This window comes from Patagioenas fasciata, chromosome 1, assembly GCF_037038585.1.
Source record: "Patagioenas fasciata isolate bPatFas1 chromosome 1, bPatFas1.hap1, whole genome shotgun sequence".
Taxonomy (NCBI): domain Eukaryota; kingdom Metazoa; phylum Chordata; class Aves; order Columbiformes; family Columbidae; genus Patagioenas; species Patagioenas fasciata.
Window position 1 is genome coordinate 179,824,505 of NC_092520.1, and position 237,063 is coordinate 180,061,567.

Consider the following 237,063-nt stretch of genomic DNA (forward strand, 5'->3'; position numbering starts at 1 on the left):
CATTTGTTTCATATGGCTTAGTAATAATCTTTTACTTCTGTCTCTGTGAAAAATATTTATATAAACGCAAGCAAGATCAACAAAGCTTTAGGTGATATTTCTTCGTTAATCTATAAATGGCTTAATTTGTCTGTGGCACACACTGAGATAAGGCTCAATCGTGATATGGGAGATGTTACGCTTAAATCCAGAAAATAGTGGCCCCAACAAGAAACGGGTTGTAATAGTAGTTTATTACTGCTTGCTTTTAATTCTTTTTACTCAGTTTTTAAAAAATCATAAAACAGTAATAGCCAATAATAGTAAGTATTATTCTCATATTGTAATTTTGGCAAAGTCCTAGCATAGCAAGGACACCAAGATTAAATAATGGAGGGCACATACCTGACTTGACAGAAGAAAAAAAACATACTTTCCCCACCATTTATTCTTAACTATGTGATTCTCATTTAATATTATTTAGAATAAAATTACTTGGTGTTTTTTTTGCGATTTCCTCTTTCTTCCTTACACAGGCAATCCTCATGCCAAAAAATGTTTTGCTGCTTAAAGAGCAAGTGGAATCTAAGATTGCAGTCTGAAATAATTGCGTCAGTCGGCAGGGAATAGACTCCTTCCACTCTTCCCCCTTGAGATTGCCCTTAAAAGCTGCTTATAGTCCTAACCACTTAAGTAGAAGAAAGATGTAAGTACCCTGAAAGTAATGGAAAGAGCAGCAGGGATTAAGGGGCTGCAGGGATTCATTTAAAAGGAACTATTTTTAAAGTATTGCACTTCATAGATAGATTATTTTGTCCTGGGTGGAAGTGCTTTACATAACCACCACTGCTGTAATCAGACAGGGAAGCCACTTCTCTCACCATCTTCTGTAACCTGTGGGTGATCTTCCCATTAGATTTTCATCAACTCTTTTTTTTTTTTTTTTTCCACTTTGCTGCAACTCTGAAGTGTATAATATTTGTAGGCCATAAACATCAAGGTGAGTGATAAATTACTGGAGCTACAGGGCTAAGTGCACACACGAAATTGTGCCTGGCTATCTCAGAAGGTACCTGGTGCAGAGATTTATTGGACTGTGATACAGCATCCCAAAGGAAGCAGTGTAGATTTTGTAATTTAAGATATTTTAAATAAGCCCAGACAGTGCTTGAGGGAAGGTACTCCAGCTGTTTACATTTATGTAGTGTCCTTCACAGACAGGTCCCAGAGTGCTGAACCAATAAGTACAAAATAAAATTATCAGCACTTACTCTGCAGGGAACCAGTATTTCTTTAGTCTTCTTTTAAGTGCCAAGATACAGACCGAGCAGTGAATTTCATAACTTAATGCAGAGCACAGAGTTGCCCCTTTCCCCTGTCTCCAACTGACCTGAGTTAATAATTGAGGCAAAGCACACATGGCACCCTGCAAACATGGCACCTTAATGCACTGCTCTCAGCTACCCAACCAGAGTGGATTAGCTGGAGACTGTTCTGCAGCCCTGGCTCTGGACTTCGAATGTTAATGAAGGAGACCGTGAAATCAGCATGTAATCTGATGGTAAACCAATGAAAAACCAACAGGACTAATGGTGCATGTCTGGTAAAAGAAGAGTTGTTGTATTTTGACTGAAGATGCATCTTGGACACAGTGTAAAGCGGAAGTATGGTAAATGAGTGTTACAGCTACATACAACAAACCCCCAGAAATTTATTTTTAGGATAACATCTCTTTTCCCAATAAATTAGCTGAGTACTGGATGGTTTTGTAGGCAGTAAAAAAGAACATTTTAGAAGACGACCTATGCATCAAAAATCTGACAATCACAACAACAAACCTGCAAACAAAACAAACAGATAAACAAAACCCATCACATTTTCTTCTTGGTGATGCAGACAATGAAATGTGGCTGAACTACAAGAAAAGGGACCACCTGGTCTGATTTATTTATTTTTCACTGGTATAATGAATCTACTGTTTGACTTCGACAAGTATCAGTTCAAGTACTTGCTTGCCTGAATGCAAGCACCTTATTGGAGCACAAGATGAATTCTGCAGACTCTGCTTTTAAATCCAGTAACTGTGGAGAGTCCGCAACAGGCAATCTCCAACATGCAGAGGTTTAGTGAACATGCCGTGATTACAGGTAACCAGAGTTGGTCATTGTTTAGAAGTGTTAAAACTATACAAAGAGCTACAGAAAATCATTGTTTCTGTACTGTGGTACTGGTGCTGGTCTCCAGGTGCTTGTCTGCTTTTGCTTTGCTTCATGCAAAAGACTAGGACCAAAGTGAGGAGAAAAGAGCAGAGTGAGGAAGTGCAGTGGGCTTTGCTGTGTTCGAAAACCCACACTGTTGCACATCTTGCTCCTGATCAGCTTATCAGTTTGTTCAGTCCCAGTCTGCATTCCCAGCACAGTAACTAAAAGGACAGAGAAACGTGGCATAGGTGGTGACTGATGGCTACATAAGCTTTGCTCCTGTGGCTCTGGTTGTATCCCATTGACAATATCATACAGGGAAAATTGGTGATACTGAAAACATTAAGCACTGAAATGGGCAACCCTTGGAGAAGGTGTTTCTCTTCTACAATTTGAAGAGCACTTTTAGAAATCACAGGTAAGCTTCTACCCTGCTGATCAGAAGTAAGAAAGGTCAAGAAAATCAGCTATATTGTCTTGCCAGAAAAGCAGAACTCTCTCCCATTGGTCTTCGGAGGCCTTAACACCTGGCTGAATCAACATCAGGCAAGGGTAGTACCATTTTGCAACAGGAGAAGCACTGCTTTAACACAGTATGAAAATGCAGTGACCCATTGCAATATAAAAAAATAAATTAAGCTTGTTCCTACATGGCATGAAAACATGGACACAGGTCTATTTTACTGCTGCTAATATCACACAGCAATGTGGACATAGCAAAAGGATATTAGGAAATTTTTTTTCACTGAAAGGGTTGTGAAGCACTGGAACAGGCTGCCCAGGGAAGTGGTTGAAGTCACCATCCCTGGAGGTGTTTAAAAGATGTGCAGATGTGGAGCTTAGGGACACGGTTCAGTGTTGGACTTGGCAGCATTAGGTTACTGGTTGGACTCAATGATCTTAAAGGTCTTTTCCAACCTGAAAAATTCTATGATTCTATGATTCTATAATGAACAGGTATTAGTTTTTCTGTGGGAACTGACGTGTGTAAGCAGACGTGTGAAACCACCTATTTGTGAAAAACTGATACTCAGACATAGGCAAAATTCAAATTGTGATATTTTGTTCCCCTTCTTTCCATGAGAATGACACGGGATCTCTGAAACTACAAGGTTACCAGCAAATCACTGACTCTAGAAAGCAGTCTGAAATAAGATAGTTGATAACTTGGAGGTATGATGAATGATATTTTCATAAAAGCATGATATTTTATTCCTTATGCTAAACTACTTTATCATATGATCACAGTTTTTGCCACTCTAACTCATTAATTTACTGAGATAATAAAGGCATCCCTATATTACATAGAAAAAATGGAAAAAATGTTGTTAATGCTATGAAGCAGTTTGTCATAAAAACAGTAAAAGCATATCAATAGTTGAAGGTAATCTATGACTGATTGGCTCATTCTGACTATGCAGTTAAACCTCCAAGAGGAAACACAATGCTTTTCTTGAAAAACGATGGTGCACATTAGAAGGCATCCAGCCATGATGCAGAATTTGTTATCCCATTTTCAATAATATTTATCCATCTATTTTGTAATATTTTCTGCCTGCTTTCTCAGCAACAGGATAATGCCTTATGAGCCATCAACATAAATACAAATTATAACCTGCGATTCTTTGGGCTAAGGCAGCAGATGAATGGTGGTCCCATTGCTGACTATTTTTTAGAAGAGGTAGAAATAGAAGACAAGAGCTGACCTGCCCTTTGCCTGACTTTGATGGGGAAAATGCAGCTTACATTCAACATGCATGCAGCTAGCTAGATCTGATAATTATATCAAGCCTTATTTTTAATCTATTTTAATCCAAGCAGGTTCAAATGCCTCCAGTCTCCCACCAGCCTCCTCCTTTGCCTGCAACCAGGGCTGGATGCAGGGTCCAACAAGGTACAGCACCGAGCTGTCTGGGATTTACTTTTACCTCTTTGGTCACCAGAGGTCAGAATAAACCACAGTCTTCATAAATCCTGCTCATGATTCAAAACTCACCTCTTGCAGTCCAGAATTCCCATATGAATATTTTGAGAAACTGCCCAGGTAATGTACTTATACAGCAAAAGGAATCTGTCCATAGGTAAGCGGTCTAAAATTGCTGAGGGGAACTGCTTCTTTCCCATTCAAAGGGCACGCAAAACTGATTAAATACCGCTAAGCCAGTCACCCCAGCTTCTTGTCCTCCCTTTACCATGCTAATTATAGGGAATGAGAAAGCGATAATTTACTCGCATCATCCAAAAAATATTATTCAGCCCAGATGATAAGTGATTCTTTGCCACCAGAAGGAGGAGACATATTTTTGAAGTTGGAGTGTCTTGACTCAAAGAAGCAGCAGACATTGAATGTATTTTTCCATTTTAGTGGCATATTTAAGCAAAAGGTGGAAGATTTACATTTAGCCATTAGAGGTCAGTAAACCCCAGGTTATTAATCCATTTGTTGAGTTCAGTTACTGAAAAAAAAGTAGAAAAAAGGGAAAGACAAAAATAATGACAGCATTTCTGAAGCTTTTGGATTAAATGCTGGGTGAAAGAAAGTCCTGTAATAGAGAGAAAAACTGTAGTTTTCAGCTGAAAACGAGCACAGCTGAAAATTAGCCTACATCCTTCAGAATTTGTTAGTGTTCTCTTTGTAAGACTTATTTCAATCCCATAAACAAAACAATTATACAGATGACTGCCTAGTACAAGATGCAGAATTAAACCAAGGAGCAGGGGACTGGGATTAGGGAAGACTTTTCTCAAATGTGAGTGTGTAACCACTACTCAGTGCTGCAGAGTTATGTTTTTGTGTACTGCTGCCCCCAGACCACAGATGTGTTTCTCCTGCTCCACAGCAGCCCAGCTTCAGTGAGAAAGGCACAAGGAAATACTGACTTCCACAAGTGTACTAGGAAACAATTCTATTATTCATCTTATATTACCAGCACTTAAAAGAAATTGTCTTAATCTATATAAGGTAACTGTATAGGATTTTATAATGTCTGCTCCAAATTGATGCAACTTAATATAGCTGTCGAACAGCTAAAACTAAGCTTGCTTGCTGACCCCTACCAGAATAAAACTTGAGCTTATTTCTCTCCTAAACCTTCTCCACCCTGTGTTTTTCTGCCATTTTTCTGTTAGCCTATCTGCAGCTAACTTGACGTGTGATGCCTCTAAAGATTGCCCAAATTTGCTGAACAGCTCTTCATATTTTACTGTTGCTGGGTGCTCACAGCTGGCCCCTCACTGGCCTTGCAGAGGGTGCTAACCTGCAGCTTGGAAGCATCTCCCTGCTCCAGGCAGGCACATCTCTCTCAGTTATGTGCCTTGCTGTGCCAAGGCTGCCATGTTACCAGGTAGGAACCTTAACTTTGATGTCTAAGTCCCCAAATATTTAAAACAGAGGGAATGCAAGCACCAGTCTGGTGAAGAGCATCACCTAATGTGTGTGCTCACTCTCATGAAGGGAATATGCCAGAAAAGGAGGTGGGCAGAGGTCTTTTAATCAGTAACAGTAAGATTATTAGGCTGCCAATCTTCTGTCTCTGTCAAAAAGACAAAAGCCAACCTGAATGGAATATTCTCAGAGAAAAAGTGTTTATAATACTGTATAAGGCCAAGGTGAAAATTCCTCTGGAGTTGCCTGCAGTCGTCCGCTAGAAAGTCTGACTTCTGGTCAAGGAAGACCACCCAAAATTGAATGAATACAGACAGGGCCATGGCAATGAGCAGCAGAAAAACAAAGCAGCTAAAACAGCACAGCTTGTCTAGCCTGGCAAAATAAAGGCTGGGGACAGTTATGACAGTTCACTATAAATACACCGAGGAGTGAGTGTAGAGGAATGAGACAAGCTATTCAGGATGAACAATATACTTGGCATAAAAACACATGGGTACAAATTTCCTGCAAATAAAATTTAGGCTGGAACTCAGGAAAATACTTCCAGGTCTCTCAGAGGCTTTCATTTCTCATGGGCAACCACAAATTAATTTAAATTTAGATCTTGGTTAATTAAATAAATCACAAGACATGGTTGCCCATGACAGCGGGGGACTGGAACTGGTAATCCAGCAGACCTATAGCATCATTAGCTAGTCAGACCCCTTTAAAAGTTCTTTACAAATAGGCCTTCAACAAAGAGCTCCATGGGGTCCAGTTCTGCCATATATTTCATGGAAATCTCTCACAGTGATGAAGTTAAGGCTTCCAGGCCATGATTGGCAGATGATTGCCAAGGCCTGCATGCAAGACAATATGAGCTGACAGCTTACAGATCATGCAAGCTTTATGTCAACAAGGAACGTGGACTAGATGATCTCCAAAGGTCCCTTCCAACTCCAAACATTCTGTGATTCCGTGACCTTGGATGAGTGAAGAGCACCCTTTATTTATGACTCTCTGATATTTGCATTGAAAACTGTGGTCCTGGGATGAAGGTGGGAAAAAGGATCAGTCTTCTCTAAACTCCAAAAGCAGATAGACACAGAGCAAGGTTTCTGCTGAGCCTGTGCTCAACACAGAAGGGAAAGACATTAAGGTTATGTTCAGCATGTGTTCAGAAGCTTCTTCTTTTATTCTGGAGAAATAAAACTGAAGTAGTAAAGTAAAAGGAACTGAATCCTGTGGTTGGAGATCTGAACAAGAGCTGGTGAGTCAGTCCTGTGGCATCCAGAAATAGTCTTCTGCTTCAAAACAAAATGTGTGTCAGCAAGAGGTTCTTCCTTCTGAGGAGAGACTGGGCTACCCCACTGCGCCGGTGACAGTGATGTTGGTGCGACAATGAAAGACTTTGCCATCACCTCTGGGAAAGTTGAGGAGAGGGTAAGGGCTTCCACAGCCCTGCAATGTGAAGTCACACAAAGATTAGAGAACGGGGTTGTTGATCTCACAGAGTCACCGCGCAGCCCCTGTCTCACAAAGACAACATGTTAGGAGATTTTGTTCTTCAACTTCATGGTCTTCTGTCCAGGTTCAGAAACAGTCTCATTTATGCAAGTCTTGAGCATTCAGTAAATTTCTTTAGTTTCAGTGGATTTGTTTGGGGGTGTTGTTGTTGTTGTTTTTCATTTTGTGGGAGGTTTTTTATTTGTTTGTGGTTTTGTGCTTGTTGTGGGTGTTTTTTTTTTTTTCTGTAAATAATCTATTATTCTGTGTTAATAGAGAAGAATGCCATAAGACTGTCAAAATAATAAACAGCTTGGTGTACGTGACATTTTAGTAACTCTCCCCCTCAAGTATCATGGCATTTATCATCATACTAACTCAATGACAAATGATTTGATCTTTCATTTTCTGTAATCAAGACCTCTGGAACTAAATCATTTTACTTAATGGGAACAGCAAAGTCACTTGAATAATACAGATTCAGAACTCAAGTCAGATGTAACTTTTGAGCAATGTGCTATCTGGGTCAAACTGGATAAAAAAAGGAAGAGCAGAGAGTAGGATGAAAAGACAGAAAATAATGAGAGACAGAAGCAAAAATTTCATCTGTTTCAGTTTAGAACATAGCATATCACATTAAAGGCTAGAAGATAAACACATCATCAGCTCTGTTTTCATCACTTAGAGTAGATACTTTAAGAAACTTCATCAACTAAGTAGGAAGTTGCAATGTGGCTAACAAGGAAGATTGGATGAGATAGAAACACAAACAGCCTCAGGAAAAACCCCATGATATAAACTGATGAGTGCAGCTAAAAGCTGCTATTTAAACATTTTTTTTATTGATGCAAGAGCTATCATGTGCTCTTCATGCTGCAGTATCCACTGTGAAGGTCATATTTGAAACAATGAACATTGATCTGAGGCTATGTAAGAGAGCCATTGTAGATGCAGAATAATGATTTGGTCCCTGCACCATGCTCTCACACACTGCACGTATGAGCACAACTCAAACCACTTCTGACATTCTCTCAAAGCTATGACATGAGGTGGGCTGGTGACCACACAGGAGGAAACTTCCTGCTGGGGGTCTGCCGCAGACACGGCTCCCCAGGCATTGCTTGTGTCCACCTCTCACTGTGCTGGGGCATAAGAAGTCCCACAATACAGTGTAAAGTGATGTGAGCAGACCTTAGCAGGAAGAGCTGAAAGCTACTATTCATACCAGACTTTCTATTGATCTGAAAGCAATTATTTGCCTGAGTAAGCCCTGCTCATCTGAGAAAGGGGTTACAAAGTCATGGCCAGAGGCTTCTGAAAGCTCCTATCAGTCCCAGATGCATGTGTTGTGAGACACGCACTCTACTTTCACTATGTGCTTAGAGGCCTGAATCTTTAACTAAGTCTTCTGTGCCTTCCTGTTTTGGAGTTATTCTACAAGGCCATAGCATTCCTCAGTGTCTTTTACACAGATTTGGACTATGACTAAGTTGGGCAAGCTTTCTAGTTGGTCCTGTAGTGCATAAGCCCCACCTAGAGTCTTTGCTACTAGCCGGCCCTTGACATGGTCTCCCAAATCCAGCTTGGATTTGGAAGGGGCTGAGGATACGACAGCCCTGTGTCCAGCTTGGCTGCAGTTTCCCAAAGATGGAGCATGCTAGAAGAGGGTCATGACCTGAAAGGATTCCCCATTTCTGGACTCTCTGGCCTGCACCATGTACTAGGACTGCCTGAAGTCAGAGATGGAGGAGACAGCAATAGCCTGGATACACTGAGAGAGAGATGGCTAAAGAGGCCACCCAAAAACTGGCTGTAATTGCAGTAGCCTTTTCAAACAGACATCCAAGTTGCATCCAGCTCACCTCCGGACACATTTTAACCTGGCTGCACTACATCTGGACTGCAACTGCCCATCAGTTTGTCCATGCCTTACTGTCTACAGAGTGGAAAGGGCAACAGTAAACATTTTGCTCCAAGCAATAATGAGTCTTTGGTCTAGGAGAGAAAACCTTGAGAAGCAATTACCAGTGTATGATTCCTAAAACTCTACAGCTGTGGAGAGGCTGAGTGACTCAGTGGACTAAGATTATGCAGGGAATAAAAAACTATTTTTATTTGTCTTCTGGTTTAGTACATAACTTTTGGTCAGCCATTTAATCTTACCCACTTTCCCTTATGTGTAATACTGCAGTGGTAGGACCCAGTTCAGGACATGCTTTGATGTTCTCTGGAGCTGTAAAGGTAATATAACTGCTGAACATCACTTACGTTGTGTTAATTAGAGGCTTAAATGGTAGTGCTGACAGACCCTTAGTAACAGGACTGTTATAGGCATTAGCGCATCTATAATTACAGGTAAATCTTCTCTTCGTGTTTATTTTGTCCTCAAGTGGATCACCAAAATTAGTCTCTTCTACATGTCCTGAATATTAACAATTTGTGGCTTTCTGTAGCACGAATCCTCTGCCAGAGCTTGAAGATGGCATGAGTTAAGCATGACCTGCTTTGCTTTATTTCTGTTTATTTTCAGGGGTGCAGGTCTGTATGCTGAAATCATGAAGCCACATTCTCATCTTGCCCAGTTCTTCCTTTCTTTCCTGTGTGTGTTGGGTGTCATTAACATTTACAGTACTACTAGTATTTTCAGTTAGTAATGAAAGTCTTCACAGCTTTCTCAGCTACTGTTCATCATCTAACTAGTACTGAAATATGAAGAATGCACACTCCATTTGTTTTTCAAAACCTTGATTCTCGAACAGGATGACGGAAAATTCTATAGCGTCGGTGTCTTGGGTGATTCAAAGGCAGTGGTCATATGGTCCTCCAGCACCTTTTTTCCAGCTGCCAAAACTGAGATGGTGATTTTTATCTCCATAACACAGATCATGAAAGAGGACAGAAGAAATGGCCTTGACTGTAGCAGAGTAGCAGAGAGGTAATGGCAAAATCACTTAGGAGTTGTCTGGACTCTGGGTACATCTGAGAAATCCACAATAAACTCTGTTCATCAGAATGCTTGGGGTTTTGCTAAGCATCAAATGGGTGGAGATAAGGAGTTTGTGGGTGATGCAAAGAAAACACTAGCTGTTCTCACAGATTAATTGCAATCCTTCTACTGCAGATCATAAAAAAACAATTAATCTGCAATTGTAAAGTTCTTGTACTCTACATTAAATGTTGGGGGGAGGAAGAGAATTAATGCTTGGCACTAAGTGAAAATGAAATACAATGTGATACTTTATGTTTAGGAAGGGACCTTGAGTGGTCTTCTGACAATACCAGAACAAAGCAAAGGCAGCTCTGCTAAATAACTGCGAACAGACATTTGTTTCATCTGTTCTTAAAAATATCCATAAATAAAGATTCTCTGCCTTTTCATTGTAAATTTAGATTTGTATTCCACAAAGAGAAATTTAGCAGTCTGGATTCATTTCACTGGAACACCAACTTTCATTAGCAAAGTTTCCTAGCAGTGGCTGGTGCTCTTTCATTCAACTTTGGTGGAGAAACTGCCTGCATTCAAGAAAACTGGTGAGGTCACATCTAGAGTACTGTGTCCAGTTCTGGACTCCCCAGTTTAAGAAGGACAGGGAATTACTGGAGGGAGTCTAATGGAGGGCTACCAAGATGATTAAGGGTCTGGAACATCTTTCTTATGAGGAGAGACTGAAAGAGCTGGATCTGTTCAGCCTAGAGAAGAGAAGGCTGAGAGGGGATCTTATCAATTTTTATAAATATCTCAAGGGTGGGTGTCAAGAGGATGGGACCAGACTCCTTTCAGTGGTGCCCAGCAATAGGATGAGGGGCAATTGGCACAGACTGAAGCACAGGAGGTTCCATCTGAATATGAGGAGAAACTTCACTTTGGGTCTGACAGAGCACTGGAACACGCTGCCCAGAGAGGTTGTAGGGTCTCCTTCTCTGGAGACATTCAAAACCCACCTGGACACATGCCATTTGCCAGTGGCCACCCTAAGTCCCCTTAGAGGTAACTGACAGACGAGCCTCACTATGCCTTTTTGGAAGTGACAGACCGTGCTGGGTCTCTGCAAGGAGGATCTGCTGTGACGGCCCTAATCCTCGCAGGCAGAGAGGAGCTGAGACATGCATGACTGTGGAGAGCTTCCTTTGCAGACCATGTTTTTGCTTTCTGAAGTGACAGCCGTCAATAACTATTTTCTTATGTTTTTGCCTTTAGGATGTTGAAAATCCCATCCAGGAGGCTTAAAGCAGTCCACTGGTATTGCTGACCAAGAAAGACAAAGTGTCTGAGCCCTGGCACCTAGTATTCTACTGTCCCTTATCTCGTTATTTACAAGATGCCCCATACTAGGGCCTCGTATCTAAAATCTAGCCCACATATTGCAAGTCTTCTTCAACCATTAATCCCTTATATTTTTTTTTCTAGACATCAAGGCATAAGACATTTCCTTCTCTCTTATTCCTTCTCTAAGATTCATACTGGGGTGGAAAAAATTATGCATTTTCTCCTGACATGTAAGTGTTACAGCTGACTCACAAGTGTTCCTGTGCCTCCAAGACTGTGGCTGCTCTATCCCATACAGCATGGTTCAGGAATGACTCTCCCCTATATATTTAAGTAACATAATATGTTAACTTACAAATACCCTTCCTTGTGTCATGTCCCCCCACATTTATTTAATCTCTTCCCTCTTTCACTCCCACAACTTTTGTATCATGAAAGACTTGCAAAATCCCTCAGGCAACTTTCAAAATATCAGCCTTTATCAAGATGGTTTATTCTGCCAATACAGCTTATTCCCTCATTTTGCTTTTCCTTTTCTATCTTTAGACCAATTCTGTATGAAGAAGGAGGAATGAGTTTTCCTTCTCTACTCCTTTTTTAAGACTTTACAGATGGTCCTGGACTCCCCGCACTGTGAAACATAGGGGCTCCCTGCACTTCTCTCCTATTGCTTATTCTCTCCTTTCTCTAAGGCCTTCACAGGCCTTCTTTCCATCTCGTTTACAATGTTTTACCTCTGCTCTCTTGCTTAGTCAACATGTCTCTGTTTTGAACCTGTCTCAGACCCCACACAATTCTTCTCTCCCTGCTCTCTCCAGCAGCACTTTCTATCCCCAGCAAGCACTCAGAGCAGTTCTCCTGTTCCAGCATTTTTAAAGCCTTCGGCTGCCCCTGCATTTGTGAATTTACTCAAGGTCTGGGAAGACAGTGACTGTAGTTATGTCCCTGATGAAGGCCCTGCAAAAAGCACCAGTGTCCCAGGACAGCTCAGCAGGGACCCTGCTGACTTCTGTTTATTGTTGTTGGCCTTCAGCCAGCCTGGCCCCACCAGTGGGCTCACTGGCAATGCTTGTTCTGGTTGCTCCGGATGGATGAAGGGTCCCCCTGAGGAAAACCTGGGGACTGGAGCAGCAGTGTGCCTGCATGTCTGTGTGTGCACACGTGTCCGTTGCTACCCAGCAGCCAACCCTGGCTCCTAGTGCAGGCTCCTGTATCACTTTTATTGCTAAATTTCCATTTTCCTGCAACCCTGAAGGGGCCTCTGGCTCCTGCGTATCCGGCCAGAACTTACTGGAGTCTCCTCCGGCATTCCTCCATGTTTCCTCACCAGTTCAGGGGGAAGAATAGCACATACTGAATGGCCTATTCACCCCCTGGTAGACACACAAACCGCACAGAAAACACGGAGGGCTCGTCTGCAGAGCTGGCTCAGGCAGGAGCACCTGAGAGACATGAGCCACTGCTGCTCCCACTCAAGACCCAGACATCAGGCTGTAATGGTAGACTGCGCCCAGGGTGGCCCCGTGCCATGATGAGGCCATTGTCCGTGGTGCTCACTGCAGCCCTGGCAGCAAATTAACAGGCTGCAATGGCCTCCAAATGGAGCCTTGTGCTTCTCCTTCAGCTCCAAGAGAGGAGCTGGATTATTTCCAAAGACAATGTTATGTGTACTCATCTGGAGGCTGTGTAAATAAATCAGTTCAAGGAATTAACTGGGTTCTCCAAGTAGCTGCAGCCGCTTCCCACTGAACCCTGGGCAAGGCAGCAATCAGCTCCCCGTCTCCTGTCCCAGGTCTGGGCAGAGCTCTCTGCTGCCAGGAAAAACTGCCTGTGGGACCAGTGGTTTCAATCATCATACACATTAACTGGGGAATGCCTGCACATTGTTTTATACCGGATGATTTTGTGCTTGGTTGTATGTAAGGAATTTGCAACCTTAAAAAGGCTGGGAGTAATTTTCAGCCTCTCTAGACAGAAGTTTCTATGATAGGCCTTTAATTGCATTTTCTGCTGGCACCGCTGTTGGTGGCCCTGGTACCTTGGCTCCTACCCTGCTATCCTCCAGAATCAATATTACCTTGTGTTTTAAAATGTGCTTTGGGAAGTTCCCACCATGTGAAAGTAGCCGAATGTAGCAATGGTGCCAGTATTCTGGGCCCAGTATCCCAGGTTGTACAAACAGCTGTCTTGTGTGCTTATTTTGACAACAGAAAATGCTGAGGAAACATAATCCTTAGTCTGTTTGGTTGGTGTGGTGTTCAATTCTGGAGTTCTACACACTATACCTGCACATCACACCCTTTTTCTTAATTTAGCTGAGCTTCAAGTTTTGGCAAAAGGCAATAGCATTTTAGACACAACCCATCACGAGAATGGAACGAGGAACTTTCCTTTCCAAACCTGACTGGACTTCTGTAAATTTTAGTAAAAATCCCTTATCACATTTTCATTCATAAAATTGAAACAAGGTTGCTCACTTGCCTACCTGACAAGTGATTAGGAGGTGCTTCAAAGTGATTTTGAGACTGAAATTCTACTCTTCGGTCCTCTTGCCCACTTATGTATTGCTTGGAGGCTCAAATCATCAGAGATGTTGGGGTTGCTCTTGTTATTAAGAGGGATTAAGCTGGATAGGAGTAACCCAGGAGATCAGGGGGTGCTAGGGTAATAATGTCCCTGAGGTGCTCAGCAGGAACTGTTCATCTTGACTGCAGAGGCTCCCTGTGCGTGCAGTTCAGCAAGGGCATGGGTGCGTCCAATACAGAGATTAATAAACAAATATGCAGATTCAAATACACAGATGCAGAGCTATGAAGGTAAAGAGATTTTGGAATGCTCAAGTTATTGCTGCTGCCCTTTCAGAATAAAAACAACAAATTAGTAGCTTGATCTTCCTGTCATTACACAGGTAAGAAACTCATGAAATCTGTGTGACTAATCCTGTGATTAAGGACTGCAGACCGGATTCGGGACTTAATCTCTTCTGAGAAAATCTCAATTTAACACGAGTAAAATGATCCTAGTATCAGGTTATGAAGACCAGTGTTTCAAGAGTGTGGAAGAAGTTGTAATTAATTTTCAGTTTGGAGGGATATTTGTGTTAAGATAATTATGTTATACATGTGAAGCAATTGTGTGTTTGACTCTGTAATTGCAAAATTATGATAGTTTTCATTAGAAAATTAAGATCATCTGGACGCAAGGCTCTTTCAGAACAGCACAGTCTTTTGAAGTATGAAAGAAAGAACACTGCTTTTTGCAGAAAATGCAATGACAGAAAGGGGATGCAGTGTCCTTTTTCAGGAGTCATATTTAAAGGATAAGATTAGAAGTGCATTATCTTGATGCAGGATTACAGAAAGCCCCCTTGCACAGCTGGTGCAACTGGCACTGAGAGGAAGACAATCTGCCTGCTCTTCAGCTTCTAAGCAGTGATAACATGACAATGTTTTCAACATACTGTAGGATGACACTGGGGAGGGGTCTTACTGAATTTTAAAATAATTGCTCTATATGTATATAAATATATGTGTCTCTGTGTGTGCTTGTGTCTGTGTGTGGCTAAACATTGTCTTTTGTTATTTCCATTTTCTTAAATATCAGAGCTGTTTAATTCAGAACAACTTTTTTTTTTTTTAATTTCCTTTCACTCTTATTTTTGAATGTCCTTCTTTCAGTGTGGTTTCCAGGAAGGGAGGGAAGAGAGAGCAGAATAAACATCCATAACTAGGTTTTGTTTTCAGAGCAATTCAGTACATTTCTGCAGGCTGGGTAGAAGAGGAAGAGAGTCTGCTGTGTTTTATCAAAGTTACTGGCAGTCTGGACATTTCAGAGGTTATTCATTTGGGGCAGGGGGACACATTTTGCACATCCACATATACTGAGTGGACCCAGAAGAGGATGAGGGCTCAGACAGATGCAGCCAGCACATGGTCCAGGCAGGATGGGGGGATCTGTGAACTGAGTCATTAAACAACACAATTTGCTCCCACGGTTTATTGAGATCATCATGTGCTACCTACAAGGTTGAGACAGAGAGACCTTTGCGAGTTATTTCTACAGATAGCCTGAAGCTTGTAACCAAGTAGTTTATAGTCTTTGTCTCTACAGTTATTGTGTTTGCAGGTACCTAAACTGCCCAAATAGAAATTGTGTCTGCGATTAAGCATTTGCAGACTCAGAGCCTCAAAGGTCGAAAGATAGCTGAACTAAATTCTTTCCCTGGTTAGCCCACACCATCCATCCCTAAACACACATGTAGAAAATGTAAACATTCAGAAACTAAGGAACCTGTTTCTGTAGAAATGTCCTTGTTATTGAAGCCTCTTTTGAAGGGTGGATTTATAGTATTTGTTGGAGATTTTCTAGTGTGTTTCTGCACCTTTGTAACACTGCAGATTGCCTGTGATGCTGCAATGTCAGCAGCAAGTCCAAGCTGGCTTCTGAGCCAAAAGAACACTTGGCCTGGTGTAGAAGGTAACTGACAAACCAGCATTGGCAAAATAAGAGATGACAAGACAGTTCAGATGGACAATTGTTCCTCCTTCTGTCATATTAAATGTCTTCCCTTTTGTAGCCCCTTAGTATGTACATTATTTTTATTCCATGCAACCAAACGATAATAACCTGAAAACACCATTTGCAATAAGAGCATGTTAGAGCTGGTAGCCTGTCACTGCTTGACTTCTTTGCTGTTGGCTTGAGTTGCCACTGACAGCCTCCCAGCACACTTATAACCAATAAAGGGAGTCTGAAGAGATCAGAAGTTATATTCACAATCACTTATTACTTGGTGCCAACTAGGACCATAATAAAAGCTGCAAAGGAGGCCACTGATTTCTTACTGCATTCAGTGAGTTACTGAGAAATCAACCCAAAAGTCATATTCCAATAACAGCTAATGTCTCTGCTGAGCTCCAAGCTTATTTCATGCTTACAATTTTGCTGAAACTGGCTGACTGAAATAATTATCTAATGAGTCAGGCCTCCCAGGAACAGCATTTGACATCCTCGTGAGGAAAATATAGCTTTAATTGTCAACATTTCGTAATCCGAAATTTCAGATGCTAACTGATAATTTTGAAGCTGCTTATCCATCCTGATAAGATACACATTTTTCTTATGAATGGTATTTCTTTTGATCTTTAGGTTTTCCCTGATGCATCTCTGGCTGCAGTTAACAGGGGTTATCACTCATTTGCTCTATTTTTTTGTTTCTGGAATACTTCAGCTGATTTATCCTTTAGCATCTTCTTTAGTCTTGAAAATGCAACTTGTATTTATTTAATTGTTGGCCTACAATAAGCTTCCTCATTATTGATCAATCACTACCATTAAGCAATGCAAAAAAAGAGAAAAACACACAAACGGTATATATCTTTAGTGTCATTTGACGTGTCTGAGTCTAATTATAAATGAAGACACAAGAGGGAAATGTTTTGTGTAAAGAACCTGCAAATTACAGCTTTGCACAGATCCTGTTATATATATCTGGGAGAAATCCCTTCTCTAACTCCAGGGCTTTGTTATGAAGGAGAAGGAGTGAATTTGCTTTTCTGTATTCTGTCTCTTTTCTTCCCTAAATTGGGTACTTTTGGTTGCTTTTTCTTCCCTGAGAAGAAATACCGACTGGCTCAAACCTCCCTTATTTGTTCTGCTTAATCTGACATACAGAATCATTAGTGTTTCTCCTTTGGCCGTTAAGCAAAATCTATCAATTACCACAAGCAGTCTTCGTTTGTTTGGGCAGAAGAAGTGCCTGAGTCCTTTCTCCTGTGTTTTTGGAGGACTATCAGAGAGAACATAGCTCACTTCAGTGCAAAGTATTACAGATGAAGTTTGAGCTTTTCAGCATGCCCAAGGCAGGATGAGGACCTTGTTGCACTGCCCAGGAACAGTCCAGGTCAGGGAACAAAAATCATCTGTGAAATTCAGGGCAGGGTTAAGAGCAAGGCCATGTGCAGCAAAGCCAGCTATCTCACTGTTGCAGCACCCAGTGCAGCAGAAGGCTGGGATCAAAGCCCCACGTCCATGCTCCAGGAGAGCTGGGTTCAGATTGTCTGGTGGCTCTGGAAGTGTCTGCTTCCAGTGGCACTGGAGGGACTGGGGTGGGCCCAGCGGTGCGAAGCACTCCTGTGGTCTCCCCATGGACAATGTCCCCACGCTGCAGCATGTCCTTGAGCACATTGTTGCACACAAATAATGCGAGTGAGAAGCAGGTCTGGCTTGGCCTCACTCGAGCTGCAGCTGAGGGGGACGTGGCCATGACTCATCCCTCGGACTCCCCTCACCATATGGCAACAAGCACTCTGTAGCCAGCCTGTAGCTGATGCCCTGGCAAATCTTCAGCCATTTAGGGGCACTATGGCAAATGAGAGCTATTTGAAAGCTATGTAATGAAAAGGTCCCTAGTCATGGGGAGCAAACTGGTTGTCACATGGATCACAGCGACAATAAGCAGGAGCATGCATGCTCTGCCTCCAAAAGCAAGTGCCTCTGCAGCCTCACCAAGGGGATGATGCTTCCCCTCTGCATGGCACCACTCCACTCTGACAGCCATAAGCAGGTGCCTGTGACAAACTGGCTGCCTAAAATACTCCAGTAACTGATAGGGAGCCACTGAGTGGTTAGAAGAGTCTTATTATTCTAAAAGATAAAGCATCCTTATACCCGAGCAATAGCTTTAATTTAATATGCCATCAGAATGCAAGACACTATCCAAAGGGTAACCGAGCACCATTTCTGGTTTTCACAGTCAAAGGGGAGAACCTTATTTGTCTGCTTACATAAGCTAATAAGGTGGTAGAGGTATTATTTCAAGAAGATAAATTGCATAGGTATATCAACTCTTCCAGTTTAATCCATCAGTCAGGGTACAAGAAAGCAAATGGAAGACACTATAACATGATTCCTCTTTCAATGACAACTGGGTCCTTCTGGCGACAACAGCTGCTTATGTAAAAGGTAAGTTTTGGCCTCCTAGTTCACAACATGGGCTCACCTTGGGCAACCTGAGGAACGGTTAGCCTCTTGTAGGATTTAAGACAATTAGCTTTCAAGTGTTGTATCCACTCTGCTAATAAAATATTTGCCAGGCCTAAAACTCTTCAAACTCTCTATGTGAGAGAGCAACTACAATGTACTAAATTCTGCCCAGGAGTGGATGAGGAGCGAGTTGAGAGTGTATGGATCAGAATTAAGGGGCAGGCTGGCAGGGGTGATACTGTTGTAGGTGTCTATTACAGGCCATCAGATCAGGGTGAGGAAGCTGATGAGGCTTTCTATGGGCAGCTGAGAGCAGCCTCACAGTCACAGGCCCTGGTTGTTGTGGGTGATTTTAACTTCCCTGATGTTTGCTGGAAGGACCATTCAGCCAGCCAGCCACAGTCCAGGAGGTTCCTCCAGTGCATTGATGATAACTTCCTCATGCAGATGGCGGAGGAGCCGACCAGGAGAGGTGCACTGCTGGATCTCATCCTCACTAACAAAGAGAGTCTGGTCGAAGCAGTAAAGGTTGAGGGCTGCCTGGGTTTCAGTGACTATGAGATGGTGGAGTTCAGCATCTTGTGTGGCAAGAACAGAATAGCAAGTGGAATTGCAACCCTGGATTTTAGCAGGGCTAACTTTGGCCTTTTCAAGCAATTGCTAGGGGAAATCCCATGGGCAAGACTGATTGAAGGGAAAGGGGCCCAAGATAGCTGGATTGCATTCAGAGATTGCTTCTTCCACACTCAGGATCAGAGCATCCCCACACGTAGGAAGTTGAGGAAGGGAGCCAGGAGGCCTGAGTGGTTGAATAGGGATCTGTTGGGTATGCTCAAGCAGAAGAGGAGAGTTTACAGGTCATGGAAGCAGGGGCTGGCCACTTGGGAGGAATATAAGGCTGCTGTTAGAGGATGTAGGAAGGCAGCTAGGATAGCCAAGGCCTCCTTAGAATTACAACTGGCGAGAGGGGTCAAGGAGAGCAAAAAGACCTTTTTCAAATACATAGCAGATAAAACTAATACCAGATGCAATGTAGGCCCACTGATGAATGAGGTGGGTGCCCTGGTGGCAGAAGATACAGAGAAGGCAGAATTACTGAATGCCTTCTTTGTCTCTGCCTACTCTGCCGGAGGCTGTCTTGGGGAGCCCTGTACCCCTGAGACGCCGGATGAAGCCAGGTTAATGGAGGAGTTTGCTTTAGTCGATGAGGACTGGGTTAGGGAGCAATTAAATAGTCTGGACATTCATAAATCCATGGGTCCAGATGGGATGCATCCGCGGGTGCTGAGGGAGCTGGCTGAAGTCATTGCTAGACTGCTCTCCATCATCTTTGCCAAGTCTTGGGAAATGGGAGAGGTGCCCAAGGATTGGAGGAAAGAAAATATCACTCTGATCTTCAAAAAGGGCAAGAAGGAGGACCCGGGTAATTATAGACCGGTCAGCCTCACCTCTGTCCCTGGGAAAGTAATGGAACAGCTTGTCCTTGGTGCCATCTCAAGGCATATCAAGGATAAGAGGGTCATTAGGGGCAGTCAGCATGGCTTTACCAAGGGTCAGTCATGCTTGACCAACCTCATAGCCTTTTATGAGAATGTAACAAGGTGGATGGATGATGGCAGGGAGGTGGATGTGGTCTACCTTGACTTCAGTAAAGCCTTTGACACAGTCTCCCACGGTATCCTCACAGCTAAGTTGAAGAGGTGTGGTCTAGACAATAGAGTAGTGAGGTGGGTTGCAAACTGGCTTCAAGAGAGAAGCCAGAGAGTGGTGGTCAATGGTGCGGAGTCTAGTCGGAGGCCAGTATCTAGTGGAGTGCCTCAGGGGTCAGTACTGGGGCCAATATTGTTCAATATATTCATTAACGATTTGGATGACGGAATTAAGTGTACTATCAGCAAGTTTGCTGATGACACTAAGCTGGGAGGAGTGGCTGACACGCCAGAAGGCTGTGCTGCCATCCAGCGGGACCTGGACAGGCTGGAGAGTTGGGCGGGGAATAACCTGATGAAATTTAACAAGTGTAGAGTCCTGCATCTGGGCAGGAACAACCCCAGGTTCCAGTATAGGTTGGGAAATTATATATTAGAGAGCAGTGTAGGGGAAAGGGACCTGGGGGTCCTGGTGGACAACAGGATGACCATGAACCAGCACTGTGCCCTTGTGGCCAGGAAGGCCAATGGCATCCTCGAGTGTATTACAAGGGGAATGGTTAGTAGATCGAGAGAGGTCCTCCTTCCCCTCTACTCCGCCCTGGTGAGACCCCATCTGGAATATTGTGTCCAGTTCTGGGCCCCTCAGTTCAAGAAGGACAGGGAACTGCTGGAGAGAGTCCAGCGTAGGGCAACGAAGATGATTAAGGGAGTGGAGCACCTCCCTTATGAAGAAAGGCTGAGGGAGCTGGGTCTCTTTAGTTTGGAGAAGAGGAGACTGAGGGGTAACCTTATTAATATTTATAAATATATAAAGGGTGAGTGCCATGAGGATGGAGCCAGGCTCTTCTCAGTGGCAAACAATGATAGGACAAGGGGTAATGGGATAAAGCTGGAACACAAGAGGTTCCACTTAAATTTGAGAAAAAACTTCTTCTCAGTAAGGGTGCCAGAGCACTGGAACAGGCTGCCCAGGGAGGTTGTGGAGTCTCCTTCCCTGGAGACATTCAAAACCCGCCTGGACACATTCCTGTGCGACCTCACCTAGGTGTTCCTGCTCCAGCAGGGGGATTGGACTAGATGATCTTTTGAGGTCCCTTCCAATCCCAAACATACTGTGAATTTCTTCATAGGTAAATCAGAAACCTGAAGCCGGTGTGACACTTCTGAGCTCTTGCCAAAGGCAGTCCTGTGGAAATGCAGCCATATGATGGTGTTGAAGAAACAGCGTCTAGAGCTGAAATCACATTTTGGCAATAATTACTTGAGCAGCTAAAAATTACCTCCCAGTAAGTGTGAATGGTAAGGATGTGGCCCAGAGCATAGCACTGTAAAAAGGCATCTAGAAATGCAGCAGGGTGCAGTTTAATTCCAAACTGTTCATCACCATCTGTTAAGAGCTACATCTCCGAGAAGAAAAAAGGCACCACGGTACAAATCCTTTTTATTTAGAAACATTAAATTTAGGATAGAGAATAGATTTGTATTTTTCCCCACAGACTTTTGTGCTTGTCTGGACACAGCAGCTTTACCTCTCTGCCTTCACAGGTGTTGCTGAGGGAGGTGAGGGCGAGGAGGTCAGCAGTGCCAAACTGCAGCACCCATGTCGCTCTCACTTGCAGCAGGTGTGCCTGCAGCCAGCGCTGCGTTGCTGTCCGCTCCCGGCCATGGCCACTCCAGTGTCCCTGCTGTCGCTGTAAATGAGGATGGAGAAAGGTGTTCCTGCTTCAGCTTTAGTTTCAAGTGGGAAAAAGAGGCACTTAGTTCTTGAAGCCTGGGGCATGAGAGTTCAGCTATGGCATGTTGAGGCAACAGGAATACTGTAGTGAGAATCCTGTTTTCTCATTAATATATATGAGAAACCTCTTCCCCTGTGTAAGAAAATCTCTCCAGCTGCTTTCCTGTACTTGGTGAAACTGTTGAGAACATTAAATGCCAAACTTTAGCCCAGTAGAAATTTGCTAGTCACTGCATTAAAGGATCCAGTGTTTCTGAATGTTGTATGCTAATAGTCTTTTGAAACAAGAATCCAAATCTGAGTTGGTTTTAACTATTTCCCAGTGCTGCTGACCTGTTCAGAGGTTCAAGCTCAGTTTGCCAGGTGGTAACAGTTCTGACTTCCAGAATTTTGCCTCTGTGTCTTTGCAAAATAAAAGACAGCACAGTTCCCTCCTCCATATATGTATTTGGCAATCTTAACAGTAGTTTGTGGTACCCATGCTGATCCCAGCTGCTTAGCAAGGACACAAGTGGGTGTCAGCTCAGTGCCTTAAACAGGCCTGCAATCTGCCTTGGCTATATAAAAAAATTTTTAAAAGCATGGTGGATGACAAAGAGGCAGACAAAATCCAGCTTTTGGTCAATATCCTGAGTTGTTGGGGCCTGGCCTTTGCACCCAGTTCACTTTGGCCTGAACAAGAATCACCCAGGAGCAAGAGACAGTTTTGTAACCTGCTGCTCACCTGCGTGGTGGTGGTGAGATTTGGCTGCTGCCAGGGCAGATCCTGTAGTGAAACCTGGATATTTGTGTTAAACGCTGTAAGAAACTACTCCACAGTGAGTGGGGACAGACTAACATAAAACCAGTGAAAAGTTAAGAATTAGAACCCTTTGCTCATGTGAGGAATCCCAGGCCATGAGAAGTCTGGGCTATTACTCTAAATATAATTTTTACAATACAGGTCAGTTGTCCTTGGGAGAGCTGGTTATCATACTGAGCTGGTGCTTCTCCCTCTATTGAGCTGCTAAGTCACAGTAAAAGCTACAACTTTATTGCGAATATTTTAAAATATTATTATCCTGTGTAAACAAATTCTGCAGCTGTCACAGAGATTTTTATGATTTTTGTGATATCTGTGCTCAGTTCTGAGCTGTGCTTCCACGTGCTGGGGCACCTGGGGACCTATCAGCTTCATCCACCTGGAAAAAGCCATTTCTTCCAGGGTTGCTCTTTGCGGTCTGCTCTGCTCTGTTCATTAGGAGAGACTGGGCTGCTCCCCATGCTACATGGCCTTCCTCTTCCAGACAAGCAGGGTGGAGATGGAAAAGACTGGCCAGTTCCTCTTTCTTTGTTGTGAATTTTTCCACTGGGAACAAGAAGCAATCCGTGAAAATCCTGAACAAGCAGAATCTTCCTCTCCATCCACAGTCCTCTCCCACAATTCATAGGTGGTGGTTGTGTTTATCTTGCTGGCAGCCAGGCCTTAGAGCTCCATATCGAGTTCACAGTTTCCTGTTTGCTTATGAGGTGCATGTCTGTTATCACTGAAACAAAAAGGAAGCCCCTCTGCCTATTAAATGGTTCCTCTTCTCTCCTCAGAAAATGAAACCTAATTTAAAGTACTGTTGCACGAAAAGCTTTCTTCATGCAGAGGGAAAAGCAAATTAATGTCTCCATTAGTTATTTTATTATAGTGAAGCAGAGAACAAAATAAAAAATAATTAAATTTCATTTTTTAATTGTCATTAAATCATCCCCATTATGAAATACTGAAGTAACATTTTGGTATAACAGCTCTTATATTTGGAAATTTCTAGGACTTGGGAAAATTTAGGAACACAGCAGGGTCATTTTCTGTCATGTCAATATAGTGGATTTCCCCTGAGCATGGTCTTTGGTTTGATTAAAGTATGAGAAGACTGCTACTGGCTGATAAAATACCAGTGGCCAAGGCAGCCTCCTTTTTATTTGGCTAGCAATCTAAATAACCTCATACAGTAGCTTAATACTTTCCAAGTGAGAATGAGGATTGCGATGGATAATGATGAGAAACCTTTTTCTGCAGTGTATACGGTTTAATGATGGCCCAAATTCAGCACCATGACTAATCTGAATTACTTCTGCTCATAACGTTACATTAAACCCCTGCTGAGGGATCCTGCTTTCACAGCCAGCTGTTCAGTAAGTGGCCACCAAGATGAATTTGGCTTCACAGTGCTGACTTTTGGCTAGGTTATTCATTGCTCTTATTTTATTTATCTGTTTATCACAACCAGGCAGGTAAGAAAATATGACTGAATGGACCACTTCAGCTAATGGTCTCAATACTTCAAACATTTGCCACATGTCCTTGACACTGTGGGAAGTCCAAACAGCTTAAAATCATTAGTCACAGAATTCACTTTCAAATTACGGGATTAAAAAAAAAAAAAGGCGCTAAATCACAGGTCTTTCTAATTTGCTGGTTTGTTGGTGAAATATAAGGGTGCGTTTTTCCAAGTTTTCTCTGCATTCATAAGGAATCGCTCATCATTTAATAAAATTTTGGATTCTCGCATACTCTGAGATTTTCAGAAACAGGTCCAAACATAAGACTGTTCAATGCTTTGCAGGTTGGAATTAAATTCAGCCTTGGTAATAAGAATAGTTTTGTTTTCACAGATGACTTTCAGGGTATTTGGTAGCACAGATTATTTTTTTATAAAAGTAATTTTACACATTGCCATTTGTCTATACTCAGACGAGCAGCAGGGATCCATTCATCATTTAGATATTCATTTCTGGCTTTTGTAGCTCATTTGGGATGATTTGTGTTTAGAGTTAGGCATCCTGCTGAATCAGGAACATAGGTGTGTCCCTTGTTATAAAAATACTAAAGTGACGTGACCTTTGGCAAGAAACCACTCATGTTGATGTAAGCTGTGAGGGTACGGTGTGGTTACAGTTTCATCATGTTGTTGTATTTTAATAAGATTGTTCTGCACAATGTACATAGTTATCCAGGCTCTGCCTTGGTACCAAGTGAGGAATCATCACAAGCAAGGTTTGAGGACAGTCATGCTCTGCTAGCTTAAGATGTACAAAACTGGCGGTCTGCCGAGGAAAGAGACTGATGATGACAGAGACATCTGTTTGCAGGTGTAACCCGACGTCCCAGAAGGAACAGAGCCATTGAGAGTCTGTATGGGAGCTATTAGAAAATCTCCCCCATTAAAAAAGCCCCTGGGAAAGGTGAGAGTGAGCTCTTGGCTGGGAACCTGGGGAGGAGGCGTGAGGATGAGTCCCCCCACCCCCTCCAGATGAGGGCAAAGGCTGGGGCAGGAACCAGGACCTGGAGAGAATGGGGTGGCCAGGAGACAGGACTTGGTGACAATTGCCTTTTCCCAGTGAGGAAGCAAAAATACCTGAAGCAAGAAAGAGTCTGTCTCACACGGAGAAGTGAGAAAGCTGTCGGGCACAGACTGAGCAAACTAGTAAAGAGGTGATAATGCACGTCCTGAAAACAGGGCACTAAAGTTCTCCCGAGAATGAAAAGGGACAAGAAAAAAGATAGAGGCATGATTACCTTGGAAGGTTATATGCTAATATAAGAAACACGGAAAATAAATTGGAATAATTTAATACACAATCAGAACTATTACTTAACTGATTTTATAGCTAATGGACATGATACATTTATGGTTTTTTTTTCAGGCAGAGGAAGAGAGAGAGGCATTTTTTGCAAGGTGTGCATGGTGGTTTTGTATGACTGCTGTGAACACCAGCAGTTGGAGGCAAGAGAGCAGCTGAAAGTCTCTGAGCGTAAAAGAGGAGGGGACGCAGCCCTACCACAGTGGAGATTATTATCTGATCCTTAGAGAGGGAAAGGTTCCTTTGGATCTTGTTTCTGCTGAGCAAAGGAGTTGGTTCAGAGGACGGAGGGAGAACGTGAATCCTGTGATACAGATTACATCATAAAGAATAGTATTCCTGACATCTAGCAGGGAAAGAAAGGAAAGCAGTAAAATAAAAATAAAGGCTTTGAAGAAAAGAAGCATCACTCAACTTAGAGAATTGAGAGAGGAACAAGGCAGGGGGAAAAGTGTAGTTTAAAAGAAGTTCTTAAAGTCAGCCTCAAAAAGACAAGCACAAATTATTTCATATGAAGGAGATACAGAAAGTGTAGTAAGAAACCACTTTTGCTAACTCAGGAGTTTTTCAGTGACCTGAAAATTATTCAGCATGGAAAGTAGGTCAGGTTACTAAGAAGATATACATAAGACTAGCACAAATCTACAAGGACAAAATCAGAAAGGCAGAGACATAGAATAAAATAGAATTAACACAGGAGGTAACAAGAAAAAAGAACAGAAAAAAATATCTTGAAAGAACATTTCCTGGAACATGAAGACACGAAAAAAGTGGAAAAATGTGATTCACTCCTAAGGGCAAAAAAAGGTTAATATAATATATAGATAGGAAATGAGTGAAGAGGCAGTAGATGTCTTTATATTGGCTGTAGCGCTACTTTTAACTTTGCTTCCCAGGGGAGTCTCATGAGCAAGTTAAGGAAACAGTTTTATTGAAACCACAGTGAAATTGCTGTACAACTGTCTGGAAAACTGTACTTCTAAAGAAAAGGACAAGCTAGGATTTCTCCTGGGTCTGGTATTATTAAATATTTAATGGTATGGACACGACAACATAGCCTTCTTGTACAGGGTACAAGCTGGAGAACAGAACTGGATTTCAAAATTATTTTGAAAAATTGAAGTGGCCTGAAATCAATAGTTTAGGTAGTAAAATTCACAGTATGAATACAAGAAGGGAAAATGTGGACTAAACAACTGTTTTTTAGTAAAGTCTCTGGGGTGCACAAGAGCACATGGGTGAGCATGACCTGAGTCAGGGATGTTGTGCTGAAAATGCAGCTTCACAGCAGGATGCACGAAGGAGTTGCATGAAAGATATGTTCTGCCTTGCTTGTCACTGGTAACAGCTCTACTTTAAGAAAGATGAGGTCAGCTTGAGAGAAACCAGGGATCTCAGTTTAGATCAACCTCTGACAGGGATGACCTAGCAGAACTGAGCCTGCCTCGAGGCAGGGGATGGACTACATGACCTCTCAAGTACCCTGCCAGGCCTGTTTTCCGTATTCCTGCAATCACTTTAACATTCCCTGTAATGAGAATGGTTGTCAGAGAGAGATTTCACAGAATTGACATTTTCCGTATTAGAATCATAACCACATCTGCAACAGAAGTGACCAGAATACCTAATGACTTATCCAGTTAAAAATATCTTAAGGAGCAGAAAAACGAGAGCACTTAACATCACCTAATGCAGCCTTGAGGGGGCATAGGAGCAGATTTATTCTCCAAATGTGATGCCTGTAAAATGGCCTGTTTCAGACACAAACGGCACATCTGTTACACTGACATTTCAAAGATGAGAAGACATTTATCAGAACATCATTTTCAAATAGAAGTATTGACTCATCAGGGTTCATTCCAATTAAATACAGAGAATAATTAGAAAATACAATAATCAAAGTCTGTGTTCAACAAGGCTTTTACATCCATGGGGATCTAAAACTGAGGAACTTCATTCTGCTGCATCAAACCCACATCAAACCAGTGGTGCCCCCGAGCACTGAGCCAGGCCTGACTCCTGCCTAGGACCAGACGGGGGGCGGTGGTGGGCACTTAGTAGAAATGAGCTAGTTGGCTTTGTGCTTTGGTTTGGACTGAAATGATATTCTACTCTCACAGTGAAAACTGACTGGAGCAAGAAAAATGTTCTGATGTCATGTTTACTGTCTATGTGAAAAACAAACAAACAACCAAACCAACCAACCAAACAAACAAAAAAAACAAAACAAAAAAACCCCACAAAAACCAACCATCTGCCACTTTCCAGTTATGTAGTACATATGCACATATTGTCACTTAAATGCTTGCACAAAATATTTTGATAACTCTCTGTAATAAAGACACATCTGAGTTGAGGGAAGGCAAATGACTGAATGATCAAAATCAGTAGACTAAAGCTGAAAATGTGTATTGGACTTCAATCATGTCTGAGTGGCTCCTATCTGAACGAAGGGATTTTTCTATTTGTAAAACAAGCTGAGAAAGACAAATGGAAATCATGTCCCTGCCTTCTTACAGTATTTTGCTACAGGCAAATGTTATTATCATTATTATCTATACCAAAGCAAAATGCAATAGCTTATGTAGTTGCAACTACTCAAACAGAATTCTTCATTAAGAAATTATCTTGAGAGTTGCTTTAGGAGATGAAAGCCATCATCATCACCATTTATTCTCATTCTCTTTTCCCCTTGTCAGCTGTGTGGACAGATAACTTCAAAGATAATCTCTTGAACTATACTTGCTACAAGTGCAGATCTGACAAAAGCACGGTGTGTTTGTAAGTTTAGACATAGCAAGTATTCCCATTGATTTCAGTAGACTGTCTGGTACATGAGGATAAGTGTAACACAACTCCTGGTATGATTAAAGCATTAAAATGATCCTCATCCTTACTGGAAAGGAGAAGAAGGCCTGTTCTTCCCAAAAGGTTAATCACTGGTTGTAAACAACAAGTTAGCCTTTTATTGCATTGTATAGTCCCTGGCAGAAGAGATGATCAAAGACCAGCAAAGGGCCAGGAAGTTCTAGCTATAGCCACACACTTTATTTATAATGTACACATGTAACCTAAAAGGAGGCCCGCACGGAGAGGAGACTCACTGCTCTTTTTTGTTTGTTTGTTTGTTTTTCTTGAGCTCTGGTTGGGAAATTATTGCCAGCAAACAGCTCTTAAACTAGAAAAAAAAAATGAAAAGCCAGATTTCTTTATAAAACACAGGCTCGTATCTTGATGCCCAGCTAGGGGCAACCTCACAGAATAATCTTTGTTTCTCAGATGTGGAGGAGATGCTGGCAGGCTCTTGGGAAGGCAGCAGAGATGAGGGGGCACAGAGTGGGCAGGCTAACGCAGGGCCAGCTGAGATGGGCTGAGATGCTCCATGCCAAGAGGTCCTCAGCAGAGCCACGGCTGCCCTTGTCACCTTGGCATGGGAGCCCTGCCTCATGCAGGGGTTAGCTGAGTGAAACCTGGGGCCCTTCCAGACTACATTTTTGTCATTTCATGATGAATACCAGAGCAAGAAAGGTACTTTTAACCAGATCCACAAAGGACATTACCTTTGCACTTGCACAAGGTTGTGTGTGTGTGCCACTAACAAAGTTATCAGCTTCCCAAAAGACCTGTGAGTGCATCTGCACTTTGAATAAATGCAGTGGGACTATTACTCTGTGCCCTTAAATATGAGAAAATATTTGCTGGTTGTCATGTAAATTCTAAGGGCTCCAGGCAGCAGGACACATTTTGACAATTATTTTCTTCTGGTTCACTTGTGGTGCTGTCAGCATCATTGCTCGGTTGGGTCCGTCCTGTTGCCAGGCAGTCAGCAGGAGAGGGTAAAGTGATAGCCAAGGATATCTTGGCCTCTTGCACTGCTTGCAAGAAGAAACACTAAGCCAAGACAGTTTGGATATCTGTTGAGGCTGATAGTATCCCAATGAAACACATGTATTAATTATTAATACAAATGGCATCAGATAGCAAAAATTTGTGCATATAAAATTGACTTATATTTTACCTTTGAAACGTCTGTGTTTGCTCCAGCATGAAAGTTTGTCTGTAATGGCCTATTAGTGTTTAGTTAATGCTACATTAGCTGATTTTTAATGTACTGAAATAGAAAAGAAGTCACAATCCAGACACCACCTCAAGAAGAAAACGCAGAAGGAATCATCCATGGGAAGAGGTGCTTGCCTTTTATCTTTCAACTGTCTGTCTCATCAGACAAAATTCATTAGAAATACAGTCTATAAAATAATGCTCAGCACATTACAGAAGATCATGTCAAAGGTAGTTTTGTAGTATGATAACAAGGGAATTAAATCAGCCATTCATATTAAAATAACAAGTATCTAACATCTAATCACCTAGGTGCCATCTGAAAATTTTCCTCTGAATGAGCATGTCAGTGTTTTACCCCTTTTTTGTAATGAGCTTGCCCACTCAGGAAAAAAAATAATTTTAATAAAATGCTAATGTAGTACCTGTAGCTTTATTTGCAATTAAAAAAAAAAATAAAAGAGATGTACACAAGCAATATAAATATAGTAAACATTTATTTAATCCATGGATAGCTGATAGCCTCTGGATTGCATTGAACTATATAGGTCTCCATAGAGATGGTTACATTAAGGTTATGCAATGTAACAGCCTAGATTGATGTAAGTCATGCTAACAGGAGCTTGAGCAGAGGGAAAGTGGCAAATAATGTCAGAGATAATAGATACGAAGAGACTTTCCTCCACTATGAGGGGGGTGAGGCACAGGAACAGGCCACCCAGAGAAACTGTGGATGCCCCATCCCTGGGAGTGTTCGAGGCCAGGTTGGATGCGGCTTTGAGCAACCTGGTCCAGTGGAAGGTGTCCCTGCCATGGCAGGAGGGTTGGAACTAGATGATCTTTAAGGTCCCTCCCAACCCAAACCATTCTCTGACTCTATGAAAGCCTGGCTAGAAGTAGCCTGATTACAAATTAACGATCCAGGTAAATTGCTAATGATGTATGTGCTGAAGCAGTGGCAGAGTTGACAAAAGACCCTGGCTGGGATACCCTCCCCAAGATCTGAGCACAACAGGAGCACCACTGCCTTCTGCACAGTGACGTCCTGGATGAGCAGCCTCCAGACAGTGACTGAGAAAACTAAGAAAGAAGAATCCACTGGAGGTAAGATGTTTTTCTATTTCTAAGAAACTGTGTAGATTTATACCATACACATATGTACTATTTACTCCTTATTTGCATGACTTAGTCTTTATTTACCTAATGAGCTGTATGCTCAAGATTTTCATTAACAGACTTTTAAGTGCATTCTTTCTTAAAACTTGTTTCTCTGGGGAAAGATTCTTTATGTTTTATATTTCATTTTTCCTCTATGTCTATGTTACGCTTTAAATGATTTCTGCTAAAATACAATCTTTCTTCATGAAATGTAGGATTTCTGTCACTTAATTTTAGCCTCTCAGAGTTTACTGTCTTGTCTGTGCTCGTTTTCTGGGTTCCCTCTATTATCAGTGGAGAGAAAGAGACCTCTCCAGGGGGCCACTCATTTGATTTGTCTCAGATGCCTTCTTTAGACCTCAATGAATCACTCGGTCATGGGAGGACTTAGATCTCTCTGCTTTGATTTTAGAGAATGCTTGTCTAACTGCTTTATAGCCAGCACCTAGCTTTTAGATGACCAAAATCAGGGGAACTGGATTTTATCTCTTCCTGTTATAATGATGTTCCTCTACAGAAATGGTTGCTTTAGAGGACCATCCCATGCAGTTACTGAAATAAGCCATGATATGTATTTGATCAGAAGATGACATACAGCTAATTTGGACTACTTGATTTTCTGTGGCTGGATTGGCTTGATGAAATCTGCTGGGTGGTCAAAACCCTAGAGTGACAGGGCTCAGATCACATTTAAAGGACTTCACAGCCCTGACTACTAGTGTCTCCAAGCATACAGCCATGTGCAGGTGCAACACAACCTATGGAGCTGTCAGGGCAGCGGGTATTTCTGTAGCAAACGCTTCTCTTTGCAGAGGCTCTCTGAGGAGATGCATGGGATCTCCCTTGATCCAGAGCCTTTATGTGATTGTTTTGCCTGGGGTAGAGTTAATTTCCTTCATAGTAACTAGTATGGGCTATTTTTTGGATTTGCACTGGAAACAGTCTTGATAACACAGGGTTGTTTTGGTTATTGCTGAGCAGTGCTTAGAGAGAGTCAAGGCCTTTTCTGCTCCTCAAACCACTCCACCAGTGAGTGGGCTGGGGGTGCACAAGAAGATGAGAGGGAGCACAGCCAGGACAGCTGACCCCAAATGACCAAAGGGATATTCCATACCATATGGCGTCATGCTCAGCAACAAAACTAGGGGGAAGGCTGGCTGGGACTGGCTGCGTATCGGCTGATTGTTGATGAGCAATTGTGTTTGTTTGCATCACTTGTCTTTCTTGGGTTTTATTTTTGTCTCTTTGTTATTTTCCTTTTCATTATTTTTATTATTATTATTATTTTATTTCAATTATTAAACTCTTCTTATCTCAACTCATGAGTTCCTCACTTTTACCCTTCTGATTTTCTTTTCTCCATCCTGCTGCAGGGTAGTGAGTAAGAAGCTGGGTGGTGCTTAGTTGCTGGTTGGACTTAAACCACGACACTTTCCAAATGCTTCAGTTTCACCATCATGCCATGCACAATAACACACCTCACAGCTTTTTCTGGAGGGTTAGAAAGCAGTTAACATTCTAACCTAAACCATGTAATTAATGGGCTCCCCTGGCTGACAAACAAGCATAAATGAGTTGCAATTATATTATGATCCTTCTTGTAGTGATTTCTGCCTGGTAATAATGAACTATTTCATGGACTCAGGGCAAAATGCATTTTCTGCAAGGGCATAATGTAGGGTCTATGTGCTACCTGACTTTCACTCATGCTTTCTGAATAACACTTAAGAAGCACTTTAGATGTGCAAAGGTCCTGGCCTGCCCTTTTCACTTTCACTGGCTGATTTAGGATCAACCTACTAAATGGGGTTTTTAAAGGTCATTGTAAGGTACAAGGAAGGTCTGAGAATAGAAGTCAGTTCTTCTCAGTTCCTAAATCCCAAGACCTTAGGTGCCAGTATAGATAAAGATACCTCCTACGTCAAAACTGTTAAATATATTCTAGAAAAGTTTTTCAGATCTCTTTTTTAAAGCACTTCTACAGATTTCAGGAAGTTCTTAATACCTTGTTAACATTTTCTCAGATCGACCTCTGATGACTTTCTCCCTGACTATGTGGTCTACGGCTGCTGTTTTGATACGGCAAACAGCATGAATCTGCCCATCTTTGGTCTCCCTTAGCTCTTACAAAGCACATTTCATTCATTACAGAGATGCAGTTAATAACCTCCTGTTTCTTCACACAAGCACACCTTCTAACTGGTCATTACAAGAAAAAAAATTCATTTGCATTTAATTATCCTGCATTAGGCAATATTGAAGATGACACTAGAAAAGGTAAAATAGTTCTGTATTTATTCGGGAAGACGGTAGCAATTCAGTTGGTTTTAGTTAAGTAGATTGTGCTACATGGATGTTTCCAAATGCAGACACAGCGTCTCTCCTGAGAAGTGAGAAGCTGGCTGGTTTTCACTTTCAGTGTAACCAGTATGTTCTAAACTTTCTCATTTGAAGGGACTTTATCCATGTACATTCCTCTAATTCAGGTGAGTTTTTTTTCCCAGTCCATCTCTTATTTTCCTAAGCAAACATAACTGTAACTTTGTGGGAAATATTATTCATGCTAACTTTTAGCTGATGGTGATAGGTAGGTAGGTGCTTTTGGTAAGATAACTTTCTCCAATAAAGATACAAGCTACAAAGTAAGGTTTCCTTTAAAGCAGTTTCTCTTTTACTTTCCCTTAATGATCAGTGGTCCAAGATCCCTATTCTTTTGGAGCCTTACCCAAAGTCTGCTAAAGTCAGTGAGTCTTCTCATCCGATGTTAGTGGTCTTTATCCCACTTGACTAATTTCTCAAGCCATTTAGTACTTAAAACCCCCTGGAATCAGCAAGTTTGTACCAGCAAGTCATCCCTATTATTTGCTTATTACAGTGCCAAAAACCTAGAGACCCAGGTGATCCAGAAGCAGCATCCCATTGGGCTGCGGGAGTCTGTCTGCCCCACAGCAGAGGACCAGTCCCTCACCTCCGCTCTGTCCCCAAGCTCCAGCAGAACTGACCTTCCTGACAAACACTTGCCCCACCAAAGCCACAGATCCAGTCACTGACCTTTGGTGTCACTCATGCTCCCTACGGTGTATGTGCAGTGGAAGGAGAAGCAGAACTGCACCCAAGGGTGTATGAGCACAGAATACAGCTGTAGAGGTCTGGCGAGTTTGCAGGATCTGCTGGTTTTGGCTACTCCTCAAACACTACTTGTTATGTATTACTCCCCATTCCCCAAGATAAATAAAACAGCAAACTACTTTAAAAAGTAGCTCCACTGAGTATTGCTGTTGCAAGAATAATTTTAAAAATGTATCAGAAGGGTTGAACACACACCAAAAAAAAGTCTGTATTTTTAATTATATGAATATGAATGAGAACTCAGGAACACAGAAGACTTGTGTTAGGACTATTTATCCAGGAAAACTCAATATAATAAATTAAACAAAAAATATCTTTTCATGTGAAACAATGAAGAATTGTTTCACAGCTTGTAACCCTCTTCTCTTTACTAAACTGCATGATCAAGTGCATGACTATTACTCCATATGTGAGGTTTTAAGTTTCTTCATATCATTTGCAGGGTAACCAAGAGTACATCAGTTAGAAATGTATTATCCTTCCTCTTTTTTATGAGCTGTGGTGGCTCAACCAAGGAATTGGGGACAAATTCTATAGCTTCTTTTACAAAATGTGAGTGGAAGCTTTCTTCCAGCTTGTTCTGGCCTGACATTTACTTCAAGAAAGTACTTATCTCTGGGAGCACACCAGGAAGGAAACTATAAAAATACATTTGAGGATCTTGTCAAGTTAAAAGTGGATGACAAAGAATAAGCCTCTGCTGATATTTCAGTGCGTTCCAGAAACTCACTCTGTCGGCTGGTGTGTGTTCCCCATACCAGAAACACAGAGAGATTATTCCTGACTTATATCTTCAAATTCATGGGCCTATTTTCCCTGTAGCTTTTGCATCACTGCACTTTTCTGTAATGTTCAGAGGGAGAATGTTGCCATATATTTCAAGAGAAGAAAAGCCATCCAGTTATTTCTTTGGAAATATCTGTTGACCTCCAGTTGGCCCAGACATATGTGCACAGAACAAGCAGGGTTTACAGTGCAGGAAGTCAAATCAATAGAGATCCCTTTTCAGAATTAGCAAAGATTTAACTCATATAAACTTCTGCTCCAGAGGCGTTTGTAGAAAGGAAATGGACATTATTAGACAGCTTTAATGACAACAGAAACTATTGTTTTCCTTATAGACTTTGTATGCCATAATCACATGTACATGCTTAAATTGGTATACTTCACATTCTTGCTCACCTTATTCTGTGTTTGGAAGGAGAACGTCACACAAAATAACGGTGTGTTGCAATAGCAATGTGTGAAAGAGTAAACTCTGTGGTCTAGTAGCCACTCTGTGGCATGTAGCTAGGAGGTCACTCTCCAGCCCAGCACAACCCAGCTCCGACATGTGAGGAGAGGTTCTGGCCAGGTTCTAAAGAGACTGATGGTGATAAGAGATAAAATGATCCAAGTACTTAGGTGTCCACTTTAGGGTGACTGAATTGCTCTGTAGGGCTTCCCTCCTCTGCACTGAATAAATGTCTGTTGACTTCAGTGGGAACTTACATGCCTACAGGTTGATTCAGTTGCTTAAATGTAGGCATCAAATACAACTCATGCAAGATGCACTAGGTTATCCCACCTGGCTCCGCCTGCCACTCCAGAGGCACATGGGGCTCCCATGGATCAGAGCTGCCCAGCCTGCATGGGTGGGTGGCTCAGATAACCCCAGCTGAGCAGATGAGCACTCAGATTGCTCCAGAAACATCTAGTCAAACAACTGCATCATGCCCTGAGCTCACATGCAGATACTTAAATTTGGAAGTCGTAAGACTGGTGAGAACTAGATTAATTCTACATTTTGTTGTGCTAAACCATACCCAGCTCAGCCTGCTTCTGAAGGGTAGCCAAGGAAGTGCCAGAGCACTGTTAACTCATGATGAGTTTTCTGTGCCTACTGTGCAGAACTAGATTTGGTCTACTAAGGTTTTAATGCAAACCAAATGTAGATGCCACATAGATTTCTGGCATGACTGCTGAGCTTCCCAGATAATGGTTTTTACTCATTTTGTAGAGTAGAATGGTTATGACATGATATTTTACAGGGACTTAGAGACAAATCCCTGCCTAAAGAAGCTTAAACGATGTAAAGAGTTTAAAATGGATTAATTTTTATTGCTTGTGGGAACCTTCAGGTATATAGCTTTTGCTTCTCTGTTCATTTTCTACCCAGCTAACACTTATCATTTTGTGAGAGCTAACACATAATGTGCTAGCAGTTCCTGGAGAGCACAAGCTAGTTGCAGCCTGCATTGTTGAAATCCAATGTGTTGAACTAAGCTCAGTCTTTTAAATGCATCCAGGTCGTGGAAGTTTATGGGAAAATAAACCAAACTAAAACTGGACTTCCAGTGGAAAAAAAGTCATGGAAGTGACTGGGAAAGAACTGCAAATAGGAGCTCCCACATGCTCATGCAAGCTGCAGTGGGATTCATTCCTGTGCTGAGCTGACGGTTCTCTGCAGTTCCTGCAACCTCCATTACTTACAGCTTAACATGTCAGATCTGTAGTAGGAAAGTACTCTTTATTCACCCCAACATCTACAGAGGGCCTCAGCACGCAGTATGTTACACTGACGTCTGGGTAGCAGTCAGCTTTTTAAAGAAATCCAAAAATAGACCCATTTGTCAAAGCCATGAAAAAGGTACATTGGAGGTACAGCACCTATAGAGATTCAAGTCAGGTACACAGGAGAAAGCTTCAGCGAGCAGCAGCCAGTCACACAACCATTTCTCAGATTTGCCAAAATGGCAAAAATATTGTAAGTAAAATGTGAATTTTCCACTTTGTCATACTCGTCATTCAGATCCATATTTAAATAAGTGATGCAAACAATATGTACCTCTATCTCACAGCAACCACCTTTCCTCTCTCCTCTCCCTGTTAAAGCAAAAGTAACCAAAAGCAAATTGAAATAGCCATTACAAAATATTTCTTAATCAAGTCTTCAAATGTCTTCAAAAATTAATTTGATGAGTACCTACTTTAAGCCACTTGCTCTTCAAGAACTCAGGTTTTTATCACACAAAACACTCATTTGAAGTGAATTAAAACCTTTCATGCTTCAACAGAAATTTCAAGCAAGTATTAGGAGCCCAGCAAACGTCACAAGTGTCTGACAGCACTCTTCAGGATAGGAAACTGCCTACAATCACCTTCACCTTCACAATAGCCCTGAGAGAAATTTGCAAACTGGTGACAACTGTACTTTCAGAATATTTTGTATGGAGAAATATGCTTTTCACCAAAGCCCAAAGTGATCATGACCTCAGCTGTAGGACACCCCCACCAGGACTACACGTACACAACCAATTACCTTGTGTGTAATTATCATAAGAAATTAAAATTCAATAAGCACATAAAAGAAACCTGACAATAATCTTCTTTATTTCAGAAATTATTTTTGGAAAAATCTCTTTTATGTAGCCAGGATTTTAGGGGCAAATGTTCTGATCTTTTTTTTTTTTTTCTCCTGTCCCTAAATTTTCAGCCTCTGAGCAGAATTGTCATGACATTTTTCAGCATCTTCTGTCAACAAAATAGAGAAAACATGATGTGTCTTCATCTACCTACACAACAAAGTAATGGCCCTAGAAGTGGAGTACTGCATACCAAATACTCACATAAAATTGCTCATAATCAATCCCCCAAAGTCATTAACATTTTGAATAATTAATGCATTCAAGAAAATTACAATCTGTTCAAAGACAATCCATGAAAAAGCCTAAGACTGCCAAACAAGTTATTCATTGTAAATTATTGCTCTGCTGATGCAGTTACATCACATAAAATGAAGCACTCAGCCCTTGAAGAACCAAATGTTTCAGTATCCTTTCTAATGTGTGGCAAACAGGTGAAATGAAGCATGCAGAGAGAACTAACATAGGAGAAACCTTGCAGTGACGGGAGATCATCCTCAACATATACGGCATTTCATGTATCCAGAGTGCCGACATTCCTTGTAAGTAGAATAATAAAAAAATAATAAGGTAACACCAAAGTGAGTGGGATGCTGAGACCAGAATGAGTGTCACTATGCGTTTTCATTAGGCACAGCTGGAAGGTCTGAGAATATGTTGTGTAACCAAGTCTATTAAAATTAAACAGTGACTGACACAGCAGTCGAGCTGCTGATGCTGAAGGCTGCCCCACAGCTGGTGTGCAACAGCACACATCCCCACACAGACCAGTGAACACCAGTTGATCTAGTCTGAGGACATCAAAAGCATTTTTTTTAAAATTACCTTCACAGAATGAAAAATAGGCAACACTGAAAATTATCACTAAGTTTGTAAACTGCTGCTAAATCCTCTGTGGTACATGAAAGATAGACTTTAATGAAATGCAGCATTTTCTTCCACAATACACTATCAAAAATATCTGGTACAATAAAGGTAATATCTGAGAAGCTTTCATCTTCCCAGTCTCCTCTTAATAAAACACAGACACTAATCAGATGTTGCCTTTAAAGTGCAAATCAAGGCAGAGATTCACATTCTTAAGGGTATTTTTTACAGTGCTTTGTCCTACTGCCAGATATGAAATGTGTGCAGGCTGTAAATGAGTAACTTGAGATACTTCTTCCCTGGCATAATTTCAGTGTGTTTCTGTTATTCAGACCAGATTGCAGACATATTCAGCTATTCTCCCTGCACTGGCTTTGTGTATCAGAAAGGCAGATATTTGCAGAGGAGGTCGAAGTGTTTGAGGTGGCCAAAGAGCCTTGTCCTCTTTTCACTGCCTAGTGAAGCTACAGCTCTGGAAATCTCATCTGGCTTCTCCTGCTGAGAGAGGGGTAGAAAGGGTGGAGAGCTGTTGGGGTAGCTGCTACCCCCACTTTTTCCATCTCTTCAAGGGCAGCAAATTCATCTGCCAAAGTCTCTTCCCCCTAACCTGGTTCACATTCCATGTGAGGTTTATCTATAGACTTGTCCATCCTGCTCCCCTGGGAAATGCCCTGGCCCACACTCAGATCACCACTCCTCTGTTGTGATGCTGAGGAACCGTCAGCACCTGTGCAGTTTGACTGGACCACAAAACAGAGTTAGAAGAGGTTCTTAGGATTTAACTTCTTCTTCCAAATATTTGAAAAAAAATGTATGTTAACATCTACTTTTCATTCCCAAAGCAAAATATGTCAATATTTGCAGCAGACTTTATCCCTGGTTAATAAGATTTTACCTGGAGTAATTTCTCCAGAACAGCATTAAATGTATTAAAACTGAGGAAGATCGATCCCTGGGTTCTTTCCCATCAAATATCACTAGCAAATCCTTTTCTAAAATTCTGCAGGAATGTAAGATAAATGGTTGATTCTTTCAAAGGAAGAGAGGTCTGTGAGGGTTACACTTCAGAGCAAAGGGAAACTGAAGTCAGAACTCAGTGGTCTTCATTCCCAAGAGCCATGTCTGTCCTGTGTGGACCAGAGGATCTACTGTTCTCCATCGTGGCTCCCTCCTTGCTGGAGTAACTAGATCTCTTTCCAGAAACACCCACTGGGCAGTGAGAGGATGGTGCACAACAACGCAGGATGCCACCATACAGGCCAGATGTTGTCCATACATGCACCTCAGCATCTCACTGAGGACCACCCTGCATGGCGGGAAGGACACAACACGCGTGCCTGTCCTACATCTGGAAGCAGCAGCCATACAAACTTGTGTGCAGAGGTAAAGGTATGCTCTGAAAGTTACCAAATCGGAGATTTCAAATTGCTTCAGCAGACAGGCTGGGCAGCGAGGAGGAGCAGATAGCACCTGAACACGTCACAAACCCAGTGGTGCTTTAATGTGGGTACTGGTTAGTATCTTCATTACCTTACTATACATAAAAAGGAAGCCTCTTTACCTCATATTATTCTTTCTGTTAGCATCTTCCCACAGCACCTGTAAGCATCAAGTCACAGGTGCCTCCATGGCCCTGAGACAGCCCAGTGTTCTTGCAGGAGGCTCCAAACTTAAACGCTTCCTGTCTGCACATCTCACAGAAAAGGATTTTCCACTCTTCACTCACCCCAAAAACTTAGCACTGAGATGATAACTGATCTAGAAATAATCTTGAGGTGGTCATATGTTTAAGCATTTCCTCACATAAACATTTTTTTTGGATTTTAAATTATAAGGAAAGCATTTATTAGACTGTGGTAAAGGAGGTATTGGGCTGTTAAAAAGAAGCAAATAACCAGGGCAAGAAACATTCTGTTCTGCTGTACATTTCTCTCTTCATATATTGCCAGGAGACAATAATGAGCAGTGAGTCATGAGTAGAGTTTTACCAGAATGAAAAGGGGCAGAAACAGACCAGAAAGTACACCCTATCCTCTCAAGATCCCCCATCCCATGAATATCCAGATCTTCATTAATTACGGCTTGACTGTAAATTATTGTCATTATTGCAAATTCATGTTGGGAACCAATCCAATAGTGCTTTCCAATAGATGTCACTGAAATACCAAATCACATATGCTTTTCCCCACAATGTCACCAGGAGCCTTGTCTCCTTCCATGGATCCCCAGCATGTTCATGCTCCTGGCAAGCCATTTAACATTGTGCTTCCAGCAGCTTTGAGGCCTTAAGGCATAGAAAGAATGGGGTGAAACAGTTCTTAGGTTTATTCCAAATGTAGCAGATCTTCAGAGCCTTAGAAATATTCATTTGACAGTTGGCAAAACCTTTTCCGTGGATACAGAGGACTCAGAATAAACACTAGGAAAAGAGTTGTCTAATAATTGTTGAAAGAATGAGTTACAGAAGGGTTTCTGCTGCAGTAAAATATCCTTTCTTTGCAGTCCCACCCATATTGCTCCTATATGGACCAAGACCTGTCTCTAGGGGATAACAGCGACTACAAAGACCCACCAGAGGCTTTTCTAATTTCCTGTTATCATTTACACTGATACTACCCAGATGATGATAACACCGTAGCTATCGGAGTAAGACTGCAGAGTCCTTTTCACTAAAAGCATCATCACCTTAGGTTATTATTTGTATCATGATAGCAACAAAAGGCCAGTAATCCAAGATGTCAGAATCTGTAGTAATAAACAGACTGTCCTTTCTCCAGAGCTTTCCACTGCCAGAGAATCCTGACCTCTGTTTATCACCTGATTTAAAAGGGACATACAAGATCATCAGCCTACCCTGTGTTGCCAGATGTATGCAGTTTTGTTCAGGTGTGTCACAGACGGGACAGTTAATTAGCCTGAGTTTATGCAACATGTCTTCCAGATGTTCCCATCTCCCTGCAAGGCATCCTTCTGTTGCAAGTCCCTGAAAAAGTTTCCCAAACTAAATTGGTCAATGTCAAGTTCCCTGACTGCTCACATGGCAATGTAATTTGTCTCATCAGGACCCCAGCCCCACATCTCTATCTACTTCTCCCATTCTTCCCCACCTCCTGCATCCAAGTGTCCCCGTCTGAACTCTGTGCTCTTTCATTTCTCTGCCCTTACCTGTGTTTCCACCAGCCAGGCCCCTGCTCCTTCTCATCCATGCAAGACAAGTCCTCAAGCCATCCTCCCCTCCTCACCCTGAGTTGGCCAACGTCTTGCATCCTGAACCAGAAAAATACAGAATACAGACTTCAAAGCAATGTGCGTGTTAGGAAATGGCAGCTGCAATGGCAGCTTGGAGCAATGTTTGCACACTTCTGCCAGCGGATTGAGGTGCTTGTGTCACGTCTCCTGAAAAGCCACCACACAATGAACTGGGTGAGGTTGTGGCTGCTGCTGCCTATTTTGAAAAACTTCTCATACAACACTTGAGCAAAGTCTGGTCAAGTGTGAGAGTTGGAAGAGCCACCAGCATGTGGTCTGTATTTTCTTGCCTGCAATGAACATCTGGATGTGATCTGAGAGGAACCTCTGCTTCTTAACTCTGTGTAGTGATTGCTCCCACCTCTGAAGGGGCGGGACAAGAAACCCACTCTGCAGCTGACCTGCTGGTCACCAGCACAAGCAATATTATGTGCTCGTAACAGATGGCCACTCTGAAACCATGTCATTTTTCATTAAGCTTTGCGAATCTCTAGGAAATTAAGAGAGTGGTGTGGAGAACCATGCTTTGACCCACGCGCCGGGTTCAGCAGATTGCTGACTGTGAGCAACTGCTGGGGGATCACTTCAACATCTGCGGGTCAGTGTCCTGAGCAGGACACAGCCTGACGTGTGGCCAGCGAAGCAGCAGAGCTGTGTAACCCGCGGCTCAGGTCTCATGGAGGTTGCCAACACCCAGGCTCTGAGAGCAGCGCTGGATCCAGCTGCCACGCTACAGCTGGGAATGCTCTTCAGCCATCCTGAATAGGCACCTTGGGCATCTGAGCTTCCAGCGGAGATGCTATTTGGAGACACTATTGAGAAAAACTGGTAACTGAGGCAGTAGAGAAAGGCCAGTTTGCATGAAGTCAGACAAGAATTTGCTTTTTTGTCTGTTCTGCTTTATACCATTGCTTCTCCAAGGCTGAGCCCACACCTCCCCATGCCCGCTGGTCACCCCAAGAGGCCTTCTCCTCCTTGGGGGCTTCACCACGGCTGCAGGATGAAAGGCTTCAGATCCTCTCTTGAAAATCAAGAGAGGGAAGATCAAGTGCTTGTTTCCCTTCCTAGTCTTGCATTTTAAGCCCACCTAGGTCACTTTGAAAGGTGGAGGGAGTATATTTCTTCAGTGCTCCTACTTTTTAAAATGTGGTACAACTTTTTTTCTTTTTTTTGTTTTTAATCTGGTTTTGTATTTTGGTCTTCATTTTATCTTCATTTTCACTTTTTAATACACATCACCTATAAGAGTTACTCCTTAGATCCATGGTTTTTGGAAAGGCTCAATGCCAAACTTTCGCAGAACTAGTTAGAAACTGGTTAAAACCTGGAAAATGAGGCAAGCTGGCTAAATAGTATACTCTGAAAGTCAGACTTTTGGTGTGACACATGCAGATTCTTTCAAACACATGTTGTTCCATGATTTTCTCCAATTTGATCCTACAACTATTATTATTTTAATCTTATCAAGGGAAAAACAAATTTTGTTCATGGTATGTTGTGCTGTCAGTGTGATCCAGACACCCATTTGCTGCTTCATTGTGCTAATTCTCAGTGTTTCTAATAGTTTAGTTATAATTATGGACTATGATAGCATGTGTGCAGTGCATAGCAAACAGAATTATAACAAATCTGAGTTAAGTCTTTAACTGTGCTATTCCAAGTGTTCATTTATCAATATGCTTATCAAGTTGGGCTTTTTTAGTGTGTGGTTATTGTACTGGCAGCAAGCACGGTTCACTTGCATACAGAGAGAAAGATTTACCATTGTCATTTCGTACAAAAGCAAGTGAATGACCTCCATCACCATAACAGCCAAACAGCTAATTTGGCTTGAAGTCCTTGTGTAGGACTGTGATGGAGCAATACATATTATAGCTATGAAATATATAACTAAACGCATGATGTGGAACAGGGAGTGCTGAGAATGCCACACAGAGTCGTTCATATGTGAAATAACTATGCTCAGCCTTACACTTTCTTGCTTGCTGGATGTCTGCTGTAATTTGTATCTGCATCGAAGAAGTGCAGGAAAACCTGTAGAGCCTGAGATTTTCTGGGATTTATAATACAGGTAGGTTTTCCCAGAAGAAATAACAGAAGCCTAGTGAACCTAAGACCAAGTCCCTTAACAAATCTCATATTTCTCCTCCAAACTGGAGGGTTGCTACAAATACTTTATGGTAGAAAAAATATAATGTATTGAGAAATCTGCTTCCTATTCTTAGCATTCCTTTCAATTACATCTGAACTTTATGAAGTCACATTTGACATGAAAATTCAGTGTGAGGTAGAGATCAGATAGAAAGTATGGAGTGAATCCATTGAGGTTTCTCAAAGGAAAACAATTGAAAGAAGAGGTAATGTAAAAGGCTTGCACAGTCCTAATAGAGGTATCTGAAAAACACAATTTAAATAAACAGATAAATGCATGATGTTTACAGTACAAAATTCAGTCCCACTCATCCTGTAATAATCAGTTTTCATTATAACAGAATGTTTGTAACACCCACACCACTGCCTTGAATTCCCCTGTAGCACCAGACTCTTTTCAGACAGTTGTTCTTTTACTTCATGTTTTGCTTCAGAAGAAATCATTAATATCTTTCATACAGGCATATGCTCAGTACTGTTATAACATTGTTATCCGAAACAGATTACAAAAGCAGGTTCATCAGGTGAACAATCTTGGCCTCATAATACCTTCTTCAGTCTAGGAGAAAATGATCTGGTTTATTAACAGCTGCTGTTCACCTGGAGCTTTTCTGCAGAAGAAAATAATGCAGCTGCATTGCTATCTCTGTGGCAATATGCAGTATTTTTTCATGAGAATATTCAAGAAAAAGGATTGTTCTTTTCTTTATCATCTATTCTATCTCCATTATCAATTCCCAGCTGAAGTAAGGACCTTGGTGTACTGGATTATTATTATGGAATAATACCTGTCTCTCGTGTATTGTACCCACCTCTCATGTATTTTCCCTGTCAGAATAAGTATTGAAAAAATAGATAATGGGGATACATTCAGTATCTCTATTCCAAAGGGAGATGTATAAAACAGCACCTATCCCATTAAGTAGATGTTTATTTTGAAGGAAGAAAGATGAGTTTGCATAAAAGATATTTCTAGTTTCCTTTGTTACCACTCTATTTAGGCAGAGAGAAAGGCTTCCAGTATTTTTTATAGTTAACATTGAGAAAGCTTTTATTTTGGTTTGAAATGTTCATTTGACAGTAGCATTTACTAACATAATCTGATGACCAAAAAGAATATATTTGAAGCACTTCAAGAAATTTTATTTCCTAGTAATGACTGAGAGGTGATGGCCAGATTTTACCAGTCTACTTTCTATTCAAGGTCAAGTTTATAGGATCAATTCAAGCCACCTTTATAGTCATCATGCAGGAATATAGCAGTTTCCAACAGAAATTCAAACAGATTAAGGGACAAACATTGAAAAATACTGTAAATAGGTATTGATGTTCTCTTCAATCTGCTAAGTCATGCTTGTCCTGCTGCTGTTTCTCTTTCCATTAATTTTATTTACAGTTTCATCATGTAGATATTTGCAGGAAGGAGAGCTGAGCAAACAGCATTTTCATTCTGAGCCGATTCAGATATTTTCATATTTTGCCCCAAATCAGATTGGAACTAATTTTTATGGGCAGAAAATACATTAAGAATTTCAGTTGAAAACTGCAGAGGTGTTTTCTGGCTGTGCAGTCCTGTAACAGGATTTGTTATAGGACTCTGCAGAAGGGATGCCCTGGTTCTTGATAACAAGGAAATTTATTCCATTGACCTGAAGCACTGAGGTTGTAGCTTAGATTAAGCAAACCCCAACCAATCTATTTTATTTCAGTTGTCTCAGTGCAACAAGATTGCGAATTTAACAGTTTCTTGTGAAAAATCTGCCATTTTGCAGGACTTTATTAACAGTTGAAACCCTGTATTTTGAATGGGAAAATCTCTAATCAGGTCCAGAAGCAAATGGATCCTAGAGCTGCACAGTGACATATTCAAGGAAAATTAAGTTTTAAATAAAGCCAAGCAGGTTAAGTACACACTTGCCCAGGCAATGAATAGTAACTGTGACTCGCCCAGGCAATGTCAGCTGCTCAGCAGAGGGGAAGCTGATGTTTCACCCCGAGAACTCTTCTCATTCACTCTACAGGATAAGGCAATTTGCCTAATAAAATAATCCAAGAGATTTCACCAAACAAATTTGAGAAAATAATAACAAGCACATAAAAGTTTTGTGAAAAATGAAAGGCTAAATCTGTAATGAAATATATATTGCTGCTATTCTTTCTATTGCCTTTAAAATAGTTCCACTTACAAGATATTGAGGATATCATTAAACTCCCTTCCAGAACACAAGTTGCTCTTCCTCAGCTCATTTGACTGTTTTAGTATTATCATTTAGGAATTCCAACACAAATACTTAGCCATAAGGAAATGCTGCAAACCAAATATGACTCGTGCACAAAATGCTTCAATTTAAAACAGAAACAGTCCTCCTTTGACAAGGTTAAATGCAACTTTTAACACCCTGAGTATGCCAGCAGATAAAACACAGAAATAAAAAGCAGGGAGCCAAAAGACGCATATGGAGTTAACAATGCTCTTTAAAAACTCAGCAGAGGGCTGAGATGCGTGTTTTTAAAGTAGTGATGCCTGAGCGTGCATATCAATGTGGGTGGCTTGTGAAATCAGGGTTGGCACCCTCACACAAAAGGGCACCTTCAGTGGGCCCTGTGAGGGATGGGGTTGCAGCTCAGGTTTGTGGGATGGGACAGAGCAGATCCTTTGCCCTTCCTCTGCCAGAGGTCCTCCCTTCTGCACGGGTGGCTCCTGGGCAGATCGTGGGCATTGTGGTTCATCCTCGAAGCTGGTGTGATGAGTGCTCCTGTGTCTGGCCAGCTACCTGAGCGATGGCTGCATTGAACCTGTGCAACATCATGAGATGATAGGTCTCACTCTGTGCACCAAAATTTTGGCCAGTGCTCAAGGAGACATTACTCTGACCTCTGACTTCCAAGTTATTTGCATCCAAGCAGGGCATGGCTTAGCATTCCACTGGCTGGGGAATTCGAGGGCTAAACGCAGTTATGATAAACTGTTGACATGTTTTGATCACATCTCCTTTGTAGTTACACCTGTGTTGTCTCCTTTCTGCTCTGGGGGATGCAATTGCACCTGTAGTTTTGAATTTTGAAAGAAGATGGATGGGAGCTACAAGAAGCTGGGACTGGACCCAATCTTTTCCACAATGTAACAGCTGTGATTTTCGTGACAGCCCACACTTGTGGTAGCTTCCCCTGCAAATCATACTGCTTTACGGGCAACAGCACCAGGGGAAATAAAAAAACGTACCAGATCTTGACCTGCTCTATACTTCTGCACCCACGCACCAAGCTGCTTGCATTGCTGGATGTAAACCATGTCCAGGCAGAGGAGAACTGGGCCACTTCTTCAAGAGCAAGCTCTGCAAAACAATGTGTACACCGGAACAGCGACTGGACTAGCCCAGTTACTTATACACTTCAGGGGCATGTCTGGGCAGCACTGGGGCACAGCCCTGTCCCCCTGCTCCCCTGTCCCCACCACACACAGCAGCAATGGGCTGTGGGCAGCCTGGATGGTGGCCGTGTCATAGCAGGGGCTGGACACCTGCTCACAGACATTATTCCTTCAGATCAGGGCAGAGGAAACCTCCTTCCACTTGAATCTATATATGTTATAGGGTCATATACCATCTGCAAAAACTAAGGTATTTTATACAAACTGTGTATGCAGGCACATGAATGCATGTGCATAATACAGCTATTTTAACTTGCCTACAGAGAGAATCTTTTCCCTGTACTGGATAAGAAGCAGCTGGCAGTCTCGTGGCAGATTCTTTTTCTGTATACCACATTAAAACATTGCTATTCAGGCTGACTTTTAGTGTGAATCATATGATCACATTGATGCTTCAGAACCTAAGTGCACAATTCCCTTTTGGCATTAATAGTATTTATGAAAGAAACCAGAAGAACTTGTTCAAATTTAAAATGTGGTAATATTTTACCTTCTGGCTATTTTCAATTTTTTTGTTTTATTTCTCCTAAAGGAAAAGAAAAAACAGTCTGTAGAGATTTATATGAAAAAAATCAAAAGATCATTGCACCACCCTGGAGGAGATTCACACATAAAGTTTCTCCCAACAGTTTTCCACATGGATTTTGTTGTTGCTATTGTTGCAGAATTAATCTATACTTTATTAAGAGCATTCTAAGCTCATACGAACTTTTCATTATACGAGATATGCAACTACTGTGTTAATGGTTGGCTAGAAGTGAAATGCAGAGACACTGACAACTTGTTTGGAAGAAGCCAAAGAGGCAGAACACATATGACTCATACAAAAATGTATTGAGCATTGTATTTCTACAAAAGGTAACTGTCCCCAGGCCTGAGGGGCACAAGCTGCTGGGATCTCATGTTCTACATCACGAAGGGCCCATGCTGGCTCTGCGTCTGGGCAGGATGATTTCATCTGGGCAGCCCAAGCTGAGAGAGCTTCAGTTTAACCGAGGAGAAGCAACAGCCTGGGCTTCAGCATAGGTTGAGGGGAGATTATCAAGAATAATGAGGGATATTTCCTCTGGCGCCTCTGGCATGCTGACGTCTACATTATCTCGTTTCACTGTGACCATTGCTGTTACCCAAGCTAACAAAACTAAAACTACATGCACTGCAACTCCCTTTCTCTGCTGTCATTGGTATAATGATTATCACCAAAAAAAGGACAGAAAATATGATTATGTCCTAGTCCTGTCAATGTTTGCACATCACGAATTTTAAACAGGTGAGCAATTTGGGCAAAATGTAGTTGGGTTTATGCATTCTTGCACTATTATTATTGTGATGAAGTGTCTTTTTCTAAATCAGTGTTCAAGATACAATTGATGATGTGAGCACTAGGAAACAACAGGAAAAGATGAACGTTAAAGGCAGCAACAGGAGCCCCTATTCTTGATGAACTACAATCACCAGGACTTTTTATAAAAAATTACTATTTATTCAGAATGTCAAAGCCAAGATTCTAAATGCAGCTCTGGGCGCCTTATGGAAATGCACCGTTTCTCAGAGCTGCTAAATAAACACAAATTTTGCTGGAGCTAAAAGGTGGCTGCAACAGAAGCCAAGTGGAAGAACTTTCTAAAAATCAGGTTTGCTTTCCTTGGCAGCTTCAAGACCAGTTGGAAATGGGTTCTAGCCCTGGAGTTTCTGTAAAGCTCTCATGTCTGTGTTGTGCAGAATAACAACATCAAGGTGGCTTAAATGGCCATGAATTTCCTGCAGCAAGGTCTCCATCACAATGTGTAATACATGGTGACAAAGTTACAGGCAATGTTGTTTACATCAATGGCCTATCAAATTACCCTTTGTTCATTAAATCAGTAGTTTCCAAACTTCATTTTCACCAAGGACTGGAGTCTTCATTGAAACATTATTATGGAACTAATAATGGCATTATTATTATAATAGTACAAAACTATAATAATACATATTTCTGAATTAATATCTTTACAATCCCTGGATGCCTTTTTCCACCTCACCCAGACACCTTTTTTATTCCTGCCTTGCTTCAACCCTCCACTGCCCCATCTTAAAAATCTCAACCACTTTTCCCTAGAGGGTAGCTGGTACCCACCTCCCCCAAAACTCTCATCATGTCTTGAGCATCTCATTACTTTCTCAGGAGGTATAGAGACTTGTGACCCTGCAGCAGCACTGTCCCCATCCTTAGGAGGATTTCTGGTCATTTGCAATTTTGTGCTCAGGCAAGAGATCCCCCTTGGGACAAACCCCACCAGGTAGAAGTACCACATGAAAATCCTGGGGCACCGTCACTGCTCTGCTTGTGTGAGCCCCCTGTGTGCTCCGAGCTCAGCAAACCACAGTGCCAAAGACCAGTTTCATGTAGGTTCTCACTGAATGGCTTTAGGGCACCTAGAATAACATGATAATTGTACGTGTGAGCCATAATCCCATGTCACAAAATCCCCCACGAGCGGCACAGCCTGGGGAACAGCGCGGCACAGTGCTTGCACTGTTTTCCTTACACATGTTTGCTTAAACTTCAGGGAGTGGCTGGTTTTTGACTGAAAGCACTGACAGGTCAAGCCTTCCTGAGAAACTTCTCTCAGAGGACTTCATCCTTGAAAACTCTCTACATCAATGTAGCTGCCAACAGGACCAGAGAGATACCTGCTTATCAGCATTTTAAAACGCTTCCCATGCAGTTTATACAAGCCTCTCCTACCAGCTTTGAATTTCAGGCTTCATTAGATTTAATGGAGCACCAGAGCCGTCTTTGTGGCGTCAACACTTCTCTTCGGTCTCCTCTTGAGCTGCTCTCTCCTCTACTCTCTCCCTGCTGTCATGCCAGCAAACTTTTTGACCCTGACTTCCAGACCCACTTCCCTCACTAATTGCTGCTGAAATGGGGGTCTGCCCAGAGCCAGGTTATTTTGAGCAAACTGTCAAGGGGAATATCTTACAGTGCTCCCCACTCACTTAAATCCTTTTTTATTAAATAATACATAAATATGGATGATACATTTCCATATTTTTACTAACCATTGGTCTTTTTATGGGATTGTAGCTCAGTGAGTCCTGTTATAAAGGTGCAAATTGAAACCGGATGAAGTGGGTACAGCTGTGATCATCATTCCTGGTTTTTGGTGCAGGCTGTCTGAGGCTTGGAGGCACCAGGACAGGGCTGAGCAGCCCCCAAAACTGCCCCACCATCTTCACTGTCAGCACCATGCTGTGCCCAGCTGGGGAACACAGGAAACAGCAACAGAGTTATTTTACTGTCATCTTCAGGGAGACCAAATGGGGTTCTACATAGGGTGTCAACAAGTTTTGGACCAGCCATGAGAAATGACTGGCAATAACAAGCATTAGGTTATGGCATGTGAATGATTTACTCTCATTACTTGAATGCGTTTGAGGTGCATGTGTCACTCTCAAAAGGGGTTACAGCTCTATAGAAACAATTGAAGATTTTTTAAAAATATACTTTATATTAAAAAAAAAAAGTAAACACAGGTGGTCAATCACAAATAATTGTATTTCCAGAAGGTCAGCATATTTATTCTACGTCAGCTGTTTAGTGGAAGAGCATGATACTTGCTTTATTACTTTAAATCTGTTAAAAAGCATCTTTTCAATGCGGTTTCTTGGCTTGTTGCAGACAATAGTTGAAAAGTCATGACCCATAGAAGTCAAAGGTTAATTTGATTTTCAGATACATCAGCTGGAGCAAGCAGAAGGTCATGCAGATTGCCTATTGTTGTAGCAATGTGTTTGTTTTGGGCATTTCCCGCTACTGCCTCTGCTGCGGAAGCAGAGATGTTCGGACAATCCTGTTTGCACTTCTTCCTCATCAGCCTGCTCCAGAGCCGGCCTGACTTCTCCCTGACACAACCTTTTCAGTCTGATTTTAGACACCCAGCTTTTTGTTTGGTTGTTTTGGGGTGTTGGGTTTTATTTGTTTGTTTAAGAACATCTGAAAAGCCACAGTTTCTGCGATCTCAGAAGAGCCTTTATGGGTATATTGCAACAAAACTGAAACGGTTCCAGTTCTCAAGCATCAAAACTCCTCGGTGTCGCTGCACACAGGATGCCCACAACTGACAGGTTATTAACGTTCTGACGTGTCTGTCCCTTGGCTGCCAGCACTGTAGCACTGAGTGAAGTCCTGGGTTTTAGTCACTGATTCAGTTCAAACTGGGAGAAATTAAGCAGGTATGGCTGTCACATTTTATGCCTTGGGTAATCTATTAGAAGAAGATGTATGAAAAAATTATTCCTTTTCTATTATTATTATTTTAAAGTCCACTGTACAGAAGACTGTCAAAAGGAAGTAAAAAACAAAGACAAATCGAGCCAAATGCCCACCCCCTAATAAATACAATAAGGTGGGGAAGACTCCGTTTAAATATACATGTCATGAGCATTAATAAAAGAGAGCAGCCAGGTTATAAAACAAGAGTGGGGGTAAACAAAAGCAATGTGCTTGTCCAAGCAAAATAGGTTTAGAGCCCACAGTACTGAGACAGATCTTTGCAGAAAAAGCAGCAGATACTGTAACAAGAGAGCTTTGAAGGATGCTGTAGAAGAAAGGACAGAATTTATAGCATCTTATTACACAACTAAAACAGAAGAGTTCTTTTTTTCACTCTTACACAACTTAATAAATATTTATATAGACACTTTTACCTCTTCATGAGACATTTGGAAGTGCAAATAAATTCTAAATACTTGGTTTTGCCTTTTTTATTCTTTCTTTGGCTGTTGACAAGATTCTGCATATTAGTTGTAGCAACCTGAATGACAGCGTATTAGTGTCAGAATGTCGTATATTTGGGAAAGCACGTAGTCAGGCTGACTACACAGGGCCACAGGCAACCTCATAAGTAATGTTGGAAAGAAAAAAAATGAATGGGGAAAACGGTTCCTATGTTTCTGCTTACAGAAAATGAGCAGAAATCCAAGAGCTATATACAAAGGTAGCATGATTTCCTTAACTTTCTCTGCCATCATTCAGTATAGCTGGGACTGTGACAGCACAAAACATCTGGTAGACTCAGTCTGAAGTCTAGGAGCCTGGGGTTTTGACAACTTGCTCAAAAATGCCACTTCCTTCCTTGGCAAGACTGGCTGCGAATGAGTGCCACGTAAAGCACCTGGGATTTTGTATGCCCAGGCTGACACTCAAACCTTGAAGTTCTGCCAGAACTGTTCATTTGAGTGGTATTAAAGGGAAAAAAAAAAAAAAAAGAAAAAAAGAGGGGGAAAAAAAAGCGCTGAGCACTGGAGCACTGCCTAACTCTAAGCAGGGCATGATAGGTAAGGCTCAGACCTGCCGCAGATAAGACCCCGGCTGACGCGCAGCTGAAATCTGGTACCTGGCTGGCCTGAGCTGCAGGAAAGCTCATGCAGCAAAAGCCATAGCTCAGATGTAGGGAGAGGATCCTTCCTCATGTTCACCATCCGCTCCTGAGCCACCGCCGGCAATGGAGAAGCCCCTTGCCTACGTGCCCTGCTTACTCTTGAAACAGCTCCATTTAAGGAGCATCTGCAGTGAGACCAGCTCACAGGTTACTAAAAAATTCCCCACCACTTGGTATATACAAATCACTTGCCTGCATGTTTAACCCATATGTAACTCAGGCACAAGCCAAGACCATCTTATATTCAGAAACACGCTCCTACTCAACCCAAAATGTTGAAGCAGTTGACACACACACCTGTGCTCAGCCAAGCTTCTAGTGCTGCCCTGTAACTCCAAGCACCTACAATTACCCACACATCCTTTTACCTGCTTGCTTTCCAGTTGTCTCTGCATTGCAACCTATTTGATTACTTTCACATTTTGTTTTTCTGAGACTGCCAGCAAAACTGTTGCCACTGCTGACATTTTGAAGCATCACAGCATCATCAGGGCAAGATGTTCTTTCACAGAAGCCAGGGCAAAAGAGCCCCAGAGAGGATATAAACATTTTGCTCCACCTCCCCTACGAAAAGCTGCCAACAGGAGCACATAAACAAGCTAATCCCTATTCCATCCCATTATTAGCAGATTTAGCTACGGGCATTAAAAAGGAGCAGATAATGGAGAGTAAGAAGAGGCTGCAGAAGCAAAATGATGATGATGATGATGATGATGTTTATTGTGAAGTTAGATGCTTATTTTCAGGATACCTGCAGATAGATTCTTGAATAAAAAGTCATTCTGTAGATTTTGGCAAATGTGAAATTCTTGCAGGCTTATGGGCAGCTTACACTGAAGTATTTATTTGTATTTATATAGATTGCAAGCAGTTATAAGATTTTGTGACATTTTCTACTGTGATCGCCAGTCAGTTCAGATCCCTCCTTAGGCCCCTTTTCCTGCCTGGTATCTAAATCAAGGCTGCTCTCACACAGCTCAGGATGTTGCATTTATTAGTCCTTTATCACGACAAGTGACATCAACCCACTTTTCTGGCATGAATGCTTTCAGCACTCAGCTATACAGCATATTTTTGACCAAGGACAGAGCTGTGTCACCTCCTAAATACTTCTGGGAAGGGGCAGAAAGAATGAGTCTGCCGAAGCAGAAAAGAGAGGGTCTGCTGGGACACGGGACACCTGGGTTCCAGCCCCTGCTTTGTTAAATCTGATGCAGATTCAATACAGTAGGTGTGCTCTGAAAATACTTTCCAGATTAAGTTTCACTGTTGAGAAGAAGCTCTAGCTTTCAGATCTCTAAAAGCATAGGTTTTTAGCCATTCAGCACAACCAAGAATGAAGGTTATTCTCCATGTATGTTGAATTCAAGAGCTAGACAAAAAAAATCTCAAAATCCTACATGCTACCCCAGGGCACCTAGCATGTCCACACAGCACATCAACACAAAACCCACGCATACAACAGTTTTATCCCTAGCTTCACCCTAGTCTAAAAGAAACCTGGGATGTTTGCTTGCCCCTCACATCTTTCCCACTGTGCTCCAGCAGGTCTCTGATACAGGAGATGCTCAGAGGTGGACATGTAGGTGAAATGCACCATGCCAGGAAAGCCGAGTCTAGCTACAGCCTCTGCAGCACAGAAAAGCAACAATACTTCAGGGTTTGGGTCACCTCATGGTTAGGGTAGTAACTGAAGAAGAACAGTTTGCTCTAAATTTTGTGCTTGAGAATAAGATACACAGGGTTTTGGCCCTGATACCATTTTGTGGATTTGGCCTCTTTGAGTAGCCTGCAGCCTTCAGTGGAACTACTGGACTCATGCTTTGTGGGAACTGGAGTGTGCCCAAAGTCTTGGGACTGTCACACTAGCCATGTTCTGCTGGAGATGCTCTCTCTGAACTTCAGTCCCAGAAATCTCTCAAAAAGAAAACCTGTGTGTGAAATTAGAGGATAGTGCAATAGAAATCAGGTATAGCAGAGGAAAGATACCACTCCAAGTGTTGCTAGTATTTATTTATTTTAAAATTTCCTTGGTGCTCTTCCTTGCAAACTGGCAAGAGCACTAACAGCTTCGATCTTGTCAGCTCTGATAAGCCTTGAAATACCGGGGCTTGCTGCAGGCGTGGACAGGAGATCTGGTATCATGGGAAGTAGGATTGATGTCTTAATAAGTGGCATTTTCCCCTCCACATCACTATGATGCCTCAGGCACTGTGCTTCTGAAGGGCCTTTTCTGGAGATAAAGAGCTGGCTCATGCTCATTAAAGGTTGCACAGTACTTTTGAAAAGGTAAGAATAACTTCATTGATCACCACATGACATGGTGATCTTCCTAAGCAGAATCATGTGCAAAAATAAGGCTCTAAGTGCTTGGGTTTTTTGGTGTTGTTTTTTTGTTTGTTTGTTTGTTTGGGGGATTAACAGAGAAAAGCAATCAATTCTTCCTTCAAATCTGTTTTTTCCCCTGCAAATATAGTACCATCACCATAATGTCAGACACCTATTCTGATGCAGTCTCTGAATTCATTCAGCAGCTGAGTTCAAACCTGTGGATACTCTCCACATCTGTGATAATGTGACACAGAAGTTCATGCCCGTAGAAATGGTGTATTCATCTCACATTAGACCTACTTCTCTCACCAAAGTCTTTGGGAGTTTTCCCATTGCTTTTATTCAGAGCATGAAAAGCCCAGGAAACAAAGCCTGAAGCAACCTAGGAATGTAAGGTATAAACAAGGTAAAAGCAAGTAAAAGTTACAGTGTTAAAAGAAATATCATATTCCTGTGAGGTAGAGCCCCAAGTATTTCCATGTTGGCAAAGAAGCTGGAACACATGAGCTTCAGAAGTCATTTCCAATCAGATTTATTCTACCACTGTATAAAAGTTTAGCATATTCTCTGCGTAAATCTGTTTTCATCGTGATCAAAGTGCTCTTGAATTTGTTGAATGCTGAATGATGCATGGCAAGGTGGCATAACACAATTCAGATGCTTCAAAGAGCTCATATGAGTGTGCTTTTGGCCCACATGCAACTTCACTAGCTCTATGGCATGCTTAGCCATTCAGAGACAAAAGTATATTTATCCAAATATCACAAAGAAGCTTACATTTTTAAAAAATCCAACCTGTCATCTTTCCTTTGCATTAATCACAGGATTGCAGAAGGACACAGAGTCAATTTTCAAACACTTGCATAGAGAATTCAGCCTCAGAATTTTATTTGAAGTCAATACTTAAACCTTTAGAGGTCTACTTGCCACCAAAGAAGAACATCTGGCTTGGACCAGAAGGACTGCAGTCTAGGAGATCTGAGAAACTTGCTGAGATCTGCCAGGCTTGACCATTACTTCCTTTGGGAAGTGAGGCTTCACCTTTGACTTAAAAGGCAACAACATGATCCTCTTTCCCAAAGAGAACTGAAATCAAAGCATCTCTTTAGTTTTCAGTATGAAGAGGCCATATCATACCTGTTGTATCCATACAGCATTCTTGTGCCAGAGGCAAGCATCCATGGAATTTCAAACAGCACACAGATTTGTTTTGAGTGGTGAGCTGTTAAGCTGTCTCCCATATGTTTGATCTGAGCTTCTCCTTGTCGTCTTGCAGAGATAATTTAAATTCTAACAAGCCTGTATATGCTTCCTTACATTTCTCCCACGTTTTCTGCCAAATGGTGACCACAGATGGGGCAGGACGACAAACGCTGCATCCTTTCTTACTTTTAGTCAACTTTTCAAAGCCTTTGGGTCAAATAAACTACAAAGTTTAGTCTGCTGACGTAGCTTCTCCAGGAGTATTAATAACCTGCAAACGGCTCTACTTTTACAAGGAAAAAATGAGCCTCTCCAGGATATATGTCAAGTGCTGCTCATGGTCTTCTTCTCACTCCTGTATTCTTCATGTGGCAGGTCCACTAAAGTATTAGTGAGGGAAACGGGTGCTGGAAAGCCTGTCTGATGACAAGCACTGGCCATCTAGCAGACAAAGATGCATGAAGAGATTGTCCTCAGCTGGAAGGGACTGGGAATGAACTGGGACTGGACAAATCAAATATAGTTCAGGCCACCAGAGCAGCTAAGGGGCTTTGGGAATCCCACCACCTCAGCCTTGCCTTCTCCTGTAACATCTGAATGTAGATGAACAGCTGTCTGTTATGGCACCTAGACATATGATCTGTGAAAAAAACCCTGAATTTAAACAAGCCTTTTGTTTCCCTTTACTTCTTTTTTTTTCTTTAAAGTAATGACCTCTGCAACATAACCAGGAAGCAAAGCAAAGCAAACAGAAATGCATGAAAGGAAGAACCACAAGGTTTCCATTATACTGTAAACAAATGGTGTGTTATTAATGTCAAGTATTTTTTTTAATTAAGAGAGGTTTGCTGTTCCTCAAAATATCTTTATCAGTCCTGGAAATGACTAAACAAGAGATAGGAAAAATAACTACCTCCCCTCAAAGGAGGTATATCTCTAATGTTTAATTCAGGGTGAATATTTTTCCAGCTCTACTTCAGGTAGCACTTAACAACACTCCTAGCATCCCTGTTCACTAATTTACTTTTGGCTCTGCAGACTTCGTTAACAGACAGCTTTAACACAAAATTTTTACATTTCTCATGTCTGTACACAAGGAACCTGGAACAAACCCAGGCATTGTTGGAACTCAGCTATCAGGATGTTGTTTAATAATCAGAAACTGAGCATGCTCACAGGGCTTGGTCTCCAAAACTGTAACTGTGTGTTCAGTGGTACACCAGCTGGTTTCTAGCACGAGCCAGCCAGATGACAGCTGATCATCCCCACTAGCCATGATGACTAACTAGCTTTTCCCTGCTAAGTCCCAGCACTGCGCTACTCTCATGGCTTGCTGTACTTACCTGCTCCATTTTGCAGGTCACTCTGCCGTTCAGCAAGACTTCCAGCTCTCTCAGTACTGCACCATCACAGGGCACTGACACAGCCTTGTTATAGAGGACAGACTTCCTAAATGCTCTTGCTACATTCCCTGCACCCCCGTTTTCCTGAAGCTTGGCACACACAAATCTGCAACCTTTCCATTCATTTGGGTGACTAGCACTTGGAGCAGACCTGACAAGGTTTTTTTGTGGAAGAATATGACATGGTCAATATGACACAGCTAGGGAAGGAGTGGTTAAAACAGCTATGCCCTCAAATTTGAAGACACTCGGGCTTATCCTTTCAATTTTGCTCCATGACAGCATCCTGAACGCCTGGCTGTGTGTGGAGGTACCACACTATTCCTGCGGGTGAGCCAGCAGGCATGACCCCAGCCTGCCCCAAGCAGGCAGGGGTAACGCGCAGCCCGCCGGCTACAGGACTCGCTTTAGGTCACTGCCGCTGGCCCGCCCGCACGGCGAAGGTACTTGGAATTCTTTTTTCTAGCAAATGAGTTTGTAAGGAAAAAATCCTTCACACGCTTAAGGGGGAGAAGGATGGCAGACCCTTCAAGCGGGAGCTTTGTCCCGCAGCCCATAGGACGAGAGGGCTCTGCCAGGGTCTGCGACGGAGCCTCCGGCTTGGGCTGCGCTGGCTCAGGGGCAGCAGAGACGAGAGCACTGCGAGCGGCGACCTCCCGCCCGCCGGTAACGGAACACCCAGCGCGCCGGGGCCTCCGAGCGACTCCGTGTGAAACGTCTCCCGGGCAACTCTTCCCGGAGGCGGCCGCGGGCAGGACCGTCCGCCGCTCACGGCCGCGCCGCACCGCTGCGGGCAGCTGGGGGCGGCCCCGCCAGGCCCCGCCCGCCGCGCACCTGCCGCGGGCCGCCCCCCCGGTGCGGGAAAGCGGGCGGGGGCCGCCCGTGCCCGGCGTGTGCCAGGAGTCCGCCGGTGCCGCAGGAGGAGCAGGAAGCGCCCGGGCAAATCCAGCCTCGCTATCACATGACTCAGCAGCAGCCGCCGCCGGGCTGAGTTCGCCCAGCGCCGCGCCGGGAGGGGGGAACCTGCCGCCGCCGCTGCGATGAGCCCGCGGCCCCGCGGCTGCCCCTGAGCCCGCCGTTCCCCCGCCCGGCTCCCCGCGGCCCGGCGCCCCCATTGCGGAAGCGCGGCGGGGGCTGCCGGAGCCGCCGCAGCAGCGCTGCCCGCCGGCGCGCCCCGCTCCCCGCCCTGCGCGGCGGCTCCGGCGCTGCCGCCGCCGGCGGGGGTACTATGCTCACGCGGGTGAAGTCCGCCGTGGCCAATTTCATGGGCGGCATCATGGCTGGCAGCGCGGGCGCCGACCACGGCAGCGGCGCGGACTTGCCCCTCCGGTTCCCCTACGGGAGACCCGAGTTCCTGGGACTGTCCCCGGACGAGGTGGAGTGCTCCGCCGACCACATCGCCCGCCCCATCCTCATCCTCAGCAAGGAGACCCGGCGCCTGCCCTGGACCACGGGCTACGCGGAGTGAGTACGGATCGCGGCTGCGACGGGCAGGTGAAGCGCGGCCGGGCCCCGCCGGGCTGACCCCGCTCCTGGGCGCACCGGCGGCGAGAGGCGGCGATGCCGGGTGACACCCCCGCGGCGGCTGCCAGCGGCGGCGGGGATGCCGTCCTGGGCCTGCGCGGCGCCGCGGGCAGCGGGAGCCGAGGCGGTGGGGGGCGGCATCCGCGGCGCCGTGTGCCTGGCCCGGGCCGTAGTTCTGCACCTGGGTAGCTCGTTTGTGGGAGGCCGAGGATGCAAAAGGCCAAGTGCCCTTGTAAGTCCCCGCGGAAGCAGCCGGTACCCGGACGGGCCAAGGATGGCAAATCGAAGCACTGGGGCTTCTCTGCCCGCAGTGACGACTCCGGAGACGCAGGGGCCGAGGTTGGGGTCCTTTCCAGTGAACAACTCTCTGTTCTTGACTCGGGAATGAAAAGGGCTATTGATGAAAAACCCGGTTTCATTTCCGCGTGTGTAACTGCCTCCCACCGCCCAGAAGTGGTGAAATGTGTGGGGTCTGGGGCACCTTCCTGTGGACCTGGCAGCCCTCATGCCCACTAATGGTGGCTGGTCGCTTATTCCCCAAGTGCTGTCCAGTTTGGGAAGATGCTTGAGGAATATGAACTTCAAACTGAAAGAAAAATCCAGTGGCCAATCCCAAAGCTGGGCTTTCCTGGTAGTTTGCTGCCCTGACTCCCTCATGTCATGGTATTTACTTTAGAGGATGCCTGGTCAGGACCTGCTTGTAGCCTTGAGCACAATCAAACTAAATGGTTGCACACAGCACCTTAAATACCAGCCAAGCAAAGGGCAGTGTTTGTTTGGATGCAGATCCTCATCCTGCTGGCAGTGGGAGTAGCTGTGGAGGCAAGGCATGGCCTTGCACTTGATTGCTGTATTGGTAGGCACATTGTTTTCTTTGGTCATACCAAGAACTCAGGATCTGGTTTCTCTCCGCTGCTGCCTTTAAGTCTTGAGCATATCTGGCCATCAGTGCTGCTACCAGCTCACAGAAGTTGCACTAAACAAGCTCTTCCAAGCCAATGTAGAGCGCTGTCTCTTTGGGCATACACGAATTTCCAACCAAGCTACTGCAAAAACTACAGTGAAGGCTTCTCATTGTTAGTGAGCAACCGCTTGCTTTATTTAAAAGGTTTTTACAACATTTGGGACACTGAAATGGGAAGAGAGATTTAAAGAATTTTAAATTTGATTGTTCTCTTCAGATTATTAAAGAATTGAGTAGGCTACTGAGTAAATTCCCTGGGAACTATAAGTTTAAATGTTTAAAATAAGCTCTAATTGTTCTGCTGCTATAATAGTCCCTTAAAAAGCAGTGCTTTACCAAATCAAGTAAGTGCTGCTATTTTTAGCTTACGTGAGGTGCTGTGGCTTTCAGCAAGTAACTGTAATTGCAGGTTGGTGACAAACTATAATAGAAGGGAGGTTCTCTGGCTCCCAGGTATGTGCATCTACTGCTGCCTGCAGGCTCTGCCTGAGACTGGGGGAAGAAAACCATGGGTGCTGGAAAGGGAAAGCCCAGGTAGACCCTGTAAATGAAACCTGGGAGGGGGAGTTTAAAGTAAATGGCTGTGATGATCATGGAAGAAGAACATGCCAGGATCATTTTCCTATACTTATTATCCTTTGGAGCTTTGAGCAGTTCAGTTAGTGGGGAGGTGTAAAAAAGTCACTGGCTTTCTCGATTCGTATTGTTATCTATGTGAAAAGAGGTTGGCATTTGGCTTTATCTCTTTTTTTTTTTTTTTTTGTCTTTTATCTCATCCACTTCCAGTGCAGTTACTGGTTCCCATGCTGGTGGAGCAGAGCTCAGTGAAAGGAACTTCTTTTTAGAGAGAGAGGAGTAACAAATGTGTTACCAGGCTCTTCCCAGGAACATTTTTACGATCTTCCAAAATGGGGTTTGGTTGTAACCAGACGATGTCAAAATGCTCACTGTGCAGAGCTCAGAGGGAAGCGGTGCTACCAAAATTGCACTGTCTTCCAAAGGCAGAGCAGTGCAACAGCCATCAATAAGTAAAGAAAAATAAGAAGATAAGGGCAGACTTGGGTTTTACCAAATAATAACTTATTTTTTTTTCCCCCTACTGAGCTATTACCAGGCTTTCTGAAAATAATTGTGAGACTTGCTTGAAGGTATATGTTCAAAATATCTGTTCTCCTTTTGGCATACATTTCAGTCACATAGAGAAAAGAAATGGAAAAATACCAGGAAGGTCAAATTACTCTTATACGTATTCTGAAGTTTGTTTGCTTGGGGGAAGTGGGAGTGTGAAGTACTTTATGCTATTATTTAGCCTTGTGTTGGCATTTGTATTAAGGAAATCATCAGAGCAGTGTTTGGTTTTTGTTACAGTACAAGTGAGCACTTGCAAGAACTTTGGGAGGAAGTTTGGTGTCTTCTCAAGGAGCTTGTGACATAAAACAAACGTCAGCCATTTAACTTGCATTTTACGAGTTAGCATGAAGGAATCAGAAAATGTGCCTTACCCGCAGTGCTGCAAGGTCCAGCTTCCCTGAACTATTTGCTTTCCTGAGTATCCACATTGTAGCAAATCAGCAAAAGTGATTCTAGTGTTTTGTTGGTGGGGATACCTTTGAGCACCAAGATTTTTATTTCTTCAAGTTATGAAGATGTTTGTTGTAGACTTAGAAGGCAGAGATTTGGCCCTGAACATGTAAGGAGAGAGCGTGTGCCACCTTTATTGTGTCTGCCCTGATATCATGGGCCATCCGCACAGCAGGGTTTGAGTTGGTGGATTTATACTCCACACCCAGCATCAGCATCTGTCTCACTGTCTTTAGGAGGAAATTTTGTCTCTGAGTACAGATCACCTGGAGGCTTTGGCTCAGCAAAGCATTTGCAATGTTCTTGTTCTTTGGTTGTAAATGTGTCAATTTACAGATGACACTGGAGCTCCTTGATGTTGTCATGTTGGTATTTCATCCTAGCTGGAGAACGCGTTTTTGGGTTAGACCTGGTTCCCATGCAGGACTAAAGCAGTCCAAGTCCACAAAATATGTCATTTTTTCAAGGACTTCCTCTTTTTCTTTGATTCTTGAGGACAGAGATTTCCTGCTAACTTAGGTAGTGATAAAGATGACCACTCTGACCTTTTCTTTTTTTCCTTAGCATCCATGGTATATGGCGTTCATCTGACTTGTTCCCCTGGAACAAGCACTTCTCCTCCCCTTTTACTTGCTTCTCTTGTGCTGAACTCTTTTGTAGTGGATATTTTTGCAATATTGCTCATCCATGTCATATATTTTAACATATTTTTTAAATTACCTACTTATCTCTGTGGTGTTATGCAGTGAAATGTAAATTAGTCTTTATTTTTTATTATTAGCTTCCTCTCATTTAATAGTGTGATCATCATGCAAAGCATGTAGGCAGGCAAATGAAATCTTCAAAAACATACTTGATGCTGGGATAAAGCATCATTACTTCCTGAAATTTCACTGGGAATCCCATAGGGAATCAGCTTTCCTTAGTCAGTGAGCAACCTGGAAACTGTCTTCTTGAAATGACTGTCCTGCTGTCTCTTACTTTCATGGGAGACCTGAGACCTTGGATTTCAGTTCACCTCGTACTACAGGATGGCAAAAGGCTGGCAGATGTTTCAAAGAGATACTCTTATACCACAGACACTTTTCTAATGGTCATCAAACTCCATAGAAGCAAAACGAAGATTGTATCCCATATGCAGCAGGCTTTTCAATTGTCATTAAAGTTATCAATTCATTCAGAAATAAACTGTTAAGGATGCCCTTAATTAAAAATAGTTATACTGCATGTGGCTCACTGATGTGCATCAGGAATGACCCAGGGAGAGGGTAGTCTGTAACAAACGTGCCTTTAAGTCTGCCTTTAATCCAGAGGGGTAAGGAGATTTGCTGCTCTTTGAAAAGTTAAGTGATTTATTTGAGTGAAGGGGGTGGGAGGGAACCTGCCTGACACTTTATTTACTTGTTTCCCTCCCTCCCCTCTGCAGGCAGCTGTGCTCCCAAGGCCATAGGGTTTTTCCAGGCCTTTCCCTGTGCTGTGAGCTGATTTCTGAGCTTCTGCTTGGATTGCCCTGTTACTGGGATGGAAATTTCTTTCTAGGCCCTTTCTGCGCTGTTTCCAGTGTGCTACGACCTCTTCCCTGCAGAGCTTCTGCTAAGCTGCCCTCAGCCCCTGCCTTAAACTCAGGAAGTAACTTGCAAAGTAGAGACAGTAGCATGGATGGAGGATGTAACATGAAATGACTCGGATGGTATTCACCTGCATCTGAACTCTGGCCAGAACAGTGTTTTTCACCTTTTGCTCTTTTGCTTTATCTTGTTCCCCCATGAAGACAGACGATGAACGCGGTGGAGCAGAGCCGCCTTCTCTTGGTTGAATTACCTGGACTGCATATGGCATGACAAAATATATGCTACATTTGCAAATGACAAAGGACTAGCCTGGTGCTGGTGGAGTTGCAGAGAAACTGCAACTGAGTAGCATTTTGTGGTAGATAAACAAGACCCATGATTTTTCCATCTCTTTTGAATCTGTGTTCCTAGTAGTTCAGAATTCAGTACTATAATCACTTTTCTAAATTGTATGAATCCTGGAGATGGGACTGTAAGTAGCTGCTTCTGTGTCACATGCTTTCCTCTCTTACCTTTCTGCCATCTATTTGGAGAATATCAAAAAGTACTATTAAATACACCTCAGGGAAATGGGGAAGGTCTCAATTTTATGTTGTCTGTGACCTTATGCAAAGCACAGTTTTGGCTGCCTTTTTTTTATTATTTTAAAAAGAAAAAATCTAAATTACATTTTACATATCTTTGCAGTTCCAAGTTATAATTGGTAGCCAGAAACTTCACTTTCGTGGTGCGTGTGTTTCTTGGCTTATAAAGTCAATTTATTATCCCAGTGGTACCTTCCGTTTGATGAGACACAAAGTCCGGGCTCTTTTTCCATGATGTTACATTTCAGAGATACTGTAGTTTCTCGCTCTGCAGGCCTGCAGTAGCAATTACATTTTCTCTGTGCTGTGGTGACTACTGACCCATAATGAATGCAGAGTTGTAGGTGAAGTGTGATGACTGTGTCCTTCTGCAGCATTATTATAGTCTCTTGTTGTTACAGCAATAACTTAAGTTCAAAATGAAAAGGAGGGGGGGGAAGCTTACAGATTATTTTTTTTTTCCTACTCTAAGTACTGGTTGTTTTGTAAGGCTGATAATGTTGCATCATATTTTCTCATGCTGTGGTACTTAGCTTGTAGGAAATGAATGTATGTGTGAAGTGACTGGAGGTTTTTATTAAAATAATTTCAAGCCTTTCTCAGTGATCATAAATTTTAGGTTTGCACAACAACATAAAATTTGTTGATTTTGCGACTTAAGATAATACAGAAGTATTTTTCCACCTGATTTACCTTTCATGTTCTGTCTAGACCAAACTATTTATACAAATGTTCAGCGTTGTAATAACCATCTGAAGCAGGTGCAGACTCAACCAAGTCTGTGAGATGAGGTAAACCAAATCGCAGAAATTGCTTGTCCTGAGTTTGACAATATGTTGATTTTGGAGGATAGCATAGAGCTTGTAGCTACTGATCCCTTATTCTAATTCCCATTGCCTCCTATTAACAGGAGCTAACACTGCAGTCATGCTCCTGTGAATTGAAAGTTACATTCTTGTTTCTGGGAGCTCGTCTTTCTAACTGTCAGCTGGGAGTATGACTCATACCCCATCGGTAAACACGTTTCTTGTATGTATTCTGTGTGGTACAAATTCAGGAGGATGATATGCCTGGGAAAAGGAATACCTTTTTTTACCTTGTTCTGTTTGGCTGTCTTCTCGGGTTAAGTACACAGAAATAATGAATTAGTTTCCTTTTAAAACTTTTAAAAATTTGTTTACATTTCTCTTTGTCTGGATAAAATTATGTTCCTTTATTCTTTCTGTAGTTCCAAACACAAGACTGAGTAGGACCTGATGAATGAGATAAAAATTCAAATCCCATATGTGTAACTACAGATGACTAAACAATCTTCCTGTGTATGAATTATTCTTCTGTGCATAATGTAATGTTAACTTAAACAGAGTCTGGCAATGTATATTAAAGCCTGGGCTCATATAAAACAGCCTACAGAAACCTCACGATAGTTTTAAGAGCTTCAGAAATCCCTTTCTTGGTGTAAGAGCTTATACTATAGCACCTAATATTTATATAATGCCACCAATCTGCCGAGTGTCTTGCAAGTAATAATATCAGAATAACCTTGGAGAAAATTGTCCATGTGTAAATATTCTGGTTCCTCAGGTGAAGAAACTGAGACAGTGAGGATAAACTTTGGCAAGAGGTTTGATACGAATGTGGAGAATGAATCTTGAGTTTAGAGTTCTGTGCTTGGGCAACACGGTTGTATTTCCTGCTGTTGTGTGCTCGACTTTTCCTCTAATGGGGGTAACAGAAAAAGGGGAGCTGGGGCAGAAAATGGTAAATCATGTGCTCTGGTATTCTTAATGCAGTCTAATTTGCAGGCACATGATTTCTAATGAGGCAAGTATGAAATTCATCGCTCTAAGCTGTCTTGCATCGTTACTCCCCTGGAGGCTTAAGGCTAGTGCTGTCTCACATATTTCTGAAAAGCTCACTTGAGCCTGGTCTGGGCTTCTGAAACTGGAGGGTGACTGTGTCCTCCCAGGCAGCCTTCTCTGAGCTTCTTCTGCCTTGGCACTGGTGGCAGTCAGCAGATGTTACCTGCAAACACTCCGGCTTTGTTCATTTGTCTCAGATGCAGCTGCATTGCTTAGAAAGGCTGTAGGTAGGAATGGTTTGGCAGAGTTACCGTCGTGCTATAAAGTATTCTGACAGGGCTGTGCCCCTTAGGGTGAACTGCTTGGAGCCTGTGAATGCACTCAGATGAAAGATGCTCGCTTTGACCTTGAAAGGAAGCAGTGCTGCAAAGCACAGGTCATTCCTGCCATGGGATCTGTGCATCACATGAGGAAGAAATATGGTTTGTGGGTTTAAGGACAGGTTAAGTCAGCTTTTTGTTGAGCTGCAACCCGGGTAAGACTTGGAGAAGGGGAGCACTGTTAATGAGTGAAGAGAGATGTTTTTGGGTGGATTTGGGCAGAGCAGCACAGTAACTTTGCTGTAGCATGGGGCTGGAGCAGTGTTTGCAGGGGGAGACAGAGCCTTCTGGATCACATCCACCCTGCATCTTTATCCCTTCCCTTTGGGATTTCTGTTCTGATTGAACTTGCTGCTCTAAAATGCAAGAGGTCTTATTGGGCAGCAGCAGCTCAGTATTAATTGTGCATTTTATTGTCAGTTTACTGTCTAAGGGTTTTTAATTCTTCCCTGTTAAACAGAAGGAGGAAGGTGACTTGTAAGACCTAGTTCCCATTTGGCCAGTTACATTTACCTGGTAGGGTATATGTTTGAGGGGGGGCAGCTACAATACATTGTGTTATCCAGAGTGGTTTCCCTTCTGATAGGTTAGGTAGAGTAGAAAGGGTCATGGTTTCAAGTGTTCAGGTCCAAAATGACACAGCTTGACATCTAGAAGATGCTGCTAACTGTATTTGTGGTTATAAATGGCAGGGTGCTAAACATTTGCTTTGTGAGCTGTTCAACAGATGAAGCTCATAAAATGGTTGGAGGCAGGTATGGTTCCTCCTCCCAACACTGTACATAAGGCAAGTATTTGTTTGCAGAGTTTAGCATTCTCTGAATAAATACCGCACCCAGTATTTGTTCAGGGGAAAGCTGTGCTGGGGTAATGCCAGTCTAAGGGACATCTCTGGTTCTTGATCACAGTGTGGTTAAATTGCTGCAGTCTGAGAGGAGGAAGAAGAAAAATAACCTCAAGCTGAGGCAGCCAACATTGGCAAGTGCAGTAGTTGGAGGAAGGCTGTGAGCAGAAGTGGTGTGGGGAACACCAAAATACGGACCCTGTATGTGACTCAGCACTCATCCTCATTTAAAAAAAAAAATAAACACCAATCTTGGATAAGGAGAGGTTATCAGTGTGCGGTGGTGGTCAAGCTTTTCTGTCACAAAGCTGGGTGGCAAATCTGGAGCTTCACTTCTTGTAGGGAAGTCTGCTGAAGGAGTCCAGGGCTGCTGAGGTACAGGGATATGGGCCGTGCTGTGTCCTCAGACACCCTCTAGCTTCACAGAACTGCAAATGTACTTTTTTTTTTTTTTTTTTAAAAAAAAGGAAGACATTATAATGGTAAGCTGTCAGTGCCATTCACTGAAGTGATTATCATCTGCGTTTAGCTTCAATTAATTTCTTTCTTTTTCTTTGATACCAAGGTTTGCATGAACATCTGAATCTTTTGCGGCACTGGTCTCGACGGCCACGACAATGCTTCTCCTAAATGGTCCCCATCCCCAAGATCAGCAGGAGTCAAATGGGTCTGGTCCTCAAGAGGAAAGAGAGCAGTGTTATGTCAGCCTCTCTTTCCTCTACTGTGAGGAGATCTGTCTGTCCATTGGTTTCACTTGTCATAATGGCAGGTTTTTAACTCTACTGGGCATGTCCTCTGTCAGAGGAGGAACGATGTCAGATCCTTAGGCTCTGCTACTTCAGCCTTTTACCCAGCCGTGAAACACTTGATACCTGTTCCCTGGGGTGAAACGGGATCCATTCCATGATGAGCTACCCAGGCAAAGGGATTGTCCTTTTCTTCAGGTGTGATGATTAAAGATGCAGCTCTTTGAAATGAGCATTGCTGCTTTGATTTCAGATGTTGTTTTTTCAGATTTTTAAACAGTTTGAGTGAAAGGAAGGTCAGTGCTGGACAAATAAGTTCCCCAAACTGCCACTGATTTTTTAAAAAATTATTATTATTTTGTTTTCCCCTTTCTTTCTTGAAGGGAGTTGCTTTTTATCCTTTGTTTTGAACTTTTTTCTCTTCAATTCATAATCCATGCTGCCTGCTTATAAGGAGGAGAAAGCAAGAAGCTGTGAGTCTAATGGTGGGCAGCAAACCTCCCTTTATCTTCTGGGTGGGAGGAGCGCTCTTGAAATTGCTTCAGGCCCAGGCGTTGTAATGAGGACAGGGTCCTGTCCAGTGGTTTCCGGGTTGCATTGAATGATCCATTTCAAAGGCGAGAGCCACTGTAGAAAACCCATCACATCCCCACCTCGCTCTCCAGGCTCACACAGCAGCTGAGCAGCTCTGCTCATACCCGGGAGTGCAAAGTGTTGCACCTCTGCTGGTTTTGTTGGTTGTGTGGGGAGTTTAGTGCCTCTTCCTGTGTCCCATCCTGTCCCCCTGCCATTAATTCCATTGGCTTCACAATCTGTGCAAGTGCCTTCGCAGGCTGAGCCCAGGTCTTGTTTTTTTGTTTATTTGTTCACCAGCATACGATGCTTTGCAGAAGGCTGTGCAGTAAAACCAGGTTCCTTAAATTGCTGGTTGTGTTTTTTTAAAACAGCATTTTTGAGAAAGTGTTTTTTCTTCCAAATCTGTTATAGAGGTCTTTGTTTCATGAGCGAATGCTAAATTTTGGAGTAGAAATTAGATCTAAAATCCAGTTGGAACTAGTTTTTGTTTATCTTTGCTGAACTTCTTTGTAGGTGTCTTGACTGAAAAAGGAAATTAAAAGTTTTTGGGTTTTTTTTCCATTTCCATTTCTTTCCAAGGACTTGATCTTATTTCAGACTTAGTGTTTTTCTTTAGAAATTTTAAGAGCCATACAGTGAAACCTGCATTGTGTGTGTGGTGCTGCTGGGGATGGAATATGCCTTTAGATTCAGGTATTTGGTTAGGCATTTAGAAACAGAAAATACCAATCCTAAAGCTAAGTCCAATAAATATTGTTGCTTATATCATTACATAGATCATAAAGTCTTGTGGGCTGTTGGACTGAAATGAGCAATTTCCATTTTGGAAAATGTAAAAAAAAAATTTTTCCTCCTGTCTTCCCACCCTTCCCACAAAATATATATATATATTTTAGCCATTTCAATGCATCATTTGAAGGTCAGAACATAAATCTGTCACATATGCTCTAGACCACTATTAGCAGGAATTGGTAAGGTGTTAAAAATTACACTAGTATTTTTTAAAAATTAAGGAAAGGTGTGTCAACATCAGACTTCAAGGTCGATTCTCTCTTGCCTCTTGTTATCGCATCTCCAATCCTGTGCTTTCAGTTCATTCCTTTATTCCTCTCAATAAAATTTAATTAAGATCAGTGTCTCAACAGCCCTTGCAAAATGTAGATGACAACTTCTTCATGCTGGGACTCCCTCTGGCATACTTCTCAATGTCATTTCAAGGTCTCTCTGTCCCTCTATGGTAGTGTAAAGCCAGGAATTACAGCTCAGCAAGTTCCTTCAGCAGGCTCTCCAGAGTAATCCCTGAAAATCCCAGGTCTGTGGATGCTAATTCTATTAGACATTCACCAAACTGAGTCTGGAAGAATGCAGCTGGCGTGCAGGAATGTGGGAAGTTCCCCATCTCTGCCTTTAATCCTGCTTTTAGAGGGAAAAAAAGTTATAGGCTAATGTGATTAACTCTAATCCCGTTCTTGCTTGGTATTAGAAAAGTGTCTGATTCCTGAATCGCAAGCTAGTACTGTGAAGTGCTTTCATAGAGGGGATGGGGAATTATTTTGGTACTCAGCTCATTTGTCTTTGGAAAAAGAAAAGACACTGGAACAAGAGAAAAAGAAACTCTCATAGCAGTGAGTTTCTAGTTTTTGTTGCACAGCATGATTTAGAAATCTGAAACCTAGGGCATGTAAGTAGAGACACAAAATGAGCATAATCCTTTCAGGTATCTAGGTATATGTATAAACACAGGCAAGGAACAACTTCCGTGTACACTGCAAATTGCTCTTTAGGGCTTTGTGGGCCCAAAGGTTTACGTTGGGATCTTGTTTGCTGGTAACATTGCTGCTGAAACGGGTGGCGTGGTTGGTTTAACGCAGCCCAGGGACAGAGCTGTCTCTAATAAAAGCCACGGCTTCTGCCTGAAGTGAATGATCTGGGGACTTTTTTCCCCATTGAGGTGCTTGTTTTCCTTTTCGTGTGAAGGGAATGAAAACTTTAACTTCTGTGGAAGTGCTGCGGCAAAGTCTTAGAGACACTGTTGGCTGTCAGGGAGGGGCAGAGACAGGACCCTCTGTGACAGGAGTGAAAAACACCCCAGCCTGCTCCTGTGTATGACCACAAACAACATGTCACTTTGGGGACAAAGAACATCTTGTGTGAAAGGCAAAGTGCAACCTGAGATCAAGATCTTTCAATGCCATTGTTTGCTAACAGCGTATTAGTTGTGTTCAGAGGTTGGGAAGTGGTGCCCTCACAGGCATGGCCTGTTTTCTGTTTCCAGGGCAAGGCAGGGAGGAGGTAGCTGTGGGTTCAGGCAGAAAAGTACTTTGTTCACTGGAAGAAATAGAAATAAGTGTGGCTGGTCTTGGAGTCAAATGCTGCCTGAACCCTCTGGACAAGTAGCTCTGGAGAGGGATGAGGTCTTAGGACTGAACTTGTTGCTCTTTTGTTTGAGCAGCAAATTTGAGATACTGCAATTTAGAGAAATTGTGTGAATTGTGGCTTTCCCTTGTCTTCCCATCAGGTTCCCCCTCCTTGTGTGCCAGCGTGGCCATGGTGGCGTCTGGTCCCTGGGAAGGGAGGGCAGGGGCAGAGGATACTGGGGGGACACCTGGCCTGAGCTGTGACATGGCTTTCGGTTCAGCTCCCTGAAGGTTGCAAGGTGGGAGCAAATTCACTGAAAAGGAGTGTTACTTGCTTATGTTTTCTGTGTCAAGTAGACCTCAGGTATCTGTCCTGTCACAGTAGTTCAAATGCTTGGGAGGGGCAGGAAGGACAATGCTGTAGCAATGAAATGTTGCAGTAATAATCTTACTGAATATGTAGGCTTAGTCAAACTGGTATTTTGAGAGGCTGTGTAGGGCTGCCTTGTTTACGAATAAAAACTATCAGTTTAATTACAGTGTAAGACATACTGCCTCTTGCACTTGTTTACAAGCCTGATGTTTTGGTTTGTGGCTTAACTGCTGTGCTCCCTCACAGCTTTCTCTAATGGCAGAAGACTTTAGGCTATCAAATAAATATAATAAATGAGTGCCTTTAAAAAAAACACCACCTAAAAAAACCCACACCAACAAACTCCAAACCTAAACCAAATAATTGAGGGGGAAATTATTGTTCTTCTTTCCCCTTTGAAACTGTATGATACTCCCTGAAGAACTTGGAAAGACTAGATGAAGAGTAAGATGGATTTAATTTTGGAGAAATGTATTGGTATTTGGCTAGGATAATTTGAACTAGTGTTACACACATGTGCATTTCAAAATTATTGTAGCACCTCTAGCATCATTCTGGAGACCATGCTGAAATGGTTGCTCGGTGTTCAGTCAAAAAAACAAAGAAAGTTTTAGTATACAGGGAAGTGGAATGCGATAGTGGAAAAAGTATTGCCTCTGTAAAAGTCTACATTTAAAACACTGTCGAGACGACTGTGTTCACCCTTAATTATGGGCAAAGCTAAAGAGGAGATGTAATGGCTATGGAAAAAAAAACAATTAGGAAACTATGCTGGAAGAGAGGCAACAAAAATGAAGCTTACAAAACCAGGAGAGAGCACACTAAAGGCAGGCTAGATATTTTTTGTATTGGGAAAACGCTTAGCAGGAATAGAAGTCTCTATGATAGAAAATGAAAGGCTGTAAACAATGATAAAAGATAATGCTTCCCTGTGTAACTTGGAGTATATGGGCAGAATTAACTGTTTGGGGACATACTGTTGTGAAAGGCTTCTTTGGTAGGTCAAAGTCTTCTGTTTCAGGATGCTCCGAGACCTTGGATCTGAAGATGTTTAAAATAAAGTTAGAGATCAGTGTCTTGAAAACCTAGAGTATTTTTTTTGTTTTTTCTTTCAAACAAGATTCAACCTCTCATGCTTTACGTGATAGAGGACTCTACTGGGCATTAAGGAGAGCTCTCTGCTGTGGTTCATTCCTGAATTAACCTGGTATTTCTCATACTTCCACCTGGAATACCAGGACTGACCCCTGCAGCAGGTAGCAGGGCAATTAGTGGGGCACAAACTGAGCTGCTGAGAAAATTCTTCCAAAGGTGGGGTTTTTTTGCTGTTTGGAATGATAAGCAACTCGGCGTGTCATGGTTTAACCCCCGCTGGCAACTAAGCCCCACTCAGCCGCTCCCTCATTCAGCCCCCACCACGTGATGGGTGAGAGAATTGGAAGGGTAAAAGCGAGAAAATTAATGGGCTGAGATAAAGACAGCTTAACAGGTAAAAGAGAAGCCACGCACATGAGCAAAGCAAAACAAAGAATTCATTTGCTACTTCCTATCAGCAGGCAGGTGTTCAGCCATCTCCAGGAAAGCCAGACTCCAAGCGTAACATAGTCCCTCACCTTCCTTCATCTTCTCCCAGCTTTTATTGCTGAGCATGATGTCATATGGTATGCAATATAACTTTGGTCAGTTGGGATCAGCTGTCCTGGCTGTGTCCCCTCCCAATTTCTTGTGCACTCCCAGCCCACCCACTGGCAGGGCGGTGTGAGAAGCAGAAAATGCCTTGGCATTGTGTCAGCGCTGCTCGGCAGTAACTAAAACATGCCTCTGTTATCAACACTGTTTTCATCACAAATCCAAAACCCAGCAACTTTTGAGCTACTATGAAGAAATTTATCCCAGCCAAAACCAGTACACAGAGGAAATACCAAAATGTGGAAGAAGGCCCTTCCATGGAGACCACAACAGAAATTGAAAGTGGCAACACAAACTGTACCAAAAGGCACTATATAGATTTTCTGCATGTGGAGAGAATTCCTTTTAAAAGCTCTTTTAAGGGTGGGGGTGTCTTTTCATTTTAGGACTGCATATTTAAGTGATGTAGAGGCAACTTTTTCTGTTCAAGGGTGGATGTGCTTATTTTATGTTATTCCACAGAAGAGTGTTTCCCCAACTAGGAACTGAGGAAGGCTACCTCACCAAGAAGAAAAATAATTATGACTGGCCATTGGTGCTATGTAACATCTTTCAGTTCTTTTGTAATATTTTAGCCCACATTCCTGAAATAAAAAGGCAGAATAAATATATGTAGATACCTATCATTTTTGTCTTCTCTGGATCTCCTGTTGAGAGTCCCAGCCCTCCAGGAGCCTTACAAAACTCTTGGGCTCTATACTGCTTTTCCCAGCATTGCAGGAGTACCGTTTGGAAAAGACTTCAGAAAAATCAAGTGAACATACTGCTGCGATAAACAGTTGAGCATTGTTACAGGCAGGTTTTAGGCACAAGAGATCTGTGAGTAATATATGGATTAGTCATAAATAATCACTGAACAAATAGCTCAATCTGGAGGAACAGCAAGGTGGTTTTGACTTCAGAAATAAGAATGGAGTTTGGAAATTGTTTCCCATGTGAGGGTTTTAACAAGACCTAAAGGAACTAAAACATCTACAGTGAAACACTCATAGTCACAAACCGTGTGGAACAGGTGGGATTTGTTCTCAATGCAGAGAACACACTTGCAGTACAAAAGCACCTGGTGCTCTCAGTAGTGTGTCACACAGCATAGTAAGGGACATCATATGTGCAGCTGACGTAGCATTTTGCTGCAGCATTTTGCAGGACAGCTTATCCAGAATTAAAAGGATGTTTTTGAATGTGTAGGCAGAGATGAGGGTTTTCATATAGAAGGCATATAGGGACCACTGCTACTAGAACATCTTCATGGGATATTACTTTCCTATGACTGAAACAGTAAACCAGGTATTTTGTATATCTACAGATAAGAGCTTACCCTATATTCTTCAGTAAATTCAATTGTAAATCAAATAGAAAGGTGAACCTGGTGAGCCGAGTTTAGCTGTGTAAAAAGAAAATATATGGGGATATGGAAAGAAGTGTGACTGGAGACTCAAAAGTGAAGGTGGAAGAGTTCCAACCTGTTGTTTTGGGAAACAGCATGAAATCTGAACAAATACCTGTGATGTAATAAATAATACACTTCCAGATAGCTGTGTAAGCTGTGTGTACTCTTTGCATAGGACTTGATCGGCTTCAGATGGGTTGTAGGAAAGGTCCTCCCTATTTTCTGTGTGTCTTCACCTGGTGCTCTGCTGCCCTGTGGCAATGGGAGATGCAGAGCTACCAAGGCTTTAGTTTTGCAGCAGCAATATTCATTTTTGAGAACAAGAGAGCCAGAGGCAGCATGGCTTTGGAGTGGGGGACTAGACCTGTGTGTGGGGATCAGCAACTGAAAGGAAGGAGGATTTGCTGTGGAAAGCATTGGCTTCTCGCAGTCTGTCCATGCAGGGTGTGGGATGTCTGCAGTTCTCCTTCCTGTGTGAGGGAGTGATGTGAGTACAAAGCTGATTTCTATCCATCTTGTCCTCCATGTTTCATGGGCACAATTCCTGTTACAGAAGAGTGAAATGTGGCCTCTGAATGGCAAAGTATTCTGGCAAGCTACTTAAGAAAATATACTTCCATGTGATCAGTTCTGAATAGGATTTTGCTCTAGACATATGAAAACAAGTATTTGACAACTCATTGAACTCTAGAACGATTACTAGTGTTGTCCTGTTACAAATAGAGGCTTTGTGTGTGAGCAGCTGCCTTACGTGGTGTTTGCAGCTGTGGAACGTGTACCGCAGCTGAGAGTACAGGTTTCATCTGTGCGTGTTGGTGATGATTTATTAGATATTATTTTGAGCAAAGCCATTTTAGACAGGGTTTTAAAGAAAACAAATCCATGACCTTTCTCTGAAACAAAGCCTTTCCTTATTCAGAGTGTGCCCAGCAGGTTGCCATACTACTGGGAGGCATTTGTGTTCCTGAGTGTGCTTTGTTTTCTTTTGCCTATTACTTTCCTTTGGCCCTTTGAATCAAATTGCTCACTTGAAATCTCCTGCTGTTTGTTTGCAACAGTTGAATTAAATGGAAAACTTCTAATTATGTCCTTATCTAAGAGTGTTGTCACTTTACTTCAGTACTGAAGTACTGTTTGAGATAAAAAAGCCACGTTGCTCTGCTTTTCGGCTGGACTAATCTTGCAGTGTGACAGGTATATTTTGTGAATTATGTTTCTCTGTGAACATTCATCCTTTTAATTAATTGAATGGCAAATCAGCATGAAACAGAAGAGTTATGGCTGAAGAGAGCGAATATTATTATTTTTCCTCTGTCAGCTAGCAGCCTGTGATGTCCAGCATGGCCATGTTGTCCATTTGACCTGTGGAGTATTAGAGGGCAAGAAAGTTGCCATCACACTTTGATTCCTTAGACCTTGCCAGACTCCTGAGGTGCAGCCCACGGACCAAGAAACCCTCATCCTCAAAACCATCAGGCGTCTGAAACACACCAGCAAAGTGTTATATGCAACTCAGGTGCCAACGTATTAATAGCACTCTAGGGAGAGCCCCATTTCATCTGAAGAACACTCTTTGTTGCTTGTCTGGACAAGCTGCAGCCATGTCTCCTAAAACATTTGGAACAAAAATTCTCGTTAATTGTTCAGTCCTTTGTTTATTGATAGATCAGTGTGTATTTTACAGTCAGAACTGGAAGATCAAACCTTGAAATATATTTTTTTTTTCATTACCCTCAATCCTCGTTCTTTTTCTGCCCTCACTTCTTGAGCCTTCAGAGTAGCTATCAGCCTTACCAAAGTCTTCACCAGGAAGAAACTTCCAATGGACTAAAAAGACTAAAACCAAGCCAAAACCAAACAAAAGAAACAAACAAGCAAACAAAAACCCACCAAAAGACAACTGAAACCAGGCTGTGGTGTTTATAAGAAATGGTTTGGAGGACAGAGCTGTAGGAACTCCTGAAACCTCCATATGCTCTGAATACAGTAGACTGTGTCCAGAGCAGTTGTGCCGTCATGGGAATTGTGTGGGTGACTCTGCACCCAGATGCTTTCTTGCAGACACTTGGTGAAGGGCACGAACACTCTGTTTTCAACAGGAAACATCTTTCATCTCTTCCCATCATCTTCCTGGCCTTGATCCTTCTGAGTTATTTAAAACAAAACCCTAAAAAAAACGAGAATAAAACAAAACTTTACAAAGGTGAACCTGGGAAATTAAACTATTTGTAACTCTCCTGGATATGGATAATGGTAGAGATACAGCATAATGGATGATGGTAGGCACACCATAATGGTAGGGATAGCCCTAGATATGTGCAGTGCTTTATGATCTCACTTGTAATTATACCCTGCTGTCTTGCTTTGCCCTTCTTGGTCGCCCCTTCTCCCTTCATCTCACCAGCTAGTGCCCTTCTTGTCTTATGATATGCCTCGTGTTCTACCAGTAGCTTCTTTCTTTGTGAATTTAGTTTTGAAGTTTTCTGCATTTGTTAGTTTCTGAAGAAGTTTGTGCGTACCTGGGTGAAAACATTGCGCGAAGTTTCAGCTGTGTCAGCTGGTATCGTAAAGGATGCTGTTGCTCTCTGGAGACCCCATTTCCCTAATATTATTTTGATAGTCTACTATTTTAAGCCACAATCGAAAACTAAATAAACCCCTTATTTGATTGCTAAAAGAAAGGCATACCACAGACTTACCGTAAGTCTCTTGGAAAAAATCTAGTAGGATTAAGTGCTGTCTGTGCCCTCCCAGATGGTGAAGCTAGCAAAAGATTACACTGAGAGATTTTGTGAAACTGTTCTAGTTGCCCAGAAATAGTTATATCATGTGGGATGCTTGGGTAATATTAAAACAATTCTTTGCATAATACTGTAACTTCCATTGTCAAATGAAATTGTCACAGCTCTGAATTTTAATGATCCTTATTTATGCTGCATCTTTAAGATCCTGTTAAAAGAATTTTTAAATTCCACAATATGGTGGTATTTGTTGAGAGTGAAACACTAATGTGGTTCTTATAGGTTCTGCTTCTGCTACAAAAAGAAAAGGGGTATTTTCCTCTTTTATTCCAATTTCGGAGTCTGTTTCCAACCATTGCTACCATGCCTTCTGTTTTTCTCAGGACCTGGCAGAGGGATGGGAAGTGTAGGAGGACAGGCAATTGATGTTTAATCCTTCATATGTTTTCTGATTTATACTAGGGCTGATTATACATGCATCTAGAGCAAACAGACACACATGCATATTCTAAATAGAGATACATTATGATTTTCCTGCTACAGACAAACACTGTATCATCTTCCAGGCCTCTGTGGTTTGTGCCCCATAAAGCTCATTATGTATTTTTGCTTCTGCCCCGTTCTTGCAGATGAGAAGGTTTTGATAAGGATTCATTGCTTGTGAAGTCTTGTTTCTTAGGAGATTTTGTCAAACTGTCACTTCTTAAATCAAATTTGGGCCTTTCATATACTAATTAAAAATAAAAACTATAGAATTTCCTTAAGTGGTTGTGATAACTGAGTGGCTGAGTGATCATTTTATATGAAAGCTGCAATATACCGAATGCTCTGTTTAAAAAATAAATAAAGAAACCCCAGTGGTGTTCTGAGAGCATTGCTGTCACTAATGCAAGAGCATTATTGCTACTGCTTTATTACAGGGCTGAATTTGGCCCTTGTATCTCTTTGGTCCCTATAGGTAAGGTATCCGCTTTGCAGACTTGCCCTTTATTCTAGGATTAAACACCTGGATGAGTCTGATAGCTGGTCCCAAATTGTGCTTTGGAGGTTTCCCGACTCCCTGGTGATGTTTGCCAATGGTGAGGAGGGTTTCATGCAGTTCTTCTGTTTAGGGTGAAGGTTTCTTGATTTTTCTCTTTGGTATTTTAAGAAAAGGGTAAAAAGAAACATCTCTGTCTTCACATGAAGGATATGTATCTGTAATGACAGTGAATTATTTCCGTATTATTGAGCATTTCCTGCTTTGGTAATTATTGTTGCGTAGCAGTGCTGTCTTTGGAGTTGCTGCCAAATTGGTTTATAAATCTGCAGAGACTGCAGCTACAAGGGAAGTCTATTAAAATAGCACAGATTTGGTTTATAGGATTTCTTTCACATTTTGCAATTTCCAGGTTGCAGAGTACAGACATAGTGCTTACTACTTAGTACTGGTTTTAAAGTCACAAACCACTCTTTATCAACATTGACAAAATTCAAGGTGGCCATCGTGCTATCTGGAATGAGAAGGGAAAGCTATGGGGACATTCCTGGTGGAGGTGTGTAGGACAGATCAAATCACTTCCAGTGGAGACTTTTGAGCTCGTCTCCATAGACAGAGCTGTTGGGGAGTTCAGCAGAAGCACAAGATGCCAAGCTGGCATGTTTCAAAAGAGGAGACAACACAGAAGGTTTAGGAGATGAATCACTGCTTGTTGTAAGTAGGCAGAACTGAAGGCTTTGACGTTTTGATAGTTTAGGTTCTGCTTTTAGAGTTGAGGCATCTGTGAAAAGACACCCTGTGCTTTCCAGGCAGCCTGGCCATATCTCTTCGTTGTATCTGTAACGTGCCTCAGAATGGTAGGGTGGATCAGGTTTTGCCTCCACATGTCATGTTGCGGGGGCAGTGGGATATGTTCTAGTATCAGCATGATTTAAGGGATGTTGGAAGAGCTGCAGGGTGAAGAAGAGGGCTATGGAAGTTGCTCTAAAGATGTAGGAGACTTGGATATCTTATATCCAGTAGATCAAAAAAAGGTTGAGAAATTAGCTGATTAGGTTTATGAAAATATTTATGAGAAAAATGTGTTATGAAGGCACTCTTTTATCTACTGAAGAAAAGCAGAAAATAACTGAGACTTGGAAGCTGAAACTGTTAATTCAAATGGGAAATGAAGCACCAGGCTTTTGTGGGGTGGTAGGTAATTCAGGGTGCTCTCAGGGAAACGGGTGAAGCTCCCATCTTTGCAGTCCGAACTGGACAAGTGAATACTCCAGAGACACCAAATGACTGATGTTGATCCTGAGATATTTCAATCATATATAAGGTTCTGTGGTAGATTAGAGGTCTGACTAGATAATTAATTTCCCTCTTCTGGTTTCAGAACTTTTTGTAAATATGCTTATTAACTATTTTCATAGCAATTGGCTATCTTGATTATATCACTTAGCTAAAGTCTTTCACGTGTAACTACTCAGTGTTGCTTACTCTCATCTAATTAGAGATTGTGACAGTCTTTATTAATAGCTATGGAGATGCCCTGCACTTTCACCCAGTTAGAAAAGATTATCTCAGATGGGGTAGTAATTAAGCAACTATCCAATTAGCTGAGCAGTGGCTGAACCCCCAAATGCCATGTGCATTACAAAATAGGTGTGCTCGGTAGTTGTCCCACTTGGTGGCTGTGCTGTAAAAGCCCAAGTTGTAGAATGGCCCTAGGGAAGCAGCTGGGGAGTGATGTGGCGGTGACGCCACCAGCGTTGCCACTTGCCAAGCGGCTGCCTTCCCACTTCAGAGAAGCAGCAGCCCACAGTTTGAGACTTAACAGGGCTGAGATTTAAATGTTGTGCTTGAAGATGGTTTCTCCCAACTGGTCTGCAAAATACCCAAAAGGATTCTGCAAAAGCGTATCTTTGGCAGCTTACCATCCTGAAAAGAAAAATATTTTAATTAGGGGGTGGCTGTACTTGGAGCGTTTATATTTCTGCTGGGCTATATCTTTGCACTTACCCTGGTGCTGCTTTGACTGCTAGAAGAACACTGACTTGTATTTTGATTAATTCTGATTAATTAAAGGCGAGCGTTTGCGTCACCACATTTCTTTCTGCCTTTGATTTCATTTTATTCAGGCCCTGAGGAGTTATAAAATATCTATCAGCTTTCTGCAGTATCTACATAAATACTTAATTCTGAGGTGACTGTATTCATAGAATGTCTTGTTCTTTATTTTAGTTTAACGCATATATGTCATTTGGTAATGTGAGCAGTGAAAAGAAAAGCTTGTTACATTTTGTGTATAAAGCAAACTATGGCCTCCTGTGAGAAACAATGTGCAGGGATCTCTGTACTTTTGTTTCCCTCTGTTTAATTATATATACATATCTATCTATATATATAAAAAAGTATATGTGTATTTATAGATATATAAATATATCTGTGTGTGTGAATATCTGAATATGTGTATTCATATATATATATATATATATACACACACACACATGTTTTTAGAACATGACAGACCATGGGAATCAGCTGTTTATCACAGAATCATAGAATAGTTTGGGTTGGAAGGGCCCTTCAAAGGTCCAGCCCCCCTGCAATGAGCAGGGACATCTTCAGCTAGATCAGGTTGCTCAGAGCCCCGTCCAGCCTGGCCTTGAATGTTTCCAGGGATGGGGCATCTACCACCGCTCTGGGCAACCTGGGCCAGTGTTTTGCCACTGTCATTGTAAAGAATTTCTTGCTCATGTCTAGCCTGAATCTGCCCTCTTATAGTTTAAACGTATTAGCACTTGTCCTCCTGCAACAGGCCCTGCTAAAAAGTCTGTCCCCACCTTTCTTACAGGCTCCTTTCAAGTTCTGTTTGGAGACCTCACGTGTGCTGAGGGCAGAGAGGAGCTTTTGAGGACATCTGGCTCAAGGCAAGGCCAACAATCTAACCCACCTGCTCTGCTTAGTCTTACCTTTGTGCTGACATTGTAAAGACTAGTATTTTCATCATCAGTCTTTCTTCCCCTTATCTTACTCCAGATAACTGGGGTTGGGAATACCATAAGTGGGGTGGAAAGATCCAAGTGTAGTATCCTTTGCCTGTTTCAAAATTTGTATTAAAAGGAAACTGATTTTGCAAAACAAACAAAAAACCCCCATAACTCTATGGGTAAGAGGAAGCCAAATGACTAGGAGGACAGATGTGCACTTGTTTATCCTGTCTCTCAGGGGTCAATCCATGCCTTGAAGTTTTGTAGAGGAAAATTTTAGCCAAGCTTGTCCAAGGAGCAGGGCTCTGAGTTGAATACTTGGATTCTTGAAATATCTCGATTTATCTGTTTTCTTTGGCCAGGCCTGACTTGCAGGCAGGATGGGCATATTAGCCAGTGAGTCAGCACAGGCTTAGTTGGGAATTTGGCATAACAGAAGCTGATTCTTCATCTAAGAGGAAGGATATGGAGAAGGAGCTGGAAATACTCTCAGAAGATCAATGTTGTTTCATAATAGAAGGGGAGAACATAGGGGCTGTTGTGATAGCTGGGACAGAGACAGGTATGGCATTATTGTGCTTCAAAAGGCATAAGGATGTGAGAAGCCAAGTTTCCTTAGCTCTGCTGCTAATAGAGCATCTTGTTCCTCCCCAAATGTGAAGGCTCCTGGTGCTTCTGCACTCAGCTCAGTTGGCTCGAGTCTCCTACACTACAGTGCGTTTCTCAGATAAGTAAATACTGTGAATATGGAGGTTTAATATTCTGCCATTTAGAACTGTATTTATATTCAGTTTCACATCAGAGTTGCTGTATCTCAGTGTTGCTAACAAGGGAGCATTGATGGTATCACTCCAGTCTTCTGAAATGCAGAGGAGACAGAGAAGCCATTTCTTGACCTTCAAGGGAGCATCAGTGCCCCAGTTCTGAATTATTAATGTGTTAAAGCAAGGACCACTTCATATCATAGAGCAGAAATAAAACATACCAGAAATAAGCTTTTTAGCATTATGTTGAAGTATAATTTATTCTTAATGGAATTCTTTCTATAATTTGCTAGCCTGTGTGTTTAAAAACATTGATTATAGGGCTTTAGTGGTTCTAAGTGAAAAGATGCTTCATATGCTACAAGATAAAGAGGAAAGAGAATCTGTTTTGTGTCCTGGCTTGTTTTATGGTGTTAAGAAAATGCAGAGATTGCTATCTCCCTTCTCTTCCTGGGGAAAAAAAAAAAAAAACAAAAAACAACTTAGAAACGAAGTTATAAAAAGGAAAAGAGGAAAAAACAAACAAACAAAACCACAGAAGTAGAAAGCTAGTGATAATTGCTTATAATTACTTCTGTTAAAATACTTTATATTTCAAAATGCAATTTGGAGCATTTATTTCTGAAGTTCACACATCAGCTAACTAGAAGCCTAAACAGTTTTGCTAAGGGTGGTTTTTTATTTTTAATTGTAGTACTTTTTTCTTGTGGAGCATGTAGATGATTTTGAACACTGTTTCAGTTGGTTTCAAAAACAAGTGTCCCATCCAGCACCTTTAAGTTTTAGAACAAAACATGCAAAAAAAAAAAAATCCATAGTGTCTGTGCCAGTCTTTTAATCAAAAATTGCCAAAGGTGATGGCACCACCTAATACAACATAGTAGTAAGGATTTGAAAGTTTAATGTTGCCAGACTTCCTTCACATTCTGGACATCAGGGCTGTCAGGTTAAATCTGATCTCCTCCAGCAGGATTTGACATGCATGGCATCTCTAAATTTCAGCAAAGCTACAAGTCTAACCCTGCCTCTTAAAAACTCACTTATACCAGGGCAGTTGAGTTGGTGTATGGTCTAAGACAAAGATGTTGGTGTGCTTTTCTACATTGTCTTGCTTGTCTTTGCCTCCACATAAAAGAGCTGGGATATAACTTTTGGAGGGATTGAGAGACCAAAGTATTTTTGTGATAAACTACTGAGGTATCTCAGCTTGCAATCCAGATGGCATATTAGTTGTTCATATGAGTTATTACTTTAGGGTTTAGTTATACCTCTGAAGTCAGTAAAGTGGCTTCCCTTTGGATTAAGCTGTTTGAGAAAGTGAGGCTTTGGGAATATATATGTATTGGGGTGGGGGAGATGTTCTGAAACAGCGAATATATCATTAGTCTGGCATAGAGGTGGTTTGACTTTCAAATAGGAGAACATAATTCTCTAGATATGTATTTATTACTTTGTTTCATGTAAGTAAAAATTTTATTAAGGTGGCAAGACTTGAGAATAAATATCTTATACCTGTATTACTTGAAAAATCAGCACAGGAACAAAGTTTTGCGCATGTGGCAGCATCTCTTCTGGTCATTGAACATTAATCCTTAGTGTTTCTTTTTTTTTTTTTTCCTTTTTCCTAAAGGATTGCTGTTTTGAGTGTTTCATTATGAAGTTGGAAAAGCATGTATATGGCCTAAGGTTAAGGCTCGAAGCTATGCAGGAGCTTAATGTTAATTGTTCTATAAATGATGCTCTGTCCACTGCCTCATTTGAGGCCCTTCTTGTTCTTTAGGGACCTTCCCTGTTGTTGGGGTGGTGTATTTTCCATCGTGGGCTTGAAACCAGTCCACTGTGTGCACTAAATTAGTCTGGTAGCACACGGTGCCATTTGGTGTGTGAACGTGACACATGCTATATTGCTGGAGGGCTAATTGTGGTTGTCTTTAGAAAGTCAGAAGCACACTCGTTTCGTCCTTGGATCTCTTTCATTTTATTAAAAGTTGTAGAAAGAATCTCTTGAGTTGTGACCAGAAGAGCCACAGCTGACAGTGTAAGCAAAGTGGTGCTGGGAGGTGTCTGGGAGGACTTGAGTGACAGATGGTGCCCTTGTAGCTGTTGGTGGCTGAAGACTGACTTGTGGTCATCCAGGCCTGGAAGCCCTCCAGGTAGGAAGTTTATATGTTGGCTGTGTTGTTGTGAACTGGCCTTTTCTCACTCAATGCTTTGCCTTGGCTGCTGATGGGAGTGTGGAGTTTTTTCCTGCAGTGGAGAAGGTAGAAGTCCCCGACCAGCCCTGGTCATGCTTGGTTGGAGAAATGGAGAGAGGAAAACTGCTTGTCAGAGGCAAAACAACAAAACATCCCAAAAATCCTAACAGTTGGTGCCAGAGACCAGGGAAGGCTCATAAGTGAGTCTAGTGCCATGGTTGTAGTGGGGAGCATAGCAGGCCTGATGGGAGCAAGAAGAGATGATGACAAGTGTGGTCTGAAGGGGCTGAGCCCTGCTCTGGTCTCCCTGGGTTGTGTGGCTGCAATGGCTGGGTACCTGCATGGTCCCCCTGACCCATGGAGGCTGTATCACCCCTGAGAGCCACCACCAAGTACTGTAGTAACCGTCTGGTAGACTTTAGGATTGGAGGCTAGATTTTAAAAACAAACTCATCCTGGGAAGTATTCTCCTTTCTTTCTCCTGCATGTCTGGCTAACATGGTATTTTGTGTCAGAGCAGAGACATGCTTTGAAATGATGCTTCAGAATCCATGGGTGAAGCAAATCCAGCCCAAAATGTGGTGCGTGTTACCCATTCGGCTGACGTAAGAGCTCTGACCAAGGCTGTGGGATGCTCTACACAACTTAGGGAAGAGGAGTACAAAAAAGTTTCCTAGAAGAAATGGGCCATGTTTCTCCCAATATAGAATGACAAGAAATAGTTAATAATAACTAAAAGTAAATGTAGATGTAAGTAATAAAAACAAGAGAAAGCCAGGCAGCCACAGATGGAGGAGGCAAATGGAGCAGCTGGTGGAAGCCTTGCTTTGGTCAGTAGTGTCTGAGGCTTGGGTGATGGCCATGGGAAGGAACATGATGGCCATGGGCAGTGGTGGTGGCTGACAGAAAGGTGCCATCAAGTGCGGCAAGCAGCTGTTATGTGAGGGTGATCCACAAGCTGAGTTGATGGCCTGCAATTGCTGGATTGATTTGTTATTCACTGTTTTCTTTTCCAGTCTGTGCTAGAAAAGTATGTTTCAGAGCATGGTAATCTGTTATTCTTAATGGCAAATGAACTGGTTTGTCCCTTAAGGCTTCCTCTGTAGTACCTTGCAGGTGCTGCGCCAGATGAAAGGAGAGATTGGGCCCACTGCAGAGAAGTTAGAACTGCTTATCCCACCTTGCTTTTGAGGGAGGAGTGGTTGTCCTTCAAATTGCAATGTGCAAGTTAATCAGTTCTCTTGGTAACAGATGTGTGATGAAGATAGCAAGAGCAGAAAGACGCAGAGGAGCAGTACGATGCAGAGCTATAGGAGCAAAAATAGAAATGATCCGACTGAGGTGAGCTGCAAAAAACTGAAGTCTGTCCATGCTATTGCAAGGCTGCAAGGCAGGCTGGATGGAGGAGGAGGCTGGTTTTACTGTCACTAGCTAGTCAGGGAAAGAAGAGAAGGAAGCAAGTGGATGCAGAGCAGGGAAAGAACGATCAGCCATGTGGTATGCATTAAAATAACTTGAAGGTGATGCACACAAATGGGAGGTCAGCCTGGTGACTGGCTCAGCCACGTCAGCAGCAATCCCTCACAGGTGCAAGGCTCGTGCTGTAGGCAGTTCGTGCTGCGGAGTGGTGACATGGCACCGGCTTCAAACCCTGTGCCGTGGTTTTTGGACTGATTGAGAGTTTTGGGCCAGGCTGTCTGGTGCTCTCAGGCGATGCCTTGTTGCGGTTTGGGGCTGTGCACAAGCAAGGGGTTGTTCCAATTGACAGCATAGATAAGGCAGCCCTGAGGTGAGGTAGAGGATGGTGGAGGGAAGGTTTAGATGTACAGTCATGAGCTGTGTTTTTTCAGAGGAGAGGCTCTGCATCCTCATATTCTGTCACATATACAAAAGCTTTAAAAAAACAGAAGAGGAAGGAAAGGCAGAGCAACTGGAAAATGGACTAGAGGGAAAAGGCCTGTTTGACTATACAGACTGTGAAGGGAGAAAACAGAAGACTAGACCTAGGTATGAAGAAATATTCAACCTGCAGTACAGCGTCAAGAGAATGCTCTTATAAAGTTAAAAACCTAAACAAACCAACCCTAAAACACCACCACAACAACAGAAAACCCAACCAACCAAAAACCCCAACCAAAAAGACCTGCTAGAGTATAAGGGAGAGTGTCTTAATGTCATGAATGTTAGGTTCCTGGTAATGATTAACAAGATGTTGTGGGAGCAAGAATGAGGTGACAACAGTGGTCAAAGGGAGATTTAGGGATCATTCTCCAATCTTCTCCAAGACTGTCATGAGAAGATGGCTACACACCTCTACAACAGCTGCTGAGCCTACCTTGCTTTGAGATTTGCCCTTTTCTGGGTTTAGTTTAGGAAGGCTATATCTTTCTCTTGCTTTGTTCGTTCTTGCCTTGAAATCCCAATAAAAACCCCAAGAGCTCTGAGGTTAGAACAGCTGCTGTGATACTATGCCTAGATGGCTGGGGTGGCGGTGGCAAATTAAATTGGCAAATGGAGTGGAGGGACTCAAAACTCTATACTGGTCTCCTATGCAGTGCCGCAAGATATTCTTTCATACCTTAGGAGTCCAGAACCCAATGGGATTTATCACTTTGATATTGCAGAGACCTGAGACGGGAATTTCAGATTTATGTGGGACTTATAGTCACTTGATCTCAGTCTGATTTTAGAAAGTGCTTAAGAACAGATGTCATTACTCATTCAAGATACTGAGAATAACCTTTTCAAATTCTTATTAAGAAGAATACGGGCCACAGAGAAACATTCATCAAACTGTGAACGAATTGTTTCTTGTGTAAGTCTAATAAAGGCTTCAGTGAAGTGACTTGAACACTTTTCTGACTGTTACTAGAATTCAGAAGGTCACCTGGTCTGTGGAAGCAGGAACAGATTGACAGTATGCCATAGGAAGTAAATTCTTGAGCAGGGACTGTTTATTACAGAGAGGTGCCTATTAGATGACTTGAGTGCAAATATCTGTAATAGTGATTTAAAAAAAAAAATCCCTGTTTAAACTTGAATAGTCTCATAGTCTCTAGGCAACACCCTCAGACACGGTGTGAACTGTGGAGTTGTCATATGCAGGGACACGAGTTGGACTCAATGATCCTTATGGGTCCCTTCCAACTCAGATCATTCTATGATTGTTGAGACTAAATCTGTATCTGAGTTAATTTCCTCCAAAAGGGCCATTTCTGTCTGTTCTCCAACTGAAGAATTTGAAAGGCATCATTATGGCTCTGAAACGCTGTTAATTTCAAGTAGGAATAAGACTGACACAAAGAATTATAACAACCTTTTATTCTCTTGGAGCAAACTAGTTATGAAAATGAATTGTAACACTGATAAAGGCATAAGAACCTCAGATGAACCCAGTACTTGGGCCTATCTGATGACTTGCAGGACTCATAACTCCTCTTTGCATTAATCGCACAGACAAGAGCTCTGTGCAGCAGTCAGGCACTTGTCCCAGGGTCATCAGTTGGCATCTACCAGGAGTTTTCACTGACTTTGCTTCTGTTTCCTTACATGTATTTAACTAGTACTGCTAGCCTGTTGTTCTTTGACTGCAGTTTCTGTGCTTTTTTCTGTAAAAAGAGTTGTTGAGTTGTTGAGTAAAAGGAAGCTTTGCCATTTGTTTCAATGGAGGCAGGGTATGGCCGAGACTCATTGTGTGTGTCCAGAATGTTGGTCTGCACATGCAGTTGTTACATCTGAAGGTCAATTTATGTAGTCAGCTAAAAATGTAACCTAATTATATGGTTCAGTGAGAAATTGTGTAGTACAGCCATAGCTAGTGAAATCTTATGTGAAAGGAACATGCAATTTGAAAACGGAATCATCATCTGTAAACCCAGAGGAAAAAAAAGAGCTACGTGAGGATTTTGTTTTTCCTAAAAGCCACAAATACAATGATACAACACTTCAAACATGGACTCTGCATACCTGTTGTGATTTTGTTTGGGCTTGGGATTTTTTTGTTTGTTTGGGGTTTTTTTTGGCTAGATAGCAGTGACTAGCTTAAGGATACTATCCCTTTGTTGGAAGAACTTTGGTCCAATATTTCACTTTGAGAGCGTAACATTGCTGGTGGTTAAAACCCAGGAATCTTTACTTTGGGGAAAGCCTGGGTATAATAGAAGTTGGTTGGGCTTTTTTTTCAGTTTGTTTTCCCTTACTTGATGCTCATCACATACAGTGTGGCTCAGTAGCGTGGATGGGTTTCAGTACAGAATCATGAAATTGTTTTCATTGGAAAAGACCTTTAAGATCAAGTAGTCCAACCATTAACCTTGCACAGCCAAGTCCACCTCTAAACCCTAAGACCTTCATCCACACCTCTTTTAAATACCTCAGGGGATGGTCATTCAATGGCTTCCCTGGGCAGCGTGTTCCAATGCCTGACAACCCTTTCTGTGAAGAACTTTTTCCTAATATTCCATCTAAACCTTCTCTGGCATCAGTTCTAGCATACAGAGAAATGTCCTTGGTCAAAAGCATTTCAGGATTGGTCATGATAACTGCAAAGTCCACATGGCGGGGAGAATGGCTGCTTCCCTGGGCACTTTGGGTGGGTATTGCTGAGCACCTGGAATGAGAGGAATGTTTCACCCTGAATTATGTGATCTTGTATAAATTAAACCCAAAAGAAACGAAAATGACTATGTGGATGTCAGTAGAGGTCATGTTTAATTTATTTTTTTAATTTATTTTAAAAATATTTTTATCTTTTTATTTACTACACCTGGCAGGGTCTCTTTCCTTTTCACTCTGAGGACATGCATCCTCCTCTGTGCAATCATCATTCTTCCTCTCCTTTGAGTAGACAGAGTTTCTCAACTGCTTCAGGTGGCTGCCACCTCTACAGACATTTATGTTCCAAGTCAAGAACTTAGTAGAGCCTTATGTTATGTTTTTGCATGTTATTGTGTTATCAAAAGACTAAAGTGCCGTTTCTCCATCAAGGATGAATTTCCCTTTCTGTTGCACCAGCTAAGACCATTGTCACACCAGGGCCACTTTTCATCCTGCTTATTTGCTTTAGCCCAGACCTTTCCGTGGTCAGGAATGGCAGCGGCAGAGCGAAGGAGACCGGGATTAACTGTGGCGTTTCACTTGCTGGTTGAGCCAAATCCTTTCTTTTCTAAAGCTCCTGCTGTGGTTTGAGACAGTGTTGTGGACATCCTTATCACAGGTGGCAATCCTATTACAAGTGGAAATTTGCTTTTTTTTTCAGAGTGCTTATATTTAATGAAAAGTCCTAGTTCTTGCTTTTTGTTTTTGTAAGGTTATTTCCTTTACAAATTCGGCACCTTCAGACTAAAGAGTTTCTGATCTAGCTGCTGTGCAGAGAATTTGAATGCATTGGAGAAAAAGACTTTACTTCAGAGCAGGTGCATGTTTGTACTGCTGAACATTTTTTAAAGATGTGGGAAACATCCATTTTCATAGCCCTCTCTGTAGATAAACGCTTCCTTTATCTAATGCATTGGTTTGGTATTTTTATTTGCTGCTCCATCCCTCCTCTCCCCCCAGCCCCAGGCACCCAGGGGTGGCAGCCACCCTCCATCCTCTCGTGCTCCCTCCCAGGTGGGACCATGCAGCCAGTGACCTGTGCTGCACTATTCCTGCTGAGTGCATGGTGTTCAAGAGGCTCAGATTATATCCTTCCTGGTAGTGTAATGGTTGATCTCTTTTGCCTATGACTTGATAATGACGGTGAATTACACTGCTTCTTTAGATCTCTAGATGGTGTATTACTTTTTCCGTTATGCTGTAGAGCAAGTTTAATAGCAGTATTTGAGACTGTTGACCTCCACACTCAGTGTTTGACACTGATTATAGCAATATTAATCTGGAGGTTCTGAAATTATTAGAAAGATTACTTTTTCTCTGGAATTTGTGTGCTAGCAGGGATTAGTACTGGCTATAGGATGGTGAATGTAGATCTTTCTTTTCTGTGCTTTCAAGGGAGTACTGCACCATGTATGGGTTACTTCAGAAATCATGACATTGCCTAGGGAGGAACTTGTTACCCTGAGATCCACTAGTTCATTTAAGAAAACAAAAAAAGGAGGTAATAGAAACTAATATACATCAGTACTTTTAAAAACACATATTTTAAAGCAATTTTTAAAAACAGAGGAGATGAAAGGAAATTTTAAATATTTGTCCAATGAACATTTTTCATAGCTGGTTGGCTGAGCACATACACTGTAATCCAGCTTTCACACACTGCATGCTTGACCTGATTGTTGAATATTTTGTTTTCTTTAATTCAACAAAGTTGCATCCCTGCCAGCCTAGCTACTGACTTCACTAACAGCATTCCTCTTCTCCTCTCTTTTGTTGTGAAGTCTACATAACTGATCTCTGGAGAAAAAATGGCAGTAAGTTTCAGTTGTGGCTGTCACTGACCTTGCCCAAGTTACTCTGTAGGATTTACTCTGGACGTTGGCTGTGTTGTACCACCACAGCACTCTAGTGTTATTAGGCAGCAGGTACCAGACAAGAAAAATGGGGTTAAGGTAGAGATTTAATTTAATCTGCACAACTACTAACAGTAGCACTTTGATGGGTTGGCACTGGCAGTTCAGTATGGCTTTTAATAGGAACAAGTTCTTAATTTGTCTTATATCTTTAACTGACCTGAAGCTGTTCAGTTGCATGGTGAAGGGCAAAAGTCTTTTTCAAAGCGTCTCTGGCTGATGTAATATGCTGAGCCAGGACCAACCCCGCCAAAACATTGGGCCACCTGTACCTGGGTTCACTGGCCTGCCTTTCTGCCGGAATCCAAATTTTGATGCTGCTGCTTGTTTGATGTTATTGCTTTTCTTGACAAACTGGTATCTAGTAGTCTTCATTATTGCTGTCTGCTTCAGGCTGATTACTAGCAGTGATACTAATTTAGCTTTGAAAATAAACACTTCTTTTTCCAGCCTAACACCGTTGTTTTTTTCCCCAGTATTTTCAATTGGAAATTTGCAGATCTCTTGCAGGACAGCTCTTCCCCAGTGTAGAAGGCATCTCATCCAGATCACGACAGTGGCCTCCTCTGGCGTGAGCCTCTGCTTCTAGCCAGCTGCGGGCATCCTCAGCTGGAGTGAAATTCAAAGGAAATCAGGAGGCTTAGTGACAGATCCAGATCATATCAACCCTTGGGACATGTCTTCCTGAGTCTGTGTTTAAGAGCCCATTTGGCAGTACTGACATCTCATGAGTGGGCATTGCCAGTGAGTGAATAAAAAACCAGTTGATTCAGCTGTTTGGGAATGGAGAGCATAGACAGATAAACTCTGTTGAACCCAAACTTGAAAGACTAAGTTCCACGTATCTGTTATTATGTGACTGATACTGTTGGCTGTCTCACTGGTCATGCCCACCTGCAGCTGAGAATAGGTAGGATTTGATATTTTGTACAACAAGAGTCAGTTCTTGTCATGTGGCTCTTTGCAGGAATGCTGATGGTGTTGGGTGAGCATCCGCTGCTCCCGTGTACCTCCGTGTCCCAGGCAAGAGTTGTTATACTGCAGTTGGTATATTTGCAAAGGACCTTTTTCAATCAATTTCACATGTTCGGAGTGGGAATGTATTCCAGCAGGAAGAAGTAATCATAGTGAAGGAACCTTCTGGCAGCTCTGCACCTGGATTGTGCTCAGGCCTGTGTGAGGGATGGAGGGGCAGTGTCACGGTGGGGACCCGTGTCCCCAGGCATGGCCCATGGACTGGCCCAGGGACCTCACAGCTACCTTCTTCTTCTTCCCCAACAGGTATAGAAGGGCTTCTAAAATGCAGCAATGAAGTTCACGGCTTGGAAATAAAGAAGGAACACTGCTCTAAATAAACTTTATTTATTTACTTATTGCTTTGTTTTTTACCTCTGTTTTTACTTGCTGTCCTTAAAGGTGGAAGCAGTCCTGAAAAGTTTTTGCTTTGCTATATGTAGCTACTGTGTGAATGTTGCTGGGAGAAACAGAAACATGGAGGGTGAGGAATGATCCGCAAATGTTTTTTTGATTAAGATAGTTGTGTGTGTTGTTTGACTGGTTTAGGGGACAGATGTGTGTGTACATTGATTTTTTTTTTTTATATATATATATTTTCTTTTCCTTCTCCTGTTTGTACAGTATCTCTACACTGATCTGCGTTTATCCTGTGAATGGGTGTCTCAGGTATTTATTCTTATCATATATAATTTATTTCTTGAAACAACTTGCCTAACTTCATTATTTGAAAAATATGAAAGAGAGAGTTCCCTGTTCAAGTCCTTACTCATGGCTTATTACCAAAGTATTTACAGGGAAGTGTGCAAAGTGTGTATGTGTCTTGGGGGCTGGGGGAGAAGAGGCTTTTTTCTTCAATAACCAGGATATACCTGCAAGCAGGTACAGAGATCTGGCTGCTTCTCTATCTGAGCTCAGAGAGTCATAGATGAAAGCATTATTTCTGCATCATGTGGAAAGGAGCGGTGTTCATACAATTACTATGGTACACTTAAAATTGACAAGGAGAGGCTATGTGGGCAGCTTCCATCAATTCTGGTCAAATTAATGAAATCGTTCACAGAGGACCTCTTGATATTTGAGTACAAAGTAAGTGCTAAAAGGCCTCTGTTCATCAATTTTTAACAGCCTTCCAGTCTTTTGATTTTTAAGGCAAATCATAAAACAATAATTCACATGGGAAAAATTGGTCACGTTTAAGCAGCAGCAGAATCTTGTGGGACTTTGCAGAGGAACACATTTCCTGATGTTTGACTTCTAAAAATTGCTGTTAGGAGGTGTGTTTTTCACCCTCACGCTGCAGGTACCTGGAACACCTTCATCATCAAGTATGTGTTTACAGATTGGAAAATGCTTGATATTATACTAGGTACAATGCAACAGGGGTGAAATGAGGTGACTGCACTTCAAAGCTTTCTAAAGCAATAATTTTTCAGGAAAAAGTGATTTTAGATTTTGACTGGGCTGTTTAGCCTGATGGCTTTGTGGGATGGCTGCCCTATTAGGAGAGGCTCTGGTGGTATAACCTCATGTTGCTTTCTGGTCCTCTCATGTTTTTCCAGAGGCGACTCTGGGGCTATGAAACCCAAACTCCCCATAGTATGGGACAGAGAGAAGGAGGAAAGCCAGATGCAAGGATCACAATGCTGTATCTCTTGGACACAAACACTGGAGATGAACTGCCAGGACATGTCATTCTCTACTGGATGTTTTATATTCACTGATATCCTTAAGCTATTAATCAAGCAGTAACATATGTCGCATAATCCAGTATTCAATTCTACTGGAATTATACATCTTCCTAATTTCACACATGGTTACTTAGTACCACCAAATAATGGTTGGAATTTTGTGCTTGGCTGTAACTTTAGAGGAAACCTCTCACCTTTGTTGTGTAAAATTTCTGTAATTGTTAGGATTTTTCTCATTATGATTTTAATAAATCTAGATTTAAAGTCAGGAGACTTTGTCTTGAATTTTCTTCACACCTAAAATATAAAGAGAGGAGAAAAAATCAAGTTATGACAGAAGGTATATGGTTTGATGATGAAAAGCAGCACAGATCAATAACCTTTTAAATGTTTGCTTCACTAATTTCAAATCTGTTAAATTAAAGCGATATAATCAGACAGCACTCCACAGTTAAGACAAAGCAAAAATGACAACCCATTGAAAGACTAAGTGTGTTCTGAAAGTAGTTCACAATTTCTCTAAAGGTACCAGGGGTGACTACTGTGAAAAGCTTGAGGTTTAGATTACTGTTTCATTTGCAGCACTGTAATCCTATGGAGTTGTAAAATTTACTTGAGTTTTTCTGCCTATGCAGACCGATTGCCTTATGTCTCCATCATCGCTGGCCTTGTGAGTTCTCCTTCAAAGTTGTATCCTCCTGAGGTTAAAAAAAAAAGACGATAACTTAGGAAGTGCTGGATCATTAAAGCATGAATAGAGATGAGTCATTTACTTCGAGAAACGTTGGAGGGTTTTTTGTAGCAAAACATGAGTTCATTTGTTACCTGCAATCCCCAGGCTAGAAGTTTGTTTTGGAATTAAGTTATTGTTATTGGGCTATTGTGCAGGGATGTCACTATTGAAGTTAAATACATGCAAAGTATGCACACTGCTTGATTTTTGTTTTCTCCCCCGTAATATTCGTGTTTAGTGCAAAGAAATTAACCTGTTGTAGGATTTTGACAACTGATGATCAGTAAAGGATGCTAGCTGGATTTTTTTTTTTTAAACGCATTATTTAAAGAGGCAAATAGAGCCAGTTCCTCTGCTTGCTGAGCTGTTGTAAACAGGGTTGGAGGCTTCTTACTGTTGCAGCTTGTGGAAAGACTGCATTTATCTCTCCCTGATTTAGCATGGGTCTGGGCTGAATGCTAAAACCAGAAACCCAATCTAAAGGTATTAAAAGTAACCTCCAAAAGAAGGAGAGTAGTTCTTTATTTTACTTTTCTGCTATGCCAAACAATTAACAGGTGAATTCTGCCCATCCTCTGTCTCTTGAACTCAATCTTCTTGCTTTGTAGCCAAGTCCTCTGAGATGATTTTGCAAATCAATTTGTGTATTGCTTTGCTCTCCTTCCTTGTGTCTGAAAGCAGTGGGCTTTAAACATGCTTCCCCCGCCCTCTGGAAAAAAAAAGCGGGGGGGGGGGGGGAGGGCAGAGAAAATTGGGAATGAACTTCCTTTTTTACCCCAGGACTTAAGGTACATAATGTGTATTCCTCATCTTCAGGACTAAGACTTGAGTGTCAGTGGGGCTGTATTTACTTGTCTCTTTTTAACAGTTTTACAATGAAAAACCTTTTTGAGGATAGGATAAACCACATATGTCATTTTACACCAGATTTCATGTAAGCTTGTAAAATTATTTTTGCTACATGTTTTAGGAGCAGAACCTGCTTTCTGGGAGCATGGAATATTGATAAAATTTGTTTACTGTTTTCAAATGGAAGTATACTACTTACAACAGTGTCATCCAATACAACCGCTTATCTTTAAATACACAGTCATTTGATTTATTCTCTGGTTTGCCCATCTTACACGTTTTTTGAGCTACACTGTTCTTCTTGAAATGCCGAAGCTGTGTTGAGACTCAGGATAAATATGCTCAGGTACATCTCGGCTGCACCCTCTGTGAATGGCTCCTTTCTCACCCTGGAGGTGGAGATCACTTTTCTGGGTTTCTTCAGGGGGTTGTCATCCCGTGATGGACAATATTAGCTCTCTACTGACCTGACTTTGCTATATAACACTGCAGCTTCCAAAGTTAGTATATTTTAAAACAGTTTCCAATGGAGAACAGAGGCAAGAGGTGATGAGATCCAAAATTCTGAAATTTGCACTTAATTAAAAAAAATAGAAGTTCTGGAGGGCATATTAATCCATGCTGTTCCTCATGCTCTTCTGCAGGCATCTGCTGCCAGTCCCACCAGGCTGGGTCTGAGGTGGGATGTGGTGAAAGACGGCTGCTGTTACCACTGTTGTCAGTCGGCTGGTTTTGTGCAATTTGATGGCTTGTTTTTGCTCCAGCACTGGCTGTGCTTGCTTTACTTGATTTAACCTGGGTAGGTGGGGAGGAAGAAGGTGGAGGAACCACTTGTAAATTAAGCTGGCCTCCTACTGGACCTGAGCATAGTTTCAGTGAGTTCTCGAGAACTCATGGTAGCAACAGGTTGTGTTTAAAGTAAGGCTTTCTGATGTTTGGATCACGGTAATCATTTCGCCTCTTGTTTTCTTCACTGTGGATGGGGAAACAGCAATCACAGCATCCAGGGTAACTGCATGTTTCAATACTGTCAGTTCGATGCCGTGAATTCTCTTGCTGGGGAGGATGCTGTTCTGAACGTTTGGCGGGTGGCTGGTTATGCGTTGCCTTTGAAAGTCCTGTGGTTTTTAGCTTCTCATCATTATGACTTGATCTAACAGTGCTAATAGTTTCCCTTATCTGTCTGGCAGGGGGTTATTTGTTTTAATATGAGCTCATCGGTATTATTAGATGTGTGTGAGTGCTGAAACCTTTTTTTTCCTCCCTTTTATTTCAGTGCCAAATATATTTATGTGGTTTTAAGATGGAGAGCATGCATCAAAATTACAGCAGAGTATAAATAGCAAACACTTCTCAGCTGGCAAGTGGAAATAATTCTAGTTTATATTCTGCAATATGCAGTATCTTAATGATTTGAAGCATCCTGTTTTTACAGGATTTCATGTATAGGTGGCTGAAGCATTATGGCAAGTTATTCTACTGTCCAAAGAGCACCTTGGTTTAAAAGAAATATTTATTGCTTTATGATTACTCTCCAGTTTTAAATGTTACTCCCACAAAGAGTTTATGTACATTACTATGCATAATTTGTGTATTAATAATTCTGTTGAATGCATCAGTCAGACCAAGAAATAGGGAAACTGAAAGCAACATTGTATTCTTACTTGGATAGAAGGTTTTTCAGTCAGATGTTAAGACCATCACTAATGTAGAGGAATTAGAATGAGATGCTAACCTGGGTTTAAAACATTCTACTTCCTTGGGTTTCTAGTGCCTTCTCTGAATATTTTCCTTGTTTGTGTCCAATAATTGGGGCATGAAGAGCCCTTTCTGAGGTTCCTCAGTATTGCTTGCAGGGCTCTGTAGATCAGGCCCTTGAAAAGAAGTAAACCACATCTTTATGGTGGTACCTCCATGGAAATTCGTGGCAGTCAGGAACTTCAGTAGTCTCAATGATTTTTCTTGGCACTGGATATTAGCCTAGGTTCTTCCCGCATGACTACATACTGCAAACATCTTGAAAACTGCTTTTATCTTCATCTTTGGGCCTGCTTTAATGATGACCCTATTGCTTTAGTTTGGTTGTGTTGTTGTTGGGCTTGTTTGTTTGTTTTAAAGAATGGCAAAGAGTCAACTCTTACCCTCCTATTTTGATGACCAACAAATTTCTTCTTTTTTGATCTTTGCCCTTTATCCAACATATATTGCCTTAGCTCCAAGTTTTATAATTCCAGATTAAAATAGCTTTCAAGGTCATTGGGACAAGCCTTCCACCACATCAAGGTAGAAGCATCAGAGGAAGGTTTTGACTAGCAGTGGGGGAATCTTATTGGGAAAAGAAGGTATCTCCTCACCAGCCAGGATGTGACTCTGCTGTCACTGCCCAACTGCAGTAAGCATCACTGACCAACGTGCAGTAAGCATGTTGCACGTCAACATACTTGCTCTTCTCCAGGTGTGTGGTGTGGACCCCAAGAACAGAAGAATGGGTGTTTTCCTCTTCTGGTAGATTAAACAGTACACTGTGTTCAACTAGTCTACACAAAGTACTTGAACATTTGATGCCAACACCTGTTAAATTCCTCTAGAAAATGTTTTAGCTGTTATGGAGAGAAAAAATGTTTGTGCTTGTTTTCTGTAGCTCAGAAATGAACTCATTGTTCAAGACAAACGTTGATCCAAATCATCAGTAAAAACTCTTCTTGAACGGGGGGTGGGGTGGAAAGTCCTCCCTCGAGTTTTCCTGCTGTTGTGATTGCTGTGACATTCCCCTCACCAAGCAATTTTAAACATGATTAAATATTACTAAAGACAGACATATCTGCATCATCTCATCAGTGCACTTCAATGTATATTCATGTTTCATGTTTCTGAGTTTCTGGGATGATTCTTTGCTATGATCCAAATGTTATCTTGAAACAAAGATTTTCCCTTTTACCTTTTAATTTTTTTCTAAACCAACCATCATTTCTGGACTATGGCAATGACCTATTGCAAATATAAAGCTATTCACAGTAAAACTGATGCAGATCTTTGTCAAAAATATGGTACAACTTGCTGTGGTCACCCAAGTAAAATGGCATCTCTGTCAGTTCAAATCGGTCTGTAGCTGAATTTAGAAGCTTAACTCCTGCCCTGTATTTTGATGACTCATATGCCAACTTCATGTTCATTGCAAAATTCCTTAAGGATTGTCGCGGTTTAGACATCCGTAGAGTGAACTGTTGAGTACGAAGGAGGTGGCCTGTCCAAGGCTTGTCACGTAACCCCCTTCTCCACCTGAATCCCTGCAATGACCCATCCATTTTAGTAAAGGAGGATGTTGTTATCCTCTGGGAACCCTTGAACTCAGCTGGGACTTGAACATCACAAGAGTGGTTCATATCCTTGGTGGTGGGATGCCTTGTTGTGTACCAGATGTCCTGAGGTCAAACCAGTTCTAAGGAAAGGTTTAGGGTTAAAAACATGTTTATTTGATCCACTACAGGAAGAGTTTGTTTTCAAAGTTGTAAAAAGATGACACATCAAGATAGATTTTTAGAGTTATACTTAGACATAAGTTGTGTGGGTTTTTTTTTGTTTCTGGTGGTGGTGTGTTTTGTCTGGGGGGGCTTGTGTGCATTTGTTTTGTTTGTTTTTTCTTCAGCATCTTAACTAGCTTGCAATGGTTGCTAGTGAGCCTTGCAGCTGGGCTGGCATATTCCAGAGAGTCCATAAAGCTGCATCTTCCTTCTATATCCTTCTTCCAGGTAATACATTCTTCTCAAGGTACTTGCTAGAGCCGGCCAGAATAGCTACTCCGAGTTGTTTTCCCCCCCCTGCCTAAACCATGAGAAATGTCTTGTCTTTCCCATCCTCAATTCTTTCACTAGACACTGCTCTGTTATCTCATGGTGTGGGAGATGAAGTCATTTCCCTCCATATCCTTACACTCTTTTGATTGAAGTATCTATTGAGTATCTCACCCAGCACATCTCCTGTTCTGGACCTCAGATGCTTACAAGGCACATTGTGTGTTTAATGTTTGTCATTACAGATTGCATTTTAAAGGTACAGAATGTAAACCACTATAGTAGATGTAGAGAAAGGTTGAATATATTGAATTCAGCTTAACATGCCTATAGCTGTTTTCTTTGTGAGCATTATATAAAAAACCAAATGTGTTACTGCAGAGCTGAATTTATGTGTTTATATTGAGTAACTCCCTTTTCTTGCAATGTGAAGTGTTATTTCTAAAGAGAGGAGGATCATCTATGATACTGTTAGGAGTACTTTTTAAAATAGTGTGAAAAAAGTATGCAACTCTCAGGTGACTTTTCTTTAATGAGTTATACAGATTTATTTTTGGTTGGGCAGTATTTCTACTTTGTTTAATTGAGGTATCAGGTAGAGTCTGTACTTGTTTAGGAGTATGTCTTCAACAAGAAGGTGTGCAAATGAGTATCAGGAATTTAGAAAAATAGCATCATGCTGAGTCTTTTCTTCTACTGGTTGTGTCCAGTTCTGTGTGGATATCATTCTCTGATTAAAACCTTTTTAAGCTTCAAAGGAAGCTGAAAGTAACGCATTGAAGCCTGGTGTTTCAGACATTATTATGCTGCCCTGCAGTCACAGTGCAACTTTATATAATTCTTCATTCTCTACTTATCTACTGGATAAAACCTCATTGTTTCTCCTAGTTCTTACAAACAAGCAAACAAAAAAACCTCACTCCAAACCAACCACAAAGAAACCAACTTGCTGTGCCTGTTGAGCTCTATAGGCCAGTCTGCACTAGCTGCTATTTTAACTTTTTCATTGTTCTGATCAATTATTTACTGAGTTTTCTATGGAAACAAGGTCTGTGTGAATGTTCTGTGTACATCTCCACAGTCAGCTGAAAATAACCAATGGGTTTCAAACTAAGTTTGACAGTTACTACATGCTTTGTGGAAATATTGACTGGGTAGGATGTGGTTATTAGTCTGATAACTCAGTGGGTATCAGATGCTGGAGATGTCACATGTCTTTCAACTCTGGGCTTTCCATGGCCCTTGCATTTGTTGTTTAAGCATTAGTATGGCCTTTTGGCTCGACTGTTGCTCAGGCTTTGCTGATGAAAGATAAAACAGATACAAGTTTACTCTGGGGAACTGTTCAAATTCCCTAGTTTGCAAAATGGCAAAACTACGTGCCATGTTGCCTCTGCTCGATCACCTCTTCTAAAAATTGAAAGCACCCTCTGAAAAAAAGCTGCTGCTTAAAGTGAGGAACAGGAAGCTAAAACGACATTCTAGTCACCCAAGTTTGAGAGACAAGATACTGAAGTATCAAAGAGCTTTCTCTTGCAATATCTTTAGAGTTGACTAGTGCCAAAGTGGCACACAAGAGATCCTGTATGGTACAAGATAACACTCTCGTAACTGTGTCTGGTGTCTGCCCTGTGCTGCTGCAGAGTTCAGACCTTCAACCTGTGTTTCGTTGAGTGGAGAAACCACATCAAGGTACATGTAGATCACAGGCAGAGTAGGGCTGGCAGAAAGCTAATCAGGGAAATGCTCTGTGGTCAGGGCTGCCTACAGCTTTGTGCAAGCTGTAAAACCTGCCTGCAAAGCTGGGACAAAGCTCTTGACTTGAACAAACCCCCAGAGCATTGCTGTCAAGCTGGGAAGAGCTCCTGTGCCTTAGCTGCTTTGATGTACACTTAAACATCTTACTGTAAATGTACCTTCCTGTGCCATCTGCACTGAGCTGGATGTGAACCAGAACAGCTGAGGTACGGGCACACTCCAACTGTAAAGCAGGAGATGGATAGAATCCAGGACAAGGGCGCAACAAACCTGAGCCTTAAGTTTTAGTTTAAAAGAAAAAGTCCAGAGCATCCTTTTCTTTTGTATCATCCTTAGTTTCTCTTTTTTCATATCTCTTTCTCCTCTTGGAGTCTTTGATCAGACACTGAGTATTACTTAATATTATTACTATTATTACTCACCTTTTCATGTCCTGAGATCTCACCAGAACAGCACAAGTGCATTCTGCTGCTGAGTGCAGCTGTAGAGAAATAGCTGTTCAGACAATACATGGAAGTGTAATTTCACCTCCTGAAACCATGTTATGGCAGAACTTCAAGGAGAAACAACAGTTTTAAACCACTTCTTCCTTAATTCCCTCTTCCTGTGGTACCTTCAAATACTACTGGCCAAAGAGACAAAACCAGCAAAATGGCAAGTTGTTGGGTTATCATAGTGTGAATTTCTGAGTGATGGAAAGGAGGCTTTTGTACTGGATCTGCTGACGCTTTTTACTTAAAGGTCTTAGTAGTGCTTACGGGGATTGAGACTCTTTGTGGATGGCTTATCTAGGGCATACTGATACATTTTTATTGCCCATTTTTGACAAGATTGCAAGTTGGAAATTTGTCCTGAGTGGAAGCTACTTTCTCAAAACCTCACAATCAATGTACAAGGGAGTTGGGAATGTGAGCCATTCTCTGAACCCAACCTAGCGTTGTGCTCACATTGTACTGCTTCATGCTTTGGTGAGTGAGGCAAAACCCTTCAAGAATCTTGCACAGGAAAACTGACGTATTTAGCTAATGTCATTTTAAGGTAGCCTGCATTGAGCTGCCTGCATGCACTGTCCACCAGAATAACCATCCCCCCGTAACAGTCATCAGGACAATGAGGTGCCTATGGCTTGGCTGTCTCAGCTGGCAATTCAGCGTGGATGACTGGAGGAGACTGGTTTGTCTGGGAGCTGGTGGGCAGTGGCTGGAGGTGAGTTGTGGGTGGTTGTCAGCAGGAGCAGTACACCCCAGTGGAGAAGATGGTAAAGACAGTCGGTGGATGGTCAAGGCTCAGCTGTCTGTTTGCTTGGCCAATGAGTCGAGTTCACAAGACCGGCTCTGCAAGGGCGTATTCCTTGAGCTGAACCCTGAGCCTTTGGTTCAGCATATTTATTTCTTGATTTGATGGGAAGATAAAAACCTGGAATATGGCCTTTTATTGACAAAAAATTTACAGTTTATCTGATTCAATACCTGGGTTATCTATTTTGCAGAGGCAAAAAAGGTGGTTGCCTAAGGCAACCAATATGTTCAGTGTGATTGCAGGTTGTGATTGGTAAACCTCTGTGGGCTTGACTGATATGACACACAAAACTGGTTGCCTTTTTGAGTGCAGTGCTGGTTGCAAATACGTATGCATTTTGCTGATTTCATCCTGCTTTCCCAATGTACGTTAAGAACATCTGTGATCTCCTAATAAATGAGATGCTGAGTGAGAGCCAGGCTTTTTTTTTTTTTTTAAATAGTGCTAATATTGGTTTCTGTTGCATTGGAATTTGTCCTGGGTATGCAGATAGAGCTGAATATTGAAAAAGTTTGCTGTAATCCATTCTTCCCTAGGCTTAACTCCTACAGCTGAAGGCCAGAGGTGAAGAGAGTGAGGGAGGTGAGGAGAAGCACTATGTAAATTAACTACATGATCTTCCACGGAGCAGAGTATGAACTCCTTGTTTGGAGAGATGGGGAGAAGCAGTTAACTCAGTTCATGTCTCAGGGGTGTGGAACTGCACCCAGGAAAGGCATTTGCTTTTCCAGGCTTACTATAAATTGGCCTTCCAGTCCTTTTTAGGTACTAGGGACCCTTTGGAGGTCAGGGGTTCATTCTGTCAGTCCTTTGCTTAGAGATCTTCCTGTCAGAGGTGATAAACTGTCCCTACAAAATTCATATTTAATGCTGTACTTGTAACTGGTTTTAGTGATAACTAGAAGAAAGGAATATTTTTGTAAACAGATAAGCAGCTGTGTACAAAGAAAGAGAAAAGATTGTTCTTGGGCACCATGTAGGGAAGAGGCCTACATTTAAAATACAAGTATCCCATGTCCCCTTCTTCTTGGGTTTTTCTTTGCTGCTTTGAGGCTGTTGAAGGTTTACCCCACAGTCCTCAGCAGCTTCATCCACAGAATTGTCCTTTAATGCTGACCTGTGGATCCGGTTTCCCTGGTTTTGAAGGTGGCAAACCCCGTGTTTGGAAACTGCTGTGGGCTGGGCATCAGCACCGTGTCACTGGCCCCTGTATGTCCTCATTTGGCAATAACAAAGTGTGACACTAAAGGCTGCAGCTGCCATCTAGCAGGTGCCTAAGCCACCAAGGTGCAAAACTCTAGTTGCCCTTAAGCTCCTTTCCCAATTTGGCTTTGCCAGCAAACCTCCAGTTAATAGGAACAGCCACTGGAGATCTTCAGCCTTGAGAGAGATGTTCCTGGAAGGCTATATTTGGCTACACTGCCTGTCTGGAGGTCTTGCAGCAGATGAGGAAAACTCCAAGTAGTGTAAAGCAGCCTTGCTAGTTTTGTATGGGGTGGAAGGGGAGGAAACGTGGAGTGATGGGTTTTAGAATAGGGAAATCTTTTTCTGACCCTTCACCTAAGCCAGATAATCTTCATGTAGGTGAAGAAGGCTGTTTGTTAGTCTTAAAGAAGTGTGCATTTTCCCAGTTCTGTCTCACCTGAGAGATACGAGTATGGGGTTATTTTCAGGTTAATACTATGAATTTCAAAAGTAACACAAAGATACACAGTTTAAAGCAAAATTGCAGTCTATACTAGTTCCTGAAATACTGTTTAAAGATGTAACTCTTGATCAAAAACTGTGACTAAATACTTTGAAAGACTGTACTTCTTAGTTGGGGATGCTGATAAATTGCACCAGTCTAAAACTTACTTTCCATTTCAGGAGACCTGTAAAACATGGAAAACACCTTTTAAACTTTCTTTTCTTCCAGTCTAATGCATCATCAGATCCATTCATCTGCCACTTTCCTCTCCCCAGGCTAGCGCTCTTCACACTGTTTGTCCTCCTCACTGTGCTAGCTTTATGTCAGAAAGCTCTATTTAGTACATCATTTTACAGTAGGAAAATAGACGTGTGTATGTTCTGCTGCGTTTTAGCTGACTGGGAAGTTTTTGTTTCTCTGTGTGTTGCCACTGAGCCATTGCTTACCAGCAGAAACCCCTGTAGATGTGTGTGCCATCAATAACGCACGAGCAAAGCTGACAGGGGACTGTCCCTGAGCTGTGGCATGAGCTCGCACAGGAGCCTCACACTGCAATGATGGTCTTGGTGTTGGCCATGCTTGCAAGCTGTATCCTCTGCTGTTCACCACCTTTTCTATGCCATAAATATAAATGAAGCTGTGGTCTGATTTTATGTGTAAGAGACAGTTGGAATGTATTCTGAAATCAGAAAAAATTGGCACATTCTGACGAGCACCTGTCCTGCCTGCATCACTGCAGCCTTCATCAGTCAGAGCTCTGTGAGATGTGTTGTGGACTACAGGCCTGCATCACTGGGAGGTAGATGAAATAAGTTAATACAGGAGAAAGGAAACATTTCAGGTTTTGTTTCTATAGTTTTTCATGCATTTGTTCCTTTATATAATTGCCCATGCCACTTGGTGGGTTTTTATTACTGTTTTTTATTTAGCTACCAGAGGCTTGGACGTCATTATTCTTGTAATCTGCCAGGGCTAGAAAGAAAAGCCTTTTGTTTTATTAGGCTGTTTCAGGCTTCTGTGCAGTTTTTTACTTGCTTTTAGAGATATGAAGAGCTGTGAGTATCAGGCTGCCTGAAAGGTGAGGGATAAGCACAATGCAGAGATGTCTGAAACTCTGTAGGGATCTCTGAGCTGTTGTTTCCATTAACTTCTGACCAAAGTGACAGTGCTTGACGGCATGCCCACCCCTTCACTTGACTGCACAAGATGGATTGTCTCTTTCTTCACATGGTAACGGAAGTAGTCTTCACTTTGATTAAGCAGGCATTGCAAAATATACTGAAAGCAAAGGTGGTCTCCTTATTTTTCCAAGAGCAATTCTTCAGCTAGATAAGCTTAATAGAGTCTTAATGTTTTATTGGAGACCCAAAATAGATTGGGTTGAGGAGTGTTCAGCTTGTGGTGTGTACCTAAATATGTTATGCTCCATAAACTGAATACTGATTTGACTGTATTATAATCCATTGAGTCTCATAAATGCCTGCAGAGAGGTGATGGTGCGGGAAATATTCTTAAAGCAAATAAGCTGAGCATGGTCCCTGTCTCCTTGCTTTCTTGTGCCATTAATAGAGTGACACTGCCTTTGTTACAGAAGATAACCGTCTTTGTGTTTTGAAGACAGTTTGTGAAGGACAGAAGCCTGAGATGATTAGACAGTTTAGGGAGTATTGTTCCCATGTCCAAACAATGGACTTCTGTGTTAATATAGAATAAAAATAATCAGTATTACCTCAGTCAAAGATATTTTTGAAAGTCTGTGTACTATTGATAATTAACTGTAACAATGTTCTTGTTTAAGTTTTTATCGTGATATTTAAAACCCAGTTAAAGGCCACTGTGGAGTCATAGGCAGATAAAGATGCTTGAAGCACAGAAGTCTAATGGCAACAATTATCATTGCAGTGTTCTTTGCTGTAGTTATTGAGGCTGTTCAAAATGTTAATTGGACAGCAAGTTTCATCTCTAGAGAAAATGACTATTAAATGTTTGGGTCACATTCAAAATAGACCAGATCCTAAGAGGATATTAGTTGCTATGCATCACAGCACATTATACCAAAGATCTGTTACCTGATGAAGGAAATGCAAAAAACGTGATATACAATGATGCTAACTACCAACTAGAATGTTTGATAGCTTTAATTAGGCATTTAGGTTCTTTTTCCATGTAGATCAGTTCATGCTGGTAGGCAAGAAATAAATTGGAGGTGGCGGAAATAAAACTTGTCACAGAGGTAAGAAAATAGAGCACAGTGAACTTTTTGCATGTGTATATAAATGGAGAAGATGGGAGGCTTAATGCTCTCACCTCCCATTGATTTCTTTGTGGAAGTAATTCAATTTATATTTAATGGGTAGTTATGATCTAAGAAGCACAGTAAATCCAGAAGACTGTGCAAAGTTTCATGCATGTGGAAATAAGAGGACTGAACAATTCTAGTGCTTTTATTTTTTGCCGTGATTGAAAAAGTAGAAATATTGCTTGCTAAAACAAAGGCAGGCAATTTCCCTTCAGCATCCAACCTCCTGGAAAAGCCTCTTCAAAAAGGCAAGAAGCACAAGCCAAAATAACTTTCATGAGGAGGGAAGGAGTCACATATGTGGGAGCCATATTTATCAAAGCTCAAGTGGTAAAATGTGATTAACTGAGATTGGAGCAACAGTTACGTACAGTGGAAGACCACTGAGCAGGAAGCGGGAAATTCTTTGACATTTACTTCAGGTGTCTGGTCCCAGGAGTACAGCGGGAAGGTAATGTTCCTTTGTAAAATATTATACTATTAGTAAAGTGGTGTCTACTCCAAAGTGCTATCTCAGAGTCCTGAGACATCAGGGACAGCAGAGCTGTGCTGAAGGCTGTTCTGAAGATGCTCCATATATTGATTTTTTATTTTTTTTTTTTAATTGTTGTTGTTTAAGTTTATATATGGAAGCAGATCATAAGGACTATGGAGCTGTCAGATTGAAGGTTGGCATCCTTCGTATCCCCTCATTGGCACCATCCCCCAGTGGGTGGGGGAGCAGAAAGACAGAGTCACTGCTGTTGTCTGCTGCCAGCTTGTTTCTAAGCAGACCGAAATGGGCAGCCTGTTCACCCCTGAGTGCGTAGTGCTGCGCTGGAGAAAGTCAGTTAACCCACGTTCTCTCACGTGCACCTCTTTCCCTTGTTTGACACTGTGGAGCCACACAATTTTTAATTTATGTGTTACAGGAGGGAGGTGTGTGAGGGCAGGTGATGCATCAGGAGACTGCTGCTGCTGTGACCACCAGCCACGAAAGGGTGTATTTCTTGTGTTCAGAAATGCGTTACTCCAAATCTTTACTTTTTAAGAGTCAATTTGGTACTTACTGATATAATCAGTATTTTCACAGGGTTGTTTGTTCGGTTTTTGGATTATTTTTTTTTCTTCCCAGTAGAGGAGAACTCCTCTGTGTTTTAAATCTTTCTTTTCTAATTGCTGTGCTGATTACTCCTGTATTCTGTGGGGCATTTTATTTCAGCACTCTGAGAAATGCAGAGATTGGATTTCTTAATCTTTGTGTAATAAATAAAATTTGTCCTAACCAGATAACTTTATCCCTGTTTAAAATACACATGGGGTAGTGTGTATATCTATATCTATCTATATCTATCTATATCTATCTATATCTATCTATATCTATCTATATCTATCTATATCTATCTATATCTATCTATATCTATCTATATCTATCTATATCTATCTATAATCTCTAAAGATGGAGGTAAAGGAAGTATGGTGATTTAACTGGTCCTGAAAACCCCATTTAAGCTTATACAGTAGGTGGTATGATCATATTTTGTGGCTATTTGAGCCTATGGAGTAAAGGATATCCTTTTTCTCAGTTGAAATATTTCCCCAGCCCCTGACACAATCACTCTGGTTGGAAAAGGTGGATATTATAAGCTGATTGATGGGTAAAGCGAAGAAAAACTATATTGATGTCATAGTCTCACTATATAGAAGTGAGAAATTCAGTGAAAAAATGGAGGGTTCTGACCGCTTCACTAGTACTTCGGAAGATATTTTAATTTGTTTGTGTGCTTGTGTATTTATATATAAGATATAATGCAACTCATTGGTTATATAGAAATGCAGTATTATTTAAAGAAAACTTTTTTTTTGTTAAGCAGTTGTCCCTCATACTTGACTTCAGTAAAGCCTTTGACACAGTCCCTCACAGCATCCTCACAGCATCCTCACAGCTAAATTGAGGAGGTGTGGTCTAGACAATAGAGTAGTGAGGTGGGTTGCAAACTGGCTTAAAGAGAGAAGCCAGAGAGTGGTGGTCAATGGTACGGAGTCTAGTTGGAGGCCAGTATCTAGTGGAGTGCCTCAGAGGTCAGTACTGGGGCCAATATTATTCAATATATTCATTAATGATTTAGACGAGGGAATTGAGTGTACCATCAGCAAGTTTGCTGATGACACTAAGCTGGGAGGAGTGGCTGACACGCCAGAAGGCTGTGCTGCCATCCAGCGGGACCTGGACAGGCTGGAGAGTTGGGCGGGGGATAACCTGATGGAATTTAACAAGGGAAAGTGTAGAGTCCTGCATCTGGGCAGGAACAATCCCAAGTTCCAGTATAGGTTGGGGAATGACCTATTAGAGAGCAGTGTAGGGGAAAGGGACCTGGGGGTCCTGGTGGACAACAGGATGACCATGAGCCAGCACTGTGCCCTTGTGGCCAGGAAGGCTAATGGCATCCTTGGGTGTATTACAAGGGGGGTGGTCAGTAGATCGAGAGAGGTCCTCCTTCCCCTCTACTCCGCCCTGGTGAGACCCCATCTGGAATATTGTGTCCAGTTCTGGGCCCCTCAGTTCAAGAAGGACAGGGAACTGCTGGAGAGGGTCCAGCGTAGGGCAACAAAGATGATTAAGGGAGTGGAGCATCTCCCTTATGAAGAAAGGCTGAAGGAGCTGGGGCTCTTTAATTTGGAGGAGACTGAGGGGTGACCTTATTAATGTTTATAAATATATAAAGGGTGAGTGCCACGAGGATGGAGTCAGGCTCTTCTCAGTGGCAAACAATGATAGGACAAGGAGTAATGGGATCAAGCTGGAACACAAGAGGTTCCACTTAAATTTGAGAAAGAACTTATTCTCAGTGAGGGTAACAGAACACTGGAACAGGCTGCCCAGGGAGGTTGTGGAGTCTCCTTCCCTGGAGACATTCAAAGCCCGCCTGGACACCTTCCTGTGCGACCTCACCTAGGTGTTCCTGCTCCAGCAGGGGGATTGGACTAGATGATCTTTTGAGGTCCCTTCCAATCCCAAACATACTGTGATACTGTGATACTGTGTGATACTTCAGATATTCTTTCTTTTTGTTTCTCTGTAGGTGCTTCCAAGTTTTTTTGCTGTATATGTAAAACCCACTGGATGTTATATCATTCTACTGTCCTGTACAATGCATTAAGAAGTTTGGAGCCAAGAAGTAATGTATTTTAAACTGCTGTATTGTCTTATATTAGGAGACAATCTTGTGAAGCTGGAGGATAATTTTGAGAATCAGCTGAAGAGTAATGTGTATGTTGATTTGCTATGGAGTTTCTGTTTACTGGTGGTTATTAAACTATGTAAGTGGGAGGGGTTTTTTTTCCTCCTGCTTTTAGTGGCAGTGTCTTTGGGCAGTGTTGGCTGAAAGTAGCTTCAGCTTCCCTTCAAGGAGGGGGATGCAGGAATAGGAAGATCCTAGTAACAAGAAAAGAGAAACAAGTTTTATGGTGGTGGGATGAGAACCAGCTACGGAAGGTTGAAAAATTGGGTCAGAAAGCTTGATGCCATCCTGGGGATGTGGCCACCAAGGGGCCTGGCAGGAGCAGAGGAACCTGAGACAGAGTAAATTTAACAAAAAAAAGGGCAAAAGAACAAGACTCGGCATAACATTGCAGTTGTATCTACTGGTGAAGAGAGCTCAAAAAGGGCTCTGCTTGAACCCTGAAGAACTTGTCAGGGGACTGGAGAATGTGAGGTAGGGTTAGGCTTTATCAGGTTTGGTTTAGCTTGGAGACTCCTTTGGGCTAGATCGCTTGGTATGTGGACACCTCAGGACTGCAGGTCCTAAGGAAAGAGCTCAGGCGCAGCGCTGGGACCACGATTGTGCTGAGCTGAGCACAGCCAGGAGAAGGCCTGCTGCCAAAAGTGGGGTGCTCAAAAAGAAGCTGTTCTCACTCTGCCATCACCATGATGCTGTGCTGCTGATGTTGTGCTGTTGTCTCCAAGCAGAGACTTAGCGATTCATTGTCCTTCTCAAGTCCCTTTAGCTAGTTCAAAAACCACCATGGGATTTTCTGCACTCCAGAACAGTCTTTGTATTACTAAATACTCTTGCTGCAGAAGAATGGTTAACTTTCTTTTTCCCCGAGTTAAGTAGAAGCCTTTTCAATGAATAATACAGTATGTTTGAAGCTTTGGAGAAATATCTTTTGAAGATGAATGATTTTTAATTACGGTGTTTGTGGTACATAACAGCAGCTATCTGTACTCATATTTTATTGCAAGATTATATTTCAGCTGGATCATATAGTGAAATAGGAGTGGTGTTTAGTCTTCCTTTCAAGATAAAGTGTGTAGGAAAAATGAATTAATTTTTGTTTTTCCGAGGTTCCTGAGAACTTCTCAACTAGAAGGGTGTGGTTGAACATCCCATCTGACAGTGGCTGGCACTGGAGACCTTACAGGAATGTGTAGGAGTTTCCAAGTCTGCAGATTGGGATAAACTGCCCTTCATTGCCGGTCTTGTATTGGCTGCACTAGGAAACACTACTGAAGCAAGTGTTGGCTTCAGTGCTTGTCCTGCGTTTGTGCATGTTGTTTCTCAGCATGTCCCCAGCACGGCTGTGGCCTGTGTGATCTGGTGTTTTTCCAGATGTTAACCAGGAGTAGCGGGGACAGCGCTGGGCAGGTTGGATGCAGACACTCAGTTCTGGGAGAGGATGAAGAGAGTAGCCCATGACCCTTGGTCCCTGGGCTGGAGAAGGACCAATTGTATGTAGCGGTACAGGTGTAACCCAGGAGCAGGGTTGCACAGAGGAGCAGGTGCAGAGTTTGCTGCTGCCTGGCTGGGGCAGACATTCCTTCCTGCTTCTCCTTCACTGGACTTGAGGCCTCCAGCCTTCTGCTGGGCTGACTGAATTTGTGAAACCATCAGGAAATGGATCTGACAAAAATGAATGATATTTGGGGAGGTGGTGGTGTTTGTCTGGTGGGTGAATGAGCAAAAAGTCTGAGTGATGGACCTGGTACACGTAGAGGGCAAAACCCTGAGGCAGAAGACAGGACCAAACATGTTGACAAGCTGCCCTTGGAGCCTTTTGCAGCACGGTCTAGTTGTAGGGATGGATTAAGTGTTGGAGAGCTCTGGAGCTTTGGTACACCTTCTAACCTACAGTTAGGGCAAGTTTGCATTTCTTCTGTCAGGTGATTGTGTCAGAGTCCTAAACAGATTTTTGTTCTTTGAAGTCCAGACTTAACTTTTAAAATACTTTCTATAAAGGCATGGATGGAAGCTGCACGTGGACTTAACAAGCAGCAAACTTTAGTCACAGCCCCAAATTCTGTCCCAGCCCTGGTCTGGCTTTCACAGGTTTTTCAGTCAGAAGAGAGGCATATTCTCAGGTGGGTTAGAGGGATGTTTGTGGGGTTTTTTTCCCTCCTCCAAAACAGGTTTCTCATGTGCTGCCTTTGCTGCCCCCACCCCAGCTGGCATGAACACTGGTCTCCTTGGGATGTGTTGAACATTCAAAGCCTGTGCACTGCTTTGAAGATCCTGGCGCCACCTCTTTTTCCCAGTCCAACAGCTGTCTTTTGATGCTGCTCTGGAGGTATTTTGTCCTTGGCAAATAATTTGCAAATCCTTTGCTGCCACTTGTTGATCATTTTGAATTGAAAGCGGATTAATGATTGTTTCTCTAGTGGCAGTGTTGGCCTCTTAATAACAGTGATCCCATTTTCTTGTGCCTGGCTAAGTAGTATGTGCTCAGATGACTCCAAAGGAACATATCAGGATAGTGTGCAAATGTCTAAATATAGCAATAATAATCTCTAGCTTTTTTCTTTTCAGTCAGCAGAAGAAAGTACTGGATACACTTCCATTTGTGCAGAGTATGCACTGAGATAAGTCTATGTTGACATCTGTTTCAATACTGATTTCTAATGTCTCCCGGATACTTTCAGAAGAGTAGAAATTATTTTTCTGTAAAAAAATCTCTGAATTTGTCTTCACTCTTTGGTTGTGGGTTGGCTTTTTTCCCTGTGATGCCAGAGAATTGCAGTTTTCAGCCCCTTTCCAAACTGCCCACTTCTGCTCCACTGAAGTTACTTCTGGCTCCAGTCCCAGTATTTTAGGGGAACAATAGATCCTATTTTAGCCTATACAGATTTAATTGCTGTGCATAAGGTTGACAATTATTTCCTTTTGTGTTTGAGAATCCCACCAGCTGTTTTAGATGCATTTAAATTGCTGCACCATGCTAAACTCACTTGTCGCAACAGGAGCTAGAATGCCAAATTTTGGACACCTGGTAATCTGTTCTTGGCCTTTATTTTAAAAAATATTTTTTGCTGCATTTAATTTTGTTTTTTCTATTTCTTCTTAAACCGTGGTTCTCTGCACTGGGTGGCATTATTAGTCATACCAAGGGACTTCTATACCAAAGTTGCATTTTGAGGAAAATGTGTTTCAAATAGCAAGAAAACCTATTGAAAGAGAAGTTGGTGGGCTTTTTATGTCTGTGTGTTTGGCTGGGGTTTTTTTGTGTGTGTGTGGTTTTTTGTGTGTGTGTGTTTGTTGTTGTTGTGGTGGTTTTTTTCCCCTCTTTTCTTCTTTTTCTCTCCAAACCCATAAGCTCAGGCACACAAGGTGGGAATCATCTGAGCACAGGCTGACAACCTGCTGTCTAAGTCTCTAGGCTCAGCTTTATTGTCCACAAAGAGGAACAGACATTTCAGCCTAATGTAAGCAACTAAAATAGGTCAGATGAATCATGCCCCCAAATGTTCTCTCTGCTTATAAATAAAGCCTGGGTGATTAGCTCAGACTTAGCTGTCTGCACTGTAGACGTCTGACTAGATCTCACCTCTGGGACCATACTTGTAGCAGCAGTCACATGTAGGGGACTGAAGACACATGTAGACGCCTAAGATTAAAAGCACTTGGCTTCTTGGTGCAGAGCCACTGCATGTGCCATTGTGAAGGTGCTCTGGACTTGACTTCTGGAAGCCAAAGGCAAACCTCAGTGGATTTTTCCCAAGGAGGAGACAGATCCGTATTTGATGTCACAGTTACATAGCACTAAACTGTGGTGCACTGTCTCTTTTTGTTACTAGCTTCCTAGACTTGTAAGGCACAACTTCATTACTTCTTTTTCAGAAATGTTAGTTTAAGCAGGACCTCCCCCCACCACCATCATCTGCTATTCCTGCCTCCATATTGTCTCTTCAGTCTTGCTATGGTAATCACAGAATGTTAGGGATTGGAAGGGACCTCGAAAGATCATCTAGTCCAATCCCCCTGCTGGAGCAGAGATGAGGCTATGCAGGAAGGCGTTCAGGCGGGTTTTGAATGCCTCCAGAGTAGGAGACTCCACAACCCCCCTGGGCAGCCTGTTCCAGTGTTCTGTCACCCTCACTGTGAAGAAGTTTCTTCTTAAATTTAAATGGAACCTTCTGTGTTCCAGTTCGTACCCATTGCCCCTTGTCTTATCATTGGTTGTCACCGAGAAGAGCCTGGCTCCATCCTCATGACACTGACTCTTTATATATTTATAAACATTAATGAGGTCGCCCCTCAATCTCCTCCAAGCTAAAAAGCCCTATCTCCCTCAGCCTTTCCTCATACAGGAGATGCCTCACTGCCTTAATCATCTTTGTGGCTCTGCACTGGACTCTATCCAGCAGTTCCCTGTCTTTCTTGAACTGAGGGGCCCAGAACCGGACACAATAGTCCAGGTGTTGATTTGGGTTAAAAAAACAAACAAACAAACAAAAAACCTGCACGGGTGTCCCTGTGTGGCAGCACACTGGGATGTGAAGGTGGAGGCTGCTTATATTGGGAAAGCCAAGAGAAAGGGATACTTGTTAAAGTTCACCTTTCATCCTTTTCCTGAGAAGTTGTCTCTCTTCCCTATTTTCTGAATTGCTCAGCTGCTGAATTCTGCAGGGTTTTTTTTTTTCAGTCCGCATACAGCTTTGTTTAATGTTTATTTACAGCCTTGCCAAGGGGTTAATAAATTCAAACTTCTGGTTTCAGTCACTGCCTTAATGCATATTTCGCATTTGTGTGACTGTAATTATAATTTCTGAAGACAAGTTGTTCCTTGATGTAGCAGGATGCAGGGACACACTAATACTTTATTATTTCCTGATACATACTTTTGCAGATCTTGACACGATTTTAATTTCCCAGTGGTGTGAAAGGAATAGGGAGGATTATGTTCAAGTTACAGTAGTCATTTGGTTCTGGTGTTGACTGTGTTCTCGTTGAGACCTCTCTGGGACTACGATCAGTCTGTGCAGGATTCATCCCATCAGTGCTGCTTAGGTCTGTTTGTGCTGGGCTGCCCTTTCTCCTGTGGGCCTCTTCAGACACAATTGACTCTCCTTAGTTATAGCCCCTCTTAAAATATTTGATGTTGGCCCTGCTTGCCATGTTTGTGCTAAGTATTTGCTTGTCTGTAGGTTTTCTGGTGTTGCTGAATGTGTTCACAAGTGAAGACTATGACTGAGGTTTCACAGGAGCCAGTTGTGCTTTTGCGTATTGACTTGGGAAAGAATAAGATTCATAATGAAGGCAGATGTGCACCACCGAGGAGAAGAAACAGTAGTGCTGGAGAACCATGACCTGGTAATAGCTCTGCAGGTGCTCCTGCTCCCATTCAGACCAGAGCTGGGTCCCAGCCCAGGGTTGTTCGCTGTCTCAGGCTTCACAAGGTGGCAACGAGCATGTCCTGCTCTGTGCCAGATCCTGTGCACACACTGGGTGGTTTTGTGCTTTTTTTCCCCCTGTGTTTCCATATGGACATGGTCCTGGACAACCTCCTCCTGGTGACCCTGCTTGAGCAGGGGTATTAGACCAGATGACCTCCAGAGGTCCCTTCCAACCTCCACTATTCTGTGATTCTCTGGTATTGTACCTTCTAAAACTGCTCCTTAACCTTGCTGCACCTCCTCCACTCTTCGTTGGGGGCACGTCTGTTCATCCCACGCCCCCTGCAAGGGCAGCAGGTGCCTGTGGGAACAATTTGCCCTGAGGTTCAGTCCCGGTGCTGCACCAGTGCTCATGTCCATGCTGTCTGGGGCACAGCGGGACTGGTTGCAGCACACCCCTAAGTGACGTTTTGGCCCACTGTGGTGGGCAGACCCCAGAGCCTGAGTACTTTCCCCCTGGATAAAGGTAGGAATGGACATCCTTGTGTCCAAGCCCTACACAGATGCATGGACAGACAAACATTTGCTTACTGCTACATGCCTGCTCTCAGAAATTCTGCATTTGGCTGGGATTCTTCTTTTTTACTGATTTTTACTAGGATACCTATGTTGACTTTGTCTCCGAATCACCACTACACTTGACATTTTGCATCTGTGATGCCCAAACAATGAGCAAAGATATTAAGCACTTTGACATATATTGCATGAAAACCAAATGTTTTCAGTGACATAACATTCAATTGAACTTTGAATAGCTTACCCCAGAAATACCTAGTATTTTGTACAGGGGTGTGCATGTATGTGTATATAAAATATATATAAGGTACTGCAATATTTTCTTAATCTTGTTTAGCATTAAATACTGTGGGTGGGTGGCTGTTTGGTTTGTTGTTGTGTTTGGTTTTGGTGTGGGGTGTTGTTGTGTTGATTTTGTTTGGTTGGTTGGTTGGGTTTTTTTGTTGTTGTGTTTTTTTTAACCTTAAATTTGGGAAAGCTAATTTTGGAGTTTGCTGTAACTCCAAACCAGAATGAATGAACACTATACAAATGTTTTGTTGGATCCTCAAGATCTGTCAAGATTAAGGTAGCTGCTATTTTTCTACAACCTTTTTTTTCAGGCTTGGAATTTCTGATATTTCATTGGCTTACATTTAGCTTATGTTTTAACAGCTTCAAAGATGAGATCTAGGAAAGTAATTTTAATAATAGAAGTAAAAGATTGCGTTCTGAGGCACGTTTCTGTTTCAAACAAACATTATAGTGGTTTTTGCACATGGCACCTTCCTGACAATCTGTCATTTAATGTTCTCTGAGAGGAAAAAATGATGGATGTAAAACTCCAGCAGCAGGGTGTAGTTTTTCTTTAAGTTATTCTTTAAAACGAATGACTTTGGATTAGTTTTTTTACTTGTGGATTCTTAGTAATAAAACTGTATGTAATGTTTTATTTTATTTTTCCCTTGAGTATGTATGCTTTCATACATACACAGTTTGCTATGATAGCTTTTTAAGAATAAATTAGCAGATTGACTTCTTTCAGGTTATAGGGGCTTCACAATACCTGCTGCAGTAGAGGGATATTGTGAATAAGGCATTAGTGCTTATCTGTGGAACTGTGTACACTCTCTGTCACACTTGGAAAGATTAGTTTGGGGCTAATTTAAGTTGACAGCTGTATAAAAGGGATTAGTACTGTCACTGCTGAACTCTTGCTGTTAACTTTCACACATGCTAAATATGAGAGATAATTTTTTTTAAAGCTTGGACTAGTTTTGCATAAGCCCTTTATCTTGATTTCTCTTAACCCTGAGAGAGCTGAGACTGCAGCCTGCAGCATCACAGCCTATTGGTGTGGGATTTACTGAAGTACTTTAAACACATAACTTGCTTCATTGTAAGTATAAGAAGAACTTTTATTTGCATATAATTGGCATTGTTCTAAGGAAGAAAGGGTTTGTTTTGGATGTGCTTTCAAAAGTAGAATTTTGGGAAGGAAATCAGCATGGAAAAAGATTGATATTTTTCCTTCATGCATCCTTGCCATGTTCAGACACCCATGAATGAGTCTACAATAAAACTAAAATATTTTTAATTCAAATGGGACATTTGACTGGGCTTTTTGTGTGTGTAGTCATAGTAGTGGTTGGTGTAGTAGTAATAGTAGTGTTGAGCCTGTAGACTAAGTGAATATTTCTGAGGCCTGGATGCCCCTTGCTGTAGAGGTTAAGGGCAGGCTGTCCATGCCCCTTCATCATTTTCACTAGTGTGATTTGTTTATTTCTGTCATGTAACTGTAGGGGGAGAACTGAACCTCATATGCAACCGTTCTTTCTTCCATTAGACTTGTGTCTCTGCTGTGTCCTCTTTATGAGGGATGCTCATGGTCAGGACTGTCCTCAGCTTCATGTGCACACGAGTTGTACACTTCATGGAAACAGGCATGAAAGTGGCTACTTTTTCACAGAATCATAGGATAGAATCATAGAATCATTTAGGTTGGAAGAGACCTTTAAGATCATAGAGTCCAACCTTAACCTAAATCTACACTAAACCATTTGCTAAGAGCCTCATTTATATGTCTTTTAAACACCTCCAGGGATGGGGACTCCACCACTTCCCTGCGTTAGAGGGAAGGGAATAGAGGAACTTGTGAGCTCAAGGATAGATCCAAAGATGCTTCTCATCCAAAACCAACTGAAAACCACTATCCATAGATGTGTTTCTTGCTAGGCAGCACAAAGCCAAGTATTGCTCGTGAATGAACTTTCAGTATTGTGCTTGAACGCCAAGGCACCAAAATCACACATATAATAAAATGGTTGGGAACAAAATGAAGGAAAATCACTATCATCATGTGCATAATGTGTTTTCTTAAGATTGAGTCAAGTGCATCAGTTTCAAGAGTTGTCAGTCCTAATGTGTAACATGAAGTCAAAGGGCTGTTCACAGGCTCATGAACCATGACAAAGTATATTAGTGTAGAAATGCTCCTTTTCTTTTCACAGCCTTTTGCTCTTGTTTAATGCTTTCTGCTTCAATTTGACGCTTTCTAAACTTGGCATACCAGCCAAAGCTGAGAATCATTCTTTGCCTTAGCAACAACAGTCTAGAAAAATCTCAAAATCTTAATGTTTTTGTGGAAATATACCCTGAAGGTCAACTTCACCAGACTAACAATGCCCTATTCATATAAGAAGCATCACTTGAAGAACTTTGAAGGCAACTTCTTCCTGTACACCATGGAGAGAAATTCAGACCCATTTATTCCCAGATCAGCAGGAGATAACTTACTTGAAAATTTACCTATGAAGGAGGAGAAGAAAAAAGTGTAAGAAAATATGTTACTGGAAATTGGACTAGAAGGACACTGGTCAACATGATGTTGTTCTTCTTTCCTTCCAATTCTCTTGCTTATTTTTTGTCAGCAAGCTTTGAACAGCTAGCCAGACAAAGTTGCTTTGGATAGGACAATGAGTAGTCTGACGTATCTCTTTACAATTTTACTGTGCTATGTGGGAAGGAAGTGGTGGTTCTCTTACAGTGTCAAGTTCATCTTTGCTTTTGTGACCTCTTCTCACCCCGTACTGATAGCTAGTACAGAAGGAGTGAGGAAGGAGAACTTTGTAATTAGTTCTGCCAGCTGTGGCTGAGATTGCTCAGCCCTGAAGTGAGATCTTGCATAACCACATTTGTGTCCCACTGGTCTGGCTCAGCATCTGCTCTGGGTTCACTGTCCATTGATTTTTTCATGTAATACCTGCGTGCTAATTATCAAAAAGAGCTGTTCATGCCGGTGTAGTGATCACAGAGCTTACTCCGTTACTGTGACTTACAGGTGTCTTGTTCCTTGTAATCGCTTGGTATTATATCTTTTTTGGCAAGCGTAGTTGGATGGTATGCCCCTCAACAGCATTTTGGGAAGTGCATACACATAGTGTCGGAGTGGACTTCTCTTCCAAGACAACATCAGCTTCAGTCAAAAGAGAAGCTGTGCTACCAGTTTATGTTCATTTACACTGAACTTGTGGCAGAAATTTTTAGAACTTTCTTGCTTTGTTTTTGACTTCTTTAATGTGTTTAAACCTGCAGCATAACTGGTGTTCTACTTTGGGGCCTTGCCTATTTTAATTTCATATTTAGTCCTAATCAGCTTGGTAAGTGAGTCCTAAAGAGAACTTGGCGCAGTATACCAGTGTGATTACTGATACAAGAACCCATATTTTCACACTGGCGAAACATTCACTTTCTCCTTTGTTAATAAAATCAAGGTTTTATTCAAACCCATAGATTTAGAGAACTGATTCAAGGATGGCTTCAGTTTCTGCTCACAGTGGACAATTCTAGTGGGTGTCTTGGTTTTGATGTGAGCAATGAGACAGTAACAGTAATTAATGAATGAGAGTGTTTAGGCTGCTTGAAAAGCTGCCTTTCATCTGCGGGAGGAGGTGAACAGCCAGGAGGAAATCTCTTTCGAGTCGATTCCCAGTGCAGAAATAAATCTTGTGTGGGTGAAGGGAGGGAAACAGCCACCTACCTGGAAAGCTAAGACTATAAATGAGATGTCACAGAAGAAGGCAGTGGCATCCACTCACATGCTAATCCATTAGGGGAGAAAAAAAAAGCAAAGAAGGGATGGGGCAAGAAAAGCCATGAATACTTGTATGAAACACCTTTTTTTTTTTTTTTTTTTAATGGTATTGCAATCATCATTTAAGACTGTTGAAGTCATAATACAAAACTGTAGGATCATATTGTCCGTTGTTTATAGGTATGTTGTTTGTTCATCCGGGTTACTTCTGTGTTATCAGTTCCATTGGATGCAAGCGGGCGCTATACTGGGGTTGCAGGGTAGCACGTATCCCCAGCTGGAAGGAGGAGGGAGGCTGGTGCAGCTCTCACAAGCGGCTGGAGCCTGGCAGGCTGGAGGGGCCGGAGATGGGTTCTGCGCTGCCTGATGAATTGATTTGTTTATTCAGTGGCAGAACAACTACAGGTGCCCGCTGCTACTCTGAACCCCCGGCCTTAAATTGAAAAACACAATAAAAAACAAACTGACCATGAATATGTCACCTTTCTTGTACCTCCTTTTTCCTAAGCCTGAAGTAGTAATGAAGAGCTTTTGCGTTTGCCAGGGTTTAACAAATTGAAGTTTTTGTGGATCAAATGAGAGCAGGTTCCTCAAGTAAAGACATCTTGCAGGCAACTTTACATCACCTCAGCTAACAAAGAGTGGTTTAAGCTTCTGTTGTGGCCTGAATTTTCCTTCAAGGCAAGTGCGTTGGGGTGACTTTTTTGGACTTTTGTTGCATGGGTAGGGTGCCATTTTCTTGCCATTATTCTTTTGCCATCTATTGCCATCATTATTTTTTTACCTTGTGAACAGCAGGAAGGTTGTTAAGGTATCTATTTCAGAAACTTGTATAAGCCAGGAATGCAGAAAGTCACTTTTATCCACAGCAAATAAATCGCGTACCTCAACAAAAGCCCGTGGTTATCATTGCTTAATTCTTATGATGATTGAATACAACCAGTATTTCCTAGAAAAAGGATCGCTCAATTCCCCAATAAGCCATATTACTCTTTGGTATTGTTAGTAACCTGAAAACTGATAATGGAGAAACAAGGAGCATGCCAAGTTGCATAGCTTAAAACATGTTTAAGATTATATGCCTACTGAGTTAAAAAACTTACTTGGGGAAGAAAGATAAAGACACAGTTGAGAAAAGTTTCGGTTTGGTGATTGAATGTTTGAAGCAGATAATTTGTTTTTAATTTATATTTTGAATATCTTATGGGACTTTCAGCTTTTGTTTGAGGAGAACTGAGATCATCTGCTTTCAGCTGACCGTTCCTGTCAGGATGGCTTCCAGCCTGGTGCGGCCACTTCCTTGCTGACAAGTGAAAGTTGATGCATCTCCCCCTTTCTCTGCAGCACTTTCTTTTTTGAAACATTTGTAGGTATTTTGGTGTTCCAGTGTCAGACCCTGGGGACTATGTAGATAATAAGCCCAGCCTCAGCCTCAACCTATGTGGTACAAGCACAGGCTGCTCAGACCTTTTCTCTGGAAGTGCTTGCGTAGGATGTCTTGACCCTCGCAATAGGTCTTGCGGAGGAGGTGGAACTGGGAATTGTCTGCATTACTGGGGACAAGAAATTTGCCTTGACAGAGGAGAAGCAGATTGGTTTTGGAGTGTCCTCCCACGGTTGCAGGTGGTGTCAGTTACCCCACAGCTCAACTAAACTGAGGGGGTACGTCAGGCTCGCTGCTTACGGGTTTTATTTCTTAGCTAGGACAGGTCTGGTGTGTGTGTGTGGCCAGGTCCCACGCTTCTCCTGCTGCAACGTAGCTCCCCAAGCTCTTGTAGCCCTCCTAGGCCTTACATTTCAGAAAGCACTTTTTTGTGCACACTGCTATTGTCATGCATCATTCAGAATTTCTGCTGAGCTCTTTGCCTTTACCTGTTATTTTTATCTAGTTATGTTACATACAAAATTTTGCTAGGCTTGCAAATTTGAAAAATAAAAGTACTTGGTCAACTACCTTAATTTTTTTTTTCAGAATTTGGGATCTCAGCCTGGGCAAAACTCTACTCCTACAGCACAGCTTGGAACTTTTGCTGAAGCGAATGCAATCTCAATGAGCACAGTATAGGGAGGAGTAAAACTATTAAAGGGTATATGTACTAATAAAGGTGTGAAAAATAGAGGACTGGATGTTTCAAAAGACTTGATCTGGTTTTTGGGTTGCTGTTTTTCCTTTGGTTTTGAAACTTTTACCAAAACCTGTTTTGGATTTGTTAACTGATCTGTTTTGGTTCTTGTAAGATAAACTTAGGATTTTGTAGTCAGTGACCTTGGCACCGCAGTTTCAGAGTTCTGCTTGTTGAATGATGAATAGAAGCACAGTGTGACCTACATTTCTGTTCATTTGGATGATATTTGGGGTCTTGTGAGATACCAGTAGAATGCAAATTGTGAGCCACACAAACTAGCAGGCTCCTGTCTGGAGGATTTGCTTTTAGCTGAGGACATGTTTGAGATTAGTCTCTTAAACCACTGAAGTGTCCATCAAGGTTGATGCAAGTACCTCTTCAGGTGTGACCAAACACCACCACCTCAGTGTGCAAGCTTCAGTAAGCTCTCACTTGCAAAGCAGGAGGTATTTTTACTAGCACTGCTACAACATGAATTGATCCTTAGGATTAAATCTTCATTACTGACCAATGTATTTGACACAATAGAGACAGCTAACACAGTAAAAAGAGGCACTTCTGATCCAAATTAGATATGTTATTTGGGTTGAACTTTGTAAAAAATTGGATAGGAAATAAACAGGTAATGGTGGAGAAGAGGGAAAGGATTGAAAGGAATTGGTCATGAATAGGTCTAATCAAACAGTTCCTCAAGGAATTGTTATGAAGAGAGAAAAAGAAAAGCAAGTATTCCCTTGAAAACATCTCTAAATAAAAGCTAGAGAATTATATAGGCCTCAATATTTTTTTAAAATTCCTTTTTCTCAACATTTTATTATTATTCTTTGCATCCTTGAAAAAATGGAAGTGAGGACAACGGTATGATTGGAGGGCACTTTTTTGGGTGGGGGAGGGTTTTTTGTATTGAATGTGAGAAGGTGGTACTTTTCTTCACTTTTTCTGGAGGATAACTTATTTTTCGAGGCAGACAGAAAAAGAGATATGAAGGGGAACTGAAAAGCTTAGGAAGCTGAGGCACTTCCTCTGTGGAAGGAGGGGGATGGTAGGTTTTCCATAAAAGTTTTCAGAGGTCTAATTAAAGGTTACCTTTTGGAGGTAAAAACATCTTGCCAGTTCTGCTTTGTTATTTATATAAGCGGTTTAGATGTGTTTTTTGTCCTGCTAAGTTACAGTCTGTGAGAGCAAGGAGGAGAGACAACAGCAAAATCAGCATTGGAAAGCTGGTTGAAAGAATTGCCTCTAGGAGGGATTTAAGAATCTGCTGAGAGAAAAGGATTTCAAAAGGCAGCAAAGTCAGAGATGTTTGAAGCTAAGGAGGTGGTGTTACCTGCTAGTGTGCTGGGCATCAGGCACCAACACATAGCTCAGGCTTTGGGATTAAAAAAATCACACGGCGCTTCACTGCAGCCCTCTTCCAAAGTTCACTGATGGGATGTGAGGATAGAAGAGGTCTCATGTCAGGAGAGGGGCAGTTTTTGGCACCTAGTCCCCATGTTGCCTGGTAGCCCCATAGGCACTGTTTTGACATTATGATTAGTTCAAGTCTTAGGAAGGATTTCCAAAATGAACTTAGTCATCTGCTGGAAAGAGAAGAACTGGAATTTGGGGAGATTAAGTAAAATTCTGTGAGGGAACATATACTGACACCCCAACCCCCACATCTTCTCAGTATTCTGTCCTACGGGGTTGCTTTTGGCCATATCCTCTTCTAGCAAGGTGTTTGGTACTCAGGTTCAACTTCTAGACGTTTCACAGTAGCTGACTGCCAAGCTACTCTGTTAGGTCACTTTGTTCTTGTAGCCTTTCTGATGTATTCAGTGCCTTGTCAACTTTTCTTGGCAAGAGCTTTGTAAAATGATACCGTATTGTGAATAACTTAACATGCTGTTAAACATCAGAATATCTCCTACCACACAAGTCCTGAAGTTCGTCACTAAGTTTAGAATCCAGAGCAGCTCCAATACTGGAGTGATTTTTGTAAGGAATGGTAAGTGGTAAGGAAGGTAGTGATTTTTGTAAGGAGTTGCTTTTCTCTATTTATCTTCTGCTTTTCTTTAAAAAAATGGGGTTGCAAACAGCTAGCAGCATCAATGAGGAGACTGATCAGCTAAACCAAATACTAATTAGCTCTCCATGTGATAAAACTACACATTCTGTGCTGCTGCAATATTTTAATCATTGTTGTAGCATTTCAAACTAAGGGGGCATTTGTCAGCTGATTTAAATTCTTTGGTATTTGTGCTTTCTCAACCCCCACCCCGTTTCTGAATATGTGGTTCAGGTTTTCCTAATATGTCAAGAAAATGTCAAGTTTTCAGACTGGAAGCTTATTGCATCTCCGTGTTTGATCTCCAGTTGCTCAAAGGTCAGGCACCACAGGAGGTGAGCGGTTCAACTGCTCACAGGTGCCTTGCAACAAGATGCTGCTTCATCTCCGCTCTCTGTGTGTTTCACAAAATAATTTTATCCGCAGTTGGTGTTTATTTACAAGAAATGCTTGTAAACAACCAGTGATATTGTGCATACAGATGTCAGACTGCTGTGTGTGACATTTGGCAGTGTAGGGAAACTTTTATTTTCTGGAAGCAGTTAATTGTAGTGGATGCACCTTTTCTTAGAGTAAGGCTGTCTTTTTGTCTAATCACAGGCAGGAATACTCATTTGCATGTCACAGTATCATGTTGCTCTTAGAAAATCAAGAGAGTATTTTACCTTTAAGCAAGGCTGACACTGAATTGACATTTCGGCAAGAGCAGGCAGGCTGGCGCAGAGTGCCCTGCAGGCCTTCCTTTGTTTTTTGTTTTCATTTCAACAACCTTTTGCAAGTGCTTTCCTGTTATGTAAAATTACACTGTAATGAAAACATTAAGAGATCAAGAAGTCAGGTGTGTCTTGAACTTGCCATCAGGTTTACAACGTGTCTTCAAGCTGTTTGACTTTCTGGGAAGACGTTGTGTGCCTGATGTGAAACTTGGTGTGTTTGCAGTAGTAGAAATGCTGTCTCTGAGCAGTCAACTTGTTAGGTGACTCTCACCTGCTGATAAAGAGAAGTGGTTAGATGGTGTTTGTGGATGATGTCTTGCTTGGTTGGAACAAGACACGGTCCCAGCTTGCACAGCTTTTTCCCTGTGTGAGCCCAGGACTGTCAAAGCACGTGTCCTACTGAATGCAGTGTCAAATGATGCAAAATGAGTCAGTTTGTGATTAGGTTCTTCTATAGAGAGCAGAAAATGTGTTTCAACTTGGCTTCCTGAGATGGATGACAGTAACCACAGTATCTTGGATAATGCAGACTTCTGAGGAGGGTTTTTTAAAAAGTTGATGGTGGAACAGCTGTTATTTCAGCTTCATCACTGATGGAAGGAAGATGAGCAGTTGTGGTGCAAGTCTTGGGATATCCTTGGTTGTCCAAAGCTTGTACTGAGCTCTCAGTGCTGGTTTCTGCATGCCTGCAGCTTCTTGGTGACAGCCTTCTGCTCTCTACACGTCAGGTGGGATACAGGTGTGAGGGTTTGTGGTTTCATTTCGGGGTGGGGGGAGAGTGTATCTTGTTCTGCAGTGCCAGAGAGGTGTATTTAGTATGCATCTTGCTGTGTTGCTGTGGTACAAGCAAGCTCAACTTGCATGTTGGAATATAAGGCAAAAACTTTCCTTTGTATTTTTGCTACAGTGTTTCTAATATGTGCCCTTTAAACAGACTAATAGCAGTTGCACATTTTTCTGTGCCTTTAGCAGTAACAGCTTTTTAGGTTTATAGCAGGTATTTTGTTTGTCCAAGACTTGGAACTTGACAGAATCCACACCCTCAGCCAACAGATTAGTTATTCACCATAGCACAGAGGCCGGCAGGTACAAAAGCAACTAGAGACCTCATGTTTCAGCCAGGAGGCATAAGTGTTATCAGACTTGACCATCACGTACTCCCTTTGAAGAAAAGCATGGTATGCCTAAGGGTAAAATATGCTTATGATACTAGTGTTTCTTATTCACATAGTTCTGTGAAAAATGCTTGTTAGGCCCTACATAGGTGTATGGAAGCAAACAGTGTGTATGTCTGTATGTATGTGTATGAGCAAGATACGTTAATTCAGTTGGTATTTGTAAGGCTTCTGGGCTATGGTTCTGTACACATTGTGAGTCACATATTAGATACAGGTGGAGGCTTCTGTGCTTTGCTGACTTGGACATGTCCTTTATTTTCTTTTTTTGTTTCCTTTTGTTTTTTTTTCTTAGGGTAATAAATGCAGGGAAGAGCACGCACAATGAAGATCAAGCCAGCTGTGAAGTCCTCTTTGTCAAGAAGAAAACTGGAGCCACTAATTCTACACCAAACAAGAACTCAACAAAACGGAGGTCATCGCTGCCCAATGGAGAAGGTCTCCAGCTGAAAGACAATTCGGTAGGCGGTCTTCCGTGTCTTGTCTGTTGTGCACTACACAATAAGTATACAAGAATGTGGCAATATGACACTAAAAAAGCTACTCCAAATTTCTACTGAATGTTTCACGTATTTCCAGTTATTTATTAAATATCTCTGCTTAAATACAGCACACTCTATCTTTCTTAGCTCTACTACTTGAGTTTTGATTTCTTGAATTGACAAATGCTTCTTGTATCTAAAACATTTTAGTTTAACAATGGGGAGAGGAATACTCTTTGGATTTTCCTTTTTTGTTTCATTTCTGAAAATATAATCCTGATAAACGTACTGCTGCAGAATACTGTGAGTTTAATGTCTCTGGTTGACATGTCCAGTGATGGCCACTGCAAGTACTGCAGTGTCACCGTTTACACAGTTATACACTTTTACTAAGGATTAGACAGTCACTTGGGTTCTTTTCACTGCAGCAGTATTGTGTGTAGCAAGGTTGGTTTATGCAGGTTGGGTAAGATCATCCAGCACACTGAATTCAGTTATTTTTGCAAACTGTGGCTCCTCTCTTTATATGGAGTGATGTAGATCATGTGCTTTTCTACTGGCAATCATCTGCTATTCTTCATCTGTCTTGTTTCCTGACTGGCTAATTACTTCATCTGCTCTTTAAGCATGAGCTCAGGCACCGGCAATGACTGATAGTGTGTGCTTGATTCAGACATTTAGCCATGTAACAATAAATGCTCTACTTGAATGTTGGAGTTGGACAAGGTGGGGAGACCTTATTGCAGCCTTTCGGTACTTAAAAGGAGCCTGTAAGAAAGACAGACTTTTTAGCAGGGCCTGTTGCGGTAGGACAAGGGGTAATGGTTTTAAACTGAAAGAGAAGAGATTAAGGCTAGACATGAGGAAGAAATTTTTTACAATGAGGCTGGTGAAACACTGGCCCAGGTTGCCCAGAGAGGTGGTAGATGCCCCAACCCTGAAAACATTCCAGGCCAGGCTGGATGGGGCTCTGAGCAACGTGATCTAGATGAAGATGTCCCTGCTCATTGCAGGGGGCTGGACTAGATGATCTTTGAAGGGCCCTTCCAACCCAAACTATTCTGATTCTATATGCAGTCTTTCTGCTGCTGGGAGAATACAGATTTTCCCTAAGGGATAATCAGTCTTTCACTGGACTATAAGTACCTTTTTTGGGTTATTTTTGGCTTTTTGTTTTAAACGAGGTTGTGATGAGCTGTCTGCTTCAATCTCTCTCCCAAAACCCCATGGCTTGGTACACCTGGTGGCTGCAGGGGTCGGTCATCGGGGTCCTGAGCAACAAGCATTCTTCTTGCATTGTCTCCCTCACCACTTCTTGCTCCTCCTGTTCTGTTTCACTTTTCATTAATGTTGCAACATTTTCAGTCTCTGGACAGATCTTCCAGGTTTGCAAATAACCTTGTTCTTTCCTCTTTCAAATCTTTCCTTAAATCACCTGTCCCAGTTCCTGTGTGCTGATATTCCTCATTGTATTCAGTCAGTCATTAATTTTTTTTCAAGTACGTATTTGAACACTCCTGGGTAAAGAATTGTGCCCTGTACTTGCTGGAACTAATGACTTCTGCATACACTCATGCAAGGCAAAACAGAATATATTTTAAGAGTCTATGTTTTAAGAAGTCTTTCCTAGAAAGTCCATGCAACTGCCTGCTATTGACATGCAGGTGCTTGGCTCCATGAGGGTATTTATTTTTTGTATGCATTAATTATGTTTAATGATGCAAGCATTTGGGCACAGTAGTTATTTGTGTATATAAAACACATCAAGATAAGCAGCAATGTGCTTTGTTCAGGTGATGGGTTGGTTTGACACAAAGAGCATCACGGTGCCATGCACACAGCACACTGCAAAGATGCCTCTGCGACACCAACCTAGGTAAACACATCTTGGTGCTGTGTTGAGATACTAGCTTTGATTTAGCACCACGTTTAATTTTCAGACCTACCGTGTGAGAAACCTGGTCAGGGGCCTTTGCATCTGGAGTGTGGGAGGCTGTAGCTGTACTGAATTTGCCTGTGTTTTCATATTTTGGGGGCATGCACAGGACATAGCTTTGCAGCAGTGTTTCACAAAGTCCAGTTAACTTCCAGCTTTGAGTAGTATCAGGTGTTTCTTGAGAGCAAAAGGCACACTATGTTTGTATATGCTGCATGGTTAATCATCTTCCTCAGAACATTCTTCCAAATATTACATATCTAATATGTTTAGATTGCACTAAAAATACCAGGATATAAAACTATTTCAGCTTTGGAAATGTGTCTTCACTAGCCTTAACGCTATCCATCATCATGATTATCGTTATGATAACTTAGGGGTCTGTAGAGTCTGTAAACTGACTGCGTATTTTTGAATGCTGTTCTTTTTATTCTTTTTAAATTTAATGTTTGTCAACCTTATTAAGTATCCAATTGCCCTGTGCTGGAAGAAGTATCTCCTAGAATTTCTGATTTTTCTTCCTCTCTTCATTACTGTATTTCCTACTTTGACTCTCTGTCTTTAATGTTGATTTTGGAGTAAACAACCACTTTCTTTCAAGCTTCTTGAGAGAAACATTTTTATTTCAAATTTTCTGTTCTTTTTTCTATTTCTGACACATTTTAGCCAGAAATGAGCATAATGTCTGAAATGAGGAGCCAGCTGATCTGTATAATGTAGCATACTGTTTTCATGGTACTTGTTATCATGTTCTTTAAATGTTCTCTTCTTATCTACAGATTTACTTCCATTTTCTACATGACACTTCAATGAGTGCTATAGCACTCATTATTTAGCTATGTAAAACCTATTCTACCATGTTATTAGACCACATCTTGTGAGTTTAAATTTGTAATATATTTTCCCCAAACAGGCAGTATATTTCTGAAGAAAGTTTTCTACTAGAGGGCAGTCTTACACTAGTAATTAGTAGGATTTTTTTTTCCTCGGTACTGTGTTTTTTTGTGGTTGAATATGTTTTAAAAGGGGGGAAAAAGTACATATTTCTACAATGTATCACACTTTTACATTTTCATTTTATACTGTAAAGTATAATATTGTGTTTTGCCTTCACATGACATTGTTAGGAAATATTTTTTGAGTACTGTATGAGTTGGTATTAAAAGTGATAAGGGTACAATTTACTTTAGATCAATAGGATGTACAATACAGACTTGAGACACTCCAGTGAATGGTGTAATATCATCCTGGAAAGTATTTAGCCTGAAAACCAGAGGCTGAATTCTGTAAATGCCTCCTAGGAAAATCCTACTATAACATACAGTCTGAAATTTCTGAGTGCTGCAGCACCTTGTAGAAATCTTGAAGGAAGAAGAGATGCAGGAAACAGTTTATTGGGTGTTTGTCTGATGAAAATAAAGATTTCTTCTTGTTTGGATTTTTAAACTGTGGAACACAAGGGAAATAGGAGCTGGAACTTAGAGTGTCTCTTTTAACAGAGTCCATTTCATCGTCCTCAGATTTTTCTGTTTTCCACAGACTCTTCGAGAAGGCCACATGCCATCTTTGTTTTACCCTCCTTTCTGGGAAGTTTGCAGAACTTAAATGGCAGCTTCATCTGAGGTCGTGTGATTACTGTTGTTTAATGCTGACCACACTGATGCAGCCCCACGCTTTGGCAAGGCAGCATAAGGGAGTGGGAGATCCACAGGTTGTCTGTGTGGATTGGGTTGGGTGCTGCTGTCATGGCTTTGACTCTGCGGGTGGACTCTGGAGAGCTTTCAAGGGTGGGAAGGAGGAGGTGAGGAGATGAAGAAGTGAATGTTTCCTCAGCCCCGACACACACAGTAACCCAAGGAAATCTGTTAAGTAGCATAAATAGGTTTTCCTTCTTGAAAGAGTGGGTGATAAACTAAGGCGGGCAGCGAAAGCAAAGGCTCTGCAAATTCAACCCTAGATTAACTCTCTCCCCTTCCCCCCACCCCTTCCCACTGCTACTTGATTAATCACGTTTGCCCTCTGTCTCCATCCATGAACATTCCCTTTAAATTGTACAGCTTTTTCACTGGTACTATTTTTAAATGTCTTTAACTGTGGGGTGCCTTGCTGATGAATACTGAAGACGATCAGTGAGCGAAATGGAAATACTATGCAAGGATATTGTCATAGTGACAGGTTGCAGGACTTAAAGTGATGCATTATTAATCATCATTGTAATGTGAAGATACGTAACTACTAATTCTGCAGTTTCCTTTATCACAAAGATGTGACAGAGTATTTGCTTTGTGTGACACAAAGTTGCTTACCACAGGTTGCTGAATGTATCGTTGGCAACATGGGGGGAGGCTTTGCTCTGAGGATGGGGTGGCAATTGCTCACCCAGTTCAGACTTTATGAGAACTACAGACATGCTCTAATGCAGTTTGTGAGTGCAGTTCATATTTGGAACGATAATAGTCAGGGTGGGTTGTGGTTTTCAGAATAAATCTTTAGTGGCAACATGATTTATTTGCCTGTTTGGAATTAGCTTCATAAAAAAAATTTGAAGGTTTGCAATGTAAGACCACTGTCTAGCTTACCTGAAAAATTTGTCCCAAATTGCTATATATTCCTAAGGCGGCCCTTTTTTTTTTTTCCTCCCTGTAACTAAGCCCAAATTATGTGTGCACATATTTATGCATTTTTCTTTCATGATTTCTCATCCATTGTTTGACCCAAAATTTTGCATGTCTTAATTATATTTTACAATTAGAAAACCCGGGAGACTGCTGAACCTTCCTGAAAAGCTAGGTCAGCAGTTGAGGAGCCTGAAGCTTATTAAATTTCCTAGTACGTACTGGAAATGAATTCTAAGGTCAGTGCAGTGAAGGATCTGTTTGCCCTTCATGTGTCTGGTAGCTATTCAGAATGTCATTAAATCTGAATCTTTTGAAAGAAAATCTAAAAGAAATCACTGTGTTGACTGATCATACTCCCACTTGAGGGCTCTGTCCAGTTAAAAGAACAAATGAAACTGATGTTTGAAAGACTGCTTATGACAGAATACTACTAGAGCTAGTAGAAATAGATATCTTGGTCTCTGAAAGTTTACACAATGTCATGACCTCCCAAATATGAAAGAAAGAGAGCAGCCATGCATATACACACCAAAATAGGTATCTCTTGGTGGCTACGGAGGTCATCTCAACTATAGGAGGAAAAGCAAGGACCTTTTGTGCTTTTTGTCTCATCTGTGTTCCCTGACTGGTAGCCCTTGTTCGTTCTCTGAGTTGCTGCTATATTTGAATCATATAATTAACTCTCATCAAATTAGTACGGTTTTGGAGAATTAATTTCTTTCAAATAGAGGAGCTGTTTTTATTCTCAGGATGAGGGAAAGGAATTTGTTTCTTCCTCCTTTTTTTGGACAACTATTATTTGTGGTTATACTCTCATTGCAAGTTCAGAAGTAATTGAATTTTTGTAGGAATACATAGAAGTTTTTTGGAGACTAATATCTAGGTTGCCATAATGCCTGCAGATGCCAGCTAAAGTTAAGGCCATAGAGCATCTCACACAGCACATGTGCATAAGAGCAGTGTTGTGGCAGTCATCTCCCCGACTGTATATACTTATCACACAGACCCCTCAGTTATCTGGGGTACTTCTGCAGTTGACAGGAAGAAAGAAATCTACTTTGGAATGAGATAAGAATCTGAAAGTGTGGGGTTTTTTTCTTTCTGATGAGTATGAGGGCAGTTTAGAGAACTCTGTTGGAGGAGTGCAGTGCAGACCTCTGAATGTAGCTGAAGTGGTAGCAACACTCTCTTGTTTAAGAATTACTAGTCCAAAAATGACAAGATCAGCGAACTCCAAAAGAACCACCATAGCTGATGTGACGACACCATGTTCATGTCAGTGACAGCCCAAGAATACAGCTCAGGCCATGTGAGCTTCTCTGTCCTAATTTGTGCTGCCCATCAGCTTAAAGAAAACAAGGCGTAACATTTTAATTTCACTTTTTGTCATGGGCCATTGTTCTGGTCTGTTTTAAAGCTTCCCAGTCTCTGATGGAACCTTATTTGATGACCAGTTTTACATGAGGCTTGTTCAGTGGACATATCCAGTGGTGTGCTCATAATAATGAGAGCGAATTGCATTAATAACTGTTCTCCTTCATCTTCTGAATATCTCTAATACAGACCTTGGTGGGGGCTTACTTTAGAAAAAGCTTAAGAAAATCGGTGTGTGTGGGCACAGTTTAAACTTGTTCTTAATTGTAATTTTCCGTTATACCTTGGGGGCAGGAGGAAGGTGATGACAAAATATCATCTTCTTTTAGGTGGAAGGTTAAATATTTGTTTCAGTCAGAGGTCTAATGCCTTTATGCTCTTTCCCCCAAAGGCAGCACATCCCCAAAGGAGTAGCACCTTTTGAATGACATGACAACATAAGCTGTGGGAACATTATCCGTGGTGCACCATACAGTGCATTTTGGCCAGGCAGCCAAACTCTAACAGAAGAATGGGAGCAGAAGTAGTTTCATCTGCAGCTCCCAGGAGACACAGTGTTGTTGCCATTTCAAATAAATGGCTTCAGTTTTCAGCTGAAATACTTTCACATTGGGATACTTGTTTTTGTTGGCAAAAAACTTCACATTTTGCACGAATAGCAATCTATTTTTGCAAACAGGTTCTTCAGTCAGTAATTCCATTATCCGTTAAAAATGGCTTAAGCAGAATTTTACAGCCAACTATTGTGCAAACTTGGATTCTGAACCTGAGCAAGATAGCACAGCTGCCAGTCATGCCTTCAGGGTGAAATTGCACAACACGTCTTCGGTGAATTTACCAGATTGGATAAGTGGGTGGGACTGGCTAAAGAGCTACATTCGGAAATAGGTACATTTGTTGTTTTTTTCCACCATTATAGGATGTATCCTGTGTGATCCTTACTGTGGTAAGTCATCCAGTACTGTAGGACAGCACTCCCTTTTTTCAGCATTACAGTGATGAAATAAGAGTGCACAATAGACTGCTGAATTCCTTCTCTTGGATGAGCTCTTCACTGTATAGATGACTACATTGTTAATGCACTGGTTAAGAATATGTTTGAACTTTACTACAGCAGCAATGCCAAAAGCTAAAAAAAAAAAATAGAGTTTTATGTAATTTTAATAGTCAACGCTTTTAAATGTGCATTTCAACAAATTAAGTTATAAGTTGTAATGCTTGTTCAGCAATGAACTCTGCCCTTAGAACAGCATGAACTTATATTGATGGTCAATATACATATTGCTAAAAGAGACATTTTACATTACATTTTGGATGTTGTAGCTCAGGGCAACCATGAATAGTGTCTTTTGGATCTGAAAATGACAATTCACAGTGTTTTTACTCCAGCCTGTCCATCCTGCCCTACAGCCAGTGGTTGGCACCTTTGTGGAGCAGCTGAAATAGCAGAAAATAAAAGGAGCTGCAGTTCCCAACCCTGTGCATAAGTGTGAAATAAGCAGCACTTTGGGCATGAGGTGATGGGATGCAGGTGGTACCTGGGCTACATGCTGATCCATTGTGTAAGGGAGCATCATTTGGGTGAATGAAACAAATCATGTCCGTCATCCTTAATTAGACCACAGTCAGCATGACATGCAGATAGAATTTTTAAGTTCTTAGACTGCAGTGAAATCTATGTTATCCTCTCTTAGTATGAGGTCTTTTGCAACAGTATTGGCTGATTCCTGTCCCTTTCAAGATGATTTATTTCTAAATCTGTATTAGTCCACCCACATCTAACTCACTAGGGAGCCCCAAAACCAGTTGTTTCAGCATAGCTGGGAGAAGATACAAGCTTCACAAGAAATGGAGGGGAAAGGAGAGACTGGAAAGACTCTTTCCACATGTTGCTACCAAATATGCTATCATGCAAAGACTAGTATTAAATGCTTCCTTGAAGATTTCTAGGTGAATTTCTCCCCCAAAAAGGTTGAGGTTATCTACAGTATGGCTCCTTGGTATTTTTCAGTCAGATCAGAGCTCATGCTGACAAGACCTTAGTTTGCTTCCAGACCTGGGTTAATGGGCCCTATCTGGATGATGAAGAACCCCACCACAAGGACGCGGTTTCTGCTGAGCAACAGTGGAACTGACTTACGCCTGTCAGAGGAGACTCTGCAGAGCAGAAAGGGAGAAATACTTGAAAGTCACCACACTGATCAATAGCTGCTGAACAAATATGTAACCTTACCACAAATACCTTAATTTTAGTAATGAGGTCTACAAAATTTACTTTTTCCAGGTACTCTGCCTGTATGAGAGCGGTTATGCTGACTGGCATGCTCGGAGTTGAGCTAAGAAATAAGATCTAAGAGCATACTGTTATGCCAAGAGCTATGCCAAAACACTTGCATAGCTCTTCTGATCAGGGGGTATTTCACTCCAGTACTGTACAGGACACTTTTCAGAGCCCTGGGAAGAACTAAGCAGTGAATGTGTGGGCAAGCATGGGTGGAGTGCAGCTGATCCCACTTGTGTCTGCCATCCTGAAGGACCTCTGTGCTGTACTGGTTCCTGGGCTTGCACAGGCAGGGGAAGCCTGACCTGTCCCACCTGCCAGCATAGGTAGACCTTATCATAGAATCATAGAATAATTTTGGTTGGAAGAGACCCTCAAGATCATTGAGTCCAACCATAACCTAACTCTGGCACTAAACCATGTCGCTATGAACCTCATCTGTATGTCTTCTAAACACTTCCAGGGCTGGTGACTCAACCACTTCCCTGGGCAGCCTAGTGTACCAGTCATGGCAAGTGGGGATCACATCTTATTACTAGATGTCAAACTGAGGTCCTTAATCTCATGCTTAGTGAGTAAAAAAAAAAAATCTATCATAGAAGTAGCAGGTGCTGTCTTGTGTAGAATTTTGGTCTCCATGGTGGTAGGTCCATCATTTATTAACAACATGATTTTCGAATGCTCTTCTTCTGATCTACGTAGTCGTTAGGAAAATAACTTAGTCTTACAATGGTAGTTGTGCTTGGTCACATCTTGTGATGGCTGTAAGGTAAGAAAGATTCTAAGTTCAGCTTTTTTTTGGGGGGGGCGGAGGTGGGAGTAGGGTGGTTAAGGAGAAGAAAAAAACTCGTAGAGACATGTGGCAAAAATAGACATTACTTCTTCTTGTCGGAGCTGTACTAACACAGTGGCTATTACTCCATTTCAGAAAGAAAGCTGCCTCTTGGAAAGTTACCTGTGTTTTACCTGCTGCTCCTGTGCTACCGGCTGCTTTGTCACCTCACTTGTGGCTGTGTAATGGTGACCATCTCTTTTCCTTCCCTTTCTTCCCCTCCTGCTTCTCCAGGAAACAGATGGGATCAACCTGTACTACTGGTCCCTGTTTGATGGACACGCTGGGTCGGGGGCAGCTGTGGTCGCTTCCAAACTGCTGCAACACCATATCCTGGAGCAGCTGCAGGAGATCGTGGACATCCTGAGGAACACGGCCGTCCTCCCGCCCACCTGCCTGGGAGAGGAGCCTGACAACCCGTCCACCAACAGCAGGACGCTGACACGGGCGGCCTCCCTGCGTGGTGGTGTGGGGGCCCCAGGCTCGCCCAGCACCCCTCCAACACGCTTCTTCACCGAGAAGAAGATCCCACATGAGTGCCTGGTTATTGGGGCCATAGAAAGTGCATTCAAGGAAATGGTATGTATGTCTCAGGGCTCTGAAGTTCATGTTGCATACATTTGTGAGTTTCATGGCCTGGAGAAAGTGAACACTTAGGGATTTTTTTTTTTAAACTTTTTTTTTTTTTCTTCCCCTACTTAAACACCGAGCGTGGACAGAATTATTTAAGAGCTTCAACAGCTTACCTGGTACATCCCTCTGAGGCAGGAGCTGCACCTGAGATCCCAGGCAGGACTACAGCCATCCTTGTGGATTACTTGGCTCTTAGAAGCTTGGTGCTTTTTTTTTTCCCTAATTTTTTCCTTCTTTTTTAATATAAGAAGGAGTATTGCCTCACAGTGGCAGGTTTCAGCATTGGCTGTTACCATAAGATGTGTATACAGGCACACACTTTATAAAGCCTTGTTGTCCTACCAGAACAGCAGCAAAGGCTTGCAGCATCCCTTGCACCACCAACACATCTTGTTTGTGTTGCGCACAAATACATAAACTGGTCATAAAAGGTCATGTCAGGGACATGGATGAGGGGCAGCATCCTTGATCTAGTGACCTGTAGTTCACATTCGTGTTGAAGTGGCCCATAAAGCACAGTAGTGACTGCGGAGAGTGTGTGTGCTGCTCTTGACTGAGGCAGGCAGGGTGTGGGTGAGCAGGACATGAAGTATGTTCCTATCACCCACTTGGCTTGTGTACAGCATGAACAACTGAGAGAGGAAATCACAACCCTATAGGAACAGAGTATCCATCAATTTCCCTATGGAAGGCTGCCTTTTCTCTTTTGTAATTGATGTAGCTGCTCTGCACCTGCCTCCTTCACTTCTCTGTGTTATTAAAAATAATTCTTGTCAGGCAGAGCAGAGGCTTGCCCTGCCAGTAAGTACACGTAGATCAAGTCTTAGGAGATCTGATCTTATTCTTTTTTTTTTTTTTTTAACTTATTTTTGTTGCTGTTAGAAAAGCCTCTTATTTGAGCAGAAGGTTTTTGAACTAATGAGTGTTTCCCAGATGTTTTATTTGTTCTCTGAAAGGAAGTATTCAAGCATTGTTTTTCCTGATATATGTGAGTTTTGTTTAGTACATGCATCTAATTAGAGACTACAGCTTTTATTATAACAAAGTGGTGCTTCACTATGAATTCTGATAAGCAATTATTTTGCTGGACTGTCCTTCCTCCCCAAGGAAGTGTGGGCAAACAGACCTACCAACTGAGTCAGTTTATCATGGCTCCTGTCAGTTTATCATGCCTTTTTCAGGAAGGGAGGACTAGCTTGCTCCCTTCTTTGTCAAGAAAGAAAGAAAAAGATGACACTGCCCATCCACTGCACCCTAATGGGTTCAGATCATGCATAAGAGAGGGACACCAATTTCATGCTTCAGTTGGGGTGATTTTCAGGCCAGAAGAGTGCCAGGCACTGAGTGCATGACATGGTCCTCTCTCTCCTGTTGAAACTGGCTCCAAGCGGAGAAGAGATGAGAAATGGGGTTGATGGGACTGGAAAGCGAAGGTAAGAGAGGTAAAGAAGGGCCATTTCAAGTGCTCTCTACCTTTCTTATGAGAGCAGCAGGGGTATTACCCATCGCTGCCTTCCTAAGCACATCTGTTACTGCCCTGCTTTACTTTGAGTTCACATCTTTGTTGGACAGGTGTTCACACAAAATACCATCTTAGCTCATGTCCAGGCACCTGACTGCTTGGGAGGACTTCTATGGATAGAGTAGGGCAAATGCAGAAACTCTGGATAACTCACTATAGATACAGTGTCTGGATATTCCATGTACAGGTCATAGTAATCTGTCCTCCCTTTTTCTAAACTGAAATCCAGAGAATACTTTCTTTTCCTTCTTGTGTTTTTGTTTGTATGCTACAGTTCAGATACCTTAATTCCCACTTTTGCTGTTTATCAGAGGGCTGAAGTTCATTGTCTGTCTTTGCGATATAAATGACTCCGTGTCTACCACAATGCAATATAAATCTCAGCATTAAATTTTACATTAAACGGAAGTCTTACCAATATGGTCAAATTAAGAAAAGCAATGGATAATTCTGTCTACTTTAAGATCTTGGGGGAGTCTTATAACTGGTTTAGGCAAAACAGTATTTTCTTTTGCCCATGTAAGGGAGTGGCTCATAAGATCAACACTCCGGAGTCTCATCTGTGCTTGCAATGACTGATCTTCTTCCTACCTCTGTCTAACTTGCTGCTAGTTTACACTCTCCTAGTAGTCTTTGGGTGAAGATTTTGGGTCTCTTCCACAGCACATTGTTTATTCAGCCCTATTTTGTACTGGAATATCATGGATGTTGTTGAGTTAGGTCAATTCAATTGAGGCTTGCATAATGTACGAGGGTTTTGTCTCAGCAGAGCTTATCGTTTTACCTGGCACTTGGTGAGAGCTCACGTTTCCTGGACATGTAAGCAGATTTCTTGGTGTTGCTTCCTGAAACACCTATTGCTGCAAAGGAGTCCTTTGAACCTGGTGAAAATGCTGAGTAGATACAGATACCCCTTTTTTAAATTTGTTTTTAAACAGTCCAACCTGACGGGTTTATCTAATTATGATTTTGTCCCCTTTTCCTGGGAGCATGTAGCATATCATTACAGTTTTCCCCAACTGCCTCTTGAATTCCAGTTAAGCTCTCCTTAGTTTTGCCTCAAGTGTCAAATAAAATGCAATTAATCTCTTTCAAAAGGCTTTTAACATCATTTTTCCTTTATTGGGTGTGGTTTCCTTTGGACAGTGCTTGTCTGACAGCTACATGTAGTAAAACACTGTGGAAAGCTGGATGTGTTGTGTTCTCAAATAAAATTTTTTCAACAGAACAGTAAATTAAAATGCCCAATGTCAGTAATTATCAATGATCACAATTATTCCAGTTAAAAGGAAACAAATAAGCCCAAGTTCTGCAAGTATCCGAAGTCAAATCCTCTAATTTTTATCTCTTGAGTTTTAAGATTTGTATTTATAGATTGAGTTCTAGGGAGCCAGGAAGGATGTTTCCAAATGCTTTTCTGTACTGGATAGACACAACAAACTCTAATCCCCTCCCCATATTTAACCTTATATATGTGTGTGTGATGTAGTATGTATTTCAAAGGAAGATTAAGGAGTGAAAGCACCTATTCCACACTGAACTCTGTTTAATTTTGGATGGGAGAAAGTGACACAGAACTGGTCTGTATAACTTATTGGAAGGTGTAACTTTGTGTACATTGTATAATGATTTTATTTTTTATTGAATTTTTTTTTTACTTGGAGGAAATCTAGACATGTGCTTTTGCGTGACTGATGCCATTTCACTTTGAACGATCTTGAGAGTGCAACTTATGTTGTACGATATTTTCTTTTGAAAAGTTTCTTCTGATTAAGTAGTTAGTAGAAAGGAGAGCTGAAACAGTGTTATAGGATTTTGATGCCTTTTTGACAGAGGTAAAGCAGATTAAGGAGTTAATTTAATCTTGTTGCGTTCTGGAACTTTTTAAGCAGATAGGTTACGCTGTGTGTGTAAGGAGTAAAGGTGCTTTCTGTCACAGCAGTATTGAGATCCTGGAGGAAGGGCCCCTGCTCTGAGGACAGTTATTTTAGTTGTTGCTGCAGTATGCTATCTTGGTATAACGACAATATCGAGATTCGAATGTGCCCAGTTCTGTTTTCAAGGTCCTCTATTTCTCAAACTGAGCACGGCCTCCAGACGCATTAATTTTCCTCTGCCGCCGCGCTGCCCCTTTCCTGTCGCCTCCCCTCGCCCCGGCCGCGCCCCCAGCCCACCCGCGGCCGCCGATGCCGCGTCCCGGCGCTCGGCTGCCCGGCACGCGTGGGCCGGGGCGGGCGGGGGGAGGAGAACGCGAGGCCCACGCCGTGCTCCTCCGCGGGGTCTCCACCAGGTGGCACAAGCAAGCCGCCGTCGAGGGTCCGGGAGCCTCTGACAGAGAGAGGCCGGTAGCGGCTTCGTGGCGTCATCTCCTTCCTTTTTGGGGAGAGATTGTTAAATAGCGTGATTAACACGCGCTTTTGCGCTGGGGAGGGCGGGTCCGAGCCCTTGCCTGGCAGGCGCTGGGAAGACCCGAGCAGTCGGGACGGTCTGTCCCGGGGCTGCCGCCGCGTCTTCGGGCGGTTTCTGTGATGGGTGGAGAAAGCAGCTCCCGCCTGTGCTCTGGAAACGCAGCCGGGGGTGTCCTCTGCAGCCTTTGCCCCATCTCAACTGGGGCAGGAGGACGAGGGTGACCGGGCGTGAGGCAGCGCTTGTGGGCACCGGGCTCCCACCTGCCGCTACAAACGTGCATCCTGAACAGGGGAGCAGAGTACAGGGTGAATTAGCTCCTGCTTTGCCATGAAACGATAGTCTTTTGAACAGAGGATATAGAAATCTTTTTTATTATTACTATTATTTTTCTATCAGGGTCCGACTGGCAGGCGCTGCCCTTTGGGCTGGAAATTGCGTTGTTTGGTTCTGCCTACCATTGCTCAACTCTTCCCCTGCACCCAGACTGCTCTGTGGGGAGCCTGCATGGTCAAGAAAAGAGTGGTCTAGGGGGAGGAAATCACCTTATCTGAAATCTTTGTCCGGGTGGAAAATGAGGAAGAAAATGAGGAAGCTTTATGTATGCTTTGGCTTTGTCTAGGATGAGCCCTTTACACTTGTAAAGACTTCAGAGGTGTTCAGGGGTTTCTGCCTCTGCTTGTGCTGCGCTACTTTCCCAGCAGCACTGTTACAGACTATTTTGTTAAAAGCCAATGTCTCTACATCAGACTGAGTTAGTGGCATTGGTGGACTTTATTTTATTTTGGTTTATATTTTTCCCCTTGAATCTTGTTGAGCTGTAGGAAAAGGCTTTTCCTCTTGCCTCTCCTCTCCACCCCCCCCCCCCCAAAAAAAAAAAAAAGGAAACATTAGAGTATGTAATATAAAATGTAATATAAAATAAAACATGGTACTGAATATACTCTGGCAAGTTATGGTAGTAAATTCAAGTTCTGAACAAGTAGATGGAAGAGCCCATGAACAGCAATGATTCGAAAAAATCCAGTACACAGATCTAGTTTAAGTCAAGGAAACTCTGAAAATGAGGCCCAAAGGATTATCCGTCTTCTCTCCTATAATAGATGTTTCTGAATTCTGCTTATTGAAAGAAATAAATTTTAATTTAGTCATTCCAGCACTTGCAAAGTGTACATATGACAGAGCTGAAACCAGGTGAGGAATTGTACATTGTTTGAAGGTCTCAGAGGATACTCTGAACTGCGGAAATGAAGGGTTTTTAAAATTCCTGCCAGTGCCTGGAAAATCCACTGTAGTATTTGTAAGTTTAAATTATTTTGATGGTTAGAAACGTCTGCTTCCTTTGAACTGTTCTTTTCAGCTTAATTTAAAAATATATAGAAACCACGGGGAAGAAAATCAGCTTCGCTATGGCAAGATTAGATAAAGAGGCATTTATAACAGGCCCATGTCTGTGACCAAAGGTTCTGCAAGATTTGATTTTTCAGCTTGGAGGTGTTTTCCTCCTGGTCCCCACTTACATCCCATGCCCTCACCCCACCTCCCCCACTGAAAAACAAATAAAAATAAATTTAAAAAAAAAAATAAATAAAAAAAAGGAAAACCATGAGTCAATGAGAGACTGGGTAATGCAGTTCCTGGTGCCACGGGGTATGGCCTTGTTGGGCAAGGCCGCGTGTTTCTTGCTGTCCCCACCACACTGCTCGCCTCAGTGCTGTATTCATGGCACAAACGGGATCGGTCCCTGTGCATGCTGGCCTGCCAGGAGTCACATTATTTGTGACAGGCACCTCTGCCTGCCCAGCCTACTCAGGACAGTGAGTGCTGCTGAGCATCCTCGCTGCTGCCCCAGGCCACCTCCCTCCCCTGAAATTTATAGGAAACAAAGCATGGTGCCTGGCTGCCTCCAACTCTGCAGATTTTCAAGCAAATTGCAGCTGTCATGGTTTGCATTTGTTGTGGTGCTTTTCCTCAGATAAATTTAGCTCTAAAATAAAACTCCAAATCCCATACCCCAAGGCGTGGACAATTTGAGCTGTTTGTTGTTCAATACAAACATGAAAATGGCTGAAGTATAGCTCTTGTGTGTGTGTGCACACAGAAGCAAACAAATATATTCATAATAAAAACCATACAAGTAGGCAGGCTTTAGCTGGAAAAGATCTGCCAGTACTTGCAATAGCGATGTTAGATGATGCTTCCTGTTTCAATCCAGTGTTACAAGGAAAAACCAGTTTGAAATTGGATTTGATTCTGGACATAGAAGAGGACGTTAATTTGTAACGTGTTGCATTATTACCCCAAACTAAACCTAGAGGCAGCAGAATGAATTCACTGGCATACACTTCAATTTTTTGTTTAAAATGTCTTTCTCTCTCTCTCGCTATATATATATATTAAATATATATATATATATATATACACAATGTAATTTTTTGTTCCTGGGCTTGATGGATTTTTTGATGACAGATATGACTTGTGTTCTTCTATTCTGTTAAGCAGGAGGTCTTTTATATATATATTTCTTACACTCAGAATCATTTGGGAGCTAAACACAGGTTGAGTAAGTACGTACCTCCTTAAATTTGGGCCTATGCACGTAGCATAAAAATTAAGTCTTTTCAGGACCTCATAAAAGCAGTGAGATGAGACACAGGGTTAAATATTGTGGTTCATCCTGGAAGGTCTGTGAATACCTGGTATCTTTCAGTAAATACTGTTCTACTGACATCTCCCCCCACCCTTAACAAGTTTAGAATCCACCCTTTCCCTGTGTTTCTGAGGAGCAGCCTTTTGGTAGGAATGTGTCTTGCTGCCATGCATAAAGGTATATGCTCCACAACCATAGTGTCCCTTTTGGAGAGCAGATGATTATTCGCATCATAGCTAGGTCTTATTAATTATTTGCTGTCTGTTGAAAGCACTCTCCAATTATACCACTAGATACTGGTTGTTAAGCTACATTTATCTTTGCCTTCATTGTGCTTTTTCCATAGCAAATTTCTTTGCATCCCTTAGCTGCCATGTTTTTCCTTGGTGCCTGATATTTTACAATCTCCTGTCCTGATTTTTCCTGAACGTCTTTATAGCATAAGCAATAGGTACTCCTCGACTTTCCATTCTTCTCTCTGACCATGTGGCAACAGCTACAACACTAAAGAAAGACAGTGAGATGCACAGTTTAAGAAATACTTTTCTTTTTTTTTTTTTTTTTTTTAAAGGGAATCTTCATTTTCTACAACAGTAATTGCAATGCCATCTTTATAAATCTTGTTCTCTTTTCCCATAGGATTTGCAAATAGAACGAGAGAGAACCGTGTATAATATTTCTGGTGGCTGCACAGCCCTTGTGGTGGTATATTTATTGGGGAAGCTTTACGTGGCAAACGCTGGTGATAGCAGGTGAGTAAGCGTGGTGTCTCCCCAACTATTCCTCCATCCCAAACTCCCCAGATCTGGTGTTATCAAGTTCCTTAGTTGCAAACAGTATCACAAGAGGATTCTGTTTCTTGGCTGGACACTTAATGGTTCTCACAAAAACCAATGCAAATGGCAGTGATAGGCTGCCAGTATTTTGTCAAGTGGTGGTTGCAGTCATGGAGGTTGACAACACTTCTGGCCCTGTAGCAGCTTCTGAATAACTTGATGGTTTCACAGAAATGGAAAGATGCTAACGAGCCATTGAAACAGAAGGGATGTTGGGTGTGTGGTGGAATCGTGTTAAACACTGACAAGGTGATTGCATCTGGAACAGCTGGTAGGGCTGGACTAGTTCAGTAGGAAGTCCTCTGGTCCCTGTCCTCAGCCTTAGTCTTGAAAGGCCACCTGGCTCTCAGATTTTGGTATAATTGAAGATAACAATCTGTGAGCAAATAACTACTACTCCTGCAACAGAGAGGAGGGGAGGGAGAGGGGCAATCCCAGGTTAGGATTTTTGCTGTGTCTTGTTTTAGCCTGTGCACTTATCCATTTCTCAGAACTGAATGCTGTCATTAAGGAGTTGTTGCTTTGTTATACTTAGAAGATGGATGCTTGAAGACTTGTGACAAAAAGCTTTTTCTAGCTAAAACTAGGAGCATGTTCGAATTATCACACTCGCGTTCTTTTCCCCTCTCTTATTCTCTGCCTATACCACCATCAGAGAGAGATAATGAGGCTGTTCTTGCAAGACCTTCACATGTTTCTTTTGGCAGTACTCTGCATAAAAAGGCCAGGGAGAATATTATAGTTCCCTGCATGATACAGACTGCTGTTGTGGTCTCTTAGCCGCTGAGAAATTGAAGTCTGCAAAGATATGGAACCACGTTGTCTTTAGGTAGAAACTGCTATGGTTATGCATTTGTGTTTGAGGTTTGTGTGCACATAGTTCATGTTGGTACTGTGTGTGCACAATGTGTTTACAGAGAGCAGTCAACCACAAAATGTTTTGTAGTTTAAACCTAACATTTTTATTGCCTCTTGCTGCTTTAAACTGTGTAGGAAGTCAGATAAATCCTTAGTGTATAAAGCTCCTATTCTTTTCATGTTGGGGATTGTTCTTGATATGCTGAATTTTGTGTTTTTATGCTTGCCCAGTTCCTCTTGACAAGTGACATATTTGAATCTTTTTTGCATCAAATGTCAAATGAGTCCTCACAGAGGGTAGCTGCAAACATGTTTTAGTATACCACCTGTGTTAGTTGTCAGAACTAGTAGCTGCACTAAATTTTAGCTCTTTTGCCATTAAATTAGAAATAATCGTGTTTTCCTGTGCTGTTCTACTTGAAGTACAAATGAGTCTCTTCCATTGTGTTGGCTAAATTGCTTTGTTGTCTCCTAAAAGTGTGCTATGTAAAATTTGCCATGCAGGACCAACTTCTGAGTAGTTGAGATCTTTGTTGTTAAATGACTGTCTGCTTCCAGTTTGCCCAGGATTCCTCCTCTGCCTTCTGAGAGCATCCTTAGCACCATTGCAGCCCTTGACACCTGGTAGGAAGAAACTCATTGATGATATCTTGAATTAGCTTAAGCGCCCACTTCAGTTAAAGGCACCAAGTCTTCAATAGGCTTTGAATATTCATCAAGCCCATCAAAAACATCTCTTCAAGGAAGGAACAAAGAGCATGTATTAGAAGGGAAGCCATCAGCAAGGCTGGGTCTTGTCTGAACCAGGGATCAATTTTCTCTACTCATTCCTTGCATCTTGTAGGTAACAGGGTCCCTCCAGATCCTAGTTTGGTTTTGCACTTTCCAAATGGACCTCAGGGAAATTTTCCTCATGCTGAAGGGAATTCTCTGGATTCCCAGAATCTTTCACTTTCAAGTAAGCCCACTTCTAGATTTTCAGAGCTCAAGAAAAGAAAAGCTTCTAAGTGTAGATCAGTAGTTCTGGGCCTCTCTCCCATGAAATCCCCGCTTCCCATGTTTCAGAGAGAGAGAAAAACAGCTATTGCAAAACATCCAAGTTACTCCTCTTCACTAAAAGGACATTTTAGGACTACAAAAGCAGCTCTGAGGTTATCCACCTACTGCCAGGGTTCACAGTGCATTCCTGTATTTTCAAGATCGCAGTCGCTTCGCCAGGAAGTTTTATTCCTGTTAGTTGGAAAAATATGTTCGTTTTTGCTGTGTCATGCCTTGCGTGGTCAACTTCACGATTTGTACAGATACAAATGAGGACAGTGAGAAGTACAATAAGGGAACTACTTTTTAAAAAAAAAATTGTTTACTCTTGAGAAGAAAAGTGGGGTTTGTTTTTCCCCCCAAACAGGGGACTTGTGCTAGTTGCAATTGGAAGTAGATGCCAAAACCTCAGTTCTTCAGTTGAACTTCAGTTTGAGTTCACCTGCTCATTTGCGCCTCTTCTCTGTCCTCCTCCTCCTCCTCCCCTCTCTGCTCTCCCACTGGAAAAAGCCTACCAATAAATCAAGCTACAGTTCCCACAGACTAAAGTCTGTGAGATGAGGTTTCATGCTGCAGGGGTGGGAAATAAACATTTTGGGTTCACGGAAACCTCATTTGTTCTGCCTCTGCCCAGAAGGTTAGGTCTTAATTCCAGGCAACTTCAAAATAGCAGAAGTTTTTAAAGGTGGTTTTGAAACAGCTTCTGCTGTCAGGGGACCAAGGTATGTGCAACAAACTGTTACTATCACAATGAGACTAAGGAAACGCCAAGTGTGAGACTTGAATGATAATGTGTTGTGCGGTGCCAGCTATACCTCAGACTTATGTCTGTGGTATTCAGTTTAACCACCAAAGCTTCTCAAATCTAATCATTTCATGCCACGTACCCTGGCTGTGTTGTATAGCAGCTGTCCTTTTGTAGTTGATGTGTAATTACATCATGAAAAGACTTTAATTACCATATTACTAAATTACCAGCCAGCAACCCTTTCAGGTTCAGCCCTAGCTCACTTCTGTATGGACTATTAGGCTTCTCCAAGCTGAACACTTTTGGTTGGTGTAAAAGGGAAGAAAAATTGTGCTAATTGTAGGTTTTGTTATGAACTATTATTGAGCTTGATGTTATGGCATCACTAATGTCAATGATATAATTAAACTTCTGCTAACGATGCAATCAGTTCTGTAATAATTATACATTAACTGCACATGATACCAGAACCCTACTAAAAATGAGATGATGTATTCAGATCCTGATGAAAACAAGTTGGAGGGAGCTGCTTTCATTCTCTAATGGCTTGTCTGATCATTCTTGGACACTGCCATAAATATTCCTATTTGTACAGTCAAAATTCATGTCTGAATATTGGCCAAAGCTTTTTCTAATGTTTCTTTCTCTCTTCCTTTAAGTGTTTAACATTGTCCTTGCAAGGTTATCTGATTAGGGACTGATAGTCCTCTAGTCAGCTATCCAATATATAGTGCTTTTTTGGTGAGCATTGATGCGCTGTACTTTGCTTACCAGTTTGCCTGCCAGTTTGCCATATACACTATGGTAAGTAGGCCAGGCACTCAGAATAGCTGTGGTTTTTTTAAATAAGGAATAGTAAATCTTCTAATTTTTTTAAATAGTATTGTTCAATTTTATATTGCTAAAGTGACTTTTACTTCTAAAGTGCCATAACACGCCCTGTTAATCTCAGTTCTTTTTAGTTTTATGTGCTGTATTAGGTTGTTGGTTTATAGCTAGTGATGAAGTAGTAGTAAAACAAGGACGTAATGTTTTTACTGATTACTGCCCAATTATTGTATAGCCTCATGCAACATAACATTTGCCCAATATCACTACAGTGACTGTAATGCAATATGATCATATTAGCTATCTTTGGCACGAGTGCTGTTCTGGCTTTCATGCTGTCTGGCTGAGGAGCTGCTCAGAGGCTGCAGGCACTGCCATTTTGTGCTGTGCTTAGAGACATGCAGGGCTGCTGCGCTTTTATCATTATACGAGAAGCAGAACACCACAAGTTGATTTGACTTTTTCGTAGGCCCTGAAACACTCGCTAAATCTGCAAATGGGTCCTTGGGCTTTTTTTGATTTATTGGCAGAACATGGGATCAAAGCAAAGAGCCTGATGTTTTGGAGGCTTCACAGACTTGCAGGGTCACTGGATTTTTTTGCTTTGCTTCATCAGCTTTTTTTATCTTCTCTTTTTCTCTTTGCTTTTTTTTCCCCCGTGCTTATGTTTTCAGGGTATATTCACCCTCTGCTTGAACATATATCCTCATGTCCAGAATAGATGTTTCTCCTCCTTTTTGCAAGCGTAGAATTAATTCTGAAGCATTTGGGATTAAATGATAGGAGCTTGTTGAGTGAATATTTTTGTGGTGTTTCTGTATGGGTGCACGTTAAGCAACTTCATTGGTGTTTCAGGTGCCCAGATGTGGGAGTGTGTGTTTATAACAACGACTTCTCCCAGTGTAATAAAATGCTGAATTGAAAATTGAATTCTACTTTGTTTACTGCTTCAATTCTTTCCGGATTTGTTGCCTGTGTTGAGTCTCACTGCATTTATACTTCCTTTTCTACTGTGTTATGGTGCTTGTCAGCTGCTTCCCTTGTGCATAGTTCTCATTGTAGGAAGTAAGATTTGGGGATCAATCTGCTTTTATGAAGCAAATGAGAGAGGCATGGAAACAGCCACGTATCTGCTGACTGGCACTGTAGCTCAAATAGAATTTCTGAGAAGTCAGAATTGATGATTCTGACCCATTTTTGTGGTTTATGGTATCTGACCTCTTCCTCAAGGCAGTCCAGCAGGATGATTTTTTTGCCAGAAGTGCTAACACTGTGTAAGGATGGAGACCAAAAATCTAGTATGTTACTATTGTAGAACTAGTTTGCTCTAGTCTTTGGTTTATAGTATTTTTAAGAAACTGTAATTTTCTGATTTTTCTCAACTACTCATCTTCTAATCTAAATGGTGTATGTTTTCCCTGGTTTCCTTGAGTGGCCTGACCAAGCTCTCTGTCTCCTTACATCTGTGTCTGCATAAACAGCAATATCTGTGCTTCGTACTCAGAGGTCTCTAGAGGAAAGACTAACTCAGTTACTAAGCTTCTCCAGTCTGCAGTATTTGGAAAAGCATTCTTTTTCCTGTCTTCTCCTAAAGATGGGACAAAAAGAGGTACAAACCTCTGAGCCACATGCAGGCCTTTTCACCCTGAGACCACATAATCCATGGTGACTCCTCTTCATCCTCTGAAGTTCTTATTCCTCAAATCCTCAAAAGATGCCTCACAAGAGGTGAGAGTAACACTTACGGATTGTATTTTGACCAATCTATGTGCACATCTCCTTTTTAGATTATTATTAATTCTTCAATGGAATCACTTGGAAATAAAAAATGTTTGATTATTTCCGGGCAACAGATAAGCTAAGCCTGGTCTGCTCAGAAGCCTGTGTATTAGGGAGAAACTGAATTCAAGACAAAGTAAGTGTCTCCCACACACATTCTCCTTCACTGACTGCAGTTTGGTTGGTGGAGAAGTCTGATCCTGCCAAGCCAAAAATGCTGCAAAAGAGCATGGCATCTTAGTCACACTCAGGAGATATGGCCAGTTCCCATCTCTCTGTTTCCCCTGCTTTTTTTATTTAGAAGCCTGATTTGCAGGCCTGCAAAAAGCACTTCTGGATCCCCTTCTCCTGCCTGGCTTCCTCCCAGGGAGAAGCAACAGCACAAGATTCATAGGAACAGCAACAACCTCAGATATTGCAGGATTTTGTACTGGCTAAAGCTCTTGGAGGCGCATCAGGAAACACTTTGAGGTGTGGAGGAAAGGTGTTGGATCAGAAATAAGTCATTGCACTCAAAGTGCAGTGATGAGGAAGAACATTATCTAGAGGTCCAGTAGGTTACAAGTTCAGGGTACTGGCGCATTGTATCCAGCATTGACTTGGCAGAAATGGTGAATTTGGCAGTAAATGTTCTTAGGCTTTTGAAGTCAAAACAAATGTCCTGCCTCTTCTTCGAACTCTTGTTTTTCCTGGGACAGTGTATGCCCTGTGTCTATGGCAATGTAGCAGGTGTTGAAGCCATTGTAAACATTTTCAGTTAAGTCTTTGGTCCTAACCTCACAGGCATCAGCTACCTGTAAAGTCCTTAAGTTCGAGATCATGAGGAAGAAGAGGAATTTTGACTATTCAAGTAGTATCAGTAAACTAGAAAGTCGCAGTTCATTGGTATTAGTTTCTAGGAGCTATGAATTCTATGAAGTTTAATTCTCGTAGGTTTTCAGCCTTTAAAAAAAAGAAAGAAACCCCCCAAACCAACAAAACTCGATCAAGCCAAGCAAAAACAGCTGGTTACTGCCGCTGCAAGTAGAAATTCCCCTGCTGCCTATTTTCATTGGTGAATATAACCACTGATCAAGGAAAAATTCCCACTGTAATAACATCTTTGCATGTATGTTGCATATGTAGCTTGTAGAGCTCATGGTGCCTCAGGTAAGATGGGTGAAGAGTGCTGAGATGTAGTTTTAAACCCTCTTTTACCAGTACTTTACTGATGCATGAAGAGCCTGTGCCATCTGATAGAGGCAGCTCACAGTATAAGCAAATATACCCGAATCCAGATCTCTCAGTGCAGTGCATTAAGCTCAGAACAATCTTTTTAATCTGTGCCTTTGCAGCCTGCAGGTTCTTCGCTCCAGTGTTACAGGGCCAGGGCACGCAAGAAGGCTGGGTGGGCAGGGGGAGCAGCCAGGCTCCCTTGGTGAATGTTTCAAGTCTGCTGTGGCCCTTACTTTTTCTCATCCCCTGAATTCCGTGAGCTTGCCAGGCAGCCCAGGCCATTCAATCTCAGCAGCAGCTCTGCACTGCAGCTTGAGTCCCGTTCCTGGGCTTTTAGTGAGGGCTTCCTTTGTCACTTCTGCATGGGTAATTGAAGCAGGGCTTGAGTAAAAAGTAACTGATGCAGAGTGAGCAGAGGGTGCAAATTTCAGTCTGCTTTTACTTCTCGGTCCACCTTGTTCCAATATCCTGCAACCGCCACTGAATTAAGCAGAAAAGCTGAGATCAAAGTAGATGTGATGCTTTAGTTGCTGAAAGTCATTCTGACTTCCTCAGTCACAAGATAGTGAAGAGCAAGGGGAAAAAAAAAACGTGATTCTTCCACATTACATGGTCAGCCATATCCCAGCCATATTACTGGCAAAATAAACACTGACTTGCACAGCAATGCCTTCATCCACTAAGCCCAGGTTTAGTTGCCATAGTAACTCGTCCTGGAGATGAATGTGATATCCTGGACAGCAGGGAAAAAGCCTTTGATTCCACAGATACCGGTCCCGAGGTTCTGAGCTGGCCACAAAGACGTGACTGGGCCACTTTGTTCATTTCCCTGGCCTGGCCTGAGTAATTGGTGGCATGTTGTTCAGCCATGATACAGAAATGTGGTGATGTATCATCATTGCAACCCTGGACTTAGCTGTGTTCAAACGAAGAATACACTGAAATCATCATGGGCAAAATGAATCCTGTGAGGACAGCAAATCTCCAACCTAAAGATGCTGGAACGAATGCCAGGCAGTTTTCTTGTGCTAACGGTGTCACCTTAGACTTACTATAAAATGACTTCTGAGAGCATCCTGGCTGCCAGCTGAAGTCCTCTCTGAAGAATTGGTGGGTTCAGATGTAAACCAACAGGAAAGCACCCACAATTAATTACAGAGCATTTTAATTTAGTTCATTAGCTTTAGGTTTAGTGCTACTGGAACCAGAGTAGGCAATACTGGAAGTGTATAGGTAAACATATAAAGTCACCACTGATTCAATAGTGAAAGTTACTTTCCTGATTAAGCAAACAAAATATCGCATGCGGGTAGCCAGTGCCATCGCATTAGTGATGGGGTGGGAGTACAAAAGAAAAAAAAAAATTAATTATCCCTAAAATGAAACACTGTTAATAAAGCCATCTGCTAATAATAAGCCAACTGCTAATAATAACTCCATACTTAGATTGCATCAGGCAAGCAATACACTTGAGGACCTAAACTAGAGCAGCAAATTCATGGGAGAGTCACATGGGAATGGAGCTGCAGCATGTAAAAGAGGCACAGAGAACTAAAAGCGTGCAGCTTTTGGGGTCAAAAATGACCTAGCAATGTGTCTTCTCCAAGCTATCTCCTCTGTAGACAACCTGCAAACTCAGTACTATATTTTACTTTAAAGCTGTAGAGTGAGTAGTGATGCAGAAACAACTGAAGTAATTTAGTTACAGTGTTGGCAATGATCAAGTGCTTCTCACTGTTGGATGCAATATATAGAGCAGAGGGAGGCCACCAGGAGTAGAAAATCCCTTTAACCTGCGGCTTACTAAAGGGGATGGAATGTGAGATCAGTTCTAAAAATTCAGGTTTTTATTATTTTTGGTGACAGTAAGGAAGATGCTGACTGGCTCAGGTGCTAGCGTAGATGAGGAGTAAGCCTGCCTGTGGAAATGTATGAGTGTTATTTTGCTTCGAGAAACAGCTTCTACTTGCCCATTTGTCATCCCTTATTCAAAAATAATAAATTCATTTAGTAAAAACAGGCCATTGAGTGACTGGAAACAGCATAAAGCTCTACACATGTGTGTGCAGAACAGCTCGCATTGCTTGTAGGTGCCTCTGAAAAGTGACTCTCAGGGTTTCTTGCAGGGACTGGATTTTGTAATTTCTTTGCATGGTTCTTTTTGAAAGAGCAGGAGGTTCTGTTGTTGCCACAGGAGAGCTGGGGCATGCTTGGCTCTGTGGTGGTACGAGGACATGAAAAGAGGCCCTTGAATGAAATACTGGGAGCACCAGATGGGTGTCCTGCCAAAGCAGGGCTGCCCTTGGTGGCTGTGCTGCCAAGATGTTCACCCTCAGAGCAGCCAGGGCAGCTGGCAGCCTGCAAAAGGCCTTTAGCAGGAGTTTGGGAGGGTTCTTCATTGTTCCTGCAGGAAATGCCGAAGCATGGTCCTATAGGAAATTACTTTAACTCTGCTTTTGTGCAGTACTTCACCAAGGCAACTTCTCCCACCTTTTGTTGGCCTGAGGGAGCTGAAGTTTCCCCAAGTGATGAATGAGCGTGTCTGAGCAGCGTGCTTTACCCGTGGTGTACATGGTTGAGGCTGCATTGCCACAGCAAGAGCCACAAGCAAGGGAGAGTGTGTTCCCTCCTAACGCTGGCTTCATTCTGCTGGAAGAAAAATGATCCAGTGTTGCTGTTCTGTCATAATATTTCTGTGGATGGCCTGATGTTTGTGCTGAAAAATGTGAAGAAACTGGGTGGCAGGACTGTTGAGTGGCAGGAGGTGGAAAATGACTGTGGAAATTTTCATTGGCTCTTACCGCCTCCCTGGTTGTTTCTTGTTTTCTTCTTGGTGGCAATGTCGAGTAGGATTTGGGGCATTTTTGAAATATCTCCTGGGTATTATGGATGGGAGACGGCCAGGGTTTTTTCCATTGGTGTTGCTGGTTTCACCTCTGAGTTTTATGGAGATGGATATGTCATCGCTGGGACCTGTTTTAATGCCAGCTAAACATTATATAATGGTTTGTTTCACTATCCCCAGGCTGCCTTAATTCATAAAATTAAGGAAATCATTTAAAGGCTTTGCACTATAGTTCCATGATTACTGCCAGTGCAGTGAGGTGTTTGTTCACCTGGTTTCTAAAGAAACATTGAGAAATGAGTCTGCGTGGGACTAAAGGAGAGTAATTCAGTTCGTAATAAGTGAAACCAAGGTGAGAGGGCTGAATGTATTAAAAAGTCATCAGTAATTGTAATAGCTGTAAGTTCCAGTACTGCATTTAGAGAGGAGAGAAGCAATTTTTTTTCAATCTTTTTATAGTCAATTCTTCTTTCATTTCTTAGCAATTAAGAAAAGGTAAATAAACAAAAATGGTTTGAAGCTCTCCAGACATTAGCATTGCTCTTCCTTAAATATAAGCATTTAGTTACCATAGTAAACAAATACCCATCTAGACTAATTCCGTAGTTCTAGGATTTACTTATTTTGTGTGTTGTTTTTTTTTTTTTTTCTTCAGCTATTTTGTGACATACCTAATTAAAACCTACTGCTTGGTTCCCCTTTGAACGTAATAAAACCCTGCCTTATTCTTTCTGTCAGTTTAATCCCTCTTTCTTTTCCATTGACACATTTCTAATACCTCTTCAGACAGGCCAGACACTCCTGCTTCATCTGTAGGGAATCTACAATGCTTAACACCTTTTGACAAAATGGATACATCCTCCCTGTGGCTTGGAATTGATACGTGCTGTCAGAAAGGGTTTTCCGAGTGGTCTCTCTTTGTCACCTTTACCAGATTTTTATCCTCTGTTGTAGAAATGTGCAGTTTAATGTTGCGTTTCAAATCATTTTTGGCTGAGAAAGTGTGTAATGGAATCAGGGTGTCCCCTGAATACTCCTAACAGTAGGAGATGCCTCTTTGTTTTGAACAACCAGAATCCCAATAGACCCATGACAGCAGTGAAATTACACTTTTGACCTTGTTCACTAAAGTGTTTCTTTCTCTGTATGATTAAATGAGAGTAACCAACAATAGCTTTCTCTAAAATGTATGAGTTTCCCTCTGTTTGTGTCTCATAAGAAACTCAGAAAGGATGCTGTGCAATTCTCAGCTGATTGTGTTCTCCACAAAATAAAAAAAAAAAAAGAAAACCCTGCTTGCTTCAAGGAGAAGTGGCTGTTTTAACCATATTAAAAATGCAAAAGCAATTGATATATTGATATTTTCCTTAAGACAGTGTTGTTGCTGCATCCTGAGTGTGAGAGCAGCAGTACAACACAGTGGCAGATTTTAACCCTTCTGTTGCTTCATTCACCACATGTTTTAAAAGGGAATATATGCTAAAGCACCAAATACTATTTTTAAAGTGTTGAATCTGAACACAGGAAATAACCATGTACTTAAGGTTCTGTGTGAATGCTGAAATACTCAAAAGATCATGTAGCTGATCACCATGGGCTACGCAGTTCTGTCAATCCAAAAGATAAATTTGGTCATTTCTGTAGATTTACATGCAGCCTTTTAAGCTCCTGGTGTTTCTTTTCAATTTTGCGTGACTGACGGGACGTGGCCACTGCAGGATGTGCTGTAGCTGCCAGTCCTACCTTACGCACTGAGGCGCCAGCGCATCATTTGCTCCACATTTATTTGTTCAGGACACGACTTAGCTGGATCAGAACACGCTCAGTGATGTGGCCAGAAGAGAGATAAAAAATCAGATTTTTGCATCTTCCATTTTATGCTACTTAGCTGTATTTTTGGGGACTTTTTTCCTGAATATATTCCTGTTTTCTGTGAATATTTACCAGCTCTGGATTAACTAACATACTTCATTGTGCAGAGCATGTTATCTGTGAAACGCAAGGGCAAGTACAATCCTGTAGTTTGTGTGGGTGGGGAGTTAGGTAGCTGGGTTCAATGACAGGAGGATTCAAAAATCTATAGTTTCTTTTTAGAAGGGATCAAAAATAAGTGACTCTAATGGCTTCTGTGGCCTTAAGACTTAAGAGTAGCTTCTCCTCTTTATTTGCTTGCAGTGGATGATGCTGTGTGGAGAAGGCATCAGAGCCCCAGAGGTTGGAGGGTAACACACTGAGAGGGCTGCATATCTGTGACTCCCAATTTCCCATCCTGCCAAGAAAACCCTTTTGTTTTTTAATTGCAGTTTCATTGGTAATATAAATTAACGGTTGGTATGGGTCTGAAGCAACCTTGCCATCAGAGAATATTTGCTTAGTTTTGACATACTTGTTCCCTACAAACGTGAATCATCAGTCTGCTTTTGGCAGGCTCACCCTGTGGCTCTGCTATAATGTGTTTCACCAGTGTGGCTGAAATTAAAATGTCACTATTAAACATGGCAGAATCAGATGCTCTCTGGGCGCTGCATCTCTTTGAGTTCTTCTTGCTTCCTATGCAGCTATTTCTGACAGTTTAATAGGACAGCTTTATTCTGGTATAAAATAATACATTCATATTTCCACAGCGCACAGGGAGCTAAATGCTTTCAGAGCACTATTTCATTGTGTACATGCATCTTTCATGCATGGCAGAAGCAGTAACGCTCATGTAACGCCATGTTGCTGCTTAGTCCATTAGGAAGCATAAAGTCAGAATTAATTGTCCTGCAGGACTGTACAGAGCAGGTCTGTAAAAGCGGTTGCCGGGCTGTTTGCGGCTGCTGCGTCAGCCAAGCGCCCTCCCTGTGCGTGGTTATTGACTTTGGGCTATTGAATTCAGGGCTCTGGAGGTTGCTCGGTGGGAAAAGCCTTCAGTCGGTGCTTGGCAGCTCTGTCACTGTGAGGTCACGGAGAGGGCAGTTCAGTCTCCAAACCCAATTAAGGGCCTGATTCGGCACCTCTTCAATCACAGGGGAAAATCCCGGGCTCCTGGGCCAGGCTTTCGCACCTCTCCAGTGAGACAGCTGATGAATGTGTCTGTTTTTGTCACTTGGGCTATCAGAAATAGCCTTTGCTGTAATGAAACAGCTAAGCAGCTGGTGCGGAAAGGTGAAGAGCCTGGTAAGAGGATAATGAACCCACCGCAGCTGAATTCAGACCAGTGACCTGTCCGTGTATGTCTGCGTCCCTCCCATTACTCATATCTAGAGCCATCTAATTCATCAGATCAAATCATTTGACTCCTCTGAGCAGCTGTAACTTTCAAGTTGAATAAAGTCCAACTGCTGAAAACATTAATGAAAAATAGAAAACTGAAGCTCTGTTTTACCAGGTATCAACAGCATTGCTTTAATTCCCCCCTCCAAAGATATATATGTGTGTGTGTGTGTTGGATTGTGCTTTTCATCCCAGGTGGCTGCGATTTCTAGTGAAAATAAGTTCAGCCATGAAAGGTTGACCGACTCGCCTCTGAATTGCTTTTTATATGATGTGAGTCTCTCAGGGCCCAATTCTACCCACAGAAGTGAGAATGATAGCTATCAGCGTATATAGGAAGTATGTCAGTGTGCACAAAGGAAAAGGTGAACCCCAGACTGGTCTGTGTGGCCTTAAAAATATGGATTTCCTGTGAAATGGTGATTAAAGGGGAAGCAAAGGATAATTAGAAAATTAGCCTGATGTTCTAGCAGTTATATGAATGTGTGGTTTTATATTAGGTCTTTCAGACAAGCAAAGATCAGTCGATCCCTTATGGCTGTCTTACACTGGTGTGTAAAATTTGGTTAGTGTCTGATCAGCTCCTTTGATCCCTCTAGTCTAGACTGTTGCCAGAGTACTTACTCTGTACTAAACCCACAGTTCCCTTAAATGGAGGCCTACTCCAGTGAGTCAAATTACAAATGAAAAGGTTATAAAAACTGTCCACTGTATTTTGAGTAAATGATTTTAGTTCAAAGGCAAATACCTTCGGAACTGCAAAAATAAAAGTAAAGGTGTTGCTGCAGAAAAGAGGTGGTAGTGTTCCTGCTTCATTTTTAAATGACTGTCTCAGAAATCCAAAGAAAAATTTTCAGCAAACTTTTATTCTTTTTAATTGGAACAGCATTTTTATAAGTCTTTAATGTGTTTGGATCCCATAAAGGGGAAAAATTTCCATCACAAATTCTGCACAAAATTCTCTTAAGAAATTAATGAGTTACAGCCACCATGTCTGTCTCATTTCAAGCACACAATATTGTTTTTAATTGTAGCAGTGGAGGGCCAGTGGGAGCCTTCAATATGTAGGTTGCACTCTTGCCACCTCTAGTTTCTACACGGGATTATTTGCAAGGGAGTACTGCAAGTCCAGGAACACTGAATTTATCTGTCAAAGCAGAGTAGTTTTTCCCTCAACACTAGAGCCTTTTCCCACCTTTCCCATTGCGGCACCATCCTGTAGCTGTCTGTTCTCTGCGACATGAATCTCAGAAAGGGGAGCAATTCCTTTCTTCTTTGATATTGCTCCTTCCTTTTGCATACTAGTAATAGTAGATGATAATTCAGAGACAATTTTAGTCCAATATCATATTCAGAAGATTTGGAAAGTTATCTAATGCCACTAATTTTATAAAGCTGGTTTGTACCTTGGATAATTTTTCTAAGATGCCTGTGTTTTGAATTTGGAGGTTAAGTTTTCAGTCTTTGTGTGTCTACCATATTTGTTGGTTGCATTGCAGTGCCATCGGAATACCTTGCAGAGAGACAATGCCAGCAAATTGATCAGATTATCAACAGAAGTAAGCTAGCACGTAAATATCCCATCAACTGGATGAAAAGATAACAAAAAGAAGATGATTTAAACATACAGAAACAGTTACTTGTTTTATCTACACCAAATTCTGTGCAAATTTGAGAGGAGAACTGGTACACTGCTACTATCCAAACACTGAATTAATCTATTGATGGTTGAGAAACAGTTCCAAAACAGACGTTAAAGTCTTTGGGATGATACGTAGTCCATCCAGCTCTTTGAAAGTGCCAAGCATTACTATACTTACAGAGCTGAGTAAGTAATGAAAAGATAAAAGAACATAATCCTGTGAGTGAATACATGACTGCAGAATGTAGTAGGAATATTGGGTTAATTCTTCCCTCCTGTGACCGTGTTTCACCCAGTGGCATTACACCAGGAAGAATCGGACCGTATTTTAGAAGATTGTTAAGAGGCAAGATGCAGGTGTTTGAGAGAATTTTCTCTCTGCTGTCTGCAGAAGCTTGTGTGAAGTTTCCTGGCTGATCTGTAGTCATTCCATTACCTCTTGTCTTTCGGCAGGTAACTAGTTAAATTTGTGTTAAACAGGATTTGCTTTGCCATTTCCATTTGCTGGTGGAGTAGAAATGTTCTGACATGACATATGACCAATCAATAATTGGAAAGTGCTTGCATGAGTCATTTGAAGCCGGGAGTTTAGACAGTGTCAGCCACAACTGGGATTAAAACCTGCAAAGAGTTGTCTACAATCAGTGATTCTGCAGCATCTCCTCTGGGTGCCTGCATTTCACTTAATAAGGATACCCTGTAGACATCAACTGAAATAACTCTCGCCTTTGTTGCTTGGATGTTTTTGTGAGCTCTGAAATGAACTTGGCATATACAAATGTACTTTGTTATCCAGCCTAAAGGATGCAGAGCAGGAATTATTATCCTGTTTTGCTGACAACTTCAGTAGAAAAGAAATGGCTTTATTTTGTTGTGACTCTGAAGAGAATAAGAGTGTAACTGTACCCAGTGGTTTTCTGGGTATCTTTTTTTTGTTTTTTCTTTTGTACTGATGATGTTTTATTACTATTGCAGGGCTATAATAATCCGAAACGGTGAAGTCATTCCAATGTCTTCAGAATTCACTCCAGAGACGGAACGCCAGCGACTTCAATACCTGGTAAGAGACCTGAGTACCAAATCAGGTGCTGCTGATGACAAGCATTGCCTGGTGATAATCTAAGGTTACGGGGGTTCAGTGAAGGACCTCGTGCCTGTTGAACACCAGTGACTGACCACATATGTCTTTTTAGCCATCAGCAAACATGGAGAAAATCTTGATGGTGCAAATCCTGATGAAAGCTATCTGATCTTTTCTGTGAAGGCCATCCACTAGCATGGCTGTGCTTGTGTACCTTGTTCAACTGCAGACCTTCAGCAGCTCATTGGGGTTGGATGACCAAAGCTCAGACATAGAGCTAACAAGCCACAGAGGTATTTCAGTCCATCCCACTGTTTACTGTGGGACAGTATAAAATACCACAGATTGCTCTTTGTGTGCGTGTGATCATTATTGCAGGGTTTTATTCATTTGCTCTAATAGTATGCCAATAGTATCTCAATCAGGGAAAATAGATCAAACTTAGAGGTGATTTCAGTCACCATTAGTAGCTGCAAGATAGGATGGATGAAGAAAGCCTAGTTTTATTTAGTGTAGTAGCACCTGTAAAGCTGGGACAGGGTGACTAGCTGAGATGTGGAATGCTTTATACACCAAGTCACATTGACTGATAAGCTGCCCAAGAAACGTAAGTCAAAATGCATGTCATTTTTTGTACAAACAGTCCTCTTGAAGTTTTTCATTGATGGTCAGATCAGTCGGTTGAAGTTGGATGGGCTCTTTATCAAAATGTCATTCCAGATGTGGCTGGAGATTTCTTTTCTGCTTCTCCTGGTCTTCTGCTTTTTCCTCCTAGAAATTTCAGCGTAAGCCAAGGCAGACTCACTGTCAGCTTTGCGTGACGTGAGGTGGACAGGCCAAGGCCAGTGGCATTCCCTGTTCTTAAGGTGTCTTTTATCTTCAGCCTGGCCCAGGCACTGTGGTTTGAAACTAGGCAAAATACTGGTGGTTTAAGGCAGGGGCAGAAGGTTTTAAAGAAAAATTGTAAATGTTTCTGCAATTGTCAAGTTTGATTTTTAGTCAGGTTCACTGGCCTGAAGCTGAAAATTTCAGAGGAAATACTGCTTTGGGAGTATTTGTATTTGGAGAATGAAGTGGAAAAAAGACCTAATAAATATTTACAGTTCAGTTACATTTAAAATAATTTGTTTGCCTTTAAAATAAAAGGTATCTTTGGTATCTAGGGAGTGTGCTACTTCTGTAGGAAATATGAGATAAAGCATTGCCTACAAGGGATTTTTTTTCTCTTTTGATGTCCTTTCTGGCTCATATTTGAAAACAGCAGCTGATCTGAAAAGCATTTCTGCTGTTTCCTTTGGAAAATTCCTTTACCTTTGTTTATTTATTTTAATTCTATATGTAAAAAATAAGCCAGTGCTATGGGTATCATGTTCAAAGAAAATACATGCAAGACAGCAAGAGCGTGAAACAAAATTAGAGATCATTTCAAACATAACATTCTGTAAGTAACATTTTCACTTTAGTGTTGTGGGAGGATTTTTTTCTTAAAAAAAACATATATAAAAAAGACAGCCCCAAATTTCTTACAAGGTTGGCATAACCATTATACTCCAAAGGTTGCATTTGTCTTGCTGATTAGATCCCAAATAATTCTCCTTACCCTGGCTGTCCTCAGGTTCTGCTATCAGTCTGTTGTACCATCAACATCTCTCTTCTGCTGTTCTTATCTAAAAGCTACTTACTTTTGGCTTTAACCGCATTTAAGAAAATAAATCCAGTTTCTTTGTTTCAAACATGTTGCACAGATCTTCCTTTCTGCACAACAGGAAGAAGATCACTTAAATCATTTTAGCATTAATATTTTACTTGGTAAATGCAGAAAAACTATTTACTGTGGGGAAGTTATTGCCCAGGCAGAGGGAGGGTTTGGATTTAGAGCGTGCAGGCGACCGAGTGGTGACTCCCTGTGCTGTAGACACTGTTAGCACAGCTGGGGCAAAGGACTTTCCTCTGCCTTTAGTGCCTATTGCTTGCTTCAGCCACACAGGACCTGGGTTTAGGTTAACTGGTGTCTTCTGGATTCATGTCCTCTTTTCTGGGCCCTAATTTCCATGTGCAAAGAAATCTGTGGCATAATGAGTTGTTCGGGTCATGTGAAGTCCTCCAGCCTAGTCTTAGACAAAACTGTGCTTCAGCTAGTACTGGTTGAGTAACCAAGGTGAGGGGAAAAGCATGTTTTCCCTATCCAGCTCTCATTTCAATGCAGGATTTTTGCCATGTATGCAAGTATGGCCTGGGGCACAGGCCCCTGGTATGGCAACTTCAAAAGACCAAGCTGACTACCCAGTGATTCTGACTTTTGAGCAGGCACAGTCATCCCTCTGTCTTCACCTGCACCTACTGTTTTTGCAGTGGGAGATCAGCGTACAGCTGCAGACTGCGGGCAGGCTGAATGGCAGAGGCAGGTTTCTGTGTTAGGGGACTTGTGAGAGTATTGTGGAAGGCAATTGATCCTTCTGTTAGAGAACACTTTTTAAGATGTAAGGCATGAAAGCCTTGCACCACTGTTCCCCAAGTCCTTAAGCTTCTGTAGAGGTCCAGTGCACCATACAATGGGCATTCATGAGCCTCCCACGTCTTTTGAATTTTTGTGTCTGTCTTTTCTTTTTAGCACTCTGGCAGGAGAGCTCACACAGCGCCTGCTCCAGGAAAGCCCTGTCTTGCTGTATCCATGTATCTTGATGGAGAACAAAATCCAGTATTGACTGGGAACTGCTCTGGTACATTCAGCAGTTGTGCAGGCAATGACTGCCAGAGGCAATTTGCCTTTCATCTTCTGAGGAGACTATTAATTTTAGTCATGATAGTCTAAATTGCAACAGTAAATGGCATCGATTTTGTTACTTATTCCCTTGGAAAACGTGTTTAAAATGAATGATGAGTGAGTGTATTGCAGATGGGTGTATTTCTATTAGTTATCAAAGTTGCACTTTGAAGATGTGGTGTGAGATCAGCATGGTGTTACTGCAGACCACGTCCAGGCGTGTAGCCATGGAGTGCCCCAAAAGTTCGCAGCTCAGACCAAAGATGGTGCACTGCTGCTACCAGGGCAGGCTTTACAACTTGTAGAAACTGAGTGGCCATCGGTGGCAGTGAGCTGTGGATGCTCTTTGTGTTTGACACCATTCAAAGAAAGGTTCATGAGCCCAGGTGAGCCTGTGTACAAAAAGAATCTCTTCTCATTTCATTGTTCAGGTGAGGATTAAGTGATAATGACTTACCTGCTGAAGGATGCTTGGGGAACCCAAGCCTGAAGAGGAAATTAACCTAGATTTCCTAAATGTCAGTTCAGTGCATCAATTACAAGTCAGATGCATCTTAATTCTCTTACAGTTTGTGGCTCCCTGCATCACCCAGCGTAGGATTGCTTTGGCCATCTGACGTATTGCATGATGGTATGGTAAAAGAGATGTGTATTTATGGACAGAGTCCTGGCCTTTCATAAGAGGAGAGACCAATCTTGGCATGTATTTGGCTCCCATTTCCCTTTTTACTTCTACCACTACCTCCTTTAGTTTTAATCTCTCTTTCGCTTAATCATATCCATATGATAATGGCCGAGTAATTTGCAAAACTTCTGGATGCACTGTACTGTGCAAGCTGTTTTGAGCGGTAGTCCCATATAGTAAAATATCCTGTTCAAGAAAATGGCACAATATGATAAGGGGATAAAGTTGTAAGAGGAGTTGGGGAGTTGGACTAGATGACCTTTGCAGGTCCCTTCCAACCCAAACTATTCTATGATTCTATATAGCTGATGTAGGGGAAAACAGCAATTTTGAAAATAACACGGAATACAATGAAACTGCTGGTGCCAGTGATGTCCCAGAGCAGTGTGTGCTGGAGGAGCTGGAAAAGGCATCAACAAGCTTTATCGAGGTACTATAAGATACATGTAGTGCTCCCTGCCACCTAATTAACTGGCACACTAGTGTGTAAGTCTAATTTCATATTTGCTTTGCTGATCACCAGGAAACACAGCGGGAAGTAAATGGCCTTTTGAAAGAAACGTGACTACAATTTCCTTGAGCAGGCTCCATTTTAAACAACTAATGTTGAATGTAATACAGCCAGCCACAAAATACACCATAAAATGGCAGAGCACCAAAATGATGCAGACTATGCCAGATTTATGCCAAAAAGCTGTAATAGCTTCTGAAAGAAAAATGATGGAAAATATTCCAGTTCCATAACACAGAATAACAATCTTGTCTGAACATACCTCACAAGGATATAGAAAGTGTTGGATAGTCACTCTTTTTATTAAATTTGAAGTTCTCTGAATGGTGTTTCTGATCTGAGGTTCTTGCAAATCGAGACTAAACAAATGAAAAAAAATGGAAAATATGGTGCCTCATCACAGATAAAATTCTGGTTGTCTGTTCACTTACTGGTTTTGTTTCTCACTTGATCACTTGAAGGGATTTTGTGATGTCTGCTTGTTTATCTACTTGAAAGATCTGTAGATTTTTAAAGCATTGCTTTTTATGTATTTTCTGATTCTACTGCCCAGCACAGTTTGGTTGGGGTGGAGAGGGAGAAGAGTCTTGCCTTGTAGTAAATGTAGAACTGTTCTCAACAGACCCAACTGGAAGTTGCAGCTGAATTTTATAGTAGAACATTCTTCTCTCTGTAGAATTACCAGTGAAGCATCAAAAATAACTGTTAAAAAGGGTAACAAAATACGGATTTTTTTTTTTTTAAATCACAATTTCTTCATATAAGAATTCAGCTCACAGGCAGCAGAAGCTTCCAAATTGCTCTTTCCCCTCTGTTCCACTGATGCCAAAAATATTAGAATCAAGTTAAGATCCCTGGATTGTAAATCAGGCATTGAGGCTTGGCTGTGGAAGAGAAATCTTATTTGAACATTAGCAGTCCACTGGTAACTCTGCCAGCTTTATTAATCTTATTTCACTTGTGACCTCAGACTTTCCATCTGAGTAAATCTTTATGAAATGCAGTCTCTCCCAATCGCTTTACCTTTTCAATAAAGGAAATTCTTGTTTTCAAGGGGAAAAATGCTAAAAGCCTGGAAGTTTTTACTTCTGGACCTGTGATCTAGCCTATTAAGTAATCTCATCACCTAAAGGTTAAATAACTTCATTTTGATGTCAGGTATGATGCTTTTTGCTTTAAATAAGGCTTCTTGTTTTGTAGGCAGGCGACAGTAGTCTTTAGCTAGAAGTGGTTTGTAGTGATTTAATCAAGATAGGCTGTGCATTTTAAAAGTGAACTGAAATGCACTTTTGAAGCAGACAGACTTCATTGTTTACAATATCATAGACTAGAAAGAATTAAAAAAAATACCAAAACTAGTCCAGCTCTCTGCTGTCAGTGTGTAGCAATACATCAAATAAATCATTAGGGATGTTCCATCTTTATTGCAACTGGAATGAAAATAAATAAAAATAAAAAGTTTACATGTACTTTAAAATAAAGAATCCAGAGTTCTGGAAGTAATAAAAGCCTCATCTGGACTAGTACTGCCAGACCTCTCAAAAATCACTAGTGCTTCTCAATCATTTCTGTTATGAGAAGCAGTGATCCAATTAGAGGGTCCTTGAAAACAATATTTGGGTGGGTGAGGGGACCTTGGCTTATTGTAGACTGCAGGGAAAAAAAACGTGATTCCCTTAACTGTACACGGAGAGAGTATTTGATGGAGCTCCTGTTCCAGGAAGGGATCACAATGTCAAGAGCAAACTTGCGTGCTTGAAAGCTGCCTCTTGAAAGCAGAATCCAATCTTGTTGGCTACACACAGCAATCTCCCTCAGCCCCGTTTCAGCCGAGCTCGAGGTGTTTTCTGGAAGGGTGTCTGGCGACGGGAACGGGGAGAAGCGGATGGAAGGTTAGTGCTGCGATGTGGTGAGCCTGGTCCAACTCCTATTAAATTGAGTGGGAGCAGGCTCAGCCCTTAAATGCAGGAAATATTTTATTGTGAACTATCTGCATGATAGCTGCCAGGTAGATCAATAAGGGCTTCCACTGCTTCCTGCTGCTCACCTTTGATGAGCACTAGATTTATGACAAACCCACAAACCAAAGCCCGCTCATTTGGTCTGCCCTGACGGCAGCTGGTGCTGGAGATAAGACAGACTTTATTGCCTTAACTGGCTGCATAAGGAAAAAGAGTTATCTGCAGAAAGGTTAAGAAATACAACTTTTTTCAGTTCCCTAGCTAATTTGACTGTGTCTTCAGAAGAGCTCACTCACAGTGTGGCTTTGGGGAGGGAAGGTGAAAGGCTTGTTTATGCAAATATTAAAGAAAAATGAGTGAGGTTTATTTTGAAAAGAAGACTTACAATATGCTTATGATTGTGTAACCTCATCTAGGTGTTCCTGCTCCAGCAGGGGGATTGGACTAGATGATCTTTTGAGGTCCCTTCCAATCCCTAGCATTCTGTGATTCTGTGACCTATCATGTCAGGTGCAGTGGACGAAGAGCCTTGTGATGCTCATGAGTTAGATCAGCTCTGGAGATTGTGATCCTTGGGGCACATCTCTGGCACAGAGGCCTCCCAGCATCTGCAGAGCAGCACACCAGAAAGGACAGCAGCAGCCTTGGGACGTTAACACCACCAAAAACGTTAGTTGTGGTTGTGACACAAAACTGCTGCTGCTTTCTGTTCTGCATGAAGGAAGAAAGTTTTTTAGAGAACAAGAAAATTAAGTGCTCTGCAACTCATGTTTATTCACAGTGCTCTGTGTGATGGGGTGCAGCACACTGAGCAGGTAAAAGTCAACATTTTTCTCGAGGCAGTGACAATTAAGTGTGGTAGTAATATTAGGTTATATGCATTGTTGGCATAGCTGAACTAGGAGCCAAAAAGCTTGAGCTTCACTCCACACGCACCCCTCCAAGTCTCTGCTTGCTCCATGGCTTTGTCCTTTGATCGTTCGCTTTTGTCAGGTTGCTGACTTACAAAAGGAGATGCGTTCTGATCTACAAAGCCCTGCAGACTCCCTCAGGACCAGTGGCTGAGGCATACTTAGAGATCCCAAACATTGAGAAGCAGGGAAAAGAAGTGAAGGATTTTGAGGGCAAACGGCCTGCTCCCTGTAAGGCTGCTGCCGGACACCATGCAGCGTCAGAACTGGTGTACGTGCACATTGTTTGCTGAAATGGAGCTGTTCATCTTCCTTGTTTAAAAAGGGTGGGGAAAAACATCGTATGTGGGAAGGCAGTGGGAAGGGTTGGTAATGCTACCTCATTAAAAATAGATGATGTCTTGGTTTATGATGTTCATGTGGTTCCTGTGGCTTGGTTTCTGCCCACAGGCGTACATGCAGCCCCACTTGCTGGGAAATGAGTTCACACATTTAGAGTTTCCACGGAGGGTGCAGCGCAAGGAAGTTGGAAAGAGGATGCTCTACCGTGACTTCAACATGACTGGCTGGTAAGAATGTGTCCTTCTCAGCATAGAGTCAGCTTTCTCCCCAACCAGTGCTTGCTCTGTACATGTCTTTGATTAGTGTAAACTGCTCCAAATATGGAGGTGTATGCCTGCGTATTCAAGGGAAAGGTATTCTCTTCTTTCAGATGTATTTTTCTTTTAGACATTAAAGTTTTAACTAAGTTGACCTCCCTTCAGAGCCAGGACCTCAGTTCATTTTAACGTATGAGCACTTAAAGCGCAGCAAACACGTAAAGGGGAAGAAGACATGACAGGGGATTTTCCTGAAAGCTTAACAGCTTTCCTGTCTCGGAAGCAGCTTTTTAGAGAACTGGGGTAAGTGGACTGTCATGCCTTTGCTTGATGAGGAACCCTTGCAGAAGGGAAGAGCTGGCTCCCATATGCCAGTGCAGCTGACCCCTGATTTGGGTAACCCTCCAGGAACAGTTTCAGAGACAGGCCTATCTGAATAAAAGTCATAGCCAGCCTAAAATGAAAAGACTTAAAGGAACAACATTGACTTAATTAAATGAAGACAGGAAGAAGGATGAGTTTTTTGTCTCTGGTTACATGTCTTCATTGTTTTGTGTTGGTTCAAGAGGCTCCTTCTCAGCTGACTCCCACTCAGAGAAGCCCTAGTCCTTGCTGTTGTGGGCTCTGTGTGTGACCTATAAAGCCAAAGGCCTTATATATGGCAATGGTTCTCACTTCCATATTGTTTGTGTTTTAGCATCCTTAGCAAATGACCTTTCAAGAAGGGAAAGAATGGAGGAGGTTAAAAAGTCTGAACTCTTGTAGGTTTGGAGACTTGGATGCTCACATACAACTACAACTCCATATGCTTCTGATTTCTCCCATACTTTATAGACCATAAATATAATGATGTTTTAATGGCAGAATAATCATCTAAGTATAATATTATCTAGGGTGTTTGTGCAGAACATGTTAATATGGGAATAACCATCATTGTCCATCATCTTGAACAGCTGCTAGTAGAATATGCAGTCTCACCCTGAGAAAGATGACTTCACATTTTAAAAAGACTGCAGGCATGAGCAAAAGAATAGGAACAGAATGAGAACATTGGATCAACTGAGGACTTAAACAGCAAAACACTTGGAAGATCATGATATGCTCTCCCAGTTCTTGCAAAGGCACTTTTCTTATTAAACTCCCGGATGTCTCTGAAGGCATCAGTAAAGAATGGTTTCATGAAGCCATTTTTTCAAAACGTCTTTTTCAAGATATGAGACGCTACTGGAGGAAAAACAAACAAACAAACAAACAATAACAACAACAAAGCACCACCACATAAACAACTTGTAATCTGGGGGAGAGCTACAGAAATACAATGTGCTAAGAACTTCCTCAGAGGAGAGTAAGCAGAATTCTTCCATGATGGTTGGAAGGCAGAGAGCATTTCTCCAGTTTCATGGGAGTTGTTTTTCATTCCCCCAATTGGTTAGTGTTGCAGTGTTGGCAGGTGACACTAGAGCTCTTTTCCTAATGAACAGGAAGGACTGTGAGGAACTGCAAAGAATTAAGTGCTTTACATGAGTGGGCATCACAGTGATAAAATTTGGTGTTGATAAGTACCAAGTAAAGCATGAAAAGGGAAAAATAACTATTTGTGCACACTAGGGGTTCCAAATGAACTCGAGAGCCATGTCAATTAGCTTGGTGGAAGTTCTGCTTACTATGTTTTTTTCCAGTCAAAATCACCAGCAGAATGTTGGGATGCATACAGGGTTGGAATGGTTAAAAATTAAACGAACAGATAATTCTGTATATCAGTTCGTACCTCATTTGTGAATCGCACTTCACCTTATTCAAAATGGTTATTGCATAGCTAATACTGTTTGACATTAGAAGAAAGATAAGAAGGAATGCAAATTTTAAATGTAGAATAATGAGTAAGGTAGAAGAGCTTGGGTAAGTCTAAACGAATGGCAGATTTGATTCAATGTACTGTTTTTCAGTACTGGTGTGTGAACTCTGTTAACTCTGGCATATGGCGGGGCGGAGAAGAGAGTTGATTTTCCTGTTGATTTTTCTGAATTTCCTGAAGTGTAGGACACATGTTGATCCAGTTACAGATTCTAATGTGGTCAATGCAAAAAATACCACCAATTTAGCACAAATATGCCTAGCTGTAAGCAGTTATTCTGGAATAAATGCTTAAACTGTGACTTGAAAATTCGAGTCTGAGTTTGTCTCAGTGTTGTCTCTGAAAGAGGTGGCCTGTGCCAAACAAAAGCATGTGGAGACTGTGATGAGGCTATCTCTCCCTGCTGTTCTTTTTGACTTCTGACTGGAAGTGGAAAATGGGGGCTATGTTTTTGTCCTGAATAAAAGATTCAGAATCTTTTAGCTGCTTCATATCCCACAGCTAGTGCGTCAGTTACCTCTTTAGTTGTTTGCCTCAGGACAATAAAATGGCAAGGGAATTGATCTATCACCATACGTTTATCTAAATCAGAGTCCTTCTAAATAAGGATCCGTTTCCTCTTGCAGGGTGTTTGCCCAGGGGCATCTTGTTTTCCATCAAATTGTTTGCGTTGATCTCCTAAGCAGAGGAGAAGCAATCTGTTTCTATTTACCCAAAAGTTTGGGTCAGTTTTAATGGTTGAGGATGTGGACAAGATGTTAGATTTCCAGCTTGGTGGGCTTTCAGAGGTGGTGCTTTGAGGTGGCTGGTGTATCACAGTGGTCGCTTTCTACTTCCAGGGTTTTGCTTCTGTTTTCTTCCCTAATGCCTAGATTTAACTGATGCATCAGGACAGAGCAGCCAAGGACATGTCTGTTCTGCGTTTGTTTCTAAGGACAATATCTATCATGGAGAATAAATTAGCATATCTATTACTTTTCTAGAAAACATCAGATGGAGCTTTGGCCAGCCAGAGCTTGATACGCTAAAACGCTGCCAAACTTTTATCACTTGCAATGCAGAAGATCAGTTGTCTGAACCTTTTTTGGATCAGTGACTTCACTGTGTGTTGACATTTGCACGTCCATGTCGAAAGGTGCAGGTGATGTTAAGAAGAATCAGGCACTCTTACACTTAATTACAGAATACTTTAGTGAGAGGGTGTAAAACTGTCTCTGCTCTGATGTTTGCTCAGGAAAATGAACTGTTTTATTTAAAAAATCAGGATGCTTTCTGTGTTTTCTGTTAGAAGCTGTATGGTTTGGGAGTTTTTTCTTCATTTTGACTCTTCTTCTGTGCTCTGGAGCTTTTCAGATTCTCAACAATGGCTTGGCTTTCCCAGCTTGTTTGGATTACAAAAGGTTATTGTCTTTGGGTCTGTCATAATGCATTTGGCTTTTTTTTTTCTCTTTGCTTTTTCTTTCTTTTTTTTTTTTTTTTTTCTTTTCATGTGAAGTTTCCACAGTGGCTTTGTCTCAACAGCCCACAGTGGTAACAGAGCTGCCAAGTTTCCCCACAGCATTAGGACAACCACTGATCCAGCAATGTGTACCGCATCACTAGTCCAGGCCGCCTGTAACTGCTTTGAGACCAGCCTTTCCCTTCTCCCTCTGGCTCTCCCACCCTTTCTCCTTTCTCTGCATCAGCAGTTAGGATGAGAAATCCGCTGTGTTAAATGTATCTAAAATAAATCCCATTTAGGTGGGAGCAAACCGTGAGCTGCCCCTCCTGCACCCTCACCCCGCGTGCGTTGTGGTTGAGCAACCATTGCAAAACACGTCCTGCAGCTGGCAAGGCATCTTAAGAGCTGTGTCTCCTGCTGAACAAGCCTCCGAGCTGTCTCGAGCCGTAATTTGCTGGCAGACATCTGTGTTACTGACAGTCTTTCGCAGCTGGGTCTCTGGGCTGGGGTTTTCAGGCCCATGGCTTGCAGAGGTTAAACTTCTGTCAGAGAGAGGGTAGCTGTGATGGCTTTGACAAGTCCTGGCAACAGAAGCATCAGGGAAGGCTGAGTGGCCACGTAGGCAAAGTGCTGCCAGTGCTAAAAAGGGGTGTGGGTAGCCTGAGGTGGAAATATATGGGGGAAATAAGCAGCCCTGATGATAACTGCTCCTTTAAAGGACTGCACAGAATTTGTGTTCTGTCTCAAGCTTTTATTTGAAGGATAAGAAGCAGTCAGGTTTTCTTTAGTCCTGGGTGGATCTAGCGTGAACAATTTTGAAGTACTTTGCTCTGACTATAACTTCCCAAAACCTGTTTTTCTGGCTTAATGTGTCCCTCTCTGGCACAGCAGCTCCTTCCAGGGTTCCCTTCTCAGCCTCCCATGGGGCTGGAGGAGCTGTAGCGTGCTGCACTTAGCCAAAGGCATCCAAAAGGCACTACCAGCTGCCATCAGCTCTGGTGGTTTCAACGTTAATATTTTGCTCCTCCTTGGAACATGAACAGTGGACTTTCTGCTGCTGGCATTGGAGTTATTTAAAGGCTTGCTTCCCGATCATAGCTTTCTGACTTGAGTTTAGGGTGACAAAAGAGCCCTCGATGACAAGGCCATTTTTTTACCTGATTTGTTGGCCACTTCCTTTGCCCTCCAGGAGCGCACATGATTGAGCGGCATCCCATCAGAAACAGTCCGAGCCGGGGCAGCACCCACAGCGCATCGTGGGCTGCAGCCCATGGTGACAGCGAGCCAGGAACCTGGGTGCTGCCTCGGAGCGTGTACGGCTGCGGAGCCCTCGCCAGCTCCGTGTCTGTCTGTCTGGCAAGGGGGAGCTGTGACACATGGTTGGCCACCCAAGGGTCAGCTCATGCGGGGAAACCGCCTGCCCACGTGATTTATTCCAGAGCAGGGAGGCTGGTGCCTTGGGGCGAGCACTAAGCAAAACCCATTTTATTCTAGAGTCAATACTGTCCACTGCCTGGAAAGCTGCCAGCCTGCTCTTGTGCTCACCCTTTTCTTTCCAACAGGGAATGTCTTTCAGCCTCTGAGCATCTGATTTAAAAAGCAACTTCACTTTCCAAGCCGTTTTATTTTGTTTGGGATGGATGCCTTTTGCTTTCATTGTGCAGCCCGCCTTGCTGTCTGTGGTTCAGACTTCGTCTCACAAAAACCATGCTCTCATTAATCACTTATTGGGGATCCAGAATACCCCGGTGAGAGCTAATGTACATGTTTTGCTTGGTAATGTGTGAGCTGATTTGAACAAATATTGCCAATGCGGCTGCTATCTTATTCTTTATTGCTGGACTCAATGTCCTTTGACAGCGCGTTCAGGTAGCCTGCCTGAGGAGTGCCTGAGCAGATTGAGAAATGCCACAGAAATGCTTTATGGAGCAGGCGCCTGCGCTGCGCCCCCCTTAATATAAATTGATTTATTGAATCAAACGCAGAAGCCCTGCTACAGAAACCTCGGGCTATATCCTCTGGAGAACCACCTAATAAAACAGCCCCAACTGACACTCCTCATTAGCTTTTCCACCGATCCCAAGGCAGTATTTAAAGTGACAGTGTCCCTCTTTTCGGCCTGAATTTATCTGCTGGCTAATGCCTGTGGGTCTAATTAGCTTAGCATTATTAGTCTTATTCAGATAAGCTGCATTTCCTAACAGCTTGATTCCAACTTGTAAAAAGTAATTGGAAGTCTGAAAACCCTGTGCCATAACCTGCTTGATTGTGCCTTTTAGCCAAATTCATGTAATTTACAAAAAGTCATCCTTTCTTTGCCACCCCCCCTTTTTTAATTGAGCTTTTTTGTCTAGCGAAACCTTCTGTGCTTCTACTATTGAAATCCTGGCTGTATTGTTGTGTTCAAGACCTCAGCCGTATCCTTTGTACAATCGCCAGGGAGAGATCAAATTTTAATTTCATAATTACTTCACAAGAAAGCAGCCGTTTCCCCAGCCGTGCCTGGTATTAATTTCCTCCCAGCAACTTATATTTTCATAATTTAATGATTATGGGCCACCTTTGCAGCACTGGGCCTTTCTGGAAGAGGGGAGAGGTAGGATGTCATTTTTGCAGCAGAAATCACAATCCACAGCCACTTGCCTTGGTTTTTTTTTGGTCTTTGCTCTCGTGTCTATTGCGAGGCAGCCAGGAGCGGGACAGGACGTGCCTCTCTGATGTGCACAGCCGCAGCAGCTTGCTGGGTTGTGCCTGGGTGTCTGGGGCACAGTTCTGCGATGATGAATGGCTGTTTGCGATGTGCATGTTATGCATCTTCTCAAGATTTGCAGCCCTCGCTGCAGGAGCAGCGGGAGGTGAGAGCTGACCTGCTGCGTACAGCACATCTCCTGACAGTGACGAATGGCTCTGCTTTCCCCAAGTGCACACATGCCGCAGGAGCTGAGCCAGTGTCTTCGGGGCAGGAGAAAGCAGAAACAAGAAAGTAATAGCGACGCAACAAAAGAGAAAACTTAATGTCTGGGGTAAAGCTCTTTGTAAATGGTCTCTCTGGGGCCAAGTGAGCCCAACGAGAATGTGGTTGGTCTGAGTCATATCCTGCAGGAGCATTTCCTTCTGGAAGCAGCGCTTCTAAGGCCTGTCCCTGCATGGCTATGTGACTCTGCTTGGGCTTTGCCTTGGCACGAGATCAGGTGCCACACATGCAAACAAAAGGCTCCCAGTCTGTTTTGTCAGGCGGAAACTAAACTGAAATAAAACAACTCTTCCTCGTGGTAAGGTGAAGTTTCTTCCTCTGTTCCTGATTTCTCTGGCTTCCCCAGCTGCACAGATTTAACATAACCTCTGATGGGTCCCTAGGAAATCCTCTTTCTGTTGCCACCCAGGATTGACTTACGGTTCTGCTCCTGGCTGAGAAGAGGCCCCTTGTTACCTGGAGGAGTTTCTAGCACTGTTGTGGGATGGTGAGGTCCCTGCTTGCTGTGTCTCACTGCCTGTCCCATCCTATGCTACAGCAATCTTTCCCAGAAGAGTTTGCTGCGTGATTGCTCCTTAACAGCGGATCCTCCTTCCAGAGGATCCCAACTAGCAAGTGTGGAGCAGGCACTGCAAGGTGAACATGCCGTCCTTCTCCCAGCTGCCTCACCACATCCTTTTAACAAGTAGTACAACAAAACGGGAATTTACAAACAGTTCTTCTGTCCATCACAGTGCATTCAGCCTATAGGGTGTTAACAGCCCACTTCTGCTACCTCTCTATCTCCGAAGTAAATTGCTGACAAACCTTCCTGTTGGTCGTTTACAAGTACAAGAGATGAAGTAAATTTTTAGAAGTGTTCAAGACAGCAAATTCGGAGCGGGGTGGGGGGAGGGGAAGCCACAACACCCTTGGCCTGGTGAGAATGTTGCAGAGCATGGATCCACTTGCTGTGCAGCTGCCATGTCTGCACACAATTTCGGTCACTCATGGGTGGCAGAAGCTCAACCAGTCCCAAGTAGCGAGTTACTTGCTCTGTCCCTTCCAGCCTCCTCAGCATGAAGGCAGCAAAGGAAGGCTGCTTATAAATACCATAATTTAATTTTTTTTTCCAGATTTTTCCCCTTTTTGGGGCAAGGACATCTCTAGATAGTTGGTCTAGATACTCTGACTTTTCCTCCACCTCTGTCTTTTAATGCTCCCATAGAAGTAAACCGACTAAAAAAAATCAGCCACGCTGTGGGAAGTGCCTGAGAGAAGCTGGTGCATGAATCTTTAAAATGAGCTGGCCTGGACGGATGGAGTTTGTTTTGCTTAGGAGAATTTCTTCCACAGGAGTATGTGGTGCGGGGGAATGTGTCCTCTCCAGACAAAGTTCAGCTTCCGTCTTAGGACTTTACACCATAGTGAAGGCTCCCTGGGGATCCAGAGCTCACATGCTGGTCTGATTTGACCAAAGCCAGGCTGAGATATTTTAATTTATTTTATTTAGTTAGTTAGTTAGTTAGTTAGTTTTAGTAGATGGATAGACAGAACTGGGATTTGCAAAATGAAACGTCGTACATTTTCAGACTCAGGAGTTTCTGATTTTTCTGAAAAAAAACACATCTTTTAAAACTTGCATGTTTTCCTCTTTACCTGAAAGAAACCCTAGGGAGAGTATCTTGGTTAAGAGTAGATGTTTCCCTAAAAACTGTTTTCTGCACATGTGCACATGCGTCTGTTGACTTTAATCCATTTGGGTTTGCCATCATCTTTTAACAAAATTACTGTAATTTGTGTGCTTTTATTATCTTTGTTTATCGTAGTTTTGCCTCATTAAACTATATGTCAGATCGGTAATAGGGGAAAAACAGTGAGGCATGGGAACATTAAAGCTAATCTACCTAGAGGATACTTAGGATCAGACAGTGCCGTCTGGATTTAGAGATCCTGACTCTGCAGAAGCACATATGTGTAAGGACATCTTTTAAAAAGTGAGGGCTGGATCCAGCCATAAATTGCACAATTTTCAGTGGCTCTGTGCCTAACCTGTCCTACACGTTTTTTTCTTCCTGGGTAGTGGTTTAATGCCTGTAGTTCAGTACTGATAAATGGTTCCTTTTGGGTTGGTGATTTAAGTTCTATTATCCAAAGGGCTAGCTCAGGTGCACTGATTCCTTCTGTGGGAGGAGAAAAAAAAACCAAACGTTTCTATCCAGTTTTGTGCTGCTCAGGGGTTAAAATCTGTTTTTCTGTTGGTATGACTAAGGAGAGCTGACCTTGGGGGACAGGAGGCTGGTTGATTAGCTGAGGTGGTTTTGTTGTGGGATTTTTTTGGGGGGGTGATTGGGGGGTGTTTGGAGGTGGTTCTGGGTTTGGGGTTTTTTACAGAGTGGTAGCAAAGCAGTGCTAGAAATACACTGCATCCACAAACCTGTCTCAAAGGAGAGCCTTGATCCTTGTACTATGAACTAGGACATTTCTGAAGCTGTAGTGCTTTTTCTTCCTTGCTTGCCACAAGTGGATTTTGCTCTATGCCCCACAGTAAAGCCATTTAATGATTCTTTTTGCTCTTCTTCAGGTTTAATTCTCAGTTTACTATCAGGTATCACTAGCAGAGATGTGAAATACAGACAAACTTTCTAAAGCCAAAAAGCCAAGTGCTATGGGAAAGCAGAACATGAAGTTACAGAGTTTGGATTCCCCTATCGCTCACAGAACTGAGTCTTCCAGGTTAGAGTAGATTGTGTTTTTACCACCATCTGTTGTGCCTGGGGATGCCAATGCAATTCTTTTCATGACAGTAACCTTATGCAGTTTACTGCAAAAAAAAAAAAAAAAAATTTTTTTGGGGGGTTGTCAACAACTTCTACTCTTACATGAATTTGTATGTGCTTTGAGAAGGTCAACTTTGAGAACAAATTATATGGCAAGACAATGCATAACACATGTAAGAAATTATCTAGGATTTTGTCCTGAAATCTGTATTTAGGAGCTGACAGTTTTTCAAGTTCTGATCCAGCAATATGCAGGTAACTTTGGTAATATTTTATTTATGAGTGCCTAAAGCACTCCTAATGACCTCAGCGCTGTAGGAAATTTCTTCCTTAGATTGTTTTGTGCATTTAGTAGCTTCTGGTGATTATTTTGCCATGTATTTAGAGCAGATTCCAGATAGCATATGAGTAACATCATGTCAGTCCTAGTTCTTTCGTTCTGACATCTCTTTTGGCTCCTGGTGCGATTTGGCCCAGTTTTCCAAAATGTTGATCCTGAGTCCAAATGTAACTTTGTGGGTGGCACATATGTCAAGCCCTAGTTGACTATTTTTGGACAGCGGTAGCATTTCATAATTCTTTTGAAATGAAAAGAAAAAACTAAATTAACTGAAAAAAATGGAGCTAGATCTAGCTGGGCACAAGCTTGACTCTTCTACTCCTCCCTCCACCCCCCTGTTTTTCCATTTGGAAAAATAGAGGTTTACGTGGCAGAAGCACTTGACAGGATCTAGGCTCATTCAGAGCAGCAAGCAATAGCACAACCTTGTCTTTATAAGCTGTCGTGTCCTGCCCTGGTGACCACTGAAACCTCCAAGGACGCAGATAAGAAAGATGGGGAGAGTGGAGGGTTGCAATCCTGTGTTGGTTAAAACAGTGAGCTGAGCTGAATTTTGTAGATGGCTGAATAAGGCCAAGTTGGCACTAAAAAAGCCAAACCACCCCCTCAGGTTCTCCGTATGTCTGTATTTGATATACCTACTACTGTATTATATCTTTATATACTGCACGATCTGAACAGCACAGGAAGGCATAAATGCAACTTTATTACGTAAAATCAAGTGAAATAGTCCAGAAGGTTGTAGCCTGTGTGAAATAAACGCACGTACAAAGTACAGGAGGTTTCACAGGGCATAAATCAAAATGAACTTCATAGTTTCCTTCCTTCCTTCTCCCCAGTGCAGTTGCTGAGCTGCTGGCTGAAAAGCTGTCCTTCATCCTTCTCTTGCAGCAAACCACACGCTCATATATTATTAATTCTGTTTCGCTAGTAATGCAGGACATAGGTACTTTTTTCTAGAGTGTCTCAGGTTGCTTTTCAGTGTGTCTGTGCCAGCTCCACTTCTGTGGTTGCAGTTCTGAGCATTGTTTTTTCAAGTGCTGATAATTTTCCAGGCAATAGCAACATCAACAAAAACAGCATGTTTGAGATGAGTCTTGACACCCAAGTTCTGAGCCCCAGAGATTATTTGCTGTGAGAAACCACAAAACAAATCACTGTAGCCCTCTGGGCCTCCCTCGCTTAGTCACATAGCTTCAGGAGGTCATAGGCTAGCCAGCTGCCCCTCCTGATCTGCTGATGAAACATTAGCTTCAGCCCTTGCAACACAGCCTGTTCCAGCATCCTTGCACCCATGTGTCACAGTTGAAGGCCCTAGGGATGATGGTCCTTATAGTGGTTCCATAGAAGATGCTGGACTTCGCAGTGGGAACCATTCTTTTGAGGGACACCAGACTAAATGGTGCCTTTTTCACACTTTTTTTTTTTACCTCCTTCTTCCTAAAGTGCAGTGAGTGTGAGGTGCTATGCAGGAACATAAGGAAGGAGGGAAGAGGGCAGAAAACTTGCTCCCTGTTTTTGGCTACTTACAAGACCGTGTGAAGTGAGGGCTTCAGTCTTAAGTATTTGTAGTTACCGTGCAGATAATATATTTTGTGGGTAACGAGTGGCTTTTGGTCACATCAGCTTACTCTTGTTTGCTATTTGTAACAAACATGCACAACAACTTGAATGATCCAGTAGGAATGGTTGTCTTGTTGGGCTTGGGATCTGATTGATTCTGCCTGAGATGGACTCAGCTTATGTCCTTTTTCTTGGTGTCAGAACACAACTGGGTCTATGCAAGGAATAGAAAAGAGTTCAGACTCCTCCTCAAGGAGCTTTCACCAGGGCCTCCAGCACTGCAGGCCCAGCTGGAAGCTTTGGGACATGTTCATGGGCAGGCAGGGATGGTGAAATTCTTCCTCCACATTCAAACCAAGATATCCAAGTTGGTGAGGCAGAGACAGTAGCTATTTTATTCCCTGTTGGAAATAAAGGAAGGAATGAGAGCAAAGTCTATGACTGACTCATCCTTCCTGACAAAATGTTCTTGCAGGATTTAAACACCACAGAAGTTTTATCATGCTGACTACTTGTGGTGGTCTGCACCTTTTTGTTTGGCTTAACAGCTAATCTGTTGGCCCTCCCAAGTATCCTGGTTATCTACACAAGATATACTCAACTATGTGGTCTCCCATGAGCACCCACTATGTTTTGCAGATTTCACCTGGTTCCATTTTGGGGATTTCACACATAGTAATGTTTTGTAATACTGCAGGAATGGAGTCCTCCACTACTGTTTCTTCTTTGCATTTTGGTTGCTTTTCCTTTTTTCTTCCCCTTCCACTTACCCCCAGACTCTAATATGGGCCATACCTGTGATTACTGGGAAATACAAAGGTGAGGCTTAAATGTCTATGCTACTCTCTTTAAGTCTGAGGCTTGCTGAGGTGATAAAGTACATATAGCTGTGTAACACAACACCCATTATTGGTCCCAGGTCTGTGCCATATTTTGGTGAAGCAGGGGGTAGTTCAATTCCAATATGGGATTTCACCCTTAGCTTTTAATTTCCTGCTGGTTTTTGCCACGGCCTTAACATTGCTTAAACCCGATCAAATGCGACTCCCCGGAGCTCACACAGCGGGGGCCGGGGGTGACTGGCAGGGGACCCGCACCGTCCCTCCTCCCGCCTCTCCCTTCTGCTGTCGTGGGGAGCGCTGAATCGCACCCTTTGGGTGCTGGGGACAGAGGTGGTCTGGGAGGAAAGGACAACATGTGGGGAAAGCCTGGGGAGGGGCAATTTTGTGGTGTGAAGGGAAACATGTCCCTCTGGGATAAGGTGCTTTGACCAAAGAGACTCCCCAGCGCCTCGTCTCGAGCATGTGTTACACAAACTGCAGGACTCCGCAGTTTATGAGAATGACAGCTGTCTATTTATTTTTATTTTTTTATTTCTCACTGGCAAAATTGCTCACCTTCTCACCTCATCAGTGTCAACAGCTGGATGTGTAAAAGGCAGAGTACGCAGGCATGAGGTAAACGGAATCAGAGCATGAACATTTACTTCTCTTGGCCACGGCAAAACTGCTGTGAAATGTGAAATCTCTGACGATCTTGACTGTTGCAGTCAAGGTCAAATGAGCACTAAATATCCTTCTAAGACTCTTCAGCACTTGAAGCTTGCCATGGTTTAAGCAGTCCTGAAAGGTGAGAACAGGACCAGAGAGCTGTTTCACACTTTGTGTACACGTCCTGTCGCTGTTCACCGTTTCACGTTAACAGTGTGAATCCAGTCACTGGTTAGTTTCTTGGTGAGTTTGCGGCTGGGTTTTTTTGTTTGGTTGATTGGGGGTTTTTTATGACACTGTAGTACAGTATAGTTGCTGCATTAGCCAACAATATCTTACCTGATTAGGATGTTATTCCAGTATACCTCTTTTTCTTTGCAAGCAATAGGAGCAGCTTGGCATGTTAGATATTTCCTTGTGTTCACTTTTTCTTTTGGTGAAGTGGAGAATTCTTGAGGCAAAATCTTTCCACGGAAAAATAAATTTACATCTTGGTTCAAAGACAGAGTCCCCAGGAAAAATAGTGTGGTTTGATTTTTTTGTTTTGTTGGGGTTTTTTTTAAATCACATCTGCTTGTTTCAGGGCACTGGGTCACTAATTGAGTGCAAGCTTTATAAATGTTGTTTGTCCTCCCCCCACAGGGCATACAAAACAATTGAGGAAGATGACTTGAAGTTTCCCCTGATATACGGAGAAGGCAAGAAGGTGAGCACGTTTGCTTTTTTTCAAACCAAAGGAAGAAGGAATTCTGTGCTGTTTACCACTCAGTTTAGCCTGTGGCAGTCCAGTATTTTCCACTCAGTATCTCTTTATTTTATTGTTTTGACAGCTTGAAAGAATATCTTGGTTCTGTCATAAATCAGTCTCATGTCTTGGGGGGTGGCAGGGGGAGCTCAACATACTAAAAAGCATTTTTTATAGCACACATAGTCATTTGCTGTTCAGTTTGCTTTTGTTTTTCTTTCATTGTAAGTAGGCTACAATGAGACTGTCTTAAATAATTGACTTAAAATGTTCCTGGTTTCATTGTAAAATGTAACTAGGTTGGATGAAGACAGCAAAATACCTCATGTTTACTGAAAACAAAGCAGGAGGATATTTAATAACATTTTAGAGTGCCCTGAGATGCAAAACACTAATTTAGGAAGGAGAGGGATCAGGGTGGGATTTGGGAATTATAACACCCCTTAACCATATCTTCCTCAGCTAGTGTACGTGAACTCGATGTTGAATTTTTCTGATGCTGATAGTTTTTCTTGAAAGAGAGAAACGAACCGTTCTGTTTGGGTGTACTTTGTTTCCAGCTCTGTGATTAAGAACAGTCAAATCATTAGTGCTGATCCCAGCAAGCTTAGCTGGATGCAGCAATAGGATCAATATAAGGACGCAGTGGTGTCAGTTTGCCGATATTGGTATGCTCGCTGTGTTTCTAAATACTGCTCCCCTGCTGCATTAGGTTCTTATCTCGATGCAAAATACACGCTCTTCAAAATTAGCCGAAGTTTTGAAGGTTCAGACCTGCAGCTTATCTCTGAATTTGGTTAGGTTTATAATTATTTGCAAAATGTTTCATGCACATCTTTTTAATTTACTTTGGTATTGCCTTATAGAGCCAGGGGTTAGTGAGGCAAAATAATTTTGAAGTCAGTTGCTCGCTGTTATTGATGCTGTGAGCTCTCTTGTTCAGAAGCTGCTGCAGCTAAACTAGAGTTTGAGAGAAACGATACACAGACAGCAAGGTGCCCCGTGAGGCTGTCTGCCTGCTCAGTCTTTGGAGCGGTGTTCGTGAAGAGCCCAGCACCTCTTGGGAGACATCTCATGTCGCAGAGGAAGGTGCTTGTTGGAAGGAAGTTGTAGACCTGAGGTAACAGCAGACCTGGCTATCCAAAGGGGAGAGCACTGTGGTCAGTGCCACTGTCACCCGTGTGTTCAGCAATTTAAGGTTGCCTTTGGCACTTTTCCTTGGCGGAGGGAATATATGGCAATATGTCAATAGAATGAAGCCCAAGGCACTTAGACTCCTCATCCTTTATATAAAACCTGTTTACTAACAGTATAATTTGCTGGAGGAATGCTCTTTTAGACTGGTGAGGGACAATGAGGTGACTGGGATGTGGATGAATACAAAGCTTAGAATAATGAGGGAAATGGAGATGACATGAGTGTAAAAAGCTTTGAAGTTGATCAGCTGTGTTTAATCTAGAGTTTCTGGGAGAGAAAAGGGAATTCATCCCAGTTATGGAATAGGAACATAGTCTCATTCCCCAGTGACACAGGGCATGTAACAAGATTTGATGCCATTGCTTTTCTTTATTTCCAGGCTCGAGTTATGGCGACAATTGGAGTGACCCGAGGACTGGGAGACCATGACCTGAAAGTGCACGACTCCAATATATACATCAAACCTTTCTTGTCCTCATCTCCCGAGGTAAAACAGCAAAGGTTCAACTATCTGATTTGTGGGAGAGAAACTTAGTGTGCTCATTTGTTCTTCCCAAATTTTCCATTCTGATTGTGGTCCAATCCAGGTAACATGCTGCCCTTCCCGAAGGTGGGGAGTTTTATAAGCTCCTCACCTGTGTGCCCTGGTTGCTCCACATCTCTGGCAGAGCATTGATCTCTGCTCTACGGTTATGCGATAGCCTCACCATTCGGTGCAACAGACACCCATCTCTCCTCACCTCCATGTGCTCCAACTCCCCTTGAGGCCTAGATCATGTTGTCTTTGCAGAAGCTGATGTAAATCTGTGTTCGCCAGAAGGGAGCACTGGATATCTTCCACGGTAGCATAGTATCCTGCATTACACAGAGGATAACAGATCAACTCTTAAGCAGGAAAATGCCAAGAACAATTGGAAGGGTGCTTTATGCTTCTGTCTGTCTGCCCCTTCACCTCCAGTTCTTAATTCTTTATGATGCTTTTGTGCAGACACCAAATAATGACAGGAATAGCAGTGTGTATTTCCCAAATGATGGCATAATGAAGGGATTATGCAGTATTTGTGTTAAGGGTAGTTTTAAATGCCTCCACCCTTTTGACTTGCCTTGCCACAAACAATTCCAGTTTTTGACCACCAGAGACGTTGCAGTGAAGGATATCAAGCCTTCCAAAGGGATCTGAATCTATTTGTTAACAAGAAACATGCAAACTTTGCTTTTTTTTTTTTCCTCTGTAACTGCATTCCTATTCCTACATCAAGGAACAGATGACACGTATTTTTCATAAAATATTAAGCAAGGGCAAGCCATCTGATGACAGCACAAAAAGAGGAGACTTTTCCTCCATGGCCCAAATGCTGAGAACTGTCCACTGTTAGCTGGGTTGCTGGAGATTTAGCCATATCCAGTACTTGACCTTGAATCTATTGCTTGCTCTAGCAGCGCAAGAGAATGACAATACACAAAGGACATACTACTGCTAGGAAGGAACCAAATTATGAAATCAACTTTGCTTAGGTCATCTTTGAGACTTTAAAAATAAAAATTTTAAAAGTGCTGAGTGATTCTGGCCCTGAAGAAAAGGAGGAGATCTACAGGCAGACCTTTCTTCACATTTCCTTGCTGTCAGTCCAGTACCTTCTCTCTCCCCGCTTTGAATGTGTGATATCACTTGGGACCTGCTGCTGTTCTCCTCAACCAGGCAGGCAGCAGCTCTCCCCTCATCACTGTGATGGATTTGTTTAGTGCCAGCAAAATGATGCAATTCTACCTATTTATTTTTCTTTCTGGCGTGCTGAGACCCAGTGTTTCTGGGATATGTAATGGCTGCAGCACAGTATCTCAGCAGTATCATCTCTGCCAATTGCTGCTGCAGTATTTGTCTGTGTGTATAAACCAAAGCTTCTCATGGGCTTTGCTGATTTGTGTGGAGTGTCTGTACATGTTCAAATTCTGGAATATGACATCCAGTTCATATGCTATCCACGTTTCAGGATCTCTTAACTGCTTTGCAAAAAGGAAGCAAAATTGGCTTTGTTTCCACATTCCCTTCAGAGCTAAATTCAGCAGAAATGTACTGGGGCAGGAGGAGGAAAGACAGAGCACCAACCACCTCAATTTAGACATACTGGCAAAAAAAGCCCTGAATTTTATTAGGAAGTAACATATGCTCCAACTTGCTTTCCAATTGCACCTCCTTCCCTTAATGATCGCTTCCTAGAGAGAGCCCCAGGGTTTATCTCCTCATGCTTTCCTCTGACTTGTTCTGTCCATACGCGGACAGTGCACCTTGCGCTTCTGCATTAGGAAACAATGTCTTTATGCTGCCATCTGGAAAGCTTGGCACTTGGAGATAAAGGCAGTGGCAGTTGTATTTGGCCCTTGTGCAGCATTGGATTTTCAATTGTTTATATAGAGGTAGGGAAGCACAATGTCTGCTTTCCAGAGCTGGAAAAGGGGAGGCACAGGAAATTGAGGCGCACAGTGAGTCGTGACAGAGAGAGGATCCAAGTCCTCTGGCTTCTGTTTCTGTGCTGTAATTACAGCATCCTTTCCCAACCTGGGGGCAATGTGGTGAGTTTTCAGAATATTTAACTTCCAACATGACAAAGATGTGGTATGCCCTGTCCACCAAAATTTAGCTGAAGGAAAAATAAGCATCCCTGAGACTACATCCAGAAATAGACATATAAAAGTAATTTCAGGATGGTGTGAAATGATACTTTGATAGAGTGCCAGGCTATGAGAGGAGAGGTCATGTAGCCAAGATTGACAAATGTAATCAGGATTCAGTGGCTCAGCTGTTACAAGACCAGATTTGGAGGACTTCTGCAGGTTGGTGAGCTCTGGAGAATTGAGCCTTTTATAATGAACTGGAGTAGCACAAAGCAGGCAGGCCATGGCTGAGGCTCTCTGGCATGGAATTAAATATTTATTTTTCATAATGGAACAGTTCATTTGAAAGCTTTCAGCAGGAAATTCTGCTTTTTAAAGCTCAGCAAGATCTGCCTTGTTGCAGCTGAAAAGCAGAATTTCATCCTGAAACGTTCTGAACGGCAGCTCAGCTGTTTGGTGGGCAGAGGTGCCGCTCTCGTGGTGGCACTTGGCCCTCGCCAGCGATGAGCCCGACGCCAGCCACCACAGCAAATAAGAAGGTAATGAAGGAGAATTTTTCTCCTTTCATTATGTTTGTAAAAATCTTTCTGACAACTTCACAAATATGTCAAATGAGACTGTTTCAGATTCACATCTGCCTTCTGGAGAAATCGTTAGGAATTACACTGTTTAAAGGAATAAGCAAGGCAAAGACTTAGAGAAGTATAGCATGATCAAAGGGAATCAAGGTGGTTTCAAGAAGCAAACATCATGCTTTAGTGGCTTGAAGTCCTTCAGGTCTATGTCTACCAGAGAATTTACAAAAAATTCATAAATGCAGTGGATGGTCTTGCATGAGCACTTTGATTTCTCAGAAAACATTTGAGAAACTGTTCTGCATCACAGGTTATTAATATAAGAGATATGAAGCTATGGATTAAGTGGAAAGTTGGCACAGTCTATTGGAAATTGTCTAAAGGGCAGGAAACAAAGGGTGGCAGTAAAAAGCTAAAAGGAGATTAATTGGTGTGTGCTGCAGGGAGCAGTGTTGGGACCCGCTTTTTATTATTTACATATAAATTACTTGGAGGGTGGTATTGAAAGATCTTGTCGTTTGCCAGCGAAGCTGTGCTGGATAACACTGCGCATGAAAAGGGACGATACAATTAAGAAAGGGCTTAATTTATTGAAGTAGCCGAGTTGATCAATAGTGGAGGCGAGTGAACGTGGGCTGTTGTTTGGCTCGAATTCCCATGGGGCCAGCTGCTGAGGACACTTAAGGTGGCTGCAGGCTCGTGTGTCGCTCTGCTGTGAGCGGGTTTTCAGCTGCAGGGACTCGCCTTGGCTGCCTCTTAAAAACAAACCTAGCAAACAAGCCGCAGCACCTTTGCTGTGGTCCTTTTCAACAGACAAATGCAGGTTTTGTCTGGTGGGTAGATCCATTTGAAATGTAAATATAAAACCAGCCCACCTGTTTGTTCATTGCTTGCCCAGAGCATTTTTCTCAGTGCTCTTGACTGCATGTAGGTGAGCAATTTGGGAAACAAATACCTGGATTGAAGAAAGCTGTTATGTGTCAAAAGGCATTACACATGTTCAGAAAGGTGTTGTGTGCGACTGTGGGCTCTAGCGGCCTGTTTGCACTGTTACCTGCCAGCAGAGGTTTGTAAGTACCAGTCAGGATAAAATAAAAAGTGTAACCCAACTCTTATTGTCATGGATTTTTGTGTTACTAAGGTGGTGATCCTTACTTATAGTTAGCTTGCTACATTTTCTGGTTTCTAAAGTAAAGTTCAGCTGGTTAACAGGTCAGCTATTCCACGTCAAGGCATCAGTGGATAGTAGAAGTATGGTGACCAAACTGAGCTCCTGGACATGAGTACTGTGAAGCGGTATGAGGATTAACATCTGGATGCAGAAGCAATGAGTCATGAGGGCAAGTATGAAGATTCTGGGTGGAATTGCAAAGATACTTGTCAAGGCTACAGCACCAGTTAAGGAAACCTCTGTGGTGTTGGATGGTGTCTGCACTAGTGGGGTTATTTGATACTCTTTTGCAGTGCGTGCAGCTTTATGCAAACTTAGGTCACAGACAGAACATTGCTTAAACCTTGATGCTGTTTAGTTGCCTGAAATAAAGGTATGGGAAGGAGGTGCAGTGGGTTAGATATGTTGGTTCTGGAATTAAAAAAAGAAAACAAAATTAAAAGTAGTAATTTCTATTGGAGGCAACAAGCTGCCTTCAGTCACATAAGATTTAAAGGGCTGCAGGGTTGCTTGTTGTCGCAGGCTTTTAAGTAACCCCCTGCATCTCTGCTTGTCATTCCAGAGCTCTGGAATACCACACTCCCTCTCTGTTTTTTGCACAGCGTGTGTGGAGGATGCTGTGGGGTGTTGCACGGTGTGGGGTGTGTGGAGCAGGTGTTCAGTGAGCCCTGCTGGTCTGAGCATCCATCACACACCCAACCTGGGTGCCTCCGAGGGCTCTGCTGTCATGCTGTTCCATGCCCAGCAGAATGCACAGGTCATTGCTGCAAGAGACCCTTGTTGACCCAAGTAAGAACTAGAACAAGGCTGCCAGCAGAAAGCTGAAGGGTTAGGAGCTGGCCTGTTTCTGCACTTGGGCAAGATGGTTTGTGAATGTAACCTGAACCTACACAGACTGTGCAGCTCTAAATTAACTAATTTTTACCTACATCTGTATTTTAGAAAGCTGAGTAAAGACAGAAAGAGCTTAAGAAAAAATGAAGTATCACATGGACATGGCTGCTCTACTGTGTTGCTGCTGTGGTAACTGGAAGGCAGACAAACCTGCATTTCAGTGAAGGTTTTGTTGCATGTTCAACTGGTCCTTGTATACAAGAATTTTACCTGAAGTTGGCCCAAGCTTGCCTCCCGTAGCCTTGGCACTCTCTTTTCGTATCCTGGGTACCAACCATCCCTTATTGCTCACCCCACTGCCCTTCTCTGCACCTCTTCTGACATACAGTTCCTTCTCAGTCGCAGCCCTTTCTGGAGGTGCTCAGTTACAAAGCTGTTGCTTTTAGGAAGTTCCCAGGTCTACCTTGTTCCCAGATTAGTCATAAAATTAGTGATTACATTGCTCGTTGGTTGTGTTGGGTTTTTTGTTTGGTTGGTTGTTTTTCTGTTTCCCAAAAAAACTAAACATGTTCCTGGTATAATAATCATCCGTTCTTGGTGTTAATCTAGCATTGTGCTACACCAAGGATTTGGACCTTTTGACTTGTAGATTGGCTGTAGGTAGCTTTGAAAAGTTCCTTAGGTGCCCCAGCACCCCTCCCCAGTTGGACAAGATGGTTCATTTCAGAAGGATTCAAATAAGTGACACATGGTCTTGGTTTCCCGGCTTCTCCCCCACCAACACTGCAAAAAAAGGCTCGTGTGATGTGATGTGTACTTTTCCTGGGAGGGAGAGCCGTAGGAGATGTGTTTTTCCTAGCAATGACATTCAAAGCTTGGTTATTCCTGTGAGGGGTTTGCTGCTGAGTGCATCCTTGAGCCTTATCCCCAATGCTCTCTCAAATATTTGCCTGTACCCAAGAGATCTGAGCAGAACACGTGGTGTTTATTGATGGCTATGTTGGCCAACTTAACCCCATGCCCCAGTGATTTCCAAGTTGAAACCCTGGGCTCTTAGAGGCTGAACTAAATTTTGGGGAATAGGGACTGTGACAGCTACTGATTTCTGTGCAATGGGCTCGGGAGGAGAGCTGCACTGCCTATAGGGATCTTTTCTGTAACAGTATTCCCACTCAGTCTGAATAAGGAGATATGCTCTAATGAAGAGAGTATCTTGCCTTGACTTTAATCCTCTCCAAAGTCCTTATTCAGCTGCTACCTTAGATAATGAAGTGGAGGTTACATTTTACAAATGACCTTCTTGTGCTTTTGAGTGAAAGGCGAACAAGCAAGGATTAGCAGTGAGGTCTAGGTGATTTTTTTTTTAACTCCAATACTGTCTTCAGTCCCATAAAATCATAATTACATTAAAAGGTCCAGGCATTTTGTATGCATTGCCTGCTCCATGGCTCCTAAGGGGAGAATGCACCAGGAGCGAGAATAAAACAGCTCATATTTTCTAGTTATGCCAAACGCTTGTTCCAACAAATGTCCCGGCTGCTGCTGCTGTTAGTGGAGCCCAAGGCCGGAGCAGGGTGCCTGACGAGGTGCACCATTTCCAAACTTCAGTACAGATGATCGTTTCCTCCTGTCTGCCTTGCCAAGGCTGTCACACTTCATTCAGGCAGTGGTTCTTGCTGTTGGTAATTAAAGTTCTCCGTGAGTGTTTCATCGTGGCTCCCCATCACAGCCTGTGAATTGCAGGCCGTTTGTCAGCTGGAAGGCAGCCTGTGCTGGAAGGAGAGTTACGCCCAACTAAAAGGCTCATTTTAAAACACTTGCTGTGACCTCTGCTGGTATCCTGACTCCACTGACGGCCTCCCACCCCGCCTGTGTCTGCCTTGTCTGCTCCTGGCTTTCTCCAGCCGTGTTGAGGGGAGGGCAGTCAAGTCGCTGTGTTACAGAGGTGCCAGCAGCAGTGGTCAGCCTGCCTGGGGCTGCAGACTGACAAGGTGAAGCCAGTGGGCATTTTAATAGTGTGAATACGCTTGGGGGTTCATTTCTGTGCAGATTTTGAATCAGTCTCTGCCTGCTGAACTCCTTACAGTTACGTATAACTGAGCAGCTAAACAGTTTTTCTCTGTTTTATGGAACTACTCGCTTGCGCAGGTGTAATTCTTGAGGGCAGCAGCTGCCTCTGTTCTAGAAGAACGAATGTGATGCCTTCTGCCACGCACACAAGCATTTCTGAACATGTGCCATTTATCTGGCACAGTTAAATGGATCTGGACAAACAGTGAAAACAATTATTTGTGAATATTTTATTAGAAAATATCAAAAATTCATCAAATAAATTATTCAGCTTCCATATGACTAGTCCTGCCGATGATAGGGAAGAGCCTCACGCTGAAGCAGGCTGCGGGGTGGGGGAGGCTGTGAGCACTGCTGGCAGTGGGTGGCACGGTGCTCCACAGCCCCTCTCAGGAACACTTGTGTCCATCCTGCTGGGGTCAGCACCTGAGCCATGCTGGGCAGGAAGGGTTGCTGGCTCGAGGGCTAAATTGGAGACAGACCCCAGCAGTGGAGCCAGAGAGGTGTTTCAGTGCCCTGGCTGAACCTGCCAACTCACAGCCCAACTCAGCAATGTTTCACAGTCTGTCAGTCTCCTACATGGATATCTCTTGTGGGTTTTTTTGTTTTAGGTGAGAGTCTATGACCTCCTGCAGTATGAGCATGGGCCAGATGATGTTCTGATCCTAGCTACTGATGGACTCTGGGATGTGCTGTTAAATGAAGAAGTGGCAGAAGCTGTCACTAATTTTCTACCAAACTGTGACCCCGATGATCCCCACAGGTTCGTGCTCATCCCTAATTTTCTAGCTTCTTCTCGGAAGAGTGCTTTTCTGGTAATGTGTTTTTGTAGAAAGTATATTCTGAATAACATTCAATATATATGCAACACTTGCAAGAAGACATTTTTGTAAGTTGTATGGGAGCCTCTGCAGCAAATGTGAGGGTTTGGGGTGGGAGGGAAGGGGGTGTTGTATATAGCTCAGAATTGTCTACCTGCAAAGGGATGTGGGATCATGGTATCTTGGCATGGGATCCATTTTCTTTGCTGTACAAAGTCCTATGGAAACTGTAGGAGGGTGAGGTCTTAGCAACAGGTTTCTGTCTCCAGCGGTCACAGACAGTCCTTTAACACTAAAGATTGGTTCTCATTAGGGTATTATCAGTGCCTCTCTTTTACTCTGAATGTATGTATGTACGTACAAATAACTGCACAGTGTGGTTCCCACTCATTCCTCATGATATCTCAGCAGCTGAGTGAAAACATGCAGGACAGTGTGAGAGCTCAAGCTGCAGTTGTTTAGATGTGGCAACTCTTGACATGGGGAAACCCTTCTCAAAATGCTTGGTGTTTGTCCTGCTTGTAAGTGATCATCTTCATGGGTCAGCCCTGTTTGTCATCAGCAAACAAGGAAGATAACTGGGACACTGTGACAGCCACTTGGGTTTAAAGTAAGAGCAGCTCCAAAGTAACCCCCCAGCAGTATTTTCTTGCTCTGACACTTACAAACATGGAATGCAAAACAGCGTTTTGCTCCAAGCACTCAGTCTTTGGGTGAATGGATGGTTAACATGGAGCTGCAGCTGCAATATTTGGACCTTCCCCACCTCCTTGGGCTGAAGAGGAGATGTATGAATGACAGCCAGGGCTGTCTCTGCCCTCTCTCTGGACAGAGATCAGGGAGGAGTAGTGAGGGGCACTTCCAGGGCATCTGGCACTGTGCTGTGCAGATATGCCATTAATTTAACGTAGGAGGAGATGACCCACCCAATCAGCTTTCCACTCAGATCTGCCAGGGAGCTTTTGCTCTCATTTCTGCACCCCTGAGTTTCCTCTTGCAAAGGCACTTGGTGAAATATAATATCTCTGCCCTGCTTCATCTCCATTGTCATCTAAGAAATGGGAAAGGTTGGCTCTTCTACTGTCCTCACTGGTCCTACCTATTACCTCTGAATGCAGTCTGGGTATGCTGGGTCTGGTTTGTTCCTTTTAGGCTTTCCAAAGCTGGTGATGGTCACCACATTTGCTGCAGTAGGAATGGCAATTCTTTGTTCAATCTTTTTGACTTGTTAGGTGGGCGATTTTTCATCCATTATAAAATACTTAAAGCAATCAGAGACACTAAAGAAAAAAGAGGTTTTCTTTGTTTCATTTAAATTTGTTTGTGCTGGTTTAGCCCCAGCAATTATGAGGCACTAGTAGTCCCTGTTTGTGCCAGCATGTGTGCAACACATTCCAGACTTGGGCATGCTGTATGATGAGTTAGAACAAACACATTTATTAGTGTTTGATCTGCTGGTCTATGGATGGACATCTGAATCAAAAATTCATTTGTTCTTTTAAGTAACTTTGTGCCAGGTCATTTAGAGGCTTACAAATAGTGGTGGCAAGACATTTCTCAATGCCAGCTTCCAAAAGGTAATTAGAGCAATCTCTTGTATAGTTTACAATGATATTTATGAAAATTACCTTTGTGGAATTGCTCTTGCTGCTTGGTTGTAAAGAATATTTAAAGGGTTTTAAGTACTGTTTGAGAGGTTTTATGTAATTACTTCACAGTGGTCCAAATGAGGTATAACTAATGAGTTTACAATAGCATAGCAGCTCAGACTGTGGAGCTGCATTCATTCCTCTCACTAGTCAGTGACAGGAAAATCTTGTTTGCTGTATTATCAGTGTTATATTTAAAAGAAACGTTATCCCACAAAATGTCAGGTTCTGTGATGGGTGTAGTTACATAGTCTGTGCTGAGGTGATCAGCTGGAAATGTGAAATCTCTAGGGATGTAGAAAACTTGTCAGAATGTAAGAGACTTGCCCCCTGGGTTCGGTAATGCTCTGGTCTGTCGGAGAACCTACCTGTGGAGCAGACTCTGATCTGCCTGACCCAGTAGCCTACTTATTCCCTGACAGCAGACTATCTTAGGAAAAAAAAAAAGTGCTAGGGAGGAAGATTTTAGAGCTGCAGAGTACTTATCTGTTAGGTAATTAGCTCTTTGAGGGAACAATATCCCTCCCATTTGGATTAGAAATCATTCTATAGTCTGATGGGTAAGAGCTTATAGCCCTTAGAAATGCTCTTGGGACTCTCTCCTGCTGATATTTACTGTCAGAACTGTGAATGTTTGTTATCCACAGAAAAACATCTTTGAATCCTGTCAAATGTGGCATATGCCTGGGCATCTCCAAGTGCAGGGAGAGCAAAGTCCTCGGGTCTGTCTTCACCCAGACGTGCAGACACGGCCTCAGGGGATTCAGGCAGTGGGTGATGGGCACAGACTTGATCAGAGAACAGTTCCTCCATGAGAGCTGTGATGAAGGAGCTGGGGTGCAGCTGGATTTCTTTGCCAGCTCATTTCTTCTGGGTGTTGTGGCAGATGAGAGCATGAAGGGGACCCTGAGTGAAGAGCAGGTGGTGGAGACACACTGCTGCTTTCCATACATCATCTCTCTGAAAAGGTGTGAAGGTACAGAAATATAGTTCTTGCCCATTCTCTTCAGCTGCACTTATGCAGGTTTACCTGCTGACATTGGGAATCTTTTATTTCTCGCCCTCCCTCCTGTCCTTTCTCGTTCCCTCTCACTCTCTCTCGCATTAGTTAGAGACTTATGAGTATTCTGGGGAGTTGTTCCACCTTTGCTGGGTATGCAAAGAAAAGAAGCTGCTCAGACAGCAGTATGGTTCCCCCACTGTCACCATTTCTCCTGCAGTACTTTCACTGATCAACGCCAAAAGCTTCAGCAGAAGAAAACAAAACAAAACAACATATATATTTATTCTTAAAACACAAAAGTGGTATCCCAGTGAGGCTGTTCGTTGGGAGGAAGTGGATAGTTTAAAACTACTTCAGCAGTTCTCTAATGCTATCTTGACAGCTGAATCCCAAGTTCACAGTGCTGGAGAATAAAGCATTCAGTAATGGACTGCTGCTGCTATTCATCTCCAGGTACAAGAGACTCACCCTGTCTCCTCTAGTGCCAAGTTGAACAGCATCACTCCAATTCAGCTCTGTACAAGGAGAGGAATATGTTACCTCGTTACTGCCTCCACCTGATCCTTGTCCTTTCCTTCAATGTACTGGTTTTCTTGTGTATTTCACAGTCTGTCTACAAGATAATTTTTGGTTTATTAAAACTCTTTTTTTTTTTAATCTTGCCCTCTCCAAACCTTAAGCAGCAAAAGCTTTACACAATGAAGAGCAATACTTATTCCTTTGTATTCTTTAGATGTGGGGAGCCCTTATTAATTACAAAAAGGAGGAAGACAAAGTTTTTTCCCAGAATGATGGGTGTTTTCTTCTCTGAAATTCTGACAATAGCTGAGAAATCCTTGGAAAAGATGTTCTAGCCAAAGTTCACTCAGCATCAGACGTGCTGTGAATAAATATTCCAGTTTCTCACTTGCCATGTGGAGTCTTTTTGTTCCTTAGCCCTGCATCCGATTTGGGGATTTGGGAGCTGTGGAGTGCAAATATGTACTTTTGGGGGTTTTCCCTTAAAAAATACAGTTTCATGTTGCATTAGGACAGTACGAGCAGTGCTTGTTACGTCCTGTTGTTACAGCTTGAGGTCATTGGTACAAACTGATGTTGGCACCTGTGGACAGTGTGCACGTGTGTGTATTAGAGTTCATGCCCTGGGCCCTTCTGTTATTGCTGAAAGTAAATCTTTTGTCAAAACTAGTGAGGACTGGAAATTTTACCACTCAGTACCATTAGAAGCAGGGGGTGCATTGATTCTGTACAACATTCCTTGGATTTAACATCAAACTTTTTTGGTAGTCAAATGTTGTTTATTTGCATTGAGGAAATCTTTGTAGTAGAGCAAATAAATCTATTACTGGTTCAAAGGCATCATTTGAGTTTATGGCAGCAAAATTGTAGAAACAGAACATAATTGGGATTTTTTCCTTCTGGTATTCCCAGAGAGTGAATAAAGTCTCTACTGATATAAATTACCATTTAATAATGCATTCTCTGGTGAAAATTTCTGGGGTTAGAACAGGCCTGGCTACTCAAACTTTTTTCCACCTCTCCCACACGGCTTCTGATCAGTGGAGAGACTGTTCTTTCCCATTCCTCAGGTGAGATCTGGGGAGATCATTTCTGGCCAGGGATCCTCCCTAGAAAAGGCGCTCTTGAAATGCAGACCCGTCTTGTCCTTCCTGTTTTCTGGAAACCACCACGGTGTCCTTTGCTCCTGGTGGCCTGTGTGTTTGGCTTCACAGAGCCTCAGATCATCTTGGAGGTTGATACTTAACGCTTCAAATGAAACCCAGGCAGACAAAATATTGAACTGTTTTTTCTTTTCAGTCTTTTAACTGTCCGATTAATTTTTAATTGTCCAATCATAGAAAAGCTTGTCTCCACCCAACAAAATTCAAAACATCTCAGCCAGGTGTTTTAGTGATGAGGAAAAACACGTGACAGTAGCTGTCTACCCATAATGAGATGTCTTTCAGAGGAAACTTCTAAATGAGTACACAGATGTGTCAATCTTGTAACAGCAGGTAAAACGATGAGGGAGAACGTGTCAGAGCACATGACAGAGCACTGTCTGTGCACCACCTTTTGGACTCTGACACCTTTCTGCCCTCAAGCAGCATCTGTTACTTTTTCAGGACAGAAAATAACTGCTATAAATCCAATGCCGCTCAGCCCAGCACGGGCTGGGAGCTTTGAACTGACATGGAACTTGGTATTTCACTAAATTAAGCTCTCAACAACTGACATTCACACAGTTTTCATTGAACTCATAGAAGTGAGAGGACTGTGGGACTCTGTTAATCTGGCTGTATTAACTCTAAGTTTCCTTTTCCAGTTGCAGAACAAGAGATGTAAAAATGATACTTATGGTCAAAGAAACCAGACAAGTTAGTCTACTTGGTTTGAAGTGTAATTTGGATTTTATTTTTAATGCTTTATTACTTGCTTTCAAATGACTTTGTTATAGTTTGTCTCTGAAATAGTTGAGCGATGTTTACCTTCAGGTGTGTCTGTGAACAAGGATGTAGTTTCCAATAGCAAGTAGAGTTATTTAGGATCCTCACTTTTTCAGACTACCCCTAGAAAGACAATTTCTTAAGGCAATTGTGTTACTATTTGTCTGAAAACTGGTGAAGCTGGGCACCCGAAATGACCAGTGACATTTTGATTGATTGACGCCTGTCAAATACCTTTAGATTTTGATGCAGGAGCTGTCACTGAACTGGAAGGGGTTGCTCTGTGAGTGTGCTGTAGTTTGTGTTTCTCCTGCCTGTTTCAAAAATGCTGGGAAGCTTGTCCTGGTGGCTCATAACAGTAAACCTGGCAGGCTGTGAAAACCCGCTTTCCTTACAAAAACAAGCAGTCTCTGGCTGTATTCTGCCTTTTCCACAGGTACACGCTGGCGGCGCAGGACCTGGTGATGCGAGCCAGGGGAGTGCTGAAGGACCGGGGCTGGCGAATATCCAACGACAGGCTGGGCTCCGGAGACGACATCTCTGTCTATGTCATCCCTTTAATACACGGGAACAAGCAGTCATGAAAGTAGCATCAAGAGTGGTTACAGAACGAGGATCTTTTTGGGAAGGGCTTGTAAGAGACAATATGTTTTTGGTGATCTGACCAGGACACTTGCAATTGATGTAATCTATTCAAAACTAATGCTGGAGGGGTATTTTTCTGCCCAAAAGGTAGGGTTCTGCACATATACTGTATAAGATTAAAGACAACCCTTAAGATTATAGTTTCCTTGTAGACATGGTTTTGGTGCTTCACGGGAATGGGTTTTAAATGCTGCTAGCATATTACGAATTCTGTCATCCCTCCAGGGGGGGAATTATTTTTTGTCTCAGTTTACCATGTAGCTTGGAAGAGCCATTTGAGTTGTGAAAGTAGAATTGGGTGTCAGAAGCCAAGGAGGCTCCTGAAATCTACCCCCAAATATTCAGAAGGTGACTTAGGTCACATCTCATTTGAAAGTACCTATATATACATATTTAAGAGTTTTCTTCTTTCGAAAAGTTGCATTCATGACTTACCTATGGACAACTTCAAACTTGTGTAATCCTTCAAACCCCCATTTTCCTCTCCTGTCTCCTCTTCAGTAGACTATACTCCTGTATTTTAGTAGGAAAACTGAAATTGTTTTCAGTGTGACTATGCCTGTTTACTGCAGTTAAAACAGCCACCTGCAAAATTATCCAGAGGTCACAGTCCTGTATGGTAAGATTAATTCTGGTGTGAGGAATTATTTCTCAAGATTTCCTGTTGTGTGTATACCATGATTATCCAGAGCACGCAGACTCAGCTTTATGTGACATTTACCTGGAGGCCATGGTTTCTTTGGGATCAGAGATTTTCATTCATTGAATGGTTCTGCCTGCCTTATCCTGTTGAAAGGATCCTTGACCATACAGCTTTTGCATCAGTTGGGATTCAGGAAATTTATTTGGGCTCCTGAGAATATTTTTTGTTGGATTCCTGTTTGAACTGATGGTATTGTTCTCGTTATCAGTTCGGATAACCAGATAGTGATTGGTTTAAAAGTCATTTCACTTTTTCCCGCCTCACATATTATTCAGTATACCTTTGCCTGCTTGACTTGGTGATCAGAAAGTGACAGCTTATCACCTTGTCCTCTCGGTATTTGAGGACTGTAGTCAATGATCAAAAGATCCGTGTGATAGATACAAGTAACTGGCTAGCTTCGGCAGTTTTTTTCTTAGCACTGGTGAATTGTTTCAAATTAAGAAAATCTAAATAAAACATTATCAGAAAAAAAGTAATAGTCCAAATGAGCAATTCTGCAGCTTAACCTGGCTGCCTATTCTTCAAGGAGGCAGCTCTCTTACTTCAGTGGCAAGGAACTGAAGAACAAATTCAGAAGGTTCTAGTATATAGGCAGGTATATTGGCTGGGGAGCCAAGTTCAATCCAGTTTGCGCCCGGACCACATTCTTTTGGAGCTGCTCATCTGGCTTGTTTTTGGACACCCAAAAGACAGGGAGCTGACTTAATTGTAGGGCACTAAGTAGGTAGCTCACAAATGTTGTGTCCTTTCCAAAGGACAAAGAGTGTGCTGTGTCCTTAGCAGATTTTCTCCTGAACTGGCATGGCCTAGAGCTTACCAGTTTTGTCATTCATAATGTGCTACGTAAACATCATGCAGCGCGTGTGTGGTGTAGCTGCCCAGATGCTTTATTCGATTGCATCCAGAAGTATATGTGCAGGTCTCAGTGGATTTAAGCTGCCCTTGTGCTGATCTCCAGACCCAGCAGGAGTTCAGGTTGAGAGGACGCAACACAGAGTGAGTAAGGGCTCCAACATGCAGCAAACTGCATGAGTTCAGCCTGGAAACTGTTCCATTTCTTCCCCAGTGCCTGCATGTGATAAAGCTGTGCAGAACGTGGATGTTTTATATTCTAGAGCTTCAGCATAATTCAGTGGCATATCTGATCATGTGTTGTCATGCTTTATCTATGCTTCCCTTTTTTTTTTTCTCTTTACCTATTTTTCTGTGTGCAGCTGGGTAGAAAGAGCAGTTTGGAGTCTAGAATATTTTTCACACGGCTCCTCTTATGTTTTAAAGTTTAAGCGAGAGATGTTCTCTTGCACTGCCTTTTTTTTTTTTTTTTTTGGCCTAATAAACTTGTAAACATGCTTTTCATGCTCTGTGTAACTCCTGTTGTCTCTTCGCAAATGCAGTTGTGTAGTCCTCTAGCAATCCAGATGCTCTTTCACACAGAAACTAATGGTGGCAGTTCCTGCGGAGTTGTCTGAACAGCAAAGAAGCTGTCGCTTGCTGATACCAGCTGTGAGCCTGAGTCAAATATTTCAGTGCCCGTGTATCATTAGTCTTTGCTATTGGGTACCACGGTGTCAACACACATACCAGCCATTATAAAACCACTGAGTGGTGGAAATAAATTTCCAGTGTAGCACTTGCCAAAATATAAAGGTGAAACTTCAAGGAAATGGAAAATGCACCTTCTCATTCAGGGGTGTTTTTAAACGCACCCCTGGAGAGATCAGTTAGCTGAGTGCATGGCTTGGTGGGAGCAAACTGCCTGGTGACTTCTCAGGGCGAAATCTCGTGGGTGCTGGTGTGGCTTTGTGAATCGGGCTCTGCAGTGTGTGGTGGTATTGCCGTTGGTCAGCGCGCTCCTCTGCAGCGGCTGGGCCCGGCTGGAGTTGTGTTTGCTGTCAGCTCTCCTGGAAAGGGAAGAAGTACAGTATCAACAATTAATATCAATTAGCATCAATTAATAAATTCTGATAACTTTTAAAGATAATAAAAAGCTTCCGACTCAGATATATGTGACTAAAACTATGCTGTGATGCTTTTTGTTTTGCTTTTTCAGAAAGAATCTGTTACGCTTTTCCAGGCTTGCCTCCCCGGACCGCCTCTGCTCCCTCTCTGAGACACTACATTAGTCCTTGGGCTTTCACTTCTACCTGCTTTCAGTAGAAGCTTCTCACGTGCCTGTGCTGTGGTCTGTGTGCTGCTTCACAGCATGGGATAAATACACTTACACTCCAAAGCAGCACATAGAGTTACTTGTTGAGCAGGTATTGTGTGAGAAGCAAGAATAATTAGAAGCATTTCCAGTTCCCTTTGTAGGTTGAATTATTTGTGGAGTTGCAGCATTAGAAACCACTGATGGCAAGGGGGATCCGTTGTGCACGATACAGTTTTTTCAGACAGGCTCAGGATGGCTGCTGCCATATGCAGACTTGCAGCTGCTCTGGGGCTCAGTGAAGCTCCTGAGTTAGGAGCAGACAGCTCGCCTTCTCAAGTTAGGCACCCAGTCCAAATTTTAGCTCCTTGGCACATCATCTTAGTCACTGCCTGACGCTGGCAGCGCTGTGCTTTTTGCCAGCGGAGTTCCCTTAGCACCCAAAAGTGCTTAAGCCTTAGCGGCAAGGAACCTCTGTCCCAAGTCGCACCTGCATCCCTGTTGCTGTTGCACAGTGCTGTGTCCTTGCCTGTATGTCAGCGCTGCTTAGAAAGACAGGCAAGTTCTTCTCCTTCCTCGGGCAACGTGAGGAGGCGGTGAACTGTGCAGTGCAGGTCACTGGCAGCGGTGTGACACCGTCTTCTGGTGCCTGGTCCAGTCGCATTTCTAGAAACTCAAACCAAGAAGCTTTTACCATTCTCTTGTGCATACTGCTGCAGGAGGTAGTACAGCCACTTTTGACGTTTTTCTCTTGCACTACAGCCTGAAATCTTCTTTAATTGGATGAAGAAGGTAGTTAGAAATTTCATTTACACTTTAAGTGGGGCACACAGCCATCCCTTGGTACACTAAGGCTATGATGGTTCTTTCATGAACACAAAAATGTATTGTCTGAGAGGGCTCATGTTCAGTTGCCTCATGCTGGAGAGAGAGAGGTTGTTGGGTTTCTTTTAATAAATTCTGAACAATGACAGGACTAACAAGCTAAAGGAAGAGTGGTCAGAGTCTGCTGCTAGCAGTGGATTTCCATGTTAAAGTTACTTCCATGTTAAAATGTGACAAGAGAGGTCTGTGAGGTACAGTTGACTCTGCGCCTCCAGGATACTTTTGAAGAACTGCACTTATGTTTGGGCAGATTTTTGGCTTTGAACTTCTGCTGGGTTTTTTTTAAGAACACTAGACACTCCAAGCAAATCCGCTGCGTTTCTTCCTGCCTCGGCATTTTGCTTTTATTTTACATTGATGTACAAATACTTTCAACACACTTGGATCAAACATGAATTGCAAGCTGTGTGGAATTGTTGTTCCTCCCTGAGATTTTTGGTGTGTAAATAGTTCTCCTCCATGTGTCTTAGATGTGATCACATAGTGATGTGGCTGCCATAGAGAGAGTGACCAAACGGTGCTGTAACTGTGCTGCTGTATTTCTACCTGTGATGTACTTGAAGGAGGATGCCCTTGTCCACCTCCACTCTCATTCTTTTCTCTTTCTCCATTTTTTTTTTCCTTTAACCATTGCTGGTGGTGGTCTTTCATAAGCATCTTATTTTGGTTTGTTTGGGGTTTGATTTTGGTTTGGTTTTTTACTAGCTGCCACCTTTTTCTTTCCTTCGTTGGGCAAGTCATCTTATTTTGGGATCTGTACAACTGTCTAGGTTTTATATGTCCTGAAGAATGGAGGACCTGCTGGAGGAAGATGTTTTGGACCAATGTACTTATGCTTTGTGACTGTGAAATGTTAATCTTTTTGTAACCTAAGAACAAAAAATGTTTAGTAAAGGGATATATTTTATGGTTTTTGAAACTTTTCAGTGCAATGAACAAAAGAGGAGGATGCTGAAGAAGTGTATGCTCAAAGTTTTAAAATAAAATTTTAAATTATATATTATATATATCCCTCTATATCTATAACCGTTATTATTTTGCCTTTGTCCAGAAGAGTACCCAAGTCTCTTTGTGTGAATTACCAATTGTGCAATATGGACAAGTAGCACACTCTGCTTTACAGGGAATGGATGATTCACTGACAAAAGGTCTCACTCTTAATGAAGTGAATCCCTATGAGGTGCATTAGCATATGGATTGATCTGCAAGAGTTCAGCAGTGGGATAACTGTGTGAGCTGTGTGCTGCCATCAGATCATGATTCATTGCTCAGGCTGCCAGTTGCCGTGTTCTGACTCAGCAAAGAACTATGCAAAGTGATCAGCTGTCAGCTCTCTGTGGCATGAGAAATTGGGTGTCATTTTTGAAATTACAATATTATTGGAATAATTTTTCCCTCCTCCCCAGTTCCTTAGGACTCAAAGTCTCAAATTCTACTCTATATTAGAGTAAAACCAAGGGTGAATTGATGGATTGCACCAAGGCAAGCTGTCATGGCTATGTGGTAACCAAAGTTGTATTTGAAGATACCAAAGATGCAGGATGTAACACAGGCCTCGGTGCGTTATACCAGCACAGAGCCATAGGCAGCACCCACCCAAGGGGCCAGCAAGAGGATATGAGCTGGGTACATCTCCACCACTTGCATCCTTTAATTACTGCACTGTAGCACAAGCGGTTCTCCCAATTCCTGTTTCACCTCACACGTCATAGAAGAGCAGTGAAAACATTTGTCCTAGTGTAACCCCCCAGTTTTTTTAAATGCTGCTAATGCCTCGTTGTGTTCACTGAGCATAACAGAGGGTGCAAAAAGTGATTTGTTACTTTCACTCTGGTTCTTCGCGCTCTCCGCTTCAGTCCTAGGGTTTATGATTGCCATGTGAACACCAAGTCAAATTTAAAATTTCAGGGCAAATAAAACTTTAGCCCAGCTTTCCCTGCCTCGCTGGTGTCAGCTCAACAAACAAGTGTTGGCAGCATGCAGTGACAGGGAACTGTTGTACGTCAAGTGAACCTAAAGGAACTTGTTCCACATCGTCCTGTTGCTTTCACAGCTCCTACGCCCTAAATTCTGTAACCTCGTAGGTCAAGTAAGTCTTGTTATTTTTGGTTTTTAGGTAATAGATGCAAGTCTTTAAATTTGGACATCGGTTTCTATAATTCCTGTAGGCAATAAATCAGTGCGTAGCCAAATAATATATTTATGGTATTCTACAGAATGTACTCAGTTAACTAAAGCGCCATACGGGAACAATCCCAGTAATTTATTGTATTTTCTACAGTTACTGTAAAACTGAAGCCTAAAGTTTCATCTTCTTAATGTATCCTTGTAGCGCAATGTACCTTCACAAAAAGTTTACTTCTTTATGCTATTACACTGCAGCTTTTATTGATTCCAGAGTTTCTCTCGTGCTTTCCAGGAAGAGTTATATAAACCAAAGTTATTGCACATCCTGTTCTTGTTAGAAGGAAGGACAAAGGCTTTTTTAAAAATCCTCTACTTTGCAAAACAAAGGATGCCGTAACACACAGGGACATAAAATGATTTCAGGAGGAATTGTGCTTCGATGACAAGGTTAATAAAAAGGAGTATGACAAAATGTGTCCAGGTAGATAAAAAGCAGATGGTTTGGACGCTCTTTTTTTTTCCCATAATTTAAGAACAATTAATCATAAATGTGAAGCTGCAGAAACAGTCTGCAGCATTCTGCCACAAAATAGGAAGGGGAGAGGGAGGAAGCTGCAGCGGAAAAAATTAATTAGATCTTTACTGCAGATAATTTAAGACTGATGATTTAGATGTATAGACAAATGAGATCTCTGAACCTTCATGAATTTTAGGCCACCTAAGATGAGAATTACAACCTTTTTCTTAGTGTATTAGTGCTTAATTTCTCAGGCTCTAAAGAGTCAAAATGTCCCTGATTTTTACTCCTGGGCAGTTATTCCCTTAAGCAGTACAAGGCAATCCCTTAGGATGTTCTTCTGTAAAGTCATCACTGCAACCAGCTGTAATGCTTTAGCATCAGCCCTCAACTTCACAATCACCTCTGCAGTTACCAGTCCGTTGGGGTTTTTGTTTGGTTTTGTTTGGTTGGGTTTGGTTGGGGTTTTTTTTGGTGGTGTTGGTTGATTTGGAGTTGGAGGGGGGGGTGTTTGGTTGGTTTTTTTCCCCTGCTGTGGTAAATCAAGGTCCGTACCCCAACAGAGCACCTTTCTGGTTTTCCTTTGTCTCGTAACTGTGCTCTTCTTTGATTTAAAACCTTTTGGAATAGTTAACTGCCATCTCGGATGCTACACTGCATCCTTGGCCACCCACCCTCCAGCACCACTCGCTTCCTATGGGTGCTGATGCAGACACCATCACCAGCAATGCAGGAATCGCTGGTAGCCAAAGGGAAGCCTCGTAAAAAAGCAAATTATATCTTCATTAACCCAACATTGCTCGTTACCTCAAAATGAAAGCTTACATGCATGCAACACGTGAATTCCATTTGAAAGGGGAAATTTATAAAGTTGATTTTAGGGGGTTTTACTCTTTAAGTCATTGTTTCCTCAATTCTTTGCCCCAATTGTTCTCCAAGAAAACTACTTCTCAGCGAATTAGGAACTGTCTGGAAGATTTGAAGGTTATCACACAAGCTCAGATGCAGCGTTTGGCTTCTGCTGTGACAGTCTTTGCTTATTTCTGTAGTTATTGCTACAACTTTTGGGCAACTAAGCAAACAAACCTGAAATTTTGCTACTTTTGCTTTAGGAAGATTTAAGAATATGGAAATTCTGCTCAAAATCTGTAAATAAAATTTACAAGAAAAGATATTGTTTTCCTATGACAGGCAACTGTTGAAGACAAATGACCAGACAGTCACCTCATCAAGTATCACAAATTGTCCCTAAATAGAGGCAATTTCTCTGCCCACTATAATACTCCGTAAAGCATGGGGTTGTAAAAGCAGCTGACACACCTGCAGCCGTTTCAGTCTCTTCAAAAATTTAGGCTGAGTCTGCCCATCCAGACCCCTTCAATGTGCAGCAGTTTAATTTTTAATCCCGCTGCAGCTGGAGCGGATGTGGGCTGAGGCAGCTGTTCCACGGCCAGTGCAGGATCACAGCACGTACTGAGATGGGGCTGGGGAGACAAGAAGAAGCCAAATCCAGTTGCAGTTCTCCAGGATCTAGAAGCAGACAAACCAATTGCTGGAAGAGGGAATTGCCAAAGAATGTACAAAAAGCAGGGAATTGCTACATCCTCAAGCAGTTTAGAGCTTGATTCTGAAAGATCCTCTCGTCCCCCCCGTGATGCCTGTTTACTTTCATTCCTGGGTTGGTATTGCAGCTAATTGCACCAAATGTCTTGTTTCTCACCATCCTCCAGCTTTCCCTAGAGCTTTGTCAGCCAAATGTCAACTGCGTCTCATCTGGCTGAGATCAAGGTACTCCGCGAACAAGCTCCTAATACAAACTTCTGATGCTGCTTTTTCTGAGGATCGCGTTCACTTTGCTCCCAATTAAAAAAATAAACTTAACTTTTCTGGTCTTTGCACCCTCTCTTAGAGCTTGCAGCACTCATGCAATTGAATTTTTACATTCGGGAATTTAGAACGTGTTTGTTAGAAAAGCTGAAACATCATTCTTATCCCTTCTCTGCTTGAAAACCAACGTAGAAGCAGTTTAAATGAGCCAGACAAGAATTAAAACACACCCTTCAAACTAAGTCTCATGTCCAGACATATGAGTATTTTATGAATGGGAAAAATATTAAACACAATGCTCAGACAGTAAATCTCGCTGTGGTTACATTTTTCTAAGAATGGTGTTCTAGGGAAGGTTTGTTTAATGCCAAAAAAAAAAGAAGGAGAGGAAGAAAGAAAGATTTATGGTTGTACAAAATTTCTCAGTAGTGCTTCTCTGCCACTGCTCCTGCAAGATGAAGATTTCCCTATGCTGGCTTCACTGGGAAAGCAGGTAGCACAGGACTTGGGTACTGGGTCAGTTGGGAAATGGGGAAGACAACACCCAACTGACCTGGCGTGCACAAGTTACAGCTCTAGGGCCCAGACTGAGTTCTGATAAAAAAGCACTTACAGAGTATTGAATTTGTAACTATATATGTATTTTATATATGTATGTATGTATGTATGTAGGAAAAAAATGACAAGAAACCTTTCCAGCATCTTAGTTGCTGTTCTAACATGATCTGGTTTTGCCTGTTCCAGGAGCTGAAAGCAAGAAATAGTCCGTAACAGCACTTATTTTAGCTGCCAGCGACCAAGAATACAGCTAAATACACGTTTGTGCTTTTGTTAACAAACCCTCCACATTTTAGGAGGATTAGTGAGGGAAAGAAGGCCTCCTGGTGACCAGTGGAGACAATGATTCATGGGGACCTGCAAGGTTGAGCAGCAGCCAAACAACAGTAGGTCACACCAACACCAACTCTTGTAAACCTCTCAGCAGAGTCACTGCTCCTCCGCTCAGGAAAACAGAAAATAAACAGACTCGTCTCTCCTTCTGCCCTGGGAGCAGGCAAAGAGAAAAGCACAGCTTTGCTAGCAGGCAAGAACCTGCGCTCCTGCTGCACTTAAGGTCACGGTTTGCCTCATCAATGGCACTTGGTATCGAGGTTTGAGGGTTTTGGGGTCTCCTCCTTGTTGTGCTGAGCTATAGTCAGCACTCAACAATGTCGGTAGTTGTCTCGCAACAGCTGAGGTGGATTTTGTTTCTTTTCACCAATTCTGTGTTGCTCCTAAAACCAAATATGCTGAGGTTTCCATAGTTATTATTTTTAGTTTTTTTACATGCATCTGTGTCCACAACATGATGGTTGCGTGCCAGCCCCCCCCACCCCCGCCCCAGCAACTGTTCATCCTCTCCTTTGCCCTCCCCCAGTAACATAACACACTATGTGCAACGACCCACTTGCTCCCAGGAAGGTGATTCATTTCCAAGAGGCATATTTGTAGGAGAAAAAACCAAACCCACGCTTTGAGGGTGTTGCTGTGGCTCTGTGTGACCTGCATCGGGGATGAAGTAGAAACCTCAACACTGCAGATAGATCCCAGGGTTGCATTCACAAGGCACAGGGAAGCAGTGGGGGAAGGACACAAGCAGAGCATCAGCAGCTCTATTGCTTCGCTTGAAAATAAACTTTAATAGCAATTAAGAGAAAGGAGTAGGAAATTAATAAGGCAGTAAAGATTTTTCCAAATTGGTCACAAACCATTGGTTTATCCCTTGAAAAGCTCAGCTGACAAGGATTCTCTCATCCCTTTGTCCCCCTATCTCTTTCAATAATCATCCTTCTTCATGCAAATATAGATGGAAAGAGGAGAACAGTGAAAGGTTAAAATGGAAGCAGGCTATCTTTCATCGACATGGTAATTTTGCTGCTTGGCTCGATGCCAAGCGCTCGCTGCAGCCACTAGCTGCCATTCCAACATGAGTGAAAGGATCTTTAATAAGAGTGTAAATAAAAGCCAGGCTGAGAAATGAGTTTTCCATCCCAGCAATCGCTGGCCTAACCTCTGCTGTAAATAGTCTCTCAGAGCAGCACAGATGGAGTACCAGCACCTGGGGATCAAGGCAATCTCTGCACAGTGCAATTTAAACAGCTGGGTACAATTGAAACACGAATTAGCAGGGATAGACAGAGGGATTCCATTTTGTGCACTAGGTAAAAACAAATAATTCAGTCCTTTTTCCCCTAAAAAAAAGGGGGGGGGCTGGGGGGGGAAACTTCTGACATGATCTTGTGGGAGGTGTTCTTCAATGCAGCTGTTAGATTAATTTAACCATGAGAATTTCCCACAAGGCACTGTAAAAACAGAGCCCTAATTTATGATCATTGATTTAACAGCTTGAAAGTGATTTATCTGACCTCAGTAAAGATAGTGAGGACACCAGAAGAATGATCAGTCATTCTGGGCTTTGTGTGGCTGTGATTGGCCTTATTAATTTAGAGCAGAAGGTCTGTTTCAGTGTCTTACTGAGACAGTCAAAAGCAGTTGGCAACTGAACCATTTTAAATACTTTTTTTTTTAAGCATTACTAATGCTGCTAAGTACTAAGAATTTATTCCACATGGAAAAGATCCTCGTTAGTTAAGAAATAGTAAGGCTTATTTAGAGCTGCACACAAACAGATGCCAGGTCTCGGCTTTGCAAGTTGTTTTTTTCTTAAGTAATTTTTTGTTTGTTTGTTGCTTTTGTTGGGAATCTAAAGCACACTGTGAAATAGAATTGTTAAGCATTACAGTAAATGAGAAGTAGCTTTGGAAGAGATAAAAGAGGTTGGCATAAGAGATTGCTGGCTCTTGCTCTTTTTAAGGGTAGGTTCAGAAACACCTAAATGCTTCACGTTCTACTATTTTTAATCATTCAGTCTTCTTTATGGAAGCTATAGCGCATATCTGTTGAAAAGAAAATATATATAGGTTTTGTTTCAGAAGAATATGCTTTTGGTTAAAATGAGTGTAGCACCCACTACTGAAATGTCGCAACCGAGTGATGCAATTTCTTCACACAAATAAGAGGAGAAAGGCTGAAAGGCGAAGGGAAAGGTGAGTGCTCTCTCTCTAGAAAGAGTGAAAAAGTGTGAAATGAAATACGGATGCTTTAAAAGTTTACCTACACCAGAAAATCTGAATACGGTATAAAGTCTGTTTGCGCAAGCATGTGCACATGTACACAAATCACAGAGGAGGTGCCAAAACTGTTTCTTGTATTTCAAGCACTAACCGGGAAAATGGGCTGGGAACAGCTGAGCACCAATTTATCTTGTCACCTGGACTGACGTGTGGCTGGGTTAAATGCCACCGATTTGGATGGGTCTGCATTTCATTCACGGCTGGATTATGCCCAGCTTTAAAGCCCATCTACAAGGATCTCAGTAATTGTCTTGCCACTTTTCAAGGTGGGAGACAGAAATGCTGCAGGGTAGGATTTCATCCATGGAGGATGAGCGCTTACAGTCATTTCGCTATCCTGATGAAATGCTATCTGACCTGAAACTAAGGTAGTCCACTTAATCTCCATACAACAGGGGGAAAAAGCAGAAAACAATATTTCAGCCCTCCAAAATATGAAATAATAACAGTTATTTTCAAAAGTGAAAAGACAACATCAGACAATGCAATGAATTATGAAATACGTAGAAAAGCCCCCACAAAAATCTCATACATCTTGTCAAGAGATTGAAGAATAAATGCATAAACAGCTATCTATCCATCTATCATCTATCTACCTCACTAAAAGGCTTGGGGGCACAATGATAACCATAAAAACAACCCCCAAAACTGCATACAAATAAGACAAAGCCGAAGCCCAACTTATGGACTCAAAATTACAGAAAGGTATTTGTCAGCCGGTGCATCTTCTTGCCATCATAGCACCGCTGTGGTGTTCCCTAAAGCACACTATAGAGACATTAGGAGAATCTGATAAATTATAGGCAGTATTACTTTGCTTAAATCCAAATTTATGGGGGGGGCGAGTGGGTAAGATTATAAAGTGAGTAACACACTAGAATGTTTCTACACAGTTTTTAACCACAAAAAGAGTCTCTCAAATACATAAAACAAAGCTGCTTTTTTCAGAGTAGTGACCTGCATGCCAACAAATCTTGGTTCCTCCAAAATAACACCAGATATTTCTTCCCACTTAAAGCCATTCTGAATGGGTTCAGATCTAATTCTGGAAAATGACAAATAAGCAACCTCAACAGCACAGGCATCGTGAACACTTCTAAAGGAATGACTGCTTTTTACCAAATGGATCGACTCCTTTTTTTGGTCCATTTATTTACCACTGAGTTCATCCTAACACATGACACTATGGCACGCACAGATGTAAATGGGTCTTACAGGTTAGTTTAAATGTACAACTATTTTTCATTTATCATCACTTAGGGCTACTTTCCACATAACGTCCTGGAGCATCATTCAACTCAGAGTTCTCCTGTTTAAAATTCCTAAGGCTTGCTTAATTGGTATCTCAGGGTCCAAACTATGCGACTTGTTTACTGCTGTGTGAACCAGCAGTTCACACCTAGAATATACAGAATCACATTGGCTTCTATTTTTTTTTAAGCTTCAGTTACTATGTTCGCAAAAACATACCTGTTTTATTGACAGAGAGGCCATCTGAGATAACCATAAATTTGAAAAATAATTTTAATAACCAGTAAGCCTGACGAGGTGATCTTTTACACATCCTCCTCCTCCTTTTCTTTGAACTTCTAAGAACCATTTGCATGAAAAGGCGTCTTTAATTACTGCAAAGGCGATCATCAGACAATAGGCTGAAGTGCCAATGTGTTTACCATTAAAACCATTATCAAACCAAAACCATAATGTGTTTACCATTAAAACAAGGGAAAAGACAATCCCTTCCTCTGATGCTGCATTGCCCTTCCCAGCCCTGAATCCCATCCACAACTCTCCCACTCCTGCTCATGGTATGGCTGCTCCCCACAACAGCGACCAGACCCAGACTTCCCTTCAAACGCACCAGGATGAAATAATCAACTGCCCAAGGCTGCAATTAAAGCCACTCCTAGGTATTTACATACAAAACACAACAAAGAAAAAGGGCCTTGCAAGTCTCTTAAATATGCCCATAGCTTAAGAACCAACACTGCTTGGGGGGTCACTGGACTCAGATTATGTGGTGTGACCAGGAAAAAGCCAGTTTTGCCTGAGGAGTAGACAGCATAAATGTAATAGGCTTCACAAGCACCTCGCTGCAACCCCCTCGTCAAAATGCTACACAACTTACACCAAAGCATTATGTCCGCGGAAACTCTTAAAATGCATGTGAGAGTTAAAACAGTACAGCACTCACTGGCGTGGTGAGGGCAATGGGACCAAGGCAGTGTTTAGAGCAAGGCTGGTGCCCACGAAAACCAGGTGTGTGCGCAGTGACACCCATGGCTGCAGAAACACAAACCCACCCAGCACCACGATGGCACGGGCGGAGGGGTGAGCAAGTGCCACTGCAGGAGACCAGCCACCGGCACGGGGACAAAGTGCTGGCAGGAGGGGAACCACAAACTATGCAAACTCCAAACAAAGCTGCCTGTTAGGGCAGGTTGGGGACGCACTGCTCTGCATACCAACCTCTGGAGATAACTCCAGCAGCTGAAATGAATGCTGTACTCATATTCCCTTCAACACCAGAAAAATCGCTAGGATAAAATTTATAGAGGTGAATTAAATAGGGCCTTTTTTGTTTGTTTACCTTTGCAGAAGATGTAACATTACGTGAGATCTCCTCAAGAAAGCTTCACTTCCAATAACCTCCCCAGCCTGACTGGGTCCTCACAAAAAGCTGTTAATGATTAGTCAGGTGTTCAGCATTTTGCTAATAAATGCTGAGGTAAGAGAAAGCCTCCAAGTAGAGTATTGAAGCTGCAGAATTGCAATAGGGAAAGTCATTTGCAAACCTCAGTTTTGCTTCCACAGAATGTATCACAAGGTCACTGGCAGTTCTGCTCAGCATTGAGTGATCCCATCAATAGACGGATGAGACAAGAGGAGGGGCTGCTGTGAGTTTTGCTGGAGAGAGTGTTTGTAAGTCATCAGTTGCCAGTGTACAAATGCATGAGGTTCCAACAGGTAGAAAGCAGCACACAACTGGTTAAGGATTAGCAAAGCGAGGGTTTGTGAGATCAAAGATGTATGATCAATCTTGTTTATATTTCAGATGAAGGTACTGACTCCACCTCATATGCAAAGCACCATCCACTGGATTACAGCTCTTACCTACAGGTATAAATGTGTTGCAGAATTTATGCGTGAGTTATGCATAAAAGCATCTTTCAGATGGGAAGAAGGAAATAAATTGTTCATGTGGAATATATCCATGTAACAGAAGAATGCTGAATGCTTTATTTCCTGCTTTCAGCCTCCTTCCTATGGAAAGGAACTAATTGCTGGTTATCATCAGTAGTAAATATAGTCAGAGCTATTTAACTTAAATGTCAGTCTTTAATGGAAACATGCTTCATCTGTCATGTCGTTATTCTTACCAACACCGCATCCACAGTCATTCCTTGTGGCTAGCATTAGGCCACCTTCCATCATCTGCATTGACAGGCAAAGGTAGACACAGGTTTTCAAGAAACTACTCAGAAGAATAAAATTCCCAAAGTAAAATATTTAAACATATTTACCCTACGTCCTCAAAAAGTGCATCTCATGAAAGAACCACCATGAAATATCCTTGTTCTCATCATGTTCTCTTTTCTACTAATGGCAGAATTTTTACTTTTGAACAGAGACTGTTTGGATATATGTTGGTCATTTACTACACTAGTTTTTTAGCATGCTTTCTGTAGATACTGTCTTAGTTGGGGGCGAGCAGGTAAAACCAGGACCAAAACTGATCCATGCATGTATCACATTAGTTTAGGAAAGCTTTAGAGTTTTGAGTTTTTTTCTTGCCTTGCTTTTTCTGTCTTCATCATGTTTTCTCCCCCATCAGTGTAATTAAATTGAAAACTACAGAACAATGAAACCAGGATTTTCCAGGAAATAGAAGAACATTTGAAAAAAAAAAAAAAAGAGTACTGTTATAGTAGCAACATTTCTGAAACCTGGACATGAAAATCACCAGAAGCTGGGGGACAACAAGGACAGAAACCATAGAACAAATGAAGAAAGTCACAGACACTTAAAAGCACAATTGCAGAGACTTCATTTAGACTGGTCATTTTAATTTAATGTCCCACCACTGCATGATATCTACACTGGCATTACCATAATAGTTTTTGGGCATCTGGCTGTCAGCTGAGGTTTCTCAGCCATGTCTTCAGAACACCTGTTCTCCTAGGGTGAAGTCCTGTGAATGCCTCCACCAGGTGCCACCACATGGCAGGGGCTGGGAAGTCTGAAGGAGCTGAACCACTAAAGCCTGGTTTCCTCTTTATGTCAATAGGATGAGTTCTCACGTGGATTTTAAGGTAACTGATAAATAGTCTTTCCAGTAGTAAGCTCTCCTTTTTATCCAGCTGCCTAGATAAAGGCATAGTTTGGCATATTTTTTCCAGAAACTTAGTATTTTTAACTTCTCTTCATCTCGGTCAAATCTGGATGAAATAGGCTAATAAATTCAAGGTTGATAAGGAAGGCTTATTAGAGTCACAATCATATAAACCTTGTTTTCTTAGAAAGCCAAGTTAAAAGTGTTCAGCCATAGAAAAGTAATTGGTGAAAAAACAAGTGAAATTACCTTATAAAGCAGAAAAAGCCTTTGAGAAATAAGGAACACTAAAAGACCATGTGACTACGGATTTGGTTTACCTTCCTCTTTCAAATGACACAGGGAAGGCTGAAATGCTTAAAAACTACTTGGATGCAATGTTAAGTGTGTAACAGTGGCACGACACTACGAAACGATGGTTTACAAAAAGAAGTTGTCATAAGACAGGATCAAGAGAAGCAGTTGGAGAACATCCAGATAAACATTTAAGATCATACAATAGGAAGGGGCTCTTGGAAACCCAGATTTTATTCCTTACTGCTTTTGCAACTGTCTCACATAAGCCTTCTCATGAGTTTACAAAATGCTTGCTTAAAACCAGCCTCTTTTTTTTTTCTCTGATCCCAGACATCTGTCTAGGATGACCATTGCTCCAACAGCACCATGTCTGTCTTTCTCCATGCCATACTCTGTGCCCTTCCTCCCTCCTTCTGTTCACGGAGGCATGGATTGTATGTAAATAGAGCTCTATCTCAACTTAATCACGCCCTGCAAGGGTCTGAATTGAATCTCAGAAAGTATTCATAATACTAGCACACCCATTAAGAAATATTCTCTTTCTATACTGTTCTCGGTGATCCATCAATCTTAGCACCAACTCATCTATTGATCATTACTGCTTTGCCCTTCCTTCTTCAGGAAATGGGGAAATTCCACTGAAGTTTCTAGGAAATCTCTACACTTCTATTCACTGGATCATTATAGTTTTCAGATCCAAATCTATCATTTTTATCTTAGCAAACATACTTCTGGATCCATTCTCTTGATAGCCTACCCATTTTTCTTCAGGAGGCAGTATCAGTTACCTACTCCTTCTCATGCTAATTGCATCTTCCTTAGGTTCCACAGGTTTTCTTTCTTCTGTCAGCTATTCTCTTTCACAGTCCATTTATCATATTCACTGTTCCTTGTGTCCCTCACAATTTTTCCTCTTTTCTGCTGATGCTGCCTTCTCTCCTCTACTCATCTGCCACTCTGTTTTCTTCCTCCTTTCTTTCCTTTCTCTCCTACAGTAAAGGAAATTTGTTCTGCAACTTTATTTGTCCTTCACTAGCCATGCTTGTCAATTCAAATTGTGCATCAGTTATTCAAAAGGTCACTTCTGCTGTTTTCTTGCCTTTTTTCCAAGTATTATCTTTGGCAAATACCTACAAAAAGTCACCTATCTAATCTTCTCCTCCTTCACTTTCATCTTGCTGTTGTCTTCAAGAATCCATCTAAACTTATGCTGTTGTCACAAGCTGTAGCTAGAATGTCTCTTAGAGGAGATCTGTGCTTATAGAGAAGTAAAGGAAATAGCAATATTTAACTGGAATTACTCACATTAGGTGAGAGAGCTTTGGGAAGTGGAAAGTACATAAACTGTTTCAAAATGTATGTATAAGGACTTACAGTTCAGTATTTCTCTGGAAATATTAAGCTTACTGCCAGAATTTCAAGCATCCCTAGGACAATAAGTAAGTAGTAGCCAACCTGAACATCAGAACTTAAGTGCAACTCACTAAACTTGCTTTCTTTGACAGGGAAATTAACCTAATGGAGAGAAGAAATGCACTTGGTGTTAGTATTAACTGGAAGAAGATTTAGAAACGTGTTCTACTAGAATCCGTTCCTGCAAGACATTTCTCTCTGTATTCATTAACAATTGTGGGCCGGTGTATGGAAAATAACATTCTCACCAGCATTATTTGAAACAGAAAAGAGCAAAAGTCTAGTCATCATAAATTCAATGTCATGTTGATAAACAAAGAAACCATCTTAAATTAAAAAAAAGCATCATGAGAGATGTGAAGTAGTCCTGATAGGGAGAAGTAACCAAATTCAGAGAAGGAGGAAGGGGTTAAGTTACAGTAACATTGAATTAGGAGATATATTTTATGGTCATAACATAGTAAGGTAATGCTGTTCCAACAAAAATTAAAAACGTGTATTTAATGTGAGACAAATGAGGTCATTAGTTTAAGTTTGAAACTGGTCTGATTTCCGTCATAGACCTAGGATTCTCTCTAGTACAGTGCATCTTTTGAAAAGGCTAATAAAACGGTCAGATGGGAATGGTCAAAATAATAATTTTTAAAAATGGAAAATAAGATCCATCAAGCAAAGTTGTGAGAAAGTGCTTGAATAGATGCATTCATTTTAAGAAAATTATTTTCCACATGTACGTAAAGATCTGTCCTCCTTTTCAAACTGCAAAATCACTTGAAGGAGAATGAAGGAGAATGAAGTTACATTGTGAACACAAAAAGAAAAAGCACCAAAAATGGAAACTCAATAGAATTGGAATTATTGCTGGAGAAAGTGATTATACTTTCATCTTACATTTGTGCAAATACTAAAGAATTGTTTATTTACATACTTCTTGATATTGAATAGCATGTTGTTACACGAAGCAATATTTATTCACTATCAAGTCAACCAATGTAAGAACTCTGGGAATTTCTTCCCATTGTTTGCACATATCAACATAAATGCACCGATTTACAACCCATCCTGCTGACTGTCCAAGTCAAGTTGTATTGGATAAAAACTGGGAGATGAGAGGGGTAGACAATGTTACCACGTGTTGTTTCTCAGTCAGTTCCTTCTTTTGTTTTTGTATTTACCAAGCACAGGCCTTTCTGATAACCTCAGGTCTGACAGTGAGACAGGGAGTTTGTTTGCTCCTTTATCTTTTTCCTGTAGGTTTCAATACAAGTAGAGCTTAACAAGCACTTACTAGAAATACAAAAACGGCTGAACAACTTGTATTACACAGCAATGCACCTGAACTACAAACGGGAAACCATGTTATGGGTCAGGCTCAATACCAGGATTGTTTTAAAATACCAGCTAACAATAGAGGCATTGCACCAGGCTGTGCTTTAGGGGACAGCACTGTGGCAGGTGGCTGCAGACTCCTCAGACAAGTACTTACAGGTTCAATAGGAAAGCTTAAGTCATTTTTGACATAGCTTCAGACTACCTCTCCCAAACCACCAGACTCAGCTGTGCACCATCCTGTACAAGTCCTAGCTCTCTCTGTGATTCTCCAGCTTCACTGGAGGCAGCTGAAAAATTTTGGTCTGTGTTTCCTGCAGAATTCTGTAAATGGCTCCTTTCAAGTGCTGAACAGGGCAGAGATTAAGTTTAGCTGGTTTTGCTGCAGTAGACCACAGAGGAGTGTCCTTGGAGAGGAAGAGCAATTTCTCAGCACTAGCTAAAGAGAAAAAATCTGTTGGCACAGATACTTAAAAATAAATATATCATCCATGTAGACAAGAACGAGGAATCTAAGGAAATTAGCCTGTATCACAACTTTTCTCAGTTTGTTATTTTTTGTGAGCAACAGACCATAATGCAGACTGATCTGATGGCCCGATAGTTTCTTGCTGTAGCAGTAGCTCAGATGCTTCTGTAAATGGAGCATATGATCTGCACCACTTCAAAGGAATACTGGCCATACCCAGAAGTGGATCCAGCAATTCTCCCCTTGCCTTCTATAGCCAAAAAAGACTTATGTGAAATACATGCTGTTGAATGAAGAATGTTTCGAACGCTTTCAGTAATTTGGAAAAGAAAACCTGCTGGAACAAAGATGAGAATGAGAAAAAAAAAATGTGTCTTAGAAGACTAACTTTCCTGGTGCAGAGATCTTGGGTTTGATTCTTGGTTGATTTTTTTGTGGGTTGTTGTTGTTTGTGTTGTTGTTTTCTGGTGGTGGCTTTTTTCAAACCAAAGTTTAAAAATTAAACAAAACCCTCTGCAGTAGCAGTACTTGAATAAGCACCCCAAGAGAAATGTGCTATTCACAACCAAAGCCACTGACGAGGGCAAAGGAAATAAGCTTCAGTGAAATGTAATCCATTTGCCAAAGCAACCCCACTGTCAGGCAAGCATGTTTTTCTTACAGCATACAAACTCTCCATTTATAAGAAATAAGTATTTTTAAATTATAACACCAACATGTATTTACAGTGTGTATTTGACACTATGCTTTAAAAAAAAAAAAAAACAAAAAAAGCCAAAAACAACAAAACCAAACACAACTCCTCAAAAAAACCCACCCCTCCTACAGTCCAATTAGTGGTGCAAAGACACTGGCTTGCAGAGTTTTTCTGAGTAGCCCTTTTCCTTCACGGTGACACCTCTTGCGTCTATTCACACTCCAATAGACAAAGTCTGGCAAGAGGAGCTGCAGAGTTGTGTAAAAGTGCACAGGAGGGGTGGGTGCCTTTCAGCAACAGCCGCTGCTCTGCATCCTACCCAGGCCACCACCGCAGAAGCTGTCTGACCTTTTGGGTAAGTTTGCAGCAGCTGGCCAAGCCTGGGGAATAGTGGGTTTCACTCAGTACAACCCTATTAGTACAGGTCAGGATGGGCAGGCAGTGCTACAGCTAAAGAGACCAAAGGACCCTGGGCTTCTGCAGACAAAGCTACAGCTGGGTGCTGCTGCCAGCTGGAGGGCAGAAGGCTGCCCAGATGCAGAGAAGGAAGACAGGACCCAAAAGTGGGTTTGGCGGTTGGACAGGTCTGGGCAAATTCCATGACCAACATACCCGTCAGATACATTTAGATGGCCATCAGAAGAGCTACCTCCCGCAGAAAAGATGATACTAAAGGTCTCCAAAAAAAGCAATTCAGTCCAAAGGCCAAAAAGAATGTCCTTAAGCCAGTACGTACACATGCCTTGTGAACCATAATCAGGAACATGAGCTTAGTGTGATTTCTAGGAATGGTGAAGGCAACAGCATATGAAGCCAAAGAAATACTAGTGACAGGCACACAATAACTCTATTTCATAGATAATACTGTGGTGTACAATACTGCAACAGTGCATTGTTAATTATTTTATTTTTCTGGACTACAGGAGAAGAGGAAGGAAAATGTTGACCTTCACTTTTCAGTTAACAACCTTAGGCATTCTGCAGATTTTTGCACTACAGAAAGAGAAGAAGACAGTCATTCCCAGGTGTGGCTTTGGCCTAGCAGTACCACTGTCATCACTTACTATAGACAATAGCCATACAGTTTTTTCAAATATCCGGATCAGTGAATGGTGTTTAAAGAAACAGTTGTAAGACCTATAGCATGTTTCAGTTCTACCACTTTTCCCCATCAATTGTTCAAATGTTTAATTAGTCCTAGCACTCAAACTGTATTAATTAATGGCATAAGACACAATTGGGTCCTCTGTGCCTCTATGCATTATTTAAAGCTCCCCATAATCAGTTGACTTTGCTATATGTAAAGTGCTGTGTTACCTTCCATCCTTTTCTTCGATCTGCTGAATAGCTCTATGGCTTGCGTCTTGAGACTTTTTCCCCAAACACTTCATTCTTTGAATTCTCTCCAACAGTCCCATTTTCTTTCTGAATTAAGATGACCAGTCCATCAATATACAACAATCAAGTGCAATACGAAGGGAAGATGACTTTATTTGGCTTAATAGTTTGCCTTCTGTATACTGAAGCACTATAGCAGAAGTCCACTTCAAGGGAGCTACGATGACATCAGCCCCTTTTCTAAATCTTTGCTTAATGAGATGTAGTCCCTGTGTTGGCTACCTCGGTCCATGTATACTGCCAAAATCAGTACAGAGTGGTTAATATGATGCTGTCTTGTACCGTATTAAATGTCAGGGTTATGAGCCTAGCGATCTCACCCTGCTTAATTCTATCACAGACAACCACAGTAGAAACGTGCAAGCCCACAAAGAATGTGGGGGAGGCAGCAGCAAATCCTACCCCTTTAAATCACTCAAAGGATAATCTAAATCTTCAGTTGTATCCCTTTCACATTATTTTAAATATACAAAATATAGAAAAGAAAAATACACTCCTGTTTTGACAGTCTTGACAAACTAAAATATTGATAACAGTCTTAACAGTGTTTTTAGTGATGGAAAAACAAATTGAAATAGCCTAGAGTTTCATGTTGTGAAGCCAAAAGGGAGGTATAAACATAACAAGCAAGAAAGGGAGAGAAAAAAGTCTAAATGCTAAACAAAAAATGTGTCATTTGGTCCTTCTAGGTTCTTCCATATCAGCCACTACTAATGAAAAGATGTGGCATCTTTTGGTCACTTCAAGCTCTGCCAAAACTATTATCACATCAAAGATGCTGCTTTTTACCTGGCCACAAGGTTGCAGAAGACAAGGTTTTAAACAAGATTTGCTTAGAATAAAAACAAAAATCAGCCTGGCTAGAAAAGAAAGAGAAACCAAAGCACAAAGGAGTAATCAAAAGTTGCCAAGTCTCAGTATTTCAGGTGATGGTTGGGACGAGGGCAGAGTCAGTAAAGATGGTGAGATCACCTCAGTCCTCGGCATCGTCAGAGACCTTTGGGATTTCAGTGTGTCATGCTTGAACCCAGAAGTCTGTAGTTGTGGTGACCCACACTGGTGTTGACTTTGCAGGTAAAAGCTGTACATTTTTTTACTCAAACAATGAACTCCAAGGGAGATTAAGAGAGGGGAAGCCCTCCTCTTCTACCACTTCAGCTTAATTTTCAAAACATCAGGTCCACTGCAGTCATTCTCCTGTCAAACACTCCCATTGTCCATCAGATATAGTCTCAATATGTTCTTTAAACCAGCAGGAATTTCTGACTGAATTAATTCTATTTTTATTTTTTTCCTGACGTTTACAAATAATTTTATATAACAGACCGAGAGTTGCCATCTGTTACCTCAAACTACTTTTAGGTCTCTATCCAACACATCCTGCGGATGTAGCCTACTTTTTTGCTAGTAATTTGGTACTTCATGATTGACAGTATTAAATGTGTTGGACTATGACTAACGAAACATTTTTTGATTGCTTTGTAACAGTAAATGCTCCACGTGTGCTCTCCTATCAATCACTGTGTCATCTGCATCTATCATTATGGATGGTATTTCACCACCTTGAGCACTGGTAACTGGATTGAACACTACTGGCATCCATATACAGAACTGCAAATTTTAGCCTTGGGATACGCCTGCCAGAGTAGACAGGCCCTGGGAAAATGCCCCATGCACAGCTCAGTTCCAGGGTTCACCCTCTGCCTCTGTTGGCTCTTCTGAAGGTGGGCTCTGCTGCTCCACCACTGCCTGCAACCCCTCCTGCCACACAAGTCAATAGCAGGCTGTGGAGGGTGCCACAAAGACCTCAGAATTACCATAAAGGGTTTTCTGGGCAAATGCCAAGTCCAGTCTTTGGCATGAGCTGGCCACAGCCATCTGGCCAGGCTTACACACAGTCATCGTGCCCAGCTGAGCCACCTGCGTTAGGGCTTCCTGAAGCAGAAGATGATAATGGCACCTGAACGGTTTGTTTGCTGTCTCCAAATTGAACTTCAGGTATCCGCAGCTTATATGGTGGCTGCTGGGGGCTGTTAGGAGCCACATGATGTCCCAGACACTCCACCATCACCTTGTTACAACAGCAGGGCTGTAGGTAGTACAAGGCTGAGAAAGGGAGGGGAGAACATATTGCATTAATATTTAAGGAGCTCTGTTCCCAGTAGACCTTGCACTCATCATTTTATTTGGGTTTTGACTAGCAGCACTACTGTATATCAACTTTCTTTAACCCTTGCACATTATTGCCCTCTTAGATCATTTTTACTTTTCAACCATTAAAAAAGGATTGGTGAAGTTAAGCACCTGCTTTCTCTGCCATCCTTCCCTATTTTCTTTTCTACTCTAGCCTATAACCACATACTGAAGGAGCAAGACAGCAGCTGGGTAGACGATGCATGACAGACCATGTACGACATCAGGGACCAACATGACTAGAAAGCAATCTTTCAGGTGCTGGCAAGAAGACAGACACTCATGAGGCTAGGGAGCAGTGGAAAAGCTTAAGTCACAAGAGAGAGAAGAAACCTGAGGGACCCGGAAAATAATGGCATTGTAGCTGGCAGACTGCAACACCCATAAACATTTAATGCGTATAGCAGGGCTGGCTGTCACATTGTACAATTATACATACCATCTCAGACCTACCTTACATCTAAGCATTCTAGACAAACCCACATGAGGTTATACAAAAGTAACCTACTGCATCCTTGCTGACAGAAGCATTTCTTGGGTTCATATTCAAGTTCGGCAGCAGGAAAGGCCACCGTGATGCTGATGGCACCAGCAATGAGCCTAGATCAAAGGATAACTATTACACTGCTACGATGGATCTCTAGGCAGGCAAATCTCACCATCTGACTGAAATCACTGTGTAAATCAGATGACACAGAGCAGCACAAGATAGATATGGACAATGACAATGCATGCGTACATCCTGATAACACAGTTATCACCTTGGGAAAGAAGACATCAGGAAGCACAGATATATATTCAGTATAGCCCAATGTATATACAGATACTGGCCCCTGATGAGGTAAAGGCAGGCAGGTGAGTAGAGGTAAGGAAGTGGTTAATTTTCTACTTAGCCTGAGAAGTCTAGAGAAAACATCATATGGAAAAGTAGATCCTGTTTGTAATTCCAAACAAATGGCGAGTTTTTGCATCACCATGACACAAATAAGTCAGTAACATGGATTCAGACATCGGATTTACCCATTCTAAAGTACAGGGTGGACCCAATTTCTAAGATGGACACAGTTTCACAACATTATATTTCACAACGGTGACATGTTATAATTACACAAAAATTTACAAATGGTTTAATGAGTTATCAAGGCTTAGTAACCTTTTTATAAATGTTCTACGTTCCGTCACTCATGGGCAGTTCATGGTTGCAGAGATTAAGTGATTTCAAATTGGGTCCATCTTTTTGAAACACCCTGCAATTGTCCACAAAGTGACCAGCATTGGCTGCAGAGAGGCTTCACTGAGGGTAGTTGTGCTCTGGACAAACGTACTGATGCAGTTGGGCAAGTTACAGCTCTTCACCCACATGTGTGAAAACAGGCTTACTTATGTAGTTGTCCTGGATCTGCTGGCAATTCCCTCTTTGTTCACCTAAGCCAAAACATCTCTTTGATAAGGGATAAGTTGCAGTTTGACCTAGACCTGTAAGGAGGTGCATGCAGCTGTCCAGACAGCTTTTGACCACTAGGATGCTAGAACATCTAAGATCCAAATTCCAACCAGATCACTGTAAATGTCCTTGTTCCACCCTGTGTAACAGACGGCCTTGGAGCAGTCCTTGCTCGATGCAAGCAGCAAGAACTACATGCAATACAGCCATGAAACGACTTTGCAGGATGCACTGAAGGGCTGTTGTTTACATAAGACCCTTACATAAATTATGCATGCTGGTGCAGCCCCAGTCCCCTCACTACAGCAGCCTGCATTGCCAAGAAATGTAGGAATAGGTTTCATACTGTAAAGCGCAGCTGCTGACTTGCAGTACAGAGGTGACCTGTTAATCTGGAAGAAGCCCAGGGCCTCACAAGCAAGAGTCAGACCGCACCACTTAGCCTGTGCCTCTATCGCACAGACACAGCGTTTCAGAGAGGACAGTACTTTGGCCCTGTATCTCCTTTAGCTTCTAATACACATTATCAATTTACGAATAGAGAGAACAAGAATACCTGCCATTAAACATCTACCTCCTTGGCATCACCTTCCTCCTGGTATAACTCGGAGTTCAGCTATGACACATTTAAAAATCATTCAAGGAAACACACAATAGTGAGATCTGCCCTGTCAGCACAGGGGGAATGGAAAAATGGATCCAGGTGGTGGCTTTCTTACCTGAATTAGTGCCTATTACATAGGTCACTGTCACACCAATGCATTTTTCAGAAGGTTCTGAAGGTCCCATGCACCAATACCAGGAATGGAAACATCACAGGAGCTCTCAAAGAAATGTCTCAAGTTCACTTTTGGCCCGTGTCACTTCTGTTAGGCATATCGCCACACCTGCCACTCCATGAGAGGTGAACATGTCTACAGCAGCTGCACACATGATGAATCCCATGGTACTCTGCAGAAATACATTTCATCTCAAGTATCATTTTATTGGACACAGCTTTTACCACTTTATACTACAAATACTGAAATGTAATTCGCTATAATAACCAAAGCTTTTTTTGTAAAGTCCTCAACTGGACCAACTTCTCATTTAAGAGCATGGTGTAGAAACTTTGGGAGCAAACAAGATCTGTTTTAAACTGAAAACTAAGCTTCAGCCTGAAACAACACCTCAGCTAAAACCACATACGCAAACCACACTGATTTTACCAGATTAAGAAAAAAAAGAAAAAAAAAGGAAGTAGATTTTAAAGTAGCTGGAAGTCTGTCACCATACCTTTTGCTTTGCTTCCACACCGACTATTTTTCTTTGCAGGTGGATTCTTTTGCTTTTCTGGTCAAAAGTCTTGGTAAAGGAACATGTCCCTGACAGAACATGTGCCACAGCTCACACTAGGTCACCAGGCTATCGCTTGAACAGTCCCTCCTAATGTGGTACTTAAAAAGTTAACCAAGAGCCAAACTACCCCCTCTTTTCCCCCCAGTACACACACAAACCTTCACATGGGAGGTAGGATAAGTATGAACTCTCCTCACTCAATGCCAGCACTTTCACACAGGTTCCTTCATCTGATATTTTTATGTTGGCTAAGACAAAAGTCATACAAGGCAAAATCCTTGCTTCTTGCAAAGGATGAAATGGAGGGCAGAAAACGCATCCTTCAGAATGGGATGAGGCATACGCTGAATACCTCCAGGTGAAAGGGGAAAGTGGGAAATATCACACCACTTTAGCAACGAGATGTTTAAACACATTTTCATGTGAATTAGAAGAACATGATTTTATTTCAAAATTTCAACCTTCTTTCCAGTGGCTGAAGACAGTTCTTTGCTGCAAAAGTTACTGTGAAGGAAGCAGAAAGAAGGAATAGGGTAATCAGGGATTTTGAAGGGATTAGACAACCAGACATCATAGATGATGGTGCAAGAATGGATTTTCTTCCATTTGTGTACTGACACACTGGCATCACTAAGTTCTGGATGCCGTTAATCTGTTGCACAAAGATTTTTGCAACCTTCACCAAAAGCCTAAAAGAGGCAGGTAAACTTCAGAAGTTATTAACTGCAAAGATACCAGCAGCTTTGCCTGGGTTGCAGATGCAATCAGGGTGCACAAACTAACAGGGCAAGAGAGACAACTTCAGGTACAAAGAAAACAGAAAGACAGCAGAAATAAGTAAAGCTGGGATAGGAAATTGGATGGCCAGATAAGGGCACCCCTTCTGCAGGTAAGGGGAAGAAACTGAAGTTCAGTCCCAGCTAAAGGCAGCAGGTTTCACGGTAATGTGGCACTTTACGCACCTGAGGGCATGCTCCAGCCCCTTCTCGTTAAATATAAGCCTTTAGTTTCAGCAATTCCACTTAACCCATGGTAAAGGTAACTTTTTCTGTCTTTCCTCACCTTTAACCCTTTCAGTGGCAAGACACGTGGTCTTTTTTGACAGAAGTTCGGAAAGCAGCTGAGGGGCTAAAAGACTCAGCTAAAATTTGACTAGCTCAGCTAAAAAGGTTGAGGACATTCTCAATAACGAATTTAAAAATTTGTATAAATTATGATCCAAATATATATTAGAAGACTAATATTCTAAAGTCTAGATATCTAAGAGTTTCCCAAATTTCACACTTTCGTTTTTAATGACACTTCTATTTCTGCTACAGAAAGAATAAGGCATATATCACAAAAAATATATATGTAAAACCTCCTCTAGAAGCAATGTTCATGAACCAATTTCTGTTATTTAATTGTGTAACACTCAAGCACAGGACAGCGGAAGACGCAAGTAAACTTATTTAAAGAACGTGGTCTGTTTATAATTACTAGTGTAAGCATTTCCTTATGTTAATGTAATACTCATTCTTACCAAGCAAAGAAAGCCCCAATGGGAAACCGCACGTATAACTTGTTAAATGCATTGATATATTTTAAGTAAGTGCTTGTGTATTTATAGACATAACTCTCTAGAAACTGGCATTTCCTCTTACTGTCTTAAGCCGCTTCCCAGTGTTAGTGCGAGGTCTCTCTCATCGTGCGCACGGGCCAGGATCTATTAAAGCAAAAGAACCGAGCCAGCATTTCGTGAAGAGAAGTTCTCAAACATCGGTTTTGCTGGCCTGGGAACACAGAACTCTCCTTGGTGACAGGGAGGGCAACTGCACCCTGCAGGGAAGCAACTATTTTGAATCTAAGATTTTAGGTTGATGTGTGCCAGTATCTTTAGAAGCAGCATTGACAGACAGTAGCTGGAGGGTTGAGCAGCTGGTGACTGTTCTTCACAAAATAGGTAAGACAATAGCACAAAAAGACATCAAACCAGGGAATAAGAGCATCTAAAGCTTAATCGACTATGCTGTGAATCTCAATGCATTTTTATTATTCCACGAGTCAAAAGAAGTGCTCAGAAAAGCTACAGAGGAACATTTCTTGCAGTATTTTCTCACCCAGCACAGCAAACAATACACAATAGGGATACTATAAACTAAATAACTTCGCACAGAAATTCCATCAACTCAGCCATGTGCCTATTTTAATGTTTCTAACACAAATTAACACAAGAAGTTTGACTGAGTGAAACCTCTGAAGAATGAAGGGAAAAAAAAAATCAGCAAGAAACAATGCCATAGACAGTAACATGCCTGCAGTACAGCTTTTTTAATTGGCATGATGCAATTTTTTCTTTCTAAACTAATTCATCAAATCACAGTAAAGCATCACTGAATTTTCAAGATATGAGCTGTTCTTTCAATTTTAGGTTTTCACAGTATTTTCAGAAATGCCAGCCTCAACTTTTACAGTATCACCGAGATAAGGCTCTCCATTTCACTGAAGATTAATCTTTTTGCCTCAAAAACACGATGTCACAGCCTGTGTATGTCAGACAGTTAAGCAGTAAAGACTGAGACTAGGACAATGCTAAGGATGGAACTTGTCTGGACTAATCTCTATACCCTGAATGCAAGACTGAGAAGCGTTCTGAACTAAGAAATGTATGGATAACCCTAAACCAAAGCATCTTGGTTGCAACTCTTCTAGGAAATAATTCACATGTATGCAGCTAAAACCTACCAAGCAACACGTAACCACGACCTATGTGGACATGAGAACAAACCGCCTCACGCATTACACAACATCTCATCAGCAGTCCCCCTACCTGCATTATTTCAGGAGCACTATTTTATTTTAGTACAGCCTCTTAACCTGCTCCTGAACTCTGAAGTCATCACCAAGAGCACAAAGAACCGACTGCTCCGGAGGCAGGTGGAGCTTAAGGGAGATATTTCACACAGCAGATAACTAAGTTCTTAAAGTTATGTCTACATGAACACATCTCCCTACAAAAGGAGCCAAGTTGTAGTTCTACCAAAGTTCCCTGAGCTTATGAACAGAAAGCAACAGAGAGGACAATTTCACAACACCCACCCATGAGCACTTAGCTTAGCTGGAGCTCCTTCACCTCCCTTACAATCAACAGAGACAAGCTCCTTGAAAGGATAATTCAGATCAAATAGTGCTAAGGCACTTGAAAGTGCGATTTACATCGGGAATCTATCTTTGCCTCCTCCGCTGAAGAGAGAGTGAATAGTGGATTAGCCAGCTAAAACAGATGCCTAAAGGTAGATGGTGAAAATGTCACCCTAACTTCTAGATCAAACCTCAAGGGGCTCCGTTTGACATGTGCTGTTTGTTAGGATGTGAAAAGCAAGCAGCTGTAGTATCCTTTTTGCCCCTTCCAATTAAGGTGGGGAAAAAAAAAAGCCAGGTTATGTTTTAAATTTGTGTAGAGTCAATAACTATGACAGCTATTTTACTTAAAAGAAAACTATTAAGGACACTTGATGTGTTAGTTTATTAGTGAGCATGAGAATATCTATCTTTTAACTAGTTTATGACAGAGCTTGAATTACCAGAATAATGCATTGCACAGTGTAGAAATGCAGTATCATCAGATTAAACTTGCCTGCAAACACAATGTTCCATATGTTCTGCAAGACACTTTACATTCAGTAGAGGTGCAAGAGCAACCTTTGCATGTCTTACAAACACACCGAGTTCAAACAATTCAAAAAAAGAGGCCAAGTTAAATATCTGTAAGTTTGCCCAACTCTTCCTGTTACTATAAATATAGTAGATGTGTGAATTAGAAGCAATACTAAAGCATCAACTTATTTTCAAGTGTAGCTAGGGCTTTAACTTTCACTACAAACTCAAAAGATTAACCATGATCTGTTCATCGTCAGGTCTTATAAAGACTAAAAATTACCTCTCCTTTTAAAAGACATAAGAGACAGTTCTACACATTTGTTGTAAATGTTTTAATATATTCCAAGTTTAAGCCATTGTAATAAGTGATCAACACACTAAGAGTCATAGCAAAAAGATACCCTTAGTCACCACTACAAATATACCAGCAATTCTAATTAATTCACATTGGCAGATTCATGGGTTTGCTTTTCACAGTAAGTCAAAATATACAGGAGAAATATCTCAGAAGTTTACCTTGGCTCCAATCAGTACAATTAGTCAACTACACTGTAAAAAGACTATCTTATCAATGTAAGGAAAGTGGTAATTATATATTTCCACTTTTGTTAGATAAATATTTAGGATTTTTTTACCATTCAAACAAGAGCACTTAATTTCACACATACAAGTTTTGCATATGCAGAACACACAAAACACAAGTCTGTCATGGATCTCTGTCTTCACAAAATAGAAAATCCACCTCTTTCAAGGGTGCCATCTGAATAATAAAGTCTAAGCACGAGAAGAAATGCAGACACTTGCTCTTCAGCCCAAATTCAGGTGCCCTCCAAGCACCGTGAAACTAACAGTTTTTCATCCAGCTCAGCGAAAGAAGCAGCAACCTACGGACAGGGTTGGAGCCCAGACACCTCAGCGGCCAAGGCTGAACTCCTTCTGCAGAAATAGGAGGAGAAGGAATTGTTGCCACCTCAGCAGCGTGCAATCCCGGGAAAACAAACGGGATTCCCATTGTCATTGTCTTCATCTGCAGCTGATCATCACCAGCACTAGCAAGGCAGTAGCTTGCGCAGTTATCTCCACAGCGGGCAATGTCACAACCCGACCAACAGCACAAACTACTACCTCAGCCAGGGCCCTGGTGCACCCGGCCCCTTCTGCAGGGGAGGACGAGCAGACAGACGCACGGCAAGGACAAACGAAATTAGAGGGAAAACCGGCAGAAAGATAAAAGGGCTCTGGGGTCTTTTGATGGTCCTCTTGTCTCCTTTATCTGCTGCAGACATCAACCAGACTCCTCTCGCCTGGCTGCGAAAAGCGGAGGGAAACCCCGCCCAGCTCCCTTCCCAGCTTTGCCCTTTTCCTTGCATGACCTGAAACCGACGGGAAGAGCTTCATTTATCAGATACATTACAGACCCCAGCTGGTACAGCACAGATCACGTTTAATTTCAAACAGCCACGGTTCCGCAAGCCTGTAACAGATGGGGCGGGGAGGGGAAGGGGGGAGGGCGGGAAGAAAGGACAGAAACGGGGGGTTGGGGTGGGGGAAGACACAGCAGACAGATCCCCCCTACACACACACACACCCCCCCCCACACACACACCCCAGCCCCCCCAGCCGCCCTCCTCGCCCACCCTCCGCAAGAACCGCGGCGGCACACGGACCTGCCCGCGCCGCGCCCCCTGCGGCACGGCCGCCCCGCCAGCCCCGGGCAGCCCGCGGCGAAAGGGGGTGCGGGGCGGGGAGCGGAGGGAGGGAGGGATGCGGCCACCGCCGGCAGCCCGTCCTGCCCGCCCGCCGGGCCCCCGCAGGCCGGTCCGTTCCGCCCGCTCTCCGCAGAAGCGGCAGCCCCGCTTGCCCGAGGTCCCGCCATGCCGTCGCCTCCCGGGGCGAAGGGGCCGGGGAAGGATCCGCCGCCCCGGCCGCCCCAGCGGGGAGCCCCCGCCGCCTCTCCCGGTGAGGTGAAGGAAGCCGAACCCTCAGGCGAGGGCGTCGGGGCGCAGCCCAGAGGGTCAGGGAAGGGGGAAGCGCTCGCCTTGCCGAGGTCGCAGACAAAGGAGGCGCCGGGCGGGCGGCGCAGCCCCGCTCCCGCCGCGGCTCCGTCCCTCGCCGCCGCCGCCTGTGTGTCCGGCTGAACCATAGAGATCATTTAAGGCGGGGGAAGAGAGGGGCTCATCCGCTGCCCACGTGACTGGATATGTCACTCACCCGGCGGGCGCCATCTTGAAGAGGGAGGGGGAACGCGGCCCCCAGCGAGTGTTCAAGATGGCGCGGGGGGCGGGAGACCGCTATTCACAGACGGGCGCTGCGCCACTTCGCCGCCGCGGTTTCCGCCGGGCTGCGCAGGGGGAGTTACGCTCCGCTGGGGAATGCCGGGAAGCGGAGAATCTCCCGCTCTCTATCCGCGACTGCGCGACAGCCGCGGGAAACGCTGCGGCCGCGGCGGGGCCCACGGGAGGCGGGGCGAGGGGGAGCGGTCACCCCGTGAAGCGCCTCTGAGGGGAGCGTGGCGCCAGGGATGGGATGGGCACCCCGGCCGGGCTGTGGCGGGGTGCCGCCGCGGCAGGGGAGGCTCCGCCGTGCGGCACCGGCACCTCATGACGCTTTCTGTTAGATGTGTTTTAGTTACAGGAGTAAAGATGGAGCTCGCAGCGGCTCTTCCGTGCGTGCCCCGCAGGGGCGGCCGAGCGAGCTGGGCCCCGCAGCCGGGCAGGGGCGGAGCTGAGGCAGCTCCGCACGGGGTGCCGGGCGAGGAACGGGGCGCTGACTGCCCCGTACAAACCACACCTGGCGTCCAGGGGCCGTGGGCTTCAACTTTTCCAGTGAATCCGCTTTGCGCTCTTATTTTCCCTTTTATTTTCTCATTCCTAATACAAGTAGAAAACCTGGAAACTTTTATTTCTCACTGAAAATAGGGTCCCGGAACGATTACTCCGTACCAGAACTGACCTCAAAGAAACAGACTGTGAACATCATTAAAAATTAACAAAAGTTACAAACACTCGACATTTTTAGCAAGTATGGTTTTGCATTCACCACCAACGCACTTTATGAACGAATCTGTGGAAAAAAAAAAACAGCTACCAATACACAAGAAGAATCAGACTGCAAGAGTTAAAAAAAAAAGAAGTATCATTGAGTTTACAAAGACTGTATTAACACCAGCGATGCAGAATATGGAAATAACCCAGCTTGCAGCCAGACCCCAAATGAAACACAATAGTCTTGGAGTTTCCAGTGCAAAACCATCTACAACATGTCTTGAGAATAAAATGCAATGTGTTTAGTGACAACTTGGGAAGAATTTGCAGTTGAGAAAGTCATGCGAAAAAGCAGCCAAAATTTTGCCACCTTAAGGAAGCAGGATGGGGGGGGGGAGACAAAGACAAAATACTTTGTTATGATCTTGTAGTTCCCTGTTTAAAAGTTGCTACCTACGTGGGGCATCACATCCAATTAAATCACTGATTGCTTGTTTAAAAGATATTTAAGCCAATGACATTATGTTGGGGAAAAATATGCCAAGAGTTTCTGTATGCTTATAAAGTACATATGGTTTTGATGCCGACTGGAAAAGTTAAAGAACATTACACAGCTGAGAAAATGGAAGCATACAGTAACTCAGAATCCTTTGCTTCTGGCTCTGGAAGGGGCTGCTTGATCTCCTCTAGACCACTTTCTCCCAATTCCTGTTTTCCTCCATAAAGCCGATGATGCTGTTTCGCACAAGGACAGTCAGACTTCATTGTTCTGCTATTTGAGGTCAACTCAGGAGAGGCAAAGCATGACGGAGACATCAGTGCACCAAGGAATTGTATGCTCCGCTCCTACTCAGTTAAGTTTGTGTATTCATGAAAACCCAGTTCTGAAAAAGAAACACAGTCTAAAATTGAGAAAGTTTAAGTGTTTATTAAAAAAGTGGACAAAACAAAAAATAATTTCACACCATGTCCCTATTAAAAATCAAATTTATTTAATCTAAGTTTATATTACATGAAGTACTAATAGTGGAAGAAATTCTCCATACTTGGAATACTTGAGTTTTTCTAAGTTGATTTTTGCTTTTTTTTTTTTTTTTAAACTGTGCACCCTCTTGTTCTAAGACTTTCAACCATATAATGTAAAGCAACTTTTACACATATTTCATGTCTCCATGACTTGTTTTTCTGAATTAAGGTCTCTTTTATATTCATTCATCAGCAGACTGAAATCCATCTTAACATCATGAATACATTTAGAAAGTTTATTGGATCAGTTTCTATATGACGAAAATCAGCACTTCTGGGTGAAAACAAAATGTAAATTTATACCACATCACTGGGATTAATTTATTTATAAGAAGGGGCAGAAAAACAACAGTAGAACACTGATCCCTCCTGGAAGTTTGGCGAGTTTATTAATTGAAATACTTGTAGTCTGTCACATATAGACAGGAATTGTTATTCTTGAATCCTTATCATATATCACTAAAAGCTAATGGCAGATATTCAGCATACATCACAAATGTATTATATGGCTAATCAGAACAACTACACTGATATTTTCTTTTTGGATTTGCATTTATCTAAAACCTAGAAGTCCAAGAAGTTATTAAAGTATGTACTGGAAAGCAATGAAAAAGCAACAAAAAAGTTACGAAAAGTGCAAAGCTGCAGATGGATACAGGTACTTAATGTTTGTTAGAGTCGCCCACCTGGATGCTTCCCTCATTCTGTCCCACACCCTGGAATGCAAAGCTCAGAAAGACTGAGAGGATTGGTGCTTGAGGTCTTCTGTATGGAGAATGAGAATGTTCAAAGACTGTCAAAGAAGCCACACTTATCATCTTATTTTCTCTTTTGTCTGAGAAGTGAGGAATTCAAATGCTGAAAAGAAGCATTCAGGCAGCAAATTACAGGTATCAGAAGCAACTGTAACATTGCTGACCTGAAACAATTGGGTAGAAAGCAGCAGTTAAATGTTACATACACACACACACACACACATATATATATATAAACCAAACAAAAACTCCATAGAAACCAGAAAAATTCTCTGATAAGGCACGTAAAAAAGTGTAGCAAGACTGGAAATGTTTAGTTCAGTTTATCGAGTTCATGAAGGCAATAATGTCATGTGCTCATACAAATTAGGGAACTTACGGAAAACCAAGACAGAGCAGTAGCAAGGAGAGTTTAAGGTTCAAAAAGGGCTGTATTCTCAATGCTAACAGGAACTGTTGAGCTCTTAAGTTTTCATTTGAGCATTTAGACTAATGCTATGACTCCAAGGAATATTACCCTTGCAGATACAGGCTACAACAAATAAATACTTGAATATGATTTCAAGGGAAGAAAAAAACCCAAACCAAACAAACAGCCAAACCTCAGAGTCAGCCCTGCAAAGGACTTGTAAAAACAAAAAAACCCCACCCCTTCCCCCCAAATTAAAATTATTTTAGATTGATCTGTTTTAAATGTATTGGATACATTAATGAAATACATGTTGTTAACAAAGCGGGTAAAACTGGTTATTTCTGGTGGACACTGCCCTCAGCTTTTAGAGACAGTACATTTTACCTTCATAGATCTATCCTATACATGGAAGGGGAAAACTAAGATTTTCAATTCCTAATCTGTTTCAGAGTTTGAACTACTTGTTTGAATTGCATTGGATAAAGTGAAATTGAACTGCAAGAAGCAGCTCCTGCTATCAGACAGTGGTTTAGCACTTCAAAAACTTGCTTCCTGATTCTTACCCTATGAAGAGGAAGGGTTTTGTGCTACTCCATCAGTTCAGCACATTCACTTCAAGACTTTGGCAACATGTAACTGCTTAAGATTTCATATTTTAAGAGAAAATATTTAATTTAAATCAGTCTTTTCTAAAATAAATGTTTATCTTTCCCCATTTATTCTAGGGCAGCACTACGTGCAGACTTTGTGGCTCATTTTAGTGGTAAGGTAGTACCATATTATGCTACAATGCCAAGCCCTGAGGCATGAACAGACATTCACTAAGTAGATGTGCAAGAAACAGTTGCGAGGTACTGCAGAAACCACTTCTTTGTAATGTACGTGCCAGCAGCACTACGCACATAATACTTCTGTCCTCTTTCATGTTTTCTCGTGAGAGAGGCTGATCAAAACCAGACTGCCCTCTGTGCCTTTTGAAGGTCCTCTGTTGGTTGGCAATCCAGTTCCGGTTGCCATTTTTCTATGGAGCCTCTCCATCCATCCTTACCCTCATGCTAGGCATTAGTCTGTGATGTGATGGGAGAAAGAAGTGCAAGTCTTTTGTCAAAGAAGCCAGAAACACAAGCAGTTCCTTGGCAACTTTAATAGTTCAAAGTAAGAAACAGTTAACATTAAAAACAACAGAGCAGGTGACATCAAGTTTCCAACAGTCTCTCATCCTCACCAGCCTCTGCAAGTCTTGAAGCTGTCAACTTTGGAAGTATCATTGGTTATGGAGACTCATACCAAGTCTAAGGCAGATATGGTTCCAGTAACAAAACTGTGAAGATGCCCAACAGATATCTGACTTACCAGGTATTTTCTTTCTTATTTATCTATTGGCAGTTCATTCTAAAATCAGAACAGACCAAAAACCCCTAAATGACATTAAACTGACAGGCAGCATGGGCTGAGGCCTTGGAGTATGTTTCAATATTGCAGTATTTTTGATTGAAGAAAAAGCTGGTTGCTGTATTTAACATGTCCTTTTTGTAAGGAACATGCTTCAGGGGAAAAGAGGATTATATGGTGCTGACAAACAAGATTCCTTTAGAAGTTCTTAAGGTAGGTATCTGGACCACTGGTGGGAATAAACATGTTAACATGAAGAGAAAAGCACATCATACTGATTTTAAAAATAACCTTATCTGAGAACTCCTCTAAATGTAGATAATAAAGGAAATGTGAGCAATGAATACTCTCGTCTCTTGGTAATGAAATGCTGCAGTTTGCATAGTAAACACACAGGTATTTTACCCTTTTTATCAAATCTGTTTCATAATCAAGACATAAATGCTAAATAAGGACCCCAGAAACAGAACAATCAGTTTTTAGCATGTTACTGTCTGATAGGACACAAGGACTATGACATTCTGAGTCAGAAAAGTGGATAATAACTAATGCATTGTAGTTTTTCTGTTATATTTGATGCATTCTACAATGCAACACAAAGACCCTATTTTGTTGGTAATACCACTCAGTACGGGTTTTATTGCAAGAATTCCATCCCATTTTTAATATACACCTTAATTCGTTAAGACGTAACATACATTGTTAGTTGAAATGTTTTAAAACCGTGTGAGCAGAGATCAGGTATTTGATACACAACCAAAAAATGAAGATTTATTTAAATAAAGTTTTGACTGGATGCTTTAAAGACAATTACACAATTGTTGTACAGATTAAATGTTATAATATAAAAATTGTTATAATATAAAATCATGGATTATGTACAGAAATGTAAACGTTCAGAAAGTCGGTATAAAATTTTAGTTTTTACTTACTTAAGAGATGTTAAGACTGGTTTTGTATTTCTATTATAAGAAACTGTTGCAAAACATGTTCTCAGATCTAGTTCTTGATGGTGTTAATGACAGCTGTTTGCACTGACAGCCATCTTAACACTGGAGCGATTTTCTAAGGAAAAACACCAAAACTGTTTTGAAATTCAAGTCTCCTATACAACAAAGCTGCCAAAATTAAATGGAAAAGGCTGACTGCTGCTTAACAGCAGCACCTTACAGTCATCTTGATGAATTGCATCCTGGTTTTTGAGAGACCGCTTCACCAGTTGAGATGTTGAGTTATAATCCTATTTTCTAGCATAGTTGTAATGTATCTGTCGATTTGCTACCGATTTACTAAGCACGCTATCTTATCCTTACATTGTGTGCAGAGACACTACACATAGAATCCCAACCTGCACACTCTGATCCTGATCAACTAATACTGACTTTTAGGGTCCTGTCTTCTTGGACAGACTTTGTTTCCCTGGTTTGCTTATGAAAGAGTCATGTGAAATAGTGTCCAAAGCCTTACTAAAATATTTAGCAACTAGTTCTTATCCCCATCCACAAGATCTGTCACTTTTTCATAGAAATAAATGAGACTGGGTTTCTGTGACTTGATCGTAGCAAATACCTATCAGTTGTTATGCACGTCATGGAGATCTTTATGATACTAACAGCAGATTTTCATTTTTACTTGCCAGAAAAAAAATGAATGAATGTCAGGCCAGTTGATCTATACTTTCCATCTTCTCCATTTTGTCCTTAAAAAGTTAAAGCACTGTTTTTTTTGCCTTTCTTTCAGTCATCTGGTACTTCTCTTGTCTTACATTAGTTTTCAAAGATGATTTTTAAAATGCTGACGTTCCTCAGATTAGTTCTTTAAATACCAGGAACAAGTTCTTCAGTGAATTTGACAATATATCTATTTTCTGTCCTGTCTTCCTTCTTCTAGGTAAGCTTCTTCAATCTTTCTCATTCAAATTGCATGAGTAATACACTGGCAGTTGATTTTTGACTTTTTGGATCGCTATAAGAAATGAAAAAATTCAGCACACAAATTGAACCAACACAGGATCACTTGTGTCAATAGCTGTCCTCTTTTTAGTCAGCGCTTTTGCTAGCACAAATCTTTTACTACTTATGTGTATATCCTCTGTCAGTTGGCAGTTGTATCTCATGTACTTTCATCCCTATCTGTTAACACTGTTCTTTGATGGTAACCGAATTTCCATCTTCTGCAGGCCTCCCCAACTTCCATTTGAAGTCAATGAAATTCCTCATTTAACTGAGCTGGTCTCTTACGGCAGCGAATCCCTGTCTCCTCCATTGGGATACACTTTCAGTCATGACATTCGCATCTCCACGGAACTGTCTTATCTCCTCAGTTTCTCTCCTATCCAAGACATCTGTGAGATGTTACCTAGCAATTTTCTGAAGTCTGCCTTCTTGAAGTCCAGTGATCTTTATTTTTATGTTCTCCCTCTACCCTAAAGAATCACAAATATTTATTTTCACTTTCTTACCCAAGTTGTCTTAAACCATCTGATTTTTTCATAATCGTAGCTGATTCCTTCACAAAACTATACACACACTACGCACAGGTATTCAAACTGTAATGGTTTGTGATACAGCCACCTTGAAAAGTGACAATGACAGAATGAAAGATCAGACTAGATGGACAGAAAATACACATAGTATATTTTATTTTCTGAAATTTCTGCACCTCTGGAAAGCAGGGGCATTTCTGCTAATGATAATTTCTGTTGCAAATCTGGTTTTGGAGAAAGCCATCCTCATATAAGCAAAATTTTTAGCATGGGCTTTTCAGATTCCTTTCCAGGATCAGAGCTGTGCTCTTGGACAGAGCCTGGAAATTCTGAGTATTGTATCAGATTAGCCCACATTTAGATTCCTCAGCTTCTCATCCTCTAATTTACTTGCTTTTTCTTTTTAAGCTAAATTTTTAACAAAACACTGTAGCTTCCAGTGAAGCATCTTTAATTATTCTTTTCCCAAAGAACAACCACATGTATTTACAATCAATTCTTAGCACTCTCTGTGACAAGGCTGCTTCAGAACTTGGCTTTCTGTACTGGTAACACTCAATAGTAACAGCCAAGTTCTTAATCAAATGTTTCTAATGAACATTAGAAGTTAAAATTAACCTGAAAGCCCCCACTGGAATGAAAAAAAATGCACATTTGCAAAACAGTTTTCTACAATGGAAGATAACTGTATAAATCCTTGAGTGACTTCAAAGGACAAAAAGAGGAAATAATTACTTTTATCTTCTGTATGTCCCTTGTAGACTTTCTGCTGTAACATACTGCCCATTCATGGTGTAAATACAAAAAGCCACTGCTCAGTTATCCAGTTCTGATTCCATTTGAAGATTCACGTGATCTACTTAGTTTCACCTATCATATAAAGTTTCCTTCTTCCTGATCATTTCTATACTCATCTGGCACCAGCTTTCATACGACTTCACCACTTGGTGTGATAGACTTTGTATAATTCAAAATCTAGAGAGATTCTTTCTTTGCACATCACTGCCATCATAATGATCTCTGTATTTTCAACTAAATAAAACTTAAAAGGCTGTAAGAAGAAAAGAAATTTTTGAGTTCTATACAAGGAATGAGCTGCCTTGTCTGATACACTTTCCAACATTCAAGAAGGTAATACTGCATCTGTAATATGGTTATATCAGTACTGCAAAACACACATTTATAACAGAAACAAACTTGTGAACCCTAAAGAGTATTTACTCCCTAAATCAAATCTATATTCTACACAGACTTTTACAGTCATTTTAATTGGTCTTGCTCTTGCCCTGATATGCAAAATACTGTCTAGACAAATAGTCCATGCCCCCAAATCTTGAAGAAAAGCACACACAGAAAAGTATTGTCAGAAAACGTGTGGGAGATCCAGGGAGAAAGTAGGAGCACTGGTATATCTGATTATTCCTCAATAATGTGTCTTAAAGTAACAGATCAGATAGCAAAATAGTACATGATAACGTAGCAAATGTTAGTAAGCGCTTACAGGTAAGTCACTTAAAGACATCACACAAATGTCCATTAAGAGTTTCCCATCTATAAGCCAGTCAGTAACTAGTTCGGGGAGAAAGAAAAGAAATGTCTACCAGATTGCTCCTGAGTGGTAAAAGCTCATAATGGGACTGTGCTGTACAGCTTAAGCAACATTGATGACTCCGCAGTAACTGGCTGCGTTCTCTAAACAAAACAAAATAATGCAACATGTTTCTTTAAATTTAGCTTTAAAAAAAATAAAGGCGGAATAAACAGCAACTATTTGGTTGGAATGAATTCTTGCTTATGTGCACAGCTTATGAAGTCCTCCTGATCTGAATGGTAAAATGAAGAAATCTCAAAGAAACAATAACTTTTATAGTGCTACATTGGGAACAATTGGAAATGGTCTCAAAATCTAAATGAACAGCATGTTCAACAGACAGATGACGTTCATGCTTCAGGTGGGCTTTCTTTTCACTGCTCACACAGGTGTTAAGCTCTGCTTCAACAATAAATGTTTAGTCAAACAGAATCAGTAACTGCTCCAGGAGCCTTTGCTGTGTGCATGAACAGAAGTGTAACTTTACGGACCTCATCACTTTAATGGCCCAATGCCTAAGCAAAATAGGAATTCTGAAGAATTTACTTTTTATTCTACATGATTGTAGAGATGACTTCATAAATTGTAAACACTGTTAATATTTTTACTTGATTTATTCCTATATAGTTTATTTCACATATAGTAAATTTCCAAAATACTATTTTCAAGAAAAAGAAACTAGAATTTCTGTAGATGTACTCTTACAGATATATCTAGATAGACAACATTAAGAACAAGGTTAAACAGTATTCTACAATGCATGTTAGAATTTCTTTAGGGTGAAGAAGACAGAAGAACCTTGACTAGCGTTGCTACTTCACATTTTGCTACAATAAGCAAGGTCTCAAATTTGTATGAGTATTAGGGCATATATAGTGAGCTATATATGTAGGTGTACATTCCTTTTTTCAGAACAAGTAAAACTTAAACGCTGAAAGAAGAATGTTGTCAGTACAGTGGCATATAAAGGTACTATAGACAAATGCTTTTGTCTCAACTCCAATATGAAATAATTCTGATTTTTTTCTTGCATTATCATGAAGTAAAAAACAAAACCCAACCAAACAGGAAAAGAAATGAGGATGCCAGCAGAACTCACTGCTGCATGTAAGGACACAACTGGAACTGCCGAGCATTGTCATAATGTAATCTGAAAATAACTTCTAAGAATTATCCATATACTCAAAATTACTCAAGTGTGAGGCTACGTAACTGAGAAAATTCCAAAGAATTAGACATGGTGAACTGGAGCTTTCTGAGAGAGTGCTGATATTTTTTTCCCCTTGTGAAGTCAAACAGCAAAACCTCTACTGAATACAATGACATATTAATTAAGCCAGCTCACTGCTTCTGAAGACACTGTACAATACATTAATTTATCACATTTCTTTAAGCACAAAAAGTTACTGGAAGTTATTATCAGCCAGTGTGTTAGGAGGAAAGTCTTTTCACCTATGCAGAGGTCCAACTAAAATCTGTTTTTCTCAGGGAACACACTCTATCAATATTTTGCTGATGGAAACTAAATGCTGTACATGTACAGATGCAGGCCATGTCTGTGCACTAGTTGGGATTCCAATTTAAACATCCCTCGCACCCCAGCTGCCTTATTTGTAACATCCTGACACGCTTCACTGAGCAGCTGTACAGGCGTGCAGCACTATCTGCAGGCAGAATGTGCACCACTTGCAATACAACTGTGTACAGCGATTCCTTCTTCCGCTTGTGGAACCTCACCTGACTCGGGAGCATTCAAGTTGAAGGCTGTAGAAGGCGCCTGCCCACGTAGGGAATGAGTGGCCAGCTGCAAATTTGAGGTGAACAAGTAGTGAAGGACACAGAACGGAGCTGTACCAAAACAGATAAGGAGAAAACGTGCTCTTTCCCCCCTCCAAGAACTTCTAAATGAATTTCTGCAGAATACACAGATGACGAGTACTTGTGTTTGTCATGTGCTGAGGAGAAGAAAGGCATTAACCTCATTTAAAATACCCTGCCTGAAGAGTTCAAGGTCAGCTATGAGAAGATTTGCCATTTGAGAAGAAGAAACAATTCAACCTGTGTGAAAACAATCAATCAAACAAAAAGCCCCTCACAATCTGCAGAATGTGATAATAAACTACTGAAGTTTCAGACGTACTCCTACTTGCTCTTGTGAAATAACTAATGGCGACCATGTATTTCATGCGGCTTAATGTCCAGTAACATTCCACAGTTGACCAATAAAGCAGGTGAGGAAGCAAGCGCATGTACAAGGTAACAGAACCATTACATTAGCATCTCTGATGGTATGCAAATAACTACTGTAGGTTACTTCTAAGAACAAGATTTTTCATAAGAAGTTCCCAGCTTCAGGCATCTACTATGTGATCTTAAATCCCTGTGTACATTAAGGCAATGGTCATGGCACTGAGACATACAAGTTTTCCCAAGTAATCCAAAATCTTGATATGAACATTCTAACAACCTGTAAGACCCTCACATGTTCTCTTTGGATTCCCAAACCATGTATTTTTTAAAGTTGGGGAGAAGAAGAAAAAGGTGAAGATTGTAGTGACATTCAATAATGCTTACCTTCTGACTTCCAGCTGACATACTTCTATGCAGTCAGCTGTACCCCTTTTCTAGCTGATTTTGGTGACACAATGCAGACCCCAATCATGAAAATGCCCACGTTTTACTTTTCATAACTAAGCAATCCTACAGACTTGAAAAGAACTTGGACATGGGTCTACTCAACAGGTAACATTTCTTCAGGAACAAGATTTACCTGGCTAGAAACACATAAAAATGTGAAATTTAAATATTCAAAAATGCTGTTTGCATCAAAGAAGCCCTAAAAATATTTAGCAAAAAGTACAGGTAGGAAAAAGAAACTGATACTTCAAGTTCAAAGACATATTTGAGTGCTACACAAGAAGGCACAGTAAACGGAGTGATTCTTATTCAGACAAAATTAGTCAAAAAACCCCTCTTTTCTAAACTAAGTAGCTGTGTTTTTAGTTTTTAACCTATTTATACAAAATAACAATAAAGCAGTTTGAATATGGTCAGCCTCAGCTTGCATGTCTAATATGCCTCAAACATCACAAATATTACGCATTTTGTAATTAAGATGAAAGGAAAAAAGTTTACTCATTGGTAGTTTATTTCAAAACCTTTCGAAGATGAATGTCCATAGGTGGTAAATTTTCTAAGCTCTAGAGTCAGGAAAATCTTACATGTCCCCTTTTTAAAATACAGATAAAGCTGAAGATTTGCTTCATTGGACAGAATGCTTCTGTGTTGTCACTGAAAAACCAATTAGAAACTAACTTCCCCACAGTTTGGTCTGCACACCTCTTTCCAGAAATTCTGGTTAGGATAATAAATTCTAAACCAAATTAATACCCTTCTTTCCTGCTCCACACTTTGTTTCTTTAATGACCTCATAGACCTTGACTTCCAGTAATTAGGAGAGCAGTTGCCACTTTCAGAGTATGGATTATGTTGTCATCTGTACATGGGACCCAGTTCTGCAGTATACTGGAACTGCTCCTCCAAAGAAGTTATTTTGACATAAATTCGATTAATGGGAAGCATTTGTTTTCTTAATGTAAACCGTGTATTCTCTAAAAACTACCAACACTTGACAATTAAGTTCCGTGCAACTTTGGTGACAGAGAAATCTGCAAGGTCTTGAAGCTTCTGCAATGTTTACTGTTCTTTGAAACAGAAAGCTTTTTAAAAGGACCATAAACTGGAGCCTTCTGGGACCAAGCAGTTCAAAGCGGTGCTTGGACAACATTGTTCATGCAGGGTACTTCTAACCCTGAGCCATTCACCTCACCTGCTACCTGAAGCTCCTACAACTTTTAGTTCTATTCACATGTACCAGTCAATGTCCCTTTAGCCAGGAAGATGTAAAGCAAACAGA

General features: G+C 42.0%; 1 protein-coding gene and 2 long non-coding RNA genes across 3 annotated transcripts; 1 reads left to right on the forward strand and 2 right to left on the reverse strand.

The window, feature by feature from the left end:
• Nucleotides 1-58,193: 58,193 nt before the first annotated feature.
• Nucleotides 58,194-197,306, forward strand: PPM1H (protein phosphatase, Mg2+/Mn2+ dependent 1H). Its single transcript, XM_065856405.2, has 10 exons — nt 58,194-58,580; nt 124,385-124,550; nt 133,847-134,191; nt 141,463-141,575; nt 156,843-156,927; nt 164,231-164,349; nt 177,444-177,507; nt 179,123-179,230; nt 186,618-186,769; nt 192,363-197,306. The coding sequence occupies exons 1-10, from the start codon at nt 58,345-58,347 to the stop codon at nt 192,508-192,510; spliced, it is 1,536 nt and encodes a 511-aa protein (XP_065712477.1). The 5' UTR covers nt 58,194-58,344; the 3' UTR covers nt 192,511-197,306.
• A 25,513-nt stretch (nt 197,307-222,819) lies between these two features.
• On the reverse strand, nt 222,820-224,727 carry LOC139826544 (uncharacterized). The gene is made up of 2 exons (XR_011736685.1): nt 224,541-224,727; nt 222,820-223,875 (listed from the first exon to the last, which is right to left on the reverse strand). It is a non-coding gene; the product is annotated as an uncharacterized lncRNA (long non-coding RNA).
• A 649-nt stretch (nt 224,728-225,376) lies between these two features.
• On the reverse strand, nt 225,377-227,881 carry LOC139826545 (uncharacterized). The gene is made up of 2 exons (XR_011736691.1): nt 227,199-227,881; nt 225,377-226,370 (listed from the first exon to the last, which is right to left on the reverse strand). It is a non-coding gene; the product is annotated as an uncharacterized lncRNA (long non-coding RNA).
• Nucleotides 227,882-237,063: the final 9,182 nt, after the last annotated feature.

What these genes read in the sequence shown, in the direction of transcription:
- PPM1H (XM_065856405.2), top strand. Translation starts at nt 58,345, where the DNA reads ATGCTCACGCGGGTGAAGTCCGCCGTGGCCAATTTCATGGGCGGCATC. An exon ending in TCCAGCTGAAAGACAATTCG is followed by an intron (nt 124,551 to 133,846) that starts GTAGGCGGTCTT and finishes CTGCTTCTCCAG; the next exon opens with GAAACAGATGGGATCAACCT. An exon ending in GACTTCAACATGACTGGCTG is followed by an intron (nt 164,350 to 177,443) that starts GTAAGAATGTGT and finishes CTCCCCCCACAG; the next exon opens with GGCATACAAAACAATTGAGG.